The sequence below is a fragment of the Equus przewalskii genome, chromosome 4 (assembly GCF_037783145.1).
Source record: "Equus przewalskii isolate Varuska chromosome 4, EquPr2, whole genome shotgun sequence".
NCBI lineage: Eukaryota > Metazoa > Chordata > Mammalia > Perissodactyla > Equidae > Equus > Equus przewalskii.
Window position 1 is genome coordinate 41,215,046 of NC_091834.1, and position 288,178 is coordinate 41,503,223.

A 288,178-nucleotide genomic window follows, 5' to 3' on the forward strand; every position below is an offset into this window, starting at 1 on the left:
TGTCACTTGCCCTAGGCAGAAGCATCCCTTCCAGCCTCCTCCCCGGTCACAGAGCAGAAGTCACAGAGCTGGGGTGGGTGAGAGAGCAGATCACCAACTCCTCCGTTCCCAGCCACCACTCAGCCTGTGCTGGTGGGGAGGGGCTAGGTTGAACATGATACTTGAAGTTTTATACATTAAGATATTCATTGCACAGTAGATTGAGATTTTATAAATGAACATCACCAAAATATAAGAACTGGAACGAGATTGTTTTAATGACTGAAAACTTGTGGAGTTAGGTTGAGATATTGCTAAGTTATTCTGACAATAAATGGGTAGAAGTGGGGGACAAAGGAAGGGGGAGGTGACTCAAGACATTACAGTTCATGGCAGCTTTTGGAAAAATAAGAATTACATTTTGTTTCTATACCAGTGAGTTAAGCTTGCTCATTCAAAATGATTATGTTTATAAGCAGTTTAATTATTTTTTTGTCCTCGATCTGTTTTTCCATTGGGCTGTTCTCTTATCTATTGATAATTAAGGGTTCTTTCTATACTAAGTAAATTCACACCTGGTCAAAGGCTGGACAAATATTTCTTCCCAGTTTATTATTTGTGTTATACCTTTAAATGAATTTTTCCCTGTAGTATTTTTTACATAATTTATTTGTCATTATTTTCCTTTGTGGATTCTGGAGTTTGTATCTTGCTACAAAGAACATTCTTCACCCTAAAATAATAGTAAAAAAAATCATTCATGATTTCTTCTAGCACTTTCTTTTCATGTTTATAAATGCCATCTTGAGAAATACCAACTAGCCTTTAAGAGAGAGCACCAGTTGTTGCTTTAACAACAATGAATCTTTTGTAACTTTTTCTTCCAGCATTTACCCACTGATGCTTGGATATTTTTTCCACTGTCATTGAGGTCCTAACTTGCTATGCATCACTAACCTTTCTGGGACCATGACCATGGGGCTAATCGCTCTTATTTCTCACTTTGCCACATGCATACACTGATTCCTACTCTACATACGTACCCTTCTTACAGTTACCCTGAATCTCTGTTCAAGAAGCAGCTTGGTCAGAAAGCCCGTGGTATCCTCATCCCTCGGGCTGGAGAGGGCTTGATGGAGGGATGCAGTCAGTTCCTAAAATCTGAAATCAGCCGCAGCCTCAGAGGATTAGAACATAACCCTTTCTCAGGTTTCTTGGGCTTATACTTGGGTTATATTTTAATGCCATTTGGAAGATAAAGCAACACATTTACATTCCATTTTCCAGAATTTCCATTACCTCCTGGATAGGGATTATATTGTTGAAAGTCAGCAGTGCTTATTATAAGATGAAAGGAATTAGCATTAACATAAATAGGGCACATTATGTCTTTCATCAGAGGATTCCTATTAGGTTATTGCCAACTTGATCCACCTATCCCATGGGATTTCTGCTTAGGCTAAAGAATAATGTTCTAAAGCCCTAAATAAACCTCCCTTAGAAAGACTCAAATGCCATAGTATGATTAATATCTCCTAAAGGGTTTTTTTTTCCTGTTATAAATTCATTCATTCAACAAATCTTCATTAAGCCTTCAGTTCAGGCCACTATAAACAAATTACCATAGACTGGGTGGCTTAAACAACAAACATTTATTCCTCACAATTCTGGAGGCTAGTAGTCTGAGATCAGAAGGCCAACACAGTTGGGTTCTGGTGAGAGCCTGTCTCCTGCTTCACAGGTAGTCATTTTCTTGTTGTAGCCTCACGTGGCAAAAAGAGTGAGAGAGCTCTCTGGGACCCCTTTTGTAAAGGCACTAATTCCATTCAGCCCTGGTGGTCTGATGGTTAAGATTCACAGCCCTGGTTCATTTCCTGGTCAAGGAACCACATCACCTGTTGGTTGATTGTCATACTGTGGCAGCTGCGGGTTGCTGTGATGCTGAAAGCTATGCCACAGGTATATCAAACACCAGCAGGGTCACCCATGGTGGACAGGTTTCTGAGGAGCTTCCAGACTGAGATAGACTAGGAAGAAGGACCTGGCCACCCACTTCTAAAAAAATTGTCCATTAAAACCCTATGAATAGCAGCACAGCACTGTCTGATATAGCACTGGAAGGTGAGAGGACAGCCAAAAAGACTGGGCAGGCTTCTGCTCTGCTGCACACAGTGTCACTAGGAGTCAGAATCAACTCAATGGCACTAACAATAATAATTGAACAAAACTAAATTCCTGCTTTTATGGCGTATACATTCTCATGGAGAAGACAGACCAAAAAAACACAGAGAAGTAAATCAATATATACCATGATATTGGGTAGTGATATGTGCTATGAAAATAAAATAAGGCAGAGTAAGACGATGGAGAATAAGGATCGGGCCAGCAGGGAAGACTTCTCTGAAGAGACAACATTGGAGCAAAGACCTGAATCAACTGGGGGAATGAGCAGTGTGGAGAGCTGAAGGCAAAGAATTCCAGGAAAAGGGAATGGCAGGTGCAAAGGCATTGCTGTGATTGGTGTAAGAAAGAGCAAGCAGGCCAGTGTGGCTAGAGAAGTATGAGTGAGGGAAAGAATAAGGATACAGTTAGAGAGGATAATGAAGATCCTGTAAGCTATTAGCCAGTTTTGAGCAAAAGATTGTAACCTGATTTACATTTTAAAAGGCTCACTCTGGCTGCAGTGTGAAGAATTGAATATAGAAGAAAAGGAAGGGAAGGTGTTTAGTCTGGGTTCTTCAGAGAAACAGAACAAATAGAATTTACTTTTTTTCTCTGTCTATTTATTTATTATAAGGAATTTGCTCATGCAATTTTGGAAGCTGAAAAGTCCCAATATCTGCAGTTGCGAGCAGAGACCCCAAGTCTGAGTCCACAGTCATGAGGAGACCAATGTCCCAGCTCAAAGACAGTCAGGCAGAGAGCAAATTCTCCCTTGCTCAGCGTTTTTTGCTGTATTCAGGCTTCCCCTAGATTGGATGAGCCTCACCCACACTGGGGAGGGAAACGTGCTGTATTCAGTGTACCAAGTCAAACATAATCCCACCCAGAAACACCCCCACAGACGCAACCAGAAAAATGTTTAACTAAATATCTCAGCACCTCATGCCCCACTCAAGTGGATATACAAAGTTAACCATCACACAAGGAGATCAGTTAAGAGGCGATTGCATAGACCTGGTGAGAGATGATATGACAGTGGCTTGAACTAGGAATGTAGCACTCTACTTGGGGAGAGGTAGTCAGATTCCAGATGCTCTTTGAAGGTCTAGCATGGGGTGAGAGGAGTCAAGAATGACACTGAGGTTTTGGCATGAACATGTGAATGGTGCTGTTATTATGAAGATGGAGAACACTGAGGGAGAAATCAGTTTTAGGGGCTGAATACAAAATTTGGCTTTGGACCTGTTAGCCTTGAGAGGCCTATTAAAAATCTACATTGAGATTTCAGGTAGACAGATAGATGAGACTAGAAGGTAGAGAACAGGGCTAGAGATAAAAATTGAGAAGTCTTTAGCATATTAAGAGTACATGAAGTCAGCGGCCAGATGAGACCTCCAGGGGGAAGACTAGATTGAGAAGCCATATGAAGCCTGAGCCTAGGTCTCGCCAGTATTACAAGCCAGGAAGAGAAAGAGCATCCAGCCAAGGACACTAAGAAGAAACAGTTGGTGTCAGAGGAGGAAACCAGGATATGATTTCCTGGAAGCCAAGGGAAAAGCAGGGGCTTAACAAGGGGGGAGTGATCAAGTGTTTGAAAGGCTACCAGGAGAGTAAATAAAATGAGGCCTGAAGGTTTTCCTCTGGATTTGGCTCCTTCCTCCACCTGTCTTCCCATGTGATAGATGAGGATTGATCCCTGGTGTACCTCAAGCCAACCCTCCCAGGTCAGAGAGACTGCCACTGAAGATGCCTCTTCCTTACCCACAGACTCCAATTTTATCCAGGGTGGTAATGTGTCTACCTCCTCTGAAGCCAGAATTTATCATGTGGTACAGGTCTAGTCAATTAAGGGCAAAAAGGAGGCATGTAATGGGGATCTTTGGTAAGTTCTTTAAAGTGGACTAACTCAGCTGGACCAACTCACACACTCACGTGTCTGTTTCCTTTAGTTCATCCCTTTCTTCCTTCCTAAAGCATGGATATGATGGCTGGAAATCTGGTGGCCATCCTGACAGCAAAAGGACTGTGGACACCCACTAAGGAGGGTGGACAGGAAAGCTGGAAGGAGCCTGGATTGCCCAATGACACTTGAGATCTTCCATGCCAGTGTTGGACTATTTAAATTTTGATTTCTTTTCTTATGGAAAATATTTATCTCTAATTTGTTTAACTGTCTTACATTTGTTTTCTGTTACCTGGCAACTGAACCTAAGTGTATCCTAAGTGATACACTAGTTGTGTGATCTTCACCATGGCTCGCCCTGCCAAAGCAGCCCCTCTCATCCTACACGGTGGAAATCACGTGAGGCTGGAGGCATGGGCTGTGGTTCCAAGACCATCCCTGATAGTCCTATATAGTAGTGTGCCTTTGGTCAAATCTCCTGAGCAATCTTCAAATTTCACTTTCCCCAGCTGTCAAATGGGTATGTTGAAGAGTCAACCCCTGCCCTTCCTTTATGACCTTACATTTTCTCTCCAGAATAAATTTTTTCTTAGTTATCAGTGAGCTGTTCTGATTATGCTGCTTGAAGTAAATGTGAATGCAGTATATCTCTGAGATCCACATTAGATCAAGGCTTTGGGAAAGAATCCATGGGCTACAATAAAAATAAACTCGAACAGAGCTTTAGCTACTAAGGTGGAAAGCTTCATGCCTTTTAGTGGCTTGAAAACCAAGTGAGGAAAAGCAAGAAAACCCAGAGCAAAAATTTCAGGTGTAAATGAAAATTAGTCTTGATGTATTTAAAGGCCTAGCTTTGCATTATAAAGTCAAAAAACCTGTGCCAAAGGGCTGGGTGATTTACACAAGTGTGGGTTTGCAGAGGACTTTAGTAACAATGCTAGAGATGCTGATGGAACCCACCAGTCCCCAGAGTGTGGGCAGGTTCATGCAGTCCACCTCCATGGGAACTGGCTTCCTGCTCAACTCTGGTGCTTCTTCAGGTCAGTGGAACTGACTTTGGAACTCATGCAGAGGAAGAGAGAGAGAGAAGGAGTCAGGGTGGGGCAAAGGAGAAATCAGAAGCCCAAGAACAGGAGGAGGAAAAGTGTTACCTCTCAAAGAGAATGATTTTCAAAGTGTCATCTAGGAACACTGATACTTATACCTAAAATGCCAACATACAATGTGCTGGTTCCAAGAGTGGAATCCATTCGGGGTCGAGTTTTTTCCTGTAGGAAACTCTTCAAAGTGGTTGAGAGGCAGAGGGCAGAACTGCTTAAGTCAATGTCAATGCTCACATTTGCATAACTCAGGACAGATGACAGCCTTTATCACATGCCATCCTCATGATTACCTAGGGAGGCAGGTTGGGCAGGTTCAGGCCTATTATCTGATCCAATCGTGTCATTCTTACATTTGTGGACGAGGAGGCCTCCAGGAGAAGTTAGATGAGGCTAAACTCTTAGAGCCAGCTGACAGCTTGCGGGGTACACTAGTCTGGAGGCCCAACCATCAAATCTGTAGTTGAGCTGGCACTAGGCTTCCTTGGGCTTCAGTTGGATTCCATTCACCACTTGATTCAAATATTTTGTTTATAAATGATGGTTTTATACCTTATAGGGCTTGTTCTTGTTAGAGTAGGAGTGGTGGTCTCTTGGGACTTTCTCTATCTGGCAAAGGGGAGCCACCTGGTTCTGCTTCAGTTCCAGGCAAGATCATGTGGGCCCCAGGGTCAGGCTGCTCTAGAGAGTTCTCTGTGCAATTAATGGCAGGGAGCTGGTGACAATTTTTTGTGTTACCCTGCCCAGAGCTGTTTACATTTGGATAAAGGAGGACCCAGGAGGCAATGTCTTAGCTGAAAAGTATGAATGCAATGCTAATAAAAGGATTTCAGACAGTGTGATGTCAACTATATCTCAATTAAAAAGAAAAGACAATGTGGCAAGTAGGTGGAATAGATATTTCAAGGTCAGAGAGCACTTGCCAATGCCTTCGGATCACGGCGCCTTGGAACCTTCTCCTTTTATGCTTGAAGCCTGCACCAGCTGCTACTGCCTTTCTGGTACTTCAGCCACTCAGATAACAGGAAAAGGGCCTAGAGCCAACAGGAGGGAAGAGAAAGATAGCCCCAGGGGATGAAGAATGAGGTGGTGTTGGTTCAGAGTCCCTTCAACAAAGCCTGGACCTGCTGATCCTCCTTCTCCCATCCTATCCCTCACTTCCTAACTGAGAATTCTTTCATTTATCATTCAACTTAAATTTATCGGATCGCCTATTATGCCCAAGACACTGTGCTGGATTCTGGCATTATATTCAGCAAGACATGTAAGGCACTTGCCCTCAGAAGAGATAATAAATAGCAAATAAACCTTGTGAAGAGGTTGGCAAATGTAATAGTCACAGGGCAGTTGGGGTGGGGGGTGGGGGTGATGACTAGATGAGGAGATCAGAGAAGACCACTTGAGCTGAGACCTGGAAGATGAAGACTGAACCAGCCATGTAAAGAGCTAGAGGAAGGACCTTCCAGATTGAGGGAACAGCAAGAACAAACACCTGAGATGGGAAAGAACCTTGTTTGTGGAGGGACAGAAAGAATGTCAGTGTGGCTGGAGTGCATGGGAAGTGACCAGGAAGAGGTATGAAAGACTCAGGTAGGCAGACAGGAGCCAGAACATTCTGGGCCCTGTTGTGTAGCTTGTGAGAATCCGCTTGAGTGATTCATTGTAGGAGAGTGGCTCCATATAACCAATATGAAAAAAGACCACATATGGCAGCCATGGGAGAATGTATTGTGCATTGGAGCTGGAGGGGAGAGAGTGGAGAACGATTGTGGGAGACGGGGGAATTCCTCCCTCAGCCTCTTCTGCAGGGCGGCAACAACCCAAGAGAACATCAGTGCTTGGGAAAACATGTGTTGTCTTCATCTCCACCCAGAGCTCTTTCCCCAGTTCCCAAAGGTGTGAATGGTGCTTGGTTTTCCTTAGTGGCCATTGTGTCTTTTGTGCTGGGGGTTTGTGGCCACATTCTTGTCATTGTTTATTGACCCCCTAGCAACACCTGCTGCCAGCTGTACACTCATATTTTCCCTCCTCTTGCTCTCCACTTGCTCTCCAGCTGCTGCAAAGGCTATCTGTGGCCAGGGAGTGCTGGAGATTTTGCCCCGTGATTAGAGAAATTTCACTTGGCAAGAATGTCCTAGAATCCAAGCCAGGGGGCATTTGAAGGTCACTACCAGCTGCCACATGGGACATACTTTTCAGTGTTCTGTGGTTGGGCTGTCTTGCCTCTGGTTCTTTGAGTGGCTCCCACAAAGCTGCCTTCTACTTTCCTGCCAACAACCCACACCTTGGAGTTACCTTAGCAGCTATCACGTTCCCCTCATTTATTCCCATCCTGCTCTCAATCTAATCTAGTATGATTCTAACCCTTGACTCTGTGGACCTGACTGTTATCTTTGACAATGACCATTTGTGGATGGTGTTTCTGGCTTTTGACCCTCGGCTTTTCTTAATGACCTCTGATCTGGTTTGTCTTTCCCCAACTCTGCCCCTATGGAACTGACAAGCAGCCCCAGCTGCTTGACTGACCCCTGATTCCCTGTGAGAGAGGGAATCTTTCTCTTTCAGATCAGATGGAGACTGCCTTGGATGCATTCTCTGCCCAGTTGAGTCATCCCAATCCAAAAATCCAACCATCAGATCTGAAATTGCTTTTGCCTTTTCTGCCAGGAGTCTGAGTATGTCCTCATGTGAATTGGACTCACAGCTGACCCTGATACTCTAGAATTCCCAAGGTAGGCATGAAAATTAGATCTAAGCCATGACCTTCATTTCACACACATAAAAAGAATGTGTGAGGACCCATGGCTTGTGAAAGCAGCCTCGTTTCTTCACAATCATTTTTCAAATCCCACTAATGGCTTTATGCTTTCAACTTGAACACAAAGCATTACTCAAACAGCCAGTGAAATAGATGAGTAGATAGTACCACATCTGAATCACCGGCACAGCTCCTTTATCTTCAATAACAAGGTTTCTGTTCTCCCTCTGGCATTCTGGAAAACCCAGTCTCAGGAGTGCTGAGATTGGAGCAGACACTGGGCTGAGAGTTGGCTTCCTCAGTATCTGCCCTCCCTGTGGATGCCATCGTCCAAATTACACCAGCGAGCTTCTTCCTTGCTATCTGAAGGAGTCTAACTAATAATATGATTAAAAAGAAACAGATTCAGCAGGAGCAAGCATGATTGTGTTGCTCTTTGCAAGGCTAGGAACCAAGCCACCAAATGGTTGATAGATCACTTCCCTGTATACGGGAAAGAAGGGAACTAACTCAGAAAGGTTCATTCTTCCCTGTAGGCTGTAGAGGAAGCAGGGATTGCAAGCTCACAGTTTTTTGGTTTTGTTCTTTGTTTTTCTGAGAAGGGTTGAAGAAGACAAGTTTATTCTCTTCTAATTGGAGGGGACATGCAGGAATAGGGAATAGAAAGGCATGTGGATAAAATTTTTAAAAATCCAAGATCCATCAAAGAAACACAAATGTCCTTTTGCCATGAGAAAGAAGATATAATAAGTGTTTCAGAGGATTGCGTATGTATGATTTTGTTGAGCAAATGCTTTAATGCGTTAGGAGTCATGTTATTCTCTTCTCATTTGGGTCACTGAAGTAATGGTCTGTGAGTGGCAGCAAGGTACATGGAGGCAGTGTGGAAAGGGCACTGGGCTGAGAGCAAGGAGACCTGGATTCTGCATCATGTGAGAACAAAGGCCAGTATAGACCTCTGTACAAGGGCCTCACTGGTGGATGACAAAGACCCAGGGGGTGGGCAGAGCCCTCGGCAGTGAGCTAATCAACACAATTAGTGCTGGACTCACTTGAAGACCAGCTGCACTCCAAACAGAGATAAACACTGATAAGTAATGAGTTTGTGATATACAGGGGGCTAAACCTGGTTTATTCCATGGTAACCCCTTGTCTCTTATAGGACATGTCTTCTCTGGGAACATCAACCTACCCCCACACAAAGCAAGTCTTTGGCCCCTTTCTCTGTGGCCTGGTGGAGGATGTAAAATACTTAGTGGGCCACCCTTCCCCACCCTCATCAGGTTAACACCTACTAAGGACTTTGGGTTCCCTTCTGAGATGTATCAGTTTCCCTCATTCACGTTGGAGTGTGAGCCTCTAGGCTAATTCTAAAGGGGTCTGGAGTTACTACTGAATTAGAATAAATTGCATTGTGAAAATTACTGTTGAGATTTGATATTAATGTAAAGAGGAATTGGTGTTTTACAAATAATAGCAGTAATTATAAAACAATACTTATGGCATCATGCATAGAAATGGGTATAAATCCTAATGAAACTTGCCGTGAATCCCTCTTACATTACAGTCTGCCTTCAGAGCACAGAGGACTGGGAAGGACCGGTTTTTATCTTGAGATTGTGGGGAAGGGAGGTAGGAGTTTGATTAAGCGTAGATTTGAAATTCAAAGACACTTGGGTCGAGAACTCCTTGAATGCTCTTCAGTTTCAACTCAACTTGAAGAGACACTCTATTAATAATAGTCCACAAGCAGTTTTGCAAGTAGCTACAGCTGTATGACTCATATTTCTAATGTGTTTAAAAATATGCCCTGTGCAAAAAGAAATTGAGTTTGTGTCACAGAAATTGGGCTGCCCAGAGTCAACCAAACCTACATGTGTGACTCATAGCTTATCTACCCTTCTGAATACCAATAACCCAGGAATGACCTGGAGCCAGAAAGGCTGGAAATTAACTGTTTCTTCACTGTCAGACTCTGAGGTCTTAACAAACCACAGAATGGACAGCACCCTGAGACTGGACCAGCCTTTGGGAGTGGGCTGTGTGTAAAGGACTCCTTGCAGGTCAATTACCCCATTTCTAGACGCCCTAGCAACAACCTCGGGCAGTTATAGCAATAGCAACACATTGCTTGGAGTTAGAAGAACTGGTTTTTTTTTTATTATTATTAATATTATGGTAGATTACAACCTTGTGAGATTTCAGTTGTACATTATTGTTAGTCATGTTGTGGGTACACCACTTCCCCCTTTGTGCCCTCCCCCCACCCCCTTTTTCCCTGGTAACCACCGATGAGTTCTCTTTGTCAATATGTTAACTTCCACCTATGAGTGGAGTCATATAGAGTTCGTCTTTCTCTGTCTGGCTTATTTCGCTTAACATAATACACTCGAGGTCCATCCACGTTGTTGCGAATGGGCCAATTTTGTCCTTTTTTATGGCTGAGTAGTATTCCATTGTGTATATATACCATATCTTCTTTATCCAGTCATCAGTTTCTGGGCATTTAGGTTGGTTCCATGTCTTGGCTATTGTAAATAATGCTGCGATGAACATAGGGGTGCAAGGGACTCTTGGGATTTCTGATTTCAGGTTCTTAGGATAGATACCCAGTAATGGGATGGCTGGGTCATAGGGTATTTCTATTTTTAACTTTTTGAGAAATCTCCATACTGTTTTCCATAGTGGCTGTACCAGTTTGCATTCCCACCAACAGCGTATGAGGGTTCCTTTTTCTCCACAACCTCTCCAACATTTGTTGCTCTTGGTTTTGGATGTTTTTGCCAATCTAACGGGTGTAAGGTGATATCTTAGTGTAGTTTTGATTTGCATTTCCCTGATGATTAGCGATGATGAACATCTTTTCATGTGTCTATTGGCCATACTTATATCTTCTTTTGAGAAATGTCTGTTCACGTTCTCTGCCCATTTTTTGATCGAGTCGTTTTTTTTTTGTTGTTAAGCTGTGTGAGTTCTTTGTATATCATGGAGATTAACCCTTTGTCGGATAAGTGGCTTGTAAATATTTTTTCCCAGTTAGTGGGCTGTTTTTTTGTTTCAATCCTGTTTTCCCTTGCCTTGAAGAAGCTCTTTAGTCTGATCAAGTCCCATTTGTTTATTCTTTCTATTGTTTCCCTCAACTGAGGAGTTATAGTGTCCGAAAAGACTTTTTGAAACTGATGTCAAAGAGTGTACTGCCTATATTCTCTTCTAGAAGACTTATTGTTTCAGGCCTAATCTTTAGGTCTTTGATCCATTTTGAGTTTATTTTGGTGTGTGGTCAAAAAGAATGGTCAATTTTCAATCTTTTGCATGTGGCTGTCCAGTTTTCCCAGCACCATTTGTTGAAGAGACTTTCTTTTCTCCAATGTAGGCCCTCTGCTCCTTTGTCGAAGATTAGCTGTCCATAGATGTGTGGTTTTATCTCTGGGCTTTCAATTCTGTTCCATTGATCTGTGGACCTGTTTTTGTACCAATACCATGCTGTTTTGATCACTGTAGCTTTGTAGTATGTTTTGAAATCGGGGATTGTGATTCCTCCGGCTTTGTTTTTCTTACTCAGGATTGCTTTAGCAATTCGCGGTCTTTTGTTGCCCCATATGAATTTTAGGATTCTTTGTTCAATTTCTGTAAAGAATGTCCTTGGGATTCTGATTGGGATAGCATTGAATCTGTAGATTGCTTTAGGTAGTACGGACATTTTAACTATGTTTATTCTTCCAATCCATGTGCATGGAATGTCTTTCCATCTCTTTATGTCGTCATCAATTTCTTTCAAGAAAGTCTTGTAGTTTTCATTGTATAAATCCTTCACTTCCTTGGTTAAATTTGTCCCAAGGTATTTTATTCTTTTCGTTGCGATTGTGAATGGGATTGAGTTCTTGAGTTCTTTTTCTGTTAGTTCATTGTTAGTGTATAGAAATGCTACTGATTTATGTATGTTGATTTTATACCCTGCTACTTTGCTGTAGTTGTTGATTGTTTCTAATAGTTTTTCTATGGATTCTTTGGGGTTTTCTATATATAAGATCATGTCGTCTGCAAACAACGAGAGTTTTACTTCTTCATTACCTATTTGGATTCCTTTTATTTCTTTTTCCTGCCGAATTGCTCTGGCCAGCACCTCCAGTACCATGTTGAATAGGAGTGGTGAAAGTGGGCACCCTTGTCTTGTTCCTGTTCTCAGAGGGATGGCTTTCAGTTTTTGTCCATAGAGTATGATGTTGGCTGTGGGTTTGTCATATATGGCCTTTATTATGTTGAGGTACTTTCCTTCTGTACCCATTTTATTGAGGGTTTTTATCATAAATGGATGTTGGATCTTGTCAAATGCTTTCTCTGCATCTATTGAGATGATCATGTGGTTTTTGTTTCTCATTTTGTTAATGTAGTGTTTCACGTTGATTGATTTGCGGATGTTGAACCATCCCTGTGTCCCTGGTATAAAACCCACTTGGTCATGGTGTATAATCTTTTTGATGTATTGCTGTAATCGGTTTGCCAGAATTTTGTTGAGGATTTTTGCATGTATGTTCATCAGTGATATCGGCCTGTAGTTTTCCTTCTTTGTGTTGTCCTTGTCAGGTTTGGGGATCAGAGTGATGTTGGCTTCATAGAATGTGTTAAGGAGTACTCCATCTTCCTCAATTTTCTGGAATAGTTTGAGAAGGACAGGTATTAAATCTTCTTTGAATGTTTTGTAGAATTCTCCAGAGAAGCCGTCTGATCCTGGGCTCTTATTTTTGGGGAGGTTTTTGATTACCGTTTCTATTTCCTTACTTGTGATTGGCCTATTCAGATTCTCCATTTCTTCCTGATTCAGTTTGGGGAGGTTGTAGGAGTCTAGGAATTTGTCCATTTAGAAGAACTGGTTTTAATGCTAACTTTATTATACAGCCATCTGTGGGACTAGTCAGATTAACTAGCTAAAGTAACTAGCTAAGTGTCTATGAGCAAATCATCCACTTCCAGGAACTGAGTTCTGGCTATTGTAAAATGAAGGCCTTGGACTCAGTAATGACTAGTAAATGATAAACTTCTATTAAGATTTATGATACGAAACATGAGCATTGTGTTAGTTAGGATCTAAGACTTAGAAAGAAAAGTCTAGGTCTGATTCATCTGGAACTCCCTAAGGTATTTCTCAAATGATTCAATTAAATTAACTTGGAATCGTAAAGATGCTTAATGGATATAGCAACCTTCCTTTTTGGATTTCCTTAACAATGGGTAATATACCTACTTCATAAAAGTCTCCAATATTATTTTTTTAAGTTAGAATCAAAGTTCAGTATTGGATAAAAAGGATTACGTTATAAGAAAAGTTCATTTGGGTAGCACCTGACATTTCCTAACAGTGATAGGTTTATGAAATATTATTGTACTTGATTTGCTTTCTACATGTAGACTTAAACTTACTCTTAGTATATAGGTTCAATTGGGATGCAGGGTCTTTTACTTCTTTTCAGTCCCAACAACACCTAATTCAGTACTCTAAATATAGTCAACATTCAATAAAAATTTAATTATTGACTGAATCTCGGCTGTTGGGGAAAAAAAGACATTGCTGTTTGTTTAGGCATGCTCCTCTGATTAAATGCCACTTTTGCCTTTCTAACTAATCAGTCAGTAAGCTAAACATGGGACACAATTGATTTTCCCCCTAAAAGAAGGTCACTGGCTGAAAAGGAGATCCAGTGAGATCATATTAGGAGGATTTTCATGTGTACTCCATCAGGGAGACTAAATGTCCAGGGGTCTCCCACATTTCCCCTTAGAACTTGGTCTTATAAGTCTCAACATTTCAAGATCATCACCAAGGCGTTCATTGTCAATTCCCAATTATGTTCTCAAAAGGTTACTGTTACATATTACATTAGTCAGAGTCCTCCAGAGAAACAGCCAATAGTATGTAAATCCATGGAAAGAGAGATTTATTTTAACAAACTGGCTTACTGTTTGTGGGGTAGGCTGGTATGTCCAAAATCTGCAGGACAGGCCAGCCAACTCAGGGAAGGGATGATATTGCAGCTCAAGTCTGAAGCCAATGTGGAGGCAAATTCTTTTTCCTCAGGGGACCTCAGTCTTTTCTGTTTAGGTCTTCAACTGATTGGATGAGGCCCACCAACATTATGGAGGGTAATCTGCTTTCTTCAAAGTCTACTGATTTAAATATTAATCACATCTGAAAAAATACCTTCACAACAACACCTAGATTGGTGTTTGACCAAACATCTGAGCACCAAAGCCAAACCAGGTTGACACATAAAATTAACCATCATGTATATCAAAGCAGATGAAAAGATTTTGACCCACTACAGTTATCTTCTGAAAGTTCTCTAATTTCCTTCATTATTTAAAATAGTCTACAAATAACAAATAGTTCTTATGTTGACAATTTTTCTAATTTGGGGAAAAACAACTTTTTTCTAGTCTTTCACTGCCTTCTCCCACTGAATCCTACTTCAAATTATGTCCACTTCCTCCATAATTATTATACATCGGTCCTCGGGATACATAGAAGAAAAGGCATGGTTTCTGACCCTCAAGGGGCTACAGTCTGAGATGAGAAGAGTGTGCAGACTATTGCCAGGCTACGTGCTTGCTCTTCTGAGGTGCACAAGGACAATAGAGGAAGTAAAAGTTTAATAAGCAAATTGGCATATTGGTGGTGCTTGCATACACAAGTCCTGTTTGTTTTCTCTGTGTGGTACACAGGTCCTCCCTGTATAATGGCTAGAAATTTGATTTTCCCTGGAGCTGAGTTGAGGTCAGGTGACCTAAAAAGGTTTGTAAACTCATCATCCATCTCCATCCCCCAGCACATACTCAACTAAATAAATTTAGTCTCCCAGTAAAGCTTGCTGCCTAAGGAGATGAAATTACTTCCATGGCGGTTTCTCTTGACTTCTGCTTGTAACTTTACATTTCACTTCCAACTTTATGTTAAATAAGCTCCAGATTTTTTTCTTTATTGTGTTAAAATACACATAGCATGAAATATATAATCTTAATCATTTTTAAGTGTACAGTTCGGTGATGTCAAATCCATTCACATTGCTGTACAGCCGTCACCACCATCCATCCCCCTCACTCTCTTCATCTTGTAAATCTGAAGCTCTGTGGCTATTAAACAGTAACTCCCCAGTTTCCCCTCCCTCCAGCGCCTGGCAACCACCATTGTACTTTCTGTCTTTGTAATTTTGACCGCTCTAAATATGTCATATGAATGAAATCATACACTATTTGTCTTTTTGGGACTGGAATTAAGCTCCAGATTTTTAAGTAGACTTTAATAGTACATCTTTAGTCAACGGAGCTGTGTCTGGCAGTGGAGTGGACAATGTGCAGGCCTATGTCACTGAGGCCAAGGCAAAACCTCCTTTCCCGTAGCGGCACTGAGATTTGATTGTGCAGCTCTGGCACTGGCTCCTCAGAGGCAGTGAGGTGTTGAGCAAGCTCAGACTTGTAACTGAACTTTGCCCTCCAGGCACTGCTGAGAAGCCACTGCCAAGAGGGAGAGAATTCTAGGAACTGGCATGCTGGCAAACATACCTCCTGGAATCGTGCGCGTTTGACAGTGGTTCTGGCAGGACTTCCTCCGCCTCATTGACATCAGTGGTGGGGAAGGGACAGAGGGGCTGATTGGGGAGGCAGATGGATTCGTGGACAGAGACGGGGAACTTTCAGAGATGTCCAGTTTTAGACTGCTAACAGGACCTTTTATTTTCTAGTCCTGTGTCCTGGACCCCCTCAAGGGAGTAAAGAAAGCTGTCATTGGTTTCACCCCTTCTAGATCTGGAGAATCCTGCCTTGTTCCAACTCAAAAGCCTCCCATCGCTTCTCTTTGGATATTTTTCTTTGCTCCAAGGCATAAGCCCCACTTATTGTCTCTGGCGGGGACACAAAGTTAAGAAATCCTGCATTCTGCTCAAAGCGTGGAGGGCTCTGGGTTTCACAGGGTGCCAGACACGTCTGTGATTGCTTTCTGAAGTATTGGGGAAACAAACAGAACCTATTTCTCAATTATTCTTCTTACAAGATTAAAATTCCAGTGTCCCATTAGATCCTAGAATGGTTCAGAGTGAGAATTCCAGGGAAAATGAAATTATTAAAAAAGCAGAGCCTGAGGCATATACTGTTTAATAAAGCCACAAAACAGCCTCAGATTCTGCAAGTAGGAAAATAGATGGTTACGGGAAGACTTACATTCTGGTTTTTAAAAATGGTCTTCACACACTCTTTATACATGCTGAAATTAAATGTTTTATTCCATTTAGATGACTTCTGCACATTAACCATCAGTTTGAAATGTGACAGTAGGGCAAAATCTTTGTGCTTCTTTTCCTATGTTTTGTTCTCCAACCTCCTCAGAGGAATTACATTAGCTCCAGTCTTTCTATTCTGTACTAGGGAAATAAGAAATGCATAATCAGTTCCATCTCCCCCGATAGGCACATCTCATGGGAATCATAATTAGAAGGATGCTTCAGGAGCCTGGAAGCCGGAGAAGAGGACTTGGTGGGCTGATTCAAATGTTTGCCAGCATTAACCTGTGACAACCTGATGCATCTATCCACAGCACGGGTGAATCTGTGTACCAGACAGGGCCATGAGCTGGTATGCCCCCACCTCCTCTGCTGGCACAGGATGGGTGCCAGCATATACAGTTTTAAGATAAATTTAAAATAATTTTGTTCTGCAAATATCTTGAGAATTGTGAACTCTCCCTTGAATCAAGATAATTTTACAAAGACACAGCCAGTAGGATTAATGGTTGCTGTACAAGTACTTCTATCTGCTCTAGGATTGTTCACTTACTAAATGCTGCTTGATATTGATGCAGGAGGCAGCATTTCCTAAGACTGGGAGGGAAAGGCCACAGGTTTATCATACACAGGTAGGCCTAAACCACAGGCAGAAGACAAAGATGAAGTGGGAAAAACTGAAAATTAGGAGAGGTAAGAAGGTAAGAGGCAGGAAAGGGAAGAAAAAATGTTTTTTAAGGGAATCTGGGTTTGTTGGAGGTATAAATTTCCTTCAAAAACTGCTTCAGTGATTGATCATATGTTCCTCACAGCAATTTAGGCTCCACTAGTGTCTGTGCTGAGGGACAAGCCATTCATCCCAACCCTAGATTGATCTAGCAATAAAGCCTCAGACAAGTTGATATCTTTTTGTGTATTTTTCATCCATAACCGCTAGACAACTAATATTTCACAGTAGAATGAAAATAAAGATAGAGACGTGACCAGCCATGATGCTATCCATTCAAAATTACTAGTTTTGTTTTCAGCTCTATCCTTCCTTCTCCATTTTTCTTTGCCATTAGATATTGCCATCCATTCATTTACTTTTCTTAATAAGACCCAAATTAGAGACAACTCCCAAAGGAAACCAAACAGCAACCAACTAAACACACCAAAATTACTCAGAACACATTATGTTAGAAATTTCTTCAGGTTTAAGCATTTTTGTCAAGGGATTAAGAAACAAATAACAGGGGCTGGCCCCGTGGCCGAGTGGTTAAGTTCGCGCGCTCCGCTGCAGGCGGCCCAGTGTTTCGTTGGTTCGAATCCTGGGCGCGGACATGGCACTGCTCGTCAGACCACGCTGAGGCAGCGTCCCACATACCACACTAGAAGAACCCACAACGAAGAATACACAACTATGTACCGGGGGGCTTTGGGGAGAAAAAGGAAAAAATAAAATCTTTAAAAAAAATAAAAAAAGAAACAAATAACACTACTCAGCACTACGTGCTAGGTTATATATACATAGTCTGATTTGGTTTTTGCCAAAACTTGCTAGATCGGTATTACTTTTCTCATTTTACAGACAAAGAAACATTTCAGCGAGCTTAATTTTCTGTATTCTTACTGCTAATGAATGTTGGAATGGTGATTCAAAACCTTGTCTCTTTGACTTGAACCTTCTTCTGTTAATTCCCAATACCAGTTCCCAACATGGGGGAGTATTCGTTAAAGAATCAATCCAAGGACTTCCTTAGAAAGACATAGTAACTTCTGGTAAACTTGCTCTTAAGATACACGTATTATATGACTAACAGGTGGGCTTACTAGATATATGACCTAGGGCCTAAAGTTACTTAACCTTCCTGTGTCTGAGTTTCCTCATCTGTAAAATTAGGTTAGTAATGGTAACCTCACAACAACAAATAAAGCAATGGAACAGAGTAGAGAATCCAGAAACATATCACCCATGTCTGCTCACCTGATTTACGACAAAGGTGACACTGCAATGCAGTGGGGAAAGGATGGTTACTTCAATAAATGGGACTCAGTTAACTAGATAGAAATATGAAAAAAATCTTGATCTCTACTTCACACCATACCTCAAGTTCAATTCCAAATTAATTGAAGAATTAAATACAAAATGTAAAGCAATAGAATTTTTAGAATAATAATAGGAGAACATCTTCATTATCTTAAATAAGCATATTTCTTAAACAGAACAGAAAAAGTGTTATAAACAGGAAAAAAACTGATAAATAGGACTATGATATAAGATGAAAAACATGAAGGGCACTATTAAGAGAGTGAACAGGTAATCCACAGAATAGAAGAGGAAGAATTCAAATCCAAAATACAGAGCAGCTAAAAGTCAAAAAGGCAGATTGTTATGAATATTAAATAAATTAATGCAGGTTTAGAGTAGAATTTGGCACATAATATGCTCTCACTTCATATATTCTATTATTATTATTATTATTACTAATCAGAACAAAGATCCAGGAATCTCCTGTTCTGAATCTCTGTCCTATGGCTATCCTATGTGTTTGGTTTGGAAAACATGGTAACCACAGTAATAAGGCAGTAAAAAGGTAAATCTGTAGAACAGGATTCAAAATATGCGATTCAACAACACAAAGAGTAGCGTTTATTTTCCCAATATTTCAGTATTTATTCATTGCTTTCTGTTGCTGTGTGCTGATAGGAAAGGTGTAAAGTAAGGAGTAATGTTACAATCTAAAGCCAGCTCAAAGAGGAAAGCATGAGGGCCTCACGCCTACTCCACCATCGCTTCCACAGGCATCACAACCATCTCACAGACCTCACGCCCCAGAGAGCCTCCATCCAGGAGTCCTGAGCTCAGGGCCTCTCTCCTCAGTCCTCATACTCAAGCCAGTGTGAAGCTCCAGAAGGCCTGGAGTCTCTTCGCACTTTACATTTGACATCTCCTAAGGCCTTCTGGATGTCCCTACATCAACCGAAGGGCTTTGAGGACTACTTCTCTTGCAGTCTTACAGTCCCCATAACCTATACCCCTGTTATCAGTACCCTCTGCCCCAAGTCCTTCCCCAACCTAAGTGACTTCCATTTTCACGTGGAAAACCCCTTCAGAGTCCCGGCCTCTTCAGTTCACGACCACTCTTTCCTCTTCAGCCACCCACTCTCACGGCCTTGTCTTAAACTATGTCATAACCTGAGGAGTTCCTTTGAACTAATCAATTCAGTCATTCCACTTTTTAACCACAAAATTGTCTTCTTCTAATTCTTTTTTATCCATTCCCATGACATTGGTTCTTTGACTTCAACAAAGCACAAAACACGGAATCCCTTCACTTCCCAAATATTGCCCCTGTTTTCAGCTGAATTATGGTCCTCCAAAATTCATATATTGAAGTCCTAACCCCCAGTACCTCAGAATGTGGTTGTATTTGGAGATAGGGCCTTTAAAGAGGTAAATTAAAGTAAAATGAGGTGATGCAAGTGGGCCTCAATCCCATGTGACAGGTGTCCTTATAAGCAAAGGAGATTGGAGATTGGGTCACAGACATGTGTATGCACAGAGAAAAGGCCGCACGAAAATGTAGTGAGAAGGAGGCCATCTGCAAGCCAAAGACAGCAGCCTCAGAAGAAAGCAAACCTGCTGACACCCTGATCTTGGACTTCTAGCCTCCGGAACTGTCAGAAAATAAATTTCTGTTGTTAAAGCCACCCACACTGTAGTATTGTTACAGCAACCCCAGCAAACTAATGCAACCACCTTCCATATTTGCTTCTCTCTCAGTCTGATTTGTATTCCACGAGCCATCCACCACTCTCTTTCTGCATCCTTGCTCCAGCGTGCTTCCAGTTCACTGGCCTAGCAAAATCTCAACCTGGATGAATTTAATAGTCTGTCTCATCCATGCCTGCACCCAGGCATATTAAATATGGTTGGAGAAAAAATCACAACACCGTGCTAATTAGTGAAACTTTAAAGTCATGGCCCAAAATCTCAACTATTTCTCTAGTTAGGTCCCTTTATAAATTCATAGACATGCAAACTTTCTACCTCTTCTCTCACTCTTGGCAACTTACTGTGCCTCCTTCTTCTCGGTGAAAAGCAGCCATTGGACACCAATTCACTCAACTTCCTACGATCAAATCAACACATTGCTCTGTCTGCACCCATCTTTTACTCCTTCTCACATGTTGCAATGGAATTGGTATCTCTGGCTAATCCTTCCATTTGTGTTGTAGATCACATGCTCTCCCTCCACCTCAGGAACTTTCTTTGTTCAATTGTCTCTTCTTCCTCATATCTTCAACCTCTCCCTCTGTATAACTCCTTTCTAATATCACTTAAATATAATCAAGTTTGTGCCATTAAAAACAAAACAAATATAAAAACCAGCCTTCATCCGATGTGGGAGATTGATTACAAAAAATGGCCCCAGTTCTTCACCCATACCAAGAGGCTTTGCAATGAGACTTTGCAGATCCTTGTATGAAGAGGTAAATCTTTTGCCCTATACCTTGAATCTTGGTTGACATTTTCACTCATTCTGAACTGTAGGATGTGACAGAACAGTGTGCCAATTCATGACTAGGCCTCAAGAGATCTTGCAGACTTCTGCTCTCTCTTAGCATGCTGCTATGGCCGTGTGATCTATCATGTTGAGAGATAACAGAAACATGGCCTAGTCACTAGTACCCCAGCTGATGGAAAACCAATTTTCCAAAGTGTGAGTAAGACCATCTTAGATCAGCCAGCCCTCAGCTGACCACAGATGCATGAGTGAGCCCTAGAGACCCAGATCAGTGGAACCACCTAACTCACCCATAGACATGTGAGTGATAATGAATGCTTGTTATTTTAAGACATTGAGTTTTAGTGTTGTTTGTTACACAGCAATAGCTGACTGATACACCCCACATCCCCTTTTAGCTACCATCTAGTCTTTTTCTCTTAATTCCCACATAACTACTTGAAAGACCACTCTACATTTGCTGTCTTCACTTCCTTACCTCTTGTTCTCTCCTTTAGACACCTCAGTCTTATTCCAGCCCTAACATTCATTCTTCTGAGCGTTTTTTTTGCCAAGATCTCCATGACTATTCTGTTGTTAAATCCAATGGAAGCTTTTGATGGAAATCTTGCCAAGCTTCTTAGTGGCATTTAGCACCATTGACTCTCCTGCTTTGGCTTTAGTGCTTAGACATGACACTTCTGACTCTCAGGCCTCTCCCTCTGGGGATCCTTGGCAAGCTTCTCTTTGATTTCTAACACTCTAACATTGCTCTTACTTGGGAAACATGTCCTAGGGCTCTACTCTTCCCACTTCATAATCCTTCCTGGGAGATCTCATGCATTCATTTTCTGTCATAAAACTGCTATTTCCTTTACGATTTGATTTCTGTTAAAAAGGAAAAAAGGTACATTATTTAATGACCACATGAGAATCATCCTGTTATCTTGTTCACCAAACTTAACCACCATATAGGTGGTTAAAAAGTAGCACATAGGACATAAGAAAATACAAGAAAAGTAAATTTTTCTTGGCTTGTTGAAATTAGGTACATTTTTAATCTTGTAGATTGTTTCTATTGTATCCATATCTACAGCTGTTTTCTTTCAGCACTTTGAAAATCTTGTGACAGTGTCTTCTCACTTCCTTTGTTTTTGCTGAGAAGTCGATTGCTAATCATATTGCTATTCCCCTGCATGCAATGTTACATTTTTTGTTGTTGTTGCTTTCAAGATTTTCCTTTCACTTCTGGCTTTCGGCAGTTTGTGTTGTGGCTAGTGGAGTTTTTCTTTGTATTCATCCTGCTTGGGGTCTGTTGGCTTCTTGGATTTGTAAGTTAATTTTTTCACCTAATTTGAGATCACCTAATTTGAGATTATTACCACTATATCTTCAAATGTAGAATATTTTCATCACCCTTAAAGCTCCTTCATGTCCCTTTGAAGTCATTGTCCCCTTCCTATTAAACTCCCCATCTTGTGTGGACTAGAGCCTTAAATTTTGTCCCTTTCATCCCCAGAAGCCACCACAGCTAAAGTTTAAGACATCCTGGAATAACGAGTGTTTTGTGGCAAAACCAGCTCCAATGTTCTAGTAACATTTCTAATAATTTCCCATTTCCCCTTAGATTTTAGGCATATTATCCCTCAATATCTCATTAGCAGTTTGATGTAAATTTAAGTAAATTTCTTATACTTTTTAAAACAATTTCATTGTTTCCAACAGGAGGATTTGCCCAGCTGAAGTAGCCCTGCCTATTACCAGAAGCAAAGTCTCTAAGTTTAAATAGGTTCAAAATTTTTTTTTGGTTTTTAAAATAAGAACATATATTTACTAAAGAAGTCTTCTAGAAAAAATACAAATTCTTTCTAAAGTGATGAGAATCTACAGAATAAAAGCCATCACTGTTAAAGGCTGTACAATGTTGTCTGAATTGGAAAGAAAACAAAGATTTCCCATTGCAGAAGTGGAAACTAAAGAAAGCCTACAGAGAGTACCAGAAACCTACTCAAGGCTTTTAACATGTTCATGACTATTTTATATTGGCTGGTTCAGGAAATCAAAGGATACCATCCAATATCTTGTAGTAATTAATTTGAGAGGCTTTCTCAAAACAAAATAATGGAAAATTCATTCATTGTGGAAGCTCATTTAAGCTTTAAATAAAACAAAATGACCTGAGGAGGGGCAGGATTTGTATTGGGAAAAGAGGTTTAAGAGAGATATTCATTAATTTGAAACTAACCGTTCTAGGAAAATGCAGATAATAAGTACATCATGGAAAAAACTTTCTACCTCTTTGTGCCAAAACTCCACTTAAAAATTATTTGCCAGAGTCTTTTGATACTGGAAATATAAATATTATCTACAGAGTTAAGTTTAAAAGCTTCACTGTCTTAAGATATTTCGGGGGCTGGCTCCGTGCCCGAGTGTTTAAGTTCACGAGCTCCGCTGCAGCGGCCCAGGGTTCGGATCCTGGGCGCGGACATGGCACTGCTCATCAGGCCACGTTGAGGCGGCGTCCCACATCCCACAACTAGAAGGACCTGCAACTGAGATATACAACTGTGTACAGGGGGCGTTTGGGGAGATAAAGCAGGAAAAAAAAAAAGATTGGCAACAGTTGTTAGTCCAGGTGCCAATCTTTAAAAAAAAAAAAAAAAGATATTTCAAATTGTTTTTCTTTCTCAAGCAAACTAGATAAATCAATTGCAAATATTTTAGCAGAGCTGAATTAAAAAACTTGAACTTGTCTCCTGATTCCACTTTTTACACTGGCTGCTTTTTCCATTGTGATGGATATTTATTAAAATGAATTGTAATGTCCACACTAACAAAAAACAATGTATGTGGGCTTTCAAATAGCATTTGGCCCCACTGGCCAGTGTAAGGAAATGGCTTGTCTCCTTCTTGTCCCTGGTACATGAGCCCTCATTTAAAATGTGTCATCCCATCCCCATTAGAAGGACACAAGTCCCTCTATCAGTAAGCAAATTATTTCTTTCCTACTTGAGTGGGGTTAATCATTGCAAGCTTCTAAATGCCCAGAACACAGCTCTTTCTTCTTCTAACATCTATTCTAAGAAAAATGGCTGTTCTTCATATTTTATTGCTATATTTCTAAAAATATTCTTAGTCTCTAAGTGGCTCCAAGAAAGGTGGTACTGCAACCTCTGACCTAGGTAGTCCCTCTCTCTTCCTGGAATTCCTTTACACACTAGCATTTCTGTGACTTCTCCCAGACTGAATTACTGTGGGAGTCCAAGTTCACGGCCCAGGTTATAGTTAGTTAGCATCTTACTTGTGCCATTAGTAGACACCAGTAGGGCAATACTGGGCTGCCCTAGATTATCCTGTTTTGAACTGCATCCAAGAGTGACCTTTGGGGATTCATGACATATGGTTGGACACAATAGCCTCTGGGATGCACATTGGGTGTCTTGGGCACAATAACCTCGGGATCTGCATAGCACATTGCTGGCCACGGTAATCTCTGGAAACTTATATAGCAAATCCTTGGGCACTCCAAATCACCATGACCACCTATTTTCAAGTTGGCTTTGGCTTTGTCTGTTTGGGAGCAAACTTAGAGGGGGTTTCAGTGATATTGATAATAATCTATTTCTTAAGCAGGGTGGTAGATACACAGGTTTTCATATGATTATTTTACTTTAAAACCTACTTATATGCCATGTACATTCTTTTGTATATATCAGATATTTCACAATATAAAGAAATGACGGACATACACATTAAGACTAAAGTGAGGGGCCGGCCCGGTGGCGCATCAGTTAAGTGTGCACATTCCACTTCAACGACCCGGGTTCACCAGTTCAGATCCCCGGTGTGGACGTGGCACTGCTTGGCAGGCCATGCTGTAGTAGGCATCCCACATATAAAGTGGAGGAAGATGGGCACAGATGTTAGCTCAGGGCCAGTCTTCCTTAGCAAAAAGAGAAGGACTGGCAGACGTTAGGTCAGGGCTAATCTTCCTCAAAAAAAACCTAAAGTGAGATTCCATTTTCTACCAACAGATGAGCAAAGGTCAAATAACTGATAACTCAGCGATAGTGAGGAAATGGAAAAGCAGGCACACTCATAAGTTGGGGAAATGTAAATTGCTGTGGTCATTAAGGAGGGCACTTTGACATACTTATCAAAAGTACATTCTCTTTGTCCTTACAATTTCCCTTTATGAATATAATCTATAGGTATAGCTACACAAAGACTAAAGTGTACAATGATATTCAGTGAAGATTTGGTTGTAATAAGAAAAGAATGGAAACATTTAAATGCCCAGCAAAGATGAATTGATTAAATAAAATGAACAGCTGTGAAGCTCTTTAAAAGATTAAGCTAGCTCTTTATCTACTGATAAGGAAGGAGTTCTCTAATGTTAAGTGGAGAAGTAAGGGTTGGGGGGAGAGAGAGTGGAAGAGAGGAAGCAAGGAAGGGAAAATTCTAAAGGGAAATGAATGGTGCCCTCAAAAAGTAAAATAGTTGAGAATAGCTGAATTGAAGAACACATATAAGGACCTAGAGGGAGACAAACTGGAAACATAAGCATCAATGAGATCCTAAAGGACCATGAATATTATGCTAAAAGCTTTGAGGTGTCTTAAGATGGAGAGCCCACAAAGCATTTTAAGGAGGAGAATGATTGAGTCAGATTTACTATAACTCCGCAGCACTAAGTGGACAAAGATCAGAGGGGACGGATAAGATGGAGGCAAGGAGGCCTGTTTGGAAGCAGTGACAGACTCAGGGTGGAGAGGCACAGGAAGAAGTAAGATGGACCAGATGCACTGAGCAATTGGATATGAGGAGTGAGGGAGAGGAAAGATGTTTCTCAGAGGCCAGATGAGGTCACTGGCTGAGCGACTGCACCCTTATGAGAAATGAGGAACTGCTGGTTTGTGGTAACGGTGGAGGGTGGTAGAAAGCAAAGTTAGTAGACTTTATCTCTAACTTTTGGTATGGGAAAAGCTCAAGTAACACTCTAAAATTTGAAGAGGCACAATTTTAGTCAATTTTACTGTATTTGTCAATATTTTTCTAATAGCAAAGTATGTAACACACCATAGGGTAACTCTATACAAATTCCAATATTTGTTTCTTGGAAGACTTGGAGATGAGATGATTACATAAAGGCAAGGGTTGTCAGGTTTCTGTTTTTGTTATTTTCCCATCAGGGCCATGTTCCTGTTTTATTTTTTAAACAGCTGAAAGCAAGTCTGAGCAGTGATTTATAATGAGCATAATAGAATTAATTTAAGAAAAATCCCAAATTGCAGATACTGGCAAACCATAGCACCCTTCATTAAGATGTGAGAGGGGGGAAAACAGCCCAATGATAAGTTTAAGGTAACGCCAATTAATATGCTAAGGAGGAAATAACTGGAGAATTCATTAGTACTTAAAAATAATAACAAGAAACTGTGAGTATGGAGTTTAAGGGCAAATTTGAAGGATGGTGAAAATAAAATTGAAGCCTTCAGTCAATTTCAGAGAGAAATAGATTAGTCTCTACTTGGCTGTCTTTGCAATCTACAAGTCCTAATTAGCTAGTTAGAATTCCTACTATGTAGTTCTTCTTTCTTTCTGCTTCGAAGATAGAGGGGAATTTTCCCGTCTTCTGTCACAACAGTCATCTTAGGTTTTTTATATTCCATAGGAATAAAATATTTAGAATGAGGGACATCCTGGTTTGTGCCTCTCCCCTACTCTGGTCTCCAAGACCATCCGCACAAACTGGAGGGCATGCTCAGAAGTAGAGGACAGGATGGTAACAGAGCCAGGGAAATAGGAGAAGCTGCTGAAGCAGCTCGAATGAAAGAGGATGTATTGACTGTCTTAAAATAATAACACAACCATTCAGAAAGCCTTCCAAGGTCAGAGGAAGAGTTCCTTAGGGCGGAAGCCACAGGAGACATCCAGCTCAAGTTACAGCAGTGGGAGTGGGTGTTATCTAAAGAATGGGCTGCCTGGGGAGTGGATAATTGTCCTACCAGAAATGTTCTTCCCAAGAATGCCTAGTCACTTACAGTATTTGTGTAAAGAATATAAGCCACAGAGGAGATAGAACTAGAAGACTCTAAGGATCCTTGGCAATTCTAAGAGGCCATATTTTCTCAACTTGATTAAAGAAGAGTTTAAAACTTCCCAACTTTCAGAGTCTGATATGACTTTAAATGAATTCATTTAAATGAATTTCAAAGATATGAATTTATGTAAAATGATAAATAATGAATGCTTTTAGAAATCAAATCAGTCCAATTAAAAAAAAAAACCCGAAATGCCATAAATAAACGTATGAAATGTGATACAGGGCTATTCTTGTTTTGACAATCATGTATATACAGACATATATATTCTGAAACATGTCTTATTTTAGTGACATTTCACTAAAAGATAGAAGAAGAGGGAAAAATCTTGGACACTTCAACAGCTTTAATCCATCTTTGCATTGCTATTCATGAAAGATATCGAATTATAGAATTGTAGAGAAAAAAGGCATAAATAGTAAAACACTCAAAATTTCAAGTCAAATAGTAGACTCTCTCCTATGGTTAGCGTAATTCAGATGTCCCCTTGCTGGTTCTCAACCAGGGTTGCTCAGCAGAATCACCTGTGGGTGCCCGGCCTCATCCAGACCTGCTTGGCATGCATTTCTCTGAATGAAGAAACGAAGGTGAGCATCTCTTCACATGCTTACTGGTCGTCTTCTTAAAATTGTCAATCCCCATTATTTTCCTATTTTTTCCTTTTTTACTCTTTTTGATTTATAGAATCTTTTGGTTTATTAGAGACGTGAAGCAATTCTGTTACATGCAAATATTTTTTTCTCATTCTCTCATTTACTTTTTTTGTATGTTTAGGATAAACATTAAGACTAAAATCACCAAGCTTAATTGTTATTTTATGAATTCGACATGTTCTTCAAATACCTGATTAGAGCATCTCTTCGGTTAGCAAAGCTGAGGTTTCAACTAAACAGAAATGACAGAAATGATCACCTAAGATACTTTAACATTTCAATGGAGTTTTTTCATTGTTAAAATTCTTGAACATCACTAGTACTGGACCAAAGACTAAAAATTTCTCAATGCCTTAATTTAAATATAGACTTCTTTGTATACACATCCTTATTTCTAGCGCGTTGTGTACATAGTCAGTCCTTTTATCATTTAAGAATGGAGAAACAAAATGTCGTACATCTCCTCTATCTCTACTGGCTTTTTAACTAGCTTAAAATGAAAACGTAAATCATCATTCTCTTTTCCAGAATTCTCAGATTGTTCAACTGAGCCTCTCTGATCTTTTATCTAGCTAGGCAACACTACCTCTGACTTTTCCTTTTGTTTTGCTAATCAGGGTGGGGGAAAGAGGGGAGAGAGTCCTGAATCTCAAAGTGGATTAGAGAGTAATAGTTTTTACCCATTGACATACCACTTTCCTCTTATTCTTCTTTTAAACTAGTGTGACTTTTTTTTCTAATCTTTTTCTATTCCTCTATTCCAAGTAGTTATTTGTGTAATGAATTTTATAAAGTGAGTTCTATATATTTTTTAATGTATTCAGTTCTTCCTATGTGTGGAATTAGGGTCACAGAGGTAAACATCGCATGTCTTTGCTCCGAAGCTCAGAGAGGAGGCGGAGGATACAGATGCTGTGGTCCACAGAATAATGGCCCAACGATGTCCATTCCCTCATCGCCAGAACCTGTGAATAGTTACCTTACATGGCAAAAGGCACTTTGCAGATGTGGTTAAGGTTAAGGACTTTGAGATGGGGAGATTATTCTGGATTATCCCGGTGTGCCTGATCTAATCACGTGTCCTTAAAAGCAGAGACTCTTTCCCAGCTGTGGTCAGAGAACCAGAGAGATGGCAGCATGAGGAGAATTTAACCTGCTGTTGCTGGCTTTGAAGATAGAGGAAGGGGCCACGAGCCAAGGAATCCGGATGGCTTCTAGAAGTTGGAAAAGGTAAAAAAAAAAAAAAAGAAAGAAACCAGATTCTTCCCTAGATCCTCTGGAGGAAACAGCAGCACTGACACCTTGATTTTAGCCCAGTGAGACCTGCATTTCACTTCTGACCCCCAGAAGTGTAAGATAATATGTTTGTGTTGCTTAAGCCACCAAATTTGTGGTAATTTGTTAGAGCAGCAAAAGGAAACTAATGCAGATGCTCTCGACTAAGTGCAAAGCAGCTTAGACTGTGGGCAAGGTAAAATGGAGGCATTACCCAAGTGCTTCGGGCCCTCCATATTGAGCATGGCACAAGTGATAGAGATGAGAAAGTATCACAAAGGAGGAGGCCTCCAAATTGTCCTTGAAGTATTAGGATTTGGTCAGCCACAGGAGGAAGAGAAGGACATTTCAGACAAAGGGTGAACATCCAAGTCAACATCACAACGTGTTTGCCTATCAATTTTCTATGTGGGCAAAGTTGTGAAAAGCTGGAAAAAGGAATATAAGTACTTCTCTTCTGGCAAAATAGTAGACTAGATCCTCTGAAGGACCTCTTTGCTTTCCAACAACCATATGGTGACTAGTACATGCTTTTTAATGCATTGCTGGGCTTCCAAGAAATAAGAAAATACCCAAAGCCCTCCCTCCCACAACAAAAAATATGGTAATGGCCATCTATGTCACTCAGATCCACTTTCATGCTGAGGACAACTAAAAAAATGAAAAAAAATCCAATCACCTAGAAATCTTCAAGAGACTAATAGGATCATAAGGAATTACTAGGCGTGAAGATGGGAGTCTAGAGAGGTGCACCCAGCACCCAGAGCAGGTTTTGTCCGGGGGGGTTTTCCCATCCAAGAAAGGTGGCTGAAAGGCTGAGCCGCATAAACAAGGAACAAAAAGTGCTAGCCCCAAAAGAAAAGATGGGTAAATTTGAATGCATTAACACTGAGAACTTCTGTTCACTTAAAAGAGTAAAGTAAAAAGACAAGCCACAAAGATACTAGCAACACAAACAATGAACAAAGAATTTGATTTCAGAATATATAAGGAACTCCAGAGATTCAATTAGGAAAAGACAATCCAATAGAAAAAACTTCCCCAGTTGTAAACAGACATTTCACAGAAGGAGCAGCACAAATGGTAAAGAAATATGGTAAAATGTTACCAGAGAAAGGCAAATTAAAATAAGATATTGTTTTGCACCCACTATTGGTAAAATGAAGTCTGACAATACTAAGTATTGGCAAGAATATCAGTTAATGTGAACTCTTATACACAACTGGTGGGAATTTATAATGAATTGGTTCACTTTGGGGAAAAGTTTTGTATGATAGACAATTTTTAAATGTTTACACATCCTGTAACCCAGCAATTCCCACTTTTGAGTATACATTCTAGAAAAACATTGGTGCATGTGGCACCCAAAGCCAAGCAGAGGGGCATTCATAGCTGCACTGGTGCAATAATGAAAAAAATGAAATGTAAACAATTGAATTGATCATAGACAAGGCAGTGGTTAAATATATTGTGATATATTCACACAAATATTATACAACTGTGAAAGTAAATGAACATGTATGAATTATAATGTAATAACATAGCAAGTTGCACTAAATTATATATTATGAAACAAATTTTCTAAACCCCCAAAAAACCTAAATAATAAATTATATAGAAATATGGTTACCTGTGATAAAACATGGATTAAGTATCATATTGAATGAAAATAGTACGTTGCAGAGGACTAGAGTATAACACCATTTTTTCTTTTTTTTGAGGAAGATTAGCCCTGAGCTAACTGCTGCCAATCCTCCTCTTTTTCCTGAGGAAGACTGGCCTTAAGCTAATATCCTGCCCATCTTCCTCTACTTTATATGCAGGACGCCTACCACAACATGGCTTGCCAAGCGGTGCCATGTCTGCACCCAGGATTCAAACCAGCAAACCCCAGGCCGCCAAAGCGGAATGTACGCACTTAACTGCTGTGCCATCGGGCGGGTCCCAAACGCCATTTTTATATAGCTCTAAAATAAGCATGACTATGTATTGTTTAGAGATACACAGAGATATATGTGGTTTTACATGTAAAATTACACATAAAAACCCATAGCAAGTTGAAATGGTAAACACAAAATTCAAGATAGGATATCGCTGGCAGGGGTTGGGATGGTGGAGTGGCACACAGGGAGCTTCAATAGAATTAGTTATGTTCGGTTCATTCTCTACGTGATGTGTTCACTGGTGCTCATCTTATGTTTTGTAACTTATAAGTATATTGCCTATATTATTTGTAGTATCAAATATTATATAGTAAACATTTAAACTACACAAAATTGGTTTTGCTCAGATGGGTGTCCTTCCAGCTCCTCTTTCACTGAGTGTCTTTTTTGTGCCACTGAACTTGAATAAGGGTAGCAGATCTGAAAGAAGAAACGTGTCGTGAGATGAGATATACAAATGCTGTCTGAGCTCAGCTCAGACTAATGATCTTCCCAGACTGGATGTGGCAAAATTATTACAAAGTGACAGAGCCAATTCTCTTTTACTCTGTTGGGTCATATTTCAGTTTGGTGGCTCATTTTTCAGTGTAAGACCTATCTTTAAAATACGTGCTCAAGAGTGGATGTGGGCTTCAAGCAGTTCTTGCCTGTCAAGTACCTTCTCATTCCATCCCCCTAAAATTGAAAGTTGGATCGACACATTTTAAAGGAAGGACGGAAAAAGTTCCTTTGTTTAGATTATAATTTTTGTTTTAAATATGTAGTTTAAACACACAATAAAAGTTTTGCTACCAAACGTATTGGAGGAGTGGGGAGTGACAGTGGTTAATCAATTTAAGTCATTTTAGTTCCAATTGATTTTTTAAATCACTTTCAGGGCAAATGAGGCAAAAATCTAACCACCCTCACCACCCCAACTCCTGTCCTAGCCTCTCAGCTGAGAACCCTTCCATGTTGCTGAATTTTCCCCAGGCAGGATACCTTGCCTATCTCACCACCTCCTCTGCACAAACACGCTCCCAACACTTCTGATTCCCAAACCGCAATCCTTCTCCACCACCTACCTTTTGCTACTGGTAGGGCTGTGAGGGGTTTGAAGGACTGGGGTGGGTAGGGAGGACAAGGCAGGCCAGGGAGGAATGGGGGAGTAGGCTAGGGAGGGAATTTAATCCAAAATAATATACAGCAGAGGAATTAACAGGAATCAGAACCCCGCTGCAGGTTGTGGAGTAGACAGAGCCTGTGGATTGAGGTTGCACAACCTGGAGTCAAATCCCCAGCTCCACCATTTTTGAGTTGGGTGACTGTGACAAATGACTAAACTTCCCAAAGCCTCAGCTTCTTCACCTGAAAAATGGTTAATAATGCCTACATCTAGGGGGGTTGCAGGATTAGATTATGTTTATAAATTGTAAATACTCAGTATACAATCAAATATGGTGCTTTATTCGTATTGGGTGAATATGCTGAAATTACAGAGGTTCTGTATAGGCTTGTTAATAGAGATGTAGATTTGACTCATTATAGGTTGATTTACTTGCTCATCCTTGGATGCAGACTTCTTGACATTCCTTTTCACTGTTGAATCTATTTCCTGAGCCATTACAGCCACTGAACCAAAAGCGGGCACAAGAGTTGACCTGTTTGTCATAATACCATCGAACCACATACTCGCCACAGTTTCCAGGCTTTAGGGCTTCCAAACATCTAGGATCTAGGGTGAGAAAATGAAAGTGGGTTATTATAGGTTTTTCTTTCACTGGAAAGATGAAAAGTAAAAGCTTTATGAAGTTTATTTTCCACGCACACTAATACACCAACTAAGAAATTATGGTTCAAAGTTAGAGAAGAGTTCCCTGATTCCCAAAACATTTCCTCCACCTGAAACTCCACCATTAGATACTAACTTCTTTGAAAACATAAGCTCTTAATCCTCATGAAACCCCACTAAAAATGCATATTTCCCTAAAAGCATTACACTGAGAGCCTTCATTGGTTAATACTTTTGTGGGGATTAGTTGATAGGAAAAAGATGGGACTTCTTCATTTTGGATTTGATTTAAAATTGAATTAATATTTGGAATGAAGACGATTTGGGCCTTCTGGACACATGCCCTTCCAGTTTGTTTAGAGAAAGCACCACTGTGTCACATGTCACTGTGCCTAGTAAAAAAGGAAAATTCCTTTAACTTACAAAAAAAGTAAAATGAAGGGCCCCCTTTATATCATGATTTTCTTTTAAAAAGAGCAGCTCTTGCAGGACAATAAAAACATGCCCTTCTAGTGTCAGTTTACAAATAAATTTTAGAAACACATCCACTGGAAAAAAAAAAAAAGCCAAAGAGAGCTACAACAATAAAGCCATTGTTAAATCTCTTTTTATTTCACAGTACTCGTTAGTGCCTTGATTCATATCTCCTACCTGAGGAAGTGATTCCCAGGCCAGAGAAGCCAGAAAAAAGACCAAATATGTATTTGCTGAGACCTGTGTTCTTTGAGACCGTTTATATGTATTTTTATATATGTTATATTTATATTATATTTAATTTCTCAATAGCAAAACCAGCCCCCTCTCCATCTCTCATAATCATTTCCCCAGATTTGAAGTATGTCTCAATTCATTTCTTTTCTAAAACTAAATGAAGACTCCTTAGACCAAATGGAAAGGAGCTGTAGATTTTCACAACCTCCACTCTTAAAAATAATAACTAAATAATGTAAATTGTGTAACTTGTTTTCAAGCCAATCCAAGTTTCTTTTGGGCAAGGAGATTGTCTCTTTCACATGTACTTCAGAAACTATGTATATAGTGATAAATTTCTCTAGATATTAACTCCATAGAAAATATTTTGATGAATTGTAATCTAGATTCTAGCTTCTTTCTCCTTATTCTACAATCTAGGGATTAAAAACACAAATGTCTATATGTGTGAAGTTCACATGCAAGACAATAGGGAGTGGTAGGGATTATGGCAAACAGGAGCACACAATCCTAATGGCATTCAAATTTATAATAATAAACACTATAAGAGCTTTAAAATTTTTATTGACCAAATTTCTTCCACAGCCAGTCAGTTTTCTAATTCTATATATAATAAAGTGAAAAGTGTGTTTTGTCCTCCCTGTTTACAGTCAAAACATGTTCTCTCTGGATGAGATTTTAGAGACCATCCTTCCTGCGCCTTCCTCACATTGTAGATGCAGCAGCTGATTGGCAGATGTCTCTTACCTTTGTATACTAACTTTTCCAGCGGTAAAATCAAAATGGGACTTGGAGTTCTGGTTTCCAGACCCTCTGCCCCATCCTCAGAGGGGCTGAGCAATGCTCCCTGGGTGGTAGCAGCTTCAGATGAAGGAGTAGGGGCCATGCTGTCAGCCCAGGTCGGCTCTAGAGGCTCTTTCTCTTTGTCCTGGGTTCTGGGGACACTGAACTACACACAAAAAAAGTTCACATTTTTGTTTATGGTGATATGAAATCAAAAAAGCTGGTTAGCTTTGGGGAACATTTAAGGAAAAGTTCAGCATTGCTGCTTCTCTCCAACTCTCCAATATTAATTATTTCAATAAAAGTTCAGGAAATGTCATGCATCCCAGAATACCTAAGTGGTGAATTTTCCCACCACTTCATGTGGGTGAGTGTGTCTACACATGCACACATTTCACTGCTCCGGGCACAGATGCTTTTGTGTCACGCCTTCCGGAAACATCCGCACGCAGGGCCTGAAATTCCTGTGAGGTCGGGAGGAATTTATCTTCATCCTTACTCACTGGTATGAGAAGGGAAAATAACCTCTAATTTCCTTAACCTCTTTTTTTCATGGCCTTTTCCTCTCCATTTCCTAACACTACAGAACTAACTATATTACAGAGTATCTACTGCAAACTCAAGGAATTTTGAGATTGGGAATTGGGGTGGCAAAGGACAATAATACGGCTAAAATAAAAGCAATCACTTTTCATCTCATTTGATTGTTTACCCAAATCGCGGCTGACAACGCCTTTGCCTGCCCTTCCTGTCATCCAGACTCCGTATAGTCCCAAATGCTACAGGATCCTTAGCTTCTAGGAAGTTCTGAGACAAGTTTGCTTTCTAAGGAACAAAGAATCATAATTTCAAGACCAAGTTTTCTGGACTAAAATTTCCAAGTTTCATCTAAATTTATGATATGTAACGAGACAAGGAAGAAAAAATGTTTTGCTTAAAAAAAAATCATGTCAGTTATTCTTGACTATGATTGCCAGGAGCTAGGCCAATCTTTTATGGGACCAATTAAATTCTATTTTTTTTGGATCCCAGCTACTTGGAGTTGAGTCAGTCATTCATCTTAGTCCTGGCCCAGTACAGCCATTTGCATACTGTCTTTTCTTGTTTGTTTGCTGTTTATTTATCTAAACAGGTAAATTTGTGAACTAGGTAAAAGTCATTTTTTTGACGCTTTCGCACTCAAGATTTCTGTCATCCTGCGACCAGAGCCAGCGGTCATTACCTGTTCCCTGTCATCTAAGCTGTTTTGCTTTTGATTCTGTCCATACACATACAGACACACACACACACAGGCACACAATGGAGGGAAGGGCTAATCAATACTACTACTCACATATGTTATTTTTGCAGTGATTAAAGCACCAGATAAATTAGAGCAAGTATTTCCATTGAACTAGTCTGGTCATCAGCCCTATATAAAGGATAGTCAATGCAAGCAGAGTAGTGAATTTGTTTTTGTCTTTGTTTTCTGCTAAGGATGGTTCACCCTGAGCTAACATATGTTGCCTATCGTCCTCTATTTTGTATGTAAGCCACCATCACAGCATGGCTACTGATAGACGAGTGACGTAGGTCCACAACTGGGAATGGAACCCAGGCTACCAAAGCAGATGCACCAAACTTAACCACTAGGCCACTGGGGCTGGCCCCTAGTGACTTTTCAGTAGTCTCAAGACACAATTTCTCGTACAAATAGAGATAAAACCATGGATCACTTGAGGTTCCTCTTTCTTTCAGAATGATCTTGAGTGTACATGTGATGCTTTGCACACAACCTTTGTTATAATCATAGAAGTAGAGAATTTTAAGGCTAGAGGAAAACTTTCTCAGTATCTCATTTTCTATGAGGGAATCTAAAGCCCCAAATGAGTAAGGAACTTCCCCAAAATTATTGGTAAGCTAGTGGCAAAATCTGAGAAATGTCTGTTTCAGGAAAGAAATACTGTCATTTTTTTGGTTGCACGTATTTCACTTTAAGCAAAAAATAAGTTAAAAGAAAAGCTTGACTGAGGAGTAGTTTATCAAACATAAAAGCCAACGGACATTAGGCTGCACTCCAGAAATACTGCCTGTCGGGTGAGAATGTTCCTTTGAGGAAGTAGGCTGGGCAGCACGGTTTTCTTAAAGGCGTTAGCTCAGCCTTTAAATCGTTGCCTTGTTCAAGTCTTAAGCCCTCGTGAGTTATTCTTTACCTCTTGTAAGTTTAGGAATGTGTGTTTTCTTTTTCAATCATGTCATCATTTGGGAATTTTGACTGCTGGAGCGTTACACCTCAGTTCCAGAACAAGTGAAATTAATTTTTTTTCATAAATGAGAATAATTTTATCTTTTGGTTCCATGAGATTTCAGATTAGTATTCAAACAAATGCCTAATTGTTATGGTTTGCCATTTTTATAATTTTCTTCTTTATTACAAAAGCCAACATGTTTGTCGAAAAGAATTTAGAAAATCTGGACAAGCAACAAGAAAGAAACAGAAATCACGAGTGATTCTACTTCCTAAAGATAACCACTGTTGTTACTCAGGTGTATTTTTTCCAGTCTTTTTTCTATGTGTATATACTTATTTTTTTTAACAAAAATGTACTATCTGGTTTTCTATGTTTCTTTTTTAAAAACTTAATATATTACAGTTGTTTCATACACTTTACTATGACTCTATAACACCAGTTTAAATATGGAATCTATGTATAACTAGAATGGCCTTTTTTGAGCATTTCATTTATTTCCTCTTTGTTTTTCTGTTAGAAACCACAAGACTGATTTCTGGGTCAAAGAACAACATGTTTCAGGCTTCTGAGACAAAGTCCTCTCCAAAAAAGCTTTATGATTCGGACTTTCACCAGAGAGTATCTTTTCTTAAACTATCACCTCTTACTACATATTATGATTGAAAAAAGAGATAATTACCAGTTTGATAGGTGCAAAATTCTTCAACTGATCCACAGAGTCCTGCCACAATCTGTCTCCCCCCTGCATTTATAACCTCACCCTTCACTACTCCCAGCATGTCTTGCGATGGTCTTCCGTTCCCTCCTCCTCTTCACTCTGCCTCAGGCTCTCAAAGTCATCCCTCCCACCAGGGCCCAGGAGAAGTTGGTCCCCATCAGCAAAATCTCCCTCAATAACCCCATCTCTACTAACATTCCCCTTCCAGATGGTGCGTAGTACCTTCTAATGCTTCTATACTTGACCCTGATCACATAGAAGTTAACCTTTAGTCCTAGTCTATCTTGTATCATTTCTTTTTTTTTTTTCCTTTTTCTCCCCAAAGCCCCCCAGTATATAGTTGTATATTCTTCGTTGTGGGTCCTTCTAATTATGGCATATGGGACGCTGCCCCAGCGTGGTTTGATGAGCAGTGCCATGTTCGCACCCAGGATTCGAACCAAGGAAACACTGGGCCACCTGCAGCGGAGCGCGTGAACTTAACCATTCAGCCACAGGGCCAGCCCCCTATCTTGTATCATTTCTGTTTCACAGGTGTAAATATTGTTTCTTTGATAAGAGACATTAAATCATACCACGTTTTTCTTTTTCTTTTTCCTTTTCTTCCTTTCTCTTTCTTTTCTTTTCTGTTTCCTTCCTTCCCTCTCTTCTTCTTTTTAAAAATCTTTATAGCACAGAACAGAGAATTGTGGCCACTGGATGAATTCAGAATGGGTTAGAGGCTTTCTGTTACATTCATCTTTAGGCTGAACTTGATAAGGATATGCAAAACAGAAGAAAGGCAGAGAGAGAGAGGGAGAGGATGGACTTTGGATTTAATTATTCAGTTGCTCTAGGTTTTAATGTCGTTTTAAAATTTAAAAAACGATTAGACCCTAACATACCTTCCAACTCTAAAAGTGGGATTTACACAGCCCAAACTTTACTGGTAGGATATACACCAAATTAATGGTAGTAGTGGCTTCTGGAGAGAGAAGGAGGAGAAAGAGACTCTGGAGGGAAACAAGCGAGGAATTAAACTTTATCTGAAGCAAGAGCGAGGGAACAAATGGAAACACTGGTTGTGTCTGGGTGGTTGGTACTTAGATGTTTGTTACATGTATTCTCGGGTTTTTTACAAATCTCAAACCTGAAAACAGAAGACTGCTGACCAGCTCTGCGCATTTCTACTCTTGCCACACCGGCTGCCTCGGAAGAGACAAATGGTCCCAGGCCTAAGCAGGGGCTCACCACTGTGGAAAGACAGAGAAGAAGGGACTACGGACACATGAGGGGCCGGCAGCTGGAACGCAGGGCTGCTCCATGCAGCTGGACAAGCAGATGTGTTATCGTCATTCACTTTCAGCCTTAGAGCAGATCATTAAGAGGAGGAAGACAGATTTTGAGCAGCATCCTAGGAACATAAATGCACGAGCTAAAGGAGGATTACTGACCAGGTGCCACACGATTGCAAAAGGTCGCTTGGTTTCTGATTTCCAAACATATTCCTCATAATTCATTACCTAGATTCTTGCACATACTACAGACCAGCTCCTCAAATTTGAGCTCATGTCTTCTCTGGATGAATGCTAATGATCACCTACATTAGCCCATGTGTTCAGACTTAGCTCTTCCCGATGGTGCAGATCCAAATATCTCCCAGTTGGCTGTGGGGACTCTGCTCCTGACAGTTGGCTCCTCAGCCAGTGCCTTCAAGGCGCCTGGCTTCTCAGGCTTTTGACCTTGATGGACATTTACCAGGTGATAACATTTCTTTGCCAGGTCTCTCAGCACTGAAGTCCTTAAATTGAATGCTCTTTATTTGCATGTAAGGTTGCTGAGGATGTCAGGAACACCTTGAGTTTGGGCTGCGCCTCCTGTTTACCTGCAGCTTTGTTTTGAGGTAGACTGCAGGAGTTCATTCTGTTTAACCCCCTCATTCTTTGTATAATGCCTTCCATTCTGCCATTGCCCAGTATACCTTTTGACTGTTCTAATCATATGCTTTTAGAACAGGAAGAATATTCTGGTAATAATCCCTTATTTTACAAATGACGAAATGGAGATCTCAAGAAATAGGTGATTCACCCAACGTCAGGCAGCTGTCAGATTTCATTTCTATGGTGTCATTCATTGTGACAGGCACTATAAATTTTAAAAGCCTTAAAAAAAAAAGACCACAACATGCAAAATACATGCATCCCAATCTCTAAAATAATAGAATAGGAAAAATATAAACTTTAAAGCCAAGGAAATAAAGTATTTAGCTCCAGTACTGAGACTATAAGCCAAGTTTCCTGACTTCCAGGTCTGGGATATTTCTTCAGTTTGCAATATTATTTTTTCTCCTTCATAGGATAGGAGCATCTTATATTTTAAGGGTAATACATATATTATTAGCAAAATATGATACTTACACAGCAACTTCACATAACAATACTAATAATTAGTTGTTACATAGGGTTTTGTCAAGAAGAATTTGAGTTTTTTTGACCAGCACAGTGAGAGAGTATTAATTTTATTTTATAAACAAATAAATCATAGTTGACCAATATAACCACGGCTTAGTTATACTTGGCTTAGTCAGGGCCACTTAAAAATGATTAGATTTGATTTCAGGAAATCAACTTAATTTTCCTGACAGTGGAGATGCTAGTAAACCAACACTAGGCTTAGCCCCGTGTCTTTTGAAAGCACTGATTATGGCCTTTGAATAGGCTACTTCATTTAATAGTCAGTATAATACAACTGAATAACCTATGAAATTTTACTTGAATAGGACATTAGGAGAAAATATAAATGAACTCAAATATTTATGTCTTTTCTCCTAATCTACTCTCATAGAGGCTTAGTACTAAGTTAAAATATATGCCATGGTTTTATAGACAGGTTTTTCAAAAAATCCAGCCAAAATGGAATTACATATGAGAGATAATTCAATGATGTTATTTTTTAAAGAGTAAAAAATAAACAAAATGACACTATCAACAGGTAATGGATAAAATGGAGAAGATGTAGAAAAGAGAGGACAAGAGTTTTGAGTTTAACAATATATTAATATAGACAAGAAATGATGAGGCCCTGATCTGCAAAAGTAGAAGTATGGATGAGGGGAAGGAGGTTGATGGCTTGGATAGAGGGATGTTAAGAATAAACCAAAAAAGACAGTTCCAGTGAGTATGGAAGATGAAGTAAGGAGAGAGCTACAGACTAGCCCAGGTTTCTTGTCAGGTGCCTAACTGGTTGGTGAGACTATACCTAGGAAGGAAATGTGCAGGAGCAGCCCTGTGAACATATTCTATGTTGACTGCCATGGGACACCCAGAATAAGAGGTACATAGACAACCAAAACTATGACTCTGGGTCCCAGGAGAAAGGTCTGGGTTGGAGAGGCAGATTTGAGAGAAGGTAGCAAATGTGGCTCTAGAACTCAGAATATGGAACAAGAAGAGAAGCAGGCTAAGGACAAATCTCAGAAAAATTGAGTTTAATATTTAGGGGGTTGACAGAGAAAGAGAACCCCCCAAAGTTACTGAGAAAGAATGCTCAGAAGGTCGGAGAATAAGAGACAGGACTCTCAAAATCAAAGAAAAAAGTGGCCATGTTGTCATATGCAACAGAGAAATTAAGTAAGAATGTGACAGTAACATTTGGCAATTAGGAGGTCATTGGCGACTTTTCCAGCAGAGTTTCAGTGTCGTGTTGGAGGCAGTAGCCTGACTTCAGAGATTTTCCTAAGTGAGTGAGAAGTGAAGAAGTTGAGAGAAGGAGCCAGAGGGAGAGAGAGGGAAGCAGAGCAAGGGTGTGCGTGTGTGAGAGAGAGACAAAGACAGAGACAGAGAGAGACAGAGACAGCAGAGACTGTCCAATGGAATAATTTTATTACAAAAAGAAAGAGGATAGTAGCAAGAGGGACACGTGAACTAAAAGAGGGTTGGGGTATTTTTTAGGTGGAAGAGTCTGAAGCCCATTTACTGACTATAGGGAAGGAGTCAGAAATACTGGCGGGAAAGGGCACAACGGTGAAGCAAGGTCCTGGTCTTAGAAGAGGGGGAAGGGAATGGGCCTCAGAGCACAGGTAGAGAACTAAGAGGTGTCCCATCAGAGTTGAGGATAGAGGCTGAGGTCAGGTTTTGGAATGAAGGGACACATCCAACTCCAATATCCAGTCAGAACCTGCCCAGGTCTCCAGTTCTTGAAAAAATTGCCAGAGGAGCCCCAGTTTCAGAAGTTGCCTTCTTTAGGAGGATCTTAATATGGAGTAAGAATGAGTAAAAGTTGTGAGGAAAGGAGAGTAAGAGATGAGAGAGATGGCAAGAGTGATATGGACATGTAGATCGTTGAGCAGCGGGTGTGATAATGATGCGAGGGGAGAAATGAGGCAAGTGGGATGAGGACCAGGGATAGGGTTTCACTAAAAAAGAAAGCAGACAAAGAGAGAGTGGGACGGCCGCTGTCCTAGTTTTCTGTAATTCACATGAGTATGGAATATACATTTCCTCCTTGGAAATGAGGAGCCTGCATCCTAGACTTAAGGCTAGCATTCACATCCAGATGGTCTCACAGGGAGGGAGGAGACTCACAGCTCCCCCTTTTCCTCCACCTCTCCACCTGGTGGAGGAGCAACCCAATGAGACTCTAACTAAACTAGCATGCCTACCTCCATCACTAGGTTGCTGTGCAATCATTCTGCATAGGAATCCCACAGCCTCCTTTCTACAGAGAGGAAGAAATCTCTGCTACCAGTTTAAGTTATTTGCAATCAGGGATCAATTTTTCACAACACAAAAAAAGAAGCTTAATGGAAAGAATAGATAGGGCTTCTTTCCTTTCTACTCTTTCAAGGGGAAAAAAAAATCTAGAATATTATTACAAGAAACCAGCTCCAGTGAATAAACACCCTGCATGTTGACATTACTTTATTTATTAACGCATTTAGAATGACAAGAAGTGACTTCATGCAGGAAATTAATATGCTCATTTGCTGAATGAATCATGACTGGATATAACCAGTTGGTCAGATTAAATCATGTTTACTTGAGTCTATTGTCCCACTCCCATTTATATCCCAGAAATCTTAACCCAACTGGCCAAACCCAGAGATATGAAGTGCCAACATTATTAGTCCCATAAAGGATAAGGCTTTTTTACATATACAGTATAACTTGTTTATAACAATCTTGTTTATAACAGTATAACTGATGTGTTTTTGTTGAAGGAAATCTTCAGATTTCTTTTTTAGTCCAACAGTCAGTATAGCATTCATTTGGCCAATAAGTGTTTATTGAGCATCTACTATGTGCAAGACAAAGCACAATTTTAGATCACAAAGATTAATTAGACACAGATCATGTCCACAGGGAATTTAAATCCATTAGGAGAGTCAAGGTCCATGCATAAATAATTATTAACAAGGTAAAATGTGATAAATTCCAGGAGAAACTATAAATTTTCCTGAGATTTCAGAAGGACAGAGTAGAATGGATGTACATGTTTAGCTCCCCAAGACTGGCCTGAAAAAGCAGTAGGGCAGGGTGTTGCCTAAGTGTTACGAATTTAGTAGAACATGGGAAATCCTTCTACTTTCCACATTTCCCAACACACCTGTTCCCAGAAGTTTAGTGTACAAGTTCATTCCACAATTAGATAAAATACTTAAATGTAAGTCCTTCTTGGAGATAGAAACCCATTGACTTAGATTTCATATAAAAGTGTAAATAGCTGATATCAGATTTTTCCCTAAGAATGGATTTTGAAAGAAGAGGAAGGAAAGGAAGAGCTAGGTGTCTTAAAGAGTGACAGAAGAGCCAACAGAGAAAGGAAATAGAGACACAGAAAGGAAGACAGCACTTCTGACATCATCACTTACTCATTTTGCAGTATTGCTGGGGAAGGCTTGGCAACAACCTGAGAATTGAAAGGTTTTGACAGATTCATTTTGCTTTAGATGTTTGGATACTGTAATTTTACTTTTAGAAAAAGGCAGATGTGCATGCACAGATATAGAAGAATGTTTTTGTATTTATGTGTGTGTATACATTATATGTACATATGACAGAGATATAAATGTGAATATAAATGCATGTATGTTTGTTCAGACTAAATATCTGTTAGGAACATTGATTGTTTAAAAATTCAATCTTGCCTTGGTGCTTCTACAAAGGGAGCCACGGTGAGAAGGTCTAGAGACAAGAAGGGCTGTCCAAGAAGCTCAAGTTCATTGCGAGCTCCCACTATCTCAGTTAGAGGCACCCTATGGAGACCTAGCTGATGCTCAGTTCCCCTCTATGTGACTCTTAGTGTTATAAATCCAAACTATTTTGGATGTACTCTTCTTATAGCCTCCCCTCCCCAGCTACTAGAATGCTTCATCTTTCATAATCCATTAACAAAACTTATCTCTCAGGGTCATCAAGCTTCTTGGGTCATGACACCAGAGGATAGGGTCTGGCTGTTCCTCATTTTGTTATAAGTGCTTTGGATGTCCCTTAGGTACCTCCACTTTACCTGGTACAAATTAAGCTCATTATTTTCGTCCAAAAATACCCCGCTCTGCCTCCTGTATTCTCCATCTCAGTAGATGGTGTTTCAGTTCACCCCATCTCCAAACCGGAAATCCAACTGTCCTCCTCAAACCCCGCCCCCCCCCAACCTCTAATTCATCAAATCACTAAATCCTGTTCATTCTGCCACAGAAATGGCTTTCCAATCCATGCCTCCTTTCATTCTGACCACCCCTGCCTTAGTGTAAGGCCTCATTATCTCTTACCTGGATTATGGCTCCTCGCATCCCAGCCTCCAGTCTCCTCTCCTCCCCCTCCTATTTATCTTTCACACTGAAACCAGGGTTATTTCCCCTGTGAACCAAATATGACCATACGACCCTTGTTTTAAAAACTCCTCTGTTTTCTCGTGGCTGCCTGTATGGAGCTTGACACATAAAGCCATTTATACTTAGTCCTCAAATTATCTGTCCAGCTTTAACTCTCACCATTCTGCCACACACACACCTTAGGCTCCAGTTAGACAACTTGTCCTAATTTCTTGAAATGCCATGTACTTTGGAATCCCCCTTTGCCCATATGTTCCCTCTGCTGGAAATATCATTGCCCCTACTCTTGCCTTGAAAAACTCATATTTATTCTTAAAATGCCACCTTTTCTATAAAGCCTTCCATTACTCTGCCCTGAAATTAATTGCACCATTTCTTGTGCTTCATCCATGGCTTTGCTAAAGTTCTTAATACTTCTTGTACTTATCCATCTCACTGATAGACCATGGATTTCTCTCGGGCAGGAACTGTGTCTTAAGAGCCACAACCTAGCACAGTAGTAAATGACCAATACATACTACTGGAATTCATTGGTTATGAGGAGAGCTCAATTTAAGTGCCACTTGCTCGGTGAAACCTGAGTTTGCTCTTGTTTATGAAGTGTTTAGAAAGGGAAATGGGTTCACCAGGAGAGGGAAATAGTGATAAGTTATACAAGCAGGCAAGGCTCCAGGAGCATTCCATGCTCAAGAGGACATAAACTGTATACATTATTATCTGTAATGTACTTTAAAATGCCCAGTAAAGACCAGGGTTAGCAAACTCCTGTGGGCCAAATCCTAGTCTGCATCTGTTTTTGTAAACAAGCTTTATCAGAACACAGCCATGTTCATTCACTTAAGTATTGGCTACGGCTGCTTTTGCACTTCAAAGGCAGAGTTGAGTAATTGGAACAGAGATCAAATGGCCTGCCAAACCAAAAATATTTACTGTATGGTCCTTTATAGAAAGAGTTTGCTGACCCCTGTTATGGATCCCGTGGTATAAATGTGTGTGTTAATTTCAATCTGCAATCCAGGGGCAGTCTGTTGCCCTAATTGGAATTGCCCATCTCAGAGTCAGTTAGTGACTAAATATTTGATTAAATACTATTTATTATTTGATTAAATTTATTACTTTATTAAGTTTATTACTTGATTAAATACTATTAAATACTATTTAATCAAGCAGAAATATATTAGAGACTTTTCTGCCCTTTTTTGAAGCCCATGAACACCTAGTGAGTCTCACAGTCTGTCCCCTTAGGAATGGCATCCTAGGCCTGATTTCTCAATGGTCCTGTGTCTAACTACTGATCAGGAGGCTTCTTAGGGCCTTAGTCCAACTTAGGTCCAACTAGCTGAATCTTGCTGCTAAAATATTATTGCACTTGCTCATAATGAATCTCTCATGCCCGTGAAGACTTCACAAAAGGACAGCACGTGGACTTCATTGAGCTTACAGAATAGGGGCACGACTGCTATGTGCCTGCTTGCTGAGAACATCCATATGTGTAGTACAGATCAGCCTAGATCTGCCTTAGTTGTAACTTGGCGGGGGGGACTACAGCACTCTCTTACCGTACTGTGGGAGACTATCCAAATTTCACCTAAAAGAACTTAATGGTTGCTCGTGACCTGATTGGCTGAGGTCCGTGCCCAGAAGCTTGCTATGAGGACCGTCACATTTGTCTTGATACATTCAGGAGGTAGTCTTTCATGCACATATGATTGGGGCGCTCTGAAGCAAAGCATCCACCTTGTACCATATGCGCGCACAGTCTCCTTCCCTGTCCCCACTCTGGGTACAGAAGGTGGACGTTAAATAAGCAAGAACGTGGCCTGGAGTGTGGGAGAGTAGCAGGCTGAGTGTGTGTGCACTTTGAGGAAACTTGAGAGGGTGCAAAGTGGGGAGTGTATGCAAAAAGAAATGAAGGAGAGCTGTGACCTTCATTTCAAAGGAATGAAAGGATCTACAAAGCATGGCCAGTGCATGATTCAAATAGTGTAGTGCTATTCTGTTCTAGTGGATAGGATTACTTTGGTGGTGGCAGAGGTAATATATAAAAATATTACTTGCAACATTTAATAAATAACTGCTTATAAAATATAGCAATATTTTAAAATCTCATATTCATGCTTGCATGCCCCAGAGCTATTTCAGAACTAGAAATCTGGAGACAAAGTGCTAATATTTAGAGCCGAGGACCTGAAAATACACATACCTCAGCTGATTCTTGACAGTGCAGGGCAAGGTGGTCTTCGACATAAAACAGACAGAATACACAACTTTAAGCTTGCAAATTAAGCAAGACAGTTACTTACAGACTCAGAAATTTCACTCTGAGGCTCCGGAGTAGATTCACTGCGTTCTTCCCCTGACGTCCCAAAACCAGGTTGAAGCAGTGGTGAACCCAAAACTTGAATGAGGTAAGAATCAAAATCCTCACATTTTTTTTTAAACAATTTTTGCTTCAGGGTGTCTTTTAAAAGAGAAGTAGAAAAGGAAGAATGTAGGAGCAATGAAACATTACTCAAAACCTGTTTAAAGAGAACTTCTGTGCTCCCCTTAAAATAAGCAGACACTTTCCCATCACTTGAAGTCAACTGCTAGGTAAACTAAGATTTTATTTTTTTTTTTTGAAGTTTTTTGTTTTTGTTTTTTTTTAAGATTTTATTTTTTCCTTTTTCTCCCCAAAGCCCCCCGGTACATAGTTGTGTATTCTTCGTTGTGGGTTCCTCTAGTTGTGGCATGTGGGACGCTGCCTCAGCGTGGTCTGACGAGCAGTGCCATGTCCGCGCCCAGGATTCGAACCGACGAAACACTGGGCCGCCTGCAGCGGAGCGCGAACTTAACCACTCGGCCACGGGGCCAGCCCCTAGGTAAACTAAGATTTAAGGCATTTTTACATCATCTGTAAGAGGCCATCTAAAATAATTGCATTGAATTGAATAATATATGATGGCCCAAATAGACAAAAGAATGACTTAAATGTTTGTTATCCAAAGTGACAGTTAACTGTAAGCTACGCTGTGGAAGGAACGAGTTTCCCCATAATAAGTTTAATAGGCAATTATCTCTGGTTTTAGGACTAGCAGAAGACCAGCCAGTCCAAAAATATATTCCTCCCTGGCTGGAACAAATTACTAACTCCTTTGGTTAAGATTATAAAGCTCTTCAATTATTAAAATATAACTCGTCTCTGAAATATGTAATACTTCTGGCCATTCTAACACATTAACAGCCCGGTGGGATTGAATATATCAGATAAACCCACCAGTCACCCAGCAGGGTGTCAAGGAAATGGGACCCTAGGTTAGAAAGTTCTGAAGAAAGGGGGAAATAGAAAACGGACAGGTTCTGAGAATGGTATGGTATCCTTAGGGCCAGCTGTGCTAGTACCGGGAGTAAGCCTGGAGCAACGTGGAAGGTCTGTGCCAGGCCACGTCAGACCCCACTCTCAGATGGGTGGAGGAGGAAGGAGGAAGCCAAACTGAAGCCTGCAACCATATTAAGCATGAATTTTACTTATTTCACAAGCTTGCTGGGTGTGGGCCCTGCCAGAATAAGTTAATCAGTTTCCAAAGAATTGGAACGTGTTTCATTGTAAAGCAATACTGACTATACTTCAATCATAGATGAGTCAGGGCCTTAAAATGTCTCATTAGGAAATATGAGTTCATGTGAAAGGGTAAAATGGCATAGGGAAGGCCATCAGGTTAGCAGTGACTGTATGATGAATACTCAAAATGTTGTTCTTTACGATAAACTCCTGACATCAACATGTTTACTTTGCATTATCTTTCACAAAAACAGAGAATAAAACATTATCTATTTTCATACGAACACAGAATGTATAACAGAGAATACAACAGAATAATTCCAGCTACTTGTGTTTCTCATCTCTTTAGATCAGTATAATTTTTTTCCATTCATCATGTACTTAACTCATTTTGATTCTACGGTTATTTTCTGCCTTGCTGTTGGCTAGATTTGTCTCTTATTCAAGTTAGGTAACTTTCTGAACATTAGCTAATCTCAGCAACACACCCAAGTCCTATTCTTTCTTTCCATTCATGTCTTTCAACTATAGATACTCCAGTTAAACAATTTCAAGGCCAACTCAGCACTTATTATGAATGAATAAAGACGAGATTGTACTCTCTAATCAGGATGATACTAGACGTTTTTACCTTCTAGAGTGTGCATAAGCCTCATTAGCCTCCTGATTTCCATTTTTGGTCAGGATAATCCAGTGATGTGGTACTTGGAAGGACAATGTAAATTCCTTTCCCCTGGAGCTGAGTCTTACCTTGTAGGGTAATGAAGTCATCAAATTGATAAACGTGCTCACTATCTGGGTCAGTAGCAATTAGATTCATTTCTTTGTGGAACATTTCAAAGTTGGGGTCATTTCTCTTTACCACCCCAATCACAAATATTTCCACACTGGCGTCACTGGCGTTCTTCACCACCTCTGTCAGATTCTTTTCATCTCGGGTATCTGTCTGCCCATCAGTGATGACCAAGGCCACCTTCTTTACACCCGGCCTTGCAGCTTCGAACATGTGGTTGGCTGCATGGAGAGCTGTGGCTGTGTAGGTACCTTCCCCGAGATACTGCATGTTGTCCACTGCCAGCTTGAAGTCGTCCTTGCTGGAGAACTGTGTCAAATGAGCCACCATCTCCACCTTATGGCTATAGTTGATTATGCCTATGCGGGCTGTGTCAAGGTCCAGAGCAACCTGGTCAGTCAGGGTCTTCACAAAATTCTTGATGATCTGAAAGTTCTCTGGCCCTACACTTTCTGAGCTGTCAATCACGAACAGCAGCTCTAGCGGAGTCTCTTTGCATTTGGGCCCACAACCTAAAAGATGAATGTTGAGATAGAAACATTGCAGGAATGAAAATCAAAACATCACTGATTAACATCAGATTGGTGGAGGGAAGGGAGAGACAGGCAAGGATGAACCCAAGACCTGGATTCTTACCTTCCTTTTCTGTTACTGTGAACACAGTTGACAACTGTCTCCATTCTAGTTTCTATACCTGACTCTTTTTCAAAAATAATTTCTTACAAAAAAAACCCCAAAACACTGTAGATGACAAAATAATAAGCACCTATATGCCAATTTCGCAGATTAAAAACTAAACTACAGTCACGTGCTGCATTACACCATTTCTTCCAACCATGGACCACATTAATGGCGGTGGTCCCAGAAGATTTAGTACCATATGGCCTAGGTATGTAGTAGGCTATATCATCTAGGTTTGTGTAAGTACACTCTATGATGTTTGCACAACAAAGAAATCACCTAATGATGCATCTTTTACAATGTATCCCCATCATTAACCGACACATGAGCGCATTTTTAAGAGTTGGCATCCCCTGTGTATGCCCTCCTGATTACATTTACCACCCTCTCCTGAAGAGATAACCACTATCCTAAATTTGTCATTCCACCATTTGTATTTAATCTGAATCCGAAAGCTAATATTTCCGTCTTCAACCATATCCTTATATGAAAATGGATATTTGCTCATTGGCATGGCCAATGGGTAAAGTAATAGGATGAAATTTCTTAATTGTGAGGAAGGTTAGTGCCTTTAATTGTACACAAGAATAGCTGCACCTAGCTACTCTAGTTTATGTCTCCAATCACTTACAGTGACAACTAAGGTGGCTCCCATTTATCAAGGAGGCCCATCCATACTATGAAACCTTTTGAGGATAATGATGTCAGAGAATGCTGGTCAATAAACAACATCTATTTAGGGTTTACCATTCAAAGCGGTTGCCGGGGTCACCAGGCAATAAGAATGATCAGGGTTCCATTGGGTTATTCATATCATGTTGCCCAATAACGGTTCCACAAAAAATCATGAGGAAAATTGGTACCATTTTTCCAGGCTTCTAGAACTCAAAAGCTACGTCAAAGCTGGCCTGTCACCATACAGAGTTTCAGGTTGGTTCTTAAAGTTTAGAAGTCTTGAGGACAAGCCAGTTCTGGGGCTCTGTGTATAGAAGGGCAATGATATTTCTGCCTCTGTCCATTTTAAACTCAGGAGTTTCCCTTCTCTTCATTATTTCAATAATCTCTTGCCTTTTGGCTAATCTCTTTCTCAACTTCCTCTTTCTGGTAAGTCTATTTTAAGTCTAATGTATTTAGCCATAGAAGCATTTAGACATAGTTGTGAAGCGAGATGACCTCCTGACTCTGTCCTCCTGCCTTTGAAATGGAATGCACTCTAGAAATGTGCTCAAAATCCCATTCGAAAGTCTTCTTGCTTCAGGAAAAACACAGACATTTTAAGCGCCACTAGCCTGGACTCAAATACCACTTAGGCCCCTATGGTGCTATTTCCTTTGTTGTTTTTTCTTCCCAAGCTCAGGTAAATGTCACTGAATACAAATGAGCTCTGTGTTTGCAAAGGGCCTGGCTGCCCAGAGACTCTAGGCCGGTGTCTTCACGCTTTTTAACCACCCTGGGAACATGATTTTCTTTTCTTAAATCAGGATTCCCACAGCCCTCATTGCTTCCTTTCAGTTTCCCATTGACTTTTCAATCGCACTTCAAACTTTCCCATGAGCTCCATAATATACGTCTTCTGGGTGAACGCATTATCTTGACCAACACAGAGCCTAGTGGGGTTGGGACTTTAAAGCAATGATTTTTTCTTAATAGTTAAATCTTACCACATATTTCAAAAATAAGTTTGATGATTTCTTCTTTCTGGAGGAAAAAAGAAAAAATGTATTAATTGTATGACCATAATATTTTTTCCTATAGTCATAAAAGATATGTCTTATTACAATCAACATTGGCCATTTGATTTAATCCTTCCACTGAAGAAAATAAAATACATAGCACAGAGGTTAAAAGTTAGCTATAATATATCATAATTGAAATGTGTTTGAGTTGTGAAACGTAATAGCTCAGACATTTGGAGTTCAAATTGCAGCTCCGGCATGTATCAGCTGTGTGACCTTGGGCATTAGGTGACCTAACAATGTCTGTGTGTCAGAGTTGTGGTGCAGGTTTAACAAGGTAACGCATGCAGAGCTCTTAGCACAGGGTCTGGCCCCACAAAGTACTGCCTACAGTGGTGTGGGTAATGCATGTATTCAGTTAACACCATTTAACCCACATGTCCTGAGCAACCAAGACAGGCCACAGGCCAAGAGAGAGTTCATTCTCTGCTATGTTCCCTCCTCTTTTTCAGTGCCATTCCCCAATTTTCCAAGACCTTCCCCAGTTTCCTAATACTCTCACTTTGACTCTTCCATGAAATGCCTTGGGGCTCCTGAACGCTCCTTCCTGGTCCTGCTGCTCATCAGCTCCATCAGAAGGGCCTGAGAGGAGCTGGTAGTACAAGAAAATCTGCCAATGCCTTGCCCTGAGTAGCATGTTCACAAATGACTGGGATGAGACTGGAGAAGGCAGGATTCTACGTTTGCCAAAGACAGGAAGCTGACAGAGGTGATTAACTTCACAGATGAAAGACACAGAAGCCCAGAAAATCTCAACAGGGAGGAGCAGTGGATCTCATCTAAGAAGACAAAATTTAACAGTTGCAAAAGTAAGGTTTTAAAAGGAAGTTCTACGACAGAATTGGAGTGAAAGTGTCAGCTGGTAACATGGCTGAATGGAAGCATTTATGAAGAATATTCAGGGAATTTTCATTTAATTTTCTTTTTTTACTTTAAATTGAGTAAAAGCCAACGATTTCAAGTGGCTATTTAAAAAGAACTCACAATGCAATATTAATAAAATTATACAAAATGGAGAAGTCAACAGTCATCCTTTTTTCAGGTTTTGTCATGCTTTTCCACATTTAGAGATGTATTTATTAAATCTGAAACTAGAATATGTCTAGAAAGGGAAAATGTATATATTTATATTATGTATCTAGAAAGGGGAAATGTATGTATTCTTATATTTATGTTTAATATTTTTACAAGTGGAGAAAATACTATACACCAAGTTTTATAGTTTTTCACTTCATGTGATATCATAATTAATTTCCCATATTATTAAGTCTTCTAAAAAACAATTACTGAAATCAAATGCATGGCCATTTTAAGGCTCTTGATGTGGACTGCCAAACTCACTATCAGAAAAGCTACAGTAACTGACACCTCTAACAGGAGTATGTAAGAAAATCTGTTTTATTTTAGACACACAATACTGGTTATTATTATTATATAATCTTTGCCATATGAAAGAATAAAATATCTCATTGTTTTAAATTACACTTAGTCAATTACTTGTAAGGGTAAATTTTATTTTATATGCATGTTTCCAAGTTGTGTTCTCCTGTTCATAGTCTTTCTATGTCCTTTGTCCATTTTTTCTATTAGAATGATTGTCTTTTATTGGCTTATAAAGGCAATTTATATATCAAGGTTGTATTTTAATTCTTTTCAATGTGTTTTTATGGCATAACCAAATCTAAAATGCTTTAAGTAGTCATATATGTCAATCTTTTCCTTATATTCTTTTCTTTTAAGTGACTGGAATAGTTTCACCCTTTCCACTAAAATTGCTGAATGACTACTTTGGCTACTTGGTGCCAATGATGAAAGCATCAAATTTATGCCCCTTAAAGGATTCACATTCTAGCAAGAAATAGACATATCAACAAATACTTTTGTAAGTGTTATGCTGTTATACTGGAGCCAAGGAACCATGTTGGTCTGTCAGGAATTCCAGGGGTGGGAGAGTGGGGATGGGGCTGTGGTGCAGAGAGGTAGATTCTGACCAGACTGGGGTGAGGCGAGTAGAGGAGGAGGAGGAGAGTTCCAGGCAGGGACAAAGTACACAGAGCACACTGCATTACAGTCCTTGAGTAAACTTATGACTCGGTATGTGGCAGAAAGAATGAGAGGAAATATGGAAGAGAGATGAACTCTAGAAGGCCTTGGTGTCATGTTGAAAAGTGTAGACTTTATTCTGGGTGGTGGGAAGACACATGGTCCCTAAGCAGATAAAGATCTGATCACACTTTAATTACGAAAGGTGATCATGGCAGCCAATGAGGGGATTTGAGGTTCCTAAATAGTTCAAGCGAAGAAAATGACACCAGAAAGCTGTGGTAGCAGTGATGGACAGGAAGGACTGGCCTGGAGGGACATTTCAGAGGGAGATGAAGAGGGTTGGTGAGTAATGTAAGAAAGGATGAGGGAAAGAAGGAGTCTCTAGGAGGACCAGGAGGAGGCAAATGATCATGGTGCACTCTCTGAGATATAGTGGAATAGCATGGAGGAAGGTTGGGAGCTAATGAAGATGACTGGGTTCAGCTTGCGCCTGGCTTAGTTTCATGTATCTACAGGACATCCAGCTGGAGATGTCCCGTAGGCAGTAGGCTGAAAGGTCTGGGGCTCAGGAGAGTGGATCAAGCTGGAGGCAGATTTAAGAAATGCCAGTATACAGTTGCCTGTTGAAACAGAGATGGCAGATAAGCTGCGTGGAGCAAGGCTTCTCAGTCTTTTTACAACCAGTGTGCCCCCCTACCTCATTTGTTACACATACCCTTTTCCATATTTATAATATAAACACAATATTTTTTTATTGTCCATACAACTTTTCTGTGATATTAAATTAGCCTTTTCAAACTATACATCCCCGGTGCCTTTAATGGCTGTCTCTCCCTGAGAGTGTGAAGGCAGAAAAGAGAAGATTGAGGGCAGGCACTGAGAAGTGCTAACATTTAAGGGACAGGAAGAGAAACAGTCTTTTTGAAGCAATTTAGGGTGAATTATTAAAACATTGAACTCTTTGCCTCTTCAAAGAGAAGTTTGTTAGTCTGGAATGAATCTGCGACTGACAGCATTTAGGAATATATTTGATCAGGGAGAGATGGGGTGGGACGAGGAAAGAGGCCTTCTAAGAACAGCATTCATGGGGGAGTACCTGGATTTGGCATCAGACAAGCCAACCTGGGCTATAAGGGCTCTATTACTTGCTAGCTAGATGACTTCAGGCATAGTGCTCAAGCTTTGTGTCTGAATTAGCATGTCCTCACTGAAGTGGAGATCATACTACGTACCTCATGGAGCTCTCATGTGGATTGATATGGGGTCTTGGGTAAGAGGTAGCTGAAACCTACAGCCTGTCTCCTTCTCATTGCACTCCACCCCCACCAGTCCTACACTGCCAGCATCATGTGGTGAACCCAGTCCTCACTTCAAGCTCTGTCCAAATCCCCAGAAAACACCTGCCCCTTGGACACCTCATGGGTGGGCCCATGCATACAGGCCAGTGTGGTCAGCTCTCCCAACTTGGGGCCACTTGGGCAGGCAATTCTGGAATCCTGTGATCCTGTGTATCCAGAGTGTGGTGTAGAGAGGACATGTGCTCAGGGTCATCACTCCCCTTGGCCGGAAGGACTCGTCACCCAGAGGAAGGGGTGCAGGTGGAGAAGGACTGGAGGTCCAGAGCGGTGCTTCTGAAGCACACTGGGTACTCTGCACTACTAGGCAAGGGTGGTACTGATGTGAAGGAGCCTATCACACTGCGGGTCACATACTAGATTTTCATTTAATGCAAATTCTCCTTTCTTTCATTCTTCCCTTTCTGCTAGTCCCTTTTCCCTAGAATCTAGAAAGCCAATGTCAGCAAAATGGTATCCTCATTCCTAAGTACTCTGCCTCTTGGGTAAAAACCTTCTGCTCCAGAGACAAAAGCCTATCTTGCCCCCAAACATCATCATACGTCATTTGTGTCTGCTCTGGACTCACATATCCACTTCTGTCATAGCATTTATCAAACTGTAGGTGAACACCATTTGCTTGTCTTTTTCTCTACTGGGCTGTGAGCTCCTTGAATCCAGAGACACAGTCTCTTATTTTCTACTAACAAGAGGGGATTAGTCCCATCTCTGCCACAAGGCCGGATAAGGGCTGCCTTGTGTGATTCCTCCCTCGCATTCAGATTCCATTACCTCGTGCATCTAAGTCGACACTGGGCTCGGAGCAGTGCTAGCATTTACATAGCAACTGAAGCTCTGCGTCAAAAGAATTCAGACTTCTAAAGCTAACACATGGATGTAATAATTTTGCAGGCACAACCCTCAATTACCCCCTAAGATTGATACTCACTGTAAGTCCTAGGTCTCCTTTTGGTCCTTGTAACCCCTACTTAGTGGAAGAAGAGTAACAGTCAATATAATTTGGAACTAGTTAGTGTATAAAATTACAGTAAGACTTTAAAAATCACTTCTTGCCTGTTTTCCTGGAGATCCGGGCTCTCCAATTTCCCCTCTCTCGCCTTTCTTTCCCACATCGCCCCGTTCTCCATGCTCTCCCTTTATCATATAGTGAAAAGGTAAGTTGAGAATGTGAATAATAAAGCCAAATAATAATAAAGCCAAATTTTATTATTGGATTTATTTGCAACTAGTGTCTCTTGAAGACCTGGGGCTCCTGTTGATACAAATATACTATCAGAAAAAAAATGGGGGGCATTTTACTAACATCCCCCCGCCCCCCACAGGGTGTCATAATCTAATCATGATGGAACAGAGATCTCCAGATGAAATGACCTTGAAATACCATTGGATCAGTTCACTGCCTTCAGGAAGTTCAGCTAGTATATAATTTTATACCTGAGTTATCTGGTATCTTTTACATGGTATGTTGTAAGGATTTATTCCTTCATCAACTGGCTTTTGAGAATGAAGAAAACGAAATTTTTATAAAGTAAGCATGTTTGTAGTTAGGAAATGAAATGCATAGGATTCACTTTCAAATAGATTTTTTCCTCTGAGAGCTGTAAGGAGAAGAGTCACAAGTATATGAGAGCTCCTCCAAAGTTCAAGTTAAGCTATTGAGATCCTAAACCTAAGCATTTCTCAAAGGCCCCGTAATACTTACCTTCTGGCCAGGGAGGCCACGGCCTGTTGTGCCCTTTGGCCCTGGAAAACCTTGAGGTCCTTGCTCCCCCTGCACGTGATATGAGAAAGGGTTCCTGTAAATTTCTCAGGATAACTTGGGATAATCTCTGGGTCAGATATATGCTTGCAATTTCAAAACTGCATTATAGCAATATCTAAATTGGAGGGAAAATATATATGTCAGATGGACTCAATGCTTTGCTAGTCAAAGTTTAACTACTGAATCTTGGGTAGAAGTGAGGGAGCTGGTTTACAGCATTTGCCTATTTTGGTGGTATAAATACCCCCACCTTGGCTTATTTCACACTGTGAACACAATATCAACCAGTTCACAAATAACAAACAATTATTATATCATTTGTGATATTAATGGTGATTTTTATAATCTTCTCCATATTTTTCTATATTTTTTGACATGTTAAAAGCATGTATTATCTTAATAATGGAAGAAAAGAGGATATAAAACCATCTCTCCCCAGTTAATGCCAAGGAGTTGTTTATATAATTCCCCATACACTGTTAGTTCCATCTCTGATAACCTGTAGCAACATGAGTCTATTTATCTAAATTTACTACCTCCTTAATTTGAAAAATAAAAATGTTTTCATTTCAGGACTTGTTTTTAACTTTCCCCACCATGTCTTAACATCTCTCCTGCCCCCCGACTCCCATCCCAAACTCGCACAGGTTTAAAGGGTTTTCTTGATGTCGAGCACGTGGAACAGGAATAATCCCTAATGAGTATGCAATGTCACAGTACCGATGCTGCTTGGATCCTATACACAATCCCTGCTTAACTAGATCATTATTAGCAATGAGTCTGTGGCAAAACTTTGAAGGACCATGGGCTCCTGGGATTTGGTTTGCTTACCTTCAGCATCTTTCTCAAAGGTATCCTGACCACGCCCACTAGAATCACTGGTATGCTTAATAAAAACCTCAGACCGACTAAATGAGAATCAAGGACGGGGGCAGGGGTGATATATGCATTTTGCCATAGGCTTGCTGAGGCTTGAGAACCGCTACTCCAGAAGGCAGACGGGCTTTAGAAGGTCACTCCTGGAAAGGTTGCAGAGGCTTCCGTGGAGGCCTTTGTAACTTTGAGTGTCAGCATTCTTGCGCCCCCTTTCCCAGCTCATTGGCTTTCAAGCTTTTTTAAATCAACAGAACACTTTCTTTTTAAAAGTGTTATAATGAAACATTTCAGACATACAAAATTTATCCAGAAAAAGACAAACACTCACCTGTATACCACCACATAAAAAAATGAAATAGTGCAGTTTACCAGTGAAACTCCCGACGTACCCAATCCCATCCCCCAAGGAGAGAGGAAATCTCTCTCTGAAACTAATATTCATCATTCATATCCATGTTTTTATGCTTCAAATACATCTGTATATATTCTAAACCAATGCACAATATTGTTTTTAATATTTTAAACTTCAAATAAGTGATATATTTATGCATCCAATTTATATTTTAAATCTCAAAATTATATATTTGAAATTTATCTGTGTACATACACGTAGTTCTAGTTGGTTAATTTTCTCTGCTATACAGTATTCCATTGAATAACTATACTACAATTTATCCATTATCCTAATGATGGACATTTAGGTTGTTTCCAATTTTTCCCTGTTACAAATAATGCTTCAATTAATACTCTTTTATATATTTTTGCACACATGCACACATCCCTGGGAGGGAACCTTTTCATTAAGACAAATCTTATACAGAATAGTACAAAACAGAATGAATACAAGTAGAGATTCTCTTATTTAAGTGAAGGGCTCAATTTTTCTTGCATCTATCCCTAGCTTCTCACAGCACGTTGGCTTGGCTGAACTTTTAGGTCATTTTTTTCATCTCTGCCATGTTGTATTTCTAAACAGATGGCAAGTATGGGGTTATAGTTTTGCCTCCTCGGTTCAATGCTAGAGGACTTAGAACAAGTTCCTTACAAGTCAGATTGCAGAGAACTCATTCACTGAACATATTTTTCACTCTAATGCCCAATACAGTGGGCCCACAGTGAACGTCTATGCAGTGTTGTGCATGGATGTCTCAGGCCTATCCGAGGAGACTCACCCATGAAGAACAAGTGCCCCCTCTATTAGCTGCTTAGTTGGTTAGAGGAGACAGGCAGGGATCATTGGTCTTCTTTATTCAGTTTACAGTCAAGAGAGAATAGTCTTTTCCAACCAGGAGACCTACTGGTATTGGGAGCCCCAGAACCCTGGATAGGGATTGGTGCCAATTAAATAAGCCCCAAACAGGAAATCAACACTAAGATTACAAGCTGGAGATTCAAGCAGAAGAAAGGAGGAGAAAAATCTTTTCTGTTTCCAAAGACTGCATTGCTAACTCTAGTGAGATGAAGAGAAATAGGTAGGAATGTGTATAACACAGACTGACCTCATTACACTTACTGAAAAACAGGCTGTACTAAGAGTGGACCTGTAGAGGAGACAGTGTCAAGATGGTGGTGTAGGCAGACTCTGAACTCACCTTCTCCCATGGACACAACAAATTTACAACTACTTTTGGAACAATTACCTCCTGAGAGGGAACTGAAAACTGGATAAAAAGAACCTCTACAACGAGGGACAGTGCTGATTGAGGTGGAAGTGGCAGAAATGCCTTTTGGAGAGAAAAAAGGCACCTTCCAGCTGCAGGACTTCATGGGAGGCAGGAGCAATCTTAAGGTACATAGCCTTCCCTGGAGGAGTGGGGGATCTGAGAGGGGGAGCATTGCCACAATAAGCAGCTTTTGGACTCATCACACTGAGACAAGTATCATAATATCTGGCTTTGCTGGCTGTTAACAATAAAAGGGAACACCCCTAGAAAAGCTATCATAAATAAGGGGAAAAGAAGCCTGCTCTTAAAGGGCCTATGCACAAATTCACCTGTTTCAGAAAACAACCTAAAATCATCAGAAAGAAAGGTATACTGTTTTTTGGTGAAAAGAGACTCACTTGATAGGCTCTGGGTGCATCTCAGTGAGAGGTGAGATCTCCCCAGGCTGAAACTACCTCCCCAGGGACTGAGACATTGGTGGCAGCTGTTATTGTGACCTAGTACAGGTGTGCCAACACAGACACTGGCAGATGCCATTGGAGTTCTTCTCCCAGCCTGCTAGCCCAGGCTGCACCCACTAGAGCATCAATTCAATCCAGCTCAGCCAGGGCAGACAGCCCCTAGGGACAGTTCTGTAGGGACTGGTCCCACCCAACGGCAAGCTCTCAGGCAACTTGTGGGCCCAAAGAGGCAGAGTACCAGGAATGTCTGCAGCCAGATGAGTGGGTCCGCCTCTGTGGAGAATGGCATGCATGAGGGGCAGGCCTGCATTGGTGGAGTGTGTGGGACCTCTGCAGTGGGGTGACTGGGTCTGCTTCAGTGGGTCAGAGCATGCACGTGGGGCAGAAGTGTGTTGATGGGTTGTGTGGCCTTGCAGGTGCTGGGGTTTGTCAGCTGCAGCAGACTTGTGCTTTTCAAAGAGCCACATAGGGGATCGGGCCCTACTTTCCAAAGCCTGAAACAACTGGGTGCTCTCATGCTTGGGACATGCCCCACTCTGCTTGGGGCCACTTGCAAACTTGAGAGAGCTGACAACAACCTTGCAGGCTGGATACCTACTGCAATTATAAGCCCTTGAGCCTAGCAACCAGCCACATGGGGGACCTACTCACTTAACAGAAAAACTGCAACAGGAATGTGCTATTAGACCTTGCAACCAACTATGAGGGGCTGCCCATGCCCAATAAAGTGACTGAAGGCTCCATAGCAGCCACACACAGCTGAGCACTACAACAAGCCAGCCAAGGGACAGCTAAGCCTCCCTGGGCACCTGCAGCAAGAGAAACCCTGCCACAAGAGAAGGACACATGTAGCCCACACAGGGGAGACTCCTGGAAAATTTAGAACTGGTGATGAGAGGGAAGCACACTGCTGGCCTCATAAGGCATCTCTTATACAAGGCCACCTCTCCAATATTGAGAGACAGCTGACCTACCTAATACGTAGATAAAAGCACAGAGAAAGAGGCAAACGAAGAGACAAAGGAATATGTTCCAAGTAAGGAAACAAAACAAAACCCCAGAAAAATAACTAAACAAAACAGAGATAAACAATCTATGAGATAAAGAGTACAAACTAATAGTCATAAGGATGCTCACTGATCTTGGGAGAAGAATGGATGAATTCAACAAGAACTTCAACAAAGAACTGGAAAATATAAAAAAAGAACCAATCAGAATTGAAGAATACAATACTGGAAATGAAAAATTCACTAGAGGGACACAATAGTAGAGTAGGTGATATAGAAGAACAGATTGGCAAGTTGGACAAAAGACTAGAGGAAATCACCCAAGATGAAAGGATAAAAGAAAAAAGAATTAAAAAGAACGAGGACAGTCTAAGGGACCTCTGGGACAACACCACGCACATTAACATCCATATTATAGGTGTCCCAGAAGGAGAAGAGAGAGACAAAGGGGCAGAGAATCTATTTGAAGAAATAAGGGCTGAAAACCTTCCTAACCTAAGGAAGGAAACAGACATCCAGGTACAGGAAGTACAGAGAGCACCAAACAAGATAAGCCCAAAGAGGCCCACACCAAGAAACATTATAATTAAAATGTCAAGAATTAAGGATAAAGAGAGAAAGGCAACAAATTACATACAAAGGAAACCCCATAAGGCTATCAGCTGACTTCTCAGCAGAAACCTTACAGACTAGAAGGCAGTGGCACCACATATTTAAAGTGCTGAAAAGAAAAAACCTATAGCCAAGAATACTCTATCCAGCAAAGTTATCATTCAGAATGGAAAGAGAGATAAAGAGTTTCCCAAACAAGCAAAAACTAAAGGAGTTTATCACCAAGAAATCATCATTACAAGAAATGCTAAAGGGACATATTAGAGTGGAAAAGAGAACACCACAAATAGGAAAAAGAAAATTATCAAAAGAAAAACCCAATAAAATCACTGGTAAAGGCAAATATACTGTAAATGTAGCAGATCAACCAGCTATGAAGATAATATGAAGGAAAAAAGACAAAAGTACTAAAATGATCTATTGCCATGATAAGAGGGTAACTAATACACATGCACAAAAAAAGAGGCTAAATATGATATCAAAAACACAAAATGTGGGAGGAGGGGAGTAAAAGAATAGAGCTTTTAGCAAGAGGTCAAAATAAAGAGACCATCAACTTAATATAGATTGCTATATACATAGGTTATTATATATAAACCTCATGGTAATCACAAACTAGAAACCTATAATAAATACCCAAAATATTAAGAGAAAGGAACTCAAATATAGTATTAAAGAAAGCTATCAAATCACAAGAGAAGAGAACAAGAGAAGAAGAAAGGAATAGAGAAGAACTATTAAAACACCCAGAAAAAAAGTAACAAAATGGCAATAAGTACATTCTTATCAATAGCTACTTTCAATATCAATGGACTAAATGCTTCAATCAAAAGGCATAGGGTGGCCGACTGGATAAAACAACAAAACCCATATATGTGCTGCATACGAGGCACATGTCAGACCTAAAGACAGTCACAAACTGAAAGTGAAGGGATGAAAAAAGATACTCCTTGCAAATGGCAATGAAAAGAAAGCTGGGATAGCAATACTTATATCAGGCAAAATAGACTTTCAAACATAAACTATAACAACAGACAAAGAAGAGCACTACATAATGATAAAGGGAATGATCCAACAAGAGGATGTAACACTTGTAAATATCTATGCACCCAACATAGGAGCACCTAAATATATAAAGCAATTATTAACAGACACAAAGGAGAAATAGAGTGCAACACAATAACAGTAGGGAACTTGAACACTCCACATACGCCAATGGATAGACCACCCAAACAGAAGATCTATAAGGAAACATGGGCCTTAAATAACACATTAGACCAGATGCACTTAGTAGATATATACAGAACATTCCATCTAAAAACCACAGAATACACATTCTTTTCAAATGCACATGCAACATTTTCCAGGGTTGATCACATATTAGGTCACAAAACAAGTCTCAATAAGTTTAAAAAGATTGAAATAATACCAAGTACCTTTTCTGACCACAACAGTATGAAAATAGGAATCAACTACAGCAAGAAAATAAGAAAAACCACAAATATGAGGAGATTAAACAAAACGCTACTGAACAATGATTGAGTCAATGAAAAAATCAAAGGAGAAATCAAAAAAAACCTGGAGACAAGTGAAAATGAAAATATGACATGCCAAAATTCATGAGATCAGCAAAAGTGATTCTAAGAGAAAGGTTTATACTAATACAGGCCTACCTCAAGAAACAAGAAAAATCTCGAATGAACAATCTAACAGTGCACCTAAAGGAAGTGGAAAAAGAAGAACAAACAAAGCCCAAAATCAGTAGAAGGAAGGAAATAATAAAAATCAGAGCAGAAATAAATGAAATAGAGACTAAAAAACAACAGAAAAAAATCAATGAAACTAAGAGTTGGTTCTTTGAAAAGAGAAACAAAATTAACAAACCTTTAGATAGACTCACCAAGAAATAAAGTTAGAAGGTTCAAATAAACAAAACCAGAAATGAAAGAGGAGAAATTACAATGGACACCTCAGAAATACAAAATATTCTAAGAGAATACTACAAAAAGCTATACGCCAACAAATGGATAATCTAGAGGAAATGCATAAATTCTTAGAATCATACAACCTTCCAAAACTGAATCAAGAAGAAATAGAGAATTTGAATAGACAAATCACCAGTAAGGAGAACGAAACAGTAATCAAAAACTTCCCAAAAAATAAAAGTCCAGGACCAGACAGTTTCCCTGTTGAATTCTACCAAACATTCAAAGAAGACTTAATATCTATTCTTCTCAGACTCTTCCACAAAATTGAAGAGGAGAGGAAACTTCCTAACTCATTCTACAAAGCCAACATTACCCTGATACCAAAACCAGAGAAGGACAACACAAAAAAAGAAAATTACAGGCCAATACCACTGATGAACAACGATGCAAAAATCCTCAAAAAATACTAGCAAACTGAATACAATAATGCATTAAAAAGATCATACACCATGATCAAGTGGTATTTATTCCAGGGATGCAGGAATGGTTCAACATCTGCATTAGCAAAATAAAGAATAAAAATCATATGATCATCTCAATAGATGCAGAGAAAGCATTTGACAAGATATAGCATCCATTTATGATAAAGACTCTGAATAAACTGCATATAGAAGGAAAGTACCTCAACATAATAAAGGCCATATATGGCCAACCCACAGCTAATATCATTCTCGATGGAGAAAAACTGAAAGCTATCCCTCTAAGAACAAGAACCAGACAAAGATGCCCCCTTTCACCACTCTTACTTAACATAGTATTGGAAGTCCTAGGCCAAGAAATCAGGCAAGAAAAAGAAATGAAAGTGGTCCAAATCAGAAAGAAAGAAGTGAAACTCTCACTATTTACAGATGATATGACTTTATATCTAGAAAACCATAAGAATCCACCAAAAAACTTTTAGAAATAATAAATAAATACAGTAAAGTTGCAGAATATAAAACCAACGTACAAAAATCAGTTGATTTTCCATATATTAACAACAAAGTAGCAGGAAGAGAAATTAATAATTCAATCACATTTACAATTGCAACAAAAAGAATAAAATATCTAGGAATAAACTTATCCAAACAGATGAAAGACCTGTATGCTGAAAACTATAAAACACTGTTGAAAGAAATTTAAGACACAAAGAAATGGAAAAATAATCTGTGTTCTTTGATTGGAAGAATTAGCACAGTTAAAATGTCCACACTTCCTAAAGCAATCTACAGATTCAATGCAATCCCTATCAAAGTTCCAACAACATTTTTCACAGAAATAGAACAAAGAAACCTAAAATTTATATGGAACAACAAAAGACCCCAAACAGCCAAAAGAATCCTGAAAAGCAGAATAAAGCTGGAGGTATTTCAAAATATTACTCCCTGGGGCCGGTCTTGTGGCTGAGTGGTTTGGTTCGCGTGCTCCGCTGCAGGCAGCCCAGGGTTTCGTCATTCGAGTCCTGGGCGCGGACATGGCACCGCTCACAGAGCCACACTGAGGCAGCATCCCACATACCACAACTAGAAGGACCCACAACTAAGAATACACAACTATGGACCTGGGGGATTTGGGGAGAAAAAGGAAAAAAAAAATATTACTCCCTGATTTCAAAATATACACTGAAACTGTAGTAATCAAAACAGCATGGTATTGGCACAAAAATAGACACACAAATCAATGGAACAGAATCAAGAGCCCAGAAATAAACCCACACATCTATGGACAACTAATTGTTGACAAGAGAGCCAAGAACATACAATGGAGAAAAGAAAGTCTCTTCAATAAATGATGTTGGGAAAACCAGACAGGCACATGCAAAATAATGAAAGTAGACCATTATCTTACACAATACACAAAAAATAACTCAAAATGGATTAAAGACTTGAATGTAAGACATGAAACTTCTAGAAAAAAAATAGGCAGTACACTCTTTGACATCAGTCTTAGTAGCATATTTTCAAGTACTATGTCTGACCAGGCAAGGGATACAATAGAAAAAATAAACAAATGGGACTGCATCAAACTAAAAAGCTTCTGCATGCAAAGGAAACCACCAACAAACTGAAAAGACAACCTAACAATTTAGGGAAGATATTTGCAAACCATATATCTGTTAAGGGGTTAATATCCAAAATATATAAGGAACTCATATATCTCAACAACAAAAAAACTAACAACCCACTTAAAAAGTGGGTAAAATATCTGAACAGACTATTTTCCAAAGAAGATACACAGATGGCCAACAGACACATGAAAAGATGTTCAACATCACTAATTATTGGGGAAATGCAAATCAAAACTACAATGAGATATCACCTCACACCCATCACAATGTCCTTATTAACAAGACAGGAAATAAGAAGTGTTGGAGAGGATGTGGAGAAAAGGGAACCCTCATATACTGCTGGTGGGAGTGCAAACTGGTACAGCCACTATGGAAAACAGTATGGAGGTTCCTCAAAAAATTCAGAATAGATCTACCATATGATCCAGCTATTCCAGTGCCAGGTATTTATCCAAAGAACATGAAAACACGAATGCCTAAGGATACATGCACCTCTCTGTTCATTGCAGCCTTATTATCAATAGCCAAGACTTGGAAGCAATCTAAGTGCCCATCAAGGGACAAATGGATAAGGAAGATGTGGTATATATACACAATGGAATATACTCAGCCATAAAAAGGGTAAAATCTTGCCATTTGGGACAACATGGATAGACATTGAGGATATTACGCTAAGCAAAATAAGTCAGAGGGAGAAAGTCAAATACCATATGATCTCACTCATAAATAGAAGATTAAAACAATAACAAACAATCACATAGAGACAGAGACTGGATCAGTGATTACCAGAGGGGAAGGTGGGAGGTAGGAGAACAAAAGGGGTGATCAGGCATATGTGTACGGTGATGGATTGTAATTAGTCTTTGGGTGGTGAACATGATGTAATTTACACAGAAATCAAAATATAACGATGTTCACTCAAAATTTGTATAAATGTTACAAACCAAAGTTACCACAATTCAAATAAGAAAGAGTGGATCTTTAGCCTCATCTTGAATATGAAGGATAGAAGTGTCTGCCTATGTAAAGACTAGGTGGTCAGACCACAGAGTGATATGAAGGACAGTGGGAAGATACCTGCCTGAGATTATGCCATTCTCTATTATAATTTAAAAGAAAAGAAAAACCAAAAATTATAAGAAAGCTTTCCTCTTAAGGAAGATGTATCAGCAAATGACACTTTAGCGTAAATTAGTTTTCTCAGATTTTTTTTGTGGAGGTGAATGAGGATGTCTTCATTCAACCAGGTACCTGGTTGAAAGGTAGTTTTGGCTTGTCAAGGAGATGCTTGAGACCACTGGTACCTGAATCGGAGGTCAGATGGGTTCCTAGCCAAGTGTAAGAGACATGAAAGGTTCATGGGAGAACACTAACAGGAAATCTATAGTTGGCTTTGTCCCAACCTCAAAGGACGGAACAGTGTGAAAAACAAAGGAGTTGGGACTGCAGTGCAATGGTGAATTATCACTGGGAATTACATATTTAGACAAGGTGGGTCCAGAAAGAACTTTCTGACAACTATTCAAAATTATTTCTTTTACAACCTTTCAGATTTCCATAGCAGCTATTATAGAAGATCTCCAATAAATACTTACGACTAACTAGCTGCCTTTAAGAAATGACACAATTTCCTAGCAAAGTTAAAGGCTTCAGTGGCTTCATTGCCATGCCCTGAGGAAAAACCTTAGAGGAGCCAATTATCATGTTAGGATCAGCTCCATGTTCAGGAATTTATTTTGCATTACTTCACAATATAGGCATTTTATATATAATTGTTAACACTATAGCTATTCCAGGCAGCTGGTTTTCCCTATAACAAAGGTAATGCTTTTCTTTTTAATCACCAGTTTCTCTTCAAAATACTTGAAAGCTTCCTATAACTTTGAGAGTAGACTATCTGGCTAAAAGCCTTTAGCAAGTAAGTCCGTGCCTTAGCTTGGCAGATGTGAATGCTGTCTGATCAGATTTTTCCCCTTTAAGTCTCAGGAAAATGATAGACAATTATTTCAGCATGGGTCAGAGGCAACTGCAGGAAAGAACCTGTCTATTGGTAGGTATAATTAAATCCAAATTTCAAACCCAGCTTCTTAACCACTATATCTACTCTTAGATCTGCCCTGCTAAAGATGTGATCGTTTTCATTTTTCAGATGATTGCTTACTCTATGGAAGAGAAATTTCTGAGGATGATACACAGCTACCTGACTATTTTAATAGTTTTGTGGGGCTTTTTGGCATTACTGCTATGTCAGGAAACTACAGTTTTTCTTTCCAAATGTTTTCTCAGTAAGGTGCAGTAAGAAAAAAAATCAAATTCATAGATGATCAAAAAATATAAAATGGATGCCTGACTTCCACTTAGGATGTAGGAAACTAGAAAAGGCTGCTTTCATTCATAAAGGAACAACAAAAGATGCTAACTAATCTATGAAATCACAACGTTCCTTGAATCCATCATACAGCTGTGATGCAGGGCAACCAGCTAACTCAAAATCCAAGGAAACATACGGTCCTCCAGAGAGACAGGGCAGGGGCACTGAGCTGCTGGAGACGCCAGATGTCGTACAAGCTGGTAAGAAGAACGCAGCCAAAATTCTTAAGAAATTGCTAAAGATTGAGAGTGAGCTAGTGTGAGAGAACAGCACTGCTAGGAGGTTGAGGCACAAGGGGAATTCACACCCACTCACAGGCTCTTCAAGAAACACTGGGGACAGGGCGAGTCCCAGAACGTCCCTAGTAGTGCAGGCCGAGGGGAGGGAGGCAGCAGTCCCACAGGGAAAGGCATGAAGCCTCCTGTGGGTCAAAAATCTGAAGCTGCTAGGGGAAGTACAGCCGACAACGGTAACTTCAGGGCACAGACGACGACCCATCGCAGCTGGGGGAAAGAAACAGAAGACCTGCAGGCATGACTCCTGGGCCAGACCTTCAGAGACGTCATCCTGCTTGGGGAGCTTCAGAAACCATCCTCAGCCCAGACATTAGAGGCCTCCTACGTGTTTGCTGTAACTCATAGAACGGTACACATATAAGGATGAATTTTTCTGTATATAAATAATCCTTTACTAAAGAATGAAAAAATTTCTTTTAAAAATTAAAAAGAATTAATGAAACACTTGTCAAAATGAATAAGGTCTATAGAGTAAATAGAGTATCAATGATAATTCTCTGATGTTTATCATTTTACTATGTTATGTAAGAGAATATGTTTGGACAAAAATTACTGAAGTATTTGGGGGTAAAGGGATATTGTATATGCAACTTACTCTCAAGTGCTTAAGACAAACACAGAGGCTGATAAAGCAAATGCGGTAATGTCAATATTTAGGGAATCTGGACAAAGGATTATGGGAATTAGTTCTTTGTACTATCTTTGCAGCTTTTTTATAAGTCTGAAACTATTTCACAATAAAAGTTAAAATAATATATGAAGTGAATGAATGAATGCACTAAATGGTGGCATAAATGTACCATCTATCAGTGCGATAGGAGTTGAAGCGTATGAGCACACAGGTACTTTACTCCCTGAAGTTTGGGAACCCAGAGGCTAAAAGAACCAAGAGAACGAAAGCAAAGCCACAGCTGTGGATTTCACCCCACCCAGAGACAACCTCTGCTCTCCGAATTCGGGAGGACTGCAGGCTACCGGAAACCCGTTTCCCCAAGACGTACATTCATACCAACTTCAGTGCAACGTTTTAAACCGGCAGTAGCTTGTCCCACTTGGACACAGCCTATTTATAAGCCTGATGTTCGTCATCTCCCAGCACACCATGACTTTATCTGCGTAGGGATGATGTAAATGCTAACAGAAAAAGTGGGATCCAGTTGCACAGCAAGAAAGGCAGCCCCCAGCTACCACTTTCCCTTCCTGCTCGAGTTAATGCCTCCGAAGTTTCCTCTACCATCTCACAGGTAATAATGGAGACAGTGATTTAGAACTTAGAGATATTTATTTCACATTTACAAAAAAGTATTTGGAAGTTGACTACTGGGGCCGAGCGGGAGGGGGCGGAATTTTAGATTGTTCTGGGATTTCAGCACTTGCTCATTGCCTCAGACTGAAATGTGAAAGAGAAAAAACCCAGCTATGATACCTAAGTGGGATGTTGGCCCAAATCCAGGCTCACTTCAGTGGAAACACTTAACCATTTTATCTTTACACCATTTTCATTTTACTGTTGAACTACTTTTTTCCTTCTCAATTTCCGTTTCTTGCTAAAAGAAAAAGAGCTAAAGTCAATAATTATAAAAGGAATCCAATCCCCAGTGTTTCCAGCTCAACTAGAAGCTTGGATTTCTCCTCCGTCAAGATTTGTGGTCCTATTTGAGAAACTGCAGAGGCCTGTTACATACTGAAAACAAAGGCAACCTCTGGCTAACCTTCAGTCATAGATCAACTGGAACATTCTAGGTTAAGAGCACTTGCTGTAGAAGCTATGGGAAGAGGAAGCATTTTACTTTTGTACCTAATTTTCTTTGCTGGGATGCAATCATGCAACCATGTTAAAAGTCTAAACCCATCTCCATCACTTTATAGTGGCCCCCAAAACATGCTAGAATAAATCAATTTATCATTCTTCCCTCTGCCTCTCTTCTTGTTTGCCTTTCCCCCTTTCTGATGGTGATTAGAGTATTGCTAATTAAGAACCAGGGGAATTGTAAATTTTGAAAGTGGAGAGTAAAAGCTTATTCAAGTGGCCTTCTGCCAACTTCAAGAAAGAAGCCAGTATTGTATTAAGATGTTGACTTAGTGGGTAAATGGCCGAGTTAGCAAGACGTGCTGACCTGCCTAAATAGTCATCTAGTATTTGACCTGGAATCAGGAACCACTCTGTATTGAAAGGGATTATTTTCTTATGCTTTGTGGGCACAGGTAGTTCACTTTAGAAGGAAAATAATATCTTCCTGGTGGCCTGTGGAGTACATATGGAGTGCATGTAGATAGAAGGCAGTTATCCAGAGACCCCTAGCACAACCCAATGGTCTGGCGTTGTGGCATTTATCTCCTTCTCCCTGAAGTTCTGATCATAACAATCTCCTGCTGTAACTAGTAGCTGCCATTTATTAGGTGCCTATGTGTGAAGGACAGAGCTAGGTAGTAATGGAGTTAGGCGTATTCTTATTTAATTTCTGTAATAACCCTGGGAGCACTATATAAATGATAAAACCGAAGCTTCTGCAATTCTTCCATGTCACTTCTAATTGTTATCTGATTTCACAGCAGTGCTTGGAATAGTAATTCTCTCTCAAATGCGAAGCTGACAGTTCTTCCAAAGGCTCTGCTGATTTTCATTGCTCAGTTCTGTCTTGGGATAGAGTAGAAGCCAGGCAGTTTCCCCACCTCTAACCTAAAAATCAAGAGCTTCCGGTTTCTTAAAATCCTTTTCTTTTTGGAACTGAATTCCTCTAACTTAATGTCCCATTTTGATATGTCAACATTTTCTAATGGAGACTAAGACAGCCTAATGCTTGGTCAACAAAGCAGCCCATTTGGTTAGGAAAAGAATCAATGAGTAAGTTACTTGTTATCAGGGGAGCCAAAAGCTGGAGGGTAGCCCTGGCTCACCTGGTACCTGGCAAGAATACAGCCCTAAAGGGGCTTAACGGAACAACAATATGGCTTTATTATATTTTATTTCCATTCAAATGGTGATCTGGTCCCATTGTGCCCAGTGAGAGTCAGGGAAATAGTTTGCTTTTTACAGATTCAGGGGCTGATTTTGAGTCTGTTGCTAAAAACAGTTTAATACTTGCACCATTTCTTCCTCTCTTCCTCTCCAGGGCCTCAAAGCAGGGTCTTTTTTAATAACCCAAGAACCATCAGCCATGTACAGCAAGGCTTTTCAAAACAGCTCCTCTGGAAACTTCCACAGGCTAGGCCAAAATGCTGATGAAATTAATATTGATGGCTCTATTCATTTCCTATTGCTGCTGTAACGAATTATCACAAATTTAGTGGCTTAAAAAAACATAAATTTGTTCTCTTACTATTCTGGAAGTCAGAAGTGCAAAATCAGTTTCACTGGGCTACAATGAACATATTGGCAGGGCTGGTTTCCCCTGGAGGCTCTGAGGGGAGCATCTGCTTCCTTGACAACTTTTTCAGCTTCTAGTGGTCACTTGCGTTCTTTAGCTTGTAGCCCCTTCCTCCACCTTCCTCCACCCCATCATTCCTGTTTCCATCATCACATCAGCTCTTCCATAGTCTATTCTCCTACTGCTTCCCTCTTATGAGGACCCTCATGATTACATTTAGGGCTCACTCAGATAATCCAGGATAATCTCCCAATCTCAAAATGCTTAACTTAATTACATCTACAGAGTTCTTTGTGCAATATAACGTAATATCACAAATTCTGGGGATTAGGACACGGACATCTTTGGGGACCATTATTCAGTCTACCACAGTGGCTTTTCCCCTATTCATGCAAAAATTAACATAATTGTTATAGTTTCTGTAATTTACCTTAATATACTTCAGTTTAGACAGAATCATGAATATGTGTATGTACAAATTAATTTTATTTACACTCTAGGTGTGCTGAGTTAACATTTGAAATACCATAATCAATACTCCAAGCTTCAAAGACACATGCTTCAACTATTACTCAATGAATTTGCTCCAGCAGGATAATGGATACAATTTATCCTTGGGGAAACAAGGGGTATTCAAGACATGTGGTAGCTGGAAATGCCGTGCTGGTACCTCACCCCTTGCATGAATAGGGTATAAGAGCCAAGTGAGCCCACCTGCTAAATACTTGTGGTAGAGCACCGTAGCTCCAGCACTCATTCAGAAGTGCCTTCTACCCTCATCCCATAATGAAGGCTCCCTTCACCTGATCTGACTGAAAGGTTAATTGGTCCTGTCATGAGAACATTGTCGGAATTGCCTCAGAGTGATCATTTTATGCAAAGTGCTTGTCAAAGTGCTTAAAAAGACAGAGAATTGGAACTTGGACTATGCTTTCAGTACATGTTTTTGTGCCTTCTTGTTAATAAGTAGCTGAACATAGGGTAGAATTCTGTCTGAAACTTGCTTTAACTGAAACGTGCCACCTGAGAGCGAGGTTGTCCAGGAGGAAGCAGGTAACTCCTACCAACTTCTAACCCTCAGGGGCTACCGGGAGTCATCAAAAAGAATCTGACCAATATTTAAATGTCCAAATTGGCTCGCAACAGTCATAGCCAAATGTGCTCAATTTGGGCATATTCCTCCCCAATCATTTTTCTTAAACTTTTAGTCCCTGCTTCCATTTTCCGTTTATATCTACTAGCAGATGTTAAGGTGACTGAACAATTAGCACATGAGTATTTACAGATAACCTCAGCAACAGCCAGGCCACTTAACTGGACAGTGTGATTGCTTTGTGGATACGTGGCCTCACTGTTATGATTTTCTATCCAATCCACAGACTTTAGTTCCGTTTTCTGATAATAAAATTGTTCTTAGTATAAATGCTAGAATTAAATACATTGATAGGTCATAATGTAAACATCATCGTGGCTTCAAGGGGCTTTATTAGCTGGACTCAGTTGCATACGCTAACTTCTTCTGCCTAAATAGCCTTCTGTAAAACCTGTTGAATTTCATGAAAATCTTGCATGATGTTTGAAGATACTTGCAGCACAGATGACAAATACGCAGAGGCAGGGTCAGCTTTACGGCAGTTCCTCTGCCGGAGACAGGGCATTCTGGAACGCTCCCTTTGCTGGCCATCTGCACAATGCAGCCTCCCGGCTTTCCTTCCGAGTTTCTAGTGGTTTGTTTCTTTAGTTGTTGGTTTGTCTTTCACAACTCCAATGTGTCGCTGGTGCTCTCTGTGACCTCAAGGTAGATGTCTGCCATGGTCCCTTATTGTACTTTTGTACCATCCTTAGCCCTCTTGTCCACATCCATGACATTAGTGGTGACCCTATAGGGAAAATCCCTGATTCTTTAATCACTAGTCTCACCCCAGTCTCTAAGCTCCAGGCCTCTTTATCTGTTTTCTAGATCTTTCCACTTGCTAGCCATTTCAGAACTAAATCCATCATATACAGAATCCCACTCAGCCACATCTGCTTTGCTTCCAGGCTTTCCCTCCTTCATTCACCCCCTAGTCTCCCAAGCTTGGGACTCCGTTTGTGTTCTGGCTTTCTCTGTCTTCCCTGAACACCCTCATCGTATGTGTGGGCAAGTCCCAGCCCACCAAAAACATCCAGGAAGTCTTCCCTGACCTGCCCTTACCTGAGCCGAGTGTAAGACCCCCATATCAACCACACCTCTCTTGTAGCATGTGTCTCATCACAGGTTTGGATGCTCCCATCCTTTCTGTCCTACTTATCTTAAACTCCCTAAATAGAGGCACTTTATCTTACTTGTCTGTTTACCTTCTGTGGCACCCCATAAAATTCATTTTAGACTTCTGGGCTCCAGAACTGCAAAAGAATACATTAGTGTCATATTAAGCCACTAACTTATTGGTAATTTGTTACAGCAGCCACAGGAAACTAACACAGATACTAATGTTATCATTTCTCCCACTTTTAGCAGATCAGACCACAACACAGAGCATTTTGCATTAAATTATCAAAAAATAATTTGGCTCAGAAATCATCAGTATTTCAAGTGTCATAAAGTGAAAATTAAAACATTAAAATGAGGAGGCTGTGGGAAGATCCAAGATGGCGCCGTAAGTAGTCCTCTTTGTCTCTCCCCCTTCGAGTCTACAATTATTTGGACACTTATCGCTTGGCAAAGGATATCCAGACAGCATCTCAGGACGTCTGAGAGACCCACACGACTATACATCTGAAGGCGGATGGACTTTCCTCCGGGAGGATGTGGAAATAGGTGAAAACTCTCCGACCCCGACGAGCAGCCTAGTACCCGCAAGCGGCTTTCTTCCAACGGACGCCCCCAGAGGATCTACACACATCTAGGGCAGGAGCGAGCACACAACAGAGGAGCGACGGTGGAAACAGGTGACCAGAACCCTACCTAAACCCCCCGCAATTACTCCTAAACGCAGAGGGAAACTTTGGAGTTGCACACCTGAGCCCGCGGGGAGAGTCTCTCCCCGCCATTGACGGGGAGAACACGCCTGGTGCTCGCGGTGCCCGGAGGGTCCCAGAGAGAGTCGCTGAGGGTACGGAGGTCTCCCAGCTGCCGGTGCCCGCCCCGTGGGACTAGGGATTGCCGGAGATCTCGGAGATGACCAGGGCTGGGGGAAGTTTCAAAGGCCGGCTCTGCGACCCGGACGGGAAGCGCCGAAGTTCTGCCCGGGCAACAGACAAAACTCTCTGTCTGCCATTAGCAGAGGGGCCACGCCGAGCATTCACGGCTCCGGGAGAGGCCCGGAGAGAATCCCAGAGGGCGGGGCGACCCCCAGCTGCCGTTGCCCGCCCCGTGGGTCTAGGGATAGCCAGAGATCTCGGAGAGGACTGGGGCTGGGGGGAGTTCCAGAGACCCAGCTTCGTAGCCTAGGGGGAAACCCTACAGGCTCACAGCAGCCTTAGGGAAAGCCTCTGCACAGCACCAGTAGAAGGCACCCAGCCACCAGCCACAAGGCTGGAAGACCCCAGGGCAAAAGCAGCATAGCTAGGTGAACTAACCACAGACTGTAGAAGATGCCAATAGCTCTCCTATGACCCATAGAGGACAAGTGAGATTTTGTGGGTGCCGACAGCAACGGAGCGACAAATATAAGTGATCCCACCCCTGGCCGCTGGAAAAGCCCATAACACCATTGCAGACCCCAAGGAGAGAGCACATCTAGGTGGGCTGCAACGGTAGGCACCAGCAGCCTGAAGCCCCCCTGTGACGGCCCCCACAGCAGAGGAGGGAATCCAAAGGGCCACTGTGGCTACGAGGAGGGGCCCAGGCCCAGTTAGCAACTGCGGACAGGGTTCCTGGTTGGTGCAGTATAAACAGCTGCTCCCCTACCGCAGCAGCTGAAACAAGTGAAAGGAGTGACTAAACTCTATCTCCATGCAGAGGCACAAATCAACAACATCTAGCAATATGAAAAAATACATTAAATCTCCAGAACAGAAAGAAAGTAACAAATACACAGAAAACAATCCCAAAGAAAATGAGATATATAACCTAAATGATGATGACTTCAAAACAGCCATCATTAAAATTCTCAATGAGTTAAGAGAGAGTTCTGACCGTCAACTCAACGAGTTCAGGAGCTATGTCACAAAAGAGTTTGATACGATAAAGAAGAACCAAACAGAACTATTGGAAATGAAGAACACAATAGAGGAGATTAAGAAAAATCTAGATGCTCTGAACAGTAGGGCCGATAATATGGAGGAAAGAATTAGCAATTTGGAAGATGGCAATATAGAATTGCTGCAGGCAGAGGAGGAGAGAGAAGCAAGACTAAAAAGAAATGAGGAAACTCTCCGAGAATTATCAGACACAATTAGGAGATGCAACGTAAGGATTATAGGTATACCAGAGGGAGAAGAGAAGGAGAAAGGGGCAGAAAGCCTATTCAAAGAAATAATGGCTGAGAACTTCCCAAATCTGGTGAGGGAGATGGATCTTCAGGTGACAGAAGCCAATAGATCTCCAAACTTTATCAATGCAAGAAGACCAACTCCACGCCATATAGTAGTGAAGCTAGCAAAAGTCAACGACAAGGAGAAAATACTAAGAACAGCCAGGCAAAAGAAACTAACCTACAAAGGAACCCCCATCAGGCTATCAGCAGATTTCTCAGCAGAAACTTTACAGGCTAGAAGAGAGTGGAATGATATATTCAAAAATCTGAAGGACAAAAATCTACAGCTGAGAATTCTCTACCCAGCGAAAAGATCCTTCAAATACGATGGAGAAATAAAAACTTTCGCAGATAGACAAAAATTAAGGGAGTTCATTGCCACAAAACCTCCTCTTCAGGAAATCCTCAGGAAAACCCTCATTCCTGAAAAATCCAAAAAAGGAAAGGGGCTACAAAACCAAGAGCAGAGGAGATAAGTAGAAGGACAACAACAGAGAGTAGCAGCTCTACATCAGAACAGATTAAACCATGGGACGAGAAACAAAGGAAACTGAAGAAAAGCGGAAAACAAGACACAAAATGGTAGTGGTAGGCCCCCACATCTCAATAATCACTCTAAATGTAAATGGATTGAACTCCCCAATCAAAAGACACAGAGTGGCAGGATGGATCAAAGAACAAGATCCAACAATATGCTGCCTCCAGGAAACACACCTCAGCCCCAAAGACAAACACAGACTCAGAGTGAAGGGATGGAGAACAATACTCCAAGCTAATAATGAACAAAAGAAAGCAGGTGTCGCTATACTAATATCAGACAAGGTAGATTTCAAAGCAAAACAGATAAAGAAAGATAAAGAGGGACAGTATATAATGATAAAAGGGACTCTCCACCAAGAAGACATAACACTTATAAATATATACGCACCCAACACAGGAGCACCAAAATTTGTAAAGCAACTCTTAATAGAACTAAAAGAAGACATCAACAACAATACAATAATAGTAGGGGACCTCAACACACCATTAAAACCAATGGACAGAACATCCAGACAGAAAATCAACAAGGAAATAATAGAATTAAATGAAAAATTAGACCAGATGGACTTAATAGATATATATAGAACACTTCATCCAAAAACAGCAGGTTACACATTCTTCTCAAGTGCACATGGAACATTCTCAAGGATTGACCATATTTTGGGAACCAAAGCAAACATCAATAAATACAAGAGAGTTGAAATAATATCAAGCATCTTTTCTGATCATAACGCTATTAAACTAGAAATCAACTACAAGAAAAAAGCAGAGAAAGGTGCAAAAATGTGGAGACTAAACAACACGCTTCTCAACAAACAATGGATCATTGAGGAAATTAAAGAAGAAATCAAATATTATCTGGAGACAAATGAAAATGAGAACACGACATACCAAATCATTTGGGATGCAGCAAAAGCAGTCCTAAGAGGGAAATTCATCGCAATACAGGCCCACCTCACTAAACAAGAAAAAGCTCACATAAGCAACCTCAAATGACACCTAACAGAACTAGAAAAAGAAGAACAAACAAAGCCCAGAGTCAGTAGAAGGAGGGAAATAATAAAAATAAGAGCAGAAATAAACGATATTGAAACAAAAAAGACAATAGAAAGGATCAATGAAACAAAGAGTTGGTTCTTCGAAAGAATTAACAAAATTGACAAACCCCTAGCCAGACTCACCAAGAAAAGAAGAGAGAAATCGCAAATTAATAAAATTAGGAATGACAGAGGAGAAATCACAACAGATACCAATGAAATACAAGAGATCATAAGAGAATACTATGAAAAACTATATGCCAACAAATTGAACAACCTGGAAGAAATGGACAAATTCCTAGACTCCTACAATCTCCCCATACTGAATCGGGAAGAAATGGAGAATCTGAATAGGCCAATCACAAGTAAGGAAATAGAAATGGTAATCAAAAACCTCCCCAAAAATAAGAGCCCAGGACCAGACGGCTTCTCTGGAGAATTCTACCAAACATTCAAAGAAGACTTAATACCTATTCTCCTCAAACTGTTCCAGAAAATTGAGAAAGATGGAGAACTCCCTAACACATTCTATGAAGCCAACATCACCCTGATCCCCAAACCTGACAAGGACAACACAAAGAAGGAGAACTACAGGCCGATATCACTGATGAACATAGATGCAAAAATCCTCAACAAAATTTTGGCAAACCGATTACAGCAATACATCAAAAAGATTATACACCATGATCAAGTGGGATTTATACCAGGGACACAGGGATGGTTCAACATCCTCAAGTCAATCAACGTGATACACTACATCAACAAAATGAAAAACAAAAACCACATGATCATCTCAATAGATGCAGAGAAAGCATTCGACAAGATCCAACACCCATTTATGATAAAAACCCTCAGTAAAATGGGTCTAGAAGGAAAGTACCTCAACATAATAAAGGCCATATATGATAGACCCACAGCCAACATCATACTCAATGGACAAAAACTGAAAGCCATCCCTCTGAGAACAGGAACAAGACAAGGGTGCCCACTTTCACCACTCCTATTCAACATGGTACTGGAGGTGCTGGCCAGAGCAATTCGGCAGGAAAAAGAAATAAAAGGAATCCAAATAGGTAACGAAGAAGTAAAACTCTCGTTGTTTGCAGACGACATGATCTTATATATAGAAAACCCCAAAGAATCCACAGAAAAACTATTAGAAATAATCAACAACTACAGCAAAGTAGCAGGGTATAAAATTAACGTGCATAAATCAGTAGCATTTCTATACACTAACAATGAACTAACAGAAAAAGAACTCAAGAACTCAATCCCATTCACAATCACAACGAAAAGAATAAAATACCTTGGGATAAGCTTAACCAAGGAAGTGAAGGATCTATACAATGAAAACTACAAGATTTTCTTGAAAGAAATTGACGATGACATAAAGAGATGGAAAGACATTCCTTGCACATGGATTGGAAGAATAAACATAGTCAAAATGTCCATACTACCTAAAGCAATATACAGATTCAATGCTATCCCAATCAGAATCCCAAGAACATTCTTCACAGAAATTGAACAAAGAATCCTAAAATTCATATGGGGCAACAAAAGACCGCGAATTGCTAAAGCAATCCTGAGCAAGAAAAACAAAGCCGGCGGAATCACAATCCCCGATTTCAAAACATACTACAAAGCTACAGTGATCAAAACAGCATGGTACTGGTACAAAAACAGGTCCACAGATCAATGGAGCAGAATTGAAAGCCCAGAGATAAAACCACACATCTATGGACAGCTAATCTTCGACAAAGGAGCAGAGGGCCTACAATGGAGAAAAGAAAGTCTCTTCAGCAAATGGTGCTGGGAAGACTGGACAGCCACATGCAAAAGATTGAAAATTGACCAGTCTTTTTCACCACACACCAAAATAAACTCAAAATGGATCAAAGACCTAAAGATTAGGCCTGAGACAATAAGTCTTTTGGAAGAGAATATAGGCAGTACACTCTTTGACATCAGTTTCAAAAGAATCTTTTCGGACACTGTAAATCCTCAGTTGAGGGAAACAATAGAAAGAATAAACAAATGGGACTTCATCAGACTAAAGAGCTTCTTCAAGGCAAGGGAAAACAGGATTGAAACAAAAAAACAGCTCACTAATTGGGAAAAAATATTCACAAGCCACTTATCCGACAAAGGGTTAATCTCCATAATATACAAAGAACTCACACGGCTTAACAACAAAAAAACAAACAACCCGATCAAAAAATGGGCAGAGGACATGAACAGACATTTCTCAAAAGAAGATATGAATATGGCCAATAGACACATGAAAAGATGTTCATCATCGCTAATCATCAGGGAAATGCAAATCAAAACTACACTAAGATATCACCTTACACCCGTTAGATTGGCAAAAACATCCAAAACCAAGAGTGACAAATGTTGGAGAGGTTGTGGAGAAAAAGGAACCCTCATACACTGTTGGTGGGAATGCAAACTGGTACAACCACTATGGAAAACAGTATGGAGATTTCTCAAAAAGTTAAAAATAGAAATACCCTATGACCCAGCCATCCCATTACTGGGTATCTATCCTAAGAACCTGATATCAGAAATCTCAAGAGTCCGTTGCACCCCTATGTTCATCGCAGCATTATTTACAATAGCCAAGACATGGAACCAGCCTACATGCCCAGAAACTGATGATTGGATAAAGAAGATGTGGTATATATACACAATGGAATACTACTCAGCCATAAAAAAAGACAAAATTGGCCCATTCACAACAACTTGGATGGACCTCGAGGGTATTATGTTAAGCGAAATAAGCCAGTCAGAGAAAGACGAACTCTATATGACTCCACTCATAGGTGGAATTTAGTATATTGATATGGAGATCTGATCGGTGGTTACCAGGGAAAAGGGGGGGGTGGGGGGAGGGCACAGAGGGGGAAGTGGTGTACCCACAACATGACTAACAAAAATGTACAACTGAAATCTCACAAGGTTGTAATCTATCATAACATTAATAAAAAAAAAAAATGTTGGAAACTACTTAAAAAAAAAAAAATGAGGAGGCTGTGGGGGGTGGCCAGGGTGGCTTTGAGTTTGCAAGAAAAGACAGTTCTCTGAGAAACAGTACTCTTCTGTGGCTTTTCTCCCTTCAGGACAGAAATCAATGTTGAAAAATAATATTTCACAGCAGAAGGAAGGTTATTCAGTGTATGACTTTGCCTTCACAGTATGGGTGGAGACTGGTGGAAGAAGGCTCTGAGTCACTAAGGATAATGATTCAGAATCAGCAAATCCATCCCTCCTAACTTGTCCTGGTTCAGATCCACATCACCTGTGGACTAAATTGTCACAATAGCTTCTTAACCCATGCCTTTACTTCAGCACATATCCATTATACCAGAGATTCGCAAACGTGGGGCAGGAGGAGGAGATGCAGGGAGACCCTCCAAATGCAAGAGGAGGAGGAGATTTCCAACTATACAGCCCATCTCCTACCCCCACACCACTATCTAAAAAGGGAACAGTGAGAACAGCTGCTGATGGAGTGTTCTGGACGTGTGAATGGTGTGGAGGCAGAAGAACGACCAGCACTGCCCCAAGCTGTAATGTACTAAAACACTCAGCTGGCCAGGCCATTCCTGTCTTTAAAAAGGACAAGGTATATATCCAAGAGAAATGAAAAATATGTTCACACAAAAACTTACACTAGGATATTCATAACAGCATTATTTATAATAGCCAAAAAGTGGAAACAACCCAAATGCTCATCAATGAACAAATAGATCGATAAAATGTGGTATATCCATACAATGGACTATTATTTGGCCATAAAAAGAAAGTTCTGATACAACATCAATGACCCTCGAAAACATTATGCTAAGCGAAGGAAGCCAGCCACAAAAGACCACATATTGGGTGATTCCATTTATATGAAATGTCTAGAATGGGCAAATCAATGGAGACAGAAATTAGATTAGTGGTTACCAGGGGCTGGAGGATGAGTGGGAAGGAAATGAAAGTGACTTCTATGGGATATGGGGTTTCTTCTTGGGATGATGGCAATGTCCTAAAATTAGTTTGTGTTGATAGTTGCACAATTCTGGGAAAATACTAAAAAATCATTGAATTGTATACTTTAAACAGGTGACTTGTATAGTATGTGAATTATATCACCATAAAGCTGGGTTTTTTTAAATAAATAAACCCTTCCAGGGCTCTCTGTCATAAGAGCAATGGTTCTCAAACTTTGACTTACATCGGAAGTTTCTGCAGAGTTTGTTAAAACAAAGATTACTGGCTCCACCCTCAGAGTACATTCATTAGGCCTAGGTGGGGCCCAAGAACCTGCATTTCTAATGGGTTCCTAGATGATACTGATAGGCCTGGTTAGGGGTCAGGGGAGAACTTTGAGAACTGTTGATTGATAGGCTCCACATGAAGCTCTTCAACTTGGCCATAAAGGCACTTCACAGTCTATCTCTGCCTGTTTTCCAGCCTGTTTTTCTTCAGGCTTCATCTTGTCTTAACTTTAATTCACGTAGATCTATTTCTAGCTCCCCTGCGCTGTCTGGCCATGTGTTGGGTATCAATTTATCCCTAGTGTCTAGCCCAGGGCCTGGCACATAGCACATATTCAATTAACATTTTTGAACTAGTGACTGGGCCCAGGGCACTCCAGTACCCAATCATCTCACACAAACAGGTAACTACTTCCTCCTAAAGCTGGTGCTACCTCCCTCTCCAAATCCCCTGGGATAGAAGCCATAAAGAAAAAGGAATAGGGGCTGGCCTGGTGGCATGGTGGTTAAGTTCACACACTCTGCTTTAGCGGCCTGGGGTTCGTGGGTCCACATCCCAGGCACAGACCTACACACCACTCATCAAACCACGCTGTGGCAGTGTCCCACATAGAAAATGGAGGAATACTGGTAACAGATGTTGGCTCAGGGCCAATCTTCCTCACCCAAAAAAAAAGAAAGAGATTATGACCCAGCCATCCCACTACTGGGTATCTATCCTAAGAACCTGAAATCAGCAATTCCAAGAGTCCCATGCACCCCTATGTTCATCGCAGCATTATTTACAATAGCCAAGATGTGGAACCAACCTAAGTGTCCAGCAACTGATGATTGGATAAAGAAGATATGGTATATATACACAATGGAATACTACTCAGCCATAAAAAAGGACAAAATCGTCCCATTCGCATCAACATGGATGGACCTTGAGGGTATTATGTTAAGTGAAATAAGCCAGACAGAGAAAGACGAACTCTACATGACTCCACTCATAGGTGGAAGTTAACATATAGACAAGGAGAACTGATCGGTGGTTACCAGGGAAAAGGGGGGTGGGAGGAGGGCACAAAGGGTGAAGTGGTGTTCCCACAACATGATAACAATAATGTACAAGTGAAATCTCACAAGGTTGTAATCTATCATAACCTTAATAAAAATAAACAAATAAATAAATGAGAGAGAGAAAGAAAGAAAAAGGAATAGAAAAGCCAAACAATATTCATGAGGTATAAACCTATAAAGCTAAAATACACCAAAATATATAAGCCATGCATCTTTGGGCATGTAGCCAAAGGGAAGATTCTAGTTAGTTAACTAGCCTCCGTGCACAGACTTCAGAAACACCAAGAAGAAATGTATGGTAAGAGTCTTTTCTGTTAAAGTAAATAGCAAAGTACAGCAGGTAGCTTATACATAAGCAGAAAATAGCAGTTCCAGCTGTCAGAATGAATGTGCCTTGACTGTCACACATCTTAGTGTGAAGGTAGGTAAAAAATGATGTTTAGTGTATATCATCACCAAATGATTCTGAGGAAAGGGAAACTTGTTTAGACTATAGGTTACATGTATAATTATGTCAAAAAGAATATATGGATGTGACATTCAGCCCGGTCTTCCCTCAGTCCTAAATTATTTCCTGTCAGTGGGTTTGGTTAGCCTTGTTAACTTGTGCTGCACACCAGTGATCTCCTCCAGCCACACCATGACCTTCAACCCACTATAAGCAGAATGGCTGCTATGTCAGCGCTTCCCGGATCAGGTCTCTGGCCATCCTGGCACTTTGGATCCTGTCCCGCCCATGTAGAAATTCTGGAGGCATTGTTGACACTGACATCAAAAAGCCACAAGCGAAATACGTTGCTTTTAAATTCCTGTATTTAAGATATGAATTACAGGACATATGCCTCTGTATCGTTCTCCTAGTTTTATCGCCTGTCAAAAAGGATTATAGCTACTGAAAGACAGCTGCCTTCTGTAAACTGGTTGCTCTCTACCAGGAATTAAAAGCACAGAAAGGAGTACAAATGAATTGCCCTCTCACAGAACGTCTTTCACAATATTAGCTTTTCTGTATGTCCTTTTCTGGATATGCTATGGGGATTTAAAAAATAATATTTATAAAGTCCCAATGAATTCATTACGTAAAATTATGATAGGCTTATTTCACTTAGCATAATGTCCTCCAGGTTGACCCATATGGCAGAATTTCTTCTTTTTTGGGTCTTTTATTGTGTGTATATACCACATTTTCTTAATTGATTCATCCCTCAATGGGCATTTATATTGTTTCCATGTCTGGGCTATTGTGAACAGTGCTGCAATGAACATAGGAGTGCTAAGTGACATAAGCCAATCGTGGAAGGACGAACACTGCACGACTGCCCTTATATGAGATAACTGAAATAGTCAAACTCATAAAAGCAGAGTAGAATGGTAGCTGCTAGGGCCTAGGAGGGGGAAGTGAGAAGATGTTGGTCAGTAGGTATAAAGTCTCAGTTATTCAAGATGAGTAAGTTCTAGAAATCTGCTATCCAACATAATGCATATAGTTAACAATACCATATTGTACACTTAAACATTCACTAAGTGGGTAGATCTCATGTTAAGCGTTCTTACCACAGTAAAAAAAAATAAAAACAATAGCTGAAAATAATGAATTTGTTTAAAAACATGGTAATGATAAATACATCCAAGAGTATTTTTTTAATGAAATAAAGAAAATTACATTAATAAAAACTGAAAAAGCAGTGAAAGTACAATAGAGGCTACGGTTAATCCTTCCTCTAGGCAATCCTGAACCTCATTAATGTATATGCCCTGTTTCCTTTCTCACTGCTTCCAACCTAACACAACAGGAACTATTCCTGATCGTTTAGATGCCAATTTCAGAGGGGCGGAGCTTGCTCATATATGGAAACTTTTCTCTTGATGTTTCCCTGAAAAACTCTTCTAGACTCTATAAGCTGCTTAATGACAACCTAAGAGCGGCCTTGCTATACCACAGAACACACAGGTGTGGTTGGCATATCTGAGGCCAAGAAACAGAGTGAAACAATGCAAAAGATCCACAAAGTCACAGTCTCCTACGGAAATATGCCTGTTAAGAAAGTTCAGTTAGTAACAAAATTAACTCAGATTTTAATTGCACCATGCTTGCTTCAAGGACAAAGCAAGGAAACACTTGACTTAAAGTTTAACAGAGACAAATTTATGTATTATGAAATTGTGTTCACTTTTACAAGCCTAGACTCATGCTCCAAGTGAAGTAGAAAACTACATCAAAGGCTTGGCAGTAGCAAAAAATTCACAGGAAGGCAGATTTCAGTTGAATATAAAGAAAGAAAGTCTACCAACTATAGATATAGGATAAGCCTTTCAAAACACAATGAAATGGAAACACTAGTATAAGTATGGGAAAATACAAGTGTTCTCTGTAGCACTATTTAAGGAAAGAAAACATATAAATAAATTGTGTTACTTCCATGTAACAGACTACTACATAACTGTTTTAAAAAAATTGTAAATCTTTATATACAGTCACGTACCATCTAATGATGTTTCAGTCAGGGATGCACTGCATATACAAAGGTGATCCCTAAGATTAGTGCCATATAGCATAGGTGTGCAGTAGGCTATACCATTTGGTATAGTATAGCCTACATACATCTAGTATGTAAGTACCACAGGCGAGAAAGAAATTTTCCTATGCCCTTCTAGGTTCTTCTGGCTGGTCCAGAACAAATTGATGTGAGACAGAGTAACAGGAGAAAAGCAAACAAGTTTAATAACGTACATACATGGGAGAAACCCGGGAAAACCAAGTAACTCGCCAAAATGGCCGAAGCCCTCACCTTTAATACTATCCTTGGCTAAAGACAAAAGAAGATGATGGGGGTGGGGAGAGTCAGGAATTTCAAAGGGAAGGAAGGCAATTCACAGGTAGGTGAAAAGGAGCAAACATTTGGAAAACAAGCATTTGTTTGGCCACACAGAAACAGAAGAACACAGAGGGGAGGCTGACAAATAGGCTTTTCTAGGTTCTTCCCTGCCTAGCACCTAGTTCAGGTTATGCTAAGATGATAGCTTGCTTCCTGAGACAGGTTTTTTTTTTTTAATCTGAATTCTTTTAGGCAGTTAAGGGGGCGGTAACAAGAAAAACTTTTTGAGTCTTTTGTTTCTTAAAAATAATCAGCCTGAAATAATCCTCATGTTAAAGAGGCATGCTCTGAGGTGGCACATTTTGTTCCTGTTCAGTACACTCTATGATGTTTACACAATGACAAAATCCCCTAATGACACATTTCTCAGAAGCCATCCCTGTCATTAAGTGACACAAAACTGTATTGATTTGGAGGGCCGTTCATGCTCCATTAACTGGGGAGGGAGTTGGGGAAATTTTGTATAGAATGATTTTGTATAGAATGGCTGTTGTGCTGTATATGTGTGTGTTTACGCATCTACTTGAAAATATGGAAGCTACATACCAAACTGCAAACAGTGGCAACCTCTACAGGGTAGGACTGAAGGGGAAACAGCTAGACTTTCACCATTTTGCATAATTAGGAGGTATTTGGATTTGATACAGATATGCATTATTTTCAGTTTAAACAAACAAAGCTTCTTGAACTTGTTACAAGGTCACTGGGAAACATACAAGAAAGCAAAAAGCTTCCATTTCCTGGAGTGTCCAAGTAGATTCTGGATGACCAGATGCCCTTTAGAATGCTGTAAATAGATTCTTGTGTTGGATGGGAGGGGAACTAGTAGAAACCCCTTCTGTCTGGTATCACGAATATTTCCTTGTTCAATAGATGTTTGCCGCCACCACACAATATATCACAGTACCTCCCATCTTTAGAGAAAAAAAACTTCCTTAATCACACGTGTCACTCCGTCTATTACTCCATTTCTACGTTCCCCTTTTCAAAAGTGTTGCCTGTAAGCTCTGTCTTCACTTCCTGTCTCACCACTCTCTTTATTACAATTTTTATTTTAAAGTAATTTCAAACTTATAGAAAATTTCAATAATAATACAAATATTTTCCATATTCCCTTCACCCAGATTCATCAACTAAGATCTTTCCATGTTTTATTCTCTCTCTGTGTGTGTATGCATGAATGTGTGTGTGTGTGTGTGTGTGTGTGTGTATGTGTACACACAGCTCTTGTCAGGGTAACCAAGGACTTCCATGTTGTCAAATCTAAAGATCACTTTTCAGCTCTTATCCAGTTAGCAATATGGAAAATAGTTGATTATACCCTCCTTCTTGAAATATTTCTTCTCCTGGCTTCCAGAAACCACTTCTTCTTGGTTCTTTACCCCACTGGCTACTACTTCTCAGTCTCTGCTGTGTCTTCTTCATCATACAGACCTCCAAATGCTGGAGCCAGGGCCCAGTCCTGGGGTCTCTTCTCCTCTCTGTAGACATTCTCTCCCCAAACGTTCTTATCCATCCTGGAGACTTTAAATACTATCCGTATATTGTAAAATCAAATTTCTATCTCCTGTATTGATTTCTTCCCCAAACTCTAGATTTCTATCCCCAAATATCTACTTAACAGCTCTGCTGGAGGTTTAGCTTTACATGTCCAAATCCAAATTTCAGATTATGTGAACTGATTTCTTCCACACCTACCCATCCCCATTTTCCTGTAGTCTCTCACATCTCAGAAAATGGCAACTCCATCCATCCAGTTGTTCAGGCCAAAAACCTTAGTCATCCTTCACTCCTTTATTTTACACCCCACGTCCAGTCGAGAATCCAACCACCCCTTATCCTGGGCTAAAACACCACCAATCTCACCTGCACTTTGGCAATATCTTCCTATCTCAACTCCTTATTTGTCTTTGTACCCAACATTCTATTTGCTACATACTGCTAGAGCCATCCTTGTAAAACATGATTTATGCTAGGTTAATCCTCTATGCAAAGCCCTCCAGTGGATTCTCATCTCACCTCATGATTCATTGCATTCCAGTCATCCTGTCATTGATGTTCCTTGAGTATGCCAGGCATGGGTTCTTATCCCAAATCCCTAATTAAGAATCCCCAAATTCCTCCTATCCACCACCTGAGCACCCCACTTTTTAACACGCAGCATGGAATGTCAAAGGCCAGGAATGCAGAGTGAAGAAGTATAAAGAACCTGGTCAATAAGGGAGTGTGTTTGGCAAAGTAGGCACAAGCAGGTAGTAAAGGGATTCCCCCAGTGGGAGAAGTGTTGCCCTGAGTCTTTTGTTCCTTTAAGGTATACTTTAGAATCTACCATGAATACAGCTGTTGACTCTGAGAAACTGTTTGTTTTCCACATTGGCTGACATTATCGGGATTTAGTTTCAGTTCCTGATTTCATCAGCAAAGTAACCAGGGTTAAACTTGAAAACATTTTGCTTCCTCTTTTCAAGGCTGGTTGCAAAGCTATTATCTTATGCAGTGAGAAGTGGTAAACTATAAATACACGTATTTCGTGGTTTGGAAGGAATGGGCTCATTTTGATGTGTGATATACAGATTCAGTCTTACTAGTTCCCAGTCCCGTCTCATATACCACCCTTGATCCAACACTTTCAACACAAATGCATTCCACTACTCAGATAGCATATGACAGAATGTACATAGCAGATGTCTCAGATTGAGAGAAAATTGCTTTATAAAGATGTTTAGAGAACCAGACTATGTAGACTTGTAGTTTTCACTGTCAGTGAAATAACCATCAAGTCAAAATATTAAACAAAGTCATCTTATACTTTATAAGGTAAAGAGCCAACAGACCCAATTCAAGGGACGCTATTTTCTCTTCACCGCTGTATATGTTTTGATCTCTGTTTTTACTAAATGGGTATAGAAGAATGTAGATGGAAACTGTAGAATCTAATCTCCATGTATAGGTGCTTTAGCCATCACTTCTATCCCCAGAACTTAGCACAGTGTCCAGCACATGGTAGATGCTGATTAATATTTGTTGAATGAATGCTCTGGAAGATAGGCAAGATGAGGAATATTAAGGAAGGCTACAGACAGGACTCATTCATTTTCTATTGGATACCTAATGTGTGCCAGGCATAGACAAAAAGGTGCTCAGGAGACCAAAGAAAAAAAACACCCCACACAAGACATTTTCTGTCTCACATTTCTCACAGTCTGGTGGTTCGATAAGAAAACAAGTGCTTACAATACAATCTGGGAAGCGCTATGATGGTGGTTGTTCAGTGTACCATGGAAACACAAAGGGAATGCAGGTTTCAGGAGACAGGGAAGGCCTCTGGAGGAAGTGCTGCCTAACAGGAGCCCTGACATATGAGTAAGAGCCAGCCTGTTGAAGGGGGGTGGGGGCAGGGGGTGAAAGGGATCTCTCCAAGAAGGGGGAACAGCATATGCAAAAGCCCTGGGGCCAGGGAGCACAGCTTTCACAGGGAACTGAAAGACTTTTAGCATGACTAGGTCTTTGAGAGCTGAGGGATTGAGAAGACCTAAGATTGGGTGCCCAGACCATATGGAGTCTTTTTAATTTTTAAGCTAATCTTTTCAGCTTCATGTTAAAAACTCTTTAGATTGATTTTCTTGATAAATAACACACAAAGGTTTTTTATATTATAAAATAGATTTTGAATACTATTTTCATATCCACATGTTTACTATGGATGAGGGTTTAGTTTATTAAGAATTACATTCCAGAATGTTCTCTAATGGCCAATACAAGACAGATACTTCTTTTACCGGACTTTGGCAGGGATGTCAGGTGACAACACATGGTTCTTCTGTCACATGTATGTCCTAAGCCTCATGATTTCATTTATAATATCTCAGCATACAATTATCATTGATTGAGGAGAGAGAAAAGGGGAGGAAAGGGAGAAAGGCAAGAGGAGAGAAGAAACTTCCACCTTTGTTCTCGCCAAATACATAATGCAAACATGTATCTAGGGTTAGGATTTTTTATTTTTCTGCACAGTCCAGATATAAAATATAGTTCAGAACGGTTTAATAGCCTAAAATTCAGTTGTAAATTTGCAATCAAATCTATGTATCTGGCATCAATTTTGTCAGAATGTTTTCTATTACATGTTCCTGCTTCCAGACATAGGCCACTAGATATAAATCCTTTCCTAGGGAGTTAAATTTATGTGAACTAGATTATAAAACTTAGATTTTCAAATGCCATTTGTAATTGCCTGGATTCCTCAGTAGCCTCCTTAATTCAGTCCTGGTCCTAATGCAGTCTATTCTCAGCCCAGCAGTCACGGTTATTCTGCTAAAAAGTAAGTCAGACCACATCCCGCTGTTGGTCAAAACCCAGAAAATAGCTCCCTACTTCACTCTGAGTAAAAGCCAAAGGCCTTAGAAGGGTCCATATGACTATACGTGAGCTGACCACCTCCAACCTCACTGCTGTTACCTCCCTGACGTCATCTCCAGCCACACAGGTCTCTTTGCTCTTCTTTGAACCTGCTAGGCACCCTCCTGCCATCACAGGGCCTTTGCACAAGCTCTTCTCTCTGCCTGGGATGCTCTTTCCCCAGAAATCCACAAGGCTCCCTCCCTCACCTCCTTTAGGTCTCTGCTCAAATGTTATCTTCTCATGAGGCCATCCCACTTAGAACTTCATCACATCCCCTTGATCCCCCTTAACCCTGCTCTCTTCTTTTGTGCCATAGCAGTTTTCATCTTCAAACATACTATATAACTTATTTATTGTACTTATTGCTAGTAGAATGCAATTTCCATAAAGGCAGGAATCTTTGTCTCTTTTGCTCATGATACATCCCAAGCATCTAGAACACAGCCTGGGATATTTACAAATGCTCAATAAATACTTACCAAATTAATTGCCAAAATAAAATTTTGTACAATTAGCTAGGACTGAATATTGGAGTCAGTATTCTTAATTTTGAGCAGAAAGAAGACCTAATTTAAAAACTTGTATATAAACTTATTCTCCTTATCTGCAGAACAAAAACAGATTCTATTCTGAAGAGGATATTAGCATTACTCATCTCACAATCCTGGCAAAAAGTGTGTGTGCACTATTATTTAAGTATATTTCAGTATAGCAGGAAAACACAGCAAATGTGTTTACTTTACAAAATCTCCGCAGTAAGGTAATTTAAGAAGGAAGGACAGGTCGAGGTTTGTGGAAGATTTATTTCCTTCTAAAACTGGCGTAATAATCACAATGGGAGCTATTGACACTTTGGATTTCATTTTTCAAAAGCAACAGAAGCCAGTTGGAGAACTTTCAGAAGACTAGTATTCTAATAGATTAAAAATCTATTTTCTCCTGTGAAATTTGAGAGCCACTGTTTAAAGGCATAATTGCATATGCCAAAAAAAGCCTTATGGAAGCTCACTGTCTCTATACCAATGAACAGGAATTGATAATGAATGTGTTAATACTGCGTACTCTTTAAATGTCATCTCTACAAATATGAACTCACAGGAAAATCTGTCCATTTCCAAGGCTTAAACTTCCTGGTAAAAACTACAAAGGTGTGGGGCCAGCCCCATGGCTGACTGGTTAAGTTTGCACGCTTTGCTTCGGCGGCCCAGGGTTTCGCCAGTTCAAATCCTGGGCACAGACGTGGAGCCGCTCAGCAGGCCATGCTGAGGCTGTGTCCCACATACCACAATCAGAAGGATCCACAACTAAAAATACACAACTGTGTACTAGGGGGCTTTGGGGAGAAAAAGGAAAAAAATAAAATCTTTAAAAAAAAAACAAACATAAAAGTCTTTTAAAAAAAAAACTACAAAGTTGTGAAAATCTAACAACTGGATAGCACTGAGTCTTTTATTTGTTTCCACTCTAATTATTAATGTAAGAGGACCATGTTTCAAAAGTATAACGATATTGTATAATGATTGACTGGTCTGCTGACAGGCAATGATGCATTAAGTTTCCTCCTCCTCAGCTCTTTAACCAATTAATATGAGTCTTTAAAAGTAGGACCTAGATCAGATCAATCAAGAATTTTATTGAATATATACTCCAGTCATCATTGGGCAGAACCCATTGAGCATACAAAAGAAACACCAGAGGCAATGCCCGCAGGTTTCTTCACGTCAAACAAGTACATTTACTTTTATAACATTCATGGTGATCCTGTTGCATTGTGGTAATAGATAATTTGATCACAAAGGTATACTTTCAAGAAAGCCAAATCTAGCACTTCCAAGTAAACTTCTACCAGTTAGGCCAAACAATTGTACCAAACTGTAAGAGTAAGGTACTTCCACTATTAAACACTAGGGTTTAGAAAAGAATTTATCATTTCACAAGTTTAGAGTTCTCTTAATGATGGAATTCAATAATTGTTTGTTGAATAAAGGATATACAGACAAATCATTTTGTGGGTCAACAAAATGGTTATGAGTGGAACTTTACCATCATCCACCATATAACCTCCATACATTTCTTCTATTATTTACTACTTTGTTCATTCATTAAATAAATATTTATCGAGTGCCTACTATAGGCCAGACACTCTGCTAGGTCCTTGGAATTCGAGATGAATGAAAGAAACAAAGTCTCTGCTCTTAAAGGGCTTCTTTGTACCAGGAGAAAGATAATAAACAAGTAAACAAAGAAACAAATATTTTCAGATGGTGATAGTACTATGAAAACAATTAAATGGGACAGTATTGTAGAATGATTGAGAATGAGGTGGAAATGGGATTGTGTGCTTAGGGATGGTCTCTCTAAGGAGATAACATCTGAGCTAAGATATACAGGAAGAGAAGGAGCCAGCCATGTCAAATGCCAAGGTAGGAGAAACAACAATGCAAAGATCCTACAGAAAGAGTGAACTTTGTTTTTGAAAAACAGGAAGAAAACCAGTGTGCCCTGATTGTATTGAGTGAGATGAAGCAAGCTTCAAGATGAAGTCAGAGAGGTGGGCAGCTTCCAGATCATACACAGCCTGTAGAGGTTTTCTTTTCTTTCTTTCTTTTAATTTTTTTAAATTATAGGAAGCCTTTAGAGACTTCTTAAACAAGGAAGGGAAATGGGCTGAATTTCTTTCTAACAGAATATCTATTAGAATAACTATGTGGATTTTAAAAACTCAAATAGAACACTTTTTTTTCTTTTTTGAGGAAGATTTGCCCTGAGCTACCATCCACTGCTAATCTTCCTCGTTTTTTGTTTTTTTTGCTTGAGGAAGATTAGCCCTGAGCTAACATCTGTGCCAATCTTCTTCTACTTTGTATGTGGGATGCCTGCATAGCATGGCTAATGAGTGGAGTAGGCCCACACCTGGGATCCAAACCCAAGAACTCAGGCTGCCAAAGCAGAATGCACAGAACTTTATCCACTTGGTCACTGGGCCAGCCCCTCAAACAGAACTCCTTGAAATGAAATATATAATTGAAGCTAAAAACTCAATGGACTGGTTAAACAACAGATTCAACACAGTTGAAGAAAGATTTAGTAAACTGGAAAATTGACTAGAAAAATATCAGCCGTAATGTAGCTCAGAAAAGCAAGATTGAAATATGAAAGGACAGATGTGTAGGAGGGAAGAATGAAAAGGTTTAACTAATTGCAGCTCTGGAAAGACAGAGAAGGCATAGAGCGGGGAAGACTGGATCAGATTGCTTCAGGTTGCTTATTGAAAGATAAGGAAGAGAATTTTCCAGAAATCATTAAAAAAATACTGGTCCCCAGAATCAGGAATTTTAACAAATCTTAAGCAAGATAAATAAAAAGAAATCTACATTTAAATACATCATAGTGAAACTGCATAACACCAAATAAAAAGAGAAAGCCTTAAAAGCCACAGAGAAAAGGACAATTTACCACCAAAGGAACAGCTAGACCAAGAGCAGCAATAGAGGCCAGATGATGGGAAAATCTTCCACGCACTGAGAGGAAAAACTGTGTACCTAGAATTCTACACTCGGAAAGACACCTTTGAAGAAGATAGTAAGGAGAAAAAATACAGTTTCAAGCAAACAAAAATGGAGAGAAGGTGCCATAGTAGGTCTTCACCAAAGGGAATTCTGAAGAATCAAGTCAGGCAGCAAGAGAGTGGCTCCAGCCTGAGAGGTAAGATGGATTAAAGAGGAAGAGAGTAGCAAATATGCGAGTAAATCAAATAAACAGTAACTGTACCAAAAAAAATGTTTTGAGGGATTGAAAATTAAAATATAAAACAATAATAATATTAGGATAGGGGTAACTGGAATTAAAGTGCTCTAAGTTATTGTAGTAACCAGAAAGTTGGTATGAGTATTTCACAAGGTAAATGTGAATTTTTTAAGAGTAAATATTGAAAAAAAAGGAGAAAAATGTATAAATTTCAAACTAGTAAAGGGAAAAAATGCAACAGTTAAAAATTAATAAATCTTAAAAAAGGGAAGAAACATAGAACAAGTGGAACAAATAGCTCAAAATTATATGGTAGAAATAAATTTTTAAAGTTCACTACTTACATTAAATGTAAATGAACTACGTGCTCCTGGCAGAAGACAAACATTGTCAGACTAGAGTTTTAAAAATCCAAATACATGTTGTCTAAAACAAATGTGTAAAATAAAAGGATACGTAAAAGGACGAAAGTAGAACACCAGTAAAATTTGACCAAAAGACAGTAACTACATTAATTTCAGGTAATAAAAGACTTTAAGGCCAAAAGCATTACTAATCACAGTGCCCTAAAAACCACATTTCCTATTCTCTTTCTTTTATTTCCCTTTCTCTTTTTTCTTCCTAATTCCCTCTCTCTGTCTCAGAGGCAGACAATTTCTCTGCCTCTCTCTCTCCATTTCAATATTGTTTGCTCTTCTCATGCAGGTTGACTTTCCTAGGATACAGTGTGCACCTGCTGGGCCCATGACACCCACCCTGACAACGTGAGAAGCAGCTCTGAAGAATTGCTGCGTGAAGAATTTTTCATAGGATGAAAGAAAGATTATTCTGGAGCTATTTTATGAGTTTGAGCTACAAATAGCCATAAAACTCCATAATCTTTGCTTTGTTCCGGGTTCTTGGTATGACCCTGAACAGGTAATATACATCATTTACTTTGATTTCTTATGCTTGAAATGATAATGAAAAGCCAACAATTGTAAAGGTTTTAAGATGTTTGTACGAGCAATAAAAACAACTTAGATTATGGACCAGTTGGCTGCTCATTGACTTGTGGTGCCAAAGACTGTATCTTTCAACCAGCCAAACCAGAAAGAACCTGAGAAACCTTTGAACATGTGATGGCCATAGTGGTCATCACAGCCTCACCGAGGGCAGCTCACATGCCAGCCCAGACCCTGTTGTGATGCCTAGTCTTATTCCTGGAAGTTGATTTCAAAAGTCACTAAGCTCAATCCCTGGCTTTTCACAGAACTGCAGTCATGGAAAAGAAGTGCTTTTTCATACTGCCTTTTTTTTTTTTTTTTTTTTTTTTAAGATTTTATTTTTTTTCTTTTTCTCCCCAAAGCCCCCCGGTACATAGTTGTATATTCTTCGTTGTGGGTCCTTCTAGTTGTGGCATGTGGGACGCTGCCTCAGCGTGGTTTGATGAGCAGTGCCATGTCCACGCCAGGATTCGAACCAATGAAACACTGGGCCGCCTGCAGCAGAGAGTGCGAACTTAACCACTCGGCCACGGGGCCAGCCCCTTTCATACTGATTTTTTTAAAAAAAAGATTAGACGATCAGGAAAAAAGACCTCAGTGCATATATCTCACATCTCAAATGGTGAACTTCTAATTTCAAGATGTAAATTAAAATTCTGAGTGGCATTTGCTTTCAAAAGTCTCAAACTGATCGTTTTCCTCTCTCTGACATCTACAATGACTTGATCATGACCCAACACATGATTACTTCAGGGAGGCTGCCTGGAGGAGTACCAGGAGTCACCTTGGATACCTTCCTTATTGCCTCTGTGCCCTGGTTTCCTAGAGCCTACCTCATAGACTGGTCACCTTGAATAAGATAATGCATGGAATTTAGAGAATGTAATACGGCCCTGTCTCTCTCCCCGAGCTCAAAGCTCTGAATAGTAAAGGTACTTCTCACTTTGCTGAAAGGAGAAGGGTAAAAATCTATACTAGTAACTTACTTCTAACCAAGCATTGATGGGTGGGAAAGAAATAAAATATCTTTTGTAAATTTTCAGCAGTGAAATTCTTGGGCTCTAAAGATGGCAGCAGTAGCTAAGAGTAATTTATCCATCTCCTCCTCTCAACTTGGTTTTTATATAGACAACATCTGTGATAAGAACGAAAAGGAATAAATATATAGTATTTACTTATTTATATATTAGGTAGATATGAGTGGGTAGCTAGGAGGCAGCAAGGAAGGGACATGAAGGAAGGGGAGAGAACAAGTCAGAACAACTTAAAATGGCAGCGTGCTTGCCATAAATATAAACTATGTACTATGATAGCGTGATGAGTAGTTTTAGTATATAACTGCTCAAATTAGATCTTTCATATAATTTTCTAACTTTTGGTGATAATTTAAATCTTTTTTTTTTTTTTTTGATATTCAGCATCAGCACATGGTGTTGAGCATTGTCCTATCTTTGTTACCAATTCTTTCGTCCTTTTGACTTTTTTTGGAATTGGGGAAACTATAGTAAACCTTGAGGCAGGATACAATATTTACTTTGGAAAAAAATGACTTAGAATTTAGTTTTTCCTTTTAGGTTCATGGCAGTGTAAGGAGTGTGGAAGAAGTCGAGCAGACTTCTGTGACAGTCACGGTCACCAGCCACAGCACAGGGCCTTGTTCATGGTGAGCAGACCATAAATATAAGCTGGTAATGATGATTCAAGTCCCACTAAATTGAGGGCCTAAAGTTCCAGTCCAATTCTGATTCAAGGAATTGGCTATTAAAAAAAGAAAATTTAATAATGAGATTGAGAGAGGAAAATACCCTATCATAGTCTCAGATTCAGATTCAGGAATTAAAAAAAAAAATCCTTTTTCCTAATTGACTTGAAGGAATGAAAGCCAGTAGGCCCAGGGGGAAAATGAAAGTGTGAACCAGTAAGTGGGAAGTACAAATGGTCTCAGAGCCAGCCCCAGTTAATGAATGCAAACTCTCCGTGACCTATCCAACCTATATAGGGAATTCTGTGGGCTCAGCACTTTTGGCTTTGATTCATAACCCACATAATTGTTTTTAATTTGGTTTAGAAAATAATAAAAGGTATTAAGGTATGGGGACGCCTTCAATTTCTGGAACTAGGTTTGTGGACTTTGACTACCAGGATCAATTTTTAGCCACAGTCTTCCCCCGCCACAGGCATTTTGGCAAGTGTAATCCCAAAACACAACAATTTTAAAGATTAAACCTCTCATGCAATTCTGACAACTCCTTTCAATGTAGAGGAATCATTGTGGGAATTTGAAAATTACAATATGGGAAAAGTATTAGAAGTTAATTCAAAGATGATTTTGGCATAAGCACACAGTCTATGTTATGCAGTCAACTATATATTCCTTATTGTTTTAATTTAATTTCTAAAGTGTGTTCAGGTTGAATGCAGTGGTTGTGCTATTACCAGGGTTGCTTTTATTTTCTGTTTTTGATGCTGTTGTCAGTTTGCAGTCAGGAAGAGGAAAAAGAACTTCAAACTGAAACACCAGCAAGTCATCATTTTAAAATGTGTGTGTGTGTGTATTGCTCCCTTAGTAATATTAACACCATCATACGCATGGCTGTGAGTTCCCAAGACGGAAAAAACGTCCTTAAGTCAATACCTCTTGACCTTCTGCAGGTATTTGAAACTTAGTGCATATCAAATCTACTCCTGACTTTTCATAATTGGGATCCTTTTTTTCCCCTTAAGTCAGTTTCATTTCAGTGAATAAATCACTTCTATTTCGTCTGTAAGGGGGGCAGTTTTCATGCTGTGATAGGTCCACTCTAACCAAAAATCTAGTCAAATGGATTCTGGAAACACTTTCAAAGTGACCAAATGACAGGTAGGAACCAAACGGAAGACTGGCAGGCTCTGGGGTGAGATTTTCACCACAGCATACTGATATTCTTTCAAGCTGTCGCCCGTCTGTTGAACGGACAACAGAAAGTGGCAAAAATATCTGATGCAGTTAAGAGAGCATTTGGAGTTTACAGAACCACGGTCACTTCCGACACAGCTGAAACAAACAAACAAAATATCCACCTAAGAAATGACATTAACCTGAGACATTGAGCCAAAAATCCTACAAAGTTCTGGGTTCTACCCTGAATTCCTAATCAGAGAGGCTTGGTGGGAGAAGCCCTTTTCTTTCTGGCTGTCCCTATGCTAGGCCCTATAAGCTGGGCTGACTCAGCCGCCATCACACCCCTGCTGGTCTCAAATGCTACTGGCATCCCAAGTAATCCCCTAGGAGTCCAACTGTTCCCTTATTCCTCACCTGAGCCTAACTGCTGGTTTCTCTTTATCTCCTGAAGTCAGGCTCTTTGTGCCAGCTCTGCCTGCCTCCTCTGATGCCATGCCCATCTCTCCCAGCCTTTGAACCACAGATCTCCGACCAGGTTTCAGGTGTCCCTCATCCTCCTGCCCTAGGTCTGTCATAGAAGGGAATGAGCATTTCTTGTTCCTTTCCTGGTCCCACTGAACCCCATGCCTCTTCCAGCTCTTCAGCTGGTACTTAGCTTGTCTACTCAAGACAATTTCTAAATCATCCACTGGGGCTGCTGATGCTGCTTGAAATAAGTAAGAAGATATCAAGGCTCCAAGATTTTCTTTTCAATATAGGATAAAAGGAATGATGGGGCTGAACCCAGTCCTTGTAAGCCCAGGTGACTGTGCCCCACAGTATCAGAAGACTGATGAGGCATTCTGGAAGTTACCATGCAGATCACCCTTGTTTTCTGCTCTCTTCTGGAAACACCAACATACTTCAGAAAAACAAGTAACTTGAAAATTTCCGTCTTTCCTAGAAATAGGCTAAATTATGTGTGGCAGTAATTGCCAGCTCTTTACCAAACCCCTGGTTCCTCTTCTTCTTGGGTACATGGCTAGACTGCCTTTCCATGAGACTAGTTTTTGCCAATAAAATAGGGGCAGACATGATGTATGTTACCTCCTAGCCAAGACTTTGAAGAAGCAAGTGTACCTCTTCCACATCTTCCCTTTCTGCCTGCTGGGTATAAGTGATAAAGAGGCCCAGCAAATGGAGGAACCATAAATGGAAGATGAAGTTCTCTGAAATTCTGTGTGGAAGAATGTTGCCCACCAACCAGGAACACCCACATTGGCCTGTTATGTGAACAAGAACCTCTACTGTGTTTGAGTTATTATTTTGGGGTCTATTTGGTACTAGAGCCAGGCCTACACTAATCAATGCAAACAGTATCTTATGTTTCAGAGCATTAAATCACTTGAATGTCAGAATTCTGGGCCTTCATCCTGGAAAATACAAGAGGGACTAGCAGAAAGGGAAGGGAAGTAGGAAGGAATAATGATGTGAATAATTACAAACATTTACTGCATTTGTAACCATGTGCTGAGCCTTGTGTTAAATGCATTACACATACTGTCTCATTTAATTTCATTTATTCATTACAACAACTTTAGGAAACAGTGCTATTATTATCTCCATTAGTCAGACGTGGGAACTGAGGCAGAGACATAGTACTCGGGAAGTCATAATCCAAATCTGTTGACGTCATAGCCCAAGCACTGGTTGAATACCCACTATTGTATACTAGTTACTTTGTACAATTTCGTCTTTACAACACCTTGTAAAATGCTTTATTATCCACATTTTAAAGATAAGTGAGCTAAGGTTCAACAAAGATAAATGATTTGTCCAAGCTTACACAACCAGAGGGATTTAGGTCAAGGTCAGAGTGGCTCTAAAGCTCATTCTCTTTCCATCACACCACTGAGGTTAGAATACAGATAGAAGGGAAAGGTCATTTGAACTGAGTTTCCTTCCATTTCTGGGCCCCAGATGTCTCAGAGGTTGATTTGTTAGCTCTGTGACATGGGATCACTGCGATCATCACTATTTGTCAGCTTTGGAGGCATTGGGATTTCTGCCAGATAGTGTTTACCAGATTCCCCCAGCACGTCACTGAGGCTATTTTTTCACACTGATAACAAACAGGCTAGGCCTGAAATATTAGTTAGCTCATCCTTTGCCACGGCCTAACTACAGAAGAGTTCCCTCAGACAGTGTTGGATCAGTTATGTTCAGGCCTAAACAAAGAATGGAAGCCAGCAGCATGAAAGTTCATTCTCTTAATGAATAAAAGGTTGTAAATAGCAGTAGTTATAGCCCCAGTCCACAAACCTACCTCAGAAACTCCTAAAGTCATGGAGGGCCACCAGGAATCTTATTTTTATAAAGACTTCCTGATTCTCTGAGAAGAAATACTATAGGAATATCAGGGATGATCAGGACACTGAATGACTTGAACAAAGATGGGAAGAGAATTGGCATGACTCTTGGGTAGAAATGAAGAGTAGACGGAAGCCATTTCTGTCTATTCCTGTATTTGGCTTTTTAACCTGGGTGTCCTACCCTCTCATTACATCCCTCCTGGCCCCTATAAGGGCTGGCCCCTCAAGGGCTAGTTGACATATCAAGGAATCACTCAAGACTCAGCCCCATCCTGTCTGCCTCCTGACTTAATCTGGGGGACTATTGGCATATCTAGAGTCTATGTCTAGGGGAATGGTCAGTGCTGGAGGCTCACAGTGGGACAAGATGGTGGCATCATATAACCTGGCCTATGCCATGAACCTGAAAGATGGAGGCCACTTCGGGACCAAAGAGACACAGTCCCATTTCATCCATACAATCAATAGATAGTTGTGGTTGGGAAAAAGCACTGAGGTCACTGAAGGAGCTGGAGCTTCACTGCAGCATGGAGCCAGCTGGGCCACAGTGGGGACTGCAAAGAAATGGCAGGAGATTGTGGTGGTGTCCAAGGGGAGTGAGCCCATCATGTTTTCAGGGTTTCCCAGGACCAGGGCTAGCACAGAAGCATCCTGGGTGGTCCCAGAGCCCCAGGAAAGGCAGGAGGAGGAGGTTTCCAGAAGATCATACTGTTCTACATGGAGAATCAGGAGAATGCATCGAGGCATAGGAAGGACAGCCCCACATTCCTTCTAGGCATGCCCATCCCTTCTGTAGATGGTAGAAAGAGTGAGTCTTTTCTAAATACTTGACCGATCACGTCACCCTTCCCTGACTTTCAATTGCTCAGGATTAAGACCAAATTCATTACTGTGGCCTACTGGAGGCCCAATTCATTCCATTGTGCCACTCTCCATACTCTCTGGAGCTCACTGTGATTGTTTTATAGCCTATACACTGCATGAGGATTAAATTCATTTCTTTTTGTTCACCATTTTATATTGTGCTTGGCTTATTTTGCCTGACATAGATGGTGCTCAATCAGTGTTGCTTGGTTGGTTGGCTGGTTGGTTGGTTGGTTGGTTGAGTGACTGACAGAAGAGACAATATTCCAGCAACAAAGTTAGGTGGTGCTGGAGCAAATCACCTCAGTGTTTGCAGGGTGAGCCCTTATTTTCCCCATGATTGTGATGGCATAGGGACAGGGCATGGATCGGGCCCCAATGTTAAAGGTTAACAGCAACAAGGGCTTTCATTAAAGACTTACCAACAGACATATCAACAGAAGCAAGTTTCACTGATTCAAATGGTTTTTAGAAAGAGGTGGGATATAAGTCAACAAATGAATGTAAGAAATGAAATTTCACTGATGATGTAGCCTTTCTTTTCTTTTTTTTTAAGATTGGCACTTGAGTGAACATCTGTTGCCAATCTTTTTTTTTCTTTCTCCCCAGTGACCTCCAGTAGATAGTTGTATATATTAGTTGTAGGTCCTTCTAGTTGTGCTATGTGGGACACCGCCTCAGCACAGCTTGACGAGCAGTGCTAGGTCCACACCCAGGATCCGAACCGGTGAAACCCTGGGCCACCAAACCAGACCACGTGAACTTAACCACTTGGCCATGGGGCCAGCCTGATCATGTAGCCTTAAACTGACTCAGAGGAATACCACCAACTCGATCTTTTAGCTTCCTCCATTTTGAAGTGATGAGGTGAGAGTCCTGAGGGAAATACTTTTGTCCTGCTACCAACAGGATGCCACGCAATCCAACATGTCTAGAGAGGTTTTATGAGGCAGCCTTGGTCAAGGCTCACTGCCAAGTAGTATCAGGCCCCAGCCCCCAGTGGAGGAAAAGCTTATCCCACTTCTGATAGCACGAGATATGTGGCAGTTTTAATTTTGGCTCTTTCCCTATGACAGTAGGCTTCACACCATAGTTTCACTCGGGACAGACTTCAAACATGGCATAACCCAGAGCACATAAGAAAGGGCAGGACACCAGGTGAGTCAGAGCTAGTGAAGATTAATTAAGTTCAACCCAAGATGCTTCTATGTGAATAAGGAACTCATGGAAAACCATCTGTAGAGCGTTACCATCTTTCAAATACAGAATTTAAAGATTAAGTATGAGAGTGATGGTGTTACAAGGAAGCACGCTTTTGCTGTATTTTCCAGTGCTCTTGTACTATTGGCAACATGTTAACTATCTGAACTTTGCTTGGATACTCAGCCCGACAGATGAACAATTGTTATTTAAAAGATCTGTGGCGGAAGCCCTAGACATTGCGTGATAGAGTGGAAGATTTAACACAGGTTCCCTGAGTTTTACTCTTGACTAAACTCACTCTCTAGACAGGAGTAGGCAGTTTAACACAGGAGTTTCACATTATCTTAAGCTCCTACTTAACAAGAAATTCTGCTATTTTAAAAAGAGTTTATTTTGAATGTTTCCACTTTTCTAGGGTCACTATCAATTACTCAGGGTGAGTTACTCCATTTCGAAGCCTAACCGTGGTAAAAACAACAGTTTATTTAGCATGAGAGTGAGCCAGTAAAAAATAAAAACTAAAAATCAATAAATCAATGTATGAGAGTAGAAGGGGAATTGTTTGAAATGACATAGCAACATTAAGATGCTAAATTTTGTCTACTGAGACATAGGAGACCCTGGGAGTCTCACCTTGCTAGATAGGCTTGTTGCTGCTAAGAAAGAAATAAAGCAGAATGCAACGACCATGAATTCCAATAACACAGATTCAGGGCTTAGAGTCGTGGTTCTCACCCTGGATGCTCAGGAGAATCACCTGGGAGCCTTGTAAACCCATATACTCAAGCTCTACCTCCAAAGATTCAGATTTTGTTTTTCTGGGGTAGAGCATCAGTGTTATTCAAAAGCTCCCCGGGCAATTCCATTGGAAGCTAAGACTGAGAAGACTTGGGCTAAGAATGGAGGATACAGGTGAGGAAAGTAAGGGAGATAGAGGGACCGTGCAGCTGGGCATAAATTCTCCACTCAGCTCAGAAACCAGCAAGAACGAAAAACCACTGTAACAGTTAAATTTTTCACCAAGCAATTTATGTACTGTTTAGTGTTCCTGAAAGAAATGTACTTACACCATTTTTATACTCCTGGATGGTATCTCTTAATACTGGATGCAATTTTAACTGCTAAGCTTGCATTAAATTCATTTCATAATGGTCATATTTTATATCATCCCCAACCTCTTTTCTCCACCACCCTAGTGGATTGAGAGGTGACCCCAGCACCATCATATTCACTTACTTTAGTTCCTTGTAATCCATAGCCAGGGGGGCCCGGAGGCCCAGGTAAGCCTTTCTGCCCAATATCTCCCTGTTGGAAGATGGAGAGAAGTAGAAGAGAAGTGTAAGAACATTTAAAAAGAAACAACATTTTCCTGCTCTTGGCTTCATTCTTACTTCGGTCTGATCAGGACCTACATCCATGCTGCTCACAAGCTGTATCATATTTTATATAAAGCAGTGTTTTTTCTAAAATGTTTAAGCCACAGAATTCTTTGCAAAAATCATATGTATAATCCAAATATAAATAAAGAGGTAAGGAGTAGCTGCTTGGCATGAGCAGAAGTGTTGGCCTGGTAACCTTGTCTGCTTAGGCTCCTCTAGCTGCCCTAACACCTACTCCTGGAAGACCCAGGGGTATGAAGACCGCTCACACGCAATTCTATGCATCTTTGAATATGTTGCTCCATTCCAAGATGGAGTGCTAATTCATTCAGGTTGCTGTTAAAGATTCAGTGGATCAGTGTTGAATTTTTAAGAACATATGTAAATGAAGCAAAAAGTGCATCATTTCCCAGTATGTGTTCCTTAAAGCATAAGTTGACCACATGTTTCTTGAGGAAAGACTTGTGTGGTTAAATGAGATTGGAAAATGTTCTACACCACGGTATGGGCCTCTCCTTGGAGATCCCTAGTACATATTAACATGTTAAAGCCTCTAAGAAGTCCCACAATAAAGAGATTAGTTTAACTTTGTTTACCCCAGAAGTTCCCAAATTAATATCTGATGGAACAAGCTTTGAGAAATGCTGGGTTAATATAAGTTACTGTATAAGTCAGTCTTTTTCTTCCCAGTATGGAAAAAAGCTTTATTTTTTCTGATTGTAAGAGGAATACCTGCTCATTACAAAAAAAAAAATTAGAATAAAGATGACAATGAAAAAGAAAAAATAGACCCCTCATCCTCTCACCCAGTGATAATTACTAACATCTTGGCAGACCTGTATCCATAAAGTGATCTACAAGGTTAATAAATTGCCCATTGCTGGGCCGGCCCGGTGGCACAGCGGTTAAGTGTGCACGTTCTGTTTCGGCGGCCCGGGGTTCACCAGTTCAGATCACAGGTGCGGACATGGCACCGCATGGCAGGCCATGCTGTGGTAGGCGTCCCACATATAAAGTAGAGGAAGATGGGCACGGATGTTAGCTCAGGGCCAGTCTTCCTCAGCAAAAAGAGGAGGATTGGCAGCAGATGTTAGCTCAGGGCTGATCTTCCTCAAAAATAAATAAATAAATAAATAAAAATAAATAGCCTATTGCCAAAACGGAGTTGATGGACAAAAAGAGGATAAACTAAGAATCTTGGTAATTCTGGAATCTGTAGTAAAATCTGACTCATAAAGCCTTTTCTCTTGCCTCTCTGATAATGGAGTTCTAATTCACTTCTGTGCATTTTGGGTGTGAATACACCTGTTTGAAATTTGAACTGGTGATACATGGCTCATTGACACCTGTTTCCCAATAACATACCTGGTACCCCTTTACCTTACTTTTTCCACAAATCAAAGAAATACTTGTTGAGCAAGTGAATGGACAGTTAGAACAGGGCTTCCCAACCTCAGTACTATGGACAATTTGAGCTGGATAATTCCTTATTATGGGAGGCTGTCCTGTGCCCTGTAGGATGTTTAGGATCATCCCTTGCCTGTACCCGCTAGATGCCAGTAGCACTCCCTCCCCAATTGTGACACCCAAAAAGTGATTTCAGACATTGCCAAATGTCCCCCTGGGGCAAGGAGGGAGAACAGAATCTCCTTCATTAAGAAATACTGGATTAAAATAATAAAAGGACGAATAAGCACCAAATTGGAGGTGACAAAAGGAAGAGAACTAGAAATGAAAGCAAAGAGAACCAAAGGAAGCTCCTCTTACCTTCCCTGGGGCAATAAATCTAGAGCCCTGCGATGAGGCCCTGCACACGGCCCCGCACACGTGACACAATAGAGGCATCAGCTGACATTCCATTAAAAAGCCACCTGAGGCCCCTCTGGCCAAAGTAAGGATGTGCTTCTTAACGATGGCACAGCCTCTAAGGAAACTGGAAATATTTTGAGTACTTTATAACACTTTCTTAAGAGACACTGACTTTTTAATTTACTTGGGGGAAGTGAAAGGCTTTATCAACTTAAATATTCTATTCTACGGAAAGTTCACATGATATAAGAAAATAAGACTTTTCATCAGCAATCAAGAAAAAATAAGTCAACACCAAAATGAACACTTACTTAATATGAAGTTAATGTTTACTTGGTTGTCACTGAGGGTACCTGCCCCTTGGGGTACCAGACCTGAGGACTCACCTTTGGCCCTTGGGTTCCTATGCCACGAGGCCCAGTTGGGCCCGGAGGGCCTCTGACACCAGGCTCTCCCTGAAAAGATACAATGATTGAAAAGTTACTGATTTTGAAAAAAAAACTTTACATTGTATAATACTTCATATAGAATTTCATAATCCATATTAAAAATATTTCATATGAATTTTCATAGTCTAAAAACATATTTTAAGATCCCAAACACTTGAATTTGACTAAGAGATTGATTAAGCCCTGTTTTCCCAGATTACCTTGCTATACTTGACAAAGAGAGTGTTATCTCCTTTCATTTTCATTTCTTATTGTCATTGATGCAACATTCAAGTCAACTGATATAGGTCCATTTCAAAGCAATCAAGTCCACTAACTTCTTGTCAACCTTAATATACTTTTTTCAGAATTCCTTTCTGTGGAATTTGGAAAAGTAATTACCGCCATTGTGAATAGAGGGAGAAAGAAGAAACAAGAATAAAAAGCGAGCATTAAAAGATGCAACTCCATCCTGAACTAGTTGCTCTTATTAGATTAGGGATTGGCTCTATGATATGTTTGCCACTAGAGCAACTGTGACTGCAGAGTAAGTTCTATGAAGCTTTTCAGATTCTCCAAAGTGGGACAGTTTCATAACAGGCAACTATCACCAGAAAAGTGGTGAGACCTGATTAGGGTATGTCAGACCCCGTGGTTCAACCTATTTGAGATATGAATGATGGGAAGAGCAGAGAAATGAAAATCTGTTCATCAGCCACCTTCTATGTTCCCAACCCTATGCTATGCACATTCATATATGTTGTTTGACATAATTTAGTATTCACAACAATCCTATATCACAATGATGACTAACTTACCCAACTTCTCTGAACCTCAGTAAATTCATCAGATACATGGAAAATCACACCTACAGTTCATGGAGATGACAATAAAGTAAGACAAAGAATGTGAATGATTCTATCACAGAGTCTAGCGTGGAGTAGACACTTGGTAAATGTTAACTCCCCACCCCACCTGTTTTATTAAAGAGGAAACCAAAGTTTGTCCTAAGCTGCATGGCCATTGAAAGGCAGGGCTACTAGGATTTGGAGAAAGAGGAACCCTCATATGTTGCTAGTGCAGCCACTTTGAAAAACAGTCTTCCAATTTCATAGAAAGTTCAAGATAAATTTACCATATGATCTACTAATTTCACTGCTATCCATACACCCAAGGAAAATGAAAACATATGTCCACACAAAGACTTGCATACAAATGCTCTGAGTAGAATTCTTCATAATAGCCCAAAACTGGAAACAACCTAAGTGTCCTTCAGTGGTAAACAGATAGACAAAATGTGGTCATTCAGCAATAAAAAGGAAAGCACTCCAGCTACATCCCACAACATGGATGAACCTCAAAAACATTATTCTCAATGAAAGAAGCCAGACTATGAGACCACATATTATTTGATTCCGTTTATACAAAATGTCCAGAAAAGGCAAATCTATGGAGACAAGAAAGTAAATCCGTGGTTACCTGGGGCCAGGAACAGGAACTGAAAATGATGATTAATTGTAAATGGGCCTGAGGGATCTTACTGGGGGGATGAAAATGCTCTAAAACTGATTTGTGATGATTGCTGTACAAACTGGTAAATTTACTAAAAATATCATTGAATTGTGCACTTGAAATGGGTGAATTCTATGATACATAAAATATGCCTCAACGAAGTTATAAAGAAAAAAAAACAGAGCCAGAGCCAAGTTTTGAACCTAGAACTCCCAAGTTCTTTGCCTCTTTTGTCTTGTTCTGTCCACATCCTGTTAGGAGCTAAATAGCTTATAATTTTTAACAGTGCAAAAATCAGAATTGAAATCAGGATTATCAGAAATGATGAAACTGTTTATCTAGAAAAACTGCCCATCTTTTACTTAACTTTATTTTCTACTTACAAACTGTAAAATATTTCTAGAGAAAACAAGACCTTAAAAGAATGGGGAACATTTTTAGACTTTATCACTGACAATTCTCTTAATCTCTACTTTCATAATTACATATTTCCTTTTTGCTTACAGGCCACTTTTATGATTCTGGTCTTCTGTCTCCATCTCTTCCACTTAATAATCAACTGCTGTTCAGACCATAGGTACTAATTCTCTCTTTAACACCTCTCTCCTTCTAACTCCCAGCTTTCAGTGACCCCAGTTTCTCCCAGCTCAAATGATCACTCCTATCATCAAGAGCTCCAAGTAGTGAACATGAACTTGTCCTGTACCATATACATTTCTGTTATCTCTCTTGACTAACTCTGAAGTACCTTTAAAGGGGAGACCTATAAATTCACTGAGTGTGGGTCTCCAACTAGACCTGACTGATTCACACACTTGCTACATTTTGATATCCTCCAACAAAAGGGAACATAGGTAAACATAGTTAAATAGATTTTACCCAGAATCGTTAAATGTTTTATCAAAAATAATTATCTTCTTTGCCTGGCCCCCTCAACCTCACCCCAGATACAATGGCCCCTTCTTTTGTGTTTCTGTTCACCTCTGCCCTTCCACGATGAGGTTAGAAAAAATATGGCCTGACACCTAATGTGATGCAATGGGGAGCACACAGTCCCACCTATGAGTATTCTGGCTGAGAAAAACTGAACCTGTATCTGGGCAGGTCTCTAGGTCTAACTGCCAGTTTACAAAAGAAAGAAAAAGATATACAGAGGATGGAGAAACAGGTTGAACACCACCATAGGATACCATCAGCAAAATCCTCGAGGACAAAGAACCCATCCACAAAGACAGCGCAAGGACAAAACAAAAGGTGAGTAACCTTTGATTTTAAAAGAGATTAAGGGACATCTCAATCGAGTTCAATGATTGGACATCATTTAGATTCCAATTCAAACAAACCAAGCAACAAATTTATCAGACAAACTGGGAAATTTGAACGCTGGAAATTTGACGATACTAAGGAATTGTTGTTAATATTTTTTTAGGTTTGCTAACAGTACTGCAGTTATGTTTTTTAAAAAAAGAGCTCATATCAAACAGACAAATGCTAAAGTTTCATATGGTCATGTTTGGGATTTGCTTCAGAATAATGCAGTGTGGGGAGGGGAAGTGAGGAGTGGGGCACACAGATAAAGACTCACCACATGTTGATCATTGTTGAAGAAATCTGACGGGTAAATGGGAGTTCATTCTACTAGTCTTTCTACTTTTGTATATGCTGAATAATTTTGACAATGTTTTTAATAAAATATTTTTTTAAATCCATGAACAAGACCCAATAAAAATCTCACCAGTGAGGGAAGGGAAAGGTTGCTGTGATGTTCCTCCTCAGTACAGAGAAGAAGACAAGATTTAAAAGATGGAAAGATGAGCGAAAGGGAGAGCACACAGGTAGATTCAACATCATTAGTAGAACTTACATGTGTTTCATGTATTCTTAGTAGATACACAGTGTTGCATAATTTTCAAAAATTAAGGATATGGCAAGAAGATGGAGATGTTGTTTACACAGCAGTATTTTTTTAAGAAAGAATTTGACACTCTACTATTTAATTTGCGATACTTTTCTTGTGATGATTTTAGTTAAAATCCCTTCTCAATTAATATTAATCATACTAATGTGCATGCTCACACACACATACAACCAATCCAGATGGGAAAGCAAATAGGAAAAACAGTTGAAATAAGTTTTGAGTTTACATTAGGCCAGCCTTGTCAATGTTGATTATTGCTATTCATTTTCTCTCTTATTCATTCTCACTAACTCTCACCATTAAGGAGTGTCTGAAGGTGAAAAGCAATAGGATAGCTGACCCTGTGGACACCTTATTGCCCTCTGTATATGTGAACCTTAGCCAATGAGCTTCAAGGGGGTGATCCCACATCATCTGTGGTACTGCAGTGTTACCTCGATCAAGTTGTCCATTCTTATCCATATAATTGTTGACATACAGCTGTGTTTTACCTATCAAAATCTCTTTTGTATCTTTTGACCTATGTGTATATAATCCAATATATGCATTTATGAATCTGATAGACTTTAAACCAAGTCTTAACATATTCTGCAGATGTTAGAGTTAGTCTATAACATATCAGGGTTGTTTCTTTGTGTATATGTACCATACTTTTCAATAGATGGGAATATCAGGCACTTAATAAGCTGTGTGAAGCCACAGACATAGTTTCTCTCTATTGTGATGGGGTCTTGAAAATATATTGTGTCTTTTGTTCCATGGGCCACATGTCCACGTAGGCCACAACACCGGGTGAATGTGTACAAGCGGACTGTGGTCAGGACTCACTTCACCACTTGACAGCACTGGTTCTGCCACAATGCAGCACCAGTGATACCTAAGAAGTGAGTTCACCATGATATTTTCAGATATGCAGTTTACTTGTCAGTGGACAGAGTGACATTCATAAATAAAAAGAATTGCAATAGGTACTTGCATAGCTGGACTTAGCTTCCCACACAGGATCTGAGGGTTATTGGAGCCTGCAGAGGGAGCCCTTGCATTAGGAGATAATGACGAGACCTGAAAGCAAATTCTGGAGTTGCCATTCGTAACTACATCCATCAGTTTCATAAGACCATAGCCTAAGCCCTACCCCTCCCTCCTACCTCCCCTCCCTCAAAAAAGAATAGCCAGTCAGATTGCCTACAACTTCCTTCTGGCCCACAAAAGGAATTCCAGATGGAGATACTCCTTTCATTTTCACAGGACGCGACCAAGTTTAGGACCATCTGCAGTACTTGAAATGTGGACTTAACAAATGATTGAGTGAAGGTTTTACTTAGACCATAACCTTGCAGAGTGGTTCATTTCAACCCCTTTAAAATCATACATAATCTTATGATCGTCCTGGTAATAATTCATTGAACCTTTCACTTTTTAAAAGAAAAAAGAAAGCAAACATACTATCACATTTGTTCTTTTTCTCATGGGTAAATCTTTGCTTTGGTTACCATTAAATTTATCATAATTAATAACAAAATAAATAATAATTAACATGTATTAAATGTATTATGTGGCAGGTACTTTTCATTTATTATCTCATCTGATCCTATCAACTTACTTCATTTTGTAGATAAGGAAACTAAGGCTAACAGATAAGGATACATGATTTGCCAAAAACCGTGCACCCGGAAGCAATTCAAACCCAGGTCTGACTCCAGAGCCCATCTCCCATCTTGGTGTTAGCTGGGGCTAGATGCAAGATGCTAACTTCCACAGACTTTCTTCCAGCTGCTACTTAATGCAGAGCCCACGGCTGTGTGGCTGTGAAAGTCCTTTTCCTACACTGAGTCAATCACACTCTCTCAAGGAGAAAAAAAAAAAATCCTCATTATGAGCTTCCTAAGTGGTCCACAAAATTTGCACAAGTACCCAGCTGCCTAAGGCTTCCCTTTCCATTTTCCCCCCATTGCCATTCCTCAGTTTTGTGGTTGCCCCCAATGTTTTTGTTGGTCTCGTTCCAGATCTCCTACCTACACAAATTCTTATTCTCTCTTTTTATCCATACTACAACATTCAGTACTTGATTCGGGAGAGTAATGCATACTATGACTACTACCCCTACCAATAATACTTTAGTATGCTACAATTCATAAAAGTATTTTATAGACATTGTTCCATTAATTTTGCAGACTAGCCCTGTGAAGTAGGCACTATTAGCCAAATCACAGATGAAGAGTTTAAGTCTCAGGGAGACTAAATGACTTGCTGAGGTCACACAGCCAAGAAGTGACAGAGGTTTCAAGGTGGAGCTGTGATAAGGAAACAGTCTCTAACGCCTTCCACATTTTATAAGATTTAAAAACAGCATTTGAGGAGACAATTCTCTTAAGAGACCAAACAGCCCATTAGACCATCTCCCCCTGTACACATTAACAAGGTTTTAATCACTATTTTTCCCTTTGTTTGCGCCAATTAAGTCCTTGTCATTCTTTGAGAGGACTGTGGAAGCAGGTTACAGTTGTTCTAAAAGTGATTTCATGCTTTTCTACTTTGAGGATAATAAAAAGCAAGGTGAATTCCTATGAAAAGAATTAACCTCTTAAGAATTTTCCAAGGAGTGGTACTCTGAAGATTCTACTAAATGACAAAACTAACAAATGACTGAGTTTTAAAATAAGGTAGAAGTCAAAGTGATGATTAGTGGCTGCTTAATGTTTCTTTCTTCCTGGCTTTTAAATAAAATTAAGACATAACTTAATAGTTGTCTTATAGACATATCTTAATAGACTCCAAATACCACAAACATAAGCAGCCCTCTGGAATGAATTATGTCATGAGCATACATACCGGCTTAGTAACTCTGGAATACCTCACTGTGATTGCCAGGATGTCAATGGAGATTTTAGAGGCCTTCTTCTAAGCTTATGGAGAGACTACCTGATACTGATAATGTATATTGATCATTGCCTGGTCATTTTCATATCACTCGGTGACTTTTCACTGACACCCTTTAATTTGCAAAGGGAGACATTAACAATCACCAGCACACTTATCAGGGGGATGAGGAAATAAGTAAGAAGATACCAGAAAACAAACATTCAAATCATGGTATCATTTTCTTTAGAGTATTTTTAAAGCTTTAAATTTTAAAATATTTAAAATAATTTCAATTCTTTGAATTCATTTCTCTCCTGGAAGTTTAATATTCGCCCCAAAGCAGTAGTATCTCAAAATCCATGATTATTTAAAAGCTTGCTTTAGGATTTAGGGGGATTTGTTATTGATTGTTTCTTCCTTTTCTCAAAATCAGCTCATCAAAGATGAGCAAATGATGCCCCTGTGCCAAGAGTCTCATTGGAGAAGAGTTGTTCTTATTTAGCTGAGTTAGAAACCTTAAAAATAGAAACATTGATACTGCCCCTAATGACAGGGAGAAGAGAAGTCTCTTGTACTGATATTCAATATAATTTTCAACCGGGGAAAGTTCCTCCAGTCTGCATGATTAAAAATAAAAATGCGTTGATGGAGTTGTGGGTGGTGAATGTTAAGAGGATTTAGTGTATCTCCAGGGCTGAGGAGAAGGTATGTATGTACTTCTAGGGAGAGAAATGCAGAGCTAGGAAAACAGCAAGGAGAGATGAAAGCAATACTGAAAGTCATAAGGAGATGGGAGTCCCACCCTGATTTTAGAGCTCATGCATAGAACTGAACTGGGGAGTAACCTTGAAAAGTCACCTAGTCGAGTTTTCCTGGTCTTAAATATGACCTTTTCTGTAGCCCAACCGTCAAGTTGCTCAGCATTTAAATTTGATATGGCTCTGGCTTTAATTAGTCCTGTTTCTGAGCTGATTGTCCTGCCTGAAGCAATTTTGCAGCCATATTGTAGGAGGTGGGTTTCTTCAACTCCAATTTGGAATCATACCCTTAACTTTGCTATCATTAAGCCTGTATCCTAGGCCAGCTCTCCTTGTCAGACACTGTTCAAAATGGAGTTTCTTGTCCAGTCTATGTTCACTGATGGAATCCACAAATTCCTAATGCATCTCTGTGTGAATCGCTCCTCTGTTTCACTACTGCCTGTTGGTGGTGTGCACATATGTGAGCCATTGCAGAGAACAGAGGAGTGATTCAGATGCTGGGAACATTTTTAGAATAATGATACACAGTGGAATTTCACATAGACTTGCATTTTAATTTATGACTATGGGCCACTTTTGTCAAATAAAGCATGTATTTATAATATTCAAACATTTAAAGCTTTTGAATAATGTTTAACTCTTTTGGGTTTAGGTTTATGCTTCTCTTTAATATTTACATAATGTAAGTCTTGACAGTGGAAAAGCTAGAATGGGAAGAGAAACAATCCAACTGTATGCTAAATGGTGCTGAGATAGTTGTAAGATGGACAGCATTGGAGGCCGAGCATCTGTAGATTAGGGCAAGTCATTCTTTCTGCTCTGATTTATTCATCTGTTTAGTCTTTCATTCATTCATCCATATTCATAATCTCCTCTCATGAACAAACACTATATAGTATCAAAACTGTTTACATTGTAAACAGGCAAGTTGTTCAACGTTTCTGGTTCTTGATTTCCTTATCTATAAAATAAGGAAGTTGTTGAAATGCCATGATATTCTGGAAATATTTAGGTAATATATAATATAATATTTAGGTGCTATGCAATAATAATAACAACAACAATACCCAACAAGTCTTCTCTGCTCACAGGTTTATACCAACCACTTGGTGGTGAAGAAGTCCCTTGAGTGCTCCAAAAGCCAGGTGAGATTTCCTTGTGCAAGGATTGACCTTAGCTCAACTGCTCCAAGGCTCTGGGGAAGGCCACGGCTTTCTCTGTGATGAACCAGCACACAGAGAGGGGCTGAAAGACCTAGAGAGACGGATGCACCTAAGAGCTAATGGCAGGATGCACCTGCCCTTAGGGAGCTCAGGAGAGCCACTCCTTGTATTCCTCTTCTAGGTGGCCAAGAACAAACGTTTACCAATAGAGATGTAAGGGAATTAACCCTTGGGCCACATGTACCTCTTAAGCCTTTAGGAGTAAAAATACAGGAGCAAAGAGTTATCAGGCCTTCTCAAAGGGAGATTAGATTTACATAATGATTGTCCCCAAATCACAAAGCGTGTTCCTAGGCTCTAGGGCTCCAGTAAAGAAATGCAGGCAGCGTTAGGTAGGATCTTTGAGCTTGTCTTCCCCATCAATGAGCTGGGAGTTTGGGTCTAGGGTCAGGGTACTGGATGAGCACTTCCCACTTAGCAAGGAACCAAATTGTCAGTTCCTCTTCCTAGCATGTTTCAAAAGTGGATTTTAAAACTATTTCTACCATCTCCTTGGAAGTTGTAGTTTTTACAAGAATTTTAGAAATCTCTCAGAAGCCCTTGCCAGAATTTTGGATTCAATTCAAGGTAATTGTATATAGAAGTAGTATAACCACTGATGTCATATGGAATTCTTCTACTTGGAAAAAAACCCGTGGAGTACCACAAGGGCACAAGATGTCAGGGACTGCTTTTGATATGTTTTGAAACATAGAAGCTTTGAGTCTAATGTCTGTGTCATATGCTAAACACATGTGACCTTAACTAAATATTACAAAAACTCACCATAAATTAATCGTCAACCTTAATGGTTTCCTCATTTCAAAACACATTTGTTTTATAAGTTAATGCCCTAAGGCCAATATTTTAAGGTGACTACACAGAGTTTAAATGGAAAACTTATCAGAAATATATGTCAATACAGCTACGCACACACACACACATACACATTCCCACATACTTAATTTTCTCTGCCATTTTAACACAAAATGGAAGGAGAGGAATTCTGCACACATTTGAATCTAGTGCTTTTGCTCCCATTGACAACTTTAGAGTATTTTGAAAATCTCACCTCCACTTTACCAAACCAGAAAGACAAAGTTAAGTGGCAGGAGACTTTTCCTAATATCTCCCTTTCTTTACCAGTTTCTGTTCATATCTCTGTGTGTTTCCAAAAGTTTTCTTCAGAAAAGAAAGGCCACATAGAGACTTTAAGGCCTTTATAAAAGACAAAGGATGATTTTGAAAGTTATCTTTCAAAGCTGGTATTGGCTTTTAGAATTTCCTTTATTTTCAAGTTTATCATCAAGTTCTTTGATTCTAAGACCGGCTCACACTCCTAATATTCTCCTTCGGGGGCTAGAGATTTCTAGGCTAACACACTTTCCCAGCGTCCAGAGGAAGAGACAACAGAGAGAAGGAAAAGGCAGCTGAGAGGGAGGCGGGCAGATAGGGGCAGATCCTAGCTAATGTTCTCTTCTCCCCTCCGCCAGAAGGGAGCTGTCGGCTGCTTCCACTCCGCCTCCTGTTCGGGCTAACAGAGAAATACGAGTTTCACCTAAGACACACCTTCTCACAACATGTTAATTGTTTCAAAAAATAAAATAGGCGGGATAAAATTGTAAAGGAACACCTTTTTTTCTTAATGTTTTTCCCCCTAAAATGTATGAAAGCAAATTCAAGAGACTTTTAGAAGGAAAGAGTATATGAAATCATTTAGTAAAAGTTTTAGTCTGTATGTTAAATAATCCGACATTGTGGAATATTCACAAGAATCAAATGTTCAAATGTTCTCTATCTGTGCCTAAGTACCTCTTGACTATTACTGCAAAATGTAAAGCAGTAACATACTAGGATAATTTAATATAATACAATGCATACATATAGAAAATATTCATAATAATCTACTCTGTGGAAATGTATATGATCGTACGTTTCCATTAGAATACAAATATATTCCAGTATATATTTAACACATCTTATTTTATCCCTTTTTTTAAATATAAAAAAGCTTCTACATCCCTAACTAAAGGAATATTTAGCATAATAACAAAAGTTTGTACCAATGTTTCACTCAGAGTAGAAAATAATGAGGTTTATGTACTGAAATTTCTCTTTCTATTTTCAAATTTTAACATTTTGACATATACTGTGCCTCAAAAAGAAAAGATTACTTCATTACTCAAATTCAGCATGATCATTGACACTGCCGACGGGTGTTAATGGATCAGATTCCGTCCCAGGTCAGACCTCACCAGAACCTTGATATAAGCACCTCAGATGTGTCTCCTCTGCACAGTTTACTCAGCACTTTCAGACACAGCCTCTCCCTGGACTCTCACATAGACCCTAACAGACAGAGACAGGGCTGGAATCAAGACCTCCTTCAGAGACGCCATGTAGTACCATGGTCTCCAATCTTTCATTCTACCTGGGAGAGGGCAAACGGGCACCTGTCCCATTGTATAAAAGCAGTATTAAGGTGTTGTCACTCCTAAGTGCTGGGGCAGAGACTAAAAAGTTAAGACAAAAAGTTGACATTGCGCACTTACAACGCCTCTCTCTAATGACCCAGAAGCATTTGAAAACCTAAGTGAGTAGATATGTTTCTAAGGAAAAACTTGTCTCTTCAAGGTATTATTAATCATTCACTCATTTTCCAGTCATTCAACATGTTATAGAGCTCCTATTGGGTGACACACCTAGTTCTGGTGCCAGGAATTTAGCAGGAAACAAGACGAACAGCCTGCCTTTGGGGAAATTTACACTCTTGTGGAATAAACAAAGCAGTAAGTAAGCAAGGTGGTTTCCAAAAGTGATACACACTATGTAGGAAATACACAGAGGGACGTGATAGTGATGGGGAGGGTGGGAGAGGACAGAGATGGGTGGTCAGGGAGGTGAGATTCAAGCTGAGGCCGTATAAGAATGAGCCATCCTGTAAGAGCCAAGGCCCGGAAGCAGGACTGAGCTGAAGTAGTGAAGGCCAGTGTGGCTGGAGGTAGGCAGCAAAGGAGAAAGGGGCAGGAGCCTCAGTTGGGTCTCAAAGGTCCTTCTAGGCCATGTAAAGTGATTGGAGTGGTTTTTGAGAAAGAAAGGGAGATGATCTGATTTATGGTTTTAAAAGACCACTCTGCCTGCTTGGTAACAGAAGGGCAGAGGTGGAAAAGGGGAGACTAGTGAAAAGGTTGTTTTCATAGGCCAGGCATTAGACCATGCTGGTCTGCCCCAGTGGAAGCAGCAGGAGAAAAGCAGCCAGAGTCAAGATATATTTTGAAGGGAGAACTGACAGTATTTACCAAAAGACTAGATGTGGAGAGAGGAGAGGGAAAGGCAGGCACTACCAGTTATAGGCACTACAAGGGTGAAAATCAAACATTCTATTTTGGATGTTAGGTTAGAGGTGTCTGTGAGAAACCTACGAGGAGACATATGGTAGGAAACCAGATGTGTCAGACCAGAGCTTAGAGGGGGGAAGATAGAAATTTGAAGCCATCAGCACGTGGATAGGGGTTAAAGCCATTGGACTGGATGCCAGCACCTAGGAAAGAGCGTGGCTAGAGAGAGGAGGGCTCGGAATAGAACTCTGATCTTGGTACAGGAAGACAAAGCAGCAAAGGAACGTGAGAGCTGCTACCAAGGAAGGAGGAGAAAAACCATAAAGTTAATCTACATCTTCAAATTTGTGCAAGGTACCCAGAATGTCCATAGATGAGGATAAATACCTGTGTCAATTTTTCAGACACCTCTACTCTTCTGTAATGTCTAAAAAAATTTCACATTCAGCAAACTCACTTACTTATAGATACATTTTTAGAAGCTACCTACTTTAAAGTCTTACCTTCGCTCCAGTGTCTCCCACTCCACGTAAACCCATTGGTCCAGGGGGTCCTGGTAGTCCTCGAGGTCCCTGAGATGATATAATAAGGGAGAGAGTGAGAGTCCTTGTATGTGCAGTGTTCAGAAAGAAAGAGAGAGAGAGGGACAGAGAGGGAGAGAGGGAGGAAGAAAGGAAGAAAGGGAGGCGGTGGAAAGAGAGAGAAAGAAAAAGAAAGGAAGGAAGGAAGGAAGGAAGGAGGGAAGGAAAGAAAGATGGAAGGAAGGAAGGAAAGAAGGAAACAGGGAGGAGAGGAAGGAAATAAAAGCAATGTCCACACTTACAGCCGCACCAGGATAGCTGTCGCCTTTGGGTCCTGGAGCACCCACTGGTCCCCGAGGGCCTTGGGCACCCTGGGTAAATTCCAACACCAAGTGATATCATAAGACTAAACTATGAAACACCTGGCAAAACTTAAGCACAATATCAACTCAATATGCCAAAGGTGGATTTGATAGGTGCAGAGAAATTATTTGAAAAATTTTAGAAGGAAACCCTACCACATATGGCAACTTATCTCATCATAAGTCTCATCCATTTGTGGTTGTGTCTTATCCATTGTGTTGCAAGTGTGAAGCTTGGAACGAACATAGGGAACGTATATGAACCATTACAAAGTCCTCTGTAGGAAAACACTTCATAGGAATTAGAAAATGGCTGATTGCTGATATTTTTAATTTTAAAAATTACAAAATTTTAGTGCATCATAAATTAGTGAGAAGTATAAAAATGAGGAAATTTGGTAAGCATCATGTGAGAAGAAAAGTAGAAAAGAATACATAGCAAAATTTTCAGTGTAAAAATAAGATAATTATATGTTACCCATTTTTATGTTACATCTATTGTCTCCCTCAATGGGGCTCAAATTACAGGGGGAATAAACAAGCCCAAATAAAAACTAAAAACAGATTAATTTTTTAAAGACAAGTTGTAAAGGGCCAGAACACTGAGTTTGTGGTTCATATCTTGAGACCTAGGAAAAAGTTATAAATGTTACTTTACAGCTATAACCTTAAGCATCAAAAACCTTTAGTAGCAACTACTGGCCTCCTCTGTAAAGAAGAGGGAAGGGTGATTACGGCCTTTTGAACAGCAGAATTTTCTGAGATGTGTAACTCTCTACAAAACGGAAATCAAAGAAATTTCTGGCTAACATAAAGTGGAGAGAAAGGAAGAAAAAAATGAGGAAGACTCTTTTATAAGAAGATTTATTAAATATAAGTCTATTACACTTATATTTAAAACTTGTAATATTTCTTTTTACACCACATTTCATTCTGTTGCTGTGACAACTCTTACAATGGCCCTTGTCAACACACATCATTTATTTTGATAAAGAGCTGCTCATGTTTTAAAATATTTATAGTTTTTTACATTAGGAGGAAACTCTAATAATAGACAGATTTTTGTTTTCCAAGATTGGGAAAAGTAGCAGGACCCTCAAAACTTTACTTACAAGCAAGCAAACACAGGTCAAACTACCATTACTCCAAGCCAAAACGTTGCCCAAAATCCAAGCCCAAAACACTGTTCCTAATTCTACTCCTATGAATCAATGATTGATTTGGGGGAAAAATCTACGTACCCTTTAAGCAATAAGAAAGTTAAATTTATTTTGAAAACCATGAATGTAATAGCTGTTCTTTCCTATTAAATCTGAGACTGATTTCATGTGGTTAACCTTCTTAAGAATGATCATCTTCAGAAAACATGTGACCACTTAGAAAGACTTAATGTGCTATTTATCATCAACAAAAACCCAAGATGATCCCTTAAAAAGTTTTATGACAGAGAGCAAAAACCAGGTCTTCCGGAGAGGTGAATTTTGGTATATCCCCAACCACAGGGAACTGGTCACTTCTCAGAAGCAATTTATTATGCTCTTCCAACAATGGTTAAGGTTAAAACTCTAAACTTCCATATGGGAGTATGGGATGTGTCCCAAAATAAAATGCCTCTTTCTTTCCATGCTGACACAAGGAGCAGGCCAACAACAAAACAAAGCGGTAACTGCTCCCTGGTTAAGTTGAAAGGAAAAGAAGATTGGAATCAAAATTCACTTTTAGTTTTTATTTTTAGGTTCCAAGCCTATAACAAATTATCAGCAGCTGTTTTTATTTATCCTCTGGCACCCACACTGGAGGGAAAAACATTCAAACGTTCATAGTTTACCAACACTTTTTCCCTTGAGATCTTTGTCTTCTCCTCTGCAAAAACTTCAGTTAGCTTGTTACTTTAATGTTCATAGGAACTATCAAGGAGCGGGGATAGAGGCAGTGTTCTTTCTTAGCTTTTTATTTTGGACTCCTCATAATATTTTTATAAGTGGAATTTTGCCACTTGGACTTTCTGCACTGGATTCAAGAAAATGTCCTGGAAAATGAATCACTTTGAAGTGTCTTTCTCATTCAATAGAAATTAGGGCAGAAATTTTAATCTGGTGTTTTGAAATTGGCTTTGGGGGGATCTGGGAGTTCCATAAAGTAATACATAAAACCAAATTAATGTGTCCAAACTTCCATCAGACATTTAACCCTCCAAAAGCTTAAAAAACAATGCATTAGGGAAGAATAGCAGAAAGAACATCATTAGCGGCGAAGGGATTAGAAAAATGTTTGGAGTGAATAAGAAAATGACTTTAAATACCGTCACCTACAATGCCCAGTAAAGAGCAGTAGAAACAGGTAGGGCTTATAAACCCCAGCTGCACATTTAATTGCATTTTATTTCAATTGTAAAGAATAGTATATGTAGAGAGAAGTAACTCTAAATCATGGAACTAGGAATACATAGATTCCAGAAGTTATCAAACAACACAAAAATTGTCACCCAAATGTTCTTGATCAAATTCAGACCTGTAGGTTTAACATTAGGAAATTTAGAATTTTCTCCCTGAGTCATACACAGCTTGGCTTCCCACGTGCCTCAGGGTCTGGGGAGTGGGATGACCGTCTTGTTCTTGCTGGCCTGGGACTTGCTCTGTTTTAGCTTGAAAGTTCACATTCTGGGAACTCCCTCTGCCCCCAGTAAATGAGAAGATTATCACACTAGCAGGACGACTGGTAAAGTGACTAAGAAAACGAGGTCAGGATCCTCCCTCAACCTTCAGAAAGAACCACTCCGATTCCTCTCAGTATAGAACAGCTTTTGCATTATGTTTAAAGATGGTTCTAAGTTTTCTTTTTTGAAGTTTGAAAATCACCAATGTTCGTGTTTGAACCCTTACCCAGAAGAGACAAATTGACAGAACTAAAGCCAGCTTCCAAGCTCCTTAACAACATGCTCTGAATTTAGTAAGTGCTGATTATGGAGCCCTACAGTCTGTTCTCATAAACAGGGAAGTGCTCGTTGACATTTGGAATGATATATTGTGCTGGGACGCTGGGTTTCGTGTGAGGAGGCAAACGGAGTTTTGTTGCCATGGAAAAATAGATACGATTACTTAAAGCTGTCTTCTCCTATAATTATTTGCATTTTCATTTAAAATAACCCTTAAGATGAATAACAAAGCAGAGAAATTTGATTCAATAAAGCTTTTTGGACAACGTTTTGCAGAAGAGATACATCGGCCATTAATATGTAAATGAAAGAGGCTAGAGGCCTATAATTTCTTATATCAGAGACATTACAAAAAGCATTTTCGAACTGTTTAGTCAGCAAAAATTGAGGAGCTGTCATCCCCAACATTTATGAAAAATCAATGATCTGATGGCTTGATTTTTAGAAAAGGGACCAGTGTAGTCTTCCATCTGAGTTCATCAACTGCAAGCAGAGCGATCTCAATCATCAACTTTCTTTTTTTTAAAGACTGGCCCTGAGCTAAAATCTCATGCCAATCTTCCTCTTTTTTGTTTTTCTTCTTCTCCCCAAAGACCCCAGTACATAGTTGTATATGCTAGCTGTGAGTGTCTCTGGTTGTGCTATGTGGGACACCGCCTCAGCGTGGCCCGATGAGTGGTGCCATGTCCGCACCCAGAATCCAAACTAGCGAAACCCTGGGCCGTCAAAGTGGAGCGTGCAAACTTAACCACTCGGCCACAGGACCAGACCCCTAATCATCAACTTCTTAGGTATTAAATCTCCTTTCACTCCTCTCACATACGGGAAAAAAGAACAGCAGTAAAGCATACCTTTGGTCCTCGAATAGAAATTCCAGGTTCTCCTTTAAATCCAGGCACGCCAGGTCCTCCTCTATCTCCCTGTACATTTCAAACAATGTTTATAGTTTCAGACTTTAGCTTGCATCGGAAACCATAATGGGACAGAGCGAAAATGCAATTGGCCAATTTGTGAAGGGCTTGATCTGTCAGCCTCAGATCTTGAGATAGTACATTCTTCTAACATATTGGAGGGGAATTTCAAATCCTAAGCAAACAAAACCTGCCAGTAAAGACTACTACTGCTGTTTAGAGAAAGGCCATTGAAATACTAGGTGGCTCTTTAGACTCAAATATTTAATCTTTAAGAATGTCTGGGAATGCTTTTAAATCTGAGTGGCCTTTTCTTCTGCCAGACACTCTGTTTATAAGTCCTAGCAGATTCTTCCGAATAAATGCAATAAATTCTTACCTGCATTAGGGCATAGGATTTGGGAGAGGTAGTTCAAGGTGAAGTGACGAATTCAAGACCAGGAGTAAGAAATCTGGTTTCTAATGTTAAATTTGCTGCTGGCCCTTAGTTTGCTTAATTGTGAAACATCGTATAATAGACCTATGCAATATCTTGGAGTTCTTCCAAAACTAAAATTCTGGTTCACTTACTGGTATCATGAATTTTTCACCCTCCAACTGCCAAAGATTCCAGTAAAAGAAAAAAATATTCCTAAGAATGCATACCTTTGGCCCAGGTGGTCCAGGATTTGATGCTCCAGGCATCCCAAAAGGGCCCATAACCCCCGGATCACCCTAAAAACAGAGCAAAATATTCATTACATTTCAAGCAAAGAAATCATATTCTGGAATTATATTAGGAAAAACATAGAAATGTATTTCCAGTCTTTTAAAATATTATGACCTGTCTATTTCATAGACCAATGTGAAAATATTTGAGCATCTTTCTTAAGCCACTTTAAACTTATTGATGATTAAGACTTCAGTGCCTTTAATGGATGCATTCAATTAATTCCTGAGTATTAGGAAATTTTTATCTCTTGCGCATCCTTTTATTAGCTAATAAAACTATGCAATTCATGATGCTTCCCTTTGTGTTATGTGCCTGGAAGCTCAGAGGGAAATATTTGTTCAATTATGGCAATTATCTTCAGCGTAGGTTTTTGAGTACACTTAGTAGATAAATAATTTTCCTTCTAGTTTATAACGTTTTTGTTATTTTATTTTAGGGCCCATGGCATACCAGTCTTCCAGTATGCTATCCCACATTCCTTTTTAAAGGTAGAGTTTATAGTAAAAAAAAAAAAAAAAAGAAATTTCAAATAGAAAAATTAAAACAGTTCTCTTTTTTGGGGGGACCTCAATATCGAACTGAATTGGCATCTCAATAAAGACTCAATCTGGAACAACAAGCAATCTCTCTGTCTAGAGGAATAATTCTCAAATTTGGGGGAGTAGAGGAAATCGTCAGAGGAATTTGGTGACATACAGAGTCCAGGGTTTCAGCCTCAGAGATTTTAATTCAACAGACATAGGAGCTGGGCCCAGACATGTAAATTTTCATGTGGCACCTCTGGTGATTCTGACAGGTACCGTCACTGCGCTTAAAAATACTATGCAAAGCAATTGGCAATAAAAGAGAGTGCACACACTCCATGAGGTGTTCAGAATGACCCATTTTGGATATTAGAAGAAAATATGAGGGCTACACTATATATTTTTATCTCATCTTTTAAAACTCTAATTATTTATGTGTCTCATAACATATATGTTAGTATGATAGTTTATGAATAAAAATTACAATTAAAAATAAACAAACAATGGCTTTCCCAGTGGCACAGAGGTTAAGTTCACACGCTCCTCTTTGGTGGCCCGGGGTTCGTCAGTTCAGATCCTGGGCATGGACCTACACACCACTCATCGAGCCATGCTGTCGTGGCATCCCACATAGAAGAACTAGGAGGACTTACAAACAGGATATACAACTACATACTGGGACTTTGGGGAGGAAAAAAAAAGAGAAGAAGACTGGCAACAGATGTTAGGTCAGGCCCAATCTTCCTCACCAAAAAAATAAAAAATAAATAAACAAACAAATCTATATTGAAGTGTGGCCAAAATTTTTTTTACTAGTAGGGATTTATAATCAAACAGTTTAGAAGCTACTGATCTAGAGTACATAGGGTAAACTGCAACCAGTGGGCCAAATGCTGCCTATTGCCTGGGTTTGTATAGCCACGGGCTAAAAATGGGTTTCATGTTTTAAAATGATTGTTATATAAGTGCCTACATAATATCATTAATTTTTCCTCTTGGCCCACAAAGCCTAAAATATTTACTACTTGTACCTTTACAAAAAAAATTTGCCTCCTCCTGCCTTAGAGAGTAAGCTATTCTCAGTAATGTGAGCTGCCCATTTGGTCCTCTGCTTCCTCTGGGAGGGACTCCATCAATCAGGTCCACCCGTAATGACTCTAGCCCTGAGCTGAAGCCTATCACTGTCCTGATCACCCAATATACCAACAGGCTGACCACTCCCGCCTACTGGGGCCCAGATCATAGCAATGCATGTATGTGCCAATCCTTAATTCCAAACCCACACGGCCAGGATTCTGGCAATGGAAAATCCCCCTATTCAATCCTATGGCAAAGGAATAAAACGTTATCCTGTTAAAATTTTCCCTAGAACCAGGCTACGCAAAATTATGCTTATAGATTTAATCTATTCTACTTCTTTTTTTAAAAAAGAGGCCAATTACTTTCAAAATACAGTATTATACAGCCAGCTTTCATGGCCTAGTGGGTAAAGTTCAGCGCACTCCTCTTCAGTGGTCCAGGTTGGTTCCTGGGTGCGGAACCACACCACTCATCTGCCAGTAGCCACTCTGTGGCAGCGGCTCACACAGAAAAACTAGAAGGACCTACAACTATAATAAACAATTATGTACTGGAGCTTTGGGGAGGAAAGCAAAAACAGAGAGAGAGGAAAATTGACAACAGATGGCAGCTCAGGGCAAATCTTTCCCAGAAAAAAAGAATTTATACATAGAAAGTATGCAATTCTTCCTAAGACCCTGTATTAACGTGTGATTGTGCTTTAAAATACGCTAATTCTTCATCAAAGAGAAACTTTATTTCAAAATACAGAAAAATATTCACTTTGAAGTATAGTAACTAAGATATAAGAATAATCACGCTAGGGGCCAGCCCGGTGGCGTAGTGGTTAAGTTCACGCACTCTGCTTTGGTGGCCCGGAGTTCACCAGTTTGGATCCTGGGCATGGACTGTGCACCGTTTGTCAGGCCATGCTGTGGCAGGCGTCCCACATATAAAGTTGAGGAAGATGGGCACAGATGTTAGCTCAGGACCAATCTTCCTCAGCAAAGAAAGGATGATTGGCAGTGGATGTTAGCTCAGGGCTAATCTTCCTCAAAAATAATAATAATAATAAAATGAACATCCCTGAATAAAATTTTTTAAGAAAAGAATCACTCGTTAATACTAATACAACACGTTTCTCATATAATGGCTTTTCTCATCATGTGCTCCTTGAACCACCTGCAGCAGAGGGCACTTATTTAAGAAATAAAGATTCCTGGGACCCACCTACCAACTAAATCCAGATCTCTGGGCATGGTGCCGAGAACTACGAATTCATGACAAGCTCCCTGGGTGATCCTGACGGACACTGAAGTTTAAGAATCACTGGGCCACAGTGGATGCTTTGTTTTGTACCTTCTATTATGTTACTAGTACCGTTTTTTTTTTTTTAGTTGTTTTTTTAATAGTCTGGTCCTTGAACATACTCCTTGTCTCTTTCTTAAAATTAGCATCTTCCTAGAGGCCTGAACTCCCTAAGGCTTGCCATTTCTGTTTCCTGACACATCCAAATAACCTCAATATTCTCTCTTGCTAAGTCAGGACACATATCTGAGTGCTTGTCTCACAGTCTCCTTCAGTTCTTTCCTCAGCACCCTGTCTTGGGAAGTTTATCAGGACATACATCCCCTACTTTCCATTTCACAGTATTGATATTTTTCTCTTTGAAGAATTCCAGGTATTGAACGCTTTCTACGTGCCAGGAACTGTGCTAAGTGCTTCACAGTATTGATATTTTTCTCTTTGAAGAATTCCAGGTATTGAACGCTTTCTACGTGCCAGGAACTGTGCTAAGTGCTTTGTTAACTCTTGTAGCCCCCACAACAACCCTGTGAGATAGATGCTATTATTACTTTCTTTGATGATTGAAGCGACTGGCCCAGAAAGGTTCCAGGTGGAACAGGATGGGAATGCCGCTCTCCCGCCTTCTGAAGCCCCGCTCTGCACCATCGCTGCACTGCGGGACTTTTCTGTTGTCCAGAAAAACAAGGTGATAGAGAATTTGTATCTCCCATGGTCCTAACTTTATCCCAATTCTGAGTATTTGGTTGTTATTAGAGAGATAAATAAATACTCCAATGAAGATTACCTAACTATGCAATCTCTTTATTCCATTTTATTACAGTCCGGAATAGGATATATTCTAAAGTCTTTTTCATTTAGTGGTTTTGTTTTGTACTTGTTGAGAAGGAAACAGGGAATCAAATTTGCAATAGAAATCTAATATTCTATTAAACCAGTCACAGTTCCAATCTCCCAGAGCATAAATGAGAATATAAGACACATACCTTTGGCCCTTCGGGCCCCGGAAATCCTCTTTGTCCTTGATTTCCTTTGCTCCCTTTCTTTCCTTCATCACCCTGACAAAATAATTATAAAAACATAGTTGTTGACTTAACAAACCCTCTTTAATCTTAAAACAACCATATCAGGGCCAGATTCTCAACCAACACCAATTTTAAAGCGATGCGCCCCAAGCCCAGCTCACTTGTGCAGGGTTCGTCAATGTGCTTGACAGGTTGGATGACTTCTGAGCTGTTCAGTCTTCACCATTTATTCAATATGATTTAATATTTTTCAAAATCTAAGTTCCGTATCTTTCTTTGGGGACTTTTATTTGAATTTACAGTTCTTTTGCACCCTTGGTCTATCAAAAGATGATTCTGAGACATTCAGACATTCAGAAAAGAGAGCTATCTATGCTTTTCATACTGTTCTTCAGCTTTCTTGCTATTTCAGTTTAACATAAAATGAGACGTTTTTCAAATCCAGCCCATTTCATCCTCAGTGGGGAGCCTAGTTCTTTCTCCCAAAGGAGACCAATATTTCTACTGGTAGAAACGTGTGTGAGCATTGACTTGGGGCAGAACTAGAAACTGCCTACTGGCTGTTCTCCAGCCTAGTTGGGTACACCAATGCTCCCCCAAAAGACTTTTGTTAGCTTCAACCAGAAGCCTCAGAGCATTACAAAACTATCCTTAAACTAGGGGTCAACAGCAAGGCACCCTATCCAAGTGTATGCCCAGCTCAGCAAAAGAATAACTCCTGGGGGTTTGCAGGGGAGGCCACTTAAACATTTATCACATAAGTGATTATACCATGGTTTTCAAACCTTAGCTTGTATCAGAATCACCCAGATGGCTTATTAGCCCACAGATTGCTGGGCCCCACATCCAGAGTTTCTGATTTAGTAGGTCTGCATTGGGACCCAAGAATTTGCATTTCTGCCGTGTTCCCTGGTGATTTTGATGCTGCTGGTCCAAGGACCACACCTTGAAAACCACTGGACTATACCAAGGTCATCAGCAATGCAGACCCTCCACCAAGAAGAAGAAGTGACCTCTTGTAGAATCTACAGAGAGGTAATTAGTTCCCCACAGTCCATATTAATGGAGAGCAGTGACCCAGGTAATAAAAAACAACAGTTGAATGTCCAAATATCAGTTATTGTATCACTGTCATTTGCCAATAGAGACAAAAATCTAACCATAACTATTTATTTTCTTCCGTTCTCCACCAAATTTAACTTATTGACCTATATCCCCCCAGAAGACAACAGCAGGAACCCAACTAAATGTAACAAAGTGCCAGCACTGAACCATAGCATGCCTGGGCCATGTAATATATTGCTACCACTCTTCTTCAACAGCCTTCCATAAGCCACAAATCGCCTCAAAGCTACTAATCCACTGGCCTCTCTTTCCCATGTACATTCTCCTTGCTCTGTTGGTGGCATTTGACACCACCCATTGCCTTCCTCTTGAAACTCTTGTTCCTTGGTTTCCCTAACACAGTAACTCTTCTGCTCACCTCTGTGCTGCTCTGAACCTTCTTTCTCCAGCTACTGCACACCATGGGATTCAAATCTCAACTCTCTTTCTCAGATATATATTTTTCTCAGATACATATATTTCTCATTCTTATAGCTTCAACTATTAACTCCAAGAGTCTATTTTCCAAAAGTATATTCTAGAAAACATTAGTTCTCCTGAATATTAATAGGCAAGAATTTCCAACAGTATTTCTGCATGTTAAAAAAGGTCTTCTCTGTCCATATTCCTCCCCTCCCCCTCAAAAAAGGGATCTCCTAGTCTGGTAAGTCAAAAATAAAATTTTTTTTAATTTTATAAATATATTTAAATTTCAAATTCTCACATCTAAGGGTAAGGGCTCAATTTTATCCAATATTTCCACAAGACATACTCCTTGAGCTATCAATTTCTATTTTAGTACAATTATAAGTAGAACACTAATAAGTATACTGATTTATTTTTACTTTACTCATATACAATTCTTCAGAATCTTTATATGGGCACTGGTGACTCTTTCTAAAAACTGCAGGAACACCTGGCACCTTAGAGGCTGTAGCTTGTGTCACTAATGGTATTATTGATGAATTTGGAGATTCCTTATCTTGACATATACAGATGTTATTCAACGTGTATTTCTGCAATGTATAAAATAAATTTATGCCAAGTTGTAAAAGTGAAACTGCATTTACCAGGTGATTTTTTTTTTTTTACTGTGTGGGATTCTATAAATATGTGAAGAAAATTTATGGACTTTCAAGTCTCAAGGATGTATCTCAAGGCTTCTTTTCCTTTCCTATGGGTTTTTAGAATGTCAGTCTGGCCATTATTGAGAAAACATGTGTTGAACTCCTCCTATAAGCTGAGTCTTACAATAGATCTAAGGAAAATAAAAATGAATAATACATACTTGCTGTCTTCCAAAAGCTCTCAAGCTAGTATCCATAATTTCAAGCCAGAAGTAAATACATTTGACACAGCAAGAATAACAATCAAATTTCTCCTAAGTTGGCTCTTTAATATCAGGACCAGAACACAGGCAGTCTGCTCCCCCACACCGTCAGTTCCGTACCTTGGGGCCAGGTTGTCCTTTTCCAGGAAGTCCTTCTGGGCCTCTTGTTCCTGGAAGCCCTGCTTCCCCCTAGAGGAAATGACACTGATGTCTTTGCTGACCCTCCGTAAACAGTTTGTACGAGCCCACCTTGTCTTCTTTCACGGCCAGTGTACTCTCTGCTGAGACCCTCCAAAACAGACCAGACCTTCACTCCAGTCTCCAAATTAATTTGGAAGTTTACCAACTTGAATAAATTAATATCAAACTCCCGTTTAGCTCAGAGCAGCTGAAATATCATGAAAAAGTCCAACTTCTCAGCCAATTTCTAAAGCAATAAGCTCACTTTCCTTTGGCTCTTCGTTCACATTTGGTGGGTTTTAAAAAAAAGAAGACCTTCAGCCTTTCCATCTGCTGTTTTTCACCACTTATATTGAAAAACGAGCATTTCAAATGTCAACTCAAAATACTTTAGGAAATCTTTATACTGGCCTTACTTCCTGAATGCATTTACAGACTCTCCTTTTGGAGGAAAGAAAAAGTGTTTTTCTCTAAGTTTAAATTAAAGTGCTTTCTAGGAATCCAAAGGGACTAGGTCACTGGAGGATGCCAGGCTAAAATGCCAGAGAGAAGGCAGAGGGTGTAAGACACTACTCAACTGCCTTTGAGGTGCTCTTTCTATCTGAAGGAAGTGAAAAAGGAAATTTAGAGTTGTGGGAATTTTTTTAAAAAAGACTAGGTTTGCCCTGGATGGTTTAATTTGAGCTCCTGCAGGACCAAAATATCAGGGTGGTTCGATAGTTTTTAATCTAATAATATGAGAAACGTAGTGTTACCTTCTTCCCTGCAGCTCCATCTTCTCCTGGTACTCCTGGGTGTCCTGGAAGCCCTATTGAGCCTGGCTCCCCCTGGTGGATGAGCAAAGATTTTATTTCCCAGAAGTTCATATTTATCATGCACCTCCATTTTGAGGCACTTGCAATTGGATATATCTTATAATGTCTGAGTAAAGCCTCTGAGTGGAGAAATCTGAATAGTGATTAATAGTCATTAAACTATTTGACCTTGGAAAGTTATTTAACCTCTCTTGTTCTCAGTTTTGAATTATGTTGTTTGTTATGTGTTGACTTGTGACCCCAAAAAAGATATGCTGAAGTCATGACCTTTGGTACCTCTGAATGGGACCTCACTTGGAATTAGGGTCTTTGCAGATGTAACCAAGTTAAGATGAGATCACTAGGGTGGGCCCTAATCCAAAATGACTGTTGTCCTTATAAGAGGAGGAAAACACCATGTGACAACAGACACAGAGGGAGAACACCATGTGATGACAGAGGCAAAGATTGGAGTGATGCAGCTGTGAGCCAGAAATGCCAAGGACAGATGGTCTCCACCAGAAGCCAAGAAGAGGGAAGAAAGGATTCTTCCCTACAGATTTTGGAGGAAGCATGGCCCGGCAGACACCTTGATTTTTGACTTCTAGCCTCTAGAACTATGAGACAATAAATTTCTGTTGTGTTAAGCCACACAGTTTGTGGCACTTTGTTACAGCAAGCCTAAGAAACCAATATAAAAGTGAAATGAAAAACTCTGGGCCCAGCATCACTCCCAACTCTAATATTCAATAATTATACTTGCTTTCCAGTTGATTTGTGATTAAGAATAAGTCCTTTAAAATGTTCAGAGAAAATACATGCTACATTCGGAGAATATAAAAGTGTCCTTACTGCACTTATTAAGAGCAAAAAATATTAAATATAATTGAAAGTCATTTCAACTAAACTCAACTGAAAAAATTAGTGAAAATAAAAAGCACAGTAAACCTAAAAATGAGTAGAAGGACATGATAAAGACAAGAGCAGAAAATAATAAACTTGAAAATAAAAAGGAAGAGGAGTAACAAAATTAAAAGGTAATACTTTAAAAAAACTAATAAAATAAACAAACCTCTAGCAAGAATGAGTAATATTAAAAAAAGAAAAGGCATAAATAAACAGTATTAGGAATTAAAAGGAAATGTGACTTTATACATACTAAAGATTTTTAAAAATCATAGAAAATTTTTGTGACAGTTTGAAACAGATATATTGGAAAACATTAATAAATAGATAATCTTCAAGAAAAATATAAATTACATAAGAAGGAATGGACAAGCTAAGTAAACCAATTTATTTATTCAGTTAAGTAAACGGAATCAGTAATTGCAAGTCTCTGACTTCCGTTCCCTCCCAGATCACAGTCTTAGTTGGTTTTACAGTCAAATCTTCCCAAATTTTTAAACCTTTGAGGCACAGATATAAATTGTTCTGAAAAATAGGAAAAAGAGGAAAGTCTACCCAATTTGTTTTACGAGGTTAATAAAACCTTGATTAAAAATCACACAATAACAAGTAAACTAAATTATAGAACTAGCTACCTATGAAAATAGATGTAACGTAAGCTTCCAATAAAATTGGAGGCACTAGATTTAATTTCTTGCCTGACAACTAAAAAAAACAGACAAAATATGTGAAACAATGTCTCTCAAGACATTAGACACCAAATAATGAAGGACAATAATCCCTGAGAAAGGGAAAACGAATTAGATGAATGCTGTAACTTCCTCTGTTTACTGCCTGGGGAAAGTCTCCAGGCTTTGGTGCAGGGAGAGAGAACCCAGAGAAAGTTCAGAAGTCTCCCTAACTTCAAGAGACAAAGGTAGGAGTCTAAGTAAGCCAAAGCATCAAAAATTCACAGAATAGATTACTAGAGACGAAAGAGTTACACAGAGAACTATGAAGATCTGTTGAGCATCCCCCTTGAGCATTCAGATGAATACTGTACAGCACAGTGTGAAGAAACTACCCAAGGCTAGGAAAACAACCAACTTAAAGGATAAACCTCAAAATTCTTAGGGAACAGATTAGAATTCTAATAAGGGTCTTGCCTCAGTAGTGGGGAAAAACTAACCCTAGACGAAATGCTGCTCTTATCCTATCTAATAAAACTTAAAAGCAAAACCAAGAGGCTCAAACTGTTTTTGAGTAATTTAACAGTATTCAAGAACAAAGCTCAAAAATATTTATGGGAATACAAAAATATCCAGCACCAAAAAAGGTAAAATTCATAATGTTTGGCATCCAATAAAAAATTATCAAGCATTCAAAAAAGCTAGAAAATCTAACACAGAAAATGATGCAGGCAATAGAATTAGTAGATAAGAACCTTAAAGCAGTTATTATACTGCATTCCATATATTCAAGAAACTAGAGGAAAGTTGCCACATATTAAATAAAAATATGAAAGATACAGAAAGACACGAATTGAACTTCTAGCATTGAAAATTGCAAAGAATGAGACAAAATATATGCTGGATAGAATTTTTAAAATTCGATCTCACAGAAGAAAGGATTAGTGAACTGAAAGATATAACAATAAAAACTATCCAAAATGAAGCAAAGTTAGAAAAGAGACTGAAAAAGAATGAGCAGAGCATCAGTGAACTATGAGATAACTTCAAGCATCCAAATTTAAGTAAAATTGGCGTTCCCTGGCTGAAGGCAGAGGGTGGGAAATATTTCGAGAAATACTGGCCTAATATTTTCCAAAACTGATGAAATCAATGACCCATAGATTCAAGAATATCAATGAACCCCAAGCACAAGAAATATGAAGAAAACTAAACTAGGGCACATTAAAATCACTTGGCCCAAGACCAGTGATATAGGGAGAGTCTCAAAAGTAACCAGAGAAAAGAGACATGGTAGATAGAGAGACAAATGTATAGATGACAATAGATTTCTCATCAGAAACAACGCAAATGAGAAGAGGGTGGAACAATGTTTAGAAAGTACTAAAAGAAAAAGGAAAAGTCATCAACCTAAAATTCCACACCCAGTGAAAATATAGACAAAGACTTTTTTTGGAAACCGATTTGGCAGTTTTTTGAAAAGTTAAACAGATACCTACCATATGACCCAGCTACTTCACTCTTAGGTATTTACCCAAGAAAAATAAAAACATATGTTCATATAAAGGCATGTATATAAATGTTAATAATGGCTTTATCTATAATATCCAAAGCTGGAAACAACCAAAATGTCCATCAACAGGTGAACGGATGAACAAAGTATGGTATATCCATACAATGGAATACTGTTTATCAAAAAAGAACAACCTATTCATACATGTTAAACATGGATCTCAAAATAATTTTGCTGAGTGAAATGCAAGCTAATTTATAATGACAGAAAGCAGACCGATGGATCAGTAGAGATAGGAGAAGTTACGGAGGGATGGAAGGATGGTATTACAAAGGAAGATATGACCTTAGGGAGTGATGTATCATTTTATTATCATGGTTATGGTGAGAGTTTCAAGGATATATACATATGTCAAACTTATCAGATTTTATACTTTAACCATGTGCTTTTATTGTACATCAATCATGCAACAAATAGAACAAATAGAATTATTTTAAATGGATGCAGAAATCCTAAATAAAGATTAGTCATTGAATTATTATCATAAAAAATTATACATCATGATTAGTTGGATTTATCTCAAGAATGCCAGAATGGTTCAACATCTAAAAACTCTGGAAATTAAATACACCATACTAACAGGTTAAAAGGGAAAAACAATGCATTATCTTAGTAGGTACACAATCTGATAAAATCCAACGCTCATTTATGATGAATAAGCAACTTTTGGTACAATCGAAACGGAAGGGAATTACCTTAACCTAATAGAAGGTATCTATCAAGAACCTATAGCAACGTCACACTTAAAAGTAAAATTTTAGAAGCATTTCTTTTGAAGTCACTTCTTTTAAACGTTGCTCTGGAGATCCTAGCAGCGTAAAAATGATAAAAAAATGAATAAGAAAAAGAAGAACTAAAAGGAGATATGAAAAACTGTTTTTATTTTCAGACAATACGATTATGTACACAGGGATTTAAAAAGCACAAGACTTTGCAAACAATTCAAAATAATAAGAGATTTCCTAAGGTGGCTGGAGAATAAAGTCAATGTACCAAAACAAAACAAAACAACAAAGCAATACTTTTCCTACAGACCTATAATAGCTAATCAGATGATGTAGAAAAAGAAACAATTCACAGTTACAAAAATTTCTCCAAGGTATCTTTTAAACTAAAAAGGGGAAGATCTTTAACGAGAAAATGACAAATATTTTCCTGGAAAATTAGAGAATTTTACCCTGTGATTTGAAAGACTCAGTATTTAATCTGAAGAGTCAATGCAATCCCAGCAGGATACCCCAATGGGATATTTTGTTAAATTTGACAAGCCAATCCTCAAATGCATATGTTGGAATCAAGAATAACCAAGAAAGAAGAAGATGAGAGTATTTTCCCTATCAATGATAAAATTTATAAACCTGTCGTAATGAAGACAGAGAAGTAATAGCAGTGAGATACAAATAGATGCACGGGGCAGAATGGAGAGCTCGGGCACGGAGCTTCACAAATCGAGAACTTGCCATATGTCATAGGTGGTATTACAAATCAGTGTGGCAAAGATGGACTATTCAATAACTGATGCTAGGACATCTGGTTATCCATATACGGAAAAAAAGAGATCCTTACATTGTCCCATACAGAAAAATAAATTCCAAGTGGATCAAAGACACGAATAAAAAAAGCAAAACACCAAAATTTTCAGAAGAAAATACGTAAAAATATTTTTGTGACTTCAGAGTCAGGAAATGTTTTTAAATAATATTCAAAAGAACCCAAGACATAAAGGGATAGAAATATATCAAAATTTAAAATTTCTCTATACTGGAAGGTACTCTAAGTAAAGTGAAAAAGACAAGTCATAGTCCGGGAAAAGATATTTGCAACACAAATAACAAACGGTTGATATCCAGATATATAAGAAATTATTTATTAATAAGAAAGGAACACTCAACCTTAACAAAATGAATATCTACAGAAATTTACCAAAGAGAAAAGCTGAAGGTCCATCAAGCACAAAAAAACTGTTCAGTTATCAGAGAGGAAAAAATAAAACAATGAGATATATCTTTACATACTTCTTATTGGCAAGAATGTAGAGAAAGGAGCATTGTCACCCATTGCTGGAAGGAAGGTAAACCGACACAACCGCTTTACCCCCTGTCCATTTTGGACAGGATTTTCACAATATCAAAACTGAAAACTTGCATCTCCTGTGATCTTCCATTCCACTTATAGCTGCCTATCATCTACTAGTGAGAGGAACTTCTACTCTGACTAACACAGAAGGAAACTAAGAATCTTAATGGCAGCATTGTTGGCAAAGGTGAAAAGTGGGAAGCAATTTAAATGTCCATCAACAGGAAAATGGATAAATTTTAATTGAGCTATTTTCGTACAATAGAGTACCATGAATAAATTAGAAGCATATAAAACTAATAAAACGTAAGGCTAAGTATAAATATATTGCAGTATGATCCACTATGTAAAGTTCGAGAACACAAAAAAATATATATAGTTTATGGATAAAAACATATGTGGGAAAATGATAAAACCTTTGAAAGAATGATAAACACCAAATTCATGATAATGATTATGTCTGGGGAGGGAAGGTGGGGCCATGAGATTGGAGAACACCAGCAGAGGCCTCCAGCTACGTCTGTAATGCTTCTTCTTAAAAAAAATGTCTAGAATGAATATGGCAAAATGTTAACATTTGATAAACCTGAGTTGTGGAATATATGGGTGTTCTTTGTATTAGTCTCTACACTAGTATATTTAAAATATTTCATTTTTTACAGTGAGAGAAGCTTAAGATTACACATTTAGTTAGTGACAAAACTGGGATTTGAACTTAGGCAGTCGAACTGTCGAACCTTACTACTCTATATTGCCTCTCTGAGATTGGCATATATGTGACATAATATATATGCATATATATATATATATATATATACACGGCACATATAGATACATATGTGTCATACTTAGCACATTGTGTGGCACATCAAAACTATCCAACAAGTGGCAGCTATTATCTAGCACTATCTTAGCACATTTTGCATCCCCTGTAATTATGTTTATGTATGTGTAATGTGTATAATCTTCTTAGACACACATCTTACCTATTCTTCTAATAACCAAATATGTACAGGGAAGATGACAATGACAGTAGAACAATGATGGAGTTTAATGCTCAGCATGGCTTGCCAGATCCTTTATGCCTTCAGGATGAGTTATATAACTTGTGAATGGTGAAATAAGGATTCATTCATTTATTCAACAGCATTTATTGGGTACCTATCATGTCCCCCAAACTGGGGATTCAATAATAAACAAGAAAACAAGGTCCCCGCCCCAGTAGAGAAGCACTGTCCAAAAGAAATATAAAGGTAGCTGTGTATGTCATTATAAATTTTCCAGCAGCCACATTTAAAGAGTTAAAAAAAAACAGGTAAAAATAATTCTACTAAAATATTTTATTTACTCTAAGACATATGAAATATTATTTCAATATGTAATCAACGTACATGCGTATTAATGATCGAGTTTACATTTTTTTGTGTGTGCCAAGCTTTGTAATCTGGTGTGTATATTACATCTGTAGCACATCTCAGTTCATACTAGCCACACTTCAAGTGTTCAATAATCACATGTGGCTAGTGGCTCCAATATTGGGCAGTGGATTTCTAGAGGATAGAGTAAGATGAAAAGTAATTTAAAAAACATGCAAGTTGAGTAAGTGGTAAAAGCAAGGGAAACAAACAGTGTGCCGTGCTGAGGTATAAAGTAAGTGGGTAACAGGAGTTGGGGGGACATACTTTAGATTCAGGGGATGAATTTCTGAGAAAGTAGCTTTTAAGCTGAAATCTGAAGGATCAACAGGAGCCAGCCACAAAACAAAAGAAGGGAAGTAACCTTCACTGAAATTCTACTATGCTGGTGCTTTATATATATATATACATACATATGGTGTTTTATAATACAGCAGGAAATAATATTCTTAAAGAATGACTCTGCCAAAAAAAGAGCCTTTGATGCTAATAAATAAATGCGTAAAAACCAAACAAACAAACAGCAGGCATTACGATAAACTAAGATTTTGGTTCTTCTTAAATGGTAAGAGTTATACTGAGCATCAGACACTTTTCTGAGTAAATACTCTAGTCGAGTAAAATGACAGATGACACATTCATGATCTGCTTTGCATTGGATATAAATGAAACTTTACATAATATTACATAAATCGTCTAAATGATTCTGAGCAGCATAGTCAACTCACCTTTGGACCTTGGACTCCAATTCCCACTGGTCCTCTAGGACCTGGAGGTCCTGTCTGGCCTACTTCTCCCTAGTAAGGAAAGAGCATTTGAAGAATATTTGAGTTTAGGAGCAAAATAAACAAAATACATTCCTGCCTTTGATCTCCGAAGAGCTGTCTTATATTAGCAAAATAAGATAAAACTGAGTTTCATGTACTCAATTTATATATATATATGTGTGTATGTATATACATAAAATATTCAAATATAAATATATATATATATTTCAGGAAAATATATATATTTGCCTAAAATACCTTCAGGTTGATAGGTTTTTATCAAATTTGGAATGTATAATGGTCTGGCTTAAAATACAGGCTATATAGCATGCTCAAAATTGATTTTAAGGAGCCCAGGAGGAGACCACCTGGGAAAGACAGGCAGCTATATTCCAGAACAACTAATACTGACACATGAAAAGCCAAAGTGACTGCTGATCAAGAGCAATATCCTAACCAGAGAGAACAACCTGGGCTTTCAGTGATGGGCCCCAAATCAACAATCTCAAGGGCAGTAACTGTATTCTACTGAGACGCTTCTCACATGGGAATCTCTAAAGAGTGTTCTTGAAGGTGAGTACTCTCAGAGAAGTATTTATTTAACAATGATTAGCAACTGTTTGAAGCAACATTAATGATAGCTGGTTAAATAATGTGTCATGCCTCTCCCCAAGGGATAGATGGTAGTTCTAATTTAGGAGATAATTTGAATCCTAAGTTCATAGAAAATTTTTATTTGTTAGGTTATTTCTGACTCCATATCTTTAACTAAATGCTTCAATAGTTGGACCTTCTGTGGGAGCATTGGTGAGAATGAAAATTTGCCAACCCACAGGTAGCCTCTACTGATAGTACTGTGCTGCTTGAATTGCCAGAATAGAGTCACATAGTAAAAGAAAGAAAGAAAACAATAAATTAAGATTGTGTACATAAAAAATTCAAAGAGCGTAAAGAATACATATTACATTTTCTAAACCATTAGGAATATCAGTAACATTTTGCATTAAGTAGAGATATCTGATTTTTAAGTTCATTTCATCTGCTGTCTTCTAAATGCACTGGCCACTGACCAGAAAACAGCAATTAGACTACAGATATATTAAACTCTGCTCTCATTTAGAAAGTTACCTTGGAACCAGGTGAACCTTGTCCTGGGGGCCCTTGAGGACCAGGTGGACCAATAGGACCTTGGATTCCCTTTAAAATAAAATTTAAAAAAATAGTATTACTGAAATTAAGAAGAAATATGGATAAGAGTAGTTTCAAATCCTCTAAAGTGAGTTTAGTTCACATCCCATAATAGGTTACTCTTCCTCAGTTAATATTTGTTGAATGGGGTGGCAGAGGCTTCTAGTTGAACTATAATTTGCATCTCCCTTTCTTCCATAGTAAGAGAAATTTTAGCTGGCCCACGTGGCTGCCTGGAATAAAGACCACATTTCCCGTCCCTGTTGTAGCCAAGTGTTGCCATGTGGACTGGATTCTGGCCAATGGAATGTGAATGGAAGTGATGTGTATAATTTCCACTTCATGCTAAAGGAAGAGGTATGTCTCGTCCTTCCCAACACCCCTTCCTCAGGGGCTGAAGTGAAGACTTAGTGGCTGTCTTGGGTCACGTGGATGAGGAAAGCACTCTCAGAATGGCAGACTAATGAAATGAAAAAGCCTAAATCCCTGATGACCCTGAGAGGCAGAGTCATCACACCAGTTTGGAGTTTTAAATAAGAGAAATAAAATTCCATCTTGTTAACCAATTTCATGTCTCAGTCACACACAAGCAAAGCGATATCCTAGCTGTACCAATTGATACATATCAGAATACTAAAATGAAGGTTTGACCTAGGCTGCAAGAATGATAGCCTGCAGACACCAGATTGAAGAATGTTCAGGCACTGGACTCTCACTCACATTGTGGGTATAAAAAGGGAAGCAAGCCAGCAATTATAAAGCTCTTCTTTGGAGAAAGTAGTCTTATAAAGAATTTTCTTTGGAGAAAAAGGGAGGGGTTTAAGTTGCTTCTCTGTTTACCCTATTCTAGAAAAGGAACTTCAGTGAAACCACTTGGAGACCTTGATTTTTGTTTTGGAGACACAAGGGACCTGTGTCTGACTCACGCCTGAGAAAGCTAAAATGGATTGTGATAGCCAAGAGGGGCTGGGCTGGGACCAGCCTGTGATTCCAGAGTTTGTCAGTGCGAAGAACATGTGAGTTTTTCCTGTGGACCAGATGTACCCTACGTGTGAGACAGACTTGGCCTGGCACCATTTTGAATCCTGTCCAAGAGGACCTGGAAGAGTGATAGAACTCCAACAGAGAAAGTTGGCATAGAGTAAACCCCCAGGAAAGCAGAGGCCGACAGGAAGAAACAGCCAGAGGAAGAGCATGCTTCATCCGTGTCCTAGGAGGGGCAAACACAGGGGCCAGTGCAAGGAGCCCCATGAGGAAGAGTGTCAGCGTCAAACACCTGCCATGCTCAGAGGACCCAAAGCCATCTGACAATAGATCAGCCAAGAAAGGATCTCCGAGGCCCCTCTTCTCCTCCCATCCTTGACTTGGTCCGGGATGAATGAGAAGCACATTCCCTCCCATAGACACTGGTTCTCCCGGCAGCTCATACCAGATGAATAAAGATTGAAAGGAAGATTAGTATATTGACTAGAATTAGACAGTTTTTATTATACAATTAAAACTGTAATTAGCAACTTAGAGTGACCTTATAGCAGCTTTCTACTACCTAAAAGTGATAAGAAAACTCTATAGCCTGCTGGTAACTTCTGTCTGTGGGAGGAAAAAGAAAAAACTTCCCCTAATAAAAAATTGTAAAGGGATGATGAGAGAAAAAAACTAAGATTTTATTTTGCTTACACTTCACAAGCCATGACTGTGAAAATAATGGTCACAGGTAATGATTATTTTATTGCAAATGTTATCCCCTTTTCTCTACTTAGATGATACAACTGCTTGTTCATTTTTAAATGACAAATATTTTTGCCCTTTTCCCGGTTGATGAAGATGAAGCAGTCTAAACCATTTAAGGAAGCTAAGGTTCAACATAAATATTGACCCGTTATTAGAAGGAATCCTTCCTGACTTTCACAGTAATCTGCAAGTAGCATGAAACAGGACAAGGAACCAAAAAATTCAAAGAGATACGTGCGTAAGTGTGTGTACATGTGTACATGTGGTTACTTATATCCCACTTTATTTTATAAAAGATTGGAAGTGATCAACTTCCAAATATTTCATGAAAATCTGCAGGCCACCTGAGGGATATTATAAACATGTTGCTGGAAATAGAAGTTCCCTCATACAGATATGAGAGGGAAAACATTTCTATAAGAGAAATAGGAAGATCTAATAATAACAGTAATTCAATGGGTAAACGTTAAATTAAAGATAAGAAGAAAAATGAATAACTGCATAGAGGTGAAATTTATGTACAATTTAAATCATTTATCTTAAAAGGTAAACAAATTCTTTCCTTCTTCAGAGCAGTTTACAAATAATACATTCCATTCAATATCTTATCCAGTAGGGGTCAGCTCCATATAGACATGTCTACCTTAAAAGGTTTTTTCTCTTTGGAAAAAAGAGAACAGGGTGAGAAAACAAAAGAAGTCAAAGAGGCTTTTTTTAAAACTGAAGAACAACAAGCTCCACCAAGAACCAGCATTACAGGAAGCTGCAGGTGGGAGGGCCAGAATTCACAGGCCATCTGGAAAGACTTGGCTTTCTTTGAACCTATTTCCAGCCCCATGGTGGTGACTCAGCACCAGGAACACCACAAGACCCAGGATGTGACAGCAACGTCCAGCCACCTCTGAGATCAGAATGCAAACCCTGCTGAAACCAGCAAATAAACTACAAAGTTTGAGAATGCCTGGTGGCAGAGTCAAACCATGCTCTTTGTGTAGTCAAAATACTCAGCTCTTAACTGTTATCTAAATATTTATATACAGATTTATCTTGGCTTCTCCTGCACCTTAATCCTCCTCATGTATTACACTAGGACCTCTACCAAGGGAAAGAAATGGGAAAAGGGATAATGTCCAGCTTGGCTGTTGTTTGCTAGAAGATGGTTAGAAATAAATTCAAAGTTAATATCAACAATGAGATCTGGAATTATCTCTTTTTTTTTTTTACCCTTTTCTTCTCCTACTACCCTAGATAAAAGAAGCATTATCATTCTCTAGGCAACAGAATAATTCAAACATGAATCATAAATTTTAAACTGATTTGCCACTTTCCACACAGGAGGACATTCAGCATGAACTTGGATTTTTTGGTCATTTTGATTAAGTGAGATTATGTACGTAGATGGTACTGTTATATTACACTTGTATTATTTAGATCTAACAAAATGTCCTGTTGTTTCCAAAATTTATGGTCAGAAGACTTTGGAAGCAGTTCCAGCCGTGAATATAGAGACATCCTCAGAGATCTTTCCTTTCTTCTGACCAACAGGGGTTAAGTGTCACGTATAAACTCTATCTGTGGTTTATTCCTATTCAGGAATGGTGCCCCTTAAATTAAGTGTACCTCTGATTCTGGTCCTTGTTTTAAGTGTAATACTTTTTTAGATTGGTACGTGGCTAGAGGTGGGAAATACTACTCTACTGGCATTGGAAGAAAGTGAGATATAGTCATTTACAAAGCTTCAAGGGGGAAAAACACACAAACCAACCAGTAAATAAACTATTGCTCCCAAGGGAAACTAAAAATATAAAATATTACTTCAAAACTCTTCTCCTGTTAATTAGCTTTAATGTTAAAATTCACAGCACCAAGAAACACACAATTTATTTTTCAAGTCTTTGGAAATTCTAAAAAATAAAATCTCATGAAACCATCTTATCCTTCCCTACATTCACGTTGGACGTGTATTCCATTGCAATTTGACTAACAAATATGCTCATAAATGTTTGCAGGATGGCCTTCAATGAACATAAGGATTGGGCCAGAATGTTCTGTACCAAAGAGACAGAGAGAAAGCCTTGATTACCTGTTCCCCTTGACTCCCGATTCCAGGGATGCCCATTGGTCCTTGGGGTCCCACAGGTCCCAAATCCCCCTGTATAGAAAATAATTCAGAAATATAACAATAAAACTCAACCTCATTCTTTCATACTTTGTTAGCCTTGAATTATACTGGACTAAAATCTATCTTTCCACCATAAAACAGTTTAACACGGAAAGCTAGAAAACTCCACTCCTTTTAAACAGTTTATAGTTCAAATTTGCCAAAATAGTAAATGATGTTTTTGCTATTTAGTCTAGATTGGTGAGTATTTGCACCAGCTTATATTTATTATTTTTTTCATAAGAACCAAAAATTCCTGAATGGTTATTATAATGACACAAACACTTACTGTTAGGATCCATAACAGAAACATTAAAAAAAGTATAAAATTTATAGGGTGCAAGAAAATTAGAATTTGAGAAAGAAAAACTGGAGAAAAGTGTTTTAAAATGTTCTAACTACCTTTACCCTCCAATTCTTATTAAAATGCATTTTGAAAATTAAGAAATGATCTAAGGTGAATGCAACAAAATTAAAGAATCTCACCTTCTCCTCCCATGAAATAAATTAGGGAAATAATGTGAATGATATCCGTAAGAAGAACAATATCATTTATCCCTTTTTTGTTACTTTCAACAGATATTTAGAGTGTCCGTTATGTGCCAGAAACTGGTCCTAACACTGGGGAAACAACAGTGACCAAAACAGCCAAAATCTCTGTCCTCGTAGAGACTACATTTTAGTAGAGGAAACAGAAGATAATAAACAAGACGAATAGATAAAATAAATAGTATGTTGAATACTGATAAGTGCTAAGGGGAAAAGTAAATCAGAGAAGGGGGGAGACAACTGAAATTTTAGATAAGGCGGACTGGGATGACCTCATGATGAGAGGGAGTGAGCCAGGTGGAAACCCGGAGGAAAAGCATTCCAGGCAGAGTGAACCTCCAGTGCAAGGATGATGCCTGGCACATTCCAGAAACGAGGAGACAAGGTTGCTGGAGCTTCTGAGCATGAGGGAGAGTGGTAGAAAGATGGAGTCGGAGAAGTACGGCAGTGGGTCAGGCAGAAGGATCAACAGGGCCTTTAGGCCATAGTAAGAACTTTGGCTTTTCTCTGAGTGAGATGAGAAACCACCAGAGGGTTTTGAGCAGAGGAGTGAAAGATCTGACTTGGTTTTGAAAGCCCCAATCTGACTGTACTGAGAAGAGACTGAGAGGAGATCCATATGAGAGATGATGGGGGCATGGATTGAAGTGCTGGAATGAGGCAGTGGGGAGCTCAGATCCTGGATATATTTTGAAGGTAGAGCAAACAGGATTTACTACAAATTGAGAGAACTCCAAGCTGTCTCCAAGGTTTTTGGAAGAATAGACTTGTCACTTACGGAGAAGGAGAATCTTGAGAGAGAAGCAATATTGGAGGCCATGTAACATCAGGAGCTCAATTTTGGACATGTAAAGTCGGAGATGCTAAAATAGACATCCAAAAGGAGATATCAAGTAGGCAGGAGAGGTGTTAGCTGGAGATGTAAATTTGGGAGCCCTCAGTATACAGCTGGTATTTAAAGCCATGACTCAGTGAATTTACCAAGCAGATCGAGAAGATAGAAGGTTCAAGGACTGAGCCTTTTGGACACTCCAAGTATTAAAGGTCAGAGAGATGAAGAAGCACCAGCAGTGGACACTGAGAAGGTGCAGTCAGAGAGACCAAGAGATTCTTTCAAGAAGGTAAGGATCAGTCAAGTGCTACTGATAGGCCAGGTAAGTTATCAACTGAGAACTGACGACTGTTGAACAACATGGATAAGTATGACTATTTTAATACCAATTGTATTTAGACTACATCAGGGTAAGCAAACTTTTCCTCAAACAGCTGGATAGTAAATATTTTATGCGTAAGGGCTATGAAAAGGTCTCTTTCATAATTAATGTATACTGTTTTGTAATGTGAGGCAGCCATAGACAATACCTCAAGGAAAGGTGTGTCTACGGTCTGATAACACTTTATTTACAAAACAGGCAGCTAGCTTGTTTTGCCAGCTAATATACTTTATTTGCATATTTTTTAGCATAAAAAGTATGCTGAACCTGTCACTAAGATATGCCCTCGAACATGCTTCTTAGTGTTTCACTTTGCATCAATCCCCAGTCTAAATAAACATCACAGGAGGGAAAATGTAATGGACTCAAGTTCTAATTCAGAACTGGATGATCCTGATTCAGAATTTGATTGCTTGTCATGTGGCAGTCACTGTGCTACATGCTTTTCATGGTTTATCTCACTTAACCTTCACAATAACCCTCCGAAAGCAGGCAGCCCCACTTTCCAGAAGAGGTTAAGCAACTTGCCCCTGATTACACAACTGTGAGATGGTGGAAGCAAGATTCAAGTCTGCTCTCTCTCATTCCAGAACCAAACTCATAACTACTATTCTGCAAATATTCAATAAGTATGTAAGAGAGATCCCTTTTTGTGCAGCATTATTTACATTTAAATATCTATATCAACAGGTCACGTCAAGATGGCAGTGTAGGCAGACTCTGAACTCATCTCCTCCCATGAACACAACCAGGTTACAACTATTTTTGGAAAAATTACCCTGTATAGAAAACTGAAAATGGGATAAACAGAACCCCCACAACAAGGGGCAGTCCTGACTAAGGCAAAAGACGCAGAAATTCCTTCTGGAGAGAAAAAAAGCCATCTTCAGGAGTAGTGGAGTTTCTCAGCTGGCCAGGCGGGAGTCACCTTAAGGTATGCAGCCCTCCCTGGAGGAGTGAGGTCCGGAGCGGGGCGATACTGCTATAAGCATCCTTCAGACTCAGCACGACTGAGACAACAGTCTTACTATCTGGCTTCTCTGGCTATTATCTGCAGAGGGGACACCCCCCAGAAAAGTTATTGGATGAAAGCCGAAAAGACCTGGGTCTTAAAGGGCCCACACGCAAACTCACTCTTCTCAGCAACCTAAAATCACCAGAGAGAAGGCTGACAGTCCTTTGGTGAAAAGAGACTCACCTGGTAGGCTCTGGGTGAATCTTTTGAGAGGAGAGTCCTCTCTGGAGACTGAGACATTGGTGGTGGCCATTGATGTGACCTAGTCCAGGTGTGCTGACACAGACCCCAGTAGATGACATTGAAATTCTTCCCCTGGCCTGTAAGCCCAGGGGTCTGTCATACCCACGAGAGAGCAGATTTAATCTAGTTCAGCCAGGGCAGGCAGCCACTCTTGGGACCAGCCCCACCCAACAGCAAGCCCTCAGGCTACTTGTCAGCCTGCATTGACTGGGTGGCTTGATCCTCTACAGGCAGGTGAGTGTGTCCACCTTGTCAGGTAGGGCCTCTATGGGGACCAGGTAAACTGTGGGGGGCATTGGTGGAGAAGTGGGGGCCTCTGCAGTGGGGCATCAGGCTACACTCCAGGGGACTGGGAAGTGTGCACAGACCAGGACTGTATAGGTAGTGTGTGTCGTTCTTTGGGGGTGTGAGGCTTATCAGCTGCAGAAGACCTGTGCTTCACAAATAGCCATAAAAAGGATCAGCCCCACCTTCCAAAGCCTGAAACAATTGAGTGCTTCTGTGCCTAGAACCATCCCCACTCAGCTGCACTCCTAAGAGAACTGACAACAGCCTTGTAGGCCTGAGGCCTATAGCAACTGTAAGCCCCTGAGCCTAGAAACCAGCTACACTGGGTACCTACCCAATTAATAAGAAAACTGCAAGAAGAAATTAATTAATAGGAAAACTGTTAGACCTGTAGCCAATGGTGCTGAGGCTCCCCAAACCAGATTTACGAATAGCTGGCCAGGGAAGGAAAGACTAGACTCTCTGGGTACCTGCATTAAGAGCAACCCTGCCACAGCAGAAAGACACAGGTAGCCCACAAAGTGGTCACTCCTGGATCATTTGGACTGGTGACGAGAGGGAAGCACACAGCTGGGCCTCAAAAGGAATCTCTTATATAAGGCCACTTCTCCAAGATCAGGAGACATAGCTGACTCACCTAATATATAGATATGGCAGAGAAATAGGCATAATGAGGAGACAAAGGAATACATTTCAAACAAGGGAACAGGACAAAACCCCAGAAAAAGGACTAAATGAAACAGAAATAAGCAACCTACCTGACAAAGAGTTCAAACAAAAACTCATAAGGATGCTCACAGATATTGAGAGAAGACTGGATGAACACAGTGAGCTCATCAACAAAGAACTGGAAAATATAAAAAAGAACCAATCAAAAATTAAGAATACAATACTGGAAATGAAAAATTCAGTAGAAGGACTCAATAGCAGAGTAGATGATACACAAGAAGGGAGCAGGGACTAGATGAAAGACTAGAGGAAATCACCCAAGCTGAACAGAAGAAAGAATTAGACAGAATGAGAACAGTGTAAGGGAACTCTGGGATAATATTAAGCTCACTAACATTTGTCCCAAAAGAGAAAAGAGAGACAAAGGGGAAGAAAATCTATTTGAAGAAATAATAGCTGAAAATTTTCCTAACCTAAGGGAGGAAACAGACATCCAAGAACAAGAAGCACAGAGAGCTCAAAAGAAGATAAGCCAAAAGAGGCCCACACCAAGAAACATTATAATTAAAATGTCCAAAATTAAAGATAAAGAGAGAATCCTAAAAGCAGCAAGAGAAAGGCAACAAGTGACGTACAAAGGAAAGCCCACAAGGCTACCCGTGGACTCTCAACTGAAACCCTACAGGCAAGAAGAGAATGGCGTGACATATTTAAAGTTCTAAAACGAAAAAAACCTACAGCCAAAAATATTATATCCATCAAGGTTGTCATTCAGAATGGAAGGAGAGGTAAAGAGCTTCCCAGACAAGCAAAAATTAGAGGAGTTTATCACAAGAAACCAGTTCTACAAGAAATACTAAAAGGACTTTTAAAGTGGAAAAGCAATGACCACAAATAGGGATAAAAAAATTATCCAAAAAAACCAGGCAATAAAATCACTGGTAAAGGTAAAAATATAGTAAAGGTAACAGATCAACCACCTGTGAAGATAACATGAAGGCTAAAAGACAAAAGTACTAAAATTACCTATTTCAATGATAAGATGGTAATGGATAGACACACGCAAAACAAGAGATTAGATATGATTTCAAAAACATAAAATGTGGGAGGAGGGGAGTGAAAAAGTAGAGCTTTTAGAAAGTGGTCAAGCTAAAGAGTCTATCAACTCAATATACTGCTATATACATAAAATGTTATATAGGATCCTCATGGCAATCACAAATCAGAAAACTATAATAAGCAAGCAAATAAGTAAGACAAAAGAAATCAAACATATTACTAAAGAAAGTCATCAAACCACAAGGGAAGAGAGCAAGAGAAAAAGAAAGGAACAGAGAAGAACTACTAAAACACCCAGGAAAAAAGTAACAAAATGGCAATAAATACATATTCATCAATAGCTACTTTAAATGTCAACAGACTAAATGCTCCAATCAAAAAGCATAAGGTGGCCAATGGGGTAAAAAAAAAAAAGGCCCATATATATGCTGTATACAAGAGACACACTTCAAACCTAAAGACACTCACAAACTGAAAGTGAAAGGATGTTAAAAAGATATTCCATGCAAATGGCAAAAAAAAAAGAAAGCGAGGGTAGCAATACTTATATCAGACAAAATAGACTTTAAAACAAAAACTATAACAAGAGACAAAGAAGGGCACTACATAACGATAAAGGGGACAATCCAACAAGAAAATATAACACTTGTAAATATCTATGCAGCCAACACAGGAGCACCTAAATATATAAAGCAATTATATAGTTATATATAATTGTTATATATTTATATATAAAAGACATAGGAGGAGAAATAGACAGTAACACAATAATAGTAGGGGACTTTAACACTCCACTTACACCAATGGATAGATCATCCAAACAGAAGATCAATAAGGAAACACTGGCCTTAAACAACACATTCGACCATATGGACTTAGTAGATATATAGAGAACATTCCATCCAAAAACCAAAGAATAGACATTCTTTTCAAATGCACATGGAACATTCTCCAGGGATGATCACATATTAGGCCACAAAACAAGTCTCAATAAACTTCAGATCAAAATAATACCATGCATCTTTTCTGACCACAAAGGTATGAAACTAGAAATCAACTACAGGAAGAAAACGAGAAAGCCACAAAAATGTGGAGATTAAACAAAATGCTACTGAACAAGAATTGGGTCAATGAAGAAATCAAAGGAGAAATCAAAAAATTCCTGGTGACAGATGAAAATATGACATGCCAAAATCTGTGGGATACAACAAAAGCAGTTCTAAGAGGGAAGTTTATAGCAATTCAGGCCTACCTCAACAAACAAGAAAAATCCCAAATAAACAATGTAACAGTGCATCTAAAGGTACTGGAAAAAGAAGAACAAACAAAGCCCAAAATCAGCAGAAGGAAGGAAATAATAAAAATCAGAGCACAAATAAACGAAATAGAGACTAAAAAAACAATAGAAAAAATCAATGAAACCAAGAGCTGGTTCTTTGAAAAGATAAACAAAATCGACAAACCCTTAGCTAGACTCACCAAGAAAAAAAGAGAGAAGGCTCAAATAAATAAAATCAGAAATGAAAGAGGAGAAATTACAATGGACACTTCAGAAATACAAAAGACAATAAGAGAATACTATGAAAAACTATATGCCAACAAATTGGATAATCTAGAAGAAATGGATAAATTCTTAGAAACACACAACCTTCCAAAACTGGATCAAGAAGAAGTAGAGAAAGTGAATAGACCAGTCACCAGTAAGGAGATGGAAATAGCAATCAAAAACCTCCCCAAAAAATGAAAGTCCAGGACCAGATGGCTTCCCTGGTGAATTCTACCAAACATTCAAAGAAGACTTGATACCTATCCTTCTCAAACTCTTCCCAAAAATTGAAAAGGAGGGGAGGCTTCCTAACTCATTCTACAAAGCCAACATTATCCCGATACCAAAACCAGACAAGGACAACACAAAAAAAGAAAATTACAGGCCAATATCACTGATGAACATCGATGCAAAAATCCTCAGCAAAATACTAGCAAATCGAATACAACAATACATTAAAAAGATCATACATCATGATCAAGTGGGTTTCATTCCAGGGATGCAGGGATGGTTCAACATCCGCAAATCTATCAACGTGATACACCACATTAACAAAATGAAGAATAAAAATCACATGATCGTCTCAATAGATGCAGAGAAAGCATTTGACAAGATACAGCATCCATTTATGATAAAAAACTGTCAATAAAATGGGTGTAGCAGGAAAATACCTCAACATAATAAAGGCCATATATGACAAACCCACAGCAAATATCATTCTCAATGGAGAAAAACTGAAAGCTATCCCTCTAAGAACAGGAACCAGACAAGGATGCCCACTGTCCCCACTCTTATTTAACATAGTATTGGAAGTCCTACCCAGAGCAACCAGGCAAGAAAAAGAAATAAAAGGGATCCACATTGGAAAAGAAGAAGTGAAACTGTCACTCTTTGCAGACGACATGATTTTATATCTAGAAAACCCTAAATAATCCACTAAAAAACTTTTAGAAATAATAAATGAATACAGTAAAGTCGCAGGATACAAAATCAACATACAAAAATCGGTTGCATTTCTATACACTAACAACAAAGTAGCAGAAAGAGAAATTAATAACTCAATCCCATTTACAATTGCAACAAAAAGAATAAAATACCTAGGAATACACTTAACTAAAGAGGTGAAAGATCTGTACACTGAAAACTATAAAACATTGTTGAAAGAAATCAAAGAAGATACAAAGAAATGGAAAGATATTCTGTGCTCTTGGATTGGAAGAATTAGCATAGTTAAAATGTCCATACTTCCTAAAGCAATCTATAGATTCAATGTAATCCCTATCAAAGTTCCAACAACGTTTTTCATAGAAATAGAACAAAGAATCCTAAAATTTACATGGAACAACAAAAGACTGCGAATAGCCAAAGGATTCCTGAGAAAAAAGAACAAAGCTGGAGGTACCACACTACCTGATTTCAAAATATACTACAAAGCCATAGTAACCAAAACAGCATGGTACTGGCACAAAAACAGACACACAGATCAATGGAACAGAATCGAGAGCCCAGAGATAAACCCACACATTTATGGACAGCTAATATTCGACAAGGGAGCCAAGAGCATACAATAGAGAAAGGAGAGTCTCTTCAATAAATGGTGCTGGGAAAACTGGACAGCCATGTGCAAAAGAATGAAAGTAGACCATTATCTTACACCGTGCACAAAAATCAACTCAAAATGGATTAAAGACTTGAATGTAAGACCTGAAATCATGAAACTTCTAGCAGAAAACATAGGCAGTACACTCTTTTGACATCGGTCTTAGCAGCATATTTTCAAGTACCATGTCTGACCGGGCAAGGGAAACAAAAGAAAAAATGAACAAATGGGACTATATCAAACTAAAAAGCTTCTGCACAGCAAAGGAAACCATCAACAAAATGAAAAGACAACCTAACAATTGGGAGAAGATATTTGCAAACCATATATCAGATAAGGGATTAATATCCAAAATATACAAGGAACTCGTACATCTCAACAGCAAAAAAACCAACAACCCAATTGAAAAATGGGCAAAAGATCTGAACAGAGATTTCTCCAAAGAAGATATACAGATGGCCAACAGGCATATGAAAAGATAGTCAACATCATTAGCTATCAGGGAAATAAAAATCAAAACTACCATGAGATATCACCTCACTCCAGTCAGAATGGCTATAATTAACAAGACAGGAAGCAACAAGTGTTGGAGAGGATGTGGAGAGAAGGGAACCCTCGTACACTGCTGGTGGGAGTGCAAACTGGTGCAGCCACTATGGAAAGCAGTATGGAGTATCCTCAGAAAATTCAGAATAGATCTACCATATGATCCAGCTATCCCACTGCTGGGTATTTATCCAAAGAATTTGAAAACGCAAAGGCATAAAGATTCATGCACCCCTATGTTCACTGCAGCATTATACACAATAGCCAAGTCTTGGAAGCAACCTAGGTGACCACGAAGGGATGAATGGATAAAGACGATGTGGTATATATACAAAATGGAATACTACTCAGCCATAAGAAATGATGAAATCCAGCCATTTGTGACAGCATGGATGGACCTTGAGGGTATTATGCTAAGACAAATAAGTCAGAGGGAAAAAGTCAAATACCGTATGATCTCAGTTATAAGTAGAAGATAAAAACGACGACAAACAAACATAGCAATGGAGATTGGATTGGTGGTTACCATAGGGGAAGGAGAAGTGGGGAGGGCAAAAGGGGTGATTAGGCTCACATGTGTGGTGATGGACTATAGTTAGTTTTTGGGTGGTGAACATGACGTAATCTACACAGAATTCAAAATATATTATGATGTACATCTGAAAGCTATATAATGTTATAATCCAATGTTACTGCAATAAAAAAATTTAAAAATAAATAAATACATAAACAAAAATAAATATCTGTATCAAAATTACCTCCTTGTTTTGTACCAATTATGTATATTTGAGAGCCCTTATCATAGGAGTTTTTATCTTATCACTCAAATCACTGACACCAAAAGTCTCTGAATCTAGGGTTATATAGAAAAGGAAGAAAGAGGGAAGAGAAAAGGGAGACAGGATTGATTTAGTAAGGGATAGCAGATAAAAGTTTTGCAATTACTATGTGATAATATCCTGATATTTCAGCGCATCTTCTTTGCATGAGCTCCAGATGTAAAAACACAAGTGCCATGTGAACAACACCTGAAAAAGTTAACTTATTGAGCTCATAAAACAATGGTTCTGTTGTACTCAGTTCTTACTGCCCCCAAAGGAATAAAGAATATTTACATATTTTTAGAGTATTTTGGAGCTGGAGATACAACCAGAGCTGAGCTATTTGAACCAAGAATTATATGATATCAAAATTTGTATAACTCACTATTTACCACTATCTCTGCTATTTAAATATAGATACCTGGAAGAGATAGATACCAGTAAATAAAAGTAAGTAATTCAAGACAGAAACACAACACTTAAGATAACCATAAATATCAATCATCATTCTAATACAATATATAATGTTATAATATGCTTAGAAGCTGACAGATAAATGACTCCAAACTGATGTGAGGTTTCTGTTATTGCACATTTGCTTTATCCCCTCCTCCTCCAGCAGCTTCCACTTCCCACTGGTCTTTAGGGCCTTATCGCCTCCAGTAGCTTCTCTCACCAGCCTCACCCATACTTCTAACTGGGTATAACCTGTAGCTATTTTAAAGAAAATGAGTAACTAGTGAGAAAGAGAAAAGCAACGGCAGGTAGGCCGCGGTGTTGAACATGAGCAATTTTACAGAATACAGTGCCAATGTCAAACATGGCCATTGTCTGTGATGAACCAAGACAAAAGCAAGACCACTCCGTCATCATGTCTGAGCACAGACAAAAAGGAGAAACAGTGTCCAAACCACCCCTCCCCCCAAAATGATCAAACATCCCCCTATACTGGTTAAAAATGAGTGACTGCTACTTCTTTACCAATTACAGCTAAGCCTGGCTCCATTTTTCCCACCTCCTAAATAAGATTCATTAAAATATCCAATCTTAAAATTACCCCCACTTCCTGATAGCATCCAATCCAGAGTTGACTCCTGTTTTCTTGGACACCCCAAATCACCTAACACAAGCCCAAATCCTATGAAAAATCTTTCCTCTTCTTACTGAGTTGCAATCGGTTCCCCATGGTATGTGGTCTCCTTCACTGCAATGAGTCAATAATCCTAATTTTGTTCAACCATAGGTGGATTTCTGTTGTCTTCGCTGGAGGGCATCAACACGAATTTTCTTAAATGAGTTCTTTTAGCCCCATTTTAAGGTAATATTTTTGAGTGAGCCTAAGGGTGGATATGCACTTCTGTAATGGGGTCAAGTCCATACATTCTTAACAACTATTTTCTTTACTAAGAAGAGGTCTCTTTTGCTAATGTCTGACTTCAAAGCTGCTTGGCTGATGATAGGGGTCACTGGAAGTCAGAAGCTAGATAAATGAGATATTACTATAAATATATATGATGGGATTTTCCAGATCATAATTCATCCTACATAATAATATATCTTCCATATACTTAAAGTATAATTGACTTGATACCTATGTGGTATGGCTGTTAGGTTGTATACAGTTTATAAATGTACACACATAAAGAACAATGAAAAAAATAATTTTATTGGCATCTCTTCTTTTATATATCCTATGTATAGTACCTTGTCCCCTTTGATTGACAGGCCTTGCAATCCTTGTGGGCCAATTGGTCCTTCAGAACCTTTTTCACCCTGAAAGTATAAGGGAGGGATATCAGTGTACTAATAAAAATCAGGATTTTAAAACAGTTAAAGCATTCAAAGCATCCAAATTCACTGCTCACTGCAAATGGGTAATTCTAACTGACTCCAAGATTTGTAACTTGCAAAAAAAGAATTAGTCTAACACTCTTAAAGAGGAAGGAATCTGTCCAAGCAGAACACATACACAGCATCACTAAAGGTGGAAAAGAGCTCCATTCCCAATATAATCAGAAATATCTGGAAATGGGGGAGCTATTCAATCACATGGTACAACCAACTGAATCAATCTTCCACTTCGTCAGCATTGCTGCAACCGATCCAGCACAGAGTGAAAATGTCTCTCTCATATTAGTATACAAACTAATACTTGCTAGGATTGAATTATTTAACATTTTATATCATGGAAAATTTTCCTTGATATGCTTCTATAGTCACATGACCTATGTGAATAGCTCTGGTTGTAACGTACTATCAATGAAGGCCTAACACTTTGTGCACTAGTATGAAAAATAAACCATATAATCAATCAGAAACAGCATTCATTTCATGAATTCATTTGAACCAAGAGTAAAATCAAAAAACATTTGCAAGAAACCTAGAAAACAGAAAAATATACCTTTATGTCTTTCTATATTCATAATTTATTCACTTAAGCCCTATATTATTGGAAAGCAACCCCAAATAGCACATATAGAAAACTCCCACTGCTGGTTGGGGAATGAAGTATTCTGACAAATAGCTCTTCTGATCATTACCACAGAGAATAATTGCTATAGTGGACCCTAAAACAACAATAAATACAATATGTTCTTTCTTTGATGAGCTAGAGGTCAATGCAGTGCCGTGGGTTATTAGGAATGAGTGTATCATGTACATATCACACACTTGAACCCGTCACTAAGACACGCCTTGCAATATGCTTCTTAATGTTTCATTTATTCATTTCTCATTCATTTCTTTATTTTAAAAGAACCCCAGAGATTATAAAGAAAAATAATTCTAGCTATTTGAATTTTCCAGGTTGTTTGGGCTACACATAAATAGAAAGTTACTATATGCCAAAAAAATTCAAGAAATTATATATTATAAAACTTTCTGAAATGTAGTCCAGATTTCTGGCTTCTGTCTTCTGATAGTGATACTTTGGTTAGTCAAGGGCATTAGTAACATCCCTTTTATAGAACATATTATTTCCATTTATTATGACAAATTAAAATTTATTAGTTAACTAGAGCCTCTTTTAAAATTCAACCGAGCAGTCACTCACAACTTAGTACAAATTAGTTGTTTTAGCTAACTGATTTCCTTCTAGTTGAGATTCAGGTTTCTCATAGATAATTGAATATTGATCACAGTGGAAGGGGCTGAGAATGAGATGCAATTTTTGAGAGTGAGGCTGTACTGAGAAGGTCAGACCTTAGTGACCTGACTGAATGACTGATGTGGAAAGGTCTCAGACACTTAGAAAACAGTCTGCATTTCTCTGGGCAATGTGTGTATTGCATGTATGTGTGTTTGGGGGAAAATTTTAGAAAGGAAGGAAAAAAGACTCCAAAGTTTACCCTTACTTACTCTGAAATTTTGTTAATGCTGCCCAAAGTGTCCTGGAAAACCATCTCCTGAGTGCTATAGATTGTGGGTAAACAGCTGAGACCAGGGATCAGCAAACTACGGCCCACTGGCCAGATCCAGCCCACGTGCAAATTTTTGTATTTACAAAAATTCAGCCTTATTATAACACAGCCACACTCATTCATTTTTACATTGTTTATGGCTGCTTTCATGCTACAACAGCAGAGTTAAGTAGGTGCAACAGATACCATATGGCTCACAGAGCCTAAAATATTTACTACCTAGCCCTTTACAGAAAAAGTTTGCCAACCTCTGGCGTAGAGACACTTGAGCTCCAAGAATTATACACAGTCAGGAGGCCCTTGACGACGGGGATACGTTCCGGGAAATGCGTCGTTTTGCAATTTCATCATTGTGAAAATATCATAGAGTATACTTACACAAACCTAGATGGTATAGCCTACTACACACCTAGGCTGTATGGTACTAATCTTATGTGACCACGGTTGCACATGCGGTCTGTTGTTGACCAAAACATCATTATGTGACTGTATGGAAAGCAGTGGAAACAATTAAATTCTCGATTGCCAGGTAAAAAGTAGGTCTTTCGTTATATTTTGCTCTTTATGGTAATAAGGTAATATTTCCTTTCTGATTATACTAACAGCAATACTATTACAAATTGGTTTATTAGACTGTTTCTTATCTATGTTTCACAAACAAAGCTAAGAGTAAAGCTTAGTCATAGCTACACTCAGTAACTTCTGGGCATAAAGATGCTATTTATCACTGTGGCTTTAACGACTACAAACAACTTTAAGATATTTTTTTCTAATTTCATATGCAGTAACTATATTAAGTAGAAGTTTCTCAATTACTTATTTATAATTGCAAATTTCGCCATAGTTTCATGTTAAGGGAAGATTTACATATTCTTTCATTTAATAGGATGAAGATGGTCAGGAAAATACTTATAATAATTGGCTAGGACATATTTTCTAAATTTGTAATTCATGATCATGCAAGACAAAGCACTGTTTCCTCGCAGAGGTATTGTTACCTTTGGTCCCGGAAATCCTTCTCCGGGTAAGCCCCTCTCTCCTGGAGTTCCCTCAGGACCACGGGGACCCTGGTTAGGATAAGAGGGAATGAGGAGCAGGAGAAAACAGAGACAGACAGAATAGGAGGAGAGGAGAGGGGAAGGAGGAAAAGGGATGAAAGAAAATGGTTACATTGCAGTTCACATGGGCATGGTGACGATGATATGGTCCTATCTAAGTTATTAGTAAGAATCCTTCGAGTAAGCCCCATACTGATCAGTAGATCGTAGAGTTGTGAAGAATAATATTCCTATTGTATTAAATACTCGTTCCATATGATGGGCATAAGATGTCCTATTCTGGTGTCCTCAAATTAGAGAAAAATAGAAATTAAGCGGTGCTTCAGAATAAGGATTAGGAAATAAATCCTATGAGAAAAGGCTAAAATTCTAAGACTGTGTGGCCTGGAGAAGAATGCAGTGATTCAAGAATTTAATCAGGTATCAGGGGAGCCCTGTGAAGAAATCATTACACAACTGTTTTAAAGCCTTGGATTCTGTTTACGTGTGTTTAATTTGTATCTTGATAAATTTGGATTCAGACTTGAATTCTTGCAGGAACTGGTTGAATCCACAGGAGGTTTATGCACAAATAGGAATCTTGATAGAATCATTAAGAGGAAACATGATTTTTGGTCTCAGTGATTAAAATGAAGAAGTCCATGTAGCCAATGCTCAGAAAGGTGCTAGGAAAGGTGAGGACTTCTCACATAAGGAAAGAAAAATGACACAGTCTGAGGCTTTGAAGTGGCCTGTCAGGAGACACACTAATTGAAACATAAAAGACAACAGCAAGATATTCACTTCAACCAGGAATTTTAAAAGGCTACAAATTTTCCCTCCTTTCTTCTTGGCCAGAAGGCAAGAAAGTAGAAAAGGGACTAACAACAAAAATCTTAGAAGCACAAACTGAAACTTTACCTCTAATGGACTTAAAAAGATAATATGGTCTTGCTTGCCAGGAAGTAGACCTGTGATGGAACAAGTCTACTGAGATACCCAGAAGCTCCAAAGCCCGCACGCTGCAGACCATGATCTGAATGATCTGGGGCTGGATTTGCAGTGCTCCAGGGTAACTTAAGAGATGCTTTCTAGGGGCTGGCCCCGTGGCTGAGTGGTTAAGTTCGCGCGCTCCGCTGCAGGCGGCCCAGTGTTTTGTTGGTTCGAATCCTGGGCGCGGACATGGCACTGCTCATCAGACCACGCTGAGGCAGCGTCCCACATGCCACACCTAGAAGAACCCACAACGAAGAATATACAACTATGTACCGGGGGGCTTTGGGGAGAAAAAGGAAATAATAAAATCTTTAAAAAAAAAAAAAAAAAAGAGATGCTTTCTATTCCAGCCTGGTAGTAAAACTAGGATACAGCATTATGCTAATCAGTAACTGATCACAGCTATGGATTTGTAAGAAAGCACGCTAGCCGTATCCCATTGTTTAATTTTTTTTGCCTTTCCCTAATATTGTATATATTAAAAAAAGTCTTCTTTAGTATTTATCCATAGCCAGTTTAGTAATGACTATAATTTTTTTTAAAAAAAAACCTAACATTTAATTCAATTTAAATTGCCACGCTTACAGGAAACCTAATTTTTAACAATCTGAGACCTTAATCAAAGCACTAATATCCGTGACAGCTTATTCTAATGTTAGAGCAATTAGCTAGGGGAAAAATAAATATAAGCATGAAAATTAGATTGCAAACTAAACGGACAAGTGCCTAACTAATACTACATACCTTAATTAAAAAAGTTGATAAATATTATTCTTCCCCAATAAGATGACAAATAAAAATAACACAGTTTACATTAAATGCAAAGAGGTCTTTTTCCAGTTCATTCAATTTCTTTTTCATTCATCCAACAAACATTTACCAAACGCCTATGTCTACAAGGCACCGTACTGGGTTCTAGGAACAGCAGACAGACCCACTCTGTCTCACGGAGTTTACAGTCTTGTGTGACAAATAAAAGCAGATTTTGCTGTCATCTGGACTAAGTTCCAACCCCAGCTCCACTACATATTAGCAGTGTGACTTTAAAAAATTTAATCTCTCTAAAATTCATCATCCTTTTCAGAATGGTGATATCCATATTACCTACCTCAACCACAAGTATTAGTGTAAGGATTAAGTCAGAGAGATTTACAGCTCATACATATTAAGCATTCAATAAATATCTGTTATCACTATCAAAATTCTTTTACTTGAGTCCTGTAGTTGCTAAGAATGTCCTTTTTTGGAAGTTTTTGCAAATCAGGTAGTCTCAGTGAATGGTTTGTATTAAGCAATGTGGAGACAGCACACTGCACAGAATAAACACTGAACCTTCCTTCCGTCTCTGCATTTCTAGGGACATCAGCCAAGGTGAAAGGGAAAATAATGCAGGCTTTGAGGAGACCTGTGTTCCCAGCTGCTGAGAACAGAGAGTTAATGCTCATGAACGATCACTTAGGGGCATTTAAAAAAACGGCGATCCAGGGTTTAATTGCTGTAAACTGTCAGAGTAACATTCCACACCATCACTGTATTCTCAAGTTTTCCTATTAAACAGTCAGGATGGAAGACGATTGTTAACCAGAGAAGAGAAAGAGCAGGTACTTGGGTTAGGCGAACTATACTTTTAATTTATTAAGACAATACCAATGGATCATTTTATAAAAGACATAAATACTTCTATAAAAAACTCACAGCGTCCTTTTCAAAGGCCGTGAGAACCAATTACAACTATGACAAGTTTATTTGGCTTCTAATGAACACCTTTAATTTAAAAATATAATTAAGGAATCTAATCAGCAGTTAACACAGTCTGATCAGTGAAATACTTTATTTGAGGCATTAACAAGATCAGATAAGATTGTCCATTATCTTATTACCTTCCTTAATAATATCAATAGTATGGATGATCAATAAGGTGGTTTCAGTATACATTGCAAGCATTAAAGATAAATATGCTAAATAATAACAAAAATTGTCCATAATATTCAAACAGTGCCATCTTCTTTATTTTTAACTTCAAAGTAATTATAGTCCTACTTTGGGGGTATTTTTTACTGATAACACTCTGAATAACCGTGCTCAAAAAACACACAGATCACCCTGAGAGTCTGAGCCAATTTATTTTTCATGAATCAGTCATCTATCAGACCAGTACAAAACTAATGGTAATCATATAATTAAAGATGATAGCTGACAGTTCAAAGTTAGGTCATGAAGCAGGAATATTAATTCAATCAATCAGATTTGTATTAGTGTTGTATTGAAAAGAGAATAGTACTAAACTTGGAACCACGTGAAATGATTTAGGCAAAGAAACACACGTAAAGCACTTTCAAAAGAACCTTTGTCAGTCTTAAGGGAAGTCTTTATGTTACTTCTAAATAATTTGAAAACTCGCATTCTTGATTTTTTTGTTATAACATTTGGTGTAACATTTTCATACATTATTTGAGATCCTTCCCACCTTTGTTATGATTTTAGTTTAAATCACAGACTTCAGGTTCTCTGATTTGTGTAATTGTAGCCTGGAAAGCAAGCACACAAACAAGAATTTCATGTGCTGGTAATATTGTGAAAACTCTCTAGCCATAAACAGAAAGGCAAGTAATACAAATTTTTCTCTAAATGAATTTAAAGGCATTTAAGGGAAATCACAACATTGCAAAACAAAAACAGAGCTGTACACTGGAGAGGTAAGCACATAGGCTGATGCTATAGTGGTTCCGGGTGAAAACACGTGGTTGTGTGGTGGGAATAAGTCTAGGACGTCTAAGAGGGAGAACCAGGAGCAAAGACTTTGGCTCACTCAATGGAAGAGGAACAGAGAATTAGAGGTGAGAGCCCCACATAAAGCTAGGACTTTCAAAGTTATGTACCTTCAATGAAAGGGCAGGGTAGACAAAATGCCATCACATCAACACAGTGATGTGAATCACGAGACTCTTATCTGCCTTCTCTCAGGCTCTAAATGGGCTTCAAAATTCATCACCTGGTCCTGTGCTGTGTATGAGTTTGTAGTTTCAAGTAACACCACGTAGGCGGTCCAGGGACACCTTGGTTAAGAAATTTGCATCAAGGATACACCTGGAGTACATAAGAGATGCAAACGCAAATTTCTCTCAAACACCCTGCACACTGAACACTTGGGATTTTCACAGCTAACGCCCAGCTGACAACGAGTTCAGATGCCAGTGTGCAAAACATACAAGAAAACAATTCTCAATGAGTAAAATACACTCCGGTATCACCTGCCGGTCATGCCGGAACCACCTCTCAGAGGTGCCAGAACCACATGCTGGACACTCCGGAATCACCTGCGGGGCATGCCGGAACCACCTGCCGGACATGGCGGAACCACCAGCTCGACTCGCCGGACCCATTGCCGGCCATGCAAAATCACCTGCCGGCTACGCCAGAACCACTTGGCGAACACTCCGGAATCACCTGCCGGGCATGGCGGAGCCACCTCTCAGACATGCCGGAACTACATGCCAATGACACTGGAAGCACCTGCCAAGCACTCCAGAACCACCTGCTCGACTCGCCAAACCACCTGCTGGACACGCCAAAATCACCTGCCGGCTACGCCAGAACCACGCCAATATAAGATAAACTTCCTCATAGAATAAAATAAGAGACCCACGAAAAAATGAGTATACCTTAAATGATTAATAGTCTCAAAAAAAGAATAGAAATACAAGAAGCAAAAAGGACAGTATAACAAAAGCACACTAGTAAAAAGAAAAAAAAGGCAGATTTTTAAAAATTACTTCAAGAATTTTTTAAATACTGATAAGCTAAAAATACAATGGATGAGTTAAGGACATTTTATAAGCAGATGAAGGAAAAATGTGTGAATTATACATTAGATTGAAGGAAATTATCCAAAATGCAACCAAATATCTAATAGGATTTCTAAATAAGTAGAAAATGGAAAAAGAAAGTATTTGAAGAGATATTGGCTAGGAACTTTCAAAATTGTTGAATTTTCAGATTCATGAAACACGTTGAATTTGAAGCAACATAAATGAAAGTATATCCACACTTATATGATGAATCTATGGAAAACCTAAAGGGAAGAAAAAATTGCAAAAGCAGCCTAATATAAAAGATAAATTACTAAGAAATTATAAGCCTCCTGAAGATATCTCAACAGGAACAATGAAGGCCAGAAGACAGGGAAATTAGTACTCAATTCAGATTTCTACACCAGCTAAACTTTATAAAGAAAACTAAATAATGGCATTTCAGCCAAAGACTGAGAGAATTTAGTGCTAACATACTTTCACTGAAAATAATTTCCAAAAGATATACTTTTTGGAAAAAGAAAGCAATTAGCCAAAAAGAAAAGATGAAAATTTGAGAAGCTACAGCCAGCCTAGAAATTGGTAACTATATGGGTAAAACTAAATAAATACTGACTGAAAAACTACAAAAATAATAATAATAAATAGTTTTGATGGTATGAAAATAAGGTAAGACTAAGTTAACAGAGAATAATACTCTAAAAGTGGAAGAGAAAGAATTGGAGTAAAGGCCTCCTACGATCAGTGTATTTTTCAGAAGTAGATGGCAATATTGATGACATTTCAAACTTGCCAGCTAAGAATACATGTCAAAAGTTCAGTAGCCACTACAAAAGTAGAAATAGAATATACAACTATATATATGTATCATATATATATATTTATATGATATATATACACATATAAATATATATATGATATATATTATGTATACACACACATATATTTACTGGATACACATACACATATCAGACAAATATAGAGAAAATAGATATATTTGAAATGTTTGTGTTTTCTAATTAGATTTTTGTTTTCCTATTGAGTTTTGAAAGTTATTTATTCTAGGTATAAATCCTTTGTCAGATATGGGATTGCAAATACTTTCTCCCAGTCAGTAGCTTGTCTTTTCATTCTCTTAACAGAGTCTTCTAGAGAGCAAACATTTCCCATTTTGAAGAATTCCCATTAATCAATTTTTTTCTTTTTCGGATCGTGTTTTTTGTGACATGTCTAAGAAATCTTCACCAAGCCTTAGGTCCCAAAGATTTTCTCTTATGTTCTATTCTAAAAGTTTTATAATTTCACATTTTATATTTAAATCCATGATCCACGATGATTCATTGTGAGTTAACTTTTTACAACATGTGAGACTTAAGTTTACTTTCATTTTTTTGCTCCAGCACCATTTGCTGAAAAAGTTATGCTTCCTACATTGAATTGCTTTTGCACCTTTATGAAAAAATCAGTTGGCTGTACTTGAAGGGGTCAATATCTGGGGTCTCCATTCTGTTCATTGACCACGTTTCTATGATCTGCAATTATCACACAGTCTTCATTACTGAAGCTATATAATGTCTTAAACCCTGTCAGTGTGATTTTTTCCAATTTTATTCTTCTTTTTAAAAATTGTTTTAACTATTCTAGCTCTTTTGCTTTTCAAAATAAATTTTAAAATAATTTTATCCATATCTACAAAAAATCTTGCTGGGATTTTTTTAAAGGCTTGCATTAAAACTTATATCAATTTAAGGAGATTGACATGTTTATGATGTTGAGTTTTCTAAACCATGCACACAGTTTATCTCTCAATACATTAAATATTGTTTAATTTCTTTTATTAGTGTTTTGTAATTTTCAGGATACAAGTCCTTTACATGTTTTATTAGATTTATACCCAAGAATTTCTATTTTTAATGATTACAAATTGTATTGTATTTTTAATTTAGTTTTTATATGTTTATTACTAGAATATAGAAATAATTGGTTTTTTACGTTCATCTTGTATTCTATGACCCTACTGAATTTGCTTGTTAGTTCTAGGAGGGGGTTTTTTGTAGATTTGTTGGGATTTTCTATGACATCATGTTATCTGCAAATAGGGACAGTTTTGTTTCTTCTTTTTGATCCCTATGTCTTTTATTTTCTTTTCTTGACTTGTCGTGCTGGCTAGGACTTCCAGCACTACATTGAATAAGACTGGTGAGAGCAGGCATCCATGTCTTATTCCTGAGCTTAGAGGGAAGTATCCAGTCTTTCACCATTGAGTATAATGGTAGCTGTAGGGTTTTTGTAGAAGTTGAATAAGTTCCCTTCTATTCCTAGTATCTGCGAGTTTTATCAGGGTTTATGAAGATTTTGAATTTTGTCAAATGCTTTTCTGTCTCTTTTGATATGATCATGTGATCATTCTTCTTTAGCCTATTGATGTGATGTGTTACACTGATTGATATTCAATTATTAAACCAGCCTTCCATTCATAGAATGAACCCCATTTGGTCACACTGTATAATTCTTTTTCTATATTGCTGAATTCTATTTGCCAATATTTTGTTAGGAATTTTTGTATCTATACTCATGAGAGATATTGGTCTACAGCTTTCTCCTTATGTATTGTCACTGTCTTGCTTTCGTACAAGGGAAAAACTGGCCTCATAAAATAAGTTGGGAAGTATTCCTTCCTCTTCTATTTTCTGAAAGAGATTATATAGACTTTACTGTATCCATAAAGTTTTATGTCTTTTAAAGAAAATCTAAAGCAAGTGTAGAAAAATGTTAAGATTTGTCTAGCTGGTAGAAGTTTACTAAATCCTTCTTCGTTTTTTAGTATGCTTAAATATTTTTATTATTTACAAATAAAACCATTTTCAGAACTGGACTAAACAAATGAAACTCATTCTCAAGTTTATTGCTGAGTTTGGAAAGCATAAATAATAGCAAAACAAAAAGTTCAATCTCAACAAAACATTTTTCAATTTATATTAAAAAATATAAAGTTGAACTTGTTTCTCTGAAATTTTCAGAATTTTGTTTTCATATGTCCAACTCTGAAAATCATAGAGTTAGAAGAACCCAATCTTTTGATTTTACAGAAGTTAAAATTTGAGACTATGATGAATTAAAAATGTCTAGAAGTTCTTTACTACTCTCCCATAAGCAAGCAGAGTCTTTTTCTACTCCACTCAAATCTGAGCTGGTCCTATATTGTCTTAGCCAACTGCATCACAGAAATGATGCTGTATAATTTCAGAGGCTGATCCTTAAGTGATCTATGGTTTCTGCCTATTGGAACACACCTGCTTGGATTTGAACTGCCATGCTGTAAAGAAGTCAAAGCAACCGCATGTAAAGGCCCATATGGAAGAAAACTAAGGATTCTAGGAAATAGCCTTAGCTGAGCTCCTAGCCAACAACCAGTAAAGGTGACAGCCAGAGCCATCCCTGATGGCCTAGTGGTTAAAAGCTCAGCACACTCCACTTGGGCAGCCCGGGTTTGGTTCCCAGGCACAGAACCACCCACTTGTCTGTCAGTAGCCATGCTGTGGCTGCCACTCACGTAGAAAAACTAGGACTTACAACTAGAATATACAACTATGTACTGGGGATTTGGGGAGAAGAAAAAAGAGAGAGAGAGGAAGATTGGCAACAAATGTTAGCTCAGAGTGAATCTTTCCCAGTTAAAAAAAAAAAAAAAAGGCCCAACCAAATTTGTTTTAAAAAGTGACAGGTGACAGCCGTGTGAGTGAGGCCATTTTTAACATTCTAAACATTCTAGCACTCCCTGACGTTGCGTTATATGGAACTCCCCAGTCAACCTACAGAATCATGAGAAACAACAAATTGTTGTTTTAGGGCACTAAGTCTTGAGGTAGTTTGTTACAGAGAAATATATAACCAAAATAGAGATTCAAAGAAGTTAGTAGTTTATTTGGGGAAGGAGGGGATTTACCTGATTTATTTCACTTTAACTTATTTATTTATTTAAAAACACAATTACATGGGATTATAATAATGGTGATTAAGACATTAGTAAGTCCTTCAATGGTGGATAGTAATGGCAAATCCTTGCTTGCCTGTCTCCCCTACCCCATTATGGCCATCATGGCTCCCTCTGTTATGAAATAGCTCCAGTGTAGTCAACATACTACCAGAAGTATGACTCGCCTTTTCCAAAGAAAGATGACATCAGGCTCCTACGTAGCTTTTGCGGGTTGGGCACTCAGCAGTGGCAGTATCCAGGTTAGCTTTGTTGAAAGGAAGTTCACATTGGTCCCATGTATAACCTCCATCCCTGCCACTCATTAAAACTGAGTGGATGGTAATGGAGCTGGAAAAAGAGGTTGACTGACATCCTGTCTACTTGATTATTTAGAGCCTTCTCTAAACTGAATGCCCTTTGGTGAGCATTCACATAAAACACAAATATCTTCACACTCTATTCATGAAGAGATATAATGCTGCAGGAGTCTATTTCCAGCTAGGCCAGCATAACCTGCTCAATTTTGTTTTCCCTTTGTCAACTGCACATATTGTCCATGGGGCTATAGGTGTGGCTTGTGGGAGCAGTAGCAATGGCATAGATGCCACGGGAATCTAAGCCAATTACTCATGAAACTATTTGTATCTTCAAGAATTAATGATGGACTTCTACTACACATAGCCCAGATAGCACGAAGGAACAAATAACACCCAGTTCATGCTCACCAATTTAACATGTATAATCATGTACGGCCCCATGGTTAGCCATGCAGCCTCCCCTAGGATCAAGCAGCAAGGCAGAATCTGTTTAAGTTAAAAGCAGGCACATGGAGGAGGTCTTGTGTTTGCATCAAGATTCTAGGATTGTTTCAGACAATTCAGAATGGCTTTGCTGTGTAACAAGGAGATCATTTTTATTCCTACTGATTCAGAGCATTGTGAAAAGATTATTTTTCATTCCTGTTAAAAACTTCCCAAATTCTCTGCTGCACTCCTTCTACACATGGCAACCTCTCTGAGCCTGTGTCTTTCTAGCTGATGTCACTTCAGTTTTCTAGGTTTACAGCCTCTCCAGTGAAGAACCAGCAGTGTCTGCGAGGGAGTTTGTTTTTTTCTGTCTCAGTGGTTTACCTTTAAGGGCACTATCTGGTTAGTGGAAACTGAGACTAGATCATTGATCTCTAGATAATTAGTCCAATGTATCTTTCTTCCACGTGATGCTCTCTTTTTTGAGTTAGTGTATCCAGACACCAGTGAAAAGCCTAACCTTCCAACAATATGCTGCCATTTCACTCACAGGGCATGGCAAGGAAGCACATATTTACATATGAGGAATTAGGCAATGCAAAACCAAATTGGGAGACCAACTGTTCACAATCAGTTGTTTTTATTTGTACCCCAGCGAGTCAGCAACTATTCTTTCCTTGGAGAATCATTACTTGAAAAGTTAAGAAGGTCTTTATCTTAGAATAGTTATGTTTTATTCATTTCCTCTCCAGATCTCTTTTGATAGAAAGTTTTATTTTTCTTCTCCAACAATACTAAACTTCAAAGCTACATAAGGTAGAAACTGAAAATAACACAGGTATTACCTGTATACCATCATCAATCCTAGCTTTAGAGTGTTCTCATGGGTTCGGTTATGAGCGAACTTCCCGTTCTCGGTGATTTTCTCATGGTTACAGGAAATTCAATTACAAAGTATAGACATTAGGCCTGAATCCAGATCTCCTGTCTCCTAGAAAATTTTGACACGTGAAAACTCTTTTTTTCTTGGACAAGCTGATTAATCTTGTAAGAGATGACAGTAAGAGAGTCTGTTGTACATCACGTGTGTGTGTGTGTGTGTGTGCGCACCCCTATTTCAAGTATTATGAAAAATAACACTTGGATCTGGTCCTTGCATGTTTGTTGGGGTTTTTTGTCCAAAGAGATACAAGATCGTTTAATTTAATCATTTGTTCTGACAATAAAGAGTGCGTAAGAACTATATTTGTTCTTATTTCATGCAGAATTTCTTGCTACTTACTGGCTGGCCCGGCTCACCAACGCCAGTCGGTCCTGGAGCCCCTGTTCTTCCTTCCTGGCCTCTCTCCCCCTAAGAGAAAGAAACAATCAAATGAAAGTTTGAGTTTTTAAATAAACGATAAACATAGCATAAAATACTCTGGAGGTTTCAACAAAGAGAAATAGCAAAATAGTCAAATTTTCACATTCATAGAGATAAAAAAAATTCTAGAGGAGGAGAAATGGCTTAAATTTGAGCGAACAAATCACCCTAAAATGTTCATTATCCCTTCATGTCTAAACGCAATATGTCACTTTCAGCTTTCAGAAACTAGTGTGTGGTAATTGGCAGGATGGACTGTGTGCGACTCCTTTCGGTTACTGAGATGACCAGGCTAACAATGCTCGTGCTGTTCCCTGTCCCCTCGCCTCCATTCTGGAGAGCCGCCCTTTCCTCATCCCCACTCTATTCCTTTTCATCTCTCCTTTCAGTTCTGTTTCACACTTGATCTCCTTCAGAGCCCTTCTCCAATAACTCTGCCAACATAAACTACACATCCCCTGGAGTCTTGATGTGCTTATTGTCTAAATGCCATCTGTGGTGACACTTGGTGACATTCGAAGTGCACTGTTTTGTACTGCTCTCTTTTCTAGTCCTGGACCAAAGTCTTATTGTCCCAATAACATATAAAAGCCATTTAAAATAATCACTCCTGCTCTATTACATCCTATGTGATGCAGAGCACCCCAGGATGTTGGGTGTCCCAGTCCTCTGTAGTTCCCTACAAACCCTTCTGTCAGCATTTACTTTTTGGTGTCATGGTCCTTCTGGTGTCTGCCCCTCTGTGCTCATTTAATGTGGGCAGGTGATATTTGATGTGTTAAGGTGTTTCACATCCCAATAACATTTTTTGCCTGTTAACATTTAAAATCCATAAAAATTTAACAGAACTAGATGTATTTTGGCAAGAGGGTGGGTATTTGGAAACAAGCAAATTTTCATTCCAACCAAATCAAAATATACATTGATAATTCTTGTGGTAAATGCCACTGACCAGGGCATTGCAGTGTCCAAGCATCCAGACTATAAGTATTTCTGCAGGCAGCCTCCTTATGTCTATGAGGGTAAGGCTGAGAAGAGTTCAAATCACAGCTCCCCCAGGCCCTACAATAAATTCAACAATTGCTGATGGGCAAAGAGACAAGAATCTTTACCTTAATACCTTGCTGTCCAATACCAGGGGCTCCCGGAGGACCATAAGGACCAGGAGGACCTGGCTCACCCTAGAGGAAGAAATAGGGATATGTTAGGTCAACCCTATAGCATTTGTTGGCAGCTCTTAGATGTATAGTGATGCAATAGGGGCTTTGAGGGCAACAACAAAACCTAGTACGCAGTCACTACCCTCATGCATTGACAGTCTGGTTGGAAACACAATATAGACCCAGGGTCAAATTAGTCACTGAGCACAGTAGGCACAGTATGTAGGGTCCACAAAAATGTTTCCATTTTAATTTTTTAAATCAGAATTTTAAAAGTAAACATAATAATAAGGAATATATAACAATGAATCTAGTCTGGATTATATTTGTCTTTATACCTACTCAATCATAAAATATAATTTTTAATATTTTCTATGGAGGAAAGAGTCCACAAAGGCAAATTTTTAGAATCCATGAGTCATAGTGTGGCCCTCACTCATTCATTCACCAAATCTTCATTAAGTGCCTCTGGCAGACTCATTCATTTCCTACCCCATGACGATCCTCTTCCCCCTTTCCTTCCCTGCTGTTAGAACTCTGATCTCTTCAGCTCATGGGCAGCTGTTCTTTGTCCTCAGAGGTGTGGGATGAAAGATAATCAGTCTAATGCAAGCCTAGAATCTCCTTTCCCCTTGTCACTGATTAGTCTGAGTTGGTCCTTTGGGTCCATTCTGACAAATGAGATGTGCAAATGAGATTGATGCAAAGAGAATCCCTTTGTCTCTGTCTCTTCTTTCCTACCTGGAGATGTGATAGCTATTTTGTAACCACGAGGCAATAATCCTTCGGATGAAGGCCAAGAATTGAAGAGGATGACGCAGAAAGAATTTAAAATAGCCTGGCTCCTGGACAACCTCGTTGAGCCACTGATCCAGTCCTGGACTACCTACCTTCAAACATTGTTTATTCAACAAAACCTCTTATGATTTAAGCCACTATTAGTCAAGGAGTCTGTTACTAGAAGCCAGAAGCTTTTTTCCTCTTCCAATTTTTTTTTGTTTTGCAGGAAAAGATTTGTCCCGAGCTAAATAGTTGCCAACCTCCTTTTTTTTATTCCCTCTCCAAAGCCCCAGTGTGTGGTTGTACATCCTAGTTGTAAGTCATTCTAGTTCTATGTGAGCCACCACTACAGCATGGCAACTGACAGACAGGCGATGTGGTTCCGTGACCAGGAAGTGAACCTAGGCCGCTGAAGTGGTAAGGACCAAACTTTAACCACTAGGCCATCAGAGCTGGCTCCAGAAGCATTTTCAATTAATACAGTCTATTATGTGGCAGGATCATTGTAGAATTCAGGCATTATAGAACTGAACGAGACCACTGCACTCAAACTCCTACATTTCACAGGTGAGCAACTTGAGTCCCAGAGAGGTTACCTGGCCTGCCCAAACTCACACCTCAATATCACCCAAGGAATGTGGCTCTTCAGGCCTCCTGGCTTCTGGTCCTCTGGGTTGTTGATCGGGACAGGAGAGTGTCTATTGATTATAATTTCTTTTTTTATAATGCTAATATTTTCTGTTTATCAAAATAATGTATCCCCATTGTAGAAAATGTGTCATATATTGAAAAGCATATGTACAAAGAAATTTTTTAATTATCCATCTATAACTACTCTTACTTTTTGGTGCACTTCCTTCTATTTTTGTTATATACATACATATATCTTTAATTTACGTTAAGGAAGATTTCTGAATACTCTTGCGTTTGAATTAACGAATACTTGCTATTTAAAATTTCATTCAACTTAAAGATTTATCTCTTCATCCTTGTACTAACCGAAGGTAAAACGGCACAGGAAGTTGAGACTAACCTTCTCCCAGATTGAGAGGAACAAAGAAATTTTCTAACTAATGTTCAATTTAACTAATGTTAAAGCCTCAGTTCAACTCAGAGACTTGTGATTTTGAATGATAAGCTTAGCAACTAGAGCAATGTTCTATTAATATGGTAGAGGCATTACTTTAAAGAAGTCTGTTGACTTTAGCCAATTGCAAAGAGGAAAGAGAAGAGACAAGAAGAAGAGTCAGAGTCAAGTCACCTTCCCAAAGGACATTTCCAGGCTCAATATGAATCAAAATAGAGAAAATTTGTCTCAGAATCAGTTTAGTTTATGATGCTTTGGCATTTGAGTGGACTGAATTTAAAAGTAATTTCTGTTTATCGTTTTGAGTACAAGTCTATCTGGCAGATAAAGCAACTTGAATTTTTGCCTTTAAAATTCAAAATTGTACTCATTTTTCTACACAGATGATATTTTCTGGAGCAGCCAGGTAACTGCCATTCTAATTTTTCACATATTCTTGGCTATGGAATTTCTCTCTATATATTGTCAGACATAAAAGTTCTCCCTAAATTCGAAGTTTCCTTAATCTCAAAGTTTGATTTACATGCTAAAGAATATTCAGTTTCCTACAGGTTCCAAATTTTCACTTCAAAGAACTTTTTCTTACTTCCTATTTTCTCCACTCAAGTCGGAATCTCCTTGTCACTTATACTGCATATGGTTGACTGTTTCCATCACTCAGCCAATGAGCATGAAGTACTTGCTATGTGGAGGGTAGCGAATTAAATACAGAGAATTAAGACATAGTCCCTAAACTCAAAGGACTAGTTTAAGGGGCTAGCCCCATGGCCCAGTGGTTAAGTTTGCGTGCTCTGCTTCGGCAGCCCAGGGTTTCACTGGTTTGAATCACGGGTGCAGACATGGCATCACTCATCAAGCCATGCTGAGGCGGCATCCGACATGCCATAACTAGAAGGACCCACAACTAAAAGTACACAACTTTGTACCAGGGGGCTTTGGGAGAAAAAGGAAAAATAAAATCTTTTTTAAAAAAATGACTAGTTTTGAGAGATAAAATATACCATTATAATAATAATAATATAATAAGGCTCTAAGTTCACTTATTCTATTCATTTCCTGTCCCTTTTATATGTAGCCTTGGTTCTGTAATAGATCAGAAAACTTTTAAATCACATATGTGAAGGAGAATTTGAGGGGTTTTTTTAGTAGTGGAAGCTCTTCCTTACTTAATATTTATCTGTATATTTGATCTAAAACAAACAAGAGCACAGTCAGGTGAGAAAGTTTCCTCTGACGATGGGCAAGGCATTGGATGTGTTGTTACCTTGAAATGTGTGAACCAGGAGAATCAAGAGGAGAAGCAACGATGTTATCCATGAGCCCATGAGCTCCATTTAGCCTTGGTCAAGTACCAACAGCAACTGAGAGATTTCTTATATTGCTTTTTCAGGGGAATTACAGGGACCTAAAGCTTACAGAGAGATCGCTTTCCCTTACCTGAACACAGCCCTCTGGCAACATATCTTCTCACTGCACCTGCTTAAATTTATTTCTCAGGAGCCTAGTATCTCGACATAGGACCTGCAGACCAGCATTGGCCCACAATTAATGTTAATCTCTTTCCCTATTCCCCTTTCCCTCTCCTTCAAAGATTCTCGAGGTAGTAAAGAAAGTGGTCCTGACTGTAAAACACCACAACTGGGTAAGACAGAATAAGAAGAGAAGAGACAATACTCTACTCAAAGTGGTTTTCTGAGAATTCACCAAGGCAACATAGCCCTGTTAAGACTCCAGGCTTTGTTCTTTTTCTGCTATGATGCCTTACCCCAACCCTTACCAACAAACACAAACACACCCGCAGATTGAATGCCTCCAGTACTACTTATTATTTCTCTGCTTGACTTTCTTTAACCATCAGAGGTGTATCCAAAGAGGACTGGATTAAAGTGGATGACCCCAGAGGGAGTCTGCTTTTCATGACCTCCATATGAGTTTGAATGTGTGTGAACGTGAGTGTAAGCATGTGTAGAGGCACCAAGGAATTTAGGTTGACCACTTTAGTCCTCCTCAGAAATTAAGGACCCCTATGCTATGGGCTTCAAGATTGAAGGAAGTCAACATTTAATAAAATCTATTATTTCCAAGTACTGCCCTGATACTCTATATACATTATCTCATTTAATCTTCTAACAATCCTAGGAAATAGGTATTTTTTCCATTTTATGATATCGGAATATAATCTCTACTTTTAAATCCACTTTTTAGCATGCATAGAACCACAGAAAAAAGCATGGCTTTAGAATCATTCAGTCTAGTTGAATCCTGGCTCTATAATTTACTAACAGAGCATTTGCAAGATCTTTGTATGCAGAATTATATCTATCTTACAGAGTTGTTGAGAGGATTTGAGATATTGTCCGTAAAACATGTAAGTCATAAACAGTCACATGGTAGCTGTTTAATACATGCAGATTCATTTGTTATTTATCAGGCTTTCATTGAGCAACAACCTGGTACTGAGTACCCGGTTACTTAATTATAGACGTAAATCAGGTTGCACCTGCACTTTGCACACACTTACAATCTAGCTAAAGAGACAAATGAATATAAAAGAAAATACAATCATGTAGATTAGCTACAATAAAGATACCAGAGCATATAAGACTATGAGGCAGAAATGTTTAATTCTACCTTAAGGAATTGGGAAAGTTTTATACAGTAGAGGAGATATTTGCTCTGAACAAAGAAATACATATCATATCTAACCTGGTAGGAAAGAAGAGGAACAAAAGTTCAGGAAAATGAAAGAGTATGAGGCAGAAAATGATGTGAAATGTTCTGGGGACAGAAAGCAGCTCTGTGGGCACAAGGGATCAGAAATGAAGTAACAATAGGGTCACTGTCTCAGGCAGTGCTGTCCAGTGGAAATATACAGTGAGCCACACATGTGATTTTAAATTTCCTAGCAGCCATATTAAGAAAGTAATAGTATACTTAGTCCAGTATATCCAAAATATCATTTCAACATATAACCAATATAAAAATCTTATTAATGATTTTATTTTTTAATGCTATATCCTTGAAATCCGTTGTGTATTTAAGACTTACAGCACATCTCAATTTGGACTAGCTACATTTCATGTGCTCTATAGCTACATGTGGCTACTCTATTGGACAATGCAGGTTTAGAGTGATTAAAGAGGCTGGAGGCTCAGGTCAGAACCATGGAGAGTACCAACATTTAAGTAGGGTGGGCGAAGAACACAAAGACGTCTTGTGGGGAGCTGGGGAAGACAGTGGCTGAGAAAAAGAAATGGGAACTGACAAAAAACATTGTGAAAGAAGTCAGGGAAAAGAGAATTTCAAAAGGAACACATCATTTCCAAAGATAAACTCATAATCTTCCACTTGCAGACCTGATCATCTTCCAGCATTCTCTATCTCAGGGAAAGGCATCCCTCCATGTGTCAAGCCAGAATCTAGGAGTAGTTCTTGACATCTCTCATCCCTTACATCTCATATGCAATGCATCACCGACACCTACCAATATACCTCCTAAATCTCTCAAACCCATCTGTCTCTCTGATCCTCGACCTTGCCTCTACAGTCTACACCAAATTATTTTCATCTCTTGCTCAGACTACTACAAAGTCCTTAGTATTCTATATGCATCCATTCTGGCATAGTCCAGTTTATTCCCCCCATTACTGCCAGAGCAATCTTTTGATTTTAATCTGACCAAAATCCTTCAAGGCTTTTGGGTAAAGACAGAGCTCCTTACAAGGCTTGTGACCCTGGCATAGTGTGATCCTGTAGCCTTTCCAGTCCCACCTATTTTCAGTTGCTTCTTCATTAGCCACCCTAGCAGCATCGGCCTTTGTTCAGTTCCTTGTACATGGCATGCTCCTTCCTGCCACAGGATCTTTGTACACACTGTTATATAGTGTGTACACTTTATACTCACTGACATATACTTTATATGACATACACTTTATACACACTGACATATACTTACCTCTCTCTTTTCCTAGTTAATCCTTATTAATCTTCAGATCTTATTTTAAGCAGCATGGCTTCAGGGAGGGCCTTTCTGGTCAGATGAAATTCCTACTCTAAGGGCACAATAGCATCATTTTCTTCTTTTTCTGAACATTCATTACAATTGCAACTTTGCATTTCCAAACGCTTTAATCTGTCTCCCCCTAGACTGCGGGGAGGACATCATGTGATTTTTCTCAGCTTTGCATTCTCAGTGCTTAGCTAATTGATATCACTTAACCAACCACGCATCAAACGTGTACGGAGCAGCAACTAGGAAGTAGGTACTGTGCTAGCTGCTGGAGGTGAACAAAACAGAAAACCTGGTCTAGGCTGGGGGAGTTGGGGGTTTGAAATTGCCCCTCTAGACTTCCCTCTGATTTACTTAGGTTTTCAACCAAGAACAACTGTACACAAATTACATAGTGATATCAAGTGCTTATTCCACAGTTTCTCCTAGAAATTTACCCAGACACAATTAATCATTTTTTCTCAGCTGAAGGAGTAAGGAAATCCCAATAGATGGTCTAAGGTTACACTGTATGGAATGTTCAGCTAGAGAAACCAAACCCTCCTTATTCCTGGCACTGGCTCTAACCAAAATCAACATCCTGCCTTTTCCTAAGATAATAAGTAACAAATGGTTGTCCAAGACTCATTGAATTTTTTGAAGACAGAACTTTATCTCTTCTTGAATAATACAATTATGACCAATTTAATCATACTTTGGTCTCTTCTTAACATTAGAAAGATGTTTTAGCAACTTCTTTTGATCATTTCCAAGATATGTGTAGCACCAACTTTAATATTTTAAGTCTTGTGGCAAATATTCTCATATTTTCCAAATGGAAGAAAATGATGTATGAGCATTTTGTAGATGCAAAATGGTTCAAATGTGGTCAAGATACATTCTTAGCTGAAACGCAATAAAGTGGTGACTGTATACAAAGGCTTCAGAGAAAAGTCAAGAAAGGCCCTTTTTTCAGAAAGAAGGAAAAGTGGGTGGAGGGGACAGGAAACTTATATTTATCAAATACTTGCTAAATCAAGCTCTATTTTTGGTACCTAATTTGTCTTGTTTCAGAGGAAGTGTTATATAATAAGAGGCTTATTTTTAGAAAACATATCAGGCTAGACTTGTTCTACATTAATAAAAAAAAAGGTTTTGTCAAAATACTTAACTGCTTAATTCTCGCCAACACATATGGCACTCACTATGTAACAGATGCTGTTCTAAGTCCTTTACACATACTAACTCATATAATCGTCAAAACACGTCTAAGACGTAGGTACTATTGTTAACCCATCACATGGATGAGAAAACTGAGGCATGGGGAGGAAAAGTAACTTGCCCAAATCACAGAGCTAATGCAATACGGGACAGGGGTTGAACCCCAGTAGTCTGGTTTAGAGCCAGTGCACTATCCACCATGCAAGACTGATTGTCGAGACTTTTCATTTCTTTTCTTAAAGTATTTCAAAAATCATTTGATTGCAGACTAAATTTGTATCTTGGTTATAGGATGGAAAACAAAAAAGTCAGTTACAATCTACCCATAGTTAAAGATCCATCATATGAAGACAAAGAATTCTAAAATAAAATATAAGCCAAGAGGAAATATACTTTACAAGCCGAATCACACGCCATTTCAGGCACATAAAGCCTACCTGGATCAGTGTTGTCACTGAATGGTGGTAAAGGTAATATAAATTATAATTGGCAATATTGTGATCACACAATGTAACTCTTCGTATAAACCCATTATTAACCAACTGCCCTAAGTTTGGAGCCACCATTATTCAAATCTCCAATTAGAATCTTTTTTAAATATCCTCCACTTAGGTAAGAGAAAAGACCACAGTCTACATACTCTACCCACTCACGCTTTCCAAAGAAGAAAAAACTCCATAATAACAAAGAATTGGTGACATGTAATGAAAATTGTAGTATTGTACCAGATTTTAGTAACTCAACTCACTTTCTTGATTGCTATTGGGTTAAACCACATGAAATTGACAATATTAGACCATTTTTAACCCAGAAAATGGCGATTCAGTATGGTTCAATCTAATAGGAAAGTCATACTTCATCATATGTAATGAAATCTAAGGAATAGTGTGTCATTTTCCCTAAAAGAAGGGACCACTCAGAAGCCCATCAGGAGAGCTTTTGAAAATCACAGCTCTGGTGGACACTGTTGGGACTCCTCCACCACAAAATGAGTTGCTAGAAAATATTCAGGGTGAACCCTCTCCATAAATCTGAGAAGAAGGACATCAATTTATGAGAAAAGATGGGTTCATATAACAGGGTGATAGATTTCTTAAAAACTTACCCTTGAAGACCAGGGGTGGGGGAAATGAGAAGAGTTATTTTTAAGGGTACAAAGTTTATTTTGGGATAATGAAAATGTTTTGGGTTTAGATAGTGGTGACAGTTACACAATATTGTGAATGTATTTAATACCACTGAATTGTACACTTACAAATGGTTAAAATGATAAATGTTATGCTATGTATATTTTACCACGATAGAAAAAACCTGACCATTGGAATAAACTTAATTTTCCCCATTGTAATGTTGCTATTGTAACTTACTTGAATTAATTAAAGACATTGATGTCATTATTAAAAAAAATTCTGACATCCCTCTGAAGACATTGCAGCAACTGATTCCCTTCTACATTAGTGCTCAGCTTGACTGGGCATGTGGGTTAGACTCAGCTCCTTTGTGGGAAATGTTGGCAGTATTTTGAATTCCGTGATCCATCAGTTTTCACCTTGGCTGTCTTTGCATACAGACAGGGACGCCCACACACACATGAACACACACACACACACACACACACGCAGTATACCCCATCTGCTGAGAACCACATGCATCAGAGATTTGGGAATGAAAATTATCTGCCTTGAAGCCATTGGCTGACATCCCACATGTTCTGGCAGCCACTTCAAGTTGTCACTATCAGTTGCCTCATGTCAAATGAGTTAATAAGCTCATTTAGAGCCCTGGTGGGCAGATGTGCATGTAGGTCAAAGCCCTTTCCACAACAAAAATTGCTGGATTACTAATGATTCTTTCTCTTTAATTAGGCCCAGGGCAGAAATAGCATTTAGACTTTGACATCCTTGAAGGAAAAACATTCACACGGTTTGGCAGCTTGGCTCTGGTTCTTCATTAAACCGATATTTATAATTAACATTGTAAAGGGATTCTTCCCTTTGCGCTGCTATACGCTGGGTAGTCACGACCTTGTTCAGAGTTGTTAGCCTGGCAGGAGAATCAGAAGGCCCATTATTGCTTTTGGACAACTGGAAAAGCTAACGTGTTCCAGTATCCTATACTTAAAATACTTTACATGGAGTCAAACATATAGTCATTCTGCTAAGAGAGCTGTGAATTTAAGAAAGGTTTTTTTGATTAATTATTCTGTACTAGGAACGTATGTTTCACCTGCTTTACTTCCCATCAAGTTGTAAGAAATATATCGTATTACAAATCATGACTTTAGTGGTTGAAAGCAATGTCATGATGTCAGGAGATTTTTAGCATTTTGAGTTGTGTGAGTACTGAAATAAAACTACATAACTCGCTTGTTTGAGGAGAAAGTCTAAAAGCCTTCATAGTTGTTCATATTTGTGGTATTGAACTACTTCCAAACCATGATTGAAATATTAGTATGTTTAATAGGCTGACCTACTAAAGTTACCAAGCTAATATGGAGTCAAATCAAATATTTAAATAATGACCAAAACTAGGGGTTTTTTTCTCTTTTTTTGGTGAGGAAGATTGGCCCTGAGCTAATATCTGTTGCCAAATTTCTTCTTTTTGCTTGAGGAAGATTATCCCTGAGCTATCATCTATGCCATTCTTCCTCTATTTTCTATGTGGGACACGACCATAGCACAGCTTGATGAGCAGTGTGTAGGTCCATGCCTGGGATCCAAACCTGCAAACCACAGGCCACCAAAGCAGAGCACACAAACTTAACCATTATGCCACCGGACTGGCCCCAGAATGTATAAATTCTGCTAAATTTTAGAATTTAAATTTTAATTTTAGAATTTAAAACTGTTAAATCTTCACTAATGATTTTTCATTTTAGTGAAAATATTGCCATTATAAAAACCATGAGACTCTCAGTTGTATATGTGAAACTGTAAAAAAAAAAAAATTTAAGTCCCAAGTCTTCATGCCACTCTGAGAAGAAAGTGGAAGTATAAATAACACATTAGATTATTTAATGCACAAGAAGCTTTTGATGGGCTATGTCAACACTGTGCCTGTTTCTCTATATTTTCCAAATAACTTGAAAGAAAGGTCAAACTTCCTGACTATTGCATGCTTCTCTCTGACTCCTTCTACAATCCATTGTCATCTCTCCAGCCTCTCTGTTGAAACTGCTCTCTCAAAGTTTTCCAAATAACCTCGAAACTCACAAACTAAGGCACAGTTAGGCTCCTGCCTGTTTGATCTGTCTGATTTCATTCCATTTAAAACCTTTCACACATTCATTCAGTCAGTCAGCCAGTCAACAAATATTTATTTCTTGTTTACCTTAAATGTGTGTGACCGAGTGTGCATGTTGTAACTTATCTCTCAGATGTGGTAGTGGTGTTGTGACCTGTTGTCACTAGATCTTCTGCTTTAGATTTTTTTTAAAAACAGTGATGGACTTGCACGTATCTGTCCAATTCTCCTGCCAGTTGTTCAGATCTGAAAGAAGGCTAGCAATGTTTAAAGGTATAACATATGGAAGCTAAAAGGAAACTTGACTAGCACTCTGCCAGCTACCAAAAATGTCTGCATATGCATTCCTAGCAGCTGTGTCAAAGGTTGACAGCCAGCCCTCTTCTTAAAACTTTGTGTGTGTGTGTGAGGAAGATTCACCCTGAGCTAACATCTGTGCCAACCTTCTATTTTACGTGGGACACCGCCACAGCATGGCTTGACGAGCAGTGCTAAGTCCACACCTGGGATCCCAACCTGCGAACCCCAGGCTGCTGAAGCAGAACACGTGAACTTAACCACTGAGCCACTGGGCCAGCCCCTAAAACTGACTTTTTTTCATAGAGCATTTTGAAGAAAACAGGATGTTGTGTGGGGATGTTTACTAAATTTACAGTTTTAATTTCGAGATATGTACTTTTAGCTCTTATATGCTTTTCTTCTTAAGAATATCAGCTACTTGAAAAATATCTACTGTGCTTGGGAACCTCAGAAAATGGGATGGAAGCTCGACAGAGTTGGATAAGGAAGTGTAGGGTGTCCAGGAATCCTGGTGTGGGGCAGAGCTTTGGAGCAGTCTAAGTGTTTAATGTGCCTTCACTCCTGTTGAACATAGGTTCTGTTTATTCTTTCATCCTGGGTCCTTTGTTCACTCTGGGCAGGTGGATGGATATGTGATTCGCTGGAGATTATTTGCCCTGACCATATCCATTTACTCAAGTCGACCAGACCATTGCTATATCTCTATGGGTTTTCTTAACATCTCAGAAGCTAAACTGAACATAAAATAAGATCAAATCTCATATGTAAAAGGACTTTGAGCTTCTTACACTTGAGTTCAGCACAAGAAGAAAACACTAAGGGGGAAAAAACCCCTGCAGGAAATATATGAACATACTAGAGTAGAACAATGGAAGAGGTTAGAAGAAGCAAGGCAATTCGTCTATTAACATACATTAATATATAACATAATATCATGGTGTTTTTCCAGTTGTTTGGGATGAACATGTGGTGCTTTGCCTTGGGGAAACACATCAGGGATATTCCTAGTGCTCTTTTGGCCCTGGCACTGAAGTTCTAGTGCTAGGATACTTCTCTGTGTCACAAACTGTATCCTGCTCCTGCCACAGTGGGCAGTCCCTCCTCCCAGGAGCACAAAGAGGGTCTTGGAAAGAGCAGATTTCCATGAGATTTAAGAAGGAAATACCCTTCAGAAATAATCTCAGGAAGACATCCAGAAATGGCAAAAATTCCCTAATGTGGGCTTGGCACACCCAGCATTCTACTGTGTTTATTTGTTCAAAACTAATTTTGGTAACTTGTTCTCTGCGATTTGAAAGGCCAGCCAATCTTGAGCCATTCTTGCTAGTTCTTAGGGGGCCCATCCTATGGCCAGATACGACTGCAACCTGAACCACCGCAATAGCCCTTGGAAGTCAGCAAAGAGTTCTTATGCACTCCATTTTTACTCAGAAAGAGCACAGTGCTCTCTCCTGGGTTACATTTCCAGTTTGGTCCTAGGGATAAGGCTTCTTGGGCACTTGCATGATTGCAATCCTAATTGACTTTAGAGACTGATGGGATGTTCTCTTATGAATGCCACTGTATGACCCTCATGTAGGGGAGAGGCTGAGGTGGCCTCAGAGGCAAGGCTTCATTCTGAGAAGAGTCTATATTTTGTTTCTAAGGCAACAAGGTCATTTAGGGCAGAAAAGGAGCTCCTTTACATGTGGAAAATATTAATGAGAGAAATGATTTGTGAAACACCCCAGAATCACATTTTCCCTTGATTTATCGTGTGCTATTTTTTCCTTTTGTTCTTTGACCACCTTTTCTGCAAACCCTTTGATGAAGAAAATCCAACTACTAGAGCAACAGAATGGGATTGTAGTTCATGAGAGAGATCATTCATTCATAAATGCAAAGACAGAGGCAGGTCCCATCTAGAAACTCCCCTGGAATCTTTGCAAATGGTACAAGTCTAAAGGTTTCTATTTTAAGGTCTCGTAAGAGACAAAATATTTGAAAATGCACCTTACTGGTTTCTTACTCCCTAGTGACTCTCTTCCTTCTTCTTCTGCATTTTCAGATGAGCATTATAACCAGGTAGAAATGCACCTCTCAACAGACTGTTGTTTCCAGCCAGAGCACACTAGAGGAGGGGACAGATGCAATTCCCATACTGTCCAAAAGAAATGCACTCATCTCAGGTCAACTATGCAGGAAATTCAGGAATTTTCCTAAGGAGATAAATATAATATGGCGGCTAAGAGTAGACTGGCTGGGTTTGAGTCCTGGCTCTGTCCCTTACCAGCTGTGTAGACTTGGACCCACTGCTTAAACTCTCTGTGCCTTAGTAGCCTAATCTACACCACAGGGGTAAGAAAAGATCATGCCTCAAAAGGTGGCATTACATTAAATGACTATTTAGAATTGTATCTGTACATAGTAAATATACAATAAGTAAGTGTTACCTATTATTGAAGTTTCAAAATAAATAATCATCCCTGTGCCCATTAGAAAATACAGAATTACTGGATTTTAGAGATTTTTTTGCACAAATTGCCATAGCAATTTCTTAAAAAATGTTTTGTAATAAAATGGGAATGGATGAAAAGAAATGGCACTATGAAACATAACATTATTTCCAGATTGAAGAAAAGAATCATTTATTAAGTCTTTAAGATTTAGAATTCATTCTGGGATGCAAGACGAAATCATTCCCTGAAACCTGACTTTTTAAGACAGATAAACGTATAAAATAAAAAAAAATACTTAATGATCAATGTAACATGCATCTCTGGTTGACAGACCTAAAGAGAAGTAGAAATTAGTAATAGTCTCAAAGTAAGAGTCAAGAGGGCACTAACTTTGTGACCTTAACCCAGAAATATAACTAGAAGTTAAAAGAGAAGAGTGCACCCACCTCAGTCCCTCCTAACACAACCCCCAACAAGCTAGAGAAATTGACCTTTTCAGTTGGCAATGAACTTTGTGTATTCAGCTGGTAGTGAATTTTGTGATTAAATCCTAAGTGGTAATTTTATGTTATTTACCTTTTATTACAATTTTTTTAAAGAGAGGCCCTTGAAAAATTGATGACGGCTTCAAATACTTTTGAAAAAATGACTCCTTTTATGATGATGTTGTGAAAGTCAAGCATGAAATATTATGTCAGAAAATTACAACCTCCCCAAAACACTTGACTCATTATTTCTTTTTAATAATTAATGCAGCATTGGAATTAAAAGCTAAATTTTGTTAAAATAAATTTATTTAAGAAGAAAAACCTAAAGAGAAGTGATCAAATGATGGCGCCTTTTTAGGGACTGCCACCAACCATCTCCCAAAGCTGCATGCCCTGTTCCCGCCCAGCACCTGCACAGATGCCCTCCAGACCTGACAAACCTGGCTGTGCCTCTCCCTCAGGCAAGCCATTTGATCTCTGCACTTCATTTCTCATTTTCCAAGATGAAAACTTTGAGCCAGTATGATTTCTAATATCCTCTGTGGCTCAAACATTCTATAATTCTATCACTATTGCAAGCCCCAACCCCGGTGCCTGATTTTAAGCCTCTTTTTCACAAGCATGTGAAAATTATCATCTTAGGTAGCCCAAGAACCCTAGAAATAAGTGTGGACTGTCAAAATATTTTTTTTTCTTGCTGCAGTATTTTACCTACAGTCGGTTATACTACTCAGTATTCAAAAGAGCCATTTCTTTCCTCCAGCAAGAATTAATCATAGGTAAGGACTGGAAAAGACAATTTCCCCAGGTGAAGTTTAAGCACACTCCCGCTAAGAAGCCCATTCCTTTTTAATTTGCCAATTAAAAGTGGCCTGGGAAGTCACACATTGTCATTATCTCATTAAAAATACCATACTTGTCTCTCCCTTTCCTCTCTCTGGAAAAAGAACACTCAAGTAGTCCAACTGCTCCCCACAACTTAAACTGAATAGCACCCTAAAAAATTGGCTTTATCTAGTGTCCATCTTCTGCTATTACTGCCACAAATTCCACAGATTTCCAGTCACTAACCCAACACCATTTATTGGATATTTACTATATCCGTGAAATTTACTAAACATTGAAAGGAGTTAAAAAGGCACTAAAAAGCTCACTTTCAGCAAATTCATGGCCAATCTCATTGGAAGACAGTCTTATAACTAGTTCTTTTGAAGATCCCAGCTGTAGCGTCTTTCAGTTCTGCTTGGCTCTCATTAACCCCTCCCTATCTGTCTTGCCTGGTCATCTGTGAAAGGACGTTATGAGCATGGTACTGATGGTTGAGATTACACCCCTGTAATAAAAAAAAAAGGCTTGATGATTTTTGCTGGTATGACAGCTATAAATATCCTTCTCTTAAAAACTGTATATTGAGTCGACATTCCGTGTGGGAAATGTAATGATTTGAATTGTGTTACTGTTACTACTTTTCAGTTTCTGATGAGCCATATAATGACTAAAGGACAGGAGTAAGAAGGAAACACTGCAAAGATTCTTGATAATGGCTTATATTTAATAGTGCCCTTTGAATAATATAGTCATAAATGATAAATCTATGCTACTGACTTCCTGCATGTACTTGAGCATGATTTTGTGTATACACCTGCAGATTATTACGTATTTCCAAAAATACGTTCTCAAAGACTTGTGCATAATAAAAACACGCATTACCATACCTCACGAGGGGAAAGGTACACTGCCTGTCTTGAACCAAAGGTATGATTACCTTATTGCCTTGAATTCCCTTGAGGCCTGGATCCCCAGGAGGTCCACTAATGCCCTGCTCCAAGATGAAAAGCAAGAATTAGTGCTGTGTACAAAAGGCCATCCAGGAATGAATCATTCATTAGGGTCCCTAGAGATCCTGGAGTTAGAAGTCAGACTCTATAACTCAGAGTTAAGTTGGGGTTACGTGCAATTGAGAAAAGTAACAAGATAATATTCCGTGTGTCAAATACACAGCTTCTAAAGTAGCACTTAAGCTGAGAGCAAACATGTATTAATGAGGTGTTTGTTTTCTAAATCTGTTTCCAACCTTTCCTGTGCTAGACCTTTTTGAAAGATTTCAATAAATGACATGTTTTTTTTAATATCTAAGGTATGTATAACTGAAAGTTGGAGCTCCCAATGACACTGTGATAACCAGAGTTACTGCCCTGCCCCGGCACAACTCCAGGCCAAAGCAAAGGAGTTGATGGTTAACTAGATGCTGTCTAGGAAATCTTGGGTAAAGATAAATTTTCGGTAGACTTTTTGAAATATTGAAATTAACTCTTCACACATACACACCCTCCCCCCCTTACAATTTTAGATGAGGCAAGTCCTCAGACTGGAAAAACCTGATCCAAATTATTTCCTGAAATCCATTGGATGTGTCTAACTTAAATAAATGCCTTAAAGAATCATTGCAAGTTATTGAGTATTAACTACTTATAAGGATGGAACAATACAAATACTGTAATTTAGAAAAATGCATAGCTCTTCCAACTATATTATAGTAGCAATGCAAAAATAATTATATCTTGCTTTTCACTGCTTGACTTTATCCGTCTTCCTAGACTCTAATTTTTTAACTTCTGTCTCTTCAGCTACTCACTAAGTAGACTCACCTGCTGGTACTTATCTTTAAGGAGCCTGAATTAGTTACTTGAAACATTAGGGCAGTGGTTTCTAAACTTTTGTTGCACATTGGAATCACCTGGGAATCTTTAAAAATATTGATGAATGGCTCCAAAACCCAGACATTCTGATTGAATTGATAGAGGGTACAAGTGGGCAAGGGGATTTTTCAAAGCTCCATAGGTGGTTCTATCCAGACTTAGATTTGGTTTTAGCCTCCTTACCTGAAGTCCTCTGGGTCCCTTTGATCCATCTGGCCCTGGGGATCCCTGTGGAATAAAATTAACAGTAAGTTGCTCTAATTATCCATCTTTAAAGGGCAATGACTTTAGGTGGAAGAGAAGGGAATGTGTTCTCAGTAATGGCCAGTCTTCCCAGGTTATCCACACATCATAAGCCAACAGATTCATTGTTAACGAAATGATCCTAATTAACAAGCCAACTGGGGGTCGAACTTTCTTTTCCTAAACAAACTCCATGAAAACACGAGTTTAGATCCTTGGCCTATATGTTGACATTTTGATCAGAGCAAAGGATTTATTACTTAAGATTCCTTAGAAAGCAGTAAACTTGGCGGAATATTGTTTCCTTCTCACAAGGCGATGTCAGTTAAAGGAACAATTTAGTGAGTTTCCACAATGACTAGATCACTCTTTTGCTATCTTCAAGACATGAAACTTGGCAAAACACTGTTTATACTCAACACTCTTCTAACAGAAAATATTTCACTATGTTCCGTAAATGAGAAACCCTTTAAAGTTTATTTTTTTTTTTTTTTTTTTTTTTTTTTTTAAAGATTTTATTTTTTCCTTTTTCTCCCCAAAGCCCCCCGGTACATAGTTGTGTATTCTTTGTTGTGGGTTCCTCTAGCTGTGGCATGTGGGACGCCGCCTCAGCGTGGTCTGACGGGCAGTGCTGTGTCCGCGCCCAGGATTCGAACCGATGAAACACTGGGCCGCCTGCAGCGGAGCGCGCGAACTTAACCACTCGGCCACGGGGCCAGCCCCTAAAGTTTATTTTTATGAGAGTACAATATAGTCTAGTCTCTCTTTTCTCAGATTTTCACTTTTTTTCTGCTTACCAAAATATAACTTATTGATAATAGACACACTTTGACAATCATAGAAAAAAGGAAAGAAACAAAATAATATTACACAGAGGCAACTGCTATTAACATTTTAGGCAGCTTTTCATCCAGTTTTATTCCCAACAGATTTTTTTCTTCAAATAATTTTGTATCCTATTTATTTGGTCTTGCAGTGTATCAAAAATATTTTTCCATGTCCTTAACTCTTAGTAAACTGAATTATACTCAAGAATATGAATCTATCATAATTTACTTACTCATTTCCCTAGTTTTGACACTTAAATTATTTCTAATGATTATTATTTTTTTTTTTTAAAGATTTTATTTTTTCCTTTTTCTCCCAAATGCCCCCCGGTACATAGTTGTGTATTCTTCGTTGTGGGTTCTTCTAGTTGTGGCATGTGGGACGCTGCCTCAGCGTGGTCTGATGAGCAGTGCCATGTCCGCGCCCAGGATTCGAACTAACGAAACACTGGGCCGCCTGCAGCGGAGCGCACGAACTTAACCACTCGGCCACGGGGCCAGCCCCTCTAATGATTATTTTAAATAATAGTACAATGAACGTCTTTGTGTATAAATCTTTGTCCAACTTCTAATTTGTTCCTAAGGATAATTTCCTGGAAGAGGAGGACTGATGCAGAGACCATCAGCATGTTTAAGGCTCTCCCACTCCCTGTTGTCTCTTACATCATGTATGGAAAGAAAAAGTGAAACTTTCCTCCATAAAGTTTGTCCAGATTTCCATTCTCGCTGTCTGAGTAGAGAGCACATCCTCATCTTATAGAATCTCCATCAACACTAAGTATTATATATTATTTCAGTGTTTGCTAATTTAATAGGTGAAATAATATTTTAATGTTTTAATTTCACTTATTTAATTACTAATGTGTTTAGATATTTTTTAGCCATTTATACTTTTTTGTGTCCCTTCATGTTCTTTGTATGTTTTACTTATAAACATGCATGAACTCTTCATGTCAAGGACACTATATTTCATTGACTCTAGACAAGCATTTTTCCAGATTTTTACATCTCTGACGTTGGGATACATCTTACAATCAGTTGCATCTTACACTTATAAATAGCAGTATTTTTTCTCCGCACAGAAAATAATAGGGCATTTAACAATCCCTGACATCTTAGTCAATGAAATATACTAGCTTTGTCAGCCATTTTTATTTCTAATAGTTTTCCAAACTATGGTTTGATTTTCATTTTTTTCTGTATGTGTCCCTTCTCCTGTATTTTCAAGTCCATGTCCAACTCCCACTTTCAATTATCCTCCAGGAAGAATCCATTCATCATCACACTTTTCATTTTGCCCAGAGATAATTACCAAACCTGCGTTTTTCAGATTCTCCTGACCTTTAACTCTACGGTAGTTTAAAAGCTTCAGAAAGTCTCAAGCTATTTAAAATGTTTAATTACATGGACGAGTGTCATTATCTTATCCTCTTCTTTTCACCTTCTGCCTCATTTTCTCTCCTTGACTCTCTCCCATAATTAAAATATAGATATTGAAAGAGTTTAATATTTTCGTGACATGCTGTTAATAGTTCTTAACTATAATGAAAACTACTTTTACTCTGTACTTTTTTGGACCCTTTATCATTATGTTTCAAATGTCCTCTCCATTTCTGATCCATTAAAGAACTCCTTAACGTATTTAAAATTGTCTGCAGTTTAAATAATTTATTCATATTTATTTTTTAATGAAAGGTAAATAGCTACCCAATTATCTGTTGCTTGCTGCATTTTCAAAATTTCAAACCCCTAACTATGTCTAGTTCTGCCACATTATTTATAAGTATCTCAACTTACTTCACAGAGTTCTTCACTCTACTTCGGAAAGTACTTGTTCTCAGCGTTTATATCTGGAAACCAATTCTGCTTTGACCCAATTGGAGCTTGAATTGACTTTACTGGTTAAATTATTCTTTTCACCATCACATTCAGTAGGTCTACTCTCAAAGTTTAGGGTGCCAAAAAGCAAAATTTTAATGGTCCATAAGAAAGGCATTTGGGGGCTCCATTAACTAGATTTAGGTAGGGCTTTGTTTTCTGCTTCATGTTTTGCAGATGTGAAAACAGAGCCAATGACTCTCCAACTCCAGTAGTGAGATCAACCTAATGCATCCCAGGAGTTTCCTCTTAAGGAAATTCAACCCCAAAGGGATCACAGCTGTTAGCATTTTAAAAACATGTTGCTTACTTTGTCACCTTTTATTCCTGGTTTACCACACTCTCCGCGTTCACCCTAAAAAAGAAATAAATAAAATAAATGAGGACATTTGCAGTCATTTAGTGTTATGATCTTTTTTTAAAGATTCCCAGCAGAATCTTATGACATAAGCACTCTAATGGATTATACATAATTTTATCCTCAATCCTCTGGGTTATTTGGTCATTCAACCCTGAAAAACTTCATCCAGGAGTCATCCTTAGCTTGACAGACTCAAATCAGTGATACCACCTAATGAAGTTTAACATTTATTTTTTTTTAATTGGTACTTGAGCTAACAGTTGTTGCCAATCTTCTTTTTTTCCCAGCTTTTTCTCCCAAAACTCCCCCAGTATATAGTTTTATATTTTAGTTGTGGGTCCTTCTAGTTGTGGCATGTGGGACGCCGCCTCAGTGTGGCCTGATGAGTGGTGCCATGTCCCCGTCCAGGATCCAAACCAGGGAAACCCTAGTCCGCAGAAGCTGAGCGTGCAAATTTAACCACTCGGCCACGAGGCTGGCCCCAAGTTTAATATTTTTGAGAGATGGATAAAATTGAACGGAAAGAAACTAAGGTTTATTGAGCATCTACCACATAGTGTATGTGATTTAATTTGCAATTGTGATTTAATTGAGTCCACATTACAGTCCAATAAGATGAATTTTAAAATTCTCATTTTATGGATGAGAAAACTTAAGCTCAAGAAAAGTAACTTCCCTCCATCATATAGCTAGTAAAAAGAAGAATTAAGGTCTGAACCCAGGTTTACTCAGAGTCCCTATTTTTTTCACAGCACTATGCTCCATCCTGGGTACCAACTTTGATCAATTAGTAGTGTCTACGTAGAGAACTATGAGAGAAAGTTTCCGAGACCATGTCGTGACTTGGTGAGGAAAGGAGCCATGATGAATCAGCAAGCTCCGCTGTGAGGGAGAGCGTAAGGCATGGTGGCAAGCGTACTATGGATTTTCTGTCATCACACTTTACTGCCCTGCCTCCCCGGGAATATTAATTTTTAAAACCTAACATTTAAATTACGCTTTATAGTTTATTATTAATGTTATTTTCACACTCAGATATTAACTGTCTGAGGTAGATATTATCAGCCCAATTTTACAGACTGAAGATTTGTGATTTAAAAAGGTTAAGTAACTTGCTCAAGTAGAATGAGAACTGGCACCTCTGAAAACTAATCTATTATATCAGACTTCTAAGACTTTTAATAATCAGAACTAAAAAGTAACAAAGTCAATTAGAAAAATGGTTAAAGTTAGAATTTTCAAAGTACTTTCATATATATATCTATTCTGAGCCTCAGAGCAATTCATGTTTTTAAGATGAGGCAGCTCAATTGGAGAGGTTAAATGATTGACTTAAATGTACATGCTAGCCAGTGACTCCTAGTCCAGTGCCCTCAGCACTAGTTTCTGCTTCTGCTGCTGCTTTATCTCTGTGCTGCTCTAAGACATGCTACTCTATGCCACTACACAATGACATAAACAACTTGCACTAGAATGTACATCAATGCCCTGCTTCCTTCACGAAGTCTTGCTATGAAAAATATATGTCAGCTGAAGTAAACAATGTATTTAGTGATATAGTGGATGTATATTCTGGTACAAACTTTATCTCATCACAAAATAGTGATCATCAGTTCCTAGATTGATGGCCAGCCTGCAGGTCACACTTTGAATAGCACTGCTCTAAGAAGGGAAATCAGAGTTGTAACCACCCATTATGGATGCAAATTATGTGCCAAAGCCTCTACATTATTGCTAATCCTCACAGCAGCCTTGCAAGGTCTATATATATATCTCCACTCACAGATTAGGAAAATGAGCCTCAGAAGGATTAAGTAGCTTGCCCATGATCACAAGATTGAGTCTGTTAGACTCCCAAGTCCATGTTCTTCATCAGCCACCCAAAGCTGAACAGGGCGCGCTGACATAGTCTGCAAGTTACTTTCCAGTAACTTGATGCTTCTGCCTCGGGTACTGCGTGGGGTATTGCTGGCATGGGGAGCAGGAAAGAAGGAGGTACAATTCCTAGATCCAGCTATGCTTCTGTTCAAAAGCAATCTGTTCTCTCTCCACACCATGTTGTGAGTCAAACCCACCCAGGAAAAACTGAGCTCTCACTTAGAACAAGTTGAACATTTATTTCTAAGTGCAAATGGAAAATCATTCTTGAAGAATCAATTAGAAGGCAATTAATTTAATAATGTTGGATGGAAATAAAATGAGTCAACCACCAAAATGTAAAACAGAAAAGTACCATAAATACACCCAAAATTCTTTTGGCCGGAATTCACATTCCATTTGTCCAGACAGATTCGTTAGCTCGAGGGTCCTGAGGAACAGCATTTGTTTTGGGGGCAGATTTCCATCAATGAAAATATTGTCCTCATGTTATTTGGCTCTGCAAAGGCGTTTTCTTTTTTGATGGGCTCAGTAATCCCTATGGAATGGCCATAATTACATAGTTCCAGAGAGCAAGTACTTCAGAAAACTGTGAACAGATTAGCTCTGTTCTCAGCCTCTGATTTCTAACGCTGCTGCTCCTTGTGAAATTGCGGTTTGAATGTCGATGGTTCAGGGTCACTTTGCTCTGACAGCTTGTATTTTCCAGATGAGAACTCCTCCAATGAATCTACAATTCCCCAGAAGGTTAAATGAATCTTTCAAGAATATATACATAAAGCTTCCTGGTGTTGATAATTAGCTCATTGTATAAGTCAAGATGGGAAAGGGCATGGAGAATTTTCTTCAACTATATATAGGACAATTTTATAATCATGAAACTTTCTGAACTTGCCCATATTATCGTTTCTTCCCCGTCTCTTCACAGTAGCACCTTACATTTATAGACCAGCAGTTTACAATATATTGTCACATTCACTATTCCATTTGATTCTCCAACCACCCTGTAAATTAGGGAGGCCTGTATTAGTCCTGTTCTATAGAGATGAAGAAACAGACACTCCAAGATCTTGAGTTACCCAGGTTCTCACGGCTAAGTACAGAATTACGGCATTTCTTACACTCTTCCCCTTTTAGGCCTAACTCTTCCAGTGTTTGGGGATATATTTATTTGTCTGTACATAAGTTCACCCCTACTATTTGCAGGGCCCAGGACAAGATGGGAGCAGAGGCCCACATACCACATATCTAAATAGTTGAAAGTTATGAATCAAGTTAATAAACTAGTAATGTTCTAGCTTCCTTTCTTGAAAAATATACCTTCAAAAGGAATAAGAAATGAAAGAATTTTGGGATTCCTCAGAGGTCCATGTGGGAGTAGAGCCCCATGGCCATGGCCTACAGCCCAGCTCCCACTTCACTTTCTACCTCCAGCGCCTTCCACAGGAGGAGGAGCCTGAGTGTGCGTACATGAAGGTGCCCCAGGCAACACAACAAAGCTCCCTCAGGGCCCTTTCCTGCGCCAACAAATAGCTCCCATTTGGTTTCCCCTCAGGCCTTGGAAGAAGATGGACCTAGGAAAGAGGTTTGTGAACGCCTTCAAAGAAGGCTCAGGCCGTTTTGCAGAGACTTCTGGGGTCTTGGTTACCCAAAGCATGATCCAGAAGAAGAGGGCACAGGCCTCTTGTCCTGCAGACTCCTGGCTCCATGGGGAGTGGGGAGACCAGAGGAGACCCAGAGCAGGACCCCCTAAAGTGCAGGCCTCTTGCCCAGGTCTGCAGGTTGTGGACAGAATGCATGATAGGCACATGTTCTAATTTCAGACAGAAAATCTGGTAAGAGAGAGAACAATGGCATAAACTGTGAATGAACTATTGAACCCTCTCAAAGATGCCTGAGCCCCAGTCCAACTTGTTCTTTCTTTAGAACCAGTTTGATTTCCTAACTCACAATTTGCAAATAATCATAAAATAATCTACTAACCCATAACTTTTGCTCCTTTTTTGGTCAAATTTACCCTTCCTGCAAGCTCTACCCCGATGCCTGACAGAATGAAGTAAGCAGTTCTTTACTGCTTACCCAGGGTAAATCCTCTTTCCGCCATGACTGGGTTCGGTGTTTGGGTTTCACAGGAAGTTAAGCACCAAGGGAGCAACCTCACTGAAGTGTTGCCACATCCGTTTGTATATAGAAACACTTAGTCTGGACGCCTGTGCTGCATGGCTGTTAAACTGGTGTCTCTGTTTGTGTTTGTGGACCTGAGAGTCTGGATTCTAGTCTCAGGAATCTTAGGGCACCTTCTACCCCTTACAACACACAGCCATCTCTTAAGTTCTATTATTATTTTATGTTAACAGAGTTAAGAGTCCACTTAGGAATTAGGGAATCTAGACTTACGAAAATAAAGGAAAATAGATTTTATTAAGTGCGTAAATACAGTTATGTTTCTGTTTTACTTTCTGAAATTCTGGTCTATCTATTTGTTGTTACCAACTCACCTTCTCACCCTTGTACCCACGAATTCCCTAATTAAAAAGAAAAGAAAAGAAAAAGTGAATATGATATTAGAAGGCATAGTTGGAGGAAGTATTTGATGTTTTTCATTTATGAAGTATAACAAAACACCTCTGTACAGTCCTGGAAAATAAGACCATATAAATATAAGCTATTTCACTTTTTGCGCTGAGGGAATGCGCACTTACCAGGGAGAAGAAAAGAACCTATTTTTCTCTTTATTACATTCCATTCTCAGTTCCATGTATTTTTTCAAACCTAATTTCTTACCCTTTGGCCCAAAGCTGAAGGAGAGACTAGACACTGAAACTCATTGTAGAAGTGATGACCTATGACGGTCCTTTCAAAATTGTTATATTGACTTTTAAACTATGAACTATCACAGCTGAGAATGTTTCCCAGGGACTGTTAGAGAAATTGGCTTTGAAAATGAGCTGAGATAATGGCCTTTAAAATGTACGTAAATATTTATATCCATTATGGTCCTCCTTTCAAATTCAGTCTAGAATATAGAATATCAAGGAAATGAATGGTTCCTTTATCGACCGTAATGAGACAGTGACCTTTAAGTTACTATATTTTATCTCCTGCTAAATAAGGGGCCGGCGCTTCTGCTCCTCTTCTGTGTCACTCTAGGGAATGCTGCACCGCCTGCTCCATTGTGTCCCCGCCCATAAGCCCTTTAAGTAATACAATGCTGGATGTTAATGGACTGGGAAATTACCAACTTTGAGCAACGGCAAGTCTTTTTCAAACAGGGTTTCACATCTTTTTCATACAACTATAGTTTTCAAGTATGAAAATAGAAGTGTAAAATATATTTTAAGTGAGCTGGAGAAACCGATGGAAAGAACAAGTATGATTACAGTTACATGTGAGTCAGACTACAAAATTTTGTTGTGCGTGGCTTTTGTACAAAAGGCAAAAAGGAAAACTTCAGGGAGGAGATAACACTTCTCTCCAAATGAGCGGTCACTGAGAGACTGAAGATAAAAGTAGAACTAGTCAAAAATATTGTTATACTACAATTTAATCCGTTTTAGAAATATTTATTCACATAAATGGTTTAAGTTTTAGTATTGTGCTGAAAATGAAAGGCCACATTACAGACAGTTAAATTGGGGTTCTTTATTAAAACAATTCACGTTTACAGCACTGGAAAAGGCCAGACTTCCAATCTCAGGAATCTCAGTACGCCCTTCACCCCTTACAACGCACAACCATATTTAAAATTCTGCCATTAGTTTATGTTAAAAGAGTTAAGATTGTATTTAGGAAGGAGCCAATATGATTTACAAAAATAAAGGAATATTACTTTTTTATAGTATACTCTTTATTTTCCCCCTATTTTTCTTTCTGAAATCTCTGGTCAATTTATTTGGTTGCTTATTCTTCCTTCCTTCCTCCCTTGCTTTCAGTGCATCTTAATTAGTAGTTTAAAATATTCAAATTTAAAATATCCAAAACAGCACTCATCGGTCTCTGCCAAATTTGTTTCTGACTTTCCTATTTCTATTCATGGTACAATCATATTTCAAATCACACAGAATCCGAAGTTTATAGTCGTATTTTCTCTCTATTTGCCCTCCATGTTCCTTTAATCCGACCAGTTAAAATCCTCCAACAGCATCCACTGCACTTAGTTTCAAATCTGCTCTCCTTCCCCTGGCCAGCAAGACCCTAGGTGATCTGGCCTCTGCCTACCTCTACAGCCTCATCTCCTGCCACTCTTTCTGACTTCTTTTATATTTTTATAACACTTGTCACTGATTGGAATTCTTATTCATTTTTCTGCCTATTTATTGCCTCCCCTTGGCAGCACAGTTCGTGAAACAAGGACTACATGTCTTGCTCACTCCTGTATCCCCAGCATCTAAAAGAGGGCCCAGCATATAGCAAGGGCTCAATAAAAATACGTTGAGTAAATGAGTTATAGTCACCACAGCTTATCATTTCTACCCTTTCGTGGTTCTCAGAATGTGCTCTTCCTTTCTATTTTGTCGTCACTGTAGCCCAATTCCATCCAATATAATGTGAGCCATATATGTAATTTTAAATTCCCTTATACCTACATTAAAAAAAGCAACAATAAACAGGTGACATTAATTTTTAATAATATATTTGATTTATCCCAATATGTCCAAAATACTGTCACTCCAACATGTATACAATAGAGAAAATTTTCAATGAGATATTTTACATCTTTTTTGGGGTGGGGACTAAGTCATCAAAATTCAGTGGGTATTTTACTCTTACAGCACATCTCAATTCAGGCTAGCCAAGTTTCAACTGTTCAGTGAGCACATATGGCTAGCGGCTTTCACATTGGCCAGAGCAGCTCTAGCCAATGTCCCTGTTACTTCTCACATAGGCTGCAGCAACAAAACTTCTTCCAAATTCTTCTTCCTTCTACTTGTTCCCATTTCAACTTTTCTTTAAGAACCATGCCAGATTAACCTTCGGAATACACAGCTCTTGGGTCATGCACCTCATCTAAAATCTCAGGAGGTACCCATCACCTAGCAAAGCCCAGATCTTACAGCCAGCATGGAGTGCTCACTCTGACCTTCAAGCCATGTCTGACAATACTCCTCTTCAGGTACCCCATCTTGCCATTCTCCAATGCATTGCCTTCCCTCAGATTGCTGCTCATGGCACTCTCCATCTGGAATGCCTGTTCCCTTCCACCTTCCTGTCTGTCCTTTCCTGTCACAATCCTGCACTCTTCAGGGCTCATCCCATAAAACCTACCCCAATAGCTCCAATCGCCTCTGAAGGCCCATAATACTTTGTGTATGCGATTTTTACAATGGTTTGACATTCTGCTTCATGCTGTAAGCCATTTTAAATATCTTATCTCTCCTGTGAGATAATAAACTTTTCAAAAATGTAAGTGCTTTGTCCTAATTTTATTTTCACATGATAATACGCTTTATGTGTGGAAGATACCTAAGAAATGTTTCCTGAATAAATAACACAAATTTCTAAATGAACTACCATTGAAATTATCAAACTTTCTATCAAAGTTTTTCATGAAGTTGATAAAAAAAACACCAAGAGAACAGTTTTTAAGACCTCTGAGTCTGAGTCCTGGGCTTTCACCCAAGGGGGCAGCCAAGAGGAGAATTTGTATGTAGCATGACCTCCTTTTTATTCACTGTCCACTTCTCTCCTATTTGCTCCACTACTGCAATTCCCCCAGAAAAAAAATGCGGAAGAAGAAATTTGCTGTGATTATCTCTCAGACAATCTCTGATATCTTCTAATTTTAGGGATAATAAATCAACTAGAATGATCTTTTTTTGTCTGTAGAATTGGATTAACAAAAGCATGGTTTAGATTAGGTAATTCTTATGCTCCCAGAATTTTAACTTATTCTTTATCCAAAAAAAAAGAGCTAAGACAGAAAGCAAAATACTTTTCTTATTTGAGGCTTTCACAAATCTCAAATTAAGTATCAGGGAATGTCATGTGGTTGACCACCCTGGTCCTATCATCACTCCTGTTGAGCAGACCATTTTCTCCTCACATTTGCACTTCTAAGATCATATCTGTCTGGTTGCTCAAGTGAGCCATCGAGAGCACACGTAGACATAAATCATTTTTGCACTTGCACTACCCGGGTCAAAATGATCAATTACAGGATCTTAGCATCCTGGGATTACTTTCTTAGGAAGGCAGTCCAGTTGTGTACATACCCCCGGGCCTCTTTCTCCAGGTTCTCCTTTTTGGGCATCGCCCTGCGACAAACAAAAAACTTAGTCAAAATTCCACAGCCCTGCAGAGTGACTGATTGCTCAATAAAAGGCATTTTTCAGAATTCCCAGATTGATAGGTTAACCCAATGGGGAAAAAATCTTTAGCTTTTACCATTGACATTTGCACCACGCAATCTAGGGAAGAAAATAGCAGCTCAGATAGCCTTTGCCCTTTGGAGTGAAGCCAGATGTATAGGGTGCAGAATCCAGCTACATTTTCACAGTTTAGGCTGAGTCTTGCATCCCAGTTTAATAACACAGCCATTGTTCTCAAATACAGCATTGTACTCACTCAGAGCCAGCCACTCTGGCTTTTCTCCAAGGGGCTTTGGAATGTTTTCCAAAATGTCGTTAAGAGTGATTGCTTGATTTCAGCAACACTTAGGAAAATATATTATGTGGCGCAAAATTACAAGCCAAATAAATGAAATGTGAATGTAGGTTTACAACAGGTATTTAACAAAACAAAAAGAAGACATGATGGCATCAATTCAGACCCATATGAGGTGATTGAGTGTGGGGGGTATGTGTGTACGCATACGAATTATAAAGTCACCCAAGGATACTTTACATTCCCTTTATTGGACAAGCAAGTAATTGGGAAAAATACTTTCACGCATCTAACATGTTTTTTATTACCTCCCTAAACATATTCTCAGAAATGGGGTTATTGGGTTAAATTCTTTTTTTTTTTAAGGAAGATTAGCCCTGAGCTAACATCTGCTGCCAATCCTCCTCTTTTTGCTGATGAAGACTGGCCCTGAGCTAACATCCATGCCCATCTTCCTCTACTTTATATGTGGGATGCCTACCACAGCACGGCTTGCCAAGTGGTGCCATATCCACACCTGGGATCCGAACCGGTGAACCCTGGGCCACCAAAGTGGAACATGCACACTTAACCACTGCCCCACCAGGCCAGCCCCACACACAGCATGTCTTGATAAGTGGTGCATAGGTCCGCGCCCAGGATCCGAACCGGTGACCCACAGGCTGCCAAAGTGGAGCACATGAACTTAACCACTGCACCACCAGGCTAGCCCTGGGTTAAAATTTTGAATATCTGAATGCTTCTTATGTAGTGCCTAATTGCATTCCAAAATGTTTGTGCCAGGTTACCTTCAAAGTGAAGATCAAAGTAGTTTCACCATCACATTGCTATGACTAGTTGTTATTTTAATATTGCTATGTTAACTGCTATAAGAAAAAAAATGTTTTTTAAAATTTGAAACGCAGAAAAATCCAAAGCATATGAACTAAAAAATTGCTCCTCCACCCCTCAAAAAACCAACCAACAATCCTGGACTCCAAAGTTTCTAAAATGTGAATAATTAGAATTAAATGGTATCTCATTGTGTCTATTTAAATTTCTTTCGTTAACTAGTGAAATTAAATGTTTTTCTATTTCTTTATACTAGTTTTATTTCCTCTCTTGAAAATCATTTGTGTCCTTTCACCTTTCAATGATTAGAAACTTGATATTCTCCCATCTGTTTTATAAAGTCCTTAGGTACTCTAGAAATTAAGCCAATGTCCATTGTGTTTGATGCAAACACTTCCCTATATGTGTTCCTCTTCATTTAAAGTATTGTTTTTCATTATACAGAATTTTGCCTGAAATTTTCACATAGTTGTATACGCTCATCTCTCTCATGATTACCACAGTTGCTCTTGAAATTGAAACACCATCATCCCAACAATGATCTAAATAGGTAATTTTTTAAAAACTTAATCTAGGATTCTTTTTGATGGGTACACAAAAGAAGTGGGGAAATGCCTAAAGATGGTTTGGCAGTAAGAGACCATCTGGTGTTTTTTCTATTATTATCTTAGGTCAATTATCCATAAAAAACACTAGTACCAATGTCATTCTGATATGGAATATGTATCAGTAATTTATGGAACATTGAATTCATTGTTTCGGGTTACCCTTATTTAAGTACACATTTCTATTTATTCACTGTCCCTAGGTTTCCTACACTTATAGACTAAAATGGTCATATGTTTCTCAGAATTTGTAAACACAAGCTAACACATACCAGACAGATACTGTAGGCAGTGAACAGTCTGTATTCTGCACAGAAATCATCAGATATTTGGCATTGACATATATTACAATGCTCTTTGTTTTCTCAATTTTTGTTCTTTAAATAAATCTAGAAGGAGATACATTGATTTAAAGGAAAGCTGTTCATTCATTTACCGGGTTTCCTTTTGGTCCTCGCTCACCTTTGATACCTGGGTTTCCATGCGTACCCTGAAGGCAAAGGGAAAAAAGATTATATTGAGGAAGAATTCTATTAGTTTCCTACACCTTACAATAATTCCTGATTAGCTTCATCCCATAAAATGAGGGAAGATTGTATAAAAAAAAAAAAAAGCACTTTACCTACCAAGCACAGATTCAATTATGTTCTCTCCTTTACTACACACCAGGAAGGCTGCAGTCTTGAACAGACAGAGTCTTTAGATTTGCTCAAAAGAGGATAATGTCTCTTTCTCTCTCTGTTCAAGGGATAATCTCAAAAGACGGAAGAGAGTTCTCCAATTCTATTCCAGAAAAGTGCTTTGTTTTCCTATTCTCAAACTGCCAACAAGCTCACTTTTCTGAGAAAGGGTTTTGGGGGCACTCAATAAGTATTAAATAACATAGTTCCAGGGTATCTCTATTAAACATGGTACAGTAATTTCCTCTAACAATACTGAGTTACTGAAATTGTCAGATGAGCTCAGCAATTATCAATTTTCTTACTGTTCATTCTAAAATATAATTGAATATCCCAAATAAACCTTCCCCTGGAAATCTCTTGGTGTATTAAGTATAAACTAAGACTTTAAAGGAAGGAAAGTTTAAACCTTTGTTTTGGCCAAAATCAGCTTCTACTGACTGCCACATTATCATGTAATACATCTAACTTTGTATCTAAAGAAAAAAAGACAAGCAAACACTCCCACTTTCTAATGATTTGATTGGTAGAATGGTTTGGAAAACTATAGGCTTTGAATTCAAGTCTGAAGTTAAACGTGTCACAGTCTAAGAAATTCACTGTACACATTCCCTTTTTTGCCCCTTCATACAAGCATAAGTTCAAAACATTTATCCAGGCATTTTTGTGAAGTATCTCCACTTGTTTTTGAACTCTAAGCTTTGGAATCACATAAGTAAGTGGAATACTGAATGAGCAGTACGGATGCTTTCTGGTGATAGGTTTCAGAGAAATGTTCAGCGTCTCCAGTCATCATGATGTCGCTTCAAACGCCTTCTCAATACAACATGGCACCTACCAGATAATAGGCCAGAATATAAAGGAAGCACTCCTTTTTGGATTATTTTATCAAGTATCGAATCATCATAGTAAATCCTATGTTGCCATTTCACTTAATTCACTCTAATCCCCAAAACTTTCTGATCAGCTTCCCACCCCCCAGCACCCCCTCCACCTCCTCACCCCACCCCCCACCCCGACCCCACAGGCCATCTGGTGCTGCTCTTGGATACATGTGAAGATAAAATTACCTTCCAGAGAGGTCTGTGTCACTTGTTTCTAAGTGGAGTAGGATAAAGTTTTACCTAAAGCTCTGAGGATTTGTATGATCTCTTTTTCTGTATTTTCACTTAAGTATTGAGAAATTCTGGCCCCAATTGTCACATTAGAAGTGATCCTGAAATATCTTTTGTGGGAACAACTTCATCATTTTAAACCAAATCTGCCCTCAGTTCAGGTCAGTAAAATCCCAGGCTTATTTCTAAGGACAGAATGTATCCCTTTAGGAATAAAAGAAAGAATCAGCATGTCCAGTTTTGCTATTATTTGCACACAACGGTTTTTCAACAGCACAAAATTGCCCCGAAGTCTTCAAGTGTGAATAGAGCTATCATCGCTAGGACATCCTGACTTGACCCTAAGTTCAAGTAGAAATATACTCACAGGAGGCCCTGGGTCACCCGGATCCCCCTTCTGACAGTCACAAATCTTGTGTTCACACTGAATCAATAATGAAAAAAAATTTTAACACATAGCAAAATACAGCATTTCAAATCTTATTCAGTACATAACTAAATGGAACACTCCCTTGAAGAAATGTTACCTTGCAAATTTATGGAGATTTTGCTCTCCCTATTAAATTCTTCTAGGAAAACGCAGATCTAGTAAGAGCCAGATAACACAGTATTGTTAAATATTGCCATGGTTAAACAAAATAGACCTCCCATTAAAAAATATATATATATAACATATAGTTTCCAGTTCAAAGGGGAAAAATAAATATTTTCGGTGGACTTTTGGAACTTCTGCTGTTTCTCTTTTATATAACACAACAAAGCTTAACAATATACAAATTCAAATACTCCTTTATTCAACAAAGGAAACTCTTTGACTTTCACCATATTTTATCAATTCTAAGACGCACATTTTTCCTTATTTTAATGTCTCTGAAATCAGAATGAGTGTTATACAAATCAGGCCTGATCATGATGAAGTTATTTTCTGCATATACACTTCAAAACTAACAGAATGAAATGGAGGAAAACTCCAGAGATGCCACTGGAGCACTCTCAAAAAATGCTGCATCACCAATGCTTTTGACGGCACAGAAGCCAGGATTGTGTGGAAAAACAAGGGCATCGATGATTAAGACAAAACGTGATTCAGAAGACATAGACTCTGACTGCGAGGGAGTTTTAGAAACAAGCAATTTAGTTTGCTTACACTTTCCTTTATATGTATGCACAAAAGTGATACAGGATTTAAAAATCTACAGCTAAATAAATCCAAAAGGACTCTTACGATAAGTATAAAATGAAAAACTGCAATTGATAATTAGGTACTGTATCTTAGTTTAATTGGCAGGGTTTTACCTGTCTAGTTGCACATGAACTAATGGTGTATCTGACCGTGTATAATTCAATGGAACGTGGTGCTCTACAAGGTTTGGTTGGCTCCTACTATTTTATGCAATACTACTTGTAAATTTCCTGACATTAAATAAGCAGTTTATCAAACAAAGTTCAGATGTTCCAAACTCTTTGTGTTAAAAACCTCACAGCCGGTACAAGTCCTTAGCAAGCTGATGGTCGTTTGTTGTGCTAAGTACTATCCAGCTGATATCAGCCAGCTTCCCTTGCCACTTGGTCTGGTTGCCACCATCAGGAAGGAGAATGAGCTTAAAGTCAATCAGCAAGCAGCAGAGGGCAGCTCTGAGCTCTGTCGCTTAGCCAGAAACACTGCCTATCCCTAGCCAACACGGTACACCTTCCAAAGTGGAGGACCCCTGCGAGTAGCTGGTATCAGTGACATGCTTAGAATAAAAGAAGTCATGTCAAAGTAAGTAAAAACTATGCCGTTTGGTTATTAATTTCTAAAATCATTCTCTAAAATCACATTAAATATTTTCCAGTTTTTCTGATTTTTCTAACCTGCAGTGGACGTGGTGACATAAAAAAATCAGATGACTGTCTCAAAATAGAGTGGCTCCTTTTTAAAATAATTAAGCAAATTTTTTAGTCACACCTTCTAATGTGAATTATAATGCTGATTTGATAATGTGAGCTTTCAGAGTAATTCATAGTAATCAAAGCTGTGACACTTACCTTCTCTTCAAATAAAATATCCTAGGAGGGAAAAAAGAATGAAACGTTAATTAGATTCACGGTTCTGCTTCCAGCTTCTTATTAGTCTTAATTATTCCCTAAGGGACATATAATTTCCAAGAAGAATAGCAATTCAGCCTTTTAACCTTGTAAAAGCAATAAAGCCTACCAGCCAAACACCCGAGGAACACTTTGAGCTATATAATAATAAAAGAGGTAAAGGGCACTAACATTAAAAACGATTCTGTTTCCTAGGAACTTTATCTTATTGCATACTACATTTTATCTTTTGTTTCCTTTATCAGCTCTATAATCTCCATAATTTGGCTACAAGCTTTAATCAGCCCTAATGAAAAATTTCTCACTTTCATTTACAAAGACAGGCAGAATACATAATTGTGTATTTTCTCTTCTTTTATTTTTCCATTCCTTATTTATTTTTTGGCATTAAAACATTAATTTTAGATTGATAACTTCATGAGATATTAATAAGCCTTAGAAGTCACTCGAATCCATCTTCTCATTTTGCCATTAGGAACCGTGGGCCTGCAGTGCAGTCAGTGACTTGCTTAAGGTCACACACTTGGGCTGAGCCACCTACCAAGTTCAGTGCTGCTTCATATTTAACCACACAGAAGTGAATTAGCCAGGATATTTTTCAAAACTACTTTAAATGTATAATTTTAGAGAAGTTCACAATCTGGTTTTTGTTCAACATCTAGGCCTCCTGTACTACTTCAGGTCAATGGGGTATTACCTGACAAGTGCACTGAAGGCGATGTCTGAAGTCAGAGGCTGGAAAGAAGTTAACCTCTGTTTACAGATAGAATTATTGCTTCCTTAAGGTAGAAATTATGTGTCAAATGAATGCCTCATGATTGAATCTGAAGGATTTACACATGACAAAATAGAAATGGAAGTAAAAAGCAGTAGAATAATTGTTGCAAGATATTAAAACTGAAGGATGTAATGAGGAAGTTAAAGATAAGTCAGAGTCGTAACTTTACGGAGACTCCGCATCCCTTTAGCTTTGTTTTTACTTTATCTTTTTTTCCATACAAACTAATAATATAGAGGGAAGATATAGCAAAATGCTTTAAGTGGCCTTGGTGATTTAATAGGGAAAAAATTAGATTGGGAATTAAGTGTCATCTAGGATTTTCATATTATTTCCACCATTAACCAGACACACGGCCTTGGGCAAGTCATATCATCCTTCCAGGTCATTTTCCACATATATAAAAGGGGAAAGTTGGACCACATGGTCTCAGGAGCTGTAAAACTGGCCACAGACCCTAACTGCAAAATTCAAAGTCTCCCCTATGGCCCTCTCTGCCCCCTCCCTCCCTATGCCCTCCCACCCCAATGATTCTAAATTACCAGCCAGTGTAAATCCAGGCTGAAAGCAGATGAGATACTTGTATCTTTAAGAACTAGTAGGTCATGCAGAGATACACTGACAGTCTCAGTAAAATGGCATTACCCCTCTCCAGGACATTTGGCTATGCCTGGAAAGCTGAAGATGTACATGCTTTATCTCTAGACTGTTCAAGACAGTCCTTGTTTCCACTTATTATACTGACATCCCTTCCAGACGTAGCTTAGAGACATATCCTGGAGAAATTCTTGTACTTGTATATTTCAACATTCATTGTTTTTAATAATGAAAAATTTGAAATAATAAAATATCCATCAATAAATGAAATATTATTCAGCAATTAAAATCAATGCATTGGATCTACATATTTCAATGTAGATAATTTTCCAAAAATGTTGAGTGACAAAGCAAGTTGCAGATGAATACATAGAATGTGATCCAAATTATGAAAATATTTAAAACACACATCAGAAGCTTGGTTTCCTCTGGGAGCAAGAGAGGGAAACGGAATTTGAAAGGAGTTCAAGAGAGACAGTAAAACACCTAGTAATTCAAGTCAAATTGCAATATTTGAAAACAACTACTGAAAGAAAAATTCACAGGTTTGTCACTTTACAACCTTTTTATAATAAGCAATATCCTTATCAATTTTAAACTCATGAATTTAGCTGCTACTGTGCCTGATGTATAATTTTACACCTTTTTAGCTCTTCCTTTGAAAATTCAATTTCTGCTTTGCCATATTACTTTTTAAAAATATGTGCCGCCAGGCTTAAAACCATAACAACACAACTAACTAATTATTTTTGGAACTCATTTGACTTTGCGTTTGCTGGAATTTATATTTCTATGGAAACAAAAATGAACCCAAAACTGCACAATAGATAAGACTATTTCAAACAAAGAACAAAGCTCCATCCCTAAGGGCACTTATAAGCCCCAGTGACAGAAAATAGACAGCACACAGCAAGCAGTGTGGGAAGGAGATTCTAGAATGAGGGGGCAGGGCGAGGGAGTGACAAGATGGTTTCTTGGAATAGGTGGGTTTTCTGGATAATTTTTAAGAGAAGAATGCAAAGGACCAACTCATTGATGGAATGCTGTTCTATATGTCAAAGTTTATGAGGAAAACAGTCATAAAGGCTAGTGTGGGCAATAAGACAAAGGAAGCAGTGAGGAGGGATATTTAAAATGACAGAAGGGCCCACGAGGACAGAGCTAGAGGCCTTGGGAAGTGGTGAGGGCTTTTAGTTAGGCAGACAGGCAAACTGTGTGGAGAACATGGTCAAAGTCAGAGGGAAGGGTGGTTCCGTTAAGGTCTAGGTGGATACTAAAGTTTAAATGGAAAGAATAAGCAGAGAAAGGCCCTCACTAGAGCAAAAGAAGGTGCATTTTATTAATGGAGTCAGACTTTTATGATGGCATATACGTGAAAGGAGAAGGCAAGCCTGGAATTGACATTTTTGTGAATGACTGTGAGGTCAATGCTATGTAAGGGCACAGAGGAAATGTGAGGAAGGTGCCAACGTTATTAGCATGATGGCAAATGGGATGAAAATAAAGAGTTTAGTAGGCGGGGCCAGCCTGGTGGCGCAGCAGTTAAGTGCGCACGTTTGTTTCTTGGTGGCCTGGGGTTCGCAGTTCGCATCCCAAGTGTGGACATAGCACCACTTGGCAAATGCCATGCTGTGGTAGGCATCCCACGTATAAAAGTAGAGGAAGATGGGCATGGATGTTAGTTCAGGGCCAGTCTTCCTCAGCAAAAAGAGGAGGATTGGCAGAAGTTAGCTCAGGGCTAGTCTTCCTAAAAAAAACAAAAGAATTTAGTAGGCAAAGATTACAAACTCTATGACAAAAATGTTTGCAGCTTATTATAGTAGCAAGATAGACACTACAAAATCTTAAACAGAGAACAGAAATAAGGCTCTAAACAGAAGCCTTGAAAACCTGAAAAGTAGACCATAATTAAATTAATCATGCATAAGATTCTAAAGATGATATAAAAATTATCAAGTTGATCCCTTCTTGTTATGTGAGGGAGGGGATACAATAAATTGATATCTTCCTTAGTAATCTTCAGAGAAAGAGACGTTTGTCACAGCATTTATTCCTATAAAGGCTTTTTTACTATTTAACATTAAAAGTGATAAAGAATTTTTTTTAATCTCCACATACTCTCCCTTGCTCTTCTAAAGGACGAAGTAACATATCCAGGAGATTGGGTTGAATTTGTTTCTTAGGTTTCAATACTGTTACGTAAATCATAATAAAATAGCAATAAAAATATTTTCTTGAATTTGGAATCGTCAGGTCTCTCTTGGGTAATTCGGAACTGAAATGTTTCCATGGGGTTCTTACATGATACATTCTACTAGAGGTGTCAAGGAACGTGCAGTGATTCCTTGATTTGTCTTGGCTCCTGCAAAAGCTATTCATTGTGAACACTCATTTCCGTAAATTCAACTAAAGTCTTCTCTGCAATAAAAAGGAATAAACTGTTGGTATTAAAAAAAAACCCAGATGAATTTCAAAATCATTATGCTAAGAATAAGAAGGCTGGTACACAAACAGCGCACACCGTATGAGTTTATTTATGTAAAATTCTAGAAAGTGTACACTAATCTAGAGTGACAAGGGAGATCAGTAGTAGCTTAGGGGCAAGGGAAGGACGTATTACAAAGAGGCATGAGGGAAGTTTTAGGGGTAATGGAGATGTTCCGTATCCTACTTGTGTTGATGGTTTCATAAGTGTATACATCTATCAACTCATGGAATTGTGCACTTTAAGTAGAGGCAGTTTTGTATTTAAATTATCCCTAACTAACATATTTAAAAGTCAACTACATAATTATTTCAAAATAAAAACTTAAAAAATTCAATTGAAGATGCAACAGAAATAGATTAAATGAGAAATTTTTCCAATGGTCTGATCAAGAGTCAAGGTCTTCCTTCTGGATGGCAACAATTTGAAACATTGAAATTTGGTATCTCTTTCTTTGAAGAGCCTAATCAGCCCTTTGGATTCTGGAAGTGTTTGGAAAATAGTATCTCCTTCTAAGAAGTGGCTTGTTCACAGAGCTTCCATCTGAACAAACAAGCTGCGATCACAGGATGCTAAGGAAGAGCAGAGTCGTTAGGATGCTTTGTCATTTATTGGTTTCCCCAGAAACAGTTTTGCTTCGAGTCTACTGCCAAGAGCCTGTGTTCCTAGTTGGGCCCCAGCTCTTGGCGAGGGTGTGTCTGGAGGGAGTATGAACCTCCTGAGTCTACACATCTGGCCAAACAAGGAGCTGCCTGTCCTGCATTGTCTACAGGCAGCAACAGGCAACTCATTATTACAACTCCAGGGTTCTCTCCTGCACATGCTGGAAGCTTCTGTTTTAAGTTCACTGGTGACGACTCCTTAAATTATGGCACATACAGGCCTAGGAAGATAGCCAGGTGTCCCAGTACATTTCCCTTTCGTGCAAAAGAGATGCACAGAGTTAACACTCACCCCAATCACCCTGGGGGTGCTGAGGCCATCTGTCTAGGTAGAACTCTCAGCATCGACGCCCAACGCCCAAAGAAAAAAGTCTAGAAACAATAGTAACTTTGGAGGAGAAACGTAGCTTAACTGTTTCAAGGCAGTTCTGATTAAGAAAACCTTAAAAAATAATTACTATTGCCCCTCTCAATGACTTCACAGGGTTAAGCACTCATGCAGACTCCAGAGTCTTTGCTTGGCCTAAATTTTCAACTATAAAATGAGGATAATGAAAGTAGTTACATCATAAGATTGTTGTAAACATTGAGTAAAATGTGTAAAGTGCTCAGAGCAATCACTAACACACAGAGAACACTCAAGAAATTATAAGTATTATTTAGATTTTAAAAACTCAGCAACTCACAGTAACAATAACTAAAAATTAAAAAATAAGAGTAACATTGAGAAAAAGGATTAGGGGAAGGGACAAAAGAAAAAAACAATCTCTGAAATGGGGCCTGAGGGTTTTTTTGACCTATAGAAAACAGCCATATGAAATGCTCAGTACCTAAAGGACACAATCGCCTTACCCTCTTCTCAAGAAATTTTTAAAAATCAATAATTTTAAGAAAATCAATTTTTAACACTTAACAAATCAGCCACCTCATCTCCAGGAGCTTCTTCCTTGAGAAAAAAACGTTATAAAGAGGGATTTCATATTGATCGCTTTGTCTTGTATTTTCCCAAACAGTAGGGAAAGGCTATCACACACAGCTAAGAACCAATAAAGAAAAGCATTGACACAGTTAATCAGACCAATCAAGTGGAACTCACAGATCTGATGGGAGAAACTGTTGGGTGACTGCAGGCTGCAGGTGATTTTAAATTGAGTGGCCTTGTTAACACTCGAGAAACAAAGAGATAATAAAATAATGAAAGTCTATGACTTTCGCTTGAGCATAATATGGCAGTAGGTGATACAAAGAGTCAAAAAATATTTCTGCACATGTGGAATGGGAACAGACCAACTTAGTACAAATAGAGGAGACCACAAGTTGACCACAAATTGAATATAAGTCACAATGTTCAATGATCCCAGGATGTATAAACAGGAGTCTGAGGCACGTGATTGAAAACAACTCTTTCCAAAATCTTCAGCTTTGGCTAGTAATAAAGCTAGGAATGCAATTCCTAGAGAATGAGCCCGGTACTTCCCCAGTTTATGTGGTATAAACTATCAAGGAAGTGGAGAGAGATTTCAGAAAGATTCCTCTTTCCGTTTCCAAGGTGTATTTTATTCTTTCATCTTTTTGACCTAGTATCTATCTTTACAGAATTTGTAACCAATATATCAATATTATGATGAGAAATACATATATAAAACCAACCCGTTAATTACCTACCAGGCGATCTCGAATTTTATCTGCAAGGGTTGGATCATTCAACAGTGGAATGGGTTCACTGGATGAATCCCCAGATATCAAATGAAGTTTGGCTTCATTGACTACAGTAGAAAGTCCAATGGTGATAAACAATATTCCTGCAGTTCTGGCATCTTCAGAAATACTTTGAACATCTGGATTCTTTGGATGGTCGATGCCATCAGTCATCAGCAAAGCCACTTTCACGCCATCTTTACGTCCTTCTCTCTGAAGTAGCCTAGTGGCATTGGAGATGGCATAATAAGAGAAAGTACCTTGCCCAATTAAATTCATAGACTTGACCCTCTGCTTAAAAGTCTGTAGATCCTTCCAAGAAGAAAAAGGTGAATCTATTTGGACAGAGCTGCTAAACTGAAGGGCTGCCAGTTTGATGTCATATTTCAAGGAGCGAACCGGGGTCAGTTGGAAAACCTTGTCACTCAAGCTATCCACAAAATCTTTCTGTTTATCAAAGAGAACTATTTTGGAACTTTCAGAGCTGTCCACGATGAAGACAACATCTATGAAGCAAGTGGAGTCTGAAACAGAACAAACAGGTTAGGCAAAGTACTTGTCCCTTCTTGTGAAACAGCTTTGCATACGGGAAGCCCAAGGGTGGTGTGTTTGTGTCTTGTTTGTTTTTGAGAGGAGAGGGAGGTGAAAAAGAGGGGCATCTTGGAGAAAGTACTTAAGTTGTAAAGAACTCAAGCTCTTTCCAAGTCCATAAATTCTTTTCCTCTTGTAAAATCATGCAAATCAAAAGGAAACAAATAAACAAAATACCGTATATTCTGAGCATCTTCCCAAAGTACAACGTGCTTAAAGTGGGAGGAAAAGAGAGTGCATCATAGTTTAAAAGTTCAACAAACATTGGGCAAAGTTGTCTAGAAGTAAACAATACTCTGCCTAATTCTCAGGTTGTGTGTCATATTGGTGAGGGCCCGTCTTGTTTTGGTTTTTTTTTTTTCAACTTTTATGAAATCAAGAGAGAAAATGACTGTATGCTTCACATTGTAGCAATGATAAGGGAGAAAGAAACTTGAAAGGAGAGAACTTAAGTTCGAGTCTTAGCTCTACATCTTACTGGTAGATTTGCCTACGGCCTTGAGTGTTCCACTTGACCTCTCTGGGCCTCAATTTCTTTACCTATGAAAGTGGCCATCTCTGTCATACCTATTTTACAAAGCTATTGTGAGCTTCAAATGAGATAATAAATGTACAAGTGCTCTGAAAACGCTGATGTTTTTATAAGTATGCTCTATAAGTACTGTTATCATAATATAATTATGCTACAATAGAATGTCACATATATACACATATTTGGTTTGTTATTTATATCAAATACTATTTGGAAAAAATCATATTAGTTTTTTAAAGGCTAAACCTTATCATTAAAACAAAATATCATTAAAAATAAAACATTTTTTTACCCTGGAGATCATTTTTCCTTGTAAGTAAATTGGACTTTGATCCTTTCTTTCTTTGTCCATATAGTGTTTGATTCATAAAAGCTGGCAAAAGCAGGAGATAAAAGACAAAATGTCTGTTCCACATTATGGTAGATGGTGAAAAATCATCTGTGTGTAGCACCTTTAATAGAAAAATCAGTTATAAATAATCTAATAAAATATAGTATTTTCTATTTTTAATTTCAAGCCAGCAGAATTGAAAACTGGCATGCAACTGAAGAAAGTTTTCATTCATATTTATAGAAAAATATCCACATTGTGATTTTAAAAGTTTCTAATCCAAATAAATCATGACATCACAACCAAATATTTTAGTGACTATTTCCATATATCCAAAGAATTATATCCAAGTAGTCTAAATTTCCCATTTTATTATGGGGAGCAGGGAGTCAGGAGACCCACTTAGAAACATTCAAGCCCACTCTACATGGTGACTATGGTTCAAACACAGGCTCTGCTTTGACATCTCCCCATTCTTCAGGGTGAATTCAGATTGCTACATGGCTGTTTCATTTATTTTCATTATAACTAATTTCTGACTATCCCAAGATTTGTACAGAGTTGTAGAGAACCACCACCATTTGTCTTACCATTACATGCACAACTTCAGTGAGTTCAGAGGTCAAGTCAAAAATTAAATTGCCCTTCTGTTTCCATAGAACCCCATTCCTCTTTTCTACTTTTATTTTGGAAAATTTATCTCCACCACAGTTCCAAGCTGGACTACAGTTGCACATCCAATGAATCAAAGGAATGTGAGAACAAACATAATAGATTTGCTAAGCAAGATTGTTCTTCCAGTGCTAGCTAGAAGAACTAATGGAAAGAAACAGGACTTGAAAACAAGAAGTACACCTTTTGAAACTATTTTTCTGGTCAGATTAACAATAAAAAATCTAATCCTGTAATAAAATCTTTAGCCATCTTCATCACTTAATATGGCCAGCTATACAACAAATGACTTTGAAACCCGCAGGCTTCCCTGGCAAGAGAAAACTCATGTGTGGCTAGCTCAGGATACCCAAGAAGGAATAAGAAAGCTTATTTTGTATCAATGTTCTACACAGTTTGAAAATGCTTGCCTACTTAAACTATATTGACTTCAGAAGTTCTGGAAAGGGAATCACGATTTCCTTTTTGGGCACCTTGCCTTCAGAGAATGGGAACTAGGAAATCATGGGAGTGTGATTTTTCCAGGCTCTGAATAAGTGGTGGAAATACATGCAAAGGCATTGAGGAATGAGATGCGCAACTGACTTCTGTCATACATGCCAGACGGAGAAACCCTAATGGGAAGAAAAGCTGTTGGGCTGAGAATGGACGAATGGATGGCTCCATGCCATAGTCAGCTCCTTGAATAGCGTTATCTAGTATCAAGTTTATTAAGCTGACTTTGTATCAGTATGGCTGGCCAAGCATCTCTACTGGCAAGTGCATCAAGTGCCATGGGGCAAAATTCAGCTGCTCTTCAGACCAGGGATGTATGCTAAGATGTGAAGACAGCTGAGTATTAAAAAAAGAACAAGAATTGTACTAAGGAAATAGGACACAGAGGACATCCCTCTCCAATTACTCACCTTGCTAACCAAGTAGAAGAATACAGAAGGATATACAAGTTTAACTCTGAAGATTTAGTATAAGGATAACCTTATGTAGCAAAACACAACTGCTACTGCATTTTCAGAGGGAGAAAAAGAGTTAACACCATGTCCCTGGTATTGCATATGGCTTTTCTCTTTTGTTGAGCCCATACCATAAGGAACTTCTCAGAAGTTCTGGAAATAAGAGACTGAGGATTGAATTTCATCTAGAATAAGAGAGATTTTACAAACTATGTAAGACAACTCTTCAAAAACCTAAAGAAGGTAATTCCCACGCAGTATCCTGAGAAGAAAACCACTTTCTTCTCATTTGTAGGCCTCATTTTGGGCTTTTGAAATGCTGGCTTTAAATAAAGACTTATCTTTCCAAAAACTAAGCGCTTGCTCATACAGCTTTCCTGGCATATAATCATGAATTCATACCTGAAGCCTTGTGTATACAATGCTCACTAACACAACTTATTCGTTAGTAATAATCACGATATCTCATATTTTAACACTATTTGCTCTGGCAAATCTTTATCTAGCACTCCCAAACCAAAGTCTTGCCATATCCTTTCTGTTTTCTGATATTAGCCAGAGGACATTCCTCACACCTTTCTCCAGTTTTTTAGTTGTAATGTCATCGTGAAATCTCTTTCTTCTTTCCCAGTTTGGCACCTTAAGAGCCCACCCATTTCTAATCACTTTTGCCATGTTTTATTTTGCCTCAGTTGTTAATAATGTTCAGCTTTCTCTCATTTAGATATCACATACAAGCAAAATAGGTTTCAAGGGGGAAAAAATGCCATTAGTTAAATGAAAGAAATATAAACCTCTATGTTTATTATAGGTTACATTTTATAAATGCAGAAACAATTATTATCTTTAAACAAATGCCATGTTTTTGTCTTTTTTGCCTAAAATTTATTTTGGGTAAATATTAGGATCAATAAATCCAAGGCACTTATATTTTATGATTTTCAAAAGTAAAATTATCTTTTAGCAGAGTTTATCAATTTTACTCACAGTAGTTGCATCTCATTTGCTTCTACATGAAGATGAACTGATCAAATACTTTATTCAAATTGCAAAACTAGCCAAATTATAAAATATTCTGTAATTATTACTGAATTATAAAAACTTGTTCCAAATTAAGAAAAAAAATCCCAAAAGATATTAACATCTTGCAATGCTATGTAGTAGACTGTAAATTAAAAATTAATTTTAAGATAACTTTAAAATAAATTTTGTTTCTACATTTTAACAATTATTCATATTTTTCTAACAATTAATTTAAAGTAATAGCAGAGGATAAAAAATTTTGATAAGCTTTCTTCATGTAGTAAGTATGCAAACCTTTTAGTCTCCCACAGTTCCTAGATGGTTGTAGCTGATTCAAGTGATTAAAACAAACAGTTAATGTCTTACCTTATAAATTTAGTCAAACAGGAATTAAAGACGGGTTAAGCAAATGCCCACAGCAAGGACCATTGTTGGGGATGGGGTTGGCTATTTGATATTGTTCTGTGGAAAACAAAAATTGCCTTTGCTTTTGGATCTTTTGCAATCTCTTATTCATGTTTATTAGACTAAGTTAAAGCAAGAGTGGTCAGGCGTTTGGCCAGGGTGCAAGATCTGGGTGGGATCAGTAAGTAATTTAAAGGAACAGTGTCCTTTCAGAACAAGTCTGTGTTTTCCAGACTGTTGTAAAAACAACTTGAGCAGGTTTTCTACATTTTAGGCATTTATTGACAGCCTGCCTTTGTTTCGCATGGTACGTCTTCTTTCTTTTCCTATGTTTCTTTGCCTGGGGGACGTTCTGTAAGATATTGATTCTGAACAGCTCTATGAAGGACTATAAATGACGCCAGACTCAGATGCAAAACTGGTTTTTCAAGAGAGGCAATGGGTTGATAATTATTCAAGCTGGATGATGAGTATATAGAAGTTCATTGTTCTAGTCTTTCTATATTTGTGACTTTTGAAATTTTTCATAATAAAAATTTTATACAATATATATTGAAATAGTGATCGGAATTTAATCCTGGCACTTTCTCTAACACGGGGACCTCAGTTTCCCATGTAAAAAATGAGGGAATGAATTTAATTATCAAGATCCTTTCAAACTGTAACATAAGAGGTAGGTTTACAATGGTCAATATTCTGAGGTCTCTGTCCAGGAAAGGCAGTCACTATAGTGGTTCCATTCTCTTTTTTCCTATTTTCTACCTTGCAGTTATGGCTCATAGTAAGTTGATGTTTATCAGTGCAAAACATCCTGCCAAGAAGCCACTCGACCTCTAGACAACTAACAGGCAGGCTTCTCTATGGACTGCCTCAGAGATAGAGAATAGCAAGATGACGAGAGAAAGCAATATAAATTTCATGTTATAATTAGTTAAAATCAACTTTCTTAGGAAGACGTTTTAACATACATGGATCTGCTCATTAAAACAATAATAGCTTCCATTTTGTAAACACTTTACCAGGTGCTAGGCTCTGTGCTAAGTTCTTCACACACATGATGGCATTTAGCCCTCCAAAAGCACAACCACCTACTTACAACAAGCACTGTAAGAATTCACTTTTTGCAGAGGAGGATGTTGAGGCAGAGAGGAGTTTGGTAACTTGCCTGCTGTCATGCAATGCTAGAGAATCCCAGAATGGGATCTCAGCTCAGGCCTCTCTGACCCCTAAGCCTCACTTATAACAACTGTTACATCATTAAATTAAGTATCCATGTGAATGTTCACGTTTTCATTGTCTCCTCACCACAAAGCCGTTATTGAGAAACTAAGGAAGCTTTGTGGGGCTTTGGCAATAGAAAGAAGAAATAGTAGGTATATTGCAGAAGTAGCAATGGAATTTCCCAGGAAGCAACCACATATGTATCTTAAATAGCCTGTGGATATTAGCCACACTTTTCACTTTTGTGAGATGAGAATCATGGGACAAGGAAGCAGCGTTTTTTCAGAAGGCCAACTCTCTTTTTCCTGGACTGGACTAACAACTTGCAGAAGAATACCTCTAAGAAGCAAAGAGGTGATTCCTGGAGAGGAGAAATGGGATAAAGCCCTCCTGTTTTGCAACTGTTCTGATTGAAGTTGGTGAGGGGTTGGAGTCCTGCCTGCTCATCATCTCCCTTCGATCCCCCAAAGTCAGATAGGGTAACCCAAACCTGAGGACTGCCACCTCTCATTCCCAGATGTGGCAATCAGCACTAAGTTGATTGGGTAGATGACTCAAAAGAAAATCTTGGATTCTGTCCATGTATATAAGGCAATTAGCTTTGCACCCAGAGAAACAATGCCCCATGGCTGAAGACCACACTCTTAAGCCTAACAGATAGTCTTGATTTAGTGTGCAATTGGACATACACAGACCAAATAAGAGAACATAGATAACAATAATACCTATAAAAAGGCAACTTGGAGTCTATGCCCTTCTGATAGTTGCTCTGTAGCAAAGTCTTTATAAATGAAGAAAGGATAGCATACTATTTTTGATGTTATACTGTGGATGGCCTAGAGTAAGAACTCAATTAATATTTGTGGAATGAATTATTATTAGAATTAATTTTTTAGTGTTCATCTATCACTTGAGAACGATAATACAACAGATTGCTCTCCTCTAGAGCAGTGCCAGACAGGAAACCTTTTCTCAACTTTTTCAAAAATTTTTAATACTCTCCCATAGTAGAATCTATGTTGGCTTTATTTGTTTTGGTACCAGTGCCAAGATCTCTATTTCAGGAGTGATGGTATTTTGGGGTCCTAGGATCATTTAAAGGGATCAAAGTCTTGGATGACTTGTATATGTCAAATAGTTTTATCTGCATGAGGTTACAGAAACACAAAAAGCCCCATAACAGATCAGCTCAAATTTGTACCACAGTTACACATCTGGACCAAGTCCAAGGTCTAGTGCAATGTTTCACAATCTTCTCCCAGTTTCACCCACCTCCCACACTGCTGAGCCAGAGTAGAAAAGAACATTATCAACTGAGAAGTGAGAAGTCAATGACCTTCTATCCAACTTGGAAAAATTTGTTGTTAAAGGTCCCCTTCTATTTTTTTCAGTATAAAATCTTCATATGTGTAGTAGAATTTCTAACATTTATCTCAAAGCTCTGAAGTTTCTGGGATTCATTATCTTTTTCGGCTCCAAGAGCATGACTTAGACATTCTCTCATGTCATTTATCAGTAAATTAGAGGAACACCAAAATAGCATTGATCCTATTTACCAACTAAGGGAAGAATTAAAAGCATTCCAGATAACAAGGAAGTGAAAATTATCATTGGTAATAAAATTAGGAACTGTGGCATCACTCAGGTCTTGAGCATCATGACTCCAGTGCCCTGCCCTTCACCAAATTCTCGTGGAATTGACTCCTTCACATTCCCTCTACGCAATTATTTTTGTATTGTTTATGCCCTGGATTATCTTGCTTCATTATTTGTCATTTGGTCCCCAGCTTGAATAATTGTGTCACATATGCAACACATAGTGCCCTAGACTACAGTGACAGCATAAATTCCCATTGTACCAATCTTATGACTATTAAAATCTTTCTCTAAAATTTTCCTTCAATATTGATGTTTCCTCTTTCTGTGTTGTTTATTCTTTACTAAGAGAAAGTTATTTGATGCCAAAATATCAGAATGCTTTCTGGAAAATTTTACAATTTTCCTTTCTAAGAAATATCTGAAAGTAGGTAGGTCTTGTCCTATCATAGGTTTAAATATTTGATTTTTAAAAAATTATTCCCTTCAGTCAGCAGCTAGAGCAGTCAATTTTTTCATGCACAGTTCACCAAAAGAGAAAGACAGGATCTACTTATTAAGCTTTGACAAAACTCTGCTTTTAATTGAGAAAATGTTTTTTATTTTTCACTTAGTTGATTTTACTTTCAGGTATTGGAAAGTGCTGTATTATATCTTGGTGCATACTTCATTTCTCTCTAGATGATATTTAAACTTTTCTTATATTGGGGACAAATAATAGCATCAAATCTCAGAACTTGAAAAAACCTTAGAGAGCACTTTTATTTGATTTTTCCATTTCCATGATAAAATAGAGGGCAAATGTTAACACTCACCCAAAGGTGAGACCTCAAGTCAGTGAGGAAATAAAGTTTATATCTTTGCACATCAGCTGGCCATGTCTGATTATCCCGAAGTACCCCAGGAGGTTTCCTTGGCCTCTGTATCACCCAGGCTTGTGCCAGAGCAGGAGAAAAAGGAGGCTGGTCTATAGCCAACCATTTTATTTGAAAAATTTGAATTTTACTTTAGTAGCAAATGGCTCAGGACAAATTATCATGCGCTAAATTCCAGCAGGTAATGAGTTTCATATCTCAGTGTGTAAATCTTAATGCCTGGGCCATCAAAGGCAATGAACACACACCACTTCTTAGAACCCTGAGTTGAAGAATTTTGGCTTCCAAGTTTGGGCAGGTTTGCCCGAGTAGCTGGGGATTTTTACACTGATTTCAGTGACTTGCGATGCATCTTATTGATACCTGATCAAAATACAGCCAGTAATGTAGATAGATATCATCATTTTCATGAGTAATATAGACTGCAGAAACTCAACACTTATTTGAGTTTTCTGGTCAGTGCATTTGGGATTTAATAAGAATATTCAACAAAGAAAGTTTTTTAATAACTCTATCAAATTCCTGGAACAAGTGTTTTAAGAACCTTAAGTAACTTATTGTCCACATTATCTCAACCCATTATACCTCTGGTTTATACAACATTGTCCCTAATTGAGCTTATAGAGTCACCTGTTTTTGAGTTACATCTAAATCATATACTGTAGTTTCTCCTACACAACAGTTTGCTTCTTCTTCTGACCTTTTAAATTCTGTACTGAAGGTAAATTGTTAATGGACAAAGTTTACAGTGAAAGAGACTTAAGGTGAATTAATATTTTTACTATATGAGAATTTGAAAAACTGAGGACTGACCATTGGTCTCGAGGGACTCTTGTTTGAAAAAAGATATTCGGGCACCACCTTGTGGGGCTTTGTAGAAAGACATGGTGTGGGAGTCGGCTTGTCTACTATCGTTAACAGATTAAAATTCTTAATTGCCTATGATGCTGAATAGGTAGACTGTAAGCTGTTTTCTACGAATTTTCTGGGTAGGGGAATAAGAAAATGAATCAAACAGGTGACGAAATTACTTTTATATATGAATCAATAATCTAAGTAACATCTGATGGAATCCGAAATACACTCATTTAACAAATATTAACTTAGTTTTTACTATATGGAGGCATTGGGTAGAAAACAAATAAGACCCAGTCACTGCAGTCCAGTGGAGGAGACAGGTAAGTAAAAGGCAATAGCAAATTTTACCAAAAAGAAATTTGTTTTAACTCATCAAATATCAAACTCTAGCTAATGATACAATGCTGAAGTGTTTGGGAGCAAAGTGCACTGGCATCTGCAACTTACTGTGAAACACATCATAGAAAAGAAGATGGACAGAGAGATGCGTAGATGAATAGATGTTTGATAGAGCAAGTATGTCAATTGTAGATCAAATGTTAATTGTGGAATCTAGACGGCTGCTGGTGGGTTTTCTGTATAATCCTGTCAACTTTTCTGTATGTTTGAAAATTTTCTTAACAAAATACTAGACAACAAAAGGCAAAGGCATATAGCGTGACAATATCTATAAAAGAGATCTGGAAAGAGGGCACCCAGCCCAGACTGTGACACAGAGGTTGGAAGTGCAGAGAGCAGAAGATAAGTAGGCATTTCTTTTGTGCTGTGTTAAAGGGTTTAGACTTTATCTTGAAAGCAATGAGAGGCCACTGAACAATTTTAAGCAGAGAATTGACATGATCCCATTTTCATTTTAGGAAAATCACCCTGGTGGTTGCATGAAGAATTAATTGCAGGGAAGCAAGCATGAAGACGGAGAGAGCTGTTAGAAAACTTACTAAAATACCAATGAGAGATAAGGCTCTCGAGTACCAGCATTGGGAATGGAAAGAAGTGAACAATTCCGAGAAATATTTAAGAAGCAGAATTAAAAAGCTTAGTACCTAATTGTCCTAGGGAAAGGAAGGAAATGAAGGAGAAGGATGGTACCCAGTGGTTTGCTGAAAAGTATTTAACACTTGTGCATGAACATGTATGTATGTGTTTGTATATATGTATATGTTTATTATACATGTTACTGATATAAAGGGTGTGTAGTATACAATTTACAAACAACGAAATATGCAATATACTCTATTGTAAGTTCCGTATAGTAAAATGATTCTCACAGAATGCTTTCACTGATTTTTGCCAAATTCTTGCATCCTTAGCCAACTTATGGTTGCAATTGATCAATGACTGTAGTTCCAACGTTTGGAATGTTGATTGACATTCCCATTTTCTTTAACAAGTATGCCCTTGCTGTCATATTTCTACGATACTTCTGCTAGTGTATAACTTTTGGTATCTCTTTCCTCTCCTTATTCACTCCTCCCCACAGGATGAGCAATTAGATTTATCCTGAATGATGAGGGTGATAGTCTAACAACCATTGATCCATGTTTCCTGAACAAGTAGAGTTAATGTGCTAAAAGTCCTATGCATGTGTGACCTCATCCTCTCCATATTTACTACTGGGAATCCAAGGATGGGAAATAGTGAGTGATACCCTTTGCAGCTGGAAGACTCTGTTTGATGAGAAAACCCAAAATCTAGACATGGATGCAAGTACCAGGAAACTTGGTTGTGGTTGCAGATCCAAGCTACATTTCCAAGCTTTGTTGGTAATAATGCTGATATTTTCATCTCCATGTCTCTGATTGCTTTGTATATTTCTCAATTAACTCCAAACCCAGAAGAAGAATGTTGCAAATAATGATCACCCTTAACCCCCATCTCCCTGTGTATATATGTATAGGCACAGCTAAAAGTGACTACATTTTATTTCATTGTTTATATACTTTCCACTGCTCAACCCCTACCTTGTAAAATACATGCAAAGGAAAGAAAAATTCGGGTTAAAAGAAATAATTTTCAGAAACTAATATTTTGGAGACACACTAGGAACACCAATTTAATTCCAACCATGAGAAAACAAGTGGAGTCAATGCATTTATTACAATGAGTAATCTTACTCAATTCTATTTATCATAAATGGATGTTGAATTTTGCCAAATGCTTTTTCTGCATCTATTGAGATGACCACATGATTTTTATCCTTCATTTTGTTAATGTGAGGTATCATATTGATTGCTTTGTGGTTGTTGAACCACTCTTACATCCCTGGAACAAATTTCACTTGATCATCATGTATGATCCTTTAAACATATTGTTAAATTTGGTTTGTTAATATTTAATGTTTTTAATGTAATTAATTAATATTTTTGCAGCTATGTTCATCAGTGATATTGGCCTGTAATTTTCTTTCTTGTGGTATCCTTGTCTGGTTTTGGTATCACGATAATGCTGGCCTCATAAAATGAGTTTGGAAGTGTTCTTTCCTCTTCTGTTTTTTGGATCCAATTCTACTTAATACTCAGGGTTAGGCTTACTTGCATCCAATAATGTCAAGGCAGCTGCTAATACATCAGTAGCCTTTACAGGCTATTAAATGGGAAGTCTTATTTCCCAGACATGTATATTAAAATTACAAGAAAAAAACCTCTTAAGCAATAAGACATGTATCTAATAAATATAATTTTCAGGAATTAATGTAAAGAATTATTTCTATGTAAACAAAGAATGGTTTAGATCTTCAGCCAGAGATGTAGAATTTACATGTATTTGGGTGATAAAGTTCCTGCTAATACAATAGGATAAGCAAAAAAACAGCTTAAACTTGCTCTCAGATAATAATCGAGTGTCTTCCTATTTAAAACAATCTTTTCCAGTTAAATTCAGTCTTTGGGGCTATTCAATTTATAGCCAATCCACTTATTTTTGGCACACACATGAAAAAGCAAATATGACATGTATGTATTTCCTTGGCCGGCATGTTAAAAAACAAAAATTTTAACTTTTAAACTATTAAATAAATAATTACAGGGATGCTTCTCCCCTCAATTTATAAAAATTAAGCTGCTTTTTGGAGAGCAGATTATTTTTAAACCCAATGTATAAACATCCATATCGCAAAATAATATTTTTAATTGTCCAAGCATTTGCCTAATTTACACACTACGTATGAATGCTCCTCATGATATTCAGTATCATTCCCTGTACAGTATCATACATGTGACATACAGTATCATACCCCATATCAGAAAATTGCCCCTTCCCCAAGACTCTTGCTGCCTGACAATTGACAGAATAACCATGATGCAAATGGCCCTCCTGGAGGCATTTAATACCCAACCTGCAGAACTGCAGGCCTTGACCCTGTGTAACATCACACTGTTTATGCAACTAATATCTTAGTGTAGAGTTGCAAAATTTTTTCGTATGTTTATTATCATATTTTACAATTTGCATGAATTTATTAAAGACTTGAAATTTTAGTTGCCTAAAACAGTTTGTTCATTTCGATTCCAGTTGAATGTCACCAATCTATTGAAAGAGCAGGACTCCATAGGATGCATTATAAAACAACTTTATTTTTCTCCCCACTCTTCTTTCATGCCTACTTTTCAGGGCAGGATTTTCCTTGTCACTTGGACAAAATGACAGGCAGGTATCATGAGTCTTTGGGTCAGTCTTTCACATAAAAATCACTTCTCTCATCTTTATTTATAAAAACTACGTCATTCCAATAATTAAAATGTCTATTCTCATGTAGTTGCTAAAACTCTGAGCTTAAAGTTTCTTTTCTCCCCAACTGGGGCTTGCTTCAGGCTGGAAACCTGCAGTGGGAAAGGGCGCGTGGCCAACTTTTCCACTTTGTGCCTCTCTGCCTTCCCCAAATTCATGAAGAACAGTTTCTGACTCTTCCAGGTAGAAGGGCCAGAAAGATCTACTTAACTGGTGACTAGCTTGCTCTGGTTTTGGAAGCGAGTCAAATGATCTCTTTCTCCACTGTGAAGTTCTCCAGCACTTGTTGGAGACTCCGCTTTGCTGGGGAATCTCTCATCTAAAGTTCTCTTAAAGCTGGGAGGGTCTCCTCTCTGGCAGGTGTCGAACACAGTCCCCCCTCACAGCATCCTGTTCCCAGCGGAGCACCTCTGATGGCTCTCAGCTGACATAGCCTCACTCCCACCAGAGAGCTATTAACTGCTCTAGGCTGCCTCTCCCACTCTTGTGGCCCACATCCAATCTCAGGGCATGCTCATGCATCGTTTATCCTGACAAACTCTGAGTGAAAGTTGTTCCCAACAGATGCGCCTCTCACCTCTCTGCCTTCAGAACAACTAGCCGGCCTTTAGCATTTTCAGGCACAGCTCAGACAGCTGCCCACCATGTTCCCTACCCACGTCCCTTATCCAAGTTGCACAGATCAAGCTCTCCTCAGAAAACAGTACCCCCCAGACCTCTTCCAGGGGATTAGGAGTGAGACTTCCTAGAAATGAATTTCTCCAAAGAAATCTCTCCCAGACTCTTCATTTCCAAGCTCTTTACATCCTTCAAGAGGCTTTGGGTCTTCAGGTTACAAAATCTTTTCCAGCTCTGCATAGGTAGTAGCATCTCACTTTGGGATGTGGGAATATTCATCACCTATTGTTCTGTTCCAGTTTAGTGGGGATCTAGCCAAAATGAGAGATGACAAATTCTATTTTTAACATCTTGTTACATAAACTAATATGCTGTATGAGCATGGCTAAATCCTGAAAGAGAAACAGAGAAATAAAAACAGTTGTGCATGGTAGGAATATCTGAATTTGAAGACATTTCCTTCAATATTGTTTTCACAATAATATTTTTAAATTTTGACTTGGAATGGAAGCATTCATATGTTTGCATAATTTTTCATCATACATTCATTGTTTTGATTTAGCAAGTAATGAGGGGAACAATAACAATTGTAACATGTATCTCACCCTCAGGGAATTCACAGTCGAACAATATGAGTATACCATAATACGATAGGTAATAGCATTATTATAATACATAATTATATATAAATGTGTATGTAAAGAGACGAAGAGTATGCTAGAAGCACAGCAGACAAGGTGCCAAGGAGTTCAGAAAGGTAGACAGCACTTCCAGCTGTGGGAGACTTTAGGGACGGGCTGAGGAATATATCTTGAGGGACAGATAGAGTTTAATTTTTCTAAGACTTGGGGAAGGGCATTCCAGGGAAAAAAATGGAACAAAGACATGTTACAGACAAAGTGCTACGTAAAGTAATTGGGAACAGATCAGCAGGGCTAGAGCTAGTGTGGGTTAAGGGATCAAATGGGAAAGACTTGTTGGGCCAGAATGGGGACAGCCTCATGTTGATAACTCTTTTTGCAATATCCCAGAAGCTTTTGTGCATGTTACGAGAGGAATATTCACTACTATATATAATTTATTAATATTTAAGTAATTAATATATATATTTACCTCATTTATACAACCAATACATTGAAAATATATTAACTTAATAAATTAGATTTCTCCAAACTTGTAAACATTGTTGCAAACTGAATCCCTCTTCTCAAGTTTAGAGCAGCAGAGTCTTTTAAATGTTTTTCAAAAGAAGACAAAATATACTCAGCAGTGCAATGATTACAAAACTGACTGATACAGAAGTTACCGAAGGGCTAAAGCTTAAGAAGTAAATTTGTTTCCTCATCATTTCTGCCCTGATTCTAATCCTGATTCTCTTTCTGCTTCTGATTTCTCACCTCTTCCATTTCTTCCTGAGGTTACCATTATACTTAACCAAGAAAGTCAGGTTTAGCTTCTCAAATATGCTGCAGATGGCCCAAGATTTTGAACATGAGAATCAAGTCCATTATCCATTTGAAGGTTTTATAGTCACACACTGTACATTACATCAGAAACAGTCCAAATTATTGACTCAGGCCAATCAGATATGCTTTTACTTTCTGTGACCTAGTCTATTCCTCAAAATGACACTGGTTCTGAACACATTATCTTCATAGTTTGATATATGTCTAACTTTCAGTGTTGGTTATAGGAATCTTTTTCTCGTTTGACTGTCAAAAGAAGCCTATTTTTACAACTGTTTTGTCATTTGGTTTAGGTAATTCTAAAACTAATGGGATCCATTGAAAATACAAATTTTCTTCCTCATCATCTGTTGAGACTTAGAATATTGACATCTTAACTCCAGGCTGAGGAGTTTCGATGTTGATCTGTAGGGAATGTGAACCAATGAAGGGTTCTAAATAAAAGGATCACTTAAGACGTGCTTCAGGAAGATCATTCGAGCCACACAGAGGAGAGAGTTTAGAGTCAAAGAGTAGGAACAGGGGATCCAGAGGTCAGTTGGGATACTAGTGTCTGGGTGAACAGTAATTAAGACCTAAACTAGGGCAATGGCTATGGGAGCAGCGAGATTAGAATTTAGCTACATCATCTGTTTCAAAAGCCCAAATGTGATTTACTCAAATCCTGTCCATGAGGGGAAGAGGCCAGGCAATGAGATGGCTGTGGTTTCGCTGGGATTAGCAGTGCTCATTTGAAAGTAATTTTGATGGCTTCAGTGCTTCAGGGATCGTTGGAAAGGATGAGCCAAATCTTTTAGTCAGTTTGGGCTGCTATAACAAATTACCATAGACTGGGTGGCTTATAAACAACACAAATTTATTTCTCACAGTTCCAGAAGCTGGAAGTCTGAGATCAGGGTGCCAGCATGGTTGGGTTCTGGTGAGGGCCCTTTTCCCAGTTTCAGAGTGCCGACTTCTCATTGTGTCTTTACATGGCAGAAAAGGCGTGAGAAAGCTCTCTGGGGTCCCTTTTATAAGAGCACTACTCTCATTCATGAGAGCTCCACCCTCATGACCTAATTAACTCACAAACGGTCCACCTCCTAATACCATCACATTGGGTGTTACGATTGCAACATACCAATTTGGGGGGATACGAACATTCAGCCAATAATACCAGGTTACCCACAAATGAAACAGAGACCCTGTGAAGAAGCAATGAGCAAAGCAGGAAATGTCAGCATCACTCTTGTTGCAGTTATCATCCTAACACTGCCCCAGTTAACAGAGCACTTAGCATGATGCTTGAACCTTATTATTTCTGCCTTAACTCTGTGGGTATAGGATTATGAGGTGCCTCTTAATCACCATGGAATTTAGCGTCCTAATCCCTCCAACTATATTCTTTAAAATAATATTCATTGGTTTATTTTCTCATTAAAAAAGTTTTAAGGGGCCGGCCCCGTGGCCAAGTGGTTAAGATTGTGGGCTCTGCTTCAGTGGCCCAGGGATTCACCAGTTCAGATCCTGGGACACGGACATGGCACCACTCACCAAGCCATGCTGAGGTGGCATCTCACATAGCACAGCCAGAAGGACCTACAACTACAATATACAACTATGTACTGGAGGGCTTTGGGGAGCAGAAGGAGAAGAAGAAAAAAAGATTGGCAACAGATGTTAGCTCAGGGCCAATCTTAAAAAAAATAGTTTTACATTTTTATTTCCGTAAACATAGAAAAGCATAATGAAGAAAATAAGGATCACTTTTAAACTTACCACACAGAGATAGCTACTGTTAAAAGGTTGGCATAATTCCCTTTAGTCTTTAAAAAATAAGGTTAGGATGATTATGTGTATCCCATTCGCTACTATTCTATTCCTATAACAATAAATCTTGCATGTTTCCTCTATCTTTAAATATTTTTCAATTACAGGGGTTAGCAGACTAACCCAACCTGCCATGCTGTTTCTGTAAATAAAGTTTTCCTGGGACATAGCCACACTCTTTACTTACGGACTGCCTATAGCTGCTTTTGCACTACAACAGCAGATTGAGCAGATGTGACAGAGGCAATATAGGCTGCAAAGCTGGAAATATTCACTATCTGGCCCTTTACCAAAAAACATTTGCCAATGTCTGTTTTAAAAGATTGTTTTAATGGCACCGAGAACTAGATCAAGTGGCTATTCCATTTGATAGTGCGTGGGCCAGTAGTTAGAAGCATAATGCTGGAGCCAGATTGCCTGGGTTCGCATCCTAGCTCCACTACTTAAGAGATATTTGGGCAATTTATTTAACCATTCTGTACCTCAGTTTTCTCATCTGTAAAAGGGGAAAAATAACAGTATCATGCTCATGAAATTGTGATAAAGATGTGGTGGATTCCATGGTGCACCTCCCAGATGTCCCCCCTCAGTAATGAATGTCTTAATCCTTCAGCTGTCGGGAGTGTTGCCAGCAGACATCCTTGAGGTGTCAGCCTTCTTAGAGGACTGGCTTGCCTGAGAAAATTGCTTCACTCAAAGTCATGCTTCCTTCGAGGGACAGCTCACATCAAGGACACATCCACATCAGTGGGGTAGTTAGTATAAAGGCCTGGGTCCCTCATCTCAACTCAAGACAACTCTGAAGGGCCAGTCCGGTTGCAAATTTTCCCATGGAATGGCTGAGGCCCTTGTTAGTATTGAATCAAAATTCAGGTTCTCCCTCTGCCCAATCCTGCATCTTCTTCCTCCCTTTCACAGGTGTTGATCTCAAGAACACCCCTGAATAAGAATCCTACATCCTAATCTCCATCTTGGAATACAGTTCCCAGGGCACCCAACCTGAGAGAGAGTATTAAATGAGCCTATGTTGTAAAGTGTCTGACACATAATATATGCTATATAATTATTTGTTGTCAAAAAAATAAATAATCCAGTGGGAGAAAGTAGAATGGAAATACAAATTCAAAGAGAAAAAATAGAAAAACATAAAATTTCCTACAATTAAAGAATAACTTATTCACAAATTTTTAAATGAATGATAGCGAGAAACTCCCAGTAAAAGTATTCATGGGATACAAAGTGTGATGCAATAGTTTTATTCACAATTTAAATATTATAAATGTATTAAAAATCATATTTTTTGCTATTATGTAAATTTATTATGATAACGTTAGATGTAATTCCAATAATGTATGAACAAGTGCATTGATTTAAACCATTGATTTGGGAGTGTGCTAGAATGCTTTTTGAAGACCACTATTTTTTTTTTTAAGATTTTATTTTTCCTTTTTCTCCCAAAGCCCCCCAGTACATAGTTGCATATTTTCAGTCGTGGGTCCTTCTAGTTGTGGCATGTGGGACGCCACCCCAGCATGGCCTGACGAGCAGTGCCATGACTGCGCCCAAGATTTGAACCAGCAAGACCCTGGGTCGCTGAAGCAGAGTGCGCAAATCTAACCACTCAGCCATGGGGCCAGCCCCCAAAGACCACTATTTTAAGATATCTCAGATCCTTAAACTTGGTAAAAAGCTTCCTTAAGCTATATCACATGTTCACAAGGTCTTAATTTTCTACTTGATGCTTAACGGTACAATTTGCTCTCAGGTACACACTGATTTTTTGCTTGTAGAAATAAAGGGAGTTGGAATTAGCCAGTCACAAACTCCACAGAATGTTCCAACAGCAATTGTATTCAGGAAATTAGCACTTCTTCAACTTCTGTCCTTTATTGGTTTAAAACCAGAACAAAAAAATCCTTTCCTAGCTCACCACAACAAAAAGGAAGGAGCTTAAAAAGAACAATATCCTATTAGGGACACAAAAGTCTAAATTTAAAAAAACTCACTGAGACTGAAATATAGCAACTCTGGTTGCCATTGCAAAATGAGTGTTTGATAAAGATAATTAATGTAACCTCAGACCAGTCTGTTAAATTCTCTGAAATAGTTTAATCTTCCAATAAATACAATGCCCTCTCCTACTCAGTAAATATTTTTTGAATACACATTTTGCAGCAGGTGCTATAGAAAATCCAAAGTTCTATACTAAAAGTTTACTAACCACAAAGAAAATGCTGTCTGCTATTTTCTAGACAGCAGGAAGGGAGAAGAGGAAGTGAATGGCAAGCAGCTTCTTTTTTAAGGGACATGATCCAGTTCTACTAACATCTTACTGGTCACTTCTTTTTGATCTAGCCACACCTAGCTGAAAGGGAGGCCAAGAAATTGTCATCTCTGACTGGGTCACCAAGCGTCTTGCTAACACTTAGGGATGGAGGTATAACAGAATGAAAACTGGCTATATGGAACATATGTTCTAGAAAAGGAAGACAACTACAGGCAAATAAAGAGCAGTTTTGGTGAGGTGGTGGGCCTGAAAGCTTAAGTGAAGCAAATTCAGGGAAGGACAAGAGGATAGAGGATAAGAGAGAGTGAGTGTGGTCCTCTCCTTTGAGGAGAGAAATGAGAGTGACTTGAACATATGTTGAAGGTAAAGACCCCGTACAAATAGAGAGGTTGAAGACACGTGGAAGAGGAGAAAATTGATGGTAGAAGGTCTCAGAAGAGGAGAAACATATAGGGTCCCTCCTCTTCCTCTATGTGAGCTAGAAGAAGGTAAGAATGGGAGTGAATGAAGATGTTGGGGAAAGGAAAGAGAAAATAGTAAGAGGCTGTGGGAATTCCTACCAGATAGTTTTAATTTTCTTTCTGAAGTAGGAAGCAAAGTCATTTGAGCACGCGGGGAGATGTTTTCCTCAGCTATGTATGGTAGGAGGGGATAAGAAAGAGACTTGTACTGATTTGAGGTTGCGTGTCGGGATTTGGGGCCAGGGCCAAAATGATTGAGAGGATTGGGAAAATCGTGTTTGAAATGATGAGTCCTGTGGGTATCTCCCCTCAGTAGTATAGCACTTTCTTCAGCCTCCACTTCTCCAACAGCAGGAGGGAAAAGGAGCCTCAGACCCCCAAAGGCAGCACTGACCTCAAACTCACCCTCTTATCAAAACTATCTGCCTTGAAGATCATCAGGACTAAGCTCATTTTGCTGCTTATATCAATCACCACAAGCCCAAGACCACCCACTTTTAAGCACAAACAGACTAGCAAAGATTCCCAGACGTATGAAGAAAGCCTCTAGGTCAGATTTGCAACACCTGTGGCAGCACCGTTCACTCAGTGATGGGAACCAGAAACCTAGAATCTTCTTTGCCCCTCACTCACTTAGCAATCATCTAGCTCTGTTCATCCCACCTTCTAAATATTCTCCGGGCCACACACTTCTCTCCATCCCCACTCTCTCTACCCCCTGTAGTTTGGGTTACCATCATCCCTTATTCGAATACTTACCTAACCTTTCCCCTTCCCCTTGGAAAAACTGATCACACCACTGGTCTGGTTAAAAAACTTCAATGACCCCATCATTGCCTTTAGGAAAGTCCATCCAAACTCACTAACCTCCTTTCCAAACGCCTTTCTGATACTGCATCTCAATCTCTCCCCAGTTCGTCTGCTCATTCATCCACACTCCACTCCTTCCCCACTGCTATGCCCCCCTCCTGAGGCCGCACTTGCTCTTTCTCCACTAGAAGCCTCTTCTCTTCCAAACCTCTCCGCCCTGTTCCCTTTCCAGGCTAAACCCATACTCATCCTTCTTCTCTCAGCCTAGTGGTCCTCAGGGAAGCGTTCCTCAACCCCCAACGCTAGGGGGTCACCCCTTCCGTGGAGCACTGTATTAGCCCTAACGAGGCATCACTAATTGCCTGTTTCCTGCCGGGACCACGTCTTTTTCGTCCACTCGAGTCTCCCCAGCATTCCAGCACACAACACGCACTCAAGACATGTTTGTGGAATGAACATGAGTGAATAAATCGTGAACCCAATACTCTAGACTTTCTACTACATTGATGGCCCACAATCAACTTTTCACGAAATTTAAAGTGATCAAATGAGCTAAAGCGTGCGAAGCGCTTGAAAACGACACCGCAGCTCTGACTGGCCGTCCAAGTCCGCGTAGGCCGGATCCCCGCAGCGGCTCCAGGGGCGGGGCCTGCGGAGGCACCGGCGCGCTCGGCCGGCAGGCGGGGCCTCCCGGGCAGTGGCCCCGCCCCGGGGCGGTACTCGCGCATGGGGAATTCCCCTTCCGAGGCCGAGGCTCGGGTGAGGCGTGGACCCCGGCCTGGCAGCCCAGCTTACTGGCCGCGCCCCCGGCGCCGCCATCTTGCTCGTGTTGGGACTCCCGCGGCGAGAGGGGCGGCGACCGGCCCGGAAGCGGCTGGACGCTGGCCGCGCTGCCTCCTCAGGTCGGTGAGTGCGGCCTGGGCCGCGTCTCCGCTCTCCTGACGGCCGGGCCCGGGTCTGTGGCTTGGGACGCCGGCGCCGTCGCGAGGGGACCGGGAGAGCCCAGTTGAAAGGCCCGGGCGGGGGCGGAGCCGGGGCCTCCTCCGAGCCGAGGCGCGGGGCGCGGGCAGTAGCGTTCGGCGCGGCCGGGTGACCGCGCCGGGCCTCGGAGGGGCCTTCGGAGCTGCGGGCAGCCTCAGGGCGCGCGGGGGCTCCTCGGGGGCCGCGCTGCAGCGTCCGGCGCGGCGGGACGTGCGGCCCCGCGGCCTCGCCTTGGACGAGAGGCGCAGCGCGGCGTGTGGAGTGTGAGAGTCGCCCTCAGACTCCTGCCTTACCCCTAATAGCAATGCTCTCGGCTCTGGTTGTGCTCTATGACAGACCTCTTAAAGGGCCTGTCGCCCGGGTAACGCGGTTCCCTGATAGATAGGAGTGGTGAAAATTCCCTAGGAGGATGAATAAAGCTGCTCGCTTAGGCCACGAGTGTTGCTAAATTGCTTAGCAAGTGACTGCGTTTGCAGGCGTTTTCTATAACAATATTTTATGGGGAATTTGGATATATACAGTGCATCTCCTTGAAGGTGGTGATGGTGGAAATTTCTTGAAACTGCTACTATTTATGTGTAGTGGTAAGAAAAGTGGAAGACAATGACAAAAAGGATGTGAAAGGGTGATTGAATACCTTATACAGTTAGTATTATAGATCTTCGCTGTCCAGTAGCCACATGGGGTTGAGATGTGCCCTAAGTGTAAAATACGGAAAGGATTTCTAAGACTTGGTACCATAAAGTGTAAGAATTCTCACTAATAATTTTTACGTTGTTACCTGTTGAAAAAGATAATATTGTTTGATGTTGGGTTAAATAAAATATATTGTTAAATTTAATTTCTACTGTTTCTTTTTAGTTTTTCATTGTGGCTACTAGAAGATTTTAAGTCATATGGCTCACACTATATTTCTGGTGGACGATGCTTTTATAGATGTTCTAGTGAGGAACACAGAATTAACACGGCTTTCCTTTGCTCAGAAACCATTGATGGGAATTGAATACTTGTTAACCTTGAAGGTGATCTAAATGTAAGCTATAATGATTGCAAACCCCCAGTTTTTCAATCTCTCCAACATTTGAAAACACTAACTTCCAGGGCTGTTTAAGGGAATGGTACTGACACTAACGTGTGATGCAAAGAACTTGCTTAATTTGATTGTCGTAGCTTTGTGAGATGGAGATAGGATGCATTCTGTCTCATCTTGGACTATAAAGGACTTGCTAGGGTCTAGCTAGTGGCCAGAGGTCTTCGGCCTCCAGGTTCAGTTTTTTCTGCTCTCCACCATATTCCTAGTGTTAATGTTCATGAGTTAGGATCCATCTGTATTGTGTGTTGGATTGTAAAGAAATAGATTTCTTCAGAGGGTGCTTATAGATATACCTCTCTCTTCAGGGCTAGCTTCATGGCATGTAACCTGTGCAGTCATGCAAGGCCCATCGTTTAGAAGGGCTGGCACTTTGGTTTAATGCTCAGCTGTTACCGTCTTGAAATTCTTAATAATTTTTTAACAAGGACGCCTTGCGTTTTCATTTTGAAATGATGTAGCTGATCCTTTATGCATAATCTAGGGTGGGAGTTGGGAGGTGTTGGACAAGAACCAAAACATCTGATCTTCCCTTTAACTCCTGTGTGAAATGAGAAGGGTTTGCTGTTGGCTTTCTGGCTCTCAAGTTCTGTGATTCTGTACGTTACTGTAGTCATATTTTGTGGATAGTAATACAAATATTTTACATGCTTAATGTCAGAAGAAATGCTGCTAATTCTCCACTGAGAGTCATGTAAATCAAATAGTTTTCTAAATTACAGTATCAATTTCTATTTGTGTTTTTTAAGATGGGTTTTTCCATGTGGCACCAAATTTTCCTACTGTAGATCTTTTAAAGAGTGCGGTCTGCAATGGAAGTCTAGATAAAAAGTGTGTTTATTTAAGCATTTATCTTTTATTGAGATATGAAGATGGGCCAGCTCTTAGGACACTTCAAATTAAGAGGTTTCCTCTGAGGGCATGAGTATGAACGCTTACCTGGCAGTATCTGCTCTTTTTATTGTCTTAGCTACTTCCTATTGCATGAGGTTCCTCTCTTCCTTCTCATTCTTAAATTTTTAAATTCTCTTTAAGGTTGGACATAACTTCAGCACCAGAATGAGGGTTTATTAGACTAGTCTATTTGTCTGCTTGGGCTGCCATAACAAAATACCATAGACTGGGCTGCTTAAACAATAGAGATTTATTTTCCCACAGTTATGGAGCCCAGAAGTCTGAAATCAGGGTGCCAGCATGGCCCAGTTCTGGTGAGAGCTCTCTTCCTGCCTTGCAGACAGCTGCCTTTTCGTTCTATCCTCACCTGGTGGGGAGAAAGCTCTGGTATTTTCCTCTTCTTATAAGAGTACCAGTTCTATCTGATCAGAGTTCCACCCTTATGACTTCATTTAACGTTAATCACCTCCTTAAAGGCTCTATCTCCAATACAGTCATGGGGGATTAGAGCTTCAAGATATGAAGTTTGGGGGAACACAGTTCAGTCCATAGCAACCAGGGCCTTATCTGTCACTTCACCACTGCATTCCCAGCGTTTAGAACAGTGTCTAGAACATAGAGGATGCCCAATAGATATTTACAGAATAAATGAAAGGCAGTGTATTAGAGTGATCCTTTCTTAGGGTGGCTCACTGTGTGCTCTTGCCAATCATGGGAACCAGTTTTGACAGTAGGCACATTGCTCTTGGCTGAAGCCAACCTATACTAGGAAGGGTAGTGGGGTGGAAGCATGAGATTGGTAAAATTAGGGGATAGCAGTGTGAGAAGTGTCACAAGGAGCATTTAACAAATAATTATGAAATATCTAGGGGCTGGCCCCATGGCTGAGTGGTTAAGTTCATTCTCTCTGCCTAAGCAGCCTGATGTTTCACTGGTTCGGATCCTGGGCGCGGACGTGGCACTGCTCCTCAAGCCATGTTGAGGCGGCCTCCCACATAGCACAACCAGAAGGACCCACAACTAGAATATACAACTGTGTACCGGGGCAGGGATGGGGGTGGTGGTCTTGGGTGTTAGTGCAGGTGCCAATCTTTAAGAAAAAAAAAAAAAATCTACAAAGTGCCTAACACTTTGCTGAGTACTAGAGGTACAAATAAAGAGCAAAAGATACTTTACCTGCTCTTATGGAGCTTATAATCTCGTAGGAGAGACAGAGAATGTGGTTTAAATGGAAGAAATACTGTTCAGTGAGAGTATACATCTCGGTAACTTGACCTAGACCGGGGAGGGGATAGAGTATGGGTTGTTGTCAAGGTTGAACAGGTGTTAAAACTTGGCCAAGAAGGGAGGGAGAATGCTCCAACCAGAGGGAATAGCGTTTGCAAAGATGTGGTGAGTGGAGGCGGCACGGGGGTTACAGTCTAGGAATTTAAAAGGACGATGTAGCTAGAACAGTTTTCAAGAAGGAGAATGGGTGTGCCTTGAAGTCAGAGCAGTAGATAGAGGCCAAAGCACTTAGGGTTTTGTAGGTTGTGTTGAAGATTTGGAAGTCTGTAATAAGAGCCGTTGGAAACCATTAGGGGGTTTTAAGCAACGGTTAGATAACCTGGTTAAGTTTGTATTTCAAAAGGATCATTGTGGTATTATATAAGGATGAATTTCATGAAGGCCAGAGTGGAAAGATGAATAAAAGAATTGCTGAACCAGCACCACAGGCTAGACATGTCGTATACCTTAATTTCTTGTGGAGTCAGTCTGGAGAGCCGTGAGACCCGGCAGCCTGAGTTGAGGAAAGAAGACGGTAAATAATTGGGTTAATCTAGAGTTGGGGAAGGCAAACCCAAAGTGGCAAGGACATGAAGAAGTTGAGTGTGCCAGTAAGAATATAGTTGAAATGACTGATTCTTGGGCTTCAGAACTGTTAAGGAAGGAAATAAGCCACTATAAGAATTCTTAGAGGTTTTTTCCAGTCACCTAAATTTTATGTCTATTGAAATTCTAGACTGATAATTCCTGAAGGAAACTTTTACAAGATCAAAAAGTAAAGCAAGTATGTTTGAATTGAATTTATTTAGTAATCTTTAATAGGAGTCTGTGCCAGGATCTACATCTGGTACAGAGGATAGAGAGATGAATGAACCGTAGCTTCACCTTCTAAGAACTGACAACATGGTTGTACAGGTACCAGTTGCCATGAAGATTGTAAGTATCTTTGTTCATTTTTAATCCAGACTGTACCCTCTAGCCAGACTTGGTTAGAAACTGACGTTTAAATTTTTGTAGGCAGCTTTTATTATTAAATTAACATTTCTAACAGAGCTGTTTTTGGTTTGTGCTTAAAGTGTTAGATTTCTTTTCAAAAATCCCATTTCGATACTTATTCAAAGTTTATAGAATTGAAAACTGAAAGAGCCTCTAATGATCACTTAGTTTCCCAGAATGCGGTATGTGTACCACTGGTTGTAAAGAGGATGATTTTAGGTAAAACTCAAGCATGTTTAATAGTTATATATTTACTGTATGTTGGAAAAAATGTAATTAGCATATTATATCCATGGTTTATGCATCTTATGATGAGGTAAAAGTTGATTTTCAGATTTTAGAAATGAGTCAATTTAAAGAAAAATTTTAAATGATGGCACAGGTGGTACTTGAATAATTGAAGTTTGGGAAACGCTCATCTAAACCAACTCTTATGTTATACAGATGAGAAAACAAAAGAACCCCCAAACACAAGGCATTTCCAAGGCATATAGCTAATATATATCAGAGTTAGGAATAGAACTACATTCCAATGTTTATTCTGCCTTATAGGGCTGCTGCTTACTCTTGAAAGTTGAGGAAGAGACCTCTGCTTACTAGTAGCATTGTGCTTTAATGCTGCATTGCCTGTTATGATGGCCACGTGTGGCTATTTATATTAAGCAATAAAATTTAAAATTTACACTAGGTAGTGCTCAGTAGCCACATGTGGCTAGTAGCTACCATGTTGGACAATATAGATATAGAACGTTTCTATGATTGCAGGAAGTTCTGTTGGATAGTGCCGCTCTAAACTATTGCTTGGGAACATGATTCATCCCCCTTCAAAGGGATGATACTTATTAATTTGGTCACCACACTGAAGTTGTTTTTAACCCTAAGGTTAAATTGAAGGTGCTGGTAACAGTGCAATTAAGATAATTGATCATGGGAAATAAAGCCAGAATGGAGTTCTCTGATTCCTACCAGTGCATGTTATTGGAGGAAGTTCTTCTTTTTCCCTTTTAATTAATAAATATTGTCTTGAATTCATAGCAAATAGAAGAAATATAAATATATTGAAAAACAGGGTACCTGTATAATTTCCTGACTTTCTGAATAGTTTATTCAACTTAGAATTATATTTTGTTGACATTTTAAAACTTTTTATTTTTAAACAGATTTTCAGTGAATGGACCTGACTGGACTCTTTGAGCACATCAATAAACATGAGTGGTACCAAACCTGATATATTGTGGGCACCACACCAGGTTGATAGGTTTGTTGTGTGTGACTCAGAACTGAGCCTTTATCATGTGGAATCTACTGTGAATTCAGAACTCAAAGCCGGATCTTTACGTTTATCTGAAGACTCTGCGGCTACATTACTGTCGATAAATTCAGATACACCCTACATGAAATGTGTTGCCTGGTATCTCAATTATGATCCTGAATGTCTCCTAGCAGTTGGACAAGCAAATGGTCGAGTTGTTCTTACAAGTCTTGGTCAAGATCATAACTCAAAGTTCAAAGATTTGATAGGAAAAGAATTTGTTCCAAAACATGCACGACAATGTAATACCCTTGCATGGAATCCGCTGGATAGTAACTGGCTTGCTGCTGGTCTAGATAAACATAGAGCTGATTTTTCAGTGTTGATATGGGATATCTGCAGCAAATATACTCCTGATATAGTTCCCATGGAGAAAGTGAGACTTTCAGCAGGTGAAACTGAAACAACATTATTAGTAACAAAACCACTTTATGAATTAGGACAGAATGATGCCTGTCTTTCTCTTTGTTGGCTTCCACGAGACCAGAAACTTCTCCTTGCTGGTATGCATCGTAACTTAGCCATATTCGATCTTCGGAATACAAGCCAAAAGATGTTTGTAAATACAAAAGCTGTTCAGGGGGTGACAGTAGACCCATACTTCCATGATCGTGTTGCTTCCTTCTATGAAGGTCAGGTTGCAATATGGGATCTTAGGAAATTCGAGAAGCCAGTTTTGACTTTGACTGAGCAACCAAAGCCCTTAACAAAAGTAGCATGGTGTCCAACTAGGACTGGTCTGCTTGCCACTTTAACAAGGGATAGTAATATTATTAGATTATATGATATGCAGCACACACCCACTCCCATTGGGGATGAAACCGAACCCACAATAATTGAAAGAAGTGTGCAACCTTGTGACAATTATATTGCTTCCTTTGCTTGGCATCCAACAAGTCAAAATCGAATGATAGTTGTAACTCCCAACCGAACAATGTCCGACTTCACTGTTTTTGAAAGGATATCTCTTGCCTGGAGCCCAATTACATCTTTAATGTGGGCTTGTGGTCGTCATTTGTATGAATGTGCAGAAGAAGAAAATGATAATTCCTTAGAAAAAGATATAGCAACAAAGATGCGCCTTCGGGCTTTATCAAGGTATGGACTTGATACAGAACAGGTGTGGAGAAACCATATTTTAGCTGGAAATGAAGATCCACAGCTCAAGTCACTCTGGTATACTCTGCACTATATCCTTTGCGTTGTGAATTTTGTGAAATGAATCAGATAGAAATGTTCTTGAAGTTTACTGAAAGGTCAGTCTGTAAATATAATGCTGAATGTTTTATATGCAAATACAAGTTACATAATACTAAAATTACAAAGTAAAATTGTTTAAAACTGTTGAACTTGAAATACTGCTTTGCAGATCATGTAGGAGGAAGAAACTGTATCTCTACAAGAGAGGTAGAACCAGCTTACTTTCATTGCTGCCTATTATGAATTGGCTCCAAATCAAAAGAAATTTAGCTTTGAAATTTTTATTATGCATCACTACTAGTATTTCCTATGCATTTAAATACTTATGAAGCAGTATACAGAGGATATGGATCAGAAGTCTCCAGGCAACAAAGGATTGTTGGTTTATGCAGGAATTAAATCAATTGTAAAATCATCTTTGGGTAAGAAAATTCCGTTTTATTTTCTGCAGTTGTTTATAATTTTTCTACTCCTATTTTTCCCCATCATTTAGCTATTTCAGGATAGTGTACATAAATGTTCTTTTTTAAAAATTTCTGATTAGATACTTTAGTGAATTGTTGAGTTAAATGCATAATTTGTTTTTATATCCAAAATTTTTTGGAGGAAGTCTTGAATTCTTTAAGTGATATTGACTTTCTAAATCTATTCACTCAGTATTACTTTTTTTGAAGATCCACTTCGAGAGGTATTACATTAGATGATTTGTAGGATCCTGGTTGTTACTTCAGGTTTTATTACAGTATTTTGCTTTTATAAAAACTAAATTAAAAGATTTCTAATAAAGAAGTCTTTCTTTTCATTTTCCTGCCCAAATATTTTCCCTTAGCTACTTAATGGCACGGTCATTAAATGACATGAAGTATGGCCTTACCAGAAGGAGCCTTACCCGAAATAGTCCTTAATGATTGAGTGAATGTATGAATTAATGTAGGATGGGTATTGATAAACTGTTTAAGAATAAAATAAAGATGACAAAAGAGCCAAACTCATTATTTTTTCACTAACTTATTTAAACAGTTGTTCTTATTGTTTTTATTGGAATTAAATTGTGGGTTATATTATAATCACCCCCCCCAACCTAGGATTCAGTATCTAGCTTTTGTTAGCAATGGTATTTGGGCCCAAGTCAAGCTGCTAGAAAAGTAGCTCATGTTATTTAGTCAAAGAGTAATAGTAGAAGTAAAAATCCAACTTGGTTTTTATAACTTGGACTTTCATAAATACTATACAAGTAATACAAAATAGAAAATAAAATGCCGTTTTTTAAAAAGAGTAGGTTAAGCATTTCAACTAAACTGTTATAGTGTGTTTTGTTTTTAAAGGACTTTCAAATTGCTTTGGTCCGCATTGCTGAGAGATGCAGTAGACTTATCTGATCTGTTTCATTTTAGTGTTCTCTCATTAGCTCTCCACCAAAAAGTAACTCCTACTATAAATAATAAAATGAATGAATTCAATTAAACTGCCATTTTTGATAATATAAGTAAAAGGGTAGATTTACTATGTTACCCCTGTAAATGAACCTGAGTACCATGGTTCATGATCTTAGAACCACTTCTGTAAAGAAACATCAAGTTTATAGAATTTTTAGTATTTTGGCTATATAGTAGGTGAGGCCACCTTGTGTTCTCAGTTACTCTGAGGTTTATTTCTATTTTTGTTGTATTTTGGTATATTTTAGGGGAAAGCCAATGAACTACCTTTGAGGAAAAGCAAGGGAGAAGGTGGAATATCTTTATATGCTTCTGGTGCAGTAGAGACAAACTGAGTATCTTGACTTAAATCAACAGTAGTCTTTACCCAGACTAAAAATGACTACTGTTGTTGGAAAGATTTCCTCATTGCTAGACTTTCAGCTTTTTGTTTGGTTTGGTTTATATTTTTGTTTCTCCTACCCAAAGGTGAAAAATAGAGAGATGACTGTCAAAGATGGCTCTCCTGCATATTAGTCTTCTGTTTTATCTGGCTACACTTCTTTCTCTAATTGTGTCTCTAATAATTCAACACACAGTAAGTCAACACATTGAGTCATTTTGTCCACAGTAATCTAACGTACAAGTTTATTAGAGCACACAGCTAAATTTTAACTTTGGTGACAAATAAAATATATTGAGCGCTTACTATGAATTAGACATGCTAGTTGCTTTCCTCATGTTACTTTATGTAATTCTTACAACTACAGTGTAAGGTAAATTTATTCATTCAGCAAGTATTTGTTACTTGCTCACTATGTGCCAAGAATTGTCCTGGGAACTGGAGACATAACTATCAACAAAATAGGTAAGTCTCTTTCCTCACGGAGACTGAATAGATAGCATCCCTGCTCTTGGGGAGGTTACATTCTAGTTCAGAATATGGATAAGTAAATAAGCAGTTACAACATGAGGAAGAACAGTCAGTTATGAATAGAAGAATTCCTAATCTGGTCATAGGGATTAGAGAAGGTTTCTGGAGGAGGAAAAGGCAAAGATGACGTCCAGGCAGGGAGCATCATATGCAGTGAGCCCAGAGAAGAAGGAGCATAACACATCCAGTATTACTGGAACAGAGCATGAGAAAGGACATGAAGAAAGAATGGAGGCTAGAAAAGCAAGCAATAGGGTAACTCAGGACTTAGAAATCATGGTAAGGATTTAGGGAGATTTATCATCCTGTAATGGTAAACCAAGGAAAGATTTTAAATTGTAGTGATAGAATTAAATTTGTGTTTTGGAGCTGTCACTCTGTGTGTGGAATGAATTGGAGAGGATCAAGATTGATAGCATGGATCTCAGGAGCCACAGTAATCAGGCAAGATATAATGCTTTTCTTACTAAGGTTAGTGGCAGAGAAGCTAGAGAAATGTGAATAGATTAGAGGGTGGGACAAAATTTAATGATCAATTGGTTAAAGGGGATGGAGGAGAAGGAAAAGTGAAAGATAACATACATATATTTAGGTTAGGAAACTGAGTTATACTGGTACCAGTTAGGACAGGAGTAACTTAGGAAAAGTGCATTTGAGAAGAATAGTTTATTTTTGAGTAAGCTGAATTTGAGATAGAAAGGTGGAGATGTCCAGTGGGCAAGAAATTTAGAGTAGGCTGAAGAAGTGAATTCATCCATTTTAAATAATTCTTTCAAGAAATTTGACTACATGAAGGAGGATAAAAAGATAGTAGTAGCAGCAGGCAAATCTGGGGTCAAGGGAGGCCTTTTTTTTGCTTTGTTTTTGTTTTTAACATGAGATTGATTTAAGCATGTTTCAATGCTGGCATGAGGAGGCCCATAGAAAGAGGTTGAAGATGCAGAGGAAAGAGGGTGAAGAGTAAAATTCTTGGGAATGGGATCCAGAGCAGAGGTGAAAGATTATCTTTAGATAGGAGGATGTACACCTTCTTCCTGTTAGCCAGAGGGAAAGGGACAAAGTGTGCAAGTTGTATAAGGTTCACTGACGCGAGGCTGGGGGGTTTCCACCTGATCGTTCCTATTTTCTCGATGTAGTAGATTTGCTTGTTGAGTAGGAGCAGGGAGGTTGTGGAAAGAAGATACGGAGAAGAGGGAGTTTTTTTTTGAGAAACAGTGAAGGATTGTGGGGCAATGTTGTTTTACCAGAAGATAGAATAAAGGACAATGGGAGAAGGGAATTAAGGATACTAGCAAGTGAATGATTCGTTTGTTGGTCCTTGGGATCTAAGTTGGATAGGGAGGAAAATGACAGGAGAAGACTGATAAATAAAGATATGAGTGGTCAAGAGATTGTGAGGTTGAAGAATATAGAAGTGAGATTTCTGAAAGGCTATGAGATTGTGGTTAGAATGTTGCTTTTTTGGAGGAGGAACAATTTGGAGTGTGTCCATGAAAGGAATGGGTAAAGTCTTAGAGGTGTAGACCACTGGTGATGGCACAGATGTTAGCTCAGGGCCAATCTTCCTCACCAAAAAAAAAACACCTAAAAAAACCCACAATAATATCACTTTGCTTATTTGATAACCCTAATTACCTATAGGATAGTTATCATAGTTATAAGGAGGTCTCTGAGCCGCCAAAGTACATGACATAATGTCTATGCACTTGACTTACAGGATATCTTTCTGCCTCCTAGCAGTGAAATTAACTCTTTGGGTTCATATATATTGATCTCTATTCTATTCCATGATAGAATTTCTAGACAATAAAAACTGTAAAAAACCTGGAACATTATTAAACTGTGAGGAATTGTTTGAAAAATAGCTGTTTTTTTATTTAAAATTATTATTTTTACCATTAGTTATCTTCAGCAATGAATCCAAAATTTATAGGAGAGTTAGGAAAATAAATACTTTACAGTACATCTGCAGCTTGTTCTACCTGAAATTTAATAGCTACATTCTGTCTAAACAATTTAGTTATTTGGGAAAATAATGTTTATTTATTTATTTATTTATTTTTGAGGAAGATTTGCCCTGAGCTAACGTCCACTGCCAATCCTCCTCTTTTTGCTGAGGAAGATTGGCTCTGAGCTGTCATCTGTGCCCTTCTGCCTCTACTTTATATGGGACACCTGCCACAGCATGGCTTGATGAGCAGTGCATAGGTCCACACCCGGGATCTGAACCAGCGAACCCCTGGCCGCTGAAGCTAACCACTACGCCACTGCGCTGGCCCTGCCTTGTTTAATTTTTAACATGTGTTTATTAACTTTATTATTTATTCAAGGTTTTCTCATAGTTTTTAAATTTTTATTTGCATAAGTTAAAAGTGATTTTGACTCAACTGACTTCCCTCATGGTTGCTAACGGAGCATCATGCTTCCTCTTTTTGATGGGCAGGGGGTTCTCTTAAAGGAAGAAAATTTCTTTTCAGAAGTCTCCTCTAAAATCCTTGACCTGAATTGGCGACAGTTTCCAATAGTAAGGTTAAAAATAAGTAATTCTACTAGATTATTTAACTTTTTAAAATTTCTGAAATTTTACAAGTAACTCATCTTGAAACTTTTTCATAAAGCAATGATATATCATTTAAAATGTGTCCTAATATGAATAATATTGTAGACTTTTGCCATAACCTAACGTCATATAATCAAACAAGTTATTTAAAAGTATGAATTAGGTATGATGGAGAGTTTAGACTTTTCCTATGTACTGTTTTTACTCTTTCCAGTTACTTAAACTAAATGAATTTTAAGAAATAATGTTTTGCATTATACATATACACATATTTGACTTGCAAATGACAACTGATTTTATTTTTAGTATTTTCTCATTTTTGCTTATGTTTATTGCTTTAATGCCTTATCAGACTAAGTATAACTATAGTCACCTTTGTACAGTATGTTAGTTTTCTACAGTTTGCATTTATTGTCCCATCAGTTACATGGGTCCAGAGTCTGGGCACAGCTTAACTGGGTCTTCTGCTCAGGGTCGCACAAAGCTAAAATGAAGATGTTGGCCAAGCTTTGTTCCTTTCTGGAGGTCGGAGTACTCTTTCGAGCTCATTTACTTGTTGGTAGAATTGGTTCCTTGAGGTTGTAGGACTGAGGTATCCTTGCTGGCTATCAGCCAGGGACCACCCTCAGTTCCTAGAGGCAGCTCAGGCTTCCTTGCCACATGGTCTTTTAACAGACCCTCCCACAACATGGCAACTTTTACTTTCAGACCAGCAGGAGGATCTCTCTCCTGCTCCTCCTCTCTTACCTCCGGACTCTCTTTTAAAGGTTTCACCTGATTAAGTCAGGCCCACACCGGATAATCTCCTTTTGATTAACTCAGAGTCAACTGAATAACTTTACTTACACCTGCAAATGCTTTCACTTGTGCTATATTCTCTTGTTTAGAAGCAAGTCATAGATTCCACCTGTACTCAAGTGGAGGGGATTATACAAGGGTGTGGCTACCAGGGGGCAGCACAAGCCCATTTGCCTACCAGACAAGTTAAATTATTTCTTAAAACCTATGTATTTGTTAGTGATGTAGTTATTTACAAATTTATAATTACTGTATCATATGTAGTTATATAAGTGTAGAATTACTGTAAATTACAAATGTAAATTACTACTAATACAAGACATTTGTAATGTTGGACATTTTAGCTGCCTAATTTCTAATTCAGTTTATTCTGAAAATCCTTTTTGCTAAAATAAGTATAGATAATTACATAGTGGCAATTTTGATGGTAAGAGTTTCTAAAACATTTAAAAATTTGAGTTGCATTTAATAGAGTCCTTAACTGTTATCTTTGTTTTACCTTTATTTGACATCAAGTATCATCCTAACTGAAATTATCCTGCCATTAAGATCAGCTGCCTTAATTGCAATCTAAATAATGCTACAAGAATTATTTAGATTCCTTATGAAAAGAGAATGAAAATATAAAGTCTCCTGATTTAATAAGGGGGGAAACACCTTCAGATCAGTCCCATTCTATTTAAGCTTTAGTACTTACTTTAACCTTTCAAAGTACTTTAATGTTTATGGTGTCATTTTTTCATATATAGGTTTATACACATACATACAGAAACAGAAAGACAGACAGACAGATGGAGAAAGTAGGGGAAGGAGAGAGAGCGGCAGCGTCTGCTGGATCTCAAGCACTGGGGATACCTTTGAAATAAAACAGACAAGGTGCCTGCCTTTTTGGAGCTTATGTTCTAGTAGGAGAAGAGATAAGACTGAAAGATAAATTAGTAGGTGAAACATGGGAGCCTATGTTAGTGCTGAAGGAAGTAGAGGAAACAATGCTTAGTTAGATGACAGCAGGTGGCGCCTATTTTAGGTTAGGTGGTCAGGGAGGCTTCTCTGAAGCAGTGACTCAGCTTGGTCCATGGACCATTCGCTCTTGTTCCAGTAGCTGTTTTTGATAACTCGAGAAGCTATTGTAATTAGCAACATGTAAAATATGTTTTGTTTGTGGCATATTTTATATTTATGCTGTCATAAAATTGTGGCTGAGAAGTCACATATTCAAAATCTGATGCTGAAATACTTCTCTGTAAAACTGACTTTCCAAATAGATTTCAAAAAATAATAAGCAATTAATATAAAAATGTTTCTCTTTTTAGGAATGGTGGAAAGCAGCAGACATAGTTGGAGTGGACTGGATAAGCAAACTGATATTCAGAATTTAAATGAAGAGAGAATCTTAGCTTTACAGCTTTGTGGGTGGATAAAGAAAGGAACAGATGCGGATGTGGGGCCATTCTTGAACTCCCTTGTACAAGAAGAGGAATGGGAGAGAGCTGCTGCTGTGGCGTTGTTCAACTTGGATATTCGACGAGCAATCCAAATCCTGAATGAGGGGGCATCTTCAGAAAAAGGTATTAGGTTATATTCTAAGATACTTGTAGTTCATAGAATCCTTTAAAGAAAAGATGCTGATAATTTTCAAAAATCTTATCAGTATTTTTATGTAAATATTTTGAAAGCAAAATTAGCACAGAACTGTAGCTACGAAAGTAAATGTTAGCCCATCCCTTTTGTTTATGTGTTGGTTTATGTCTGTAAAAAAGAAAATATGTCTTGATTATCATTCTAATATAAGGAATGCTCAAATGTGTCCATTTTCAATTTTTTTTCTTTTAAAGATACGTTTTTAAAATATTTTCTTGGAGATTAGGACTACTTTAGCTGGCAGGCATTTTTATGGCAAAGACTTGAGTATAGTTTAGTTTATACTTTGTCTTTTGGATGGTTATTTGTTGACTTTTAGGAAACTCTGACTCTTAGTTAGTGGTTTCAAAGAAGCTAATTGCTTTGTTGTTCTTGGTGGTGGTGGTGTTTAATCTTAAAAGATTTTAAATCTATTTTGATAGAGTAGGAAGAGGAAGCAAGCACGAAGTAACTTGGGGAAAGTTTATAGAAATGAAGAACAAGGCTATTAACATAAAGTGAGAAGTGCCATTTTATTTGGAAAAGAAAGAAAATGATTAGGATCAAGAAACAGAATAAAAAAGCTGCTATAATAAATGTAGACAATACTTAAGAGTAAAAGTTAAAGGTGAATTTATTTTCCTCTTTGGTAGCTATGCTTGTGTCAGAAGGCTAGGCAGCCATAGGGCTGACTGCCAAGTTAACAGCTTAGAAGCAGCCAGATAAACTACTAAGAACAAATGTTTAAAAGACTATTGGTAACAAATGTGTTGTTGCAAATGTGTCTAAATACAATTCTATGGTAATTCTGATAGTTAATTTTGTCCTAGGAAAATTTAAAGTATAGTAATATAAGGAAGCTGAAATATTGGCTTTCAGTACCTTGCAGTTAAAACATAAACATAAGTATGTACATTAGGATATTTAGGAATCGGGGAAGAAAAGATTTTGAAAATTGCATCCTGAGATACAGTAATATTTACTATCAATCCTTTGAAATATCACAACATTTGTGAACTTGTTGATAAAGTTTGCAATGGTTCTGGTAGGATGGTTCCACTTTTCTTCATTTAGGCCCTAAGCAGTAACATACTGTATAGGAACCTGCCTGGAATGAGGACTTGAAAATTAAAAGATATACTTGTCCTGCACAGGGTTTGCAATGTGGGTACAAGTTTTGAAAGAATGGAAATTTTTGCTTCTGCTGCTTATCATATTTTCTAGTCTGAATCAAAACCCTTGTTCTAGTGGGCTTATTTTTCTAGGGGTAAAAGTCACCCTCTCATCTTTGTTTATGGTTTAAGAACTGGAAGAAGGAGATATTAAGCTTTGATGACTTTGATTAGCTGGCTGTTTTTAACCTGCAGGTGATCTGAATCTTAACGTGGTAGCAATGGCTTTATCGGGCTGTACGGATGAGAAGAACTCACTTTGGAGAGAAATGTGCAGCACTCTACGATTACAATTAAACAACCCGTATCTCTGTGTCATGTTTGCATTTCTGACAAGTGAAACAGGATCTTATGATGGAGTACTGGTGAGAAAATTTCTGTTTCACAAGACTTTCCTTTAAAGATAGGAGTTTTTATCTGTTAAAATGTTCAAATATCTGTTGCATAAAATATTACTATATTTTGATGCGTTTTATATTACTTAAAATAAACTATCTTAAACATTTTTGGGGCAACTCTTCTTGAATGTGATCCCCAACCTAAAGTTAATTAGCTGGTAGCAAACTGAACTTGATTTTTTTAATAGTTTTAATAATGTAATCTGCAGACATAGAAGGAATAGGATTTCATCCTTTAGCTTAAGAACCCAGCTCTAGAATTCTACAACTATATAAGCATAAATTTTGTATTGAAATAGAATTTTTCAGAAGTGTTTGTGGGGCTAGCTCTGTGGCTGAGTGGTTGAAGTTCCATGCACTCCGCTTCAGCGGCCCTGGTGTGCAGGTTCGGATCCAGGGTGAGGACCTACTCTACTCATCGGCCATGTTGTAGAGGCATCCCACATACACAGTAGAAGACTGGCACAGATGTTAGCTCAGGGCTAATCTTCCTCAAGCAAAAAAAGAGGAGGATTGACAGTGGATGTTAGCTCAGAGTGAATCTTCCTCACATACACACACAAAAGTGTGTGTGTGGGTTTTTTTGTTTAAGTAAACCAAAATATGATCGGTTATGGTCAGAATGACCATGTATCTTGTCTGAATTAGTATTTGTCATTCTCAGACATGTCCCAGTTTGGAAGAGAAATTATATGATCACTCTACTTATACAGACTGTTTTATTTTTTTATTATTTCATCTTTCATTGCTGTTTTTTCCTCTCTTGCTTTAATCACCTGTGACCACATCACCAAATGGGTTTTTTATCACAAAGTAGGGAAGAAAGAATTAAGTGAGATTTGCTTATCAGGCTCAGTTATTGAGTGTTAAGCTTCACATGAGTACCACAACTTTTTTCGCATTGCTGGGCGGCTTTCTAGCACTACAAAGAGCTTTCTAATGTGAAATTTTTTCTGTGTTTGCCATTTCTTATAAAATATACATTTCTTGAATAATTGATTTAAATGTCAGTCCTTACGAATTTATAGAAACATGTACTTCTTGAGGTATTTTAATGAAAATTTTAGTAAATGTTGTTAGTGTCCATTTTGGCAATTCCTTAGTTTATTTATTTTGTCCATTACTTTTAATAAAATACTATTGAGCTTTTCTGCAACTTCAAATAAATATCCAAGAGGATGTTGGGTTTTTTGTTTGTTTGTTTTTATTGTTATTACTCTTTTGTTTTTAAACAGAAGACTTTAAATATTGTACCTTGAAGAAATAAAACAATGCTTTCAGGAAGTGTTAGAGAATGATGAAGGCTAGAAAAAGAAGTAGATTGTTCAAATTGTAAATTGGTAGAGAAGTATATTGTCTAAATATTAAATTTCTGTATTTTAAATTGTGACCTCTTATAATACTCTTCCTATACCTAAATTTGGGTTGTTAGGTAAGGGATACATTATTTTGAGTAGGAAGTTCATATTTCCAAACTGTTTCAAGAGTGTACCTAGTTATACTTTATGTGTAAATAATTATAATTAATGTTCTTTTAAAAAAACTGGTAAGTTGTAATCTAGTGAAGAGTACTGAATTGGGAAATCAGAAGATAAAGACCTGATTTCTTGCTCTGCCACTTAACTTAGCTGGTCAGTTAAATTTTGGGTTTTAGTTTTCTCAGCTGTAAAATGGGGCAGATAGTATTTATAACTCTTTCTAGGATCAAAATTGTAACACGTGCGCCTGAATCTAAGAGTTAAAATTCAGTTTGTACCAAACATCTTCCCTCTTTAGGGCAGAACCATATTCATTTTCTCATGAATGAGAAAACACACTAAGATAGGTATCAACTGAAGTAATCTTATGTTTAAAGGAGGAAAACTATTTCAGAGAATGACTTCAATGGAAATAAGGTCTTTTTTTCATTTTTAAACTGTTTTTTACTTATGACAAAGTTGTACCTTTCCACATTTATAGTGAACATTTTTCAAAATAGTGTTTTATAATATTGACAAGTATACAAAAATTTATTTATCGTGCCTATGAAAATTTTGCCACAAACCACCTATATGAGTATTTTACTATAGCCACAAAAGTATGCCTATTTACTTAAAAGGATATGTTTTAAAACTTATTGCTTTGTATTTAGAAACATTTATTAATATTCTTTCTAGATTCTGTACTGGTGTATTCACACTAGTATAGTCACTGGTAATTCACAGATTTCCTAAATTTGTTGATTAACTTAGCAGCCAAGGAAAGATTTCCTCACTTTTCCCACAACTAATTTCTATGATGGAACGATTAGATGGCATCTTAAATTTGATAAACTGTACATCATTGCTTTTATTTTATGTTGGAGTTATATAAGACTGAACTGGAATTTTTTAAAACTGAATTGGTCAGTATTTAAGAGGTGAATCTTTACTTTTCAAGGAAAATAATCTCAGCACTCAGTTTTTTGAGAGACAAATTAAAAATGGCATCTTAGGCAATCAACAGCTCTGCCAGTGTATACACAATAACTTATTAATACATTTGAAAATAAAATTGTATATTAGGTATATAAAATACTTAGGCTGCAAAGATTTAAAACTCATAGCACCTACAAGTAACTCCTTGCTCTTTCTCTTCTTTTCAGTATGAAAACAAGGTTGCTGTACGTGACCGAGTGGCATTTGCTTGTAAATTCCTTAGTGATAGTCAGGTAAGAACTGATTTAATTCTTTATTTGAAGTAATAATATTTACTGTCCCTGGGTTAAGAAACTAATCTTTATGTATAAATATGTATGTGTGAGATTTATATATAAATCCTTCTGAAAAGTAAAGTTATAGTTTATTAGGTCACGATATTGTAAATGTGTTGTAACTAGATTTCCTTAAGAATGCTGACTTAATATTTTAGTTTGTTTCTGCTTTTGGGAATGAGATTAATCAGTAGATAAAGATGTTAAACTCACCTATTAGGGATGCCGTAAAAGGATTCCTTCATTTTCTAATATAATAAACAGGTACTGAATGCATATGCTGTGTATATAGTGAGAGAAATGCACATAAACAGCTAGTAATACAAAAGTGCTAAGTTGTATAATAAGCAGAAAGTGCTAGGGGAATATAGAGGAATCTTGGCTAGAGTTTGGGGTGGGATGAAGTCGGGAAGATGTTACAAGAGATGATCTTTTTATTATTTATTTTTGATAATCTTGAAGTTCCCTTCCAACTCAGATTCTATGAGTCTATTACATCCGACTATAGTAGATGGAAAGAACTTTGCAGAAAATGAGGACAGTTCTCTTTAAAATTAAATTAGTAAACCCTCTTTTAGTTCTTTTATAGAATAATTATCAAAACATAGTGAATGCCTTAGCCTTTTTAAAAAAGTATTTTAAATGATCTTGGATACTGTGTTGCAATTTATAATAGATGCAGACTTCTTACAGGTCACATATCTAGACTTTTGCAAAGGCTTTTGTTTTAAATTCTTTTCCTTTAAGAGTAAAATTGGTACAAATGTAGAAATTTTGTAGTACAAAATATCTGGTAAAATGTATTGCTTCAGAAAAATCGTTTTGAATTTTCCAGTTAAATAGATACATCGAAAAGTTGACCAATGAAATGAAAGAGGCTGGAAATTTGGAAGGAATACTGCTTACAGGCCTCACTAAAGATGGAGTGGACTTAATGGAGAGTTATGTTGACAGAACTGGAGATGTCCAAACAGCAAGTTACTGCATGTTACAGGTTAGTGCGGTGTGGCAGCAGCTTAAAGAAGAAATGCATAACCAGCTTCCGTATTTTCTTCCCTCATTAGGTAGTATCCCCTTTTGCCTGCTTAGGATCTTTAGAAGGCATTTAGCTGTAACTTAGTCACTTGATCTACAGAGGACTTCTGCCTTGTCTTACTTTCTCTAAGTCTCCCTACATTGGGTTACCCAGTTTTTCCTTTTACTTTGGAAAGTGTCAGCCTTGAATTTATATAAAGCTCAAATGGAGCAGCAACGTCTTTCTTCAGTTTCTCCAATTGTTGACAGAATACACCTTGTATGAAAGAGATTGCTTTTCCCTGATCTGAACTATGGTGTCACTTAAAGTACAGAGGGCAAATTATACTACAACTCTCTTAACTCTCGTTTTCCCTTTTTATTATCAATAGGCATGATTTGGGGTATCCGGTTCACCTATTTTCTCTCTGTTTTTACTGTCCTGTGGTTAAAAACAGATTCCTGGCAAAGGTTCCCTTCTGTTTTACTCTTGTTGGAAAGATGGTGAAAATTTAGGGCATTTCCCTGAAATTTCCTGTAGTCGTCCTCTTAATCTTATCCTTTCATGTTGTCCTCTTTCCTGTCCTCATCCTTTTATACATTATGAAAGCATGCTGTGTGCTGGGTAAACATAATAAAATGCACCCTCCCACACCCTACCTTCTTAAAAACAAGCATAGATACTGGCCCACATACCACAATGTGAACTTACCCTAAGTTATCAGGCCACTGCCCATGGAAGAAAAGATGTCCTTCTATAACATAATGTATCATTTTTTTCTTACTGAGAAGAGATTATGTCTATTAAATCAAACTGTAGATATATGGCTACATAGTGCAAATGGATTGGTAACCTCTTAACATTTATAAAATATATTTAAAATGCGGGCAGTATATAATTGGATCTTGCTTTTATTTTTTATTTATTTATTTTATTGAGTTAATGATAGGTTACAATCTTGTGAAGTTTCAGTTGTACATTAATGTTTGTCAGTCGTGTTGTATGTGCACCACTTCACCCTTTGTGCCCACCCCTCACCCCACCTTTCCTCTGGTAGCCACTAATCTGTTCTCTTTGTCCACATTTTTAAATTCCTCATATGAGTGGAGTCATACAGAGATTATCCTTCTCTAACTGGCTTATTTCATTTAACATAATTCCCTCAAGGTCCATCCATGTTATTGCAAGTGGAATGATTTTGTTCTGTTTTACAGCTGAGTAGTATTCCATTGTATATATATACCACATCTTCTTTATCCATTCATCTGTTGATGGGCACTTAGGTTGCTTCCATGTCTTGGCTATTGTAAATAATGCTTCAGTGAACATTGGGGTGCATAGGACTTTTGGAAATGCTGACTTCAAGCGCTTTGGATAGATACCCAGTAGTGGAATAGCTGAGTCATATGGTAACCACCGATCGGTTCTCCATGTCTATATGTTAACTTCCACCTGTAAGTGGGGTCATACAGAGTTCGTCTTTCTCTGTCTGGCTTATTTCGCTTAACATAATATCCTCAAGGTCCATCCATGTTGATGCGAAGGGAACAATTTGGTCCTTTTTTGTGGCTGAGTAGTATTCCATTGTGTATATATACCATATCTTCTTTATCCAGTCTTCAGTTTCTGTGCATTTAGGTTGGTTCCACGTCTTGGGTATTGTAAATAATGCTGCGATGAACATCTTGGGATTGCTGATTTCAGGTTCTTAGGATAGATACCCAGTAGTGTGATAGCTGGGTCATAGGGTATTTCTATTTTTAACTTTTTGAGAATTCTCCATACTGTTTTCCATAGTGGCTGCACTAGTTTGCATTCCCACCAACAGTGTATGAGGGTTCCTTTTTCTCCACATCCTCTCCAACATTTGTCACTTTTGGTTTTGGATATTTTTGCCAATCTAACAGGTGTAAGGTGATATCTTAGTGTAGTTTTGATTTGCATTTCCCTGATGATTAGCGATGATGAACACTTTTCATGTGTCTCTTGGCCATACTTATATCTTCTTTTTAGAAATGTCTGTTCATGTCCTCTGCCCATTTTTTGATCGGGTTGTTTGTTTTTTTATTGTTAAGCTGTGTGAGTTCTTTGTATATTATGGATATTAATCCTTTGTCGGATAAGTAGCTTGTAAATATTTTTTCCCAATTAGTGGGGTGTTTTTTTGTTTCAATCCTGTTTTCCCTTGCTTTGAAGAAACTCTTTAGTCTGATGAAGTCCCATTTGTTTATTCTTTCTATTGTTTCCCTCATCTGAGGAGTTATAGTGTCCAAAAAGATTCTTTTGAAACTGCTGTCAAGGAGTGTACTGCCTATATTCTCTTCTGGAAGACTTATTGTTTCAGGCCTAACCTTTAGGTCTTTGATCCATTTTGAGTTTATTTTTGTGAATGGTGAAAAAGAATGATCGATTTTCATTCTTTTACATGTGGCTGTCAAGTTTTCCCAACACCATTTGTTGAAAAGACTTTCTTTTCTCCATTGTAGGCCCTCAGCTCCTTTGTTGAAGATTAGCTATCCATAGATGTGTGGTTTTATCTCTGGGCTTTCAATTCTGTTCCATTGATCTGTGGACCTGTTTTTGTACCAGTACCATGCTGTTTTGATCACTGTAGCTTTGTAGTATGTTTTGAAATCGGGGATTGTGATGCCTCCGGCTTTGTTTTTCTTACTCAGGATTGTTTTAGCAATTCGCGGTCTTTTGCTGCCCCATATGAATTTTAGGATTCTTTGTTCAATTTCTGTAAAGAATGTCCTTGGGATTCTGATTGGGATAGCGTTGAATCTGTAGATTGCTTTAGGTAGAAAGGACATTTTAACTATGTTTATTCTTCCAATCCATGTGCATGGAATGTCTTTCCATCTCTTTATGTCGTCGTCAATTTCTTTCAAGAAAGTCTTGTAGTTTTCATTGTATAAATCTTTCACTTCCTTGGTTAAATTTATCCCTAGGTATTTTATTCTTTTTGTTGCGATTGTGAATGGGATTGAGTTCTTGAGTTCTTTTTCTGTTGGTTCATTGTTTGTGTATAGAAATGCTACTGATTTATGTATGTTGATTTTATACCCTGCAACTTTGCTGTAGCTGTTGATTATTTCTAATAGTTTTCCTATGGATTCTTTGGGGTTTTCTATATATAAGATCATGTCGTCTGCAAACAGCAAGAATTTTACTTCTTCATTGCCTATTTGGATTCCTTTTATTTATTTTTCCTGCCTAATTGCTCTGGCTAACACCTCCAGTACTATGTTGAATAGGATTGGTGAAAGTAGGCACCGTTGTCTTGTTCCTGTCCTCAGAGGGATGGCTTTCAGTTTTTGTCCATTGAGTATGATGTTGGCTGTGGGTTTGTCATATATGGCCTTTATTATGTTGAGGTACTTTCCGTCTATACCCATTTTATTGAGGGTTTTTATCATAATTGGTGTTGGATCTTGTCAAATGCTTTCTCTGCAACTATTGAGATGATCATGTGGTTTTTGTTTCTCATTTTGTTAATGTAGTGTATCACGTTGATTGATTTGCGGATGTTGAACCATCCCTGTGTCCCTGGTATAAATCCCACTTGATCATGGTGTATAATCTTTTTGATGTATTCCTGTATTCGGTTTGCCAGAATTTTGTTGAGGATTTTTGCATCTATGTTCATCAGTGATATCGGCCTGTAGTTCTCCTTCTTTGTGTTGTCCTTGTCAGGTTTGGGGATCAGAGTGATGTTGGCTTCATAGAATGTGTTAGGGAGTACTCCATCTTCCTCAATTTTCTGGAATAGTTTGAGAAGGATAGGTATTAAATCTTCTTTGAATGTTTTGTAGAATTCTCCAGAGAAGCCATCTGGTCCTGGACTCTTACTTTTGGGGAGCTTTTTGATTACTGTTTCTATTTCTTTACTTGTGATTGGCCTATTCAGATTCTCCATTTCTTCCTGGTTCAGTTTGGGGAGGTTGTAAGAGTCCAGGAATTTGTCCATTTCTTCTAGGTTGTTCAGTTTGTTGGCATACAGTTTTTCATAGTATTCTCTTATGATCCCTTGTATTTCTTTAGTATCTGTTGTGATTTCTCCTCTCTCATTCCTAATTTTATTTATTTGAGATTTCTCTCTTCTTTTCTTGGTGAGTCTGGCTAAGGGTTTGTCGATTTTGTTAATTTTTTCGAAGAACCAACTCTTTGTTTCATTGATCCTTTCTACTGTCTTTTTAGTTTCAATATCGTTTATTTCTGCTCTTATTTTTATTATTTCCCTCCTTATAATGACTCTGGGCTTTGTTTGTTCTTCTTTTTCTAATTCTGTTAGGTGTCATTTGAGGTTGCTTATGTGAGCTTTTTCTTGTTTTGTGAGGTGAGCCTGTACTGCGATGAATTTCCCTCTTAGGACTGCTTTTGCTGCATCCCCAATGATTTGGTATGACATGTTCTCATTTTCATTTGTCTCCAGATAATATTTGATTTCTTCTTTAATTTCTTCAATAATCCATTGTTTGTTCAGTAGCGTGTTGTTTAGTCTCCACATTTTTGCACCTTTCTCTGCTTTATTCTTGTAGTTGATTTCTAGTTTCATAGCATTGTGATCAGAAAAGATGCTTGATATTATTTCAACTCTCTTATATTTATTGATGCTTGCTTTGTTTCCCAAAATATGGTCTATTCTTGAGAATGTTCCATGCGCACTTGAGAAGAATGTGTAGCCTGCTGTTTTTGGATGAAGTGTTCTATATATATCTATTAAGTCCATCTGGTCTAATTTTTCATTTAATTCTATAATTTCCTTGTTGATTTTCTGTCTGGATGTTCTATCCATTGGTGTTAATGGGGTGTTGAGGTCCCCTACTATTACAGTATTGTTGTTGATGTCTTCTTTTAGTTCTGTTAAGAGTTGCTTTACAAATTTTGGTGCTCCTGTGTTGGGTGCATATATATTTATAAGTGTTATGTCTTCTTGGTGGAGAGTCCCTTTTATCATTATATACTGTTCCTCTTTGTCTTTCTTTACCTGTTTTACTTTGAAGTCTACTTTGTCTGATATTAGTATAGCGACACCTGCTTTCTTTTGTTCATTATTAGCTTGGAATATTGTCTTCCATCCCTTCACTCTGAGTCTGTGTTTGTCTTCGGGGCTGAGGTGTGTTTCCTGGAGGCAGCATATTGTTGGGTCTTGTTCTTTGATCCATCCTGCCACTCTGTGTCTTTTGATTGGAGAGTTCAATCCATTTACATTTAGAGTGATTATTGAAATGTGGGGGCCTACCGCTGCCATTTTATGTCTTGTTTTCCAGTTCTCTTCAATTTCCTTTGTTTCTGATCCCATGGTTTAGTCTGTTCTGATGAAGAGCTGCTACTCTCTGTTGTTGTCCTTCTACTTATCTCCTTTGCTCTTGGTTTTGTAGTCCCTTTCCTTTTTTTGATTTTTCAGGAATGAGGGTTTTCCTGAGCATTTCTTGAAGAGGAGGTTTGGTGGCAATGAACTCCCTTAATTTTTGTTTATCTGGGAAAGTTTTTATTGCTCCATCATATATGAAGGATATTTTCGCTCGGTAGAGAATTCTTGGCTGCAGGTTTTTGTCCTTCAGATTTTTGAATATATCATTCCACTCTCTTCTAGCCTGTAAAGTTTCTGCTGAGAAATCTGCTGATAGCCTGATGGGGGTTCCTCTGTAGGTTAATTTCTTCTGCCTGGCTGCCCTTAGTATTCTCTCCTTGTTGTTGACTTTTGCTAGCTTCACTACTATATGTCTTGGGGTTGGTCTACTTGCATTGATAAAGTTTGGAGATCTTTTGGCTTCTGTCACATGAAGTTCCATCTCCCTCCCCAGGTTTGGGAAGTTCTCAGCCATTATTTCTTTGAATAGGCTTTCTGCTCCCTTCTCCCTCTCTTCTCCCTCTGGTATACCTATAATCCTTAGGTTGCGTCTGCTAATTGAGTCAGATAATTCTCGGAGAGTTTCTTCATTTCTTTTTAGTCTTAGCTATCTCTCCTCCTCTGCCTGCAGCATTTCTATATTCCTATCTTCCAAATTGCTAATTCTTTCCTCCATATTATCAGCCCTACTGTTCAGTGCGTCTAGATTTTTCTTAATCTCCTCTATTGTGTTCTTCATTTCCAGTATTTCTGTTTGGTTCTTCTTTATAGTAAATCGAACTCTTTTGTGACATAGCTCCTGAACTCGTTGAGTTGTCTATCTGAATTCTCTTTTAACTCATTGAGTTTTTTAATGATGGCTGTTTTGAAGTCATCATCATTTAGGTTGTATATTTCATTGTCTTTGGGATTATTTTCTGTGTGTTTGTCGTTTTCCTTCTGTTCTGGAGATTTAATATATTTTTTCATATTGCTTGATGGTGTAGATTTGTGCCTCCACATAGAGATAGAGTTTAGTTACTGCTTCCCCTTGTTTCTACTGGTGTGGTGGGGGGACAGCTGTTTATACTGCTCCAACCAGGAACCCTATCAGCTGTTGCTAACTGTGCCTGGGCCCCTCCACGCAGTCACAGTGATCCTGTGGGTTCCCTCTTCAGCTGTGGAGCCTGTCACAGGGGGGCTTCAGACTGCTGCTGCCTACTGTTGCAGACCACCTAGACGTGCTCCCTCCTTATGTTCTGCAGCGGTTTTATGGGCTTTCCCAGCGGCCAGGGGAAGGATCACTTATATTTGCAGCTCTGTCACTGTCAGCACCCACAAAATCTCGCTTGTCCACTATGGGTCACAGCAGAGCTATGGGCATTTTCTACAGTCTGTGGTTAGCTCCCCTGGCTATGCTACTTTTGTCCCAGGGTCTTCCAGCCTTGTGGTTGCCAGATGGGTGCTCTCTACTAGTGCTGTGCAGAGGCTATCGCTGAGGCTTCTGTGAGACTAGAGTTTCCCCCCTGGGCCACAGAGCCATGTCGCTGGAACTCCACCCAGCCCCAGTCCTCTCCCCTAGGATCTCGGGGAGCCCATTGCCCTGACTGGGTGATAGCCAGATACCTTGAGTTCAGTGGCAGCTGGTCGGCTGCTGCCCTGCCTGGGATTCTCCTCTTTGGGACCCTCCCGGTGTTATGGATGCTGGGTGGGGCCTCTCTGGTAATGGCAGGCAAAGACCCTGCCTGCTGCCCGGACGGGACTTCAGAGTTTCTCCCCCAGGCAGCGTAGCCAGCCGCTGGAGCTCCACCCAGCCCCGGACCTCTCCCAGGAGATCTCTGGTAGTCCAGAGCCTCTCCTGGGCAAAAGCCCGGTCAGTGGAGCCGGTCACGGCAGCTGGCGGGCCAGCGTGCCATTTGCGAGAACCCCCAGGTGTTGTGGAGGCTGGGCGGGGCCTCTCCTATAATGGCAGGCAAAGACCCTGCCTGCCGCCGGGACGGAACTTCAGAGTTTCTCCCCTAGGCCGCGTTGCCAGCCGCTGGAGCTCCACCCAGCCCCGGACCTCTCCCAGGAGATCTTCAGTAGTCCCGATCCCCTCCCTGGCGAAAGCCTGGTCAGAGGAGCCAGCGGCGGCAGCTGGCGGGCTGGCGTGCCACTTGGGATTCTCTCCGGGGGCCCCCAGGCGTTGTGGATGCTGGGAAGGACCTCTCGCTAATGGCGGGTAGGGGTTTTCCCCATGGCCTCCGGTGCGTAACTCTGGAGCTTCCCTCTGGGCTCAGGTGTAATTGCAGGGGGCTTAGGTAGGGCTCTGTTCACCTGTTTCCACCGTCGCTCCTCTGGTGTGCGCTCCCTCCTGCCCTTGGCGTGTGGCGATGTTCTGGTGGCATCCGCTGGAAGAAAGCCGCCCGCGGGCTCTAGGCTGTTCGGGGGTCGGGGTTGGAGAGTTTTCACCTATTTCCACCTCCTCCTGGAGGGAAGTCCCTCCGCCTTCTGATGTACAGCAGTGTGGGTCTCTCTGACGTCCTGAGATGCTATATAGATATCCTTTGTCAAGCGATGAATGTCCAGTTAGTTGTAGATTCGAAGGGGGAGAGACAAAGAAGTCTGCTCACGCTGCCATCTTGGATCCTCTCAATCTATTTTTAATTTTTTGAGAAATCTCCATACTGTTTTCCATAGTGGCTGCACCAGTTTGCATTCCCACCAGCAGTGTGAGGGCTCCTTTTTCTCCACAACCTCTCCAACATTTGTTACTATTAGTTTTAGATATTTTTGTCATTCTAATGGGTGTAAGGTGATATCTTAGTGTAGTTTTGATTTGCATTTCCCTGATGATCAGCGATGATGAACATCTTTTCATGTGCCTATTGGCTATCCGTGTATCTTCTTTGGAGAAATGTCTGTTCATGTCTCCAGCCCATTTTTTGATCGGGTTGTTTGATTTTTTGTTGTTGAATTGTGAGAGTTCTTTATATATTTTGGATATTAAGCCTTTGTCAGATATATGACTTGCAAATATTTTTTCCCATTTGTGGGTTGTTTTTTTGTTTCAATCCTGTTTTCATTTGCCTTGAAGAAGCTATTTAGTCTGATGAAGTCCCATTTGTTTATTCTTTCTGTTGTTTCCCTTCTCTGAGAAGACATGGTGTCCAAAAAGATCCTTTTAATACTAATGTCAAAGAGTGTACTGCCTACGTTTTCTTCTAGAAGCCTTATGGTTTCAGGTCTCACCTTTAGGTCTTTGATCCATTTTGAGTTTATTTTGGTGAATGGTGAAAAAGAATGGTCAATTTTCATTCTTTTACATATGGCTTTCCAGTTTTCCCAGCACCATTTGTTGAAAAGACTTTCTTTTCTCCGTTGTATGCCCTCAGCTCCTTTGTCGAAGATAAGCTGTCCATAGATGTGTGGTTTTATTTCTGGGCTTTCAATTCTGTTCCATTGATCTGTGCACCTGTTTCTGTACCAGTACCATGCTGTTTTGATTACTGTAGCTTTGTAGTATGTTTTGAAGTCAGGGATTGTGATGCTTCCCGTTTTGTTCTTTTTTCTCAGGATTGCTTTAGCAATTCGGGGTCTTTTGTTGCCCCATATGAATTTTAGGATTCTTTGTTCTAATTCTGTAAAGAATGTCCTTGGGATTCTGATTGGGATAGCGTTGAATCTGTAGATTGCTTTAGGTAGAACGGACATTTTAACTATGTTTATTCTTCCAATCCATGTGCATGGAATGTCTTTACATCTCCTTATGTCATGATCCAATTCTCTCAGAAAGGCCTTGTAATTTTCATTGTATACGTCCTTCACTTCCTTAGTTAAATTTGTCCTGAGGTATTTTATTCTTTGTGTTGCGATTGTGAATGGTATTGTGTTCTTGAGTTCTTTTTCTGTTAGCTCATTATTAGAATATAGAAATGCTACTGATTTATGCAAATTGATTTTATACCCTGCAACTTTAACTTTGCTGTACTTGTTGATTACTTCTCAGAGTTTTCCAATGGATTCTTTGGGGTTTTCTATATATAAGATCATGTTGTCTGCAAACAGTGAGAGTTTCACTTCTTCCCTCCCTATTTGGATTCCTTTTATTCCTTTTTCTTGCCTAATTGCTCTGGCCAGGACCTCCAGTACTATGTTAAATAAGAGTGGTGATAGAGGGCATCCTTGTCTCGTTCCTGTTTCCAGGGGGATGGCGCTCAGTTTTTGCCCATTGAGTATGATGTTGGCTATGGGTTTGTCATATATGGCCTTTATTGTGTTGAGGTAGTTCCCTTCTATGCCCATTTTGTTCAGAGTTTTTATCATAAATGGCTGTTGGATCTTGTCAAATGCTTCCTCTGCATCTGTTGAGATGATCATGTGGTTTTATTCCTCAGTTTGTTGATGTGGTGTATGGATCTTGCTTTTAAAAAAAACCATTCTGATAATCAGCTGCCTTTTAATTGGAATGTTTCCTCCATTTATATATATGTATATATGATCAAGATTAAGTCTACCCCCTTGCTCTTTGTTTTCCTTTTTGTTTTTCCTTCTTCTTTTTGTTCCTCTTTTCCTTTCCTGCCTTCTTTTGGGCTAATTGGATATTCCACTGTTTCGTTTTATTTCATCTGTTGGCTTTTTAGCTATATCCCTTTTGATTATCTTTTTTTTTAAGTAGTTGCTCTAGGTCTGATGATATGCATCGTTAACTCATCAGTCCACATTTTACCTTCTTATACTTCACATTTCACACCTGACACATCATGCTTCGTACTTCACTTTCCCTTTCTTACCTTGTATCTGACATGTTCTGCTTTTTGCTTCATAATTCACGTTTCACAAGTGTTACGACAGTGTAGTTCCATTTCCACATGCTCCTCCTTTGTCCTATTGTCGTATATTTTACCCCTACATATGTTATACACTCCAGCTTACAGTGTTAGTATTTGTGCTTTGAACAGTCAGTTGTCTTTTATGTAAATTATGTGAAGCATGAAAACATGGGCGTTTGTATTTATGTATTTATTTACCATTGCTCATACTGTTTATTCCTTGCAATAGACCCAGATTTCATTTGGTATCATTTCCCTTTGATTTTTTTCTTTACATTTCTTGTAGTGCAGATTTACTAGTGACGATTTCTGTCCGCTTAATTTTAACTGAAAATGTCTACTTTGCCCTTGTTTTCCTTTCAGCGCTTTAAAAGATGTGATTTCATAGTCTGACCTCCATTGTTTCTGATGAGAAGTCAGCTATTATTATTCTTATTTCCCTTATGTAATGTTTCATTTTCCTTGGGCTGCTTTCAAAATTTCTTTTTGATTTTCAGCAGTTTAACTTTGATGCCTAGTTGTGGGTTTTTTTAAATCCTGATTGTGGTTCACTGAGCTTCTTCGATCTGTAAGTCAGTGTTTTTCGTCAGATTTGGAACGTTTTTAGGCATTATTTCTTTAAATTTTTTTTCTGCCTCAATCCCATTCTCTTCTTTTAGGACTCAATACACATATGTTAAACCATTTGATACTGTCCCACAGGTGTCTGAGGCTCTGTTCATTTTCCTTCCATCTTTCCTTAATCTGTTCTTTAAATTGGATAAATTCTATTGATTTGTTCATCAATGCTTCTGTAACCTTCTCTCTGATGTTAAGTTTTCCAGGGTATTGTTTTCTTTTTGAGGAAGATTAGCCCTGAGCTAACATCTGCTGCCAATCCTCCTCTTTTTGCTGAGGAAGACTGGCCCTGAGCTAACATCCGTGCCCATCTTCCTCTACTTTATATGTGGGATGCCTACCACAGCATGGCTTGCCAAGCAGTGCCATATCCGCACCCGGGATCCAAACCGGTGAACCCCAGGCCACTGAAGTGGAACGTGCGAACTTAGCCGCTGCACCACCGGGCCAGCCCCCAGGGTATTCTTAATTCAGTTATTGTACTTTTTGGTTCTAGAATCTCAGTTTTTGTATAGTTTACATTTTTTCAGCTCAGATTCCTATCTGTTCACTATGTAAAAAACTAGTTTCCTTTAAATCTTTGAATATATGTCTAATAGCTGCATTGAAGTCTTTGCTAACTCAAACATATAGGTTATTTTAGGTTTAGTGTCTTTTGACTGCCTTTTTCCTTGACTTCACACCACGTTTACCATTTCTTTATGTCTACTGATTTTTCATTGAATACTGGATGTTGTGTATAGTCCATTGTAGAGACCTGGGTTCTTTTACCGTTTTCTGAAGATTGTTGGTTAATGCTTTTGGGAATTCAGTTACTTGCTACTCACTTTGGTCTTGATACTGTTACTGTGGATCTGTCGAAAGCCTGAAGCATTTCCCAAGCCCTTCTAATTTGGTCAGACTTAATCTCTGAACTGTTTCCTCTGCAGATTTTGTTGCACATTGATTTTAGATTTTCTCAGGGCAGATCTAGAAAAGACTTACCAAATATGAATTGACCAAATTCTTCCTTAGTTTATCCTTACTACCCTAGACGGGAAAGAGTGGGCTATGAGGATTTCTTATTTTTCTGTGAATTTTCTTTTTAAACCAGAGATTGTATTTTGCTTTAGTACTTAGTTCTGGCAGGTTAGTCATAATTAGGACTGGCGTAGATGTTTACTTTTTTAAGAAATGAAATTCTCAACTAAAAGTTTTTCAGGAGGCCAACCCCATGGCCGAGTGGTTAAGTTCACATGCTCCGCTCCAGCAGCCTGGGGTGTCACCAGTTTGGATCCTGGGCGCGGACATGGCACTGCTCATCAGGCCCTGTTGAGGTGGCGTCCCACATGCCACAACTAGAAGGACCCACAACTAAAATATACAACTATGTACTGGGGAGATTCGGGGAGAAAAAGCAAAAATAAAAAGGAAAAGATTGGCAACAGTTGTTAGCTCAGGTGCCAGTCTTTAAAGTTTTTCACATGTTCTTTTAGCTAAATTTAACTCTGGTAATTGAAATTAATACCTAATTAATAGGTGAAAGATAGGCTCCTCCCATTCTGATGGAATGTCTAAAGATAGATTGTCTTTATTAGCTGTTAACAGGTTTCTTCCCTTTTCCCATAAGTAACATGCATACTAAGTTCTCTCTAGCATTTCACTTTCTCTCTGGCCCCAAAATAGAACTGGGAAAACTGGGCTTCAAATTGATGCCCATGGCATCATTGGAGGTAAAGACTTTCTCTGCTTTCTTCATCATGTGAAGTTAAGGAAGATATCCTGGATGGAGCTAAAAGCAGTCTATGAAAGCCCAAAGTAGGCATAGGTGAAATATGGAATGTCCTGGCTGCCGGGGGAAATACAGCAAGAAATGGAAGTTCTTAATGAGAAGAAATCTAAAGTAAATTTAAGGAAAAGAAATTGTTCCTTTTCACTATGGCCTAGGGGCAAAAGAACTAAGAACACTTTTGGTTTGGTTTTGTTAATTTTTAAGGTGATAAATGTATGTTTTAATTGACGGCAGGAGGAAGAATAGAGAAGTTTAACTTTCAGATAAATAGGTATACCAAAACAGTATCTCAATTCACAGTACATTGCTAGATATGAAGGACCAGGTTCAGTATTATTTTAAATGTGATTGAGCAGTATTTGGATTAGATAGTAAACAGATTTTGTGAACCCAGAGGTTTTAATTTTGGGGACAAAGAGTGTTCACATCACTTTTTACTGTATTCAGCCAGGAGGTGAATTATTTGCTTCTGGGGTCTTTAAACTTAAATAAAAGAGAATTACACTTCTCTGGCTAGGTATAATGATATATACAGTACTTATTTATGTCATTAGTAGAGGCCCACTTAAAGTAAAATAATAGAACTTCCATCAATTATTTTATCTATATCCTCATTAGGAGCCAGCTTTTGGGAAAAAAGAGGCCTGTTTCCATGTGACTCATAGTCAAGTGTTCCCTAGAATCCTCTGGCTTAGCCAGGAAATGTTATTTTTATTTTTATTTATTTTTTTTTTTGGAGGAAGATTAGCCCTGAGCTAACATCTGCCAACCCTCCTCTTTTTGCTGAGGAAGACTGGCCCTGAGCTAACATCTGTGCCCATCTTCCTCTACTTTATATGTGGGACACCTACCACAGCGTGGCTTGTCAAGCCGTGCCATATCCACACCCAGGATCCGAAATGGTGAACCCTGGGCCGCTGAAGTGGGAACATGTGAACTTAACCACTGCGCCACTGGGCCGGCCCCAACCAGGAAATTTTTAAACAACTGAAATAATTCATGTTTCTTTTTAGGGTTCTCCTTTAGATGTTCTTAAAGATGAAAGAGTTCAGTACTGGATTGAGAATTATAGAAATTTATTAGATGCCTGGAGATTTTGGCACAAACGAGCTGAATTTGATATCCACAGGAGTAAATTGGATCCCAGTTCCAAGCCTTTAGCACAGGTAAGTACGTTGTTTGGGAGAGAATCAAATTGTAACATGTTCCCAATAGTCCAGCCAAAATAGAAGTGTTTACAGCATGTTACATAGGAAAAATTTGGAGTTCAATTTAATAAATCATTAGCTCATTCTTTTCCTTATATTGAGTTCCCATTGAAGTCTTTATCTATTCCAGACTGTACTTTGTCCTTGATCTTCCTGTTTTTTTGGTCCTGCCACTTCCTAATAATCATCTCAGTGACTTGAGCTTTAGTCTGAGAGAGAGCAAACTACAGGCCTAGAGGATCTTAGGTAAACCTAAACCAATCCTAGGACTGTCTGAGGTTTTCTAGGGTATTCCAAACCCTTTCAGAATCTAAACTGCTATATGATCTTATAAATTCTTCTTATATATATAAGTTTTTCGGTACTATTTATATGTAATAAGGTAGGATTTGTGTTTTTCTCTAACAGTATATATCTATGTCTAATTACACATGGAATTTTTTAAATTTTAGCATTAGTTTAAGAAACAGATCAATTATCTCATAAAGCACATGACGCAAGAACACCATATCTAAGACATTAAATATCAGGTATATCCTCAATGCGAGCACTGGATGGTGCTATTTCCTTATTTTAGAAAGTTGAGAAATAAGTGCTTACATTATATTATACAACCCAACTATTAGTAAAATAACATTCCATGATAAAATTTGTTACTAATCTATATGATAAGCATTTAAGAGCCTAGGAGTTTGATGTAAAAGCAAAATGAACAGTTCTATTGCTATTCTTCTAAAGTTTTAATTAATTACCACTACCAGATTCTTAACTCCTTTTTATCTTAGGAAATGAGTGTTTTCTTTAGAAGAAAATTTTGTTCAGGAGATTATATCATTGAACTTTGGAATCATAGAAGTCATAGAGGGATATTTGGTAATGTCCCAGTGTGAACTGTAAAGTCCTTCTTATTTGTAAAATGTTGGGATCTAATGTTTCCAAGTTTTTTCACGGACATCAGTGGTATTAGGAAGAATATAACTAAACAAAGGTAACAGAAGTACTCAAGTAACGTAACTGCTAAGTGCAAATCTTAATTGAGAGCTAGTCAAACTTAGCAGATAACAAATTATTTTATAATATAAAATAAAGTTTAAAAAATTATTCAAAAGTAATTTTTTAGGATCAAACTTTGAATTTTTAAATTTTATTTATAAATGTTACATTCTCTTTATTCCTCCTTTCATTTATTTTGTAGGTGTTTGTGAGTTGCAATTTCTGTGGCAAGTCTATCTCCTATAGCTGCTCCACTGTCCCTCATCAGGGGAGAGGTTTCAGTCAGTATGGTGTCAGTGGCTCGCCAACAAAATCGAAAGTCACAAGTTGCCCTGGCTGTCGAAAACCCCTTCCTCGATGTGCACTTTGCCTCATTAATATGGGAACGCCTGTCTCTAGCTGTCCTGGTATGACATAATTCTACAGTATACTTTTCTGAGTTGGAATTATTCTTCCATAATTGATTTAATGTTGTAAATAAAAGACATACTAGATTGAGTTTATATTATTTCTCAGAGTGAGCCACTTTGCTGGCTTGAAGATTTTTATGTTCCCTATAATTTATAAAATCTCTTCATTGAAAGTAAAATCTATATCCCTGATATCTCAGGTCATCTCACAAATGCTGGCCAATTTAAAGTTTGTGAGAAGCGCTTGAATATTAAGTAATCTTATACCATTTTCTTAGCACTTTTTCTGAGAAGACTTCCCTCACATTTTATGTTTGAAAGTCGTTGTGCCCTCGTCTATTAACCAATACCTTGTTTGCATAAAGAGCTTTTGATAGTCTCAAAGCACTTTCACATGTTTTCTTATTTAATCTTCAAAAACATCCTGTGAAATACATAGAGAAATTATTAACCTATAAGTCAGATCCCCTTCCTTCTAGGTTTTGGTGCTGCTGCTTCTATATTTGTTAGTTACCTACTAAATATATATATTTATATACATATACATAAATATGTATATTTTTGTATATATATATAAATGTGTACATGTAAGTATGCATTTTTAATGGTTAGACGTATGTGTATAAACAAGTATTTTTTAATGGTTAGAAATATTAGGATTATTATTTACTGTTTATAGTAAACATATAGAAAAAATTTTGAGAACAGTAGGTAGTTGAATATAATATACCCAACGGCTAGAAAAATTCCAGCTATTTATATAACTTGAAAATGATGCTAAATTTTAATTAAAAATATTTGACTATTTTGCATACTAGTGTAATTGAACAATGAATAAAGAACTGGATATAGTGTCAGAATGCCTGTTTTAGTTCTAGCTTTGTGATTTTCAGTTGGTGACCCTGAGAGGTATTTTAGCCCTCTTTCATATAAAGTGTTGGAGTGGGAAATCCTTTCTAGTTGTGAAATTTTGCAGTTCTCTTCTGCAGCTGGTTCATGTAAATAGTCTATCTTATTGTTAGATTGACATCTCTGAAAGAGATTTGCTGGTATCGTTGGCTGAGTATTTTTCAGTTTTGATACCTTTTTTTTTTGACAGGCAATATGTAATGTTTTCAAATGCACATGTTAATTTTGATTTAGATTTTAATCAAGGATTTTCATTTTATAAGTTGTATGTTGATCACTTGTTTTTATAGCCCTGATACTAAAAAATAGAAAATAACAATTGTGAGTAAAAATCTACAAATGAAAGAACAAGGAGGCAAAATATAGCGTAAATAAATTTTGTGTGAACTGAGATACACAGAAATAAATTTAATACACCTTTTAGACCATAAGCTTTGGGAAACTTTAATGGCCTGAATGCTGTTCATTTTTGCTAAATATTAGCTTTCCAACCTTTTCTATTTTTGAAATAGATAAGAAAAGATAAAAACAATTTTCTAGAATTTGAAGAAAATTAAATCATAAAACTTTTCAAGCTCTCTACTGTGGAGGCTTAATTTTTTAAAATTATTTTATCGAGGTTATATTGGCTTATAACATTGATAATTTCAGGTGTACATTATTATATATCAGTTTATGTATAGAGTGCATTGTGCTCACCACCAATAGTCTAGTTTTTATCTCTCACCATAGGTATGTGCCCGTTTACCCCTTTTGCCCACTCCCCAACCCCTTTCCCTTCTGGTAACCACTAATCTGTTCTCTTTATCCATATGTTTATTTATCTTCCACATATGAGTGAAATCATGCGGTGTTTGTCTTTCTGAGTCTGGCTTAGTTTGCTTAACGTAATACCACAAGATCCATCCATGTTGTTGCAAATGGGACAATTTTGTCTTTTTTATGGCTGAGTAGTATTCCATTGTGTATATATACCACACCTTCTTTATCCACTCATCAGTCAGTGGGCACTTGAGTTCCTTCCATGTCTTGGCTATTGTGAATAATGCCACAGTGAACATAGAGATGCATAAGTCTCTTTGAATTGTTGATTTCAAGTTCTTTGGAGAAATACCCATTAGTGGCATAGCTGGATCATATGGTATTTCTATTTTTAATGTTTTGAGGAATCTTCATACTGTTTTCCATAGTGGCTGTACCAGTTTTCATTCCCACCAGCAGTGTATGAGGATTCCCTTTTCTCCACATCCTCTCAATATTTGTTATTTTTTTGTCTTGGTAATTCTAGCCATTCTAACAAGTATAAGGCGATAACTCATTGTAGTTTTGATTTGTATTTCTCTAATAGTTAGTGATCTTGAACATCTTTTCATGTGCCTATTGGCCATCTGTGTATCTTCTTCGGAAAAATGTGTGTTCATATCCTCTGCCCATTTTTTGATCGAGTTATTTGGTTTTTTTGTTGTTGAGTTGTATGGGTTCTTTATATATTTTGAAAACTTACCCCTTGTCAAATATGTGATTTGCAAATATTTTCTCCCAGTTTGTGGGTTGTCTTTTGATTTTGTTTTTGGTTTCCTTTGCCTTGCAGAAGGTTTTTAGTCTGATTAGTCCCCTTTGTTTATTTTTTCTTTTGTTTCCCTTGCCCGAGTATACATGGTATTTGAAAAGATGCTGGTGAGATCAATGTCAAAGAGGGTACTGCCTGTATTTTCTTCTAGGAATTTTATGGCTTCAGGTCTTACACTCAAGTCTTTAATCCATTTTGAGTTAATTTTTGTGTATGGCGAAAGATAATGGTCTACTTTCATTCTTTTGCATGTGGCTGTCAAGTTTTCCCAATACCATTTTTTGAAGACACTTTCCTTTCTTCATTGTATTTTCTTGGCTCCTTTGTCAAAGATTAGCTATCCATAGATATGTGGTTTTATTTCTGGGCTTTCAGTTCTGTTCCATTGATCTGTGTGCCTGTTTTTCTGCAAGTACCATGCTGTTTTGATTACTATAGCTTTATAGCATAGTTTGAAGTTAGGGATTGTGATGCCTCCAGCTTTGTTCTTTTTTCTCAGGATTGCTTTGGCTATTTGGGGTCTTTTGTTGTTTCATATAAATTTTAGGATTCTTTGCTCTATTCTATGAAGAATGTCATTGGTATTCTGGTTGAGACTGTATTGAATCTGTAGATTGCTTCAGGTAATATGGACATTTTAACTGTGTTCTTCCAATCTATGAGCACGGCATATCTCTCCATTTCTTTATGTCTTCTTCAATTTCTTTCAATAATGTCTTCTTGTTTTCATTGTATAGGTCTTTCACCTCCTTGGTTAAGTTTATTCCTAGGTATTTTATTCTTTCTGTTGTGATAATAAATGGGCTTGTGTTCTTTACTTCTCTTTCTGGTAGTTTATTGTTAGTAGATAGAAAGGCAACTGAGTTTTGTAAGTTGATTATGTACCCTGCAAGTTTGCTGTAGTTGGTTATTATTTCTAATAGTTTTCTGGTGGATTTGTTAGAGTTTTCTATACAAAGAATCGTGTCATCTGCAAATAGAGTTTTACTTCTTCCTTTCCAATTTGGATACCTTTTATTTCTTTTTCTTGCCTAATTGCTCTGGCAAAAACCTCCAGTACTGTGTAGGAGTGGTGAGTGTAGGCACCCTTGTCTTGTTCCTGTTCTCAGAGGGATGGCTTTCAGTTTTTCACCATTGTGTGCTGTTGGCCATGGGTTTCTCACCTATGGCTTTTATTTTCTGGTGAGCTACTTTCCTTCTATACCCATTTTATTGAGAGTTTTTCTCATAAATGGGTGTTGGATCTTGTCAGATGCTTTCTCTGCACCTATTGAGATGATTATGGGATTTTTATTCCTCATTTTGTTAATGTGGTGTATCACCTTGATTGATTTGCAGATGTTGAACCATCCCTGTGTCCCTGCTGTAAATTCCACTTGATTGTGGTGTATGATCCTTTTAATGTATTTCTGTATTCTGTTTGCCAGAATTTTGTTGAGGATTTTTGCATCTATGTTCATCAGCCATATTGGCCTATAATTTTCCCTCTTTGTATTGTCCTTCTCTCATTTTGATATCAGGAGTTAGGAAGCATTCCATCTTCTTCAATTTTTTGGAATAGTTTGAGAAGGATAGGCATAAAATCTTTGAATGTTTGGTAGAATTCTCCAGAGATGTGACCTGGTCCTGAAATTTGTTTTTTATGAAGTTATTGATTACTATTTTAATCTCCTTACTTGTGCTTGGTCTATTGGTCAGATTCTCTATTTCTTCTTAATTCAGTTTTGGGAGGTTGGATGAGTCTAAGAATTTATCCCTTTCTTCTAGGTTATCTAATTTGTGGGCATATAGTTTTTCATAGTTTTCTCTTATACTCCTTTGTATTTCTATGCCATCTGTTGTAATTCCTTCTCTTTCATTTCTAATTTTAGTTATGTGAACCTTCTCTCTTTTTTCCTTAGGTGAGTTTGGCTAAGGGTTTGTCAATTTTGTTAATCTCAAAGAAGCAGCTCTTAGTTTCATTGATCCTTTCTATTGTTTTTTTAGTTTCTGTTTCATTTATTTCTACTGTACTTTTTATTATTTCCCTCCTGCTGACTTTGGGCTTTGTTTGTTCTTTTTCTAGTTCTGTTAAGTGTAGTTTAACATTACTTATCTGAGATTTTCTTGTTTGTTGAGGTAGGCCTGTTTTGCTATAAATTTCCCTATTAGTATCACTTTTCTACATCCCATAAGATTTGGTATGTTGTGTTTTCATTTTCATTTGTCTCTAGGTATTTTTTTATTTCTCCTTTGATTTCTTCCTCAATCCAATCGTGGTTCAGTAACATATTGTTTAGTCTCCACCTATTTGTGACTTTTCCAGCTTTTTCTTAGTAGTTGATTTCAAGTTTCATAGCATTGTGGTTGGAAAAGATACTTGATATGATTTCAGTCATCTTAAATTTATTGAGGCTTCCCTTGTTTCCTAACATATGGTCTACCTTTGAGAATGTTCCATGTGCACTCGAGAAGAATGTGTGTTCTGCTGTTTTGGGATGGAATGTTCTATATAAATATATTAAATCTATCTTGTCTAGTGTTTCATTTAAGACTGTTTCCTTGTTGACTTTATGTCTGGATGATCTATCTATTGAAGTAAGTGAAGTGTTGAGGTCCCCTCCTATTACTGTGTTGCTGTCAATTTCTACCTTTAGGTCTGTTAATAGTGCTTTATATACTTTGGTGCTCCTGTGTTAGGTGCATATGTATTCATAAGAGTTATTTTCTTTTGGTGGACTATCCCTTTTATTGTTATATACTGCCCCTCTTTGTCTCTCATTGTCTTTTGTATCTCGAAGTCTGCTTTGTCTGATGTAAGTATGGCAACACCTACTTTCTTTTGTTTGCCATTAGCATGGCGTATCGTCTTCCATCTCTTCGCTCTGAACCTGTGTTTGTCTTTAGAGCTGAGATGTGTTTCCTGGAGGCAGCATATTGTTGGGTCTTGTTTTTTAATCCATCCAACCATTGTGTGTCTTTTGATTGGAGAATTCAGTCCATTTACATTTAGAATGATTTTTGATGTATGAAGGCTTAATGCTACCATTTTATTGTTCATTTTCTGGGTGTTCTGTATTTCCATTGTTTCTTTTCCCTCGTATTGCTGATTGCCATTTCAGTTTTGTGGTTTTCTGTGCTGGTGTTCTCTTCATTTATGATTTGTGGCTCTGCTCTAATTATTTTTGTTTAGTGGTTACCATGAGATTTATATAAAAAAATCTCATACATGAGATAGTCCATTTTTTCATAGCCTTCTATCTCCATTAGCCTAAGCAAGTTCTATCCCTATCCTCTCCCCCTTCTGAGTTATTGTTGTCACAAATTCTTTTTTGTGTTGTGAGCTTATGACTAAATTGAAGTGTTTATAGGTATTTTTCATGCTTTCCTCCCTTTACCATTATGTTATAATTGTTTGCTAACCTTTTCTGATAGAGAGCTGCAGTTTTCTGGTTTTGCCTACTATCTCCTTTCTCAAAGTTTTGTAAACCTTTGCCTTTTTGTTTCAGGTAGGAGAGCTTCCTTTATCATTTCCTGTAAGGCAAGTGTAGTGACAATGAACTCCCTCAGCTTTTCTTCATCTGGGAAGGCTTTTATTTCTCCGTCATATCTGAAGGGTAGTTTTGCTGGCTAGAGTATTCTTGGCTGAAAGTTTTTGCCTTTCAGTATTTTGAATATATTATTCCATTCTCTGCTAGCCCATAAGATTTCTGGTGAGAAATCCACTGAAAGACTAATAAGGGTTCCTTTGTAGGATATTTTCTTCTGCCTTGCTGCTATTAATATTTTTCTTTGTCATTGACTTTTGCCAGTTTTAATATATGCCTTAAAGAAGGTGTTTTTGCATTGATATAATTAGGAGTTCTGTTGGCTTCATGTTGTAAGTCTGGTTCCTTTCCCAGGTTTGGGAATTTCTCAGCTATTATTTCTTTGATCAAGCTCTCTGTTCCTTACTCCTTCTCTTCTCCCTCCAGAAATATCTTTTATCATTGTATTGCTTTTGCTAACTGAGTTGAATATTTCTTGAAGAATTTCTTCATTTTTTTAAAAATCATAGTTCTCTCTCCTTCTGCACTTGAAGCATTTCTAGGTTTCTATCTTCTAGGTGACTTATTCTCTCCTCCATAAGGTCAGCTCTATTTTTTATGGTTTCTAGATTATTTTTTATCTCATTAATTATGTTCTTCATATCCAGAATTTTGGTATGGTTTTTTTTAAGGGCTTTAGTCTCTCTGGTGAAGTATTCCTTCTGCTCATTAATTTTATTCCTGAGTTCATTGAACTATCTTTCTGAGTTTTCTCGTAATTCATTGAGTTTCTTTATGACAACTATTTTGAATTCTCTGTCATTTAGATTGATAGTTTAAAATGAGCATTTTTTGAGCACTAAAAGTTAGGTAAATGTGTATGTGAAGATATATATGTATAGACGTGCATGTGTGATAACATTTTTCTTCAGTTTTTTTGTGAACTATAACACAGATAGGAATGCATATATCATGTTCTGTGATAAACATCAATGAGTTCCCTACCATTCTTAAGATAACATTGTCTATACCAGTGCCCTTGCCTTTGATCATTTCTCCATGCTGAGTGCCACCTCTTTCAGTCTCTTGCTTGTCTATATAATTTTATCACATTAGTTTTGTATGTGTTTTAAATTCTATATAAATCAATCATACAGAATACATCCTTTACTTGCCTTTTTTGCTCAACATTGAAGTTTGGCTTATTTTTGTAGTTTCAGTTCTGCTGATGAATGTAGCTGTAGTTTATTTTTCATTGTTGAATATTTCATTCATTACTATAACAGTTCTCCCACTCTACTATTGGTGGACACTTTGGTTATTTCCAGATTTTTACTATTATAAGCAGTGCTGCTATGAACATTCCTGTATGTGTCTCCTTTTAGAACGTGTAAAAATTTCTCTAGTGTATTTACCTAGAGCTAGAATTGCTAAATCATACTGTTTGCTAATGTTTTACTTAAGATTTTTATGTCTATTCAGGAGGGAGATTGGCCTGTAATCTTCCTTTCTCATATTATCTTTGTGTGGTTTGTTAGCAGAATTACACCAGTGTCATGAGTGCATTGGGGAATTTCCCTTTTTTCTTCCCTAGTCTTTGGAAGAGTTTGTATAGATGGAAATTACTTGCTCCTTCAATGTTTGGTAGAACTCCTCTGTAAACTGGGCTTGGTATTTTCTTTGTGGGAGGATTTTAAACTACTGATTGTTTTTCTAAAGTTGTTAATTCAGATTCCTTCTTAGTAAGTGCAATAATTTATATTTTTCTATTTTTATTGGCGATTAAAAGTGTTAAATAAACTCCTTTTATATGGTATTGTTTTAATCGAAACTGGATCCTAGCATTAAAATTGCTATTTCAATATGATATGTGATCTGTATTTGGACATAGTTTTAGAAAGACCATTTAAGAAACTGTGAATAAAATATTGTGATATTGTTAACGAAGACAATTTTTTTCAACCCATAGGAGGATCCAAATCAGATGAAAAAGTAGACTTGAGCAAGGACAAAAAATTAGCTCAGTTTAACAACTGGTTTACGTGGTGTCACAATTGCAGGCACGGTGGGCATGCTGGACATATGCTTAGTTGGTTCAGGTAATCAGCACATTCCTTCTTTAACAGGCTTGGAGTTAGAGGAGATAAAACAGCCTTTTAAATAGTTCGGGTTTATACAGCCAAAGGATGAATTTCTTTTTTACTGTCACTTGAGTTAACAAAAGTGGTGTCAACATTTCTGTCGTTAGATATCCTATGTAATCTTAAACTATAAAATTAATTTATAAGAAATAGTTTAAATATTATGTATGGGTTAAATGATAGCATTCTTTAACTGTATTTTATTTATTTGAGGAAAGCATATGTTTGTTTTTTACAGCTGACTGAATGTCCTATCATGTATAATATATGATTGAATTAAATGATAGAGTACATATCAAACTGTTACATCAGCTATCTTCTAAGTAAGCTACTTAGGTAGTAAGTGAACACCTCATGCAATGGAGACTCTCAAGACATATTTAACTTTTACTTTGAAGAGTGCCAGTGGCCCTGTCCTCATTACTATAATTTTACACCCAGTTTGTCACATTGGCTTTAATTTAAAATCTGAGCACATCCCTGTCACCTTTGTAACTGTAAATGAGATATCACATTATATATTTAGAACATAAAGCTATTCATTCATTTTTTTCAGTAACTTTCTCTCCAATTCAGCTTTGCAATCATTTCTAATTTAATGCTCTTAGTACTTTTTATCTTTGGGTTTTAATTCCTGTATTTTTCCAAATGCCATTTTGAAAAATTGCATTATAGGTATTGATAAGTATATAGATAAATAAATGTATGTATATGTATAATCTAGATGTTTAACTGTTACTTGACCTATTTTTTTAGGGACCATGCAGAGTGCCCTGTTTCTGCATGCACGTGTAAATGTATGCAGTTGGATACAACAGGGAATCTGGTACCTGCAGAGACTGTCCAGCCATAAAATGTTGTCACCGAAAGAGAAACCTTCAAGTGTGGAGCTTTCTAATAGATGTCCTTCATAGCTCGAAAACATACCTCAGAACAAGTCACTCATGACTTTCCTGTAGTGGGAAAATAAATCATTCTATAAAATCAGCAATTTGATGTTTGAGTGATTTCAGTGTGCTTCAACAGAGACAAATGCTGCTGAAATGAACATCAGAGTGTGGACATGAATTCTGTTCAGTAGGTTGAAAAAGTTCATTTTGTAAGAACTAGAGGGTTTTGTTGAAATTATGAACACTGTGCAAGCAGAGTTTCTGGAATAATCAAGAACAAACTTTTAACCTGTGTCTTCCAGGCTGAAATTGGATATCTTTCAGTAAAATCTGTACACTTGAAAATAGAATAAAATGACCAATTCAGTGATTCAGATGACAGTTTAAGCTCACTCATGCTTAGATTCCTTTCAGATGAAATTGTAGATTTTTACTTTTAGAATTGGATAGCCCATACCCCACACTGGAAAATAACTTTTATCAAGGTATGGTTAATATATATTTCTTAAGAAGTCTTTCTCTCGTACACTTTCATTTTAAGATAAGAAATCTTTTGGCACAGACCATTATTGTCTTCCTAAGAAAAGCCAAAATTGAGAATGTATCTTACACTTTTTCTCTCCTGAAGCAAAAAATATGTACCATTTCAGGGAAACATGCTATAAAATTTTCAGTTCCAGTCTTTTGCTTTCCAATGTCCTGATTTGTCTTCAAAGATTTCTCTCCCTGTGAATTCATCATCTTATGCTCATCATCTCAGAGCATTTTACTGAACACAAAGTCTATGCAAGATTATATGTGATCACCATTCAGCATAATCTGTGTCAGTATGTCTTGCTGTCAAATTCTGTCCTGTTTTGGAATACCTTTTTTTTTCCTAAGGTAAACTGGGAGATGCTGGGGAAAAAAGGGTCACTTTGGAGACAATTTTACTTTAAATGTCAGTTTCTAAAAGTAAGTATACTCAGGCCAATTTAGTGACTTCATTTTAAAATTTTATTTTTTCCTTTTTCACACCTGGATAGTTGGAAGAGAAATACCAAGGATTTGTAGCATGCTTCTCTATCATCTGACATATTCAGAGGACTGACCTGAATTTCATAGTTGAAGTTGTATTCATAGATAAAATAAAAAGAAGCCTAAAACAATTGTTTTATAGATTTTGGAGAAAGAAATATCTTAAACTAAAGAATTTTAGGAGCTTTCATGTTAGCACTTTTACCTGATGAAATTAAGGTCTATTAGATTAGTTTGAGGTGTGACCTAAATATTGAACAAAAGTAAGTTAAGTTTCTTTTTACTTTGAGATCTGATACAGAAGACCCTTTTTTAGGAAAACATTGCATATCTACTGTATTACATATTGGCTCTAAACCCTCATCTAGGTGACAGTCTGCTTTTGAAATGAAAGAATTGAGAATGGTTAGTAATTTTTTACAAAGATTTTATTAAGGGGACTTTTTCCAGTCTTCTTTTAAGTAAATCTTCCTGATTTCATTTTACTAAAACATTACCTTTACCTTGAAGTGTTCCTTTCAAATTTACTATGTCCTAAATATGAAAAGTCAGCTTTAAGTAATGTCAGACTATCATATACATTTTCATTTCTCCAGAGCTAAAGTAAGATAAAATTACTGAATTTATATTTAGAATAGGGTTATATCTAAAATATTTATGATTTTTGGAAATATAATAAGACAAAATATAATAAGACAAACATAAAGTCTATTATTTAAATAATCTTGTTTGTAATCATATAGGGTGAAATTTTTAAGATTATTTGTTTATGCCTATGTGTCAATCTCCTAATATTTTCTGTGAAGCCCAAATATTCATATATGATGTCTGTTATGTTTGTTTTACATTTCACTATATGTGGACCGTGAAAATAGATTGAAATTATTTTTCTGTTTTTGTTACTAGGTCGCTGATGTTTGGGTTTCTAAACTCAAGATATTTTACCTAAACACATTCAATAGAAGTGTTTAATAAAAGTGTTTTTATTACTTTTCAAAAGTTGAATAAATCTGAGTTGAAGTCAACATGTCTAATCTAGAGATTATCTATTACTCATCTACAAATAATCCAATAAAGTAGTATTTGTACTTACTTTGATGGAAAATTTGATACTTAATCTTAGAAGTAACATTTTTTAAGGCTCTATTTTTCAGTTTAATATGCTTTCCAGAATCGTTATTATTATTTAAAATGGTGTATTTAAAAAGTAGCTTTCTGTTGTTAATGCTACACATGGTAAGTACTGTATTAAAGTTAGAATCAATATAGTTATGCATTTAATTGCATGGCTGGATTTAATTTCAGTCACTCATTTGACTGCAAATATTAAAAGTATGGGCTTTGAAATTTAAATTATAATCCTAGCTCCAGTATCTGGGCCAAGTGACTTGACCTTTCCTCCTATGTTAAAGGTACAGAAATACATGCCTCATAGGGTGACTGGGGGTGTTAGGTGATGAAAGAAACATGAAGTGCCATTTCATTGTCACAGAGTAAGTGTCCTATAAAGGTATTGATTAACAGGCACTATAACCCTAATCTTTACTAGTTACTCATGAGTTAGTACTTTGAAATTGAATATGGTATGATTTAAACGAAAGATCTACATTTGTCTCAGGAGTGAAAATTTCCCCAAGAACTTGTTTTCCCAAATCTGGATAAATTATGGCATTTCTTTTGATGTAGGACTTAGCTACTTTTGTTTATCCTATATTTAGATTATTACTTTTTGCTGTATGAAGGAACCCTCCAAATGACCACCTTGGAGTTTAATGTGATATAGGAGTGAACCCAGGGATGAAAGTTTGGTGAATCTGGACAGTTAACCAGTAATTCTTGAAAACTTGAGGTTTTCATATCTGTAGTCAACTCTTAAATCCTGGTCTTCATTGGAGAAAGCATCCAGCATTATCTCGGTGGAAGCCTTCCTTCTCTGCCTTTCTATTAGAGTTGATGTTCATTTAAGTTAAAATGTTGGGGCAGTAGTGGTAATAAAAAAGGAAGTACACTGTGAGATTTGTTCCCCCTTGGGACAGCCATAATTAAAACAAGTGGGCACTAATTAGTTGTACGTGTCTAACATCTGCTTGGATACGTCAGAGGAGAGACGACGTGTTAGGTGTTAATTCACCGTCCTCATATGAAGTGCTTGTGACCCACGTGGCTGTGGGGCTACTTCTGTGACATCATTGGCCTGTTTTCCCTCTTGCCCCCAAATCTTGTAGGTTACTTTGCTGATTATAAAAAGCAGCACTTTACAAAAATATTAATTTTTCCAGAGTATCGAGACAGAAGGAAAACTTCTCAAATGTCTTTAAAAGCTAAAGTAACCCAGATATCAAATTAACGTAGATTGCCAGAACAAAGAACTAATTTCACTTAGGAATGTATGTGATAAATTCATAAGTAAAATGAATATCAAATCCCACAGTATACTAATCAGAATAAGAGTTACTGTTGGTGCTTATTATGTGCCAAGTATCGTGCACATTATCCCATTTAGTCCTCAGAGTAGCCCTATGAGGCGAGTGTACTATTACAGTTCCCACTCTATACATGAGGCAGTTAAGGTGTAGGGATGTTAGGTTATTTGTCCTGGGTTACACAGCTCGTAAATAGCAGAGCCGAGATTTAGACTCCAGTAGTCTGACGTCCCAATCTGCGCTTTTAATTACTCTCTTATACTTCTATGTACTACTTTATGGGCTGTGTATAAAAGCATAATCCACTATTGACAAAGAAGGGTTTATTATATTTCGTATTAATACGTCAAAAGAGAAAAACCATGTCAGTAGCTTTTTGGATGTAAAAGGCATTTGATAAAATTCAAAAATTGATTCCTAATTTGTTTTTAGGATTTAGTTTTTAGAAGACAAAGGAGATGTTTTTCCTCTGTTTTTTCCTCCTGTCTATCTCAAACAGCTGGCATCATGCCTAGTGGAGAAATACTAGAATCCTTCCCATTATAGATGGAATAAGACAAGGATCCTGTTATTACCACTGATTCTGCACATAACAATGCAGAAGAGGAAAGTGGAAGGAGGCACGCCCTTGCTTCTTTTCCAAGGCCTTGAAGTTTGCTGTGGCAAAAGGACCATAACAGTTAAAAGGCAAGCAAACTGGTAAACTACAACATGCATGACAAATTTAACAGCCTTAATTCTCAAAGAGCATTCTCAAATCCATAAAGAAAAGGCACAACCAATAGATAGTATTGATCAAGGACTTGTACAGGCAACATAAATTAAAATGTCCAATAAATATATACAAACGTTTCATCAGTAACAAAGAAATGCTGATTAAAATGATAGTAGGATACTGTTTACCTGCCTATGTAGGTTAAAAAGAATAGTAAGAATTTTCATAGATGTGGGAAAGGAACATTCTCAGATAACAGCTTGTGAGGGTATATATCAGTACAAGTGTTCCTGAGGACAGGTGAGCAATATGTATCAAAAGCCTTGGGCCAGCCCCGGTGACCTAGTGGTTAAGTTCACTGTGCTCCACTTTGGCAGCCTGGGTTCCGTTCCCAGGTACAGACCTTCACTGCTCTGTTAGCAGCCATGCTGTGCTGGAGGCCCATATACTAAAAAATAGAGGAAGATTAGCACAGATGTTAGCTCAAGGTTGAATCTTCCTCAGCCCAAAAAAAAAAAAAAAAAAAGGCCTTAAAAAGATTTATACCCTTTGACATAAGATACTGGGATATTTTCTGAGGGATTGATTGGATAAGTGCACAAAGATCTGTGTTTCTGTGAAGTGGTTCATCACAGGATTGTTGATAAGAACTTGGAAACCTAAACTTCCAATAATAGGAAAGAGTAAAGAAATTGTTATATGCAGTAGAGTACTAACAAACTATTCAAGTAGTATAGGTATTTTTATTGACAAACGAAGATTCACGATATATTGGTAAATGGAGGGAAAGGCAGTATAGCATATAAGTATATTTGCATGGAATACTGTTGAAGAATAAAAATTTTAACTGGTCATCTTTCAAGAGCAAGATTTTTAAGTGACATTTTTCTTATCTGTATCTTCTAATTTTTCTACAATAATGATAAATGTATAAGTAAATGTGCATATCACACGTTCATGTTACTGGCTTTTATAAAAGTTATCCATGCATGACCTGGTCTCTTGTTATTACCATAATGAACAATCAAATATGGGGAATTTTTCTTTGAGGTGAAGAAACTTGCTGCAAGGTATTATGAAAATTAGTATTGAGATCTAATTGTTTGGAAAGCAATTTCTGGATTTCATACTCTACAGTAATATTTAGGCATAACAAGATGTGGTTTTCTCAATGATCTCGTCATATTTGGAGATAGTGCATTTTGTTCTCCATTTCGAATATTGGGAAATGGATCCATAAAAGAATTCTGATTTCCCTGGGGTTGATAGTACATAATTAATGACTATTTCAATCTTCTCTCTGTTAGATCTTCCTCATATTTCCTGACTCCTCTGTTTTGGCTCTGAGCCTATGACAGGAAACCTGTCCTCTGTGTTTAGAGTTTAGTTGATTATTGTCCAATCTGATCTAGAGTGACTTTTACTCGACTCATTTTCAATAATTTAACAAGTTACTTATATTTAAGCAATGAATTCAGAACATGCCTGAATGTCCATATTTTCAGCAAACTTCCAAGCATTTGCATGCCTACGTGTGCTGGACACTGTTACAGGTGGTGATTTCAAAGGATTGATGGGGCCACAGTTACCCTGGAGGAGCTGTATGTCTATGTAAGAGGTAGACATAAGCATAGTTTTCAGCAGACTCATATCCATTCAGATTAATATTTATAATTGTTGGAAAGGGTATCATTTTAGCACCTTGTCTCTTTTTGCATCCAAAAATAAAGTCAATTTACTTTATTTAATTTTCTAATTTTGGACTTTCAAAAATAATTTTCTAATTAGAAATAATTTGAGGAAGTAGAGGTTATCCATAACATTTTTCTAAAATGTAATTTCTTACTGATATACTATTAATAGTACAATGTTTTGAAATACATTACTAAAAAGGTAACTTTAGGATTAAAGGATAATTTATGTAATGTTAGACATAGCAGCAATAATAGTATTTCAGTGCATACAGTCTTTCATCGTTCAATTTATGAAAAGCATGTTGCCTTAACAATTTCATAACTGGAAATTCAGATATAGGAATCTAATTAGTTGGGCTCTTAAAATATAAAGTCATAAAGACAGGGTAGGCTAGAAGAGCATTTGAGGGGATTAATGTCTCAAACTTGAAACAGGCATTTTTGTAAGAATTCATGCAAATTGTTGGTCTTACATCTTTTTTTTGGTGAGGAAAATTGGCCCTGAGCTAACATCTGTGCTAGTCTTCCTCTGTTTTGTATGTGGGATGCCACCACAGCATGGCTTCACAAGTGGTGTATAGGTCCTTGAGCAGGATCCAAACCTGCAAACCCCAGGCTGCTAAAGCAGAGTGTGCAAACTTAACTACTATGCCACTGGGCTGGCCCTGGTCTTACATCTTTTTGTTTAGAGAATATTAGCTCCACGTAAATATAGATACATATGTGTCAGGGGGAGGGTGTGAGTGTGTTTGTGTGTGGTTGTGTATGCAAGAAAGCCTGGAGTTTGTACTAGCAAATATCAAAAATCACGTTTATTCAGATTTATATCACATTGCAGCCACATATTTTGCTGACTACAGTTTAAGAAGTTGCCACTGTCAAACGTGGTAAAACTAAACATCCTTTTTAGCAGCAAGTGACTTGATAACTGATTATTTCATAGTAAAAATTTGGTACAAAGTTTCTGTGCTACATAGTTATGTCAAAAAATTATTTTCCCCATCAATTTGGAAATTTGTATTATGCATTAAGCAAGCATACTTAATATTTGTACAACTATGGGTATATATCTTTATGGTATATAAATGTTTCCCAAATAGATGAAGATGTATAATTTATGAGAAAAATATTCAGCAACTTGATAAATGTGAGAGAAGTGTCTCTGCAAAAGTCGTGTCTCTTCTCACCTTAAATCTGATCTTTTCCTTCCATTCCTCAAAAATGGAATGGAGGGTCAGTTGTTACTCTTAGGATAAATTGCCATTTTTTAACATAGATTTCCAAAATACATTAAATTCTTTTTGGAAAAGTGAGTATAACTTTCTCAGTGAATGCTAAGATACTTCTGGCTTCCAAAAGAGAATACCTTTCCAGGCAGAGAACATTTCCACTGGAATGATCAGACACAAACTGGGGGTAAGTAAGCTGGGGCAGATTCTCAAGGTCATTTGGGACAACTACTCTTTTGGTATCTGTGTTCACCTAATCTGGTGAACAAATAATTTTTTTTAGTCTCTTTTTTTGAACTCTGTTATCTCTATCTTCAGAAAATGTTATATGGGTTATGGAGTATGCATGTGCCGTCTGGGGACCTGAGAAATTAAAAACAGGTATCATCCATGTTGATAAAACATATCCTGTGGGGAAAAATTGGCCAAAAAGTTATTCAGTACCTCTCTTGGTTTGTCTCTTTTATTTCTCTATTATTTTAGAGTCCTCTCCCAATATGTGGAATTCTACAGATTTCTAAATAGCTCTCCAAATATCTTATGCTAGACTTTGAGCAGTATACATTTTCTCAAGTAGAGACATCCGAGCAGAGTGAAAATGAATTCTCATAGGACAAAATTGCCAACCATATGTGACCAAACTGTAGGGAAAACGAGCAAAACTTTAATCTTCAAAGAAGCTTAAAAATAGCTCCACAGTTATTATGTACAAAGCCTGACAATTAACATTTCTCATTTGGCAGCATTCACCTATAGTCCGCTATCAGCAACTGAACATATTCATCTCTGGGACAAATGATTAATGAGCTGCCTATCATTTCCTCTCCTTTTGTACCAAGTGGTAGAGGCTTCAATTAATTATAGGCAGCCATCACCATCATTACTGAAATTGATTCTGCCCCTGGAGGGTGGTGCTAGGGTAACTGATTAGCGTTCAAATAAAATAATTGTTATGGCATTAAAAATAACACAAAATAATCCCTTCTGAGTCACTCTGTCGCGCCTGATAAGGTGGTTTTGTTATTGCTGATCAGCCAGCATCATAAAACCTTAGATTGAGGAAGAAAGCATGGAAGCCATGGAAGTGGAGTTGTTCTGAGTACAACCCACTAAGATTTCCAAACTTCCTATTCTCTTCATTAGTCACTGTCGCATTGTATGAAATGTAAATTTATGAAATTGTGCAACTTGCATGCATTGGCGAACAATGAAGTTGCCAAATAACTAGAGAAAAAATAAAAGACTAGAGTTAGACATTTTTGAAAGGCCAGAATTAATCCGGAAAGGAGGGAAGTTGGAGGATCTAGATTAACAAATGGTACTCAGATACAGTGAAATAAAACCTTTCTTATATATCAGCAAGCGGATGTGAGAATGAGGAGATAAGAACATCATTACTGCGATGTCTTGCTGATGTGGCTGCATTTCTAAACCAGGTGGTAGAGAATGAGGGTCTGTGTGGGCCTACAAAAAAGTAATAGATTGTAGTTTTGGTGAAGTGATATACCCAAGGAAAATGACTGGAACTTACAACTTCTATTTTAGCATCTCCCTGCTTCTGGGATTCCCCTGGGAGAGTTCTCGATATTACTGAACTTAAAACTCCTCATCTACTTTTGTCTTCCAGCAAGACACTCTGTTGTACTTTCCTCCTGTATTTCTTCATTGTTTTCTGTCTCTGCTCTCCTCTGAATTTCGTGAGACCAATCGTTTAAACAATCTCTGAATTAAGACGACTACCTGAACTACATCACATTGGTCACCCAGTCGAAGTGCATGTGCGTTTTCTTCAGAGCTGAGACTGATTATACAATGAAATGGAGCCATCAAAGCTTCTTCTCAGTTCAGCTGCTTCTGTCCCGTATTTGATTAAGATTCTTTCCATATTCCAGTTGTTAGGCTGTTCATGGTGGTATTATGAGTTTTCATCTTTTTCTGTTTTGTGGATATTTTTAGAAGCTAGAAAAGGCCACCTTGAGGACTGCGAAGGAGAGGACATTTTTAACCAATATTGATTAATGTAGACAACTGAGACTTGTATTTTGGAAAATGGGCAGTAAATGATTATAGTAAGAGGAAACACTTTGCAGTGATATGAAAAAACACAGGGGAACAAGATTTCTACAAGTAGATCAATAACAAACTTCCTTTATATGTCAGAATTCTCCAGTGACAAATAACTCTTTTTAGTCACACCCTTTACCCTTGACACGAGTTGCTTATGAATCACTTTCCTTCAGAACCCTTTTCAGCATAGTATTCAAGGCAGCAACTACCACCTAGTCAAAATTCACCTGTTTGCCATTTTTAGCTGAGTTACTGATCTGGAAAGTGACTCGTACAATATTTAAAATCATAAATTGTTAGAACTGAAGGGAGGCTACAGGATCACAGGGAGGTGCTCTCACTGTGTAATAAAGCTGGGATTAGATCTCAGGTCTCTTGATTGAAGTCTAGTGCTTTTCTGTTTCATAGATGAACTGGACTAGATGAATGTTTCTTGTTAGGACAAAGTATATTATATGAAATTTTAATTTTTTTAAAGCTACTGTTTTAATTTTAAAAATTCAGGCTCATGGTAAAAAAAAAAAAAGTTACGGAAAGCATAAAGTGGAAGTAAATGTCTCTTAGCCCTTTGCTCCCTTATCCCCATGCACTTTGCTCCACCTCCCAAAGCTCTGACTCTCGCTTCCCAGGGGAAACTGCTTTAAAGTTTGTATACACATGCAGAAATGTTCTATATGTAGACTGCATCCATCTGTGTCTGTCTGTGCCTCTCTATCATTGCATGCATAAGATCACACTATATAAATATTCCTTCAAATGGCTTTTTTTTACCTAAAAATATATCTTGTGGAGTTTTCCTTGTTAGCCCATATACATCTTTTTTTTTTTTTTCACTGAATGGTATGTGACTACATGGATATATCTCCCATTGATAGAAACTTAGGGTATTTCCATTTGTTGTTTTTACCAACAATGCTGCCATGAGCGTCCTGCACATACATCTTTGGGTACTTGTGAGTAATCATATCTGTCAGACACATTGTAGAGGTGGAATTGTTGAGCCAAAACTTAAACATGTATTTTACATTTTGATAGATATTGCCAAATAGCTATCCAAAGGTTGAACCAACTATTTTCTTATAAATTGAATGATATAGGAAAGTGACTGTTTCCTCAACATCTTCAACACAAGGCATTATAAAATTTCTAATTATGTCTGTCTGGTAGGTGAAAATCTTAAAAATATTTTAACTTTTATATATTCAATTCTGAGTGAGGTTAAGCACAGATTTTATTTAACTTTCCACTCTTTGTGTCTAATTACAGGACGCTGCCTGTTCATTTTCATGCTTGATCTTAACAGTCTTTATTTTTGAGAAAAAAATACCAATGCTGAAAAGCCCAGAATTAGATGTAATTCTCTTCTTATCCATCTTTTCTGCTAAAATTTCAAAATTCCCTTTGATCCTATTCTCTATCGTCAGGGTTTTAATAATCTTTAAAAGTAATATTGTCTTCCTCTACATTGATCAGCCACTTATGTCTCCCACCCCAAAGAAAAAATGGGAAACCTTCCCTTCCCTTTTATCTTGCTTCAATTGGGAAGATTCCAGCATTGACCACATTAAAACAGCTGTTTAAACCTTTGTCAGAGCAGACAGTATAGAACAGTAGAGATCACATTTTGAAGTCAAATAGATATGGGTTTGGCCATCATCTAGAAGCTAGATTAGGTAATACCTCCCAGCTTTGATTTTCTCACCTGAGAAAGGAGGCGAGGGGTGGGTTTGACATGTTAAATAAAATAAAAGGCAAACATAGCTCATGAGGAGTCTTAAAAAATGGTATCTACTGTCATTACTGTTAAGTAATTTGGAGCTGTAATTTGTGTCATTTGCATAGCTCGAAATAAGAAATACAATGTACTTAGAGTCTTTTTTTTTCAGGTTTAAATATCTGTTTCTTTTGTTTCTCTCTCAGTGTTTGACATTCTCCACCCGAGTCAGTTGGGTTCGAGAGACATTGACTGCAGTTTGGGTGAGGAGGACTAAGAGCACGGCCGGAGTCTCAGTGGTCTTGGTTCAGAGAATTTTTTCATAACATTGCTTAGCATACCGTACTCTTATCATCTTGTTGCCACCTAGTGTGGGTTTTTAGTATTCATCTTGTTTCTCACTGGTTTCCGTTAGAGGGAAAATCATGTGTTTAGGGAAAGCAGAATGTCTGGTTTCATACACTGACAGGCCAAAGTGACCTAACTTGGCTGATTTAGTTAGAATGAATCCTATTGAAAACTAAACCTTGTTACCTGAGGGCTAACTATTCAGGAACAAATTTCTTGTGAAGAGTTTTTCATTTAATTTTTGAACAGGAAATTTATTCACATGGTTTGTTTCACCCTCACCCCCATCCTTGAGTGTCCCCCGCTATATCCCCACTCTCATGGAGGTAGCAGTGTGTTGGAGAGGCAGACAGCAAGGAATGCTGATAAAGTCCAATAGTGCACTCGAGGTCTCCTCAATGTCAGTGACTTTTGGTGGGTTGCAGGGTGCTGGGAGGAAAGAAGGCATTTCAGAATCCTCACTGGGAAGCTTCAGCCATGAAATTTGAATATTTATCAAAGGGAGGTTTAAAAAGATTGAGAAACACTCAGTTAAAGGAGTAAACTGCCATAGATGGAATAAAATGGTTCCTTGGCCTACCTCTTATAATCTCTTTTTCAGTTATCTCCAATGTGTGTGGCAACCTCCTAGGGACTACTTACATGAAAATGCAGGCCAAATTTGTACTCCGGCCGCTTCTTACTAAAATGTATTGGTTAAAACTAACAGTAGTAATACTTTTGTCTATGTACTGAATTCATCTAAATAGAAATTACCCATTTCCAGGTTGTAGTATATTGTATATAATTGTAATATACTGTTACAGTTATACATACAATGTATAAATGTAATACATTGGGTAGAATATTGTATAAATGTTGTACATTTGTTATACAATATTGTAGTGCATATTTTAGTATATGTATTCTATAACATATATACTATAATATAGTATATAATATATTATATATATTCCATAATATATTGCGATATAATATATCCAAGCCTGATATGAATAAAACTCTTGTTTGCATGCCTGCATTTTTATGAATATTATGGAAATGAATAAATTCATTTCTTAGTAACAACAGTTTCCGTAGCTCACTTTAGCACTTAAATATTTGTATCTAAAGTTTCTCATCAGTGCTTTAGATTATTTTCCCTAAAAAAAGCAATCTGCCTTTTTGTTTTTCCTGAAATCGTTTTTCTCTTTTAGCATCCATTCCTTTTTCATTTTAGAGTCTGTAATCTTCATTATATTACCTGCAGGCTATATGAGTGAGATGACCCGCTCTCCCCTCTGCTGGAAGGGGGAATGTTTTCCACTGCCACCATGTAATTTGCTTTGCAACAATTATTGCTATTTGTAACCAGATCTTGTGATCACATGACACATGTAGCTGAATTTAGAATCTGTTGAGAACACAGAAGGCAGCATGACTGTTTCTAAATGTCATTGACTTAATGATTTTAACTCATAAAAATTTTAAAAGTTCAAATGCATCAGTCCAAATAATTCATTTCTGAAATGTACTTTAGATAAATCCCTCAAAGTGTTCTGCTGTTGCAAATGGCTGTCTTCATGCATTATTTTATTCCCCCAAATCTCTGCAGTTTCCTAACCTCATTCCTAATGAGATAATTTATCAGACAACTTATCTCTAGGTCCGATTTTACAAATTATAAAAGCCAAATGTCATGTATTCCAGACTGTTTCGGGAGTCCTACCTAGAGGCATATGGTACCTTATAATCCTTTCCAGTCCTTTGATCGGGAATCATAGATGTTTATCTAGTGTCTTTTACCAACAATTGTACATGAAATTTATAAATGTTTCTTGGGGGTTTTTTTTTGGGGAGGGGCTATTTTTCCTTTAAATAAGTGCTGAAAAAAATCAACTTGAATCATAGATTAAACAGGGAAGCATTATTTTGGTTTAAAATAAGTTATCATAGGTATAGTTTTGAGTTCATATTTACTGATAATGTATTTTCCCTGTATTGCTTAAAATATGTCCTTAAAGTTGTATCTCAAATAGGTTTAGGTTATAAGATAGAAGATAAAGGAAGAAAAGCAACATGCGACATATTTTATTCATTTTGAAATGTTATTTTAAAATTTTCCTTAAGAGGGGATAAAGCAGGATATTAATGCCAGTTTTAGCAGATGAGTGTTCCTGTGACAAATGACAGTAATCAATTGACTGTCCCATTCTATGTCCACTGCTATCTCAAGTTTACATTTGGGAAAGTCACTTTGTATGAATTTATGGTGAGAAAACAGGGAAAGGATAGAAGCCTTTGCAGCTGTCTTAAATTCCTTTTTTGGAAACAAGTTGGGTAGAAATAAATACATATCATATCTCCTCCTGACTTGCTTTCATGACTTAATCACACTGCTGAGAGTGGAGGAAATTGCCCAGTGGGTCAATTCCTTCAGGTCACAGGGTTACAAAAGAAAATGAAGTCGACAAATTCCCTGGTTTGGAGGCCATGATTTCTAATTCCTAACTCCTCCCTTGGTCTACAGTGTATTCATCTGGAAAACATTCAGTAATTTTTGAGGAGATTCCAAAATGAGGCAACCCCTGGTCCACTGTCTGCCTCTCATAAAAGGTCAAATCCATGACCAACTAAGGCATAACATTTCGGAGCCATATGGAAGAAATAATTGACTAAATGGGACACTTAAAAAGAATGGATGCAGCTCTTAAAAGAGAATTGTATTTTCTCATCAGGCTCAGTGTTTTCATAATGCTTAAAGCTTTTCAAAAGCTAAAGAAAAATATTAAAATGTTTAAGTGAAACATGACACTATTTGTGATTATCTATAGGTTATGTTAAATTTATTTGATGTAATTTAGCTTTAAGTAATCATTGTGTGTTAAGTGGAGTTGAATTAATGAAAATACAAGCTAAGATCTAAATATTTATTTCCTAAATGAATATCCAAGGTAAAATAATATTGAATTATCTAGCTTTTTAATTAGTAATTTTTCAAGAATTCCTCCCTCCTGGTTATCTTTCAAGATTTAGGATGACGAGGTACCAATATGTTTCAAAGAAACTATTCATTTAAGCCTGTTATTATTAAATAAACTTTATTACCTTAACATATAATTTTCTGGTGAGAGATTCTTACAACCAAAATAATTGACTTGCATTCCTGAGTAATATTTCAAACTCCTGTGAAAAATGAATAGTCGCTTAGAAAGGGGGCTAATTTAGTCACGTTGTCATCTGTGGCATTGCCTAAAACTATTATGCTGCTTATATATTTTTCTTCTTCCAACTTAAGGCACTCACTGTTTTTTGAGAACTGTCTCAAAGTTTTCTGAATTTTTCATCTTGAATACCACTTTATATAGATGCCATAGAGATTGTTATTCTTTATCTGCCCACCTACAGAAATAATCATGTTAAAAAAACATTTTTAATATACGAAAGCCACTACATTTCAGTCCAAGTCTTTAAAAAAGATGAGGAAATACAAAATACTTTCTGACATTCTGTAGTGTATAAAGAAGAAACAAGGGCTTGCTATTGACAAATTTAATCCTCGCAATCAAGATGAATGTATTACACTATAAATTGTTCATAGTCCTACACTTCTGGTCTTAATTAGCCATCTCAAAACCCCATGCTGTAGGTCAAATGGGGTCATAAAGAACATAAATGGCTTACCTCAAACCAACATCACAATTAGAAAGTAACATAAAACGTATGCTTTATTAGTACTCTAGATTTAGCATCATCTTTTTAGGAAAGATAACCTGTGGTACCCAGATTATTAATTTTCTTTCAGCAACAGATCATAATCAAATTCCATGTGAATTAAATAAGGGAGGAAACTAAATTGGAGTTTCACTAAGAACCTACAAAATTTGATTGTTCATAATCATAGTGGATTTCTTCGAAACTTTCCACCAGTTAAATATTAGCTAGCTCTGAGTTAAGACATCTTTCGAGATTATGCTAAACTGCCATAGATTGAAATTTCAGAGGACAGGGACCTTGTTGCTATGTATCTCTAGTAATTAGCCCAGGACTTGACGCAAAATGTTTGTTGAGTGACTTAATGCATATTAAATTAATACCTTAAAAGATAACCTCAAGATTTTATAAATTTAGTGATAATACTATTTTATCACTCAAAGCATTTAAGTCCCCTTATGAAGAGATGCTTTCAGAGTTGTTTTAATTTTGTACTTATCACATGAAAATAAAAATGAGTATTCGAAGCACATCTATAAAATTACTACTAAAGACAACCATTTTGCGACTCATCATCCTTCACGTTAGATTCTGTGTGATATTGCTTTTAGAATTTAATATTAGGGGGGCCGGACCGGTGTCGCAGCAGTTAAATTTGCATGTTCCGATTCTCGGTGGCCCGGGGTTCACAGGTTCGGATCCCGGGTGTGGACATGGCACGGCTTGGCAAACGCCATGCTGTGGTAGGTGTCCCACATATAAAGCAGAGGAAGATGGGCATGGATGTTAGCTCAGGGGCAGTCTTCCTCAGGAAAAAAGAGGAGGATTGGGAGATGTTAGCTCAGGGCTAATCTTCCTCAAAAAAAAAAAAAGAATTTAATATTAGGGAAAAGTTTGATTGTGCTAATACATTTAAGGCTATTAAAATTCAATAGCCTATTGTTCCTTCCTTTTCCTAGCTCCCCAGGAATACCTGGAGCTAAACTTAATGCCTAATTATATTTCCTATTAAGTTGAATGTTTTTGTAGTTGTCATCTCCTTTTCCTATATTTCCCATTTTATTTTTGTAGCCTAAACTGTTTTAGAAATGTGTGATATATGTTAGTAATGTCACTCTTTTATCCTCAATCCTTATCTTCAGTTGTTCTTGAGCTTTCCACATTACTGACTGCTCTTTGAAACTCTCCTTCCTTGTCTTTCATGATATGCTTTCAGTGAATAAATATTTGTTGAGTGCTTACTAGGCATCAGGCACCTTTGGGGTTCTTCTCCTGACTCAGTCACTCTCCTGCTGCTGTTCTGTACGTGTGCAGTTACCCCCAGGTTCTGTTATTGGTTCTGTGGTTTTCTCACTCTCTAGGCTGTCCCTTGATTGAGGAACACAATCCCTATTTGAAACTCTTGGGGCCAGTTGTGCTTCAGAATTCAGAATTTTTGGATGTTAGAAAAGCAATAGAGTGTATCTACCATAGGTTACACA

General features: G+C 38.4%; 2 protein-coding genes across 22 annotated transcripts; one reads left to right on the forward strand and one right to left on the reverse strand.

Moving 5' to 3' along the window:
* Positions 1-32,060: 32,060 nt before the first annotated feature.
* On the reverse strand, positions 32,061-211,650 carry COL28A1 (collagen type XXVIII alpha 1 chain). Of its 7 annotated transcripts, none has more exons than XM_070615698.1 (35): positions 211,488-211,650; positions 208,438-208,597; positions 206,990-207,546; positions 200,743-200,763; positions 199,082-199,138; positions 197,356-197,409; positions 195,093-195,134; positions 191,379-191,405; positions 186,952-186,996; positions 183,877-183,921; positions 182,760-182,813; positions 167,402-167,470; positions 166,209-166,277; positions 155,361-155,429; positions 152,648-152,716; positions 141,316-141,384; positions 137,442-137,510; positions 136,275-136,343; positions 128,870-128,941; positions 128,055-128,123; positions 125,462-125,533; positions 121,521-121,589; positions 120,816-120,884; positions 116,970-117,038; positions 116,650-116,718; positions 104,512-104,580; positions 102,174-102,242; positions 55,515-55,583; positions 54,866-54,946; positions 54,741-54,776; positions 50,337-50,373; positions 47,952-48,506; positions 45,964-46,121; positions 33,865-34,066; positions 32,061-32,349 (listed from the first exon to the last, which is right to left on the reverse strand). In XM_070615698.1, the coding sequence occupies exons 2-35, from the start codon at positions 208,559-208,561 to the stop codon at positions 32,177-32,179; spliced, it is 3,447 nt and encodes a 1,148-aa protein (XP_070471799.1). In that variant the 5' UTR covers positions 208,562-208,597; positions 211,488-211,650; the 3' UTR covers positions 32,061-32,176. The 7 variants fall into 7 exon arrangements, with proteins under 7 accessions (XP_070471799.1, XP_070471803.1, XP_070471806.1 ...); XM_070615702.1 differs by having other exon boundaries at positions 206,990-207,245; positions 211,488-211,605; XM_070615705.1 differs by having other exon boundaries at positions 197,382-197,409; positions 206,990-207,245; positions 211,488-211,585.
* A 16,242-nt stretch (positions 211,651-227,892) lies between these two features.
* Positions 227,893-273,839, forward strand: MIOS (meiosis regulator for oocyte development). 15 transcript variants are annotated; one of them, XM_070615719.1, is made up of 13 exons: positions 228,146-228,208; positions 229,096-229,267; positions 232,307-232,420; positions 233,641-234,982; positions 235,316-235,414; positions 242,013-242,267; positions 243,687-243,856; positions 246,513-246,578; positions 247,456-247,614; positions 261,184-261,336; positions 262,574-262,778; positions 270,736-270,865; positions 271,664-273,839. In XM_070615719.1, the coding sequence occupies exons 4-13, from the start codon at positions 233,689-233,691 to the stop codon at positions 271,758-271,760; spliced, it is 2,628 nt and encodes an 875-aa protein (XP_070471820.1). In that variant the 5' UTR covers positions 228,146-228,208; positions 229,096-229,267; positions 232,307-232,420; positions 233,641-233,688; the 3' UTR covers positions 271,761-273,839. The 15 variants fall into 15 exon arrangements, with proteins under 15 accessions (XP_070471807.1, XP_070471821.1, XP_070471820.1 ...); XM_070615720.1 differs by lacking the exon at positions 229,096-229,267 and having other exon boundaries at positions 228,099-228,208; XM_070615715.1 differs by lacking the exon at positions 229,096-229,267 and having other exon boundaries at positions 232,294-232,420.
* The last annotated feature ends 14,339 nt before the right edge of the window (positions 273,840-288,178 follow it).

Bases quoted from the DNA above. Each gene is read 5' to 3' on its own strand.
- COL28A1 (XM_070615698.1), bottom strand. From the start codon at position 208,561: ATGTGGAACAGACATTTTGTCTTTTATCTCCTGCTTTTGCCAGCTTTT. The intron at 207,547-208,437 runs GTAAAAAAATGT...GTTCTGTTTCAG, and splicing joins AAGGAAAAATGATCTCCAGG to ACTCCACTTGCTTCATAGAT. The intron at 136,344-137,441 runs GTAACTTTCTAA...TTTCCTTACTAG, and splicing joins AAGGTTCACCTGGTTCCAAG to GGAGAAGTAGGCCAGACAGG.
- MIOS (XM_070615706.1), top strand. From the start codon at position 233,689: ATGAGTGGTACCAAACCTGATATATTGTGGGCACCACACCAGGTTGAT. The intron at 242,268-243,686 runs GTATTAGGTTAT...TTTAACCTGCAG, and splicing joins GGGGGCATCTTCAGAAAAAG to GTGATCTGAATCTTAACGTG. The intron at 247,615-261,183 runs GTTAGTGCGGTG...GTTTCTTTTTAG, and splicing joins CAAGTTACTGCATGTTACAG to GGTTCTCCTTTAGATGTTCT.